We start from the raw sequence: 225,263 nt of genomic DNA, 5'->3' as shown, positions 1-225,263 counted from the left end.
AACTTTAAACTTGTAAAAAGTTCCTTATACGGGGCTACCTTCAGGTGTCTTCTAAAGGTTGTATAGTTACTTATCTCCTTGGCTCGGGGGGTCATGTAACTCCATACCCTCCACCATTTCTCCAATCAAAACAGGGATATCCTAAGGAAAAGCGGGACATTCCACGGTCAAATCAGAAACCGGGACGGCTTCTGTAAATCCAGGACCGTCCCGGGAAAATAGGGACACTTGGATCATCGGCAGCACCCCTGTGGGCACCCAGCAGACCCTGCCACTTCTGCCAAAGGTTCCCAGCAAGAACTCTCAAGATCTCACTGAAATCTCAAGAGAGCTTGTGCACTTGCAGGTCCTTGACTGAACCCCTAGCCGCTGTTTTGTGGGTGCAACCAAAAACACAAGTAAGGGAGACTTTGGTGGTGGGGCCAGGACCTTCCCATGTTATCTTGGGCAATCAAACAGGATGGGCCACTTCAGTGCTCTACCATTTACTAGGGACCTTCCATGTCTCTGGTATAATAATAATAATAATAATAATAATAATAATAATAATTTTTATTTATACCCCGCCCTCCACGGCCAGAGCCGGGCTCAGGGCGGCTAACACCAGTAAAATTACAGCAAAATCATACTAGGAAAAAAACCCCACCAATTTAAAATACAGGTTAAAATGCAATTTAAAATGCAGCCTCATTTTAAAAGTAGCCCATAGATCAAAACCATAAGGGGAGGGGAAACATAAGGGTCAGACTGAGTCCAGAGCAAAGGCCAGGCAGAACAGCTCTGTATTGAAAGATGTCAAGTCCTGCAGGGCCCTAGTCTCTTGTGACAGAGCGTTCCACCAAGTCAGGGCCAGTACTGAAAAGGCCCTGGCCCTAGTATGGATGTGTGGTCATTTTCTCTGGAGGCTTTCTCTGTGGTGCTTCAGGGGAATGCAAGGGGTCATTGAACTGCAAAGGGAAAGGTGCATGTGTGAATGCTCATTGCCCATAACTTCATTCAAGCCAGGGCTGTTTCGCAGGGTTACCAGCTGCACACAGAGACTCAACAAATGTATAGCTTACATTCTTATAGAGAACCTGCAACCCTTCAGATGCCACCTCGTTGTGAGCACTTGAACTCAGGGGCATCCAATGGAACATTAGCAGAGTCAGGACAGATACAATACTTTTTCATGCATTGTTGAACTATGGAACTCCCTCCCACTTGAAGCAGCGGTGGCCACCAATTAGGATGGCTTTAAAAGAAAATTCATGGAGGGAAAAGCTACCAGTGGCTACTGACCTTGATGGCTACACTCTGCCTCCATGGCTGGAGTCAGAAATGCTTCTGAATACCAGTTACTGGAAACCACAAAAGGGGAATGGTTTCTTGCACTCGGGTTCTTCTTGCGAGTTTCCCACAGGTTGCTGGACTAGGTGGACCACTGGGTGCAACTGGGACAGAAGTACTACCCTTATCTAGGACTAAGACTGACGGACTGTTGTTGCCACAACACCAGAGCTCCATTTGCCTTTAATAGCCTAGCCTACAGAGAATTTTAATGGAAACAGGAGCAGAAATTGCTGAAGTTTACTTATCAGCCCTATGTCCGGAATGGCAATCAATCTTCTGACTGCAACTGGCGTTCGCTGCTGTTGCTTTCAGTCCGCAATTGATACTTAATAGATCGTGCATCCTTTCCCGATCACATTGTGTTTCCTTTGCATGGAAACGTATGGGGGGAAATAATGCAACAACAACACAACAACATATGTTACGTGATTATGTCACAGTGGACCGCAAAATGAATAATGTGGCTTTTTGGCAGAAGATGAACTGCAGTGGAATGGAAGCGGCGCTGCATGCAAAGAACACAGAGTGGACCAAAAAACAACACACCTCTACTTACAAGTGGCAAGAGCTTTAAGTGGCAAGGACTAGTCTGGATAGTTAGCCTTGGTGAAGACTTGACGTTTCCATCCCCCAAAAAGTTTTTGATTTGAGTTTTCATTGAAATGAGGCTGTATTTTAATGTTTTAATGTTGTATTTTAATCTTGTTTTTAAGTTGTATTTCAGTCAATTTGTTTTTCTATCGGGTGTTAGCCGCCCTGAACCCAGTCTTGGCTGGGGAGGGCGGGGCATAAATAAAATTATTTATTATTATTATTATTATTATTATTATTATTACCACCACCTGTGGATAGGAAGAGTTGTGGGGAAGAAAGTTAAACCACATCACTTGTAGTAGGCACTCAGTAGGCAAGCTGCTCACTTGCACAATGAACATATTTGAAAACTCCTAATTTAGACATGCATATAAAATATTTAACAAACGTAAGGTGTAAAGGCAAACCTTGGAGAGTGCCAGTAGAACATTTAATCAACTTTTGTTGCCAAGAGTTGGTAATAAAATGATGGCACCTTCAATCGCACCAGCTTTTTAAGTGAATAACCTGTATGTTCAAAGCATTTCTCTCTTCCTGCAGCCCTGGGTACCGCAACCTGAGATCTTTTTGCAGCAAGATGTGCTTAATTAAGAACAAACTGAAAGTCTATACCCACTTACCTGGGAATGTGCCTCGCTGGGGATCAGGGAGTATTTGATTTGGTTCACATTTAAAGGTGAATCTATCTCATTTGCACTTCCTGAAACAATATGCGGCCTGAAACGAAGCCTTCCTTTGATATTCACACTTCTCTGAATTTTGCTATGCAGTTTTCCAGCCAAGTGGTGTGTGCCAAAAGTGTGCCTAGCGCTGCATATATTGGGGAGAGTAACATACAGAAGTGCCTTAGATTAAGGAAAATATAAATATCAGAGCAGATATATATATATATATCAGATTGCACTCTAACAGTGCAAGCCCGTTCTTCTTTGCTCAGAAGTTACGTAAGTCTCCTTGTGTTCAGTGGGGCTTACTGCCAGGTAATTGTGTTGAGTGTTGCTGCCTTAGGCTTCAGTCCGAAGTACACTTTCCTGGGAGGAGGCCTCATTGTACACAGCAAGGCTTCCTTCAGAACAAACATGCGCAGGATCGTCCTGTAAGTCTGCACAGCAGCCCCTTCACTCCATTTTAAGAACATCACAAACTGCAGATTGGCTTCTCTCTCCACCACCATTACACCCATTTTCACACTTCATTGATGCAAGGCCAGGAGGCCCCAGCAGGTGGCACTATTCACCAGCCTATGATGCCTTGAGCTCAGCTGTAGTGACTGCTGCCAGATCTCTCTCTCCCCCCCCCCTCTCTCCTGTGTGCCTCAAGCATGTCTGCCAATGCATGAATCTTTCATACAGAGAGCATGTGGGAGAACATTCTGTGGCAGGGGTCAGGAATTGCCTGGGGATCTGTGCTCCAGACACAGAACATGCTTCAGGGCCTGACTTCTGTCTAGGTATTTATTTATGTGAAGGCCAGGGACACCTTAACTGCATTTTTCTTCTAATGTGCGTTCAGTTTGCTGAACCAGTTTGGAACGTCAGCCATTCTCTGAAACATGGAAAGTGCTAATGGACAAGAGTGCCTCTGATCGTCTGCAAAGTGTGATTCTGTAATCACAAATGGCCTGTGCACCTACTTATTATTATTTTTTAATAGTTTTTAACTGTTCCTGTGCTTTTCACAGTGGCTTGACACACACAAGCCCACCTCCTGAAGAATCTCCTAGGATGAAGATAGGAAAAAGCTTCAGCCAAAGAGGAAAGGCAACCGTCTAATCAGATCCAAGTGTTCCTATTTTCCAGAGATGTCCCTGATTTAGAGAAGCCGTCCCGGTTTCTGATTTGATCTCGGAATGTCCCACTCTTCCTTAGGTAAAGGTAAAGGGACCCCTGACTTAAGGGTCATGTGGCCAGCATGACTAAGCCGAACCAGAGCAGTGCACAGAAATGCCGTTTACCTTCCCACCGGAGTGGTACCTATTTATCTACTTGCACTTTGACGTGCTTTCGAACTGCTAGGATGGCAGGAGCAGGGACCGAGCAACACTTTTCCTTAGGACGTCCCTATTTTCATTGGAGAAATCTTGGAAGTTATGGAGTTATCTGACCCCCGAGCCATCTGAAGTCAATCCTTTCTAGGGAGGTTTTGTTTAATGTTTGATGTTTTATGATGTTTTTATATATGTTGGAAGCTGCCTAGAGTAGCTGGGGCAACCCAGTAAGATGTGTGGGGTATAAACAGTAAAATTATCATTATGGAATGGGACGTCCCTATTTTCATCAAATAAATGTTGGAGGGTATATGTAATGGGTTTCTGCTGGTTGGAAGGAGGCCTCTTGCTTAGGTGTGGACCAACATTGCCAACTTCAGCATCAGCCTGGGTCTTAGTTCTGGCCCTACGGCGGCCTGCTGCTGCACCAGCTCAAAGTGCTGCCTGTGTAGCTGTTACTCACTGATTCTTCAATGAAAGTTTGAACTTCCTCCATTGAAGATCAAAGGGTTGAAGGGGGAATTTGTTTGGCTTGTGCATTCTTGGCCTTGAGCAATTCGAACAGATTAGAGATTCTGCTGGTTTACCGCCCGCTTCGCTGCCCAGCAGTCTCCCTGCCTGAGCTGACAGAGCTGGTCTCAGAGGCTGTGTTGAGGGCTGCTGGATCAAATCCCTACTCGGCTATGAAGCTCACTTGGGTGGGTAACCTTGGGCCAGCCTCTGCCTCTCAACCTATCCTACCTCACAGGGTCGTGTGGATTAAATGAGGAGATGAAGAACCATGTATGCTACCTTGAGTTTCTTGGAATAAAAGGTGGGATATGTTGGTTCGAATCCCCGCGGTGGGGTGCGCTCCCGTTGTTCGGTCCCAGTGCCTGCCAACCTAGCAGTTCAAAAGCACCCCCGGGTGCAAGTAGATAAATAGGGACCTCTTACTAGCGGGAAGGTAAACGGCGTTTCCGTGTGCGGCTCTGGCTCGCCAGATGCAGCTTGTCACGCTGGCCACGTGACCCGGAAGTGTCTCCGGACAGCGCTGGCCCCCGGCCTCTTGAGTGAGATGGGCGCACAACCCTAGAGTCTGTCAAGACTGGCCCGTACGGGCAGGGGTACCTTTACCTTTTATGTTTCAAAAACAAATGAATGAACTCTGGCTCCATTTCCGCACACACACACACACACACACACACACACACACACATAGGTGGGACGTGGGTGGCGCTGTGGGTTAAACCACAAAGCCTAGGACTTGCCGATCAGAAGGTCAGCTGTTCGAATCCCCGTGATGGGGTGAGCTCCCATTGCTCAGTCCCTGCTCCTGCCAACCTAGCAGTTCGAAAGCATGTCAAAGTGCAAGTAGATAAATAGGTACCGCTCCGGTGGGAAGGTAAACGGCGTTTCCGTGCACTGCTCTGGTTCGCCAGAAGCAGCTTAGTCATGCTGGCCACATGACCTGGAAGCTGTATGCCAGCTTCCTCGGCCAATAAAGCGAGATGAGCGCTGCAACCCCAGAGTCGTCCGCGACTGGACCTAGTGGTCAGGGGTCCCTTTACCTTTTTACACACACATATATACACAACTTTGAAAAGTCGTGCACAAAAGAGTGTACATTGGGATAAATGAATGCAAAGAAAAAAGTGTATGGATATATGTGCAGGTATGCATATATGCACAGATATCCATACACTTTTTTTGCATGCATTTATCCCAATGTACACTCTTTTGTGCACAACTTTTCAAAGTCTATGCATTTTTCTGCAAGCAACATAGATTTCTGTATGTTATTTTGCAGCCACTTTTCACCAGTATACATATTTTATATGTCCTTTGGTCGAAGAACTGCATTACGCAAGTGGGATAAGTGGAAATTTCCTAGCAGAGCTGCATTTGGGTTGCATCTGTTGTTTTTGGGGAAGTGTGAATTTCCTAACGAATGCCTCTTCTATCCCTTAGTCTCAGGTGACGTGAGATGACAGTCCCCAAACTGCCTCTGCACCATTGCCTCCAAATCCAGACTCTGGCTCTGAATTTCTCCTGCTTCTGTGTTTCAGAGAGCCCGGCTACCTGAAGTCTTCCACTCCTGTTCTTCCGTTCCCCAGTGTTTCTTCCTTCTTGTCACTCCGGGGGGAATGCCATCTCTCTGGGGAGAACAGTTTTATCCAACGGCCACAATAGTTCTCAGGGTGGTTCTTTCCTCTCCCTTTTTTTATTTGATCACTTATTCATGAAGGCATTAACGCTGATGTACGACTCGCTCGGGATCCCCTCCTCCATTCCCCAAACAAAATCAAAAGCGCGTCACTGGCAAATTTATTAGCCCTCTGTGAAGGCCCCAGAACTAGCCTCCAGGGAGCCGTAGTCACAGCGTGCATTTGACTGCCTCCTAACACAATAGTAAACTGGAAAATCTGTATCGGCCTGCTTTTTCCGCAGAGACAGACAACCAAAGGGGTGAATTTTAAGATCTGACAATACCAAATAATGCAGCACTCCTTTATAATATAGCAGCACCCAGCCACCGGCTCAATGACTGGTTTTAAACAGACAGAAGTACTGTTTTGGGGGGACAGGGAGTAGGCAGGTGTGCAGGCCTCCTTGGTCCTGAATGGGGTAACTGTGCCCCTGAAGGACCAGGTGTGCAGCCTGGGAGTCATTTTGGACTCACAGCTGTCCATGGAGGCGCAGGTTAATTCTATGTCCAGGGCAGCTGTTTACCAGCTCCATCTGGTACGCAGGCTGAGACCCTACCTGCCTGTGGACTGTCTCACCAGAGTGGTGCATGCTCTGGTTATCTCCCGCTTGGACTACTGCAATGCGCTCTATGTGGGGCTACCTTTGAAGGTGACCCAGAAACTACAACTAATCCAGAATGCAGCAGCTAGACTGGTGACTGGGAGTGGCTGCTGAGACCATATAACACTGGTCCTGAAAGACAGACATTGGCTCCCAGTATGTTTCTGAGCACAAGTCAAAGGGTTGGTGCTGACCTTTAAAGCCCTAAACGGCCTTGGCCCAGTATACCTGAAAGAGCATCTCCATCCGCATCGTTCAGCGCGGACACTGAGGTCCAGCTCCGAGGGCCTTCTGGCGGTTCCCTCATTGCGAGAAGCAAAGCTACAGGGAACCAGGCAGAGGGCCTTCTCAGTAGTGGCGCCCGCCCTGTGGAATGCCCTCCCATCAGATGTCAAGGAAATAAACAACTGACTTTTAGAATACATCTGAAGGCAGCCCTGTTTAGGGAAGTTTTTAATGTTTTATCGTGTTTTTAATATTCTGTTGGGAGCCGCAAAGAGTGGCTGGGCAGACCAGGCCAGATGAGCGGGGTATAAGTAAATAATAGTAGTAGTAGTAGCAGTAATAATTATTTTTTACTGGGAGTCTTTTTTACTCCAGTTGGTTGCAAATTCGGCTGCCTTTCCCTGCTGGGTGGCCAGAGTCTTGTGACATGGGTGTCGCAAGTGACAATGGCAGTGAGAATCTGTGCCACACCTGGACTCTGCAGGTGAGCCTATCAACCTGGAAGCACAGGTGGGGAACCATTTTTTCACCCTGAGGGCCGCATTCTGTTCTAGGGAAACTTCTGGGGGCTGTATGACAGTTGTGGGTGAGGCCAGAAACAAAAGTGGGCGCAATAATGCTAATTTCACTTTAGTACAGTAGGCTTGCTTCTTTGTGCACCTTCTACTCCGCTCCAACAAGAAAGAGGCAATATCAGAGTTCAATAGTATATTCTAGCTTCAGGCTTGGACCCAAGGTGGATCTACACACGGGGGGGGGGGGGAACCCGCTATAAATAAATCATAAATTAAATTGTTATAACCAAAGAAAAACACTGTGTAAATTTGCATAGAAAAGTTTTGTGCTCTACAGCGCCATCTGGTGCTGCATGTTTATAACACATGATTATAACACATGTTTTTTGGCTAATGTAGCTGAGTCCCCAATGTGGCACTAAGTGACCATCCCTTCAGTGCAAGGACTTACCCGTGTGCAACAGGATTCCCCTACCTCTCCCGCTCCCATCATCTCTAAATCTGTTCTGGTACCCCCCCCCCCCAACAATCCAGAGCAGATTTTGGAAGCATGCATGGGGAGTGGAGGTAAAGGAATCCCCATTACACAAGCATAAATCCTTAGCACCACATTGTACACAAACCTCAACGAGGCATGTATAGCCTGGTGATAAGCAGATTTACTGCCAATAAGAAAATCCCACGAGTTCAGTAGGATTTACATCCTGGTAAGGACGCTTTGGAATGCAGTGTTATAGATTTGGGGGTCAGTCTGGATGATGCCCAAGGGTCTCTTCCAAACCTGTGATCCTGCGAGGTTAGAATCTATAAGCGCAAACCTGCTGAACCAGTTCCTTTGTTCAGGTAACGGCCTTAGCTGGTTAGTGAAGTGCTGCCATTTACATGTCCAAAGAGGTTGCCCTGTTGCCATAGAGACAAATGGGATGGGGAGGACTATTGCCAGCTCATTTGGTTGGATGCTGTGTCATCCTGCAAGGGAGAAAAATAGGCCAAGGAGGACTGTGAGAGAGAGAGTTTTGGGTTGATGCTAGAAGCTGAGGACAACTCAAAGCTATGGCTTGGGGATCTTCCTGGGAACCTTATGGAGGAGGCGAGATCTGTTGTAGGGTTGATGCTGTGAGCCCCTCCATCCTGTACTCAGGTTAGATATATGTGTACATAAAACCATATATCCTAAAGACACCACAGTCTCTGCTGAGCTTCTGCCCAAGGAAAACAGACTCTGGGTAAGCGCTGGAACCACTGTTAGCCCTCACTGCTCAGAGACTGGGGTTTTGTGCAACATCAGTTTGAAAGGCACATCGCTGGGGAACTACAATAGCAATTCCGCCCCAGCCAGCCAGCCAGCCAGCCACTTCTGCCCTCTGCCTCCTTCTGCATGGTGGGCATCACTCCTTTGGAAGTCAGGTGGGCGTTTGCCAAATGCCAGACATCCCTTGCAAAGACAGAGAGGTGCCCTGGACCACACACACCCCTCTGCTTTTCCAGCCAGGTAATGAGTGCCTGACCGTGGGTACATCTTCTTCAGCGGTGCCCAATGAAACTGATAGGGCAAAAAGCAGGGAGCCCAACAGTAGGTGGCGCTAGAGTCAATGACAGGCAGTGACAGCAAAGTTCCCGTTTTGTCCCATATCATTCTCCTGGCCGGCATCTACAAGGGCAACACCAAAAGGGAGGAAGAGGAAGGTGACAGGCAGGGTCACCCCCCCGACTGGTTGCAAGTAGGAAGGCAGGCAGTTGGGGGCTGTGTGAGAACAGAGTGGGGTTGGTGGGACACTGCCCCGTCTGCCCCAAATGTGGACCAGCCTCCACTGATCCTCTCTCCTTCCTGCCAACCCATCAGCCGGCCTCTCTTTATTTCCCAACCTTCGACACCAATTTCACAGCAAGCTGGTTCCATCATTCCCAGACTTTCTGTGCCTGTTAATCATCCCTCTTCCACGTCAACCCCTAGCCCACCAAAAAAAAAAAAAGGGGGGGGACCCTCTCTGCTTCTTGTCTCAGTCCAGGCTGCCTTGATCACTAGGGAGACACCTAAAGCCGGTCTGCTTGTCTTCGCTATCTGCATTTGTGAACTTTTATCAGTCTGTATCTGTTTTATCCGTTGCTGGCAATCTGCAGGGCTATCAGTTAGGTAGAAAAGATAAGAGCGGGGGAGTGCTGGATTAGACATGATTAGATTAGAATAGCTTCATTAGATTGAGAGACTTAGATGAGTAAAGATAGATAGACCGACCGACAGACAGACGGACAAGCAGACAGGCAGACCTCGAGGCTGTTAAACTGAAATGATGGAATGCCACCCTCACACAATTCTTCATCTTGGGTATGGAGCAAACACCAACCGACTTTGTACAACTCCCATCCATTTAGGGTGGCCATGCGTCCTATTTTACAGAGGACAGTCCCCTGTTTGAATACATTTTCTGTCTGAAGGACTTCCTGGTCCAAGTCTGGTTTAAAGATGGTGGGCGGAACCCTAAGAAGGGGGTGCTGTTGTGAGTAAAGTAACAAGACTTGCAATACGTTATTTGAACCAGTTGGAGGCAATAGAGAGAAAGGCAACCTGTTCCTCCTCCTCACTGGTTCCTTCTCTTCTTCCTGATAAAGTGGGATGCAGGTGGCGCTGTGGTCTAAACCACTGAGCCTCTTGGGCTTGCCTATCAGAAGGCTGGCTGTTCGAATCCCCTTGATGGGATGAGCTCCCATTGCTCTGTCCGAGCTCCTGCCAACCTAGCAGTTTGAAAGTATACCAGTGCAAGTAGATAAATAGATACCACTGCGGTGGGAAGGAAAATGGTTTTTCCATGTGCTCTGGTACTCTCATGGTGTCCCGTTGTGCCAGAGGTGGTTTAGTCATGATGGCCACATGACCTGGAAAGCTGTCTGCAGACAAACGCCAGCTCCCTCGGCCTTAAAGCGAGATGAGCGCCGCAACCCCATAGTTGTCTTGGACTGGACTTAACCGTCCAGGGGTCCTTTACCTTTACCTCCTGATAGAGTAGATCACTTCCTTTTAGGCTGTGTGTCTTGCTTTTTCATCAAGTTAGTTAGCTCAAGCCGGTTAAGGACAGAGTAAACCGTGTTAACCCCTTGACTCCATTTCTGGCCGCATATTAAGCCTGTTCTCAGAACTGCTTTGTTTGCCATGAGTCATGCACCTCAAGTTTTCTTTATCCTTTCAACCAGCTGCCTCGCCAGACTCTTTCTTTCAGCATTCCGCTGCAATGTATTTGCCAAACGCCATCAAAAATAAGCACCTGAGCAGCAGACCGAGAAGACACACAAGTCACCTGGGCACTGTCTTCCCCATGATGGTGCGATGCACTGTATTTCGATTGAAATGATAGAACGCCTTCCTAAATTTGCATCTATACAGATGTGTTAATGCAAAAAAGCTGGTGTGGTGCCCTCCAGATGTTCTTGCACCACAACATCCACCATCCCTCGCCAGCATGGCTAATGGCCATGGATGATGGGGCTTGTAGTTCAACAACATCTGGATCGGGGCTTCCAGAAACTCTCGAACCAAGGCTGTTGTTTGAGACGTTGCACTCAAGAGCTTAATCTCTGGATTCCCCAGAATCAGGCAGGCCAGGAATGAGACTATGGCAGAATCTAGCTCGGTCACAGCAGAACCTGGAGTTTACTGGCTTCTTAGATATCAGTATTCCTGGGTATTCCTGAAGAACGTGGTTTTACAGGGGCTGTAGCTCAGCAGTGGAGTGTCTGCTTTGTATTCAAAAGTCTCTGGTTTAATCCCCAGCATATCCCAATAGGGTTGGGAATGTCTCCTAGAGAGTCACTATTAGTCATTGCCAGTGGCGTAGCGTGGGGGGTGCAGGGGGGGCCGGCCGCACCGGGTGCAACATCTGGGGTTAGGGCAAATCCACAGGTTAGGGGGCGCAAATCCACGGGTTAGGGGGTGCAAATCCACGGGTTAGGGGGTGCAAATTACTTGCCTTGCCCCGGGTGCTGACAACCCACGCTACGCCACTGGTCATTGCAGACATTAATGAGCTAGGTGGTCCAATGATTTTCCTTAGCTTCCTGTTTCCTACCTGCTAGACCAGTAAAGCACTGGTATATTGGCAACCCTTCTGGAAATAGTATGGCATTATGTCTATGGAATATTCTCCTTTGAGACCTAGAGTTGACCAGGCTGGTTTTCTGATTCCCCCTTTTATCTCTGTGATTCCTGGGTTCAGAAATCAGCCCACCAAAGCTCCATCAGAATGGGCACAACAAGTTGATACAGCATGTCTGGAGTGAGGGTTGGAACGAAGGCAGACTCTAGAGAAAAGGTTCTCCATGGCTCAGAAGAAGGTTCCGGAAAGCCGTAGGCTAGCATTGGCAAGCGTTCCATTGGGTGTCTCCAACCTCGCAGCATTTTGCAGGTGGGATTCAAGCACATTGCATGACTTTGGTTTTGCAGAACTGAAGTGGTTTTACCCACTTGATTCACACACACACAAATACATGCACGACTTTTTGCTGTTTGGAAAGTGATGGGGAAATGCCCTGAAAAGTGTGGGATGGGTGGATGATTAACTGGAAGACGTGTGGACACCCAGTACAGTGGTACCTCGGGTTAAGTACTTAATTTGTTCTGGAGATCCGTTCTTAAGCTGAAACTGTTCTTAACCTGAAGCACCACTTTAGCTAATGGGGCCTCCTGCTGCCGCTGCGCTGCTGCTGCAAGATTTCTGTTCTCATCCTGAAGCAAAGTTCTTAACCTGAGGTACTACTTCTGGGTTAGCGGAGTCTGTAACCTGAAGCGTATGTAACCTGAAGCGTATGTAATCCAAGGTACCACTGTAAAGCAATTCAGAGTGAATGTAGGATGAATGCTGGTAGTCATAGTGCTGCCCGGCAAACAAATCACAACAAAGGCTCAATGGCCGTAGCCTAACCACCACGTAAGGTTTGAGCAAGGAAATCGAGGGAGATGCTGAGTGAACAGGTTCATGGAATCATAGAATTGGAGGGTTGGAAGGGACACCAGGGGTCATCTAGTCCAACCCCCTGCAATGCAGGAATCTCAGCTAGAGCATCCGTGACAGATAGCCACCCAACCTCTGCTTAAAAACCTCCAAGGTTGTTTGGAGGAACTTAACCAAAACATCCTTTCTCTCCCCCTCCTCCATAGTAAGAGTCAGCAGAGCAAAGACATGCACCTCTCTCTAACCGCTAGACCTCACTCTCCTTCTAGAAAGCCAGGGATCCCAACTCCCATCTCTTCTTCCCCTGCTGCTGCTGCCAGCCTCCCCCCCGGCGTGCAAGCACTTAACCACTAGACCTCACTTCTCACTTGCCAATTAAATTCTCCGGCTGCTGTGTGCCTTATTGGTTCTAAATTTTTATTTTCCTTTGGAAATTGCCCTGTAATCTGCTTTGTAATCGCCACGGTGCTAATTATGCAAATGGAATGCAAATGAGGCACTAATCATTGTGAGGTTATGGGGGAATGGCAAAGCGTTTAAGGGCTGGGGAAGGGGGCATAGAGAAGCGACAGCCCGCGGCGGTGGCGTGGAGGGAGGGACGTCGGAGGCCTTGGGCAGGCAAGGGTTACGGAGGGATACTCGAGAGAGCAGAACAGGCAGAGCAAGGAGAAAATGTTATATGGACCCGCTCACCCTTCTGCTCCGCAACCAACTGACCCCCTAAGAAATATCACAGGCGATAAAACTGACCTTGAAACAGGAACGCTTTCCCCCTTTTCTGTATGTGTGTACAAAAGACACGTCCAGGGCTAGTCCTAAGTCTTTGGGTGGGCTTGTAAACAGAGACGTGGCGATGAGGCCTGGGGGGGGGCAGGGAATAATTGTCGAGCCGGCAGAGCATAAATACAGGTAGCCTAATACGTTCAAAGTCATTTAATTACTTCTCAGCGAGCTATTGGATGGAAGGCCGCCTGATCGCTTTCCCTTAGATTTTTCCTCCTTATAGCTAGGCAATCGAAAGGACTAAAGGCTTACTTTAAAGAAATGGAAGCTGACCGTTCAGGCAGTGGGGGAGCGGGGTACCCTCGAGGGAGCCGGGAATTCACAGCCTCCCTTTTTTGCATCTTCGCCACCATATTTGAGGGGGCCACCCCCCCCCCATCCCAGTGGCTCCCTCTCCTTCAAATCTGCAGCTCACTTTCCTTTCCAAGTTGTGCATGCTATTTTAAATTGTTTATAGGTCGCCTTAAGCTCAGGGACAGCAGGGACAGAAGTCTTTAAGGTAACTTTCCATTTAAAACGAAAAGGCAACACACACACACACACACACACACACACACACACACCCCATTATACTATGAGAGGGAAATTGGATTCAGAAAGCAGATCCTGATCTCCTCCACTGCAGTGGACCACATTGGATTGTTGGTTTAGGCTTGCATTCAGAAGAGATCAATCCCTGATATCGCCAGTTAAAAGAACCAGGTAGACGATGGGGGGGGGGGGCAACGTTTGCCTGACACCCTGGAAAGTGGTTACCAGTCTAAGTAGGCAACACAGCAAGGCAGTAGTTGCCAGTGTGCCTCAATCCTGATGTATGAACATGGGTAGGGAAGATATTTTGTTCAGTCGACATGTAAATGCGAATTCACCTAATTTGTACTTCCCAAAGCAACACACGAACCAAAGCACTTTGAAATCCACAAATTTCCGAATTTTGCAATGCGGTTCGCCGGCCAAATTATGTTTAAGAAAACATGTACATTAAAGAGAAATGTGTGCAAAACAATTGCATATGTTCATTAAAGGCAATGTGGAAGAATGCATTATAGTGGGGGAAGGGACTGCTTTTCAGAAATGTGTGTATGAGGCAGAATTGCATACAAGATGATGATGAATTTCCATGAGGACTAAAAAAAGGGGGGGCAAATGGATGTGTAAATGTGGATAACTGAACTTAAGTTGCCTACCCAGACATGTTGACGTGGTCTTTAATCTGGTTTAAACTTAATCTGGTTTAATTCATTTTTAACTGCTTTTTAAAATGATAATTTCATGGTTTTATTTCCCACCCACCCCCATAAACAGCTTTGATGTGGTTAGTTTTTTTAATATATATATATAAAACAATCATGTAGCATGGAGATTTTATGAAATAAATAAAAACTGGAATAGACAAACTCTGAAACAAGAAGACAAAGAGTGCCTCTGAGCATACACAAAACACTCCCCCACTCCGAAAAACAAGCAGGTAACCTTAACCCCAGAACCACAGCCAGGGGGGTGCACGTGCATGTCTGCAGAACATGTGGTTTACAGGCAAGGCTCTGGTGTGCCCCAGAGGCACTCAGCACCTTAGAACCAAAACTTGGCAGCCAGTCTGGGTCTTCATCTACAGTTTCCAGGAAACACAATTGACAACAAAAGGTTTCTTCCCCGCTCTATCACTCAGTCATTGCTGGGAAGTCTCCCACAGCTGTCTGCAAGTTATTCCAGCTGCTACGGTCCAGGCAGAAGCAAAGGAGGGATGATGGAGGCAGGAAGGCGGCTGCAGAAGAGCCATTAGCACCATCATGCCACCCTCATTAGTTCCACTCTTTCCCCTCGCGAGTTCTGTCTTTCCTTGGGTGTCATCCAGGAAAATTTAGTCGAGGGGGGGTGAGTTGGCAGCGAAGCAGTAAACCATCAGAGGTGGGGCATCCCAGGGGCCCTCCATCCCCCAAACTCTCTCAAACCACTTTCTTTGCATAGAATGGAACAGCAGAGCAACCCTTTCTCTGCCGTGCTGATCTTCTATGGATTCTTCTTCTTTAGTGATCACTCGTAAACTAGTAAGATTGTTGTACTAGTCCGTAAGTGACTGTGGAGGCCAACCTGTGGATTTGTGTGATCTGCGGACGTATCTGTTTCACGGCCAACCCTCCCTAAAAAAAGATCAACAACTCTGGGTAACATTCCCAAAAATAATTGCAATGGGGGGTTGACAAGCATTTTTTCGCACTGGGGGAAAAAACCCCAGAGACATCACCTTGCCCACAAAGGTCTGTATTGTTAAAGCTATGGTTTTCCCAGTAGTGATGTATGGAAGTGAGAACTGGACCATAAAGAAGGCTGATCACCAAAGAATTGATGCTTTTGAATTATGGTGCTGGAGGAGACTCTTGAGAGTCCCATGGACTGCAAGAAGATCAAACCTATCCATTCTGAAGGAAATCAGCCCTGAGTGCTCACTGGAAGGACAGATCGTGAAGCTGAGGCTCCAATACTTTGGCCACCTCATGAGAAGAGAAGACTCCCTGGAAAAGACCCTGATGTTGGGAAAGATGGAGGGCACAAGGAGAAGGGGATGACAGAAGATGAGATGGTTGGACGGTGTTCTCGAAGCTACCAGCATGAGTTTGACCAAACTGCGGGAGGCAGTGGAAGACAGGAATGCCTGGTGTGCTCTGGTCCATGGGGTCATGAAGAGTCGGACACAACTAAATGACTAAACAACAACACTTTGCTACACCTCTGCTTCCATAAACACAGTTTTAACAGTTGGTCCATAAGTGACTGTGGAGGCCAATTCTGGATCCACACATCCTTCCACAGTGGGGACATAGGTTTGCGGGTGGGAGTTGATCATGGTGAGGGTTTGCCAAACATGCCTTCCTCTTAGCTCATTTCCCCCTTTTGTCCTGAGCTTGAGTGTTTTCAAAGCCCACGACACCTTTGGTAAAGGCTGTTTTTCAATTGGAATACTTGCAAGAACGTAAGACCATTGGTTCTTCTCTTTGGGGTTAACAGGAGGTTGAGTCCAGGCAAGCGAGAGGCATGGACAGAGTTCAAGGACACATGCCAGCCAGGCAAAAAACATTCAGAGTGTGTAGGAAGGGCCAGTGTGTCCTGGGGAGAGTTCTGGGGGCCACAAAGAGAGTTCTAGAGGGCCGCCTTTTGGACGTCAGGCCTGAGCTTCCGCCTTCTTGAGCTACGGTATAGTCATGTCTGAAATATTGTAAGTACGTTGCAAGGCAGCGTATGAAATTTCCCCAAGAATGAATAGTTCTGCTTCTCTTTACCACCACCCCTCTCTGTTACACCCACACACCATGGGATAATTGCGCCATAAGAAAAAAAAAGCTCTTGTCTGCATTCATAGCCGTCTTTTCAAGTGAAATGGCTCCAGGTATCTCTGAAAGCCAATTAATTAGTTGACAAATGAGTGCCTAATCCAATTAAGATCCATTTTCCAGGGTGTAATGAAAAGGGTTTCAACACAGGAAAAGGTAGCAGCGGAGTTAATTTTTTAAATGGTCAATTTGGCCTCCGAACAGGAAAAATAATCATAACATCTTAAAAGTGTTTGTACAGAAATCGGTCACCGGCCACTGAGAAGCATCTGCCTCCGAAAGGGATGAGGCGGAGGCCTGGTATTTCAGTGATCCTTCGGATATGAAAAAACATGTGCCTCGGGTGGGGGAGGGAAATAATGTGGCAGGTGCTTAACAGTGCCATTTCAGGGCAGATAAAATCTGTTCCGTGCTTTGCATGGCACCTGTGTTTTTGCTGCGGCTACATCCACCGGCATCACCCAGAAGAAAAATGTTGAATATGAAGTAGAGTAGATGGGGCCTGCCCTACCACTGGACAGAATAAGATGCTGCTTCAAGCTGCAAGTGCCAAAGGGTTGCTTCATGAGCCACAAGGTAGTGACCCTGAGGTAGTCTGCTGCTGTTGGGTGCTGAGGAGGACTCTCTCGCATTGCCTGTATTCCATGTAAGGTCACCTCTGCACCATACGTTTAAAGCTCTATAACACCCATATCTTCCAACATTTCTCTGATGAAAATAGGAACATCCGATTCCCCGGTAATAATAATAATTGTATTATTTATACGCCACCCAGTAAACATTAAAAAACATCCCTTTACAGAGCTGCCTTCAGATATGCTCTAAAGGAGGGGTCTGCAAAGTTTGTGTGGCTTGGGCCGGTTCACAGTCCTGCAGACACCGCGGTGGGCTGGAGTGTGTGTGTGTGCACGCGCATGCACACATGTGTAAACACTATTTCCGGTGCTCCTTCCGGTGCAGAGTAGGCTTGCACAGCTTCCCATTGGTTGCAGGAGCTTTCTGTAGCCAATGGGAAGCTGGCCAGCCTTGGGGAAGGTGGTCCCCACTCAGCTCCATCCCGGTTTAGCGCAGCGCAAGGGAGCCGACCGAGCAGGCGGCAGGGGTCCATGGGCTGGTTAAACGACCCCATGGACCGCTAGAAAAATAACTGCTGGAACTCACCACAAAAGCTTCCCTTGTTCTCTTATAACGGCAATGGCACCCACCTGAGAGGTGCTGGAACTGAGTTCCAGTGAGTTCCGGCTATAAAAAGCCCCGCTGCTAGGAAGTGGAGAGTTTTGGCACAGCTGTGATGCCAACAACCATTTCTCTGATTTGCTAACATAGGTGCCAACTCCCTGGGGTCCTGAGCACCCACAAAATTCCCCATGAGGGGGCCGGGCACCCACGAATTTCGGTGCCATGGCCATGCACAGTATGGCACCCACAGCCCCAGGCACCCACAGTCGCAGGGCCAAGCAAACTCCTGTTTGTGAAAATACTAATACTACTAATAATACAGTGGTACCTCTGGTTAAGAACTTAATTCGTACTGGAGGTGCGTTCTTAACCTGAAACTGTTCTCAACCTGAGGTACCACTTTAGCTAATGGGGCCTCCCGCTGCCGCGTGATTTCTGTTCTCATTCTGAGGTAAAGTTCTTAACCTGAGGTACTACTTCCGGGTTAGTGGAGTCTGTAACCTGAAGCGTTTGTAACCCTAAGTGTTTGTAACCCGAGGTACCACTGTACTAATACTACTAATGATTTATTATTTATACCCTACCCATCTGGCTGGGTTTCCCCTGCCACTCTGGGCTGCTTCCAACAAAAGATGAATGTGCCAACAGGCCCAAAATGTTGACAACCACTGCTTGACTGGCTTTACCTCTGTTCACATATGCCAGTCCAGCCCAGCCCAGGGTTGTTGAATGATTGATCCCACTTCACAGAGAACACTAGGAATTGCAGCTCTGTTAAAACAGGGGGTCTCCTAACAACTTTAAGAAACTTTGATTCCCAGGGTTCTTTGGGGGAAGCTGTGGCTGATAAAAGTGGTATTGTAGTGCTTTAAACACACAGTGTGGCAAAACAACTGCAGGCATGGAAACCTTCGCCTCATAGTGGTGGGCTGTGCCACTCCTTTCCCATAGGCACCTCTTCTCCTTTTCCTTTAACTCCTCAGCAAAAGCAAGTGGGCAGCTGGGCTCCCATGGCTGCTGTTGCGTGTGACTCATTGCAAACTGGGATTGCCGGTGCCAAGGCGGAAGGAGGGAGCCGATGTCACTTCCATTTACTTCGCAAGGGATGACACCATGCAGAAAAAAGAGAGCAATTTCTTCTCTCTTTTGAAGGTCTCTGTAAAAGAAAAGGAAGCGCAAACATTTCCTCTTCCCGGGGATATTTGTGGTTTCACTTTGTGGCGCGTTAATGGCAGCTGCTCAGCTGCCGGCGCACCTTGCGGTTTAAGAAAGGAAGCCTGTTTGTTGAGCATTCATCCTGATTTACTTGTTCAGAACTTGTGCGATGGTGAGTCTTAACTGAGCATTCATTCCTCAGATTCGTGGATATATGACAATGAGCACCAATTCTGAACCCATCCTGATTTGCTCGTGGGGTGATTTCACGTCTTCTCATTCATCATTTGTTCACTGCACATTTTATCCCCCCCCCCAATATTAAAGCAGGGGACGCGGGTGGCGCTGTGGGTAAAAGCCTCAGTGCCTAGGACTTGTCGATCGCATGGTCGGCGGTTCGAATCCCCGCAGCGGGGTGTGCTCCCGTCGTTTGGTCCCAGCGCCTGCCAACCTAGCAGTTCGAAAGCACCCTCGGGTGCAAGTAGATAAATAGGGACCGCTTACCAGCGGGAAGGTAAACGGCGTTCCGTGTGCTGCGCTGGCTTGCCAGATGCAGCTTGTCACGCTAGCCACATGACCTGGAAGTGTCTCCGGACAGCGCTGGCCCCCGGCCTCTTAAGTGAGATGGGCGCACAACCCTAGAGTCTGTCAAGACTGGCCCATACGGGCAGGGGTACCTTTACCTTTAATATCAAAGCACATTTATTCAAAAGCTACCATGCAGCTTTGCTCACTGCCATAATATCACAGAATGATCCCTCTAGTCATCTACCCTTCATCACTGTCATGTTGGCACACTAAATATCCTCAATAGGAACCCAGCTACCGATCTGGTTTACTTATATATCCCTTCCGCACACACCTCTGTGATGAGGATGTCATTAAAAGAATCTGTTCTTCTTCATCGAAAGAGAAAAAAGGAGACCAAATTGTGTCAAAGGTATCTTCTTCTTTTTTTGAGATGCCTTTGATTAGTTGTTGATGGTATGTGAAGCGTTCTGATAGAGCACTGCTCCAGATGTTATTAACCCAAGTCTCTGTTGGTATATTAGATGTTTCCTTTCACTGTTGGGTATTTTTAAAAATGCATTTCCCTTGTCAATTTCCTCATTGCAAAAAGACTGGGTTTGTTTGTTTGTTTTTAAGTGGAATTCTTGTGCTAGGGTGCCAGAGTGCTTTCGTTCCCTTTAATTCCACAAACCTGAAGTTCTGAACATAAGAAAAGCTGCGCTAGATCAGGTCCATATCCCATCAAGTCTAGCATCCTGTTCTCACAGTGGCCACATAATCGCATGAGCACTGTTCCAGAGTCTTTTTCATTATATCTTTTCGAAAAAAGATTGGTTAATGAAGAAACGACATATCTTTCTACTTACAAGTGTTGAACTAATTGGCTGTTGAAGAATTCAACGAAACAGTAGTTGTTATCCGGAAACACTGTTCAGCAGAGTTCAGAGTTGGACATCAAAATTGGGCATTTGCTGATTATACAGTGGTACCTCAGGTTACAGATGCTTCAGGTTACAGACTCCGCTAACCCAGAAATAGTAACTCTGGTTAAGAACTTTGCTTTAGGATGAGAACAGAAATCGCACAGCAGCGGGAGGCATCATTAACTAAAGTGGTACCTCAGGTTAAGAACATTTTCAGGTTAAGAACGGACCTCCAGAACGAATTAAGTTCTTAATTCAAAGCTTCACAGCTTGCTCTCCGCCGGGTAAAGTCTGGCACTGTGATTCATTTAAGGACTTTCAGAGACTTCAGTTTGTTAGTTTTGATGTTTTGAATTATTCCATAAAGTTTTTCACATTGTTATTGTTTCTGGCCATCGTGTTGCTTTTTTATGCGAAGGAAGAATGGATACAAAACTTAAGGAACATGCAGAAATGGTGAAACTTACCGGAAGAATAAGAAATCAAGATAACAAACTTTTTATAAAAGAATGGAAATGGTTTATTGAATATTTACAGATAAATTGCAAACAGATAAAAACTTTAGCAGGATTATTGTAATAACCTGCAGTTTCATAAGAGTATATATTTGAAGTACAGTCATACCTCATGTTCCGTCCGCTTCATGCTATGTTCTTTCAGGTTATGTCCCGCAGTGACCAGGAAGTACCGGAAAGGGTTAATTCCAGGTTTCACCGTTCACGCATGCACAGAAGCACAAAATGATGTCACACGCATGTTCAGAAGCGGTGAATCGCAATCCGCGCATGCGCAGACGCGCCACTGCACTCTTTTCATGTTGCGAACGGGCCTCCGGAACGGATCCCGTTCACAACCAGAGGTACCACTGTAGATAATTAAAGGAGCAAATTAAATGAATTTGGATATGCAGAAGATATTAAAAAAATACATTTAAGGAACTGCAGAAAGAAGGGGAAGGAAGTCAAACTTTGAAATGTTATTTTGATTGTAAAACTAATGAAATGTATAAACTTGAAAAGTATAAATAAAAACTTTTTTAAAAAGAAAAAGAAAGGATGATGCAGAGGTTTTAAATACAAAACAGGCCACGTTTGGGGCTCTGTGCAACTCTGCCCCTAAAATGTAGTGCCTTTGACTATCCTCAAAAGAAAAGCACAGTAGCTCTTCAGTTATATGGGAGAACAAAGGACCATAAGAATAAAAAAAAACCCCAGAAAAGCTTTTAAAGCAGAGATTGGATGACCTTCTGTCATGGGTGCCTTAGTTGAGATTCCTGCATTGCAGGGGGTTGGACTAGATGACCCTGGGGATCTCTTCCACCTCTACAAGTCTGTGATTACTGCCCCAACCATGGAGCCAGAGTAGAGCTAGTAGCCATGGATAGCCCTTTCATCCATGAATTTATATAATGTTCATTTAAAGTTATCCACACTTTCTGATGTGTTTGAATTTCTTCTGTGAGATACTGGTATTCTGGAGGTACCCTAAATACTTTCTTTCTTTTTAAAGAAGAGATACCATTGCTGGCAAATTTTATTCCACAGCAAAAAATTCCTCCTCCCTCCAGCACCTGAAAAGAATCATGAGGTGTAGCTTATTTTTAACTTAATTAATTATTATTTTTTGAAGATGTGGGATGGCAATAATTTGATGGTTAATGAATGGGGGTACCGGAAGAGAAAGTGATTTTGCAGCAGGAACTGGATCATCTGGGTGGGAAATTAATTAGAGGTAATGGAGGAAAATTAATTGAACTGATCTGAGTGATCAGGGTTGGGTGCAAATTAATTGAAAAATTTATTGGGGTATTTGATTTTGGATATGGCATTAATTGGCTTGCCTTCCATGAAGTTCTAGTAATTATTTTTAAACCTCCATATAAGTTAACATATGCAAATGTATGCAGATTTGTGCAAATAGGGCTGGATCACAGGTAGTAAGGCTCCATGGTGTACTCCCTAGCTGTTGGGGAATGTATGTGTGAATATCACCACTTTAAGCTTGTGCTAGCCAGCAATCAAGAGTGTCTATTCACCTAGTCCACAGTCTACTTCTGGGTAGGATGGACAGAGGTGAGGGAAGAGTCACATGATCATCCCTGATCCACATGGATACCTAACAGCATTGGCTTGCAGAAGTACTGTTTTGGGGGGACAGGAAGTGGGCAGGTGTGTAGGCCTCCTTGGTCCTGAATGGGGTAACTGTGCCCCTGAAGGACCAGGAGCAGCATCTGGGAGTCATTTTGGACTCACAGCTGTCCATGGAGGTGCAGGTCAATTCTGTGTCCAGGTCGGCTGTCTATCAGCTCCATCTGGTACATAGGCTGAGACCCTACCTGCTTGTGGACTGTGTCACCAGAGTGGTGCATGCTCTGGTTATCTCCCACTTGGACTACAGCAATGTGCTCTATGTGGGGCTACCTTTGAAGGTGACCCGGAAACTACAATTAATCCAGAATGCGGCAGCTAGACTGGTGACTGGGAGTGGCCGCTGAGACCATATAACACCGGTCTTGAAAGACCTACATTGGCTCCCAGTACATTTCTGAGCACAATTCAAAGTGTTTGTGCTGACCTTTAAAGCCCAAATGGCCTTGGCCAAGTATACCTGAAGGAGCGTCTCCACCCTTATTGCTCCAGCTCTGACACTGACGTCCACCTCCAAGGGCCTTCTGGCAGTTCCCTCACTGCGATAAAAGAGGTTGCAGGGAACTAGCCAGTGTGGTGTAGTGATAATCTGGAGAACCGGGTTCGCGTCTCCGCTCCTCCACATGCAGCTGCTGGGTGACCTTGGGCCGGTCACACTTCTTTGAAGTCTCTCAGCCCCACTCACCTCACAGAGTGTTTGTTGTGGGGGAGGAAGGGAAAGGAAAATGTTAGCCACTTTGAGACTCCTGAAGGGGAGTGAAAGGCGGGATATCAAATCCAAACTCCTCTTCTTCTTCTTCAACCAGACAGAGTGCCTTTTCAGTAGTGGCGCCCACCCTGTGGAACACCCTTCCATCAGAGGTCAAGGAAAGAACCAACTATCTGAATTTAGAAGACATCAGGGAAGTTTTTAATGTTTGATCGTGTTTTTAATATTCTGTTGAGAGCCGCCCAGAGTGGCTGGGAAAACCAAGCCAGATGGGCGGGGTATAAATAAAAAATTATTATTATAGTATTATTATTGCATCATGGGACAACAGTAACCACTTGTGTGTAAGAAACTGGGGATGGCGGCATTGCGATGGGGGGCAGTTTCTACCTTACAAATATTACTTCCCCACGAGCTGCTTTTAATGCTGCTAAAGCATTGCTTTCCCACAATTAGCCAGAAACGGAATTAAAATGATGGTTCCACACTGCGCTTAATGTATCGTTATATTTTCTAGTAATGCTCATCCTCCGGCCACGATCCTACTGAAAACTTTCTGTAGAAGTACTTTCTGTTTAAGCAAACGTCCTCATCATCTTTAATTGCAACCTCCCTGCAGCATCTGCCTTTAATTGTTTCCTGTTCATCATGGCCAGGGGTCCTTAGCAGAACTTTTAATTTACTTATCTCTTGCTCCCTTTGAGGGGGGCGTGTGGGAATTTAGCTACTTGTCTCTCACCATTTTTCTTTTCTGTAGTTGCAAAATAGCTCCATTTCTCGATCTGAAAAAGGAGGAGTGGGAATGAATGAGAGCAATCGCTTAATAACACTCTCCTCACCACCACCACAATGGCGAGGAGAAAACAAGAACTAACAGTGTTAAGGGATTATTTCACTAGTAATCACTTACTTGTGCTGAACAGGAAGTAATTAAAGCCAGACTCCAATAGAAGAAAGCTTCTCATTTAATGCGCCGAAGCACCGAAAAGCAGCGATTTGCTAGTCCACGTTAACCAGAAAAGCACGGAGTCTGAAAAGAGAGAGGTGAACCACACAAGAAAGACTGAAATGCAATGGGCTGCTAATGATGCCTGGATTCTTTGTAAAAGGCGAGTTCAAAAAAGGATGGGTGTTCCAAGCGAGTGTGGAAGTAACCCAAGTGACAAGGTTTCCAGCAAGAAATCCTCAGATGCTCAGTGGGGTTTTGAGATCTCGCTGCCAATGAAACTTCAGTCTTTGTATTGCGTGTTCAGACCCAGAGACCTCCCCCCTAAATAAACACGCATTTGACTCAAATTTTAGTTTTGGTTTTTGGCAGAATTTAGGCCACAACTTTATTGATTACACAAAAGTGAGTAGTTGCATAGGCTCTGGTTCCACAAGCTCCCTGCCATGCAGGTAGCACTGAACCAGGGTTCCAGAATAGGTCAGCCAATGGTGAACACCTGAGGTAGGTGAAAAACCCGGGAACAGACTCTGTTCACTCCCCAGATGCTCCCCTGGACTCAGGCATGGGCACAACCTCCTCTCGGGGGTTGACCAAACCAAGCTGAGTCCCTGGATTCTTTTAATGGAATACCCTTCACATAGGGATGGCGAGACCGTTCTCCCATCCCTATCACATGAATCAGTGCCTATCCACAACCTTACAAGTTGTGATGATTTGCTATGCGGCAGGCGAAACCCAAATGGCAACAGCCAATCAGCCAAGTGGGGAAATTCCTGCCGTGCCCCTGTCCCAACGACACACGACACACGACGGCATAGCAAGGTCAAGCGCAAAATGCCCTAAAAGTAGGGAGAGGTGGGTGGGTGTTCCGATGCATGAGCCAAAAGAGGAAGCTCTGGGTCACGTGCATAGGTAAATATAGGTCCCTCGATCCATTTAGACTGCACCCCATTGGCCAGATTAAACGCAGCAATGAGGGTCCTTCCAATCGGGTGTTGTGGCTATCCAATAGACCCACCCACAACCAGGAGGTCAGTCTCCAAGTCTCCTTTTAGGGAGGACACAATTTGTAAGCAGTTGCATGCTGCAACTCCTTGCCCATTGACCTTTGCTGTACTGCTTACCTAGACATGTAAAGCTGGCATGTATTTTAAGGTGCAAGTTTATTTTATAATGTTTGTACTGCTGGTTTTGTTTCTATTTTCAATTTGCTTTTTGGAGCCAATTTGCTTTGAACTTCTGGCTTAATTTTTAATGAATATTTTGTGAAGTATACAGATTCCATTGAATATAAATAAACAAACACAGATTGGTCAGTTAGGGCCCCAGGAATGATTCCCGAATGTATGTCTGCCTTTCAATGGTTTATGTGAGTTTGGTGCTGGAAAGGTTGGTGCAGTCATAGCCATATGGAATTGGTAAAGAAGAAGAAGAAGAAGAAGAAGAAGAAGAAGAAGAAGAAGAAGAAGAAGAAGAAGAAGAAGAAGTATACCACCCTTCCTCCAAAGATCTCAGGGTAGTTCATAAGATAAAAATACAAGATAAAAGCACAAAAGAAATAAACAAATAAACAAACAAAAACAAAATAAAGTAATAACCCCCTCTCCCATAAAATTTTAGAACGATTGGGAAAGTAGGGGTGCCTTTGAAAGCTAAGAGGTTATACCAATCAGGAAGCTAGACCTTAACATCTCTCCAAAAGAAAGAAAGAAAGAAAGAAAGAAAGAAAGAAAGAAAGAAAGAAAGAGAGAGATTGAAAGAGACTTCTGACTCCACCTAGATGCACCCAAATCCTGTGCCACCTAGTGACTAAACTACACGATGTTATTTATCCACTCAGATGGATTGAGGCAAAGAGAAAGCCACAATTTGAAAAACATTTAGTAGACGAAACATATGTGATGTCATTTATGCACACAATGAAGTCGCAAATGACGTCATAACCGGCGTCGCCTTAATCGAGAGAAGGAGTAAAGCGCAACTTAGCAGGCACTTTGCTGGCGAAATGTAAGTGATATCACTTCTCCGCAAAGTGATGTTGCTTATCCATCACTTAAGTGACTGGCACCTGTCCACACAGAGGGAAGGACTAAACCACAACTTATCAGGCACTTAGAAGGTGGCGTGTAAGTGACATGACCTATCCACACTTATCCATCACACAAGTGAAGGAGTGATCCACAACTTAACAGGCATTTAGCCCTCAGCTTTTGAGACAGCTGAGCTCCTTGGCAGGAAAGGCCTCACCATCTAGAGATCTGCCTGACTCACCTCTGCTAAAGATTCCTGCACTGAAGGAGATTGGACTAGCCGACCATTGTGGTCCTTTCCAACTCTACAATTCAATGATTTTAAAGAGGAGCAGGGGTGATTTAAAAGGTGATACCCTTACCCACAGCAGGGATTGGCTATTGGGACTTGTAGGGGTCAGCTCAAGACATTACAGTGCCTGAAGCAAAGCCTTAAATTGCCACCACTTTTAAGAAGTCCAGCTGAATCAATCTGACATAAGATCCTGCCATAATCTACTGTCTTCATCATGGTACCCTCCTGAAGTTGGTTCCTTCTCCCCGATGCACAGCAGGGCCAGGTCTGGGTAGGAGCCTGCTCCTCCACCTCAAGGCAGTAGAAAGACAAGGGTGGCTCAGTGGTTAGAGTGCTGGACTTGCATCTAGGAGTTGTTATTTAGTCGTTTAGTCATGTCCGACTCTTCGTGACCCCATGGACCAGAGCACACCAGGCACTCCTGTCTTCCACTGCCTCCTGCAGTTTGGTCAGACTCATGTTTGTAGCTTCGAGAACACTGTCCCACCATCTCGTCCTCTGTCGTCCCCTTCTCCTTGTGCCCTCCATCTTTCCCAACATCAGGGTCTTTTCCAGGGAGTCTTCTCTTCTCATGAGGTGGCCAAAGTATTGGAGTCTCAGCTTCAGGATCTGTCCTTCCAGTGAGCACTCAGGGCTGACTTCCTTCAGAATGGATAGGTTTGATCTTCTTGCAGTCCATGGGACTCTCAAGAGTCTCCTCCAGCACCATAATTCAAAAGCATCAATTCTTCGGCCTTCTTTAGGGTCCAGCTCTCACTTCCATACATCACTACTGGATCTGGGAGAGCAGGGTTCAAATCCTGCAAATTTGAACAGGAAGCAGTCGGCACCCTCAGTATAGGTTCCCCACTCCTGCAGGGATCTCCATCAGGGAGCCCGTCACCCCTGAACCAGGAGCCAGGTCTTCCTAAGGGGTCGCCTGGTGTTCTTAAAAGCCAGGGTTGAACGGATGCCAAGCCATCAAAAGGTCTTGCGGCAAGTTCTGAAGCGCTGTCCTCCATTAGCTACGATTCTTTCCTTTAGCTCAGTCGTTCTGGCAAAAAGAGCAGGTATTGATTAGGTGGGGAGGAGATGGAGGCGAAGAATTTACAATCTGGCATCTCCTTGCATCTCCTTGCAGCTTTCTTGTGTTTTCAGCGGCACAGATTCTCCCTCGGCCTGCAAAGATGTGTGCGCGCGCACCGTCGTGGGGTCCAGAGCCTGGATTCCGGCACAACATTCGCAGAGCACCCTTTGCAGGAAGGATCCTCATTGCCACACTTGCGCACCACAATTTCTCCCAAGCACAGAACTCGGTACTGGTGTCAGGTGTGGAATCTCAGCTTGCGTTTCAGGAAGGGAAAATGAAAAGGCGTCCTTGTGGGTGCAAAATGAGGCAAAGAGGCTGGCTTTGAAAGTGGGTGAAGTAGACCCTATCCCAAATGCCCTTCTGCTCTTCGAGTGGGGCGGATGCCACTAGTCTTTTGCTTGGCTCAAGTAAACAAAGCTGTTTATCTTTGTGGGGATGATCCAGAGGGTTTTTAATATTCTAGTTGGACACTCCCTCTGAACATAGAGGCTATGCTCTTGGATGCTAATAGCCACTGGGCAAGGCTGCTCTGTCTTGCAATTGCCTTTGATGCTTTTAAAAAAAGTAATCTAAGCTAGTGATCCTGGCTACATATGCTATGAATCTGTCTTGTGCTGAATCAGCCGATTGGTCAGTCTGGCTCAGTACCACTTAATCTGATGGGCAGTGGCTCTGCAAAGTCTCCGGCAGAGGTCTTCCCAGGCCTTCTATGCAAAGATACAAGTGACTGAATCCAGGGCCTATTTCAGACCCTCCAAGTGTCCCTGTTTTCCAGTCCCGGATTTACAGAAGCCATCCAAGTTTCTGATTTAATTCCGGAATTTTCCGCTTTTCCTTAGGCCATCCCTATTTTCCTCGGAGAAATGTTGGTGGGTATGGTAGGATGTCCCTGTTTTCATTGGAAAACTGCCATCTGAAGGCAGTTAGGGAAGTTTTTTTTAAAAAAAGTTTAATGTTTTATTATGTTTTTATATATGTTGGAAGCCGCCCAGAGTGACTAGGGCAACACAGTCAGATGGGTAGGATATAAATAGTGATATTATTATTATTATATAGGATTTTCATCAGAGAAATGTTGAAGGGTATGCTATTTATGAGAGATATATACTTTATGTCAGAGGTACAGTCCTCTTTCCATTCTGTGTCAGTTTCACACGTGTTCACTCATATGTCTATCGCATCCCTTTCCCTGCATTTTATCATTTTTAAATAAACCACATTCACACAAAAACATATCCCCCCCCCAAATCTATATTTTCTAACCATTCCCCTTTTAAAACGCACACTTTTGTATGCCTTCCTATGCACTTCCCCTGAAACTATGCATCTTTTCTGTAAAACGTGTGGTTTGGTCCTCGTTTTATGAACCAGAGAGACCTGATGGTTAACTCGGTTCCGATCTCGCGAACCGCGAACTAAAATACGGATTGAAATAAATTCTCCTCCATCTCTCTCTCCCTCCGGCATCCTTTTACGAGAGCTCGGGCGGGCTGCTCCCCTTCCAGAGCTACTGATGGTCCCCAGGAGACCCGGCTCAGAAGATCCCTGCTGTGACCATTAGGGAACGCTGCCTTTCCACGGATCAGAGAGCTCCTTTTCATGCTCTCTGCGATCTTTTTAAAGCCCGGAATAAGTTATAGTTTAATGACGCTTCTACTCTGTGCTTTGCTTAACGGCGGGGAAAGGAACATGTCTCTTTGGAGCGGTGATGGATCATCCAATTTAGACCCAACAAAATGAAGTGTGAGTGAAGCCAACTGACAAACTAGTGGGGAATTAATTTCCATCAGGGTTAACTAGTGGAGCGCTGCGGCAAGGATATTTCTGAAAGGAGGTGCGGGGGGGGGGGGGGGACATGCAAGAAGATCACGCAATGCAGTTTAGTTACCCCTAACACCCTTTAAGCAGCTTGTCACACTCCCAATCTGGGTGGGAAATATAGGGTGCATTCCCTTCCCCGCCCCACTTTTCAATTTGCGTTCTTATGGTGATTCTCATCTACATTAGCGGTTATGTGGATTGAAGCAGAGGATGGTAGTTATTCCAGGTTAATTAACTTATAGAGTGCTACGGGTATGATCTTACATATGTATGGTTAAGGGTTGTTTATATATTTTAATGGGAATTTGCACAGGGGAAGCTCAATTGCCTTTTCTACTGTTGCTGTAATGAGATTGCACGTGGGCTAGGAAGAATGGCTCCCAGTATTTAACAGGACTGTCACCGGCTTTGTCAATTGATCCTATTAACTGATATAATTGAAACGCATCGATTAAGCTTGCAGACATCCGCACTGGAGCAAAAGCAACGGTTCTGAAACGACCGTGCCTTTGTTTTCCGATGCAGGCAGATGTCGCAGCACACAGAGACCGCGGATTGGTGAGAGAGCACATGATTTGCATGAAGAAGGCCCCAGGTTCATTCGCTGGCATCTCCAGGTAGGGTTGGGAATGGCAGGCACTTCAACATTTCTCTCATGAAAACAGGGACGTCCTGAGGGAAAGTGGAACCTTCCGAGATTGAGTCAGCTTCTGTAAATTCGGGACTGTCCCTGGAAAACAGGGACACTTGGTGGGTCTGGCTGTAGCCCTAAGCTGCGGCTCCCCCTGTAGAGAGGCCCCACTGATATAAAACAGGCTGATGCTATTCTTATTATTAAACATATTGCCCACCTTTCCACAACAAGTCACATGGAGGGTTACAGCAATTTAAAACACAGAATTAAAAGGAGTTTAAACAGATGGCAGCCATAGGAATAGGATTGGTCCTGCAAACACACGTCTCAGGTGTCAGATGCCAAGGTAAATAGGTGCATTTTCAGCCCCGGAGAGACACAAAAGATCATTAGCTGACATTGACTGGGAGCAGCTCCTCAGGGATTCACACAGCAGTCCCTCCAAACGTCCCTATTTATCAGGGACAATCTTGGATTTACAGAAGCCGTTCCAGTTTCTGATTTGATCTTGGAATGTCAGGGCTTCCCCCCAAAGTATTATGGGAACTGTTGCTTGTTAAGGGTGGTGAGTGCTGTTAGGAGGTCCCTAATTCCCTCACACAACTACAATTCCTGACTGGACTAACAATCAATTCCTTTTTCTAGAGAATTCTGGGAAATTGTAGTTCTATGACAGGAACAGGGGTCTCCTAACAATTCTCAACACGCTTAACAAACTACAGCTCCTGGGATTCTTTGGGAGAGGTTGAAGTGGTATCACAGACCCTCCAAGTGTTACTATTTTCTAGGGACAGTCCCGGATTTACAGAAGTCATCCCAGTTTTTGATTTGATCCTGGAATGTCCCGCTTTTCCTTAGGACGTCCCTATTTCCATTGGAGAAATGTTGGAGGGTATGGAATTATGTGACCCCCCCAAGCCAAGAAACTAAGTAACTATACAACCTTTAAAAGACATCTGAAGGCAACCCTGTGTAGTTTTATTATGTATGTGTGTGTGTGTGTGTGTGTGTGTGTGTGTGTGTGTGTGTATAGGAGTCTGTTAAGTTGTGGGTGAACATGTCAGATGACACAGCGATTCTTCAAACAGCTCTTGTTTATTCACAGACCCAGAACAGAACTGAACTGAACTGAAGGGTTCAGCCAGCCTGCTTATATGGAGCTCCACTACAACGCAACAGTAACAACTTTCTGTAACTATCTAATCACTGAACGTCACTTTCAATTCCTTATTTGCATATGTGGACCTGAGTGAAAACTATCTACAGTATCCCCCTGCTGGCCCAGGGTGAGAACTTCAATACATAACAGAGTCTGCCAAGGGTGGCTGGGGCAACCAAGTCAGACGGTTGTGTTATAAATAATAAAATTATTATTATAATAGAATAGGATGTACGTATTTTCATTGGGGAAATGTTGGAGGGTATGATCGATGTTAGGAGAGGGGGACCTGTTGAATCCCAGCTTTGCCATTCAAGGGCAGAAGCTCTACCACAAAAAAAGTGGCGGTAAATCTCAGCCCACGTGACAAGATGCAGACGCAGAAAATAAAGCAGTTCAGGGAGCACGGCTGGGCAGGGAAGAGAAATAAAAAGAGCAGATTTGCTCTGGGGATCCTCAGAGCTCTTACTTTGCTTTTGGAAAAGGATCACATACCCCCTCCCCCTCGCACCCCCTTCATTTTGTTGCTGTAACTCCAGGCTGGCACCAAATTGGTGATATATGCCTAGCTTTGCTTCTGGCCTCTGTTCCAGTGGCAGCTGAGCAGCATCTCCCTCCCTCCGCCCCATTTCCTTATCATCAGAAGCCACAGGCCTTGGATGCTGGCCAGAACCCTCCCCTTTGCCCCTCTGTCCTCGTCCTTCCCAGCAGGAGAGGGGAGCTGGCTGGCACAGAAAGCCCAACTTGAAAAGCTGGCAGCCGCTAATCCTGACCTCGACACGCCTTGACGACCACGTCGCTTTCCAAAGTGGTATCTCCCCATTGCCTCATTCGCATGCACACACACAAAACACACCCTTCCCCCATTCCACCCCCCCACTCTGACTTTTTATTTGAATCTTTGCAAGCTCAAAAACCTTAAATCCATATAAAGAGGGCACACACACATGCCCAAAGACCCAGTTTCCCCAGACAGGGAAGAGGTGAATTATACATAGAATCATAGAACTGGAAGGAACCCAGGGGTTTTCTTGTCCTACCCCCCTGCAATGCAAGAATCCTGCCCACAGCCATCCCTGTGTGGGCTCGAACCCCCAACCTTCTGGTTAACAGCAAGGCACACTGACCCACTGCGCCACAGGAGGGAGAAGTAGAATGCAGCGTGTCGGAACCTGAGTTAAAATGTTAAAAAACATAGGCTTGGGAGAGATCATTTGAATGTTCTCTAGAAGAATCTGACAATTTCAGCTTGTGTGTCGAGGTCTCCAAGCCACCCCTAATAAATTCACACTTCACACCGTAATTTTGTTTAAGGTTTTTGGCCACAACTTTATTAAAATACAAAATGTGAGTGGTTGCTTAGGCATTGGTTGCGACTATCTTTCCCCGCCCAGGGACAGAACCGACATCCGCAAGCCTGCGAAGTCAGTAAGGGAAAACATTTTATGGGGAGTAAATGGAGTTGGGTACCAGACTCTCACCTCTCCCCAAATGCTCCCAGGGGCTCTTGCGTGGCCCTAGTCCCCTTGACAGGGGTGCGGACAAAAGCACGGTGAGCCCCTGGATTCCTTTAACGGAATTCCCTTGCAGCAGCAGCATTGGAGGGGCAGGCACAGCCAATCCTTACCCCTCCACCAACCAATTTTTTAACCAATGCCTAACTGCAACCTTACAAGTTGTGACGATTTGCTATGCAGTAGGCAAAAAACAAATAGAATAGAATAGAATAGAATAGATTCTTTATTGTCATTACACAAGTGCAACATTGCACAAGTGCAACGAAATTGGATGCCATCCCTTAAAAACAACAAAAGCAAAACAACCACAACAACCAAACAAACCACATTCCAGCCACACCCACACCAACACCCATCAAACTCCCAGGTCACACTATCGAGTTACAGCATTCAAAAAGGCCACAGCTCTTGGATAGAAACTGTTTTTCAGTCTATTTGTCCTTGACTTGATGTTTCTATATCTCCTGCCAGAAGGCAGTAGTGCAAACAGACTGTGTCCCGGGTGAGATGAATCCTGCAGGATGTTGTTTGCTTTCCTAAGACAACGGGAACCGTACAGTTCTTCCAAAGATGGGAGAGGATGACCAATAAGCCTTTGGGCTGTGGTTATGACCTTCTGGAGCACCTTCCTCTCCCTAGCTGTACAACTGGAGAACCAAGCACAAATACAGTATGTAAGAACAGAATTCCTACCAGGCCCCTGCCCCCAAAGCAGACGACCCCATGACAGGCATAGCAAGGTCAAACGCAAAAGCCCTAAATTAGGGAGGGTGAACGGGTGATCCGATGCGTGCAGCGAAAAGAGGAAGCTCAATGTGCAGGGAATATATAAACTAAGGCTGTCAATCAAAATTGGCAACATCAAACTCCCCCCAGCAACCAGAGGAGCCCAATCACAATGGTGGTCATCCAAACTAACTCGCCCAGCAGCAGAGGGGTGTCTGGTTAACCCCACTGCAACCCATGCTCTCCATGAAGGAGAACACGCTTTCTCATATTTGCAGCCTGCAGTTAAGTTCTCCACATTTCCACATCACGAGCCAAGAGTCCTCGTGGAAATTCGTAAGCATTTTAGGGCAGATTTCTCTTACTACATGCATTTTTAAATGCAATTCTGCCTACCAAACACAGCTTTGCAAAGTGTCTCCCCACCCACCCCGCCACCGATATAAAGCATTTCCTGATATAATGCATTTTTATACAGGATGGATGAAGGAAAGTTAAACAGTGGAACAGCCTAGTTAAGCAGTGGAACTCACTCCCACAAGAAGCAGGGATGACCTCCGAGCTGGATAGCTTTAAAAGGGGATTAGACAAATGAATGGGGACTAAGACCATCAATGCCTACTGGCAATGAAGAGTCTTTGTTTTTTTGCTTAACAGGATTCATACACCGTTTTATCATCCAGACCTCTAAAGTGTTAATGTTAAATATAACATATACATTAAAACGACAAATAAAATCAGACTTTAAAAAAAAAGTTAACCTAAAGTTTTGTTGCCGGGCACCAAAAATAATATAGAAAAAGTCCATTATCAATGGGCAGGGAGTTCCAAAGTTTAGGGGCTGCCATTCTGGAAGATGGATCCCTTCCAAGTATGGAACAGACAGTACGTGCCGCTGGCAAAAATGCCAGTTCTGCTGATCAAAGTGGTTGAGTGGGCATGTATGGGGAAAGGCGATCCTTCAACTAAATTGATTCCAAGCTGTTACATGCTACCTCCAAGATCAGAGGTAATTTTCCGGGCAGGCAACTGGGAATAGAGCCTTTTCTGCTACTGTGCCTAGTTTGCTCACTTTGTTCTTCTTACTTTGGTTTGATGACAGCTGGAATGGATTTTAATGCTACATGTTTTCTTTCATGATTGTGTATTGGCATGCTTTTATTTCATCTGTTGCTCAGTGCTTTTTAAGAATGCTCTTTTGCTTAATGAAATAAGTGGAAAGACGATGTACAGGTTTTAAATAAACAAATAAACAAGGAACAGGGCAGGTTTTCGACCCGCTGCAACTTTCCTGTTTAATGACTGATGCTTTAATGTATTTTTAATCTTTTGTTGGAAGCCGTCCAGAGTGGCTGGGGAAACCCAGCCAGATGGGGCCGGGTATTATTATTATTATTATTATTATTATTATTATTATTTTCCCGCAACTGCAGCTCCCTCGACTTTCCCCCAAAGAAAATACACAGCAGCATTTCAGCTATATAGGAGAAACTAAGCCTGGGGGCTGCCGCTGTGGTGGGAGGTGTGTTGTTCAGAAGCCCACTCCATCTTTTCCTAACAGTTCTAAGCAGTGTTGGCTGGTGCATTTGGGCAAATGAGGTGCAGCTCTACCATTTTTAGTCTGCCTTCCCCTTTATTAGCTGCTGGAGGCCGCAGAAGGGCCTTGATTTCACAGGGCAGGGTTGTTTTTCCCCAGCCAGGACTCAGTTCCGGCACCTCTCAGGTGAGTGCCCTTGCCATTTCTTTTTCTAGGAAAATAGCACTGCTGCAGGGTACTAAATTAAGTAAGGAGTCAAGACAGTGGTACCTCGGGTTACAGACGCTTCAGGTTAAACACGCTTCAGGTTACAGACTCCGCTAACCCAGAAATAGTACCTCGGGTTAAGAACTTTGCTTCAGGATGAGAACAGAAATTGTGCTCCGGTGACGCGGCAGCAGGAGGCCCCATTAGCTAAAGTGGTGCTTCAGGTTAAGAACAGTTTCACGCTAAGAACGGACCTCCAGAACGAATTAAGTTCTTAACCCGAGGTACCACTGTATGCATGAGATGGGCAGAACCAGCAATATGCATGAGTATAAATCAGACCCTCCAAGTGTCCCTATTCTCCATGGATATCCCTGATTTAGAGAAGCCGTCCCGGTTTCTGATTTGATCCTGGAATGTCCCACTTTTCCTTAGGATGTCCCTATTTTCACTGGGAAAATGTTGGAGGGTATGGAGTTATCCGACCACCAAGCCATCTGAAGGCAATCCTGTATAGGAAAGTGTTGTGGTTGGTTTTTTTTTTTTTTTTTTTTTGGGGGGGGGGTGGTTTTTAAAAAATGTTTAATGTTTTATTATGTTTTTATATACAGTGGTACCTCGGGTTACAAGCACTTCGGGTTACAGACTCCACTAACTCGGAAGTAGTACCTTGGGTTAAAAACTTTACCTCAGGATGAGAACAGAAATCGCGCAGCAGCGCAGCGGCAGCAGGAAGCCCCATTAGCTATAGTGGTACCTCAGATTAAGAACGGTTTCAGGTTAAGAACGGACCTCCGGAACAAAGGTTCATAACCAGAGGTACCACTGTATGTTGGAAGCTGCCCAGAGTGCTGGGGCAACCCAATAAGATGTGTGGGGTATAAATAGTAAAATTATCATTATGGAAGGGGATGTCCCTATTTTCATTGGAGAAATGTTGGTGAGTATGATAAATGCCCAATGAGGACTAGGATGTTGAGAGAATAGGATGGGATTTTGGAAACTTCTCTTTGTTGTGAGAGGTCTTGTCCCACCTCCTTTGTTTGGCACATTTGCTGGTCCAGCATGGTCAGTTGGTTCATCAAGGTATTATTGAGATGGTTGCCTCACAGATGAGGAACCTCCCTGTTGCAGTTCTGTAGCCATCAGAGCTTGGAGAAGGCGACCTCCCCAGGAAGGGGGCAGGTGTAAAACGTAAGATGGGTGAGAGTGAGAACAGATTGGACAAAGCAACAGATGGCGAAAGAGTTGGGAGTTGAGAGGGACTGGGAAGAAATTTGGTTAGGTTCATATTTTTATGTGAAACTAATTTGCACTTCCTGCAACAAACCATTTGTACTTACAGTGGTACCTCGGGTTAAGTACTTAATTCGTTCTGGAGGTCCGTACTTAACCTGAAACTGTTCTTAACCTGAAGCACCACTTTAGCTAATGGGGCCTCCTGCTGCTGCCGCGCCACTGAAGCACGATTTCTGTTCTCATCCTGAAGCAAAGTTCTTAACCTGAAGCACTATTTCTGGGTTAGCGGAGTCTGTAACCTGAAGTGTATGTAACCCGAGGTACCACTGTATCTGAATTTTGTGGAGCTCTATGCCAACTATTACTTCCCTTGATCAGGACACTATACTTCTATTGATGCAGCCTAGAATAGCATTCGATTTTGTTTGTTGCTGCATCACTCTGCTGACTCACGCGAAGCTTGTGGTCCACTAAGACCCCTATTATTTTTTTCACATGCGCTACTGGTAAGCCAGGTGTCTCTCATCTTGTATTTGTGCAGCTGGGTCTTCCTGATTACCGGGATTTCAAAGGCTGAATTGATGTCGGGGAGGGGGGAGGATTTCCAGAAGGCGGCACTTTGCCCTGGATCTTAGGCAAGTCAATCGAAAAATCGTGAGGTTTTTGTGTTTTTGTTAAAAAAAAAAAAAGTTCTACAACTTCAGGGTTAGTCTAAAAAAAGCTGAACAACTTTCGGGGTATCCTGGCTTTTACTTTTTGAAGTATTGCAGCCCTACCTGATGTGGAAACCTGTCGAACTGAATTTAATATTGTAAAAATGAGACCCTGAGAGAAGCTGAAATTGACAGGCTTTGTCAGTCCTTGGCTAAAATGGCATAACCTTGAAAGGTGGGATCTCTCTCTCTCTCTAACTCTCTCACACACACCCGTACGGCAACTAGGCACTCGCTGCAAGCTGCTCCACTGGCTGCAATAGAATGCTTCTTTCAATGCATGTTTTGGGTGGGAGGCAAGGGACCTGTAGGCGCCAAGGAAGACCTCTGTGGGCCCTTCTCTCTCTCTCTCTCTCTCTCTCTCTCTCTCTCTCTCTCTCTCTCTCGTAGGAGGAAGGACCTCTTAATCTCGACTTTTCCTCTGCCTGTACCTTTGTCAAATAAAGGATGGGGTATTGTTCCTAGGACTTGCTGATCAGAAGATCGGCGGTTCGAATCCCCGCGACGGGGTGAGCTCCCGTTGCTCGGTCCCTGCTCCTGATAACCTAGCAGTTCGAAAGCAAGTCAAAGTGCGAGTAGATAAATAGGTACCGCTCCGGCTGGAAGGTAAACGGCGTTTCCATGCGCTGCTCTGGTTCGCCAGAAGCGCCTTAGTCATGCTGGCCACATGACCCGGAAGCTGTACGCCGGCTCCCTTGGCCAATAAGCTGATGAGCGCCACAACCCCAGAGTCGGTCACGACTGGACCTAATGGTCAGGGGTCCCTTTACCTTATTGTTTCTGACCACTGCCTATGCTGTCTGGAACTGGTGGGAGCTGGAGCACAACAACATCTGAAGAGCCACAGATCCCCTATCCCTGCTTTAAACAGATATTACAAAGACACTATCAGTGTTCAGTGCTTTCAACCAAAGAAACTAAGCTCACCAAGCTCTATCATCTATCTATCTATCTCTCTATCTATCTCTCTATCTATCTATCATCTATCATCTATCTATCTATCTATCTATCTATCTATCTATCTATCTATCATCTATCTATCTATCTATCTATCTATCTATATCTATCTATCTCTATCATCTATCTATCTATCTATCTATCATCTATCTATCTATCTATCTATCTATCTATCTATCTATCTATCTCTATCATCTATCTATCATCTATCTATCATCTATCTAATCTATCTATCATCTATCTAATCTGTCTATCTATCTATCTATCTATCTATCTATCTATCTATCTATCTATCTATCTATCATCTATCTATCTATCTATCTATCTCTATCTATCTATCTATCATCTATCTATCTATCATCTATCTATCATCTATCTATCTATCTATCTATCTATCTATCTATCTATCTATCTATCTATCTATCTATCTATCATCTATCTATCTATCATCTATCTATCATCTATCTATCTATCATGTATCTATCTATCTATCTATCTATCTATCTATCTATCTATCTATCTATCATCTATCATCTATCTATCTATCTATCATCTATCATCTCTCTCTCTCTCTCTCTCTCTCTCTCTCTCTCTCTCATCTATCTATATCTATCTATCTATCTATCATCTATCTATCATCTATCTATCATCTATCTATCATCTATCTATCATCTATCATCTCTATCTATCATCTATCATCTATCTATCTAATCCGTCTATCTGTCTGTCTATCTATCTATCTATCTATCTATCTAGGTAGTGCCCTCCAGCTGTTGTGGACTACAACTCCCATCATCCACAGCCAATGATCAGGGGTCATGGGAGTTGTAGTCCTCATCATCTGGAGAGCATCACTTGGGCTACCCATGTTCTATCTATCTGGAAGGTTTGAGGCAGTGATAGAGGGATCGCAGCAATGGGCCTGGCAAAGGGGCAGCTGAGGCCATGTGGTAAGCCCAGCACAATGCCGCTTAAAGACCTCCCATTCCCCCATTATTAAATTAAACCAAGTATGGAAAAATATAGTTGTTGTTTTTTTAATTGGGGAGGGGAGCAAGAGAAGGAACTTGCCCCAAAGAGGTGAAGCCGACAATCTCCCCTGTTAGCCAGGGGGGACAATGTGGGGGGAACTTGGTAGCAAATGAAGTTAAATACCCTATTGTCACGGGGAAATTAACACATTATAAATCACCCCGACAGGCGCTGGTTAAGGACAATTTTCTTCCTGTCAGGTCTCCTGGTGCATGATGTATTGGACAATATTTCCCAGGCTGCGCGGAGAGGTTTAGGCCTGAGGTGTTGCCATAACAACATAATTTTGGTCAGAGGTTTTATCTATATTGCTCCCCTCTCAATATGAATATAATAGAAATATTTGGGGTTAGGTTGAACCTTGAAGAGACAAAGATTCAGCTGCATGGAAATGGTGGCTGGGGCGGGGGAGCGGAACCAGCACCCTGACGTGGGGAGGGCGCAGGTCACAAGCAATCGCTGGCTTGGAGGTTAATACAGTTGTGACTCTGCGTTACGGCTGTCTCCCCTCTATCATCGCAGCTTGCCCTTTGTGTGAGCCTGTGAATCCCTGACTCTCTTCCCTTTCTCTTTCTCCTTCTCCTTCTCCTGCTCCTTCTCCTCCTCCTCCCACAGCCCTTTGGGTGTGCAAGCGTCCCTTGCCATATTTGCCCTGTTCACCTTTGTAGCAACACATCAACCTGGCTTGGCGTTGCCATTCCCGTTCCACAGAATTGGGAGCCAATGTTGGTGTGGAGCTAAGTATTCCTCAAGAGGTGCTGAGTTTTATTCTTGAATTACTCATGCTTCTGGGGTGGTGCTCCACCAAAGCGAACTGACTAGATGAGGAAGAGGGACTGTGCTTTAAAGTGGCAAACCTCCTGCCTGCCCACCAGGGATCCAAGTTGGCCCCTGAGGCCATTTCCCCCAAATCGTGCTCACCTACCCTTCAGCCGACATCACTCGTGACATCACGAGGGAAGGCCTAAATGCTCCATTGTTGCATGCTGCTATTCCCAGCAAAGAAGCACAACTGAAGTGAGCAGGATTTAACCCTCACTCATCAGCTGACAAACCTGCTCCATCAGGCAGGTTTCCATGCAAATCCTTTCCTGATTCATGAAGGACTGTGTATTTTTTATCTTCTGCTAAAACAGAAGTTCTTTCCACATTGGGCGGGAAACTTTTTGAGCCCTAGTAATAATTCATAATAATAATTTATTATTATTATTTATTACTTATACCCCACCCATCTGGCTCTGGGCGGCTTCCAACAGGATATTAAAAACACAATAAAACATCAAACATTAAAAACTTTTTTGATACAAGCCTGCCTTCAGATGTCTTCTAAAAGTCAGATAGTTGTTTATTTCCTTCACATCTGAAGGGAGGTTATTCCACAGGGCAGACGCCACTACCGAGAAGGCCCTCTGCCTGGTTACCTGTAACCTCACTTCTCATAGTGAGGGAACCTTGTGGCTAGCCCTTCTGGGGGCTGGATCTAGTGGTGGGTGGGGCCAGAGATAATACCTGGCCATGGGCAATGCATTTTGTTTGCGTCAAATGTTTTATCAGACTTTAAAATCTTTACATATAAATCCCAGCTTTTAAATCTGTTATACGTTTCTCTTTCAACTTTGACATCCCGCCCTTCCTTCCATACTGTTCTTGATCCCATCCCATCTGCATGCTGCATTCTAACAAACATTTCCCCTAAGACATTTTCTTCTGTGTCAAACATTATCATTTTTCTTCCACTGCTCCTGTTTCAAAAACTGCTTGTGATTTCACCGGATTATGATATTTCTTCAGATCTTCCAAAGAAAGAGGGGGCTTCCATTTTTCCATGAATAGTCCGCCATGTTGGTTTCTTATTTTTGTTCTTAGTTTCTGTATGAGAAGGGAAATAATTGCACAGGAAGAAGAAAGCAAGGAGCAGGTATGCTCCAAAGCAACCGCTTCGCTCTCTTCTTCCAATCCTGCCACTTGCACTCTGCACCTCAGCATCTGACCGCGTCTGACAGGAGTTTGTATATCTAAAAGCTGTGTTTATTAACTCCAGATAATTTTCAGCTAATATTAGCTTGCAAGCTCCATAATAACTTCTTCATCACCACATCGTAAACCTCTGACCTTCTCCTGCAGCATCTTCCAAGCAATAAAAACACACACACTCCAATAAATACTTAGCACTGGGGACGGACTGACCAGCTATTACAAACAGCAGGAGGAGAAGTGCCTGAGTGGTCGTATTTTTGCAGGGTCGTTACAACCGATTCTATTTGAGTGGTACTTCTGCGGTAACTACTCTGCTTCTGTTTTCTGCTCAGACTACCATCACTCCCGGTCACGTTAGTTCACCTGAAGGATGTAGGGTCTGGTGGCTAACAAGGCAGGGGGCTTTCAAATCTACATGCTTACAGACACCGCTTTTTCTGCATTAACATCTCTCGAGGGCAGCCCTGAGCAACCACAACTCCTTGAAAAGGATTGTGGGCATATTCTAGAACAGGAATGAGGGACGCTTCTTCTGTCCGAGGGCCGAATTCCCTTCTGATCAAACTCCTGGGGGCCACATGGTGGGCTGTCAGGGGCAGAGGAACCAATCCCCATGGCAGGTTGCCAGGAACAGATAAGACAAGTGTCAGGTGCTGGTGGTGGTTGCTCATGAGTAACCAGGCAGGACTCCGACCTGTCTTTTACAGGTTTTATTGGTGCAAAACTATTTACAGTGCAGAAACACAAAGCTCATGTCCGTCTTAGTCACTTGCAGATTCCGGGAGTGGCCCCTTCCGGTTTCTTCCCCAACATAAGAACTTAGACACCCCAAATCTCCGCCTCCCCTCCTTACGTTTCACCCCTCTGCGCAAGCTGGGCAACGGAAACGGCATGTCTGTCTCCTGGCCAGCTGGGCTGGGTGAGGCACTTGGGCTCTCAGTAGCATCTTCGAGCCCTCCCCTCGCCTGGCTACCCCCTTCCCCCTCCGCTCAATGAGGGGCTGCTCCACAGAAGCGTCAGGGACTCTGTGTATCCCCCTGCCTCCCTCCCCTGTTGCGATGGCAGTCCTCTGACAACAAGGAAAAGTCCTTACCACCTGCTTTTTATTCAATATTTACAGAGAGAGGCTTGGGAATGAAGCCTCTTGGAATAATGGTGTTGTCCTGAGTAAATCTCCACTCTCCTTCTCTCATTTGTCAACAGCACCACCATCCCTACGGTGGCTGCTTAGGGCCACCTGTCTCCGAGATCTTTGCTCTCCTACTTTTAAGGCTCGCTGGGTTCTGGGAGATGGTGGGTCTGGAATGCTTTCTAGTGATAACATGTCAGCCAACTCCGGCTCTGTCTCCTCCTCCTCTCGCATTATTTCCCGGCTCTGTCTCCTCCTCCTCTCGCATTATTTCCCAACTTTTCCTCTCATCTTCCTCTGAGCTGTGACCTCCCTCAAACCCCTGTTGTAATTCTGAAGTGTCTTCTTCTCCTCTGGAAGGGTCAGGCTGGGGAGGCGGTCTCCACCATTCCTCCTCTACCCAGTCCCTGACATGGGCAGGGCTAGCGGCAAAAGTGGGCGGAGCAACAAATGCAAATCATTGTACAGCAGGCTAGTTTCTGTGGACACTCACACACCCTTTCCTGTTCTCCATTCAGACAGCCAAGAGTCATCCTAGGACATAGGCACCGACTCCATGGGGCTTGAGGGGGCCCGAGCCCCCTCAAAAATTCGTTTGGGGGGGCTCCGCCCCCCCAATAATCTCCGGCGCCCCTCCAGCAGAGCGCCATCGCCGCCCCTCCCCCAGCCCAAAATGCACAGGGAGGGGCGGGCTGCATGCCTCCTGCCCTCCCTCCCGAGCAAAAGCTCCACCCAATTTCTTTTGGAGCTGATTAATAGGCGCAGCACGCTCTCCCCTATTCGCTCACGAGGAAGCGGCACCACTTTATTTGCATATTCATGAGCTTATTTATTATTCATGAGCTTTCCCGGGCCCCCCCAATATTTTTTATAAGTCCGCATCCCTGTCCTAGGACCTACATTTTGGGGGCAATGAAGCTTCAACTGTTATGGGGACCCCTTCGCAACCAGCAACGAGGTCTGGTTCACCACAGTTATCTTCTTCAATGGGGATGTTTACAACAACCTTGACCACATCTGTGCTACTGACTCTCAAACTTTAGGACTGCTGAAATGTATACAGTTGCCGGAACTAGGGCTGGGCAGTGCATCAATATATAATCCAAAATTGGTTTGAAGTCCACGTTGTGATAACGGTTTCATAATATTTGACATGGCAAGATATCATGATATATGACAATATGCAAAAAAATTGTGATATGTTGAAAAACCGTGAAGCTGTCTATACTTTTCTCATGATTCCTGCTGTGTCTGTTGCTCTGCACTGTAACAGATGTAACAATATGTTAAAGGTAAGAAAAAATGGATCAGTTTTAGACCCCTAAGTAATAGCTGTTGCCAGGACATTACCCCGTTTGCCTTTACATAGTTACACCCTTATTTCAGACATCATGATATATTGGTACAGTGGTACCTCGGGTTACATATGCTTCAGGTTATAGACTCTGCTAACCCAGAAATAGTACCTCAGGTTAAGAACTTTGCTTCAGGATGGGAACAGAAATCGTGCAGCGGCAGCGCAATGGCAGCAGGAGGCCCCATTAGCTAATGTGGTGTTTCAGGTTAAGAACGGACCTCTGGAATGAATTAAGTACATAACCAGAGGTACCACTGTACATTGTGATGCTTAGCTGATGATATATCACAATGTTTAAAGTCAGATATCGCCCAGCCCTAGCCGGGATCATATAACACAGGTCCTGAAAGACCTACGTTGCCTCCCAGTATGTTTTCGAGTGTGGGCTTGGACTAGATGACCCTTGGAGTCCCTCCCAACTCTATAATTCTATGATTCAGATGCAAACATGGACGAAACTCATGTAAGTTTAGGAGTTTAAAAATCAAGACAAAAACCTGAATCTGCTTAAATCCCCCCTTAAATGCAATTCAGAAGCCCTACCTTCCTTTGCAACTGGCTGTCCTACACCACAGGCACCTGCATTTTGAACCAGGTGAAAAGCAAACTAGTGTTGTTGTTTAAAAAAAAAAAGGAAAGAAGGAAAGAAAATGAATTGTTATCCTTCCAAGTGGCCGTTAGGGACACAGATGGAGAGGGGTGGAAGGAAGGGGGAGGATTCTACAAAGGTGATCGATTTGGGTGGGGGTATATCAATTATGGAACCTGTTTGCTAAACGTCCGTTAATTAGAATTGAGGACGTCGATGGGGATTACGGCCTTGAATAAATACCCCAACCAAACATATGGCTTTGTTAGACTTAATAGGACAATTACTGCAAGTTCGATACAAATTAATAATTTATCCTTGAAATTATTTTTCCTCCAAGGTTTAAGTAATGTTGCAATCGGATCCATGCATTGATATTGATGGGCCAAAGGAGCATTTGCTCAGGACCAGAGGGAGGGAGGGAGGAGGGGCAAACAGGCGCAGAATTAGTTATGGTGCGGTGGGGAGCAAAGAAAGTGTGAGGCTGGAGGAAGACCAGGAACACCAGGGATCAGTTTGTGGTTCAGCCCTGGACTCAATGTGCGAGGAAGAACTGGCTTCTCTTTGCCCTGGCTTCCCTTTTGCTTTAGGTTCGAATGGGACTGTGTGGGAATTCAGGGATGGAGGAAGGGAGGGGGCAGTGGCGTAGCGTGGGTTGTCAGCACCCGGGGGAAGGCAAGTAATTTGCGCCCCCTAACCCTGAGTGAGCGAGATAGGGGCAGAGAGCTGCGAGTGCGAGCGACCCCCCCCCCAGATGTTGCGCCCGGTGCGGCCGGCCCCCCTGCACCCCCCACACTACGCCACTGGGAGGGGGGCAGGGGTGGCGGTCTGCCCCGGGTATCATCACTGAGGGGGGTGACATTCGGCGCACCGCCTGCCCGCGACTCTTAAGCCTACCCTGAGCCATCGGGGGAAGGGGCGAAGCTGCGTCGCCTTGCCGGCGGCCTTCTCCCTTCGTTTTGACAGCTCGGGGGAAGCTTGGGAGTCGTGGGAGGGCAGCAGACCATTGCCCCCCCCCCTGCTCCCGGGCTGCTTCCGGGGGGCGGAAAAGCCTCCCTCGAGCTGTCAAAAGGAAGAGGAAAGCGAGGAAGGCTGCTGGCAAAGTGGCGCAGCTCCCTTCCCCCCACCCAGGAAGCAGCCCGCCATGGGTGGCTTGCTCCACCCCCCATGGGTGGCTCACCCCACCCCTCTGGGACACTTGCCCCGCCCCTATGGCCTCGCCCCCGGGTGCACAGCAGCTATCTCCGCCTCTGTGTGCATTATCAGTTTAAAACGATAAGTGGAGTTGTGTGTGTCATCTCTGCCTTGAGCTGCATTTCGAATCACATTTGCAGCCCCTTGTTCACATCAATATTATTTATTAAATTTATATCCCACTCTTCCAAAGGAGCCCAGGGTGGCAAACAACACGTGATGAAGTGGAATCAGAAAAATGATTCCAATACAGAGATGTAGGCTAGGAAAGAGGTCAACGGAAAGGGCTTGTTGGGAGAGGAAAGTCTTTGTAGAGTTGGAGGGGACCATGCAGGCCAGCTGGTTCAATCCCCTGCAATGCAGGAATATTTTGCTCAACGTGGGTGAGTGGGCAAAAGAGACAGCGCCTGTCTAATGTTCAGTGGGAGGGAGTTTCAATTTGGGCCACCAGCACACCATATTTTAAAGCACTCTGTTGAGCCTGCTGTCCTCCCAATATCTCACCACAGCTTCTCACCCGCCAGCATCTGTCACCTGAGGCAGTCACCTCACTCTGCCTTAAGGTAGGGCCGGCACTCTTGGAATTCAATTTTCCTACTTCCCTAACTGCTATGTTATTGAAATTGGGTTGTGGTGGGGAGTCAATGGTGACCTGTTGTGGCAGCCAAGACCATATAACACCGGTCCTGAAAGACCTACATTGGCTCCCAATATGTTTCCGAGCACAATTCAAAGTGTTGGTGCTGATCTTTAAAGCCCTAAACAGCCTCGGCCCATAATACCTCAAGGAGCGTCTCCACCCCCATTGTCCAGCCCAGACGCTGAGGTCCAGCTCCAAGGGTCTTCTGGTGGTTCCCTCACTGCAAGAATTGAGGTTACAGGGAACTAGGCAGAGGGCCTCCTTGGTAGTGGTGCCCGCCCTGTGGAACACCCTCCCATCAGATGTCAAGGAAATAAACAACTATTAGACTTTTAGAAGACGTTTGATGGGAGCCCTGTTTAGGGAAGTTTTTAATTTTTAGTGTTTTATCGTGTTTTTAATATTCTGTTGGGAGTCGCCCAGATTGGCTGGGGAAACCCAGCCAGATGGGTTAATAATAATAATAATAATAATAATAATAGTTGTTTTCTGTTTTTAATGTTGCCAACTACCCTGTGATCTTTGATGAAGGTTTGTAGGCGCTTTAACTTGTTTTAGTCTATACTATTGTGGTTTTAACATTCCATACGTTTTAAATTACGGCTGGACATTTTTTATAGTGATAATTTTATGATTTCCTCTTTCTTGTAAACAGCTTTCAGGCTTTCTACAATCAAGGCTGCTGTTCAGCAGGTGAAGCTGACTCCTGGCCCATGACAGAGACGCTTCTTATATTCTTAAGAGCAAAAGCAAGAGGGCCATTGCCGTCATTGCTGCCTGCAGACTTTCCAGAGGCATGTGGTTGATCAGTGTGGGAAGCAAACGGTGGATTTGATGGACCCTTGGCCTGAGCCAGCAGGCCTCTTGGTATGTTCTAACGCTTGTAGACAGAACAGGCAGATCTCAGATTTGTGATAGTCAGAGGGAAAGGGGATGAGGAGAGGTGATGAGCTGTGTGCATGGCTCTAATACCCAGGATAATGACTCGCCATATTTCACCTCGGAAGTCTCCGTTCTGAGTGGGAGCCGTTCTCCTGCGGACAAGGCGGCATGAAGGATTCCTCCTGTAGCCTGTGGGTTGGCAAGTGGGAGGGAAGCATGAAAATCAATGAGAATATCAGCGCCTGTGGTTTGAGAGACAGAGAACTAGACCGCAGCAGAGATGCATCATTTTTGACAGGCACCGTTCTTCCCCCCCCCCGCCCCTTTTTTCCTTCTTTCACGCACCAGCGGGAAGTGAGTCAAAGGGCTCCATTGTATGTTCGATATAGGCTGGGCCTACAACAGTGACTCATAAAACCCTGTCCTCTCAATTCTAGCTATTCCTTATCCATTTTTAGACTAACTCACAGGGATGAGATACGACTACAGAGGGGGTCTGGCCTGTGAGTCTAATCTGGCCCACCAGACCCCAAAAATTTGGCAATGAAAATAGAGGTGTCCCCTCCAACATTTCTCCAATGAAAATAGGGATGTCCTATTCCATACCCTCCAACATTTCTCCAATGAAAATTAGGACATCCTAAGGAAAAGCGGGGCGTTCTGGGATCAAATCAGAAACTGGGATGGCTTCTGCAAATCCAGGACTGTCCCTGGAAAATAGGGACACTTGGATGGTCTGCTATCTTAAACTACCAACTTACCTCAAGGAGATCATTTATGACAGGGATAGAGAACCTCCAGTCTAATATGACTCATTTGGCTGTAAATCTGACCCCCAGCACTCTCCCTAGAGCACGGAAAGCCATCACCCTCCTTACTTCACTGAGCTCCCTACACACCAGGATAGAGGTGACACTTGTCCCATCTCCATTCCTCAGCTGATCAATGTGGATCACCTGAGAAGCGGCTGGTCTTCATTTGCACTGCAGCACACTGGGAGAACATTGTGGGTGCAACTTCAACAGCTGCACTCGTCCTTTATTTCCACACTCTAAGAAAGTTGGAGTCGCAGCTAATTATTTGCAAGCGATTCAAGATTTAGGAGAGCTTCCCAGATTCTCCAGTGCTTTTTTGGGCAGGGGGATGTGAAATTTTCAGTTGAAACTTCAAATTTGAATACTGGAGGTGAAGAAACACCTCATAATTTGAAATGCAACTGTTTTAAGAGTAAGGCAGTGGTGGACCTTGGCGCCTCAAATTTCTGTGGTGTCGTGTGTGCCCAGCTGGAGTTGGCCCATAATAATAATAATAATAATAATTTATTATTTATACCCCGCCCATCTGGCTGGGTTTCCCCATGCACTCTGGGTGACTCCCAACAGAATATTAAAAACATGATAAAACATCAAACATTAAAAACTTCTCTAAACAGGGCTGCCTTCAGATGTCTTCTAATAGTTGTCTATTTCTTTGACATCTGATGGGAGGGCATTCCGCAGGGCAGGCACCACTACTGAGAAGGCCCTCTGCCTGGTTCCCTGTAACTCTGCTTCTTGCAGTGAGGGAACCGCCAGAAGGCCCTCTGAGCAGGACCTCAGTGTCTGGGATGGACGATGGGGGGGGGGGGGAGATGCTCCTTCAGGTATACTGGGCCAAGGTTGTTTAGGGCTTTAAAGGTCAGCACCAACACTTTGAATTGTGCTCCGAAACATGCTGGGAAAGCATGACAGGGCCTTTTCAGTGGTAGTCCCCTGGTTGTGAAATGCCTTCCTTAGTGAGGTGGCTGCCTGTCTCTATTGTCAACTTTCAAGGAGGAATTTGAAAACATTCCTGCTCGCCCAGGCATTTAAAGAGCTGTCACGTGGAGGATGGAACAAGCTTGTTTTCTCCTGCTCCCAAGGGTAGGACTCGATCCAATGGATTCAAGTTACAAGAAAGGAGATTCTGACTAAACATTGGGAAGAACTTGCTGGCAGTAAGAGCCATTCAACAGTGGAATGAACTCCCATTAGAGGTGGTGGACTCTCCTTGTTTGGAGGTTTTGAAGCAGAGGTTGGATGGCCACCTGTCGTGGATGCTATAGCTGAGACTCCTGCATTGCAGGGGGTTGGACTAGATGACCCTTGGGTTCCCTTCCAACTCTACAATTTATGACTTAATTTGGAATTCTGGGATCAGTTGCCCTATTGAACTCCCCCATTCAATCCACAGATGGACCAGTTATTAGCACTAATAATCTCGGCACAGCTATGAGGAGTCAACACTGTAAACGGGGGCTTCCCCACATCTTTATCTTCTCTGTTCGGCTCGAGGGAGGTGCTGCAAAGTGGGCCTTCCTGGTTCAGAAGTTCTCTGTGCCCGGGCCGCTCAGTTCTTTCAAGGACATGAAGGTAACACTGATGGCTTCCCATTGATCCGAGAGCTGCACTGGCTGCGTCAATATGGCCCAAGTAACCTAGAAACCACTTGGGAATCGACCAGACAGTAAACTGGCCAATTGATTTCCTATGGCAGCCAGACACACACACACATATGCGGGCAGAGATGGAGGGAACGACTGGCGCAAGGTCTAACACAGGTGGGAATAAGCACTCCAGTTGCACAAATTCCTTGGGGCAGTGCTAAAGGGTGGGGAGAAGGGGGAATTTGCATCCTCTAGTTCAGCTTTGAGAATTCCAGCCTGCGCTCAGCAGACCTCAACCTCCAACTAGTGGAGGCAAAATGCAGCAGAGTGATTGCAACTCTGGGACTTTTTCCTGGGTAGGGACCATGACTTAAACTGCCAGAGTGATACGGTTATGGAAGGACCTTCCTTGTTTAGCACAGGGGTGAGGAATTTGTTTTGTCCCACTAGCCAGATCCTTGCAGCGATTTTCATTCTGATCCGTCCTAATCACTCTCTCTCTTTCTCTCTCTCTCTCTCTCTCTCTCTCTCTCTCTCTCTCACACACACACACACACACACACACACACACACAGCGCTGTTTCCATTCTGCTGCAGTTTGCCTTTTTGTGTTTGGTGAGGGGAACTATGCTATTTTTCTTGCCACCTGCAGCGGTTGAGTTTTTACATAAACTAATTACATTATTAACAGCGTTATTCTTATGTTAATCCACACTGTTTTGCTTCAGTGCAGAGGGAACACAATGCAAATTGGGAGAAAGTAATCGATTATGAATCGTTTGCATAAGAGATCAACATGACGGACAATATGTAGAAGAGTTCAAGCCTTTTTTGGGTGATTCACAAAAATATCAGAATCAAATGAAATCAGGATTTGAAATTTAATATATGAAACAGAGGAATATATATTAAATGAAATGTGATGTAATAGAGGAATATTTATCAGGTGAAATGTGCAATATTATGCAGTATACAAAACAGATGGGTATAAAACAGCATGGAGAAGATGGTGGGAAGTCAAATTATAAGAGAAATGCATAACAAATTTGAAGTTTGAAATTAATTGGTTAAAGCTATGAAGATCTAATAAAAATCTTAATAAATAGAATCATCTGCAGACTGAAGAACAACAGCAAACAACAGTCCTATTCACTGGAAGGACTTCTGCTCCAGGCCTGGGACAAAATTCTGCTCCCGTTTCTCTTTCCGTTCCAGTTCTCTGACTGCCCTTTTCTCCCAAATTGGGGACGTAGGATACTGAAACTGATACTGAGTCACAATGCTGGTCCACTTCATTGAGATTCTGGTGTTGTTTTGGGGTCCCAAGAATGCGTATCAGGAGGAAGCAGGCCTTCTGAGCGCAACCGTCCTTTATTACTACAAAACAAAAACGGGAAACGAAAGTGCACTCTGGTGCTCTGCAATGTGCCAACTGCAGGAACTCAAGAGGCCCCCAAAGCATTAACCTGAAACACAGTGCCCCCTGGCATACATTAAACCAGGGAAAGCCAAAGGCATCTGGTCTCACAGCAGAGGTGAGCCCTGATTTCCCTGCTTTCCCTCTGCTCTACAACCTGACAGAATTGACACTGCCAGGTAGCAGTTGGGGAGGACCCCCCGAAAATAGCATCCTCTTCCTAGATATGTGCTCCAGACACCTTTGCCATTACAGTGGTACATTGGTACTCAAAGAACTTGGAACCCAAACACTGCAAACCTGGAAGTAAGTGTTCCGGTTTGCGAACTTTTTTTGGAAGCCAAACGTGCTCCGTTTTGAGTTTTACACTTCCTATTTGAGTGCCACATTTCCATTTTAAGTGTTACGCTGATGTCTGTCTGCTTTTGCTATTTATTTTGCGTTTTTGTTTTTGCGGCTCCTGTGTGTGTGCGCGTGTGTGTGTCTCTGTGTGGAACTCAGATCATTTTTTTTAAAAAAATGATATTTATTAAAGTTTAACAATTACAGAAAAAAGAAAAACAAACAATAAAAAGTTACAATACTTCAAAAATAAAAGAAAATGTTACAGATAGGTAGCCGTGTTGGTCTGCCATAGTCAAAACAAAAAAAATTCCTTCCAGTAGCACCTTAAAGACCAACTAAGTTAGTTCTTGGTATGAGCTTTCGTGTGCATGCACACTTCTTCAGATACCAAAAGAAAATGTGTGGAACTCAGATCAGCTATTGATTGATTAATTGATTGTGTGACTGCAGTACAGTGGTACCTCGGGTTAAGAATTTAATTCATTCTGGAGGTCCATTCTCAACCTGAAACTGCTCTTAACTTGAGGCACCACTTTAGCTAATGGGGCCTCCTGCTACCGCTGCGCCACCGCCACACAATTTCTGTTCTCATTCTGAAGCAAAGTTTTTAACCAGAGGTACTATTTCTGGGTTAGCGGAATCTGTAACCTGAAGCATTTGTAACCCGAGGTACCACTGTACATTGTTTATTGCTTTCATTTTAGGGATCAATGGTCTCGTTAGATAGTAAAATTCATGTTAAATTGCTATTTTAGGGGTTGTTTTTAAAAGTCTGGAATGGATTAATCTATTTTGCATTACTTTCTATGGGAAAGTGTGCCTTGCTTTTGGAACGCTTTGGTTTTGGAACGGAGTTCTGGAACGGATTAAGTTTTAGAATTAAGATACCACTGTATCTTTTATATACAGTGGTGCCTCGCAAGACGAAATTAATTCGTTCCGCAAGTTTTTTCTTCTTGCGAGTTTTTCGTCTTGCGATGCACGGTTTCCCATAGGAATGCATTGAAAATCAATTAATGCGTTCCTAGGGAAACCGACTTCAGACCAGGTCCGGGGACAATCTGTCCCCCGACCTCTTCTGAAGGCTGGGGGGGGGCGAAAGTCTTTGCTCCCCCCCCACGGCAGCATTTTAAAATTGCCCCGGACAGCGGAGGACTTGCCCCGGTTTTGCATCAGAAAAAGTTGGAAGGCGTGCATACCCAGACTGTATTTCTGAAGGTCACACCTGCAGTGAAAGAGCTGAACCTCTTAAGGTAGAAGGGAAGAGCTGTAGCTCAGTGATATTGCAGCTACCTTTCATGCAGAAAGTCCCAGATTCAGTTCCCAGCAGTGCCCAAATAGGACAGGGAACGGCTCCTGACTGGAATCCTGCGGTCAGTTGCATTTCCTAGTACAGAAAGTATTGATCTGATGTGTAGAGATATTTCCTATTCTACTTCGTTCAGGAGGGTTCTGGAAGCTTCTCTTTGTGAAGGAAACAAGCAGAAGGTTCATGATGTTTGGGTTATCCCTTCAGAGAAGCTGAGTACAGCTGGCTGAACTGGTTCTGGTAGGGCCAGAAGGAGCCTGGGTTTTCTCTTTCTGTCTCTCATTCTTCCAGGTGTGGTATTCCGTATATAAGTGTTAAGGTTTTAGTCTTATTATAAGTTTGTTAAGTTTAAGGTAAGTCTGCTGCAACTGGATTTCTTATGGACAGTGCCAATCCTGAATGTATTAGATTTGTGACCATTATGCTCATTTGCCTTCAGCAGCACTAAAGCTCTGATGGATGAAATGCCTCTGGTCTATTTTCTGGGAATCCTGCAACGTGTTTAAGTTTCTACTCTGCTAACTACCGTATTTTTCGCTCTATAAGACACACTTCCCCCCTCCTAAAAAGTAAGGGGGAATGTGTGTGCGTCTTATGGAGCGAATGCAGGTGGGAGGCTCTGCTCAGTGCTCCCTTTAAAGAGCTGTGTGGAGCGTGTGTGCGGCTCTTGGGGGCTTTTCCCCAAGGAGGAAGAAGGGCTGCCCTTCTCCCTCCTCAGGAAAAGCCCCCAAGAGCTGCACACATGGTCTGCAAGCTATTTAAAGGGAGCACGGCTCTTAGGGGAGCCTTAGCCGTGCGCAGCCTCCTGGGCAAGGGGAGCCCTCATCCCGTTGCCTGGGAGAGGCGGTGTGGCTATCCCATAAGCCAGGACAGCCAGCGGGATCGGTGTGTAGCAATCCCGCTTGCTGTCCTGGCTTCTGGGATTCAGAATATTGTTTTTCTTGTTTTCCTCTTCAAAAAACTAGGTGCGTCTTATCGAGCAAAAAATACGCTATACATTGGAATCTACTCTGGATCAATACTGAGTAGAATTTCAATGGCAGTTGCTGCCAATCAGTGCAGACAACACTGAGGTAGATGGACTCAGGGCAAGGCAACTTCCTGTGGCCCTTTGACTTCTGCGTAGGTCTGAGGGCTTATCTACATTTACCTTTTGGCCCTCGGTTTCCAGACATAGGCCTGCGCTTTAAAGCTCCATATCCGAACACTATTTTTCTGCCCCAGAGCGTGGATAAGCCCTCAGTCTTGGTGCAGTTAAAGAAGAAGAAGTTAAAGGCACGTGGTGGGCTGCAGGAGTGGGCTGGAGAATAAATAAACATTGACTTAACCTGCGCAGCTATTACCGTTTATCCTAATTCTTCATCCCCTTTGATCCCATCCACCCACCTTCCTCTCTGCTAGCCTTTAGACGGATCAAGCTAATTGATAGCACTTAATCTTATACATTAATGTGTTTAAAATGATCCTTCTAATCTAACCCTGTTAATCTCTTCATCTGTTTAATCTAGTTAAACCATTAAATTCCAATCCTTAATCTGTGCACTGGAAGATTTTGCTCTCTCCTCTCTTTTTCCTACCTGCCAGCACCATTAAACTGTGGAATTGATCAGGGCAGAATCTCTGGACTGAGGCCTCCAGAGATGCAAATGGAGGGGAAACTCAGCTCGGTTCACCCTTTGATGGAAACCCACCGAATCTGCATTTCCTGAAACCATTCGCAAAGCAAAATGCAGCTATCCTTTGAAATTTGCACCTCCCTGAATTTTGCAACATATACTTTCTCACCCAGATAATGCTAACAAATAAGCATATATTATGGGATGGGATGCATTTTTAAGAAATAATAATACATGCATTAGTGAAAGTAACCATACAAAAACAACATTCAATTAGGAGAAATCGGTTTGCACAAAAATGTGTATTAGGAGGAATGTGCACTAGCATGCTGATAAATTTTTATGAGGACTTTTTTTCTTTTTTCACACAAAAAATGCAAACTCATGCAGAAATACGCTGAACTGAATTTGAGACTGGAAAAATGGGAAATTGAAAGGCACACCTCAAAAATGACAAATGCGGGCATCCTTACCTGAAAACTACATTTCCACTTTGGGGGACCAGCAGTTACCCTAGGCTCAAGATCAGATAGAAATGGCAAAACCAAAGAATCTGGTTTGTTGTGCTTTCTCCGTGAAAACCATATGCATGGTTTCAAAATAAAAAAATGAGAATAATTGTCAGGCCAAAACCAAGATAGAAAGCCTCTTCCTCCTCCAACTGAGCAGGCTGGTTGCTCCCAGCATCCCATGAGCATCATTGGACCCCCAATCTCCTGCTCAAGCTGGCATCTCTGCCCCCAAACCCAAACCCACCTCTGTAAGTTTTTGTGTTCTTTCAAAGGTGGATTGTGTGTTTACAATTGTGCTCACTTTATTTTGGACTTCAGAGTCTACCACCATGAGATAAAACAATTTAAAATGTCGTGGGCCGTGTGGAATTAAGGGGTGGGTCTGATGGGAATAGGAGGAGCTGTCTATCTTACCGCCAGCTTCCAAGTTTCACCTTCATTCCAACACACATAGAGAGAGCTTTCCTTTTTCACTTTCCCGCTCCCCCCCTTTTACCGTCAGTATCTCTCCTCTTCCCATCTGGGCCGACTGAGTACGAGATGGCTTCTTTGTACCTGTTAACCATCTTGGGCTCACCATCCATGACGCCACTTAAGACCTTCATTACTATGTGTGGCACGAGTTTAATGAAGTGGTTGAGCTCTTGTACTGCATAATGAGGAGGACTCGGCGAGGCTCATTATATTCTCCCCCCTTTTTTTGCAGATTCTGTTTCTATACTCCAGAATTCAAAGAAACAATCATCAGAAACTCCCCTTCAAAATATTATTATTAATAATAATAAAAAATAAGGGGGAGGAGGGAGCGCTCCCTCTTCTTTTGAAACTATAACCCTGATTACAAATCTTGTTGAAAGCCTTTTTTGCCCCTATTGAATCTTGTTGGAAATGAGGTTTAGAAAACCTACCTCAGGGGGCAAGGAGGGAGGGGCAGGCATTTTAAATCCACACATGAAACCCAGTGATAGATATCTTTGATGATGCTTTTAAGCTTGTCTCTTCTCTTAGTTTTTCCTCCAAGGCGCCCTTCTAATCATTCTAAAGCAGTGTGTTTAGAATAGCAGAAGAACATAAGAATAGCTTGGGCGCATCAGACCAAAGGCCTGTCTCCAGGATGTTGAAACTTTGGCCATCGAGGCACTGAGGAACCACAACTTCCACCACCATCCCTGATCCAACTGGGCTTTTCTTATGGTCTAATGCATGGTTAGGCAAACTAAGGCCCGGGAACCGGGTGCGGCCCAATCACCTTCTTAATCTGACCTGCGGATGGTGCGGGAATCAGCGTGTTTTTACATAAGTGTGCTTTTATTGAAAATGCATCTCTGGGTTATTTGTGGGGCATAGGAATTCATTTCAACCTTCCCAAAATATACTCTGGCCCCCCACAAGGTCTCAGGGACAGTGGACCGGCCCCTTGCTGAAAAAGTTTGCTAACCCCTGGTCTAATGCATCTCACCCTCAAAGTTTGTGGGCTGACCTGTGACCATTGCACTTGTTGGCAAAGCATATGTTCCACACCACCCTTCCCCCTAGAATCATGGAATTGTAGAGCTGGAAGGCACCAACTCTAGTCTGATCTTCTGCAATGCAGGAATCACAACTGAAACATCCATAACAGATGGCCCTCCAACCTCTGCTTAAAAACCTCCATGTAAGAAAAACCCTCCACCTTCCTAGGGGTTCTGTTCCAATGCCGACCAGCTCGTACTGTCAGAAAATTCTTCCCGGTGTTTAAAATTACTACCAGCAGTCTTCAGGCAAAACACAGCTTCTTCATAGTGTTGTACTATTGCGGGTGGCGCTGTGGTCTAAACCACTGAGCCTCTTGGGCTTGCCAATCAGAAGGTCGGTGGTTCGAATCCCCATGATGGAGTGAGCTCCTGTTGCTCTGTCCCAGCTCCTGCCAACCTAGCAGTTCGGAATCACACCAGTGCAAGTAGATAAATAGGTACTGCTGGGGCGGGAAGGTAAACAGCATTTCCGTGCACTGTGGTTTCCATCATGGTGTCCCTTTGCACCAGAAGTGGCTTAGTCATGCTGGCCACATGACCCAGAAAGCTGTCTGTGGACAAACGCCAGCTCCCTCGGCCTGAAAGCAAGATGAGTGCCCCAACCCCATAGTCGCCTTTGACTGAACCATCCAGGGGTCCTTAACTTTACCTTTACCTGTACTATTGGACAGGGAACATGGGGTATATAACCCCAAGGGCTGTCTGAACTAACATTTCCATATGGTTATGATTTCATCTTCCTTACCAGATATGAAGAGAGAAATGCATTTTCTTTCTTTCTTTCTTTCTTTCTTTCTTTCTTTCTTTCTTTCTTTCTTTCTTTCTTTCTTTCTTTCTTTCTTTCTTTCTCTCTCTCTCTCTCTCTCTCTCTCTCTCTCTCTCTCTCTCTCTTTCTTTGAGAGCTGTGGTGCTTCTATACAGCACCTTCATTGTCCTCCCACTTGGCTACTACTATGCCAGCTATGGCCATATTGGGATAGAGATCACTTGGCCACTGTAGTCCATGCATTGGTGACCTTGAGCCTGAATGACTGCAATGCGCTCTATGCCCTTGGGCCTGGCCCAGAAGCTGCAGCTGGTGCACAACACAGTGCCTAGACTGCTGATGGGGGCAGGTGGCCGACAGCAGGAAACACCTCCGTTAGCTGGTCCAGGTTCAATTTCCTTGTGTTGATATGTGAAGCCCTGATCGTCTTGGGCACTGGGAGACCTTAATAACCGCTTGAGTCCTTATATCCGAGCTCCATCACTCTGAGGATTATCGTTAGTTGCTCTGAGTGTTACAGAGACTCAACCAACCTCAACTAGAACGTGGTCTCATGATGTGGAACACTCATCATGCAGAGATTCAACAGGCATCCTCCGTTGTCACTTTCAGATGTCTCTTGAAGATGTTTCTGTGCTGATGCGCCTTTGTAAATGGCTTGATTTTTGATTAGCCAGTCGCCTTGGCGATTATGTGTATTTACTTGTTTTCAAAATGACGTCTTATGTTTTAGTGGCATACCCCACCTTGGTATTTCATGATGAGGTTGTATAGAAATATTCCCATAGACAGACAGACAGATATAGTAGATAACAGTGCAAAGGCACTCTGGACATGCTCATTAGCCTGTTGCCCTTTTAAAAAGTCAGACCAGCTTATCCTTCTCTTTTTCTTTTTACTTGTTTAAGTGAAGAATCTAAGAAGCACAGAGGAGTGAGGCCAAAAATCATGATTACACAGCTCTCTGATAAGTCATTTCCTAGGGCTGCCATACATCCTAGGGCAGCCATACATTTCAAAGGCAGAATTGATGTCCAGGTGTGTGGGTGTGGGAATTTCCGAAAGGCAGCACTTTGTTCTGGATCTTAGGCAAATCAATCGTAAAAATGCTCCCCCCCCCCCTGCTCAACAACTTTGGGGTTTGTCTTCGAAAAGCTCAACTTTGGGGTTTTTCTTTTGAAAAGCTCAACAATTTTGGGGCCTTCCTTAAAAAGTTCAACAACTTTCGAGGTGCCCTGGTTTTTATTTTTTGAAATATGGCAACCCTACATTCCCCACCCCGCCCCGTCAGTTGCTTATGATAGTGCACTGAGTTGGCCAGCCGCACCATTCGCTTCAAGAAATCACCCATGTGAGCGGCACAATGAGGAAGGCATACTGACAGCAGCAAACATTCCTGTTTGTTTGTTTGCTTGAGAGCATTAAATGCCATCAGTTTGGGGGGTCCTGGCAGCAGGTGGGGTAAGTAGATCACATGGTCCAACCAGAGATGGGATAGAGGATGTGATGCTTTTGTGTTTACATGTGGGAGGGGGAATCAGCCAGAACTCCTGCCGTCTCCTCCTGGAGTGTTGCTATGGATTTTCTCCTCCGATACAATGGACTTAATGAATCCCTAATTAAATGTCTGCCGCAACCGCCACTAGTATTTACCATTTGTTTAGCAAATAAATGGCATGGGAGCAACAGAGTCCCCTACCCAGAGGGCACTGCTGCATGGCAGGGGCAGCCAGTGCCAGATGCAACCCTGGTTTGTCTGCCATGCTATAGCCTTCCCTCAACCAAATGGTGTCCTGATGCTATTGGACTACAACGCCCGTCAGCCCTGACCATTGGGCAGGCAGGCACTGGCGGGAGCTGGGGTCCTTAGCCACAACCCTTGAGCAGTCTGCATAATTTGACAGCCACTGTTGCCTGTTGGACGTCTACAGCAAATGGCTAGCAAGCCATACCAATGAGGTTGCCAGCCGCTGCTTTCGTTTTCACGCTCCCGTGCCTCTAACAGGAACCTGGCAGAAATCAATTTAGCAGGAGATGCTTTTCCCCATCACTTTATCTCCCCAAGGGACCACACATTCTGCACTTAGAAAGCTCCAGGTTCAATCTTTGGCATTGCCAGTTAGAAGAATCAGGTGACATGTGAAAGACCCCTCTTTGAGACCCTGGAGAATATCCGTGGATGTTTCGAGAATTGAAAGTGGGGAGAGAACTTTGATTGCACTTAGGTATTGCTTGCAAGCTTCCCATACGAAGCATTTGGTCATTGTGGTTACCTGCATGCCATACATCGAAAGCACATGACTTCCCCCAAAGAATCCTGGGAATTGTAGTTTGTTAAGGGTGCTGAAAGTCATTAGGAGACCCCTATTTGCCTTCCAGATCTACAGCTCTCAGGGTGGTTTGACAGGCAATCCCTCTTCATGGGGGAGCTCTGGGAATTCGAGCTCTGTGAGAGGAATCTTTTTTAAAAAAGCATTCAAAAACACCAAAATATTATAAAAACAGAGACAAAAGCATTCAAAAGGCAGTGACCATTAAAAACATTATTTCATCCAGTGAATTTGGGGTTGCAAGGAGCAGTATTCTTCAGCCATCAAATTTATGAGTAAACAGGGACATTTTTAAAAAAATCCCTCCTGAATGTTAATGATGAAGACAGTCGTGCATTCTGCAAATGGGGAGCCACCACTGAAAAGACCCTGTGGCAGGCTCAGTGCCAGCTGTCCGAAGGTTAAGCGTCGCAACCGTTGCTCCACCCAGTTTTGCCTCTAGCCACACCCACTTTCATCTCTGCCCTACATACCACTGGCATTTGTGCCCAAAAATGTTACGCATGCAGAGAAAGCAGGCTGGAAAAAGTTACTGTCAAACACCCCCTCCTCAGCCTCCCACCTGCAAGAGTACAATACAGACCTACCTCGCAGAGTTGTTGCTAGCCAAATTGCAAGAAGGGCTGTGGCTCAGTGGCAGAATACCTGCTTCACACACAGAAGGTCCCAGGTTCGAATTCTGGCATTTCCAGGCAGGACTAGGAGAGACCTTTGCCTGGATCCCTGGAGAGCTGCCGCCAGTCAGTGTAGTCATTAATGGGTTACATGAAATAATGGTTGGTCTGTCTGTCTGTCTGTCTGGGATTCCTTAGTTGTGATTCCTGTTCTACAGTTCTATGATTCTGTGACTGAGTATAAGGCAGTGTCCTGTATTCCTAAGGAAATAGTGAGTTGTTTTGACCCTCAAAAGCACTGTGCAGTGATGCCAAGTCTTAACAATAACATTTCCCTCCTTTCTGCCAGCAGAGCCAGTGGGAGAGGCCCCTTCAGGCTCATCTTCCCGGCAGCATGGAGGGTGCAAGACCTTCAGGGCACACTGAGCCCAGCTTCAAGGTCCTTCTTGGAGGGCGTCGCTCCTGCCAAGGGACCAGGAAGGGCCAAGCCACCAGAGCTGGAGCTGGCTTTGCTGCGGCTCAAGTCTCGCCGCTGTCTATTTCTGCGTTAATATCTCTTGATCTCGTGTTCCATTGTGTTTTCAGCTCGTCAGCCACTTTGAAGGCCCTTGGGTGGCGAGGCAGCCTCAAAAACATTAATATAAACAAATAATATATAAACAGCAGAGGCGACGAATTTGGCAAGACAGCGGCTGAGTTATTTCCTAAGAAGTCAACAGTTAAATTGAAATTAGGATGTGCGGGCAGGCGGTCAGGGGTGGGCAGGGGTTGGGGGAAGGAACGGAGATATGCGAATCCCAGATTGCTCCAGCGGGTAAATGATACAATTTAGCCAAAAGGCATTTATTATAGCAAGGAATAGGGGAAAGGTTTGGTGCCAAGCAAGGGAACTCAGTGGGGGCAGAGGGGACAGGGGAGTGAGAGAAAAATGCGTCCAATCTTGCATGATTCCAAAGAACCCTGCGTTAAAAATAAACCCATCCATCCAGCGGATTCTGCCATCTGCACGCGTGGTGTGCACACAGAGAACTGGAACACGGTTGTGCCAGTTACCCTGCTTTGAGCAGAAGATTCCTCACTGTAGGGCTAGTCTCCTTCACTACCACCCCCCTGGCTGTGTGCCAGAGATCATCATTAGTAGACAGCATTCATTCATGGTGCTGGCCGCTTGGATCTGTTCATGCACGTATCTGCCAAACCAATTGTCAAGGGCAGTGTTCTTGTGGAGCTGCAGGAAAAACAGAATGTAGCACTAGGCACAGAACTCAGCTGCCTGCGAATCCCAGATTTCTCCTTCTCTCTCTTCTGAAGAGGCAACCTTCTAGTCCTCATTGGCACAGGATAACTTCCTCCTCCTCCTCCCTTCTCTTCTCTTTGGCGATTACTCGTAGCTGAGTAAGATATCTTCCATGAACACGGTCTTAACAGTGCACCCATAAGTTTTGTTTTTTAAAAAAATATTTATTAAATTTTATAATGATACAAATCTCATTCATCGTGTTATTTACAATTATTCTCCCTCCCCTCCTTTGGACTTCCCTCAACTCCCCCTCTGCTGAGTTATTTAGTTTTTTTTATCGTATCCTGCTTCTTCTCCACAAAAATAAAATCCCTCATTATTTCTCTAAAATATCTGTTACTCAAATGAAGTTGTGAAAGTTTATTCAAATCCTGCCAGTCAATCCAGTCCATTCTGTTGTTTCTGCAAATAAACTGTAAATGGTTCCCAGTCTCCTTTGAAGTCCTTTTTTTTTGTCCTCTTGTAGTTTGTCTGTTAGCTTAGCCAATTCTGCATAGTTCATCAGCTTTTCTTGCCATTGTTCCTTTGATGGTATTTCTTCCGCCTTCCAATATTGTGCAATCAAGATTCTTGCCGCTGTTGTAGTGTACATAAATAATCTCCATTTTTCTTTTGGTAGCTCTTGATTTGAGATACCTAACAAAAAGGCTTCAGGGGGTTTGACGAAATTCATTTTAAACATTTTTTTTCCAATTCATTGTATATCATTTCCCAATATTTTTTTAATGCATTTGCATTCCCACCTCGTATGATAAAATGTTCCACATATGATTAAAATGCACCCATAAGTGACTGTGGAGGCTAACTCTGGATCCACACGTCCTTCCACAGTGGGGACATAGGTTTCCAGGTGGGAGTTGATCACGGTGAGGATTCGCCAAACTTCATGATGTGCTGGTGGTGTCTGCTGAAATCTTAGGGAGGTGGCAAGTGCCCTTAAGAACATAAGAGCCAGTGTGGTGTAGTGGTTAAGAGCGATAGACTCGTAATCTGGGGAACCGGGTTCGCTTCCCCGCTCCTCCACATGCAGCTGCTGGGTGACCTTGGGCTGGTTACACTTCTCTGAAGTCTCTCAGCCTCACTCACCTCACAGAGTGTTTGTTGTGGGGGAGGAAGGGAAAGGAGAATGTTAGCTGCTTTGAGACTCCTTAAAGGTAAAGGGACCACTGACCATTAGGTCCAGTCATGGCCGACTCTGGGGTTGTGGCGCTCATCTCGCTTTACTGGCCGAGGGAGCTGGTGTACAGCTTCCAGGTCATGTGGCCAGCATGACTAAGCCGCTTCTGGCGAACCAGAGCAGTGCATGGAAATGCTGTTGACCTTGTCGCCGGAGTGGTACCTATTTATCTACTTGCACTTTGACGTGCTTTCGAACTGCTAGGTTGGCAGGAGCAGGGACCGAGCAACGGGAGCTCACCCCATCGCGGGGATTCGAACCGCCGACCTTCTGATCGGCAAGTCCTCTGTGGTTTAACCCATAGTACCACCCGCGTCCCTATTTGAGACTCCTTAGGGTAGTGGTAAAGCAGGATATCAAATCCAAACTCTTCTTCCTCTTTCTTCTTCTTCTTCTTCTTCTTCTTCTTCTTCTTCTTCTTCGAACCTGCAGGGCCAGGCCAGTGGGTCACCCCCTCCTGTATCCTGTTCTCACACTGGCCACCGAGACGCATGTGGGTAACCCTCAAGTGGGACCCTAGCCCAAGAGCCCTCTCCCCTCCTGTGGTTTCCAGCAACTGATGATTCAGAAGCATTACTCCTCCCAGCCGTGGAGGCAGAGCACAACCATTCTGGCCATTCTAGCTGGTACATCTTCTTCACAGCTTGTTAGCAGGCATAACTGTTATGCGAAACAGGAGAGACACTATACAAGTTTGGAGAGCAGATAATCATACCTAAGTTGTAGAATTTAGCTTTCCGCAATGCAAGATTCGGATTGTCAAGGTGCAGATTTATTTTTCTTTTTAAAGTGAAGAATACACATCGTCTTCGCCTTATTGCCCAGCAGTTTACAGCATGTGTACAGAGGGTAGGGGAGGTCATCAGGTGTTCCTGTATCAAGGCCGGACTGAATGGTTGGCACCACAGAGATGGGTGTTTCTGAGGCCCAGCATCCCAACAATCAGTTGGTGGATTTAGATCTGAAGCCAGGAGCTTTGGGAGGAGAGGGCAATGGGCTTGTTGACCAGGCAAGGGCAAATAGTGAGATTTCTAGGCTTACTCCCATCCTGGCCAATCAGGACTCCCCCTCTCCATCTGCAATTTATGCTGTGGAAAGGCCCTTAATTAGTGATGAGAAGCCTTTTCTAAACCTGGGCTGCTAGTTTGCTGGCAGCTGAGTTCTTGCAAGGGCTGCTTAGCTCGGGATTTGCCACCAAAATAGAGTAAGGAAAAGAGCAATAACCCAAGAGTTATAGCCCGGCGCCACTAAACCTTTTCTTTTTGCCATAAAGGTGAGAACAGCGAGCCAGCGGCGTATCTCAGAAGATGCTTTCTCTCCTCGCTGTCTCGGCGGTCCTGCCGTCTCTTTCAGACCCACTCGGATGCTTCATGCCAGACCAATGGGCCCACCTAACCTGGTCCTCCTGCCTTTGCCCCAATAGATCAGCCCAATGGCCCCCATCTAGCCTCGAAGTGTGAAATTCGATTACCACGTCCCTATCATTAGCCTCATTGCTATAGCAACAGATGTTATTAGCAGTCATAAAATTCCCCAACCCCTTTATTAAATCTAACTGCGGAATTTGACTCCTTGACCCGCTGCGTCGGCTGCAGCTGTTTGGTGATTAGCGTATGGGGGATTGGAAGCTTCATCTCTGGGGCCTTTTTCCAGCAGACGGAAAGGATGCCAAGTGGGGGCAGGATTCCTAGATGCCTACCAGCTCCAGAAGCGAGCCAGGATTTAGCAGAGGTGGGGTAGGGCGGTAGTGGTCACTCGGAGTTAGTGCCTTTCTCTTTAAAGACCCCACAGCAAGAAAGACGGAGCACACACAACAATGCGCAAAGAGCCTGCTGGATGAGGCCAATCTCCCATTTAACCCAGCATCCTTTTAACACACTGGCCAACCAGATGTCTGTGGTCAGTGCTTTTTTTTCAGCTGGAGCGTAGTTCTGGCATCTCTCAGGTGGGCAACATTGTGGGCCGGCACCCCTCCTGCCTGCTTCTTTTTTAAAATTATTGTTTGTTTTGTTTTGTTTTGTTTTGTTTTGTTTTGTTTTGTTTTGTTTAGTTTTGTTTTGTTTTGTTTATACACCACCCTATACCCGGAAGTCTCAGGGCAGTTCACAGAAAAGATGACAACATATATACAGTGGTACCTCGGGTTACATACGCTTCAGGTTACATATGCTTCAGGTTACAGACTCCGCTAACCCAGAAATAGTACCTCGGGTTAAGAACTTTGCTTCAGGATGAGAACAGAAATCGTGCTCCGGCAGCACGGCGGCAGCGGAAGGTCCCATTAGCTAAAGTGGTACCTCAGGTTAAGAACAGTTTCAGGTTAAGAACAGACCTCCAGAACAAATTAAGTTCTTAACCCGAGGTACCACTGTAATCAGAATAAAAACAACTCAATAACACATACACCCCCCCCTCAGAAAAGAGGCACATTTTTAAAAGGGTATAGGATGTCAAATAGATCAACCAAAGACCTGGTTAAAAAGGAACGTGGAGCGCATTTCTGGCATCTCTCAGGTGGGCCACATTGTGGGCTGGCACCCCCTCCTGCCTGCTTTATTATTATTATTATTATTATTATTATTATTATTATTATTAGAGTTTATACACCACCCTATACCCGGAGGTCTCAGGGCAGTTCACAGAAAAGATCACAACATATATAATCAGAATAAAAACAACTCAATAACACACACTCCCTCAGAAAAAGAGCCACATTTTAAAAGGGTATAGGATGTCAAATAGATCAACCAAAGGCCTGGTTAAAAAGGAACGCTTTTGCCTGGCACCTAAAGGTGTGTAATGAAGGCACCAGGCGAACTTCCCTGGGGAGAGCATTCCACAGACGGGGAGCCACTGCAGAGAAGGCCCGTTCCTGTGTTGCCACCCTCTGGACCTCTCAAGGAGGAGGCACATGAAGGAGGACCTCAGAAGATGATCTCAGGGTCCAGGTAGGTTCATATGGAAAGAGGCAGTCCTGGAGGTATTGCGGTCCTGAGCCACTTCTTGCCTTTATGCACTCTGAGAAGCCCCAAACAAACATTTTAAGTCAAAACGGGAGCTGGTCATTGTGTGTGAGTCTACACTTTTTTAAAGATCCTCCACCAAGCTCCTAGCCACAATTGATCAGGGCAGGGCCAATTCGTATTTCCTTTTCTTAATCTCCCAAGTAGCGGCAGCAGGCTTTAAGCTTTCCAGCCTGGCTTCTACTGTTGAAAGCCCACTTGTTTGCGTACGGGGCTTCTGAGATGCCCTAGCCACCCTCCTAAATCTAAGAGAACGAAGGAGGCGGGGGCACATATATTTGACCTGCCCCAAACCAGCTAGGGAGACAGCTTGCTATGGTTTTTAGCACCTCGGCGGGCGGTGAATCCAGCTGCTGTCAAACCGGCATCTGTTCAGGGCTGCTCCGAGACACCCAGTAACTTACTGTAACAATTTCGTGTTGAGTTCTGGCACCTATTTTTCTTGGGGGGAAAGCACTGCTTGTAGGTAACCCTGAAGCAGGAACAGAGTGCAAGAGCTCTACCCCCTCCAGTGTTTTCCTGCAGCTGACATTGAGAAGCATCATTCCAGCCGTGGAGGTAGGACACAGGCATTGTAGGTGGTAGTCTTTGGCAGCCTCCATGAATTTATCCAGTCCTCTCTATCTCTCTTTTTTTACAGTACAGTGGTACCTCGGATTAAAAACTTAATTCGTTTTGGAGGTGCATTCTTAACCTGAAACTGTTCTTAACCTAAAGCACCACTTTAGCTAATGGGGCCTCCCGCTGCTGCTGCGCTGGTATCTTGGGCCCAGGTACCTTGGAGAACAGGATACTAGACCAAAGGAGCCATTGGCTTGATCCAGCAGGTTATTCTCATGTTCCTTTTAAAGGAATGCTTGAAGGGAAGGTGAGGGAGGGAGGAGGAGAAAGCTCAGAGTTGGCTAAAAGAGGAGCTCAAATAGGGCCTTGGGACAGGAGAGCTTTTGGTAGAAAGGGATGTGGGTAGCTGAACATAAGTAAGTACATCCAGCCAGCTCTTGACAGTTGATAGCTGAATGTGTGAGCCGGCTTGAGTGAAAAGCAATGCCTTTGAGGTGACACCGAGTAGGACGAAAATTCTAGCTGTGATGCTTGATCTGTGATGTCTTTTACACACGCACCGAGTCGTCCCTTGATACTGCGTCCTCACTCGATTCTGCAGCCGTCGAGCGATGCTCCTTGGATTGGCAACTTTGCAAGAAGCTGCTGTAGTTTGTTAACGGTGATGGTAAATGGGACGCGGGTGGCGCTGTGGGTAAAAGCCTCAGCGCCTAGGGCTTGCCGATCAAAAGGTCGGCGGTTTGAATCCCCGCAGCGGGGTGCTCTCCCGTTGCTCGGTCCCAGCGCCGGCCAACCTAGCAGTTCGAAAGCACCCCCAGGTGCAAGTAGATAAATAGGGACCGCTTACTGGCAGGAAGGTAAACGGCGTTTCCGTGTGCTGCGCTGGTTCGCCAGATGCAGCTTTGTCATGCTGGCCACGTAACCCGGAAGTGTCTCCGGACAGCGCTGGCCCCTGGCCTCTTAAGTGAGATGGGCGCACAACCCCAGAGTCTGTCAAGACTGGCCTGTACGGGCAGGGGTACCTTTACCTTTACCTAAATGTAGCTCCATGACGGGGGGGACGGGGGATGCTACAATTCCCATGAATCTTTGGAGGGAAATGTCATGTCTTAGATGTGCATCGAATGCGTTCCTTATGCATTGGTGAAGTTTTGCCTTCACATTCCCCTTCTTAAATTCAGTTCTTCATATTTCTGAATCAAAAGTCTCTCTGAAAATTCACCAGCATTTTCATGTGCCTTTCTCTAAATTGGTGCCTGAGTTTTGATTTTCCTCTTCCCTTTCCCCTTGTGTGCTGGATTTATTTTAAGATTGCAAGTCTTTGGACAAAGATGGTCTTTATATTGACTGTATGTACGCCGCTCCGGGAGCCTTTTTGGCAGAAGAGCCGGGTACAAGCGCTCTAAATAATTAAACTTGATGAGAGTTATGACTGGGGAAGCATGCCTAGGTTTGCATTGCATGCCTTTTAAGAATAATGTCGTGGACAGATCTAATATGTCGACGAGAAATGTGGAGGATTCTGAGATGGAAGGATCTCATAGGCGAAATGTTCCCTTTCCGAGACTAAACTTCCTGATCCCTGGGCTCAGATTAACTTCTGAGTTCAGGTGAAGCCTGGTTGCCAACTGATTTTCTGCCAGGGCTCCTGTGCCACTACTGTATCGCAGGCAGAAATCCACCCATTCATTTTATACCCCTGCCTCTTTCTTCCAAAGAACTTAAAGTAGCATGTGCTGATTCTCTTCCCACTTCACAACAACCCCGTGAGGTGGTTTGGGGAGAAAGGCTATTACTAACACAAAGCCACCCAGTGGGTCTGATGGCTGAGGGGGGGATTCAAACTGAGGCCTCCCCTGTCTGACCCCATCCCCAGGACTTTAGCAAGTGAAGCATTCCTCCTCTCCCATAGCTGCTAAGATTGATTTATATTTCTTTGTTAAATTTCTATTCCACTGAAATATACTCAGAGCCGAGTGTGGATTTCATGCTCTATATTCAGCTCATAGTAGTGAGGAATGTAAGTTTCCCCAAACTGTCTGCTTTATATACATTATTTACACAATGGGCCCCACATGATTGGCTATTTCCGGGATTCTCCTGCAGGCCAATCAGGTTGCAGATTCACTTCCACCTGGAGTTGGATTGGGTGGCTCCTGCGGACCAATCAGACTGCTGCATTCTGGATCCTATTGTTCTAGGACCAATCAGACTGCTGCATTCTGAATCCTATTGTTTTAGGACCAATCAGACTGCTGCATTCTGGATCCTATTGTTCTAGGACCAATCAGACTGTTGCAATTTGGATCATATTCAACTCAGTACATAACACCCACCTTTATCTCCAAGGAGCTCAAGGTGGCAAACAAATGGTTTCCCCCTCCTCATTTAATCCAAACAACAACCCTGTGAGTAGGATATGCTGAGAGGCACTGAGTGGCCCAATGTCACACCCATTCATGTGTCTGAATGGGGATTTGAACCCTGGTTTCCCATGTCTGAGTCTGACGCTCTAACCACTGTGCAACACTTCCCTAGTGCGTGGGGGGGAGTTGGCAGTGCTGCTGAAAGAGCAGGAAGCACAAAATGGGCATCGTGGACACTGTATATAGATGGACTGAACGAAGCGGAAAGAGAGAGAGAGAGAGAGGAGCTCTCCCTGCCACACTCTTTCCAACTCAGCTCCCTGGGAATCGCTCATATTAATGATCCTCTCCCTATCCCAGAAGCTGAGTGGTTCGTAGCTAATGGTGTAAAGAGGAGCAATTAAACCCCTGGTAATTAGCATTCATCACTAGCTCACCAACATCAGCATTTCTGGAACGGTGATATTGTACTGAGAGTCTCCGGCCCACTAGGGGGCGCCCTCATTACAGGCACTGCTGACCCCGTCCCCAGTGGCCTGCAGCCTTGAACTGGGAGGTCAAGGCTGCCTCTCCTCCTTAAGGAGGAGGGGGGAGGGTTGTATATGGGGGAATAGACTTGACTCTGCCCCAGTTTTGACTGTGAGCCTGCACTTGTGGCTTTCGCAGCAGACAGGCGCATGCAAGTTCAGTAGGGCAAAGCTTTTACCAGTCTGGAAGGAAGCAGAGGAGGGAAAGCTTCACCCGGTAAATTTCTGGGCAGCAGAAATCTAAAGACAGGGGGTGGAGGGTCCCCCCCCTCAATTTTAAGTTCAAATAATCTTTGTGCCTCTGGGCTTGTGTCTCCTCCTCCGCTGGCCTGTTTTCACTGCCTTTCTAACAGCCTAGGTGGTTGCTCAGGGGCAGAGATCGCTTGGCACCAAGGGTGGCTAACTTGTGGCCCTCTGGGTGCTGCTAGACTACAACTCCCATCATCCCTGAGCATTGGCCATGCTGGCTGTGTGTAATGACACCTGGCGGGCCACAATTTCCACATCCCTGCTTTGGGAGGCAGCAGCGGAGCACCATGTGCTACGGAGATGCCTTGCAGTGGAGCAGAGGAAAGATTTCCCCAAGAGTCTGAGTGTCATTCCTTGCTTCCAGGATTGCAACTGTGAGATAAATGTTGCGGCTAAGGATCTCCCACAGTTGGGATTTCCATTTGGAAGAGGACCATGCCTTTGTATTTATGCATTTGAATGATGCTGCATGCCCTTCAGTGATACTGTATTACAGTGTTACCTCAGATTACATACGCTTCAGGTTACATACGCTTCAGGTTACAGACTCCACTAACCCGGAAATAGTACCTCGGGTTAAGAACTTTGCTTCAGGATGAGAACAGAAATCGCGCGGCAGCAGCAGGAGGCCCCATTAGCTAAAGTGGTGCTTCAGGTTAAGAAGAGTTTCAGGTTAAGAACAGACCTCCGGAATGAATTACCGGTAAGTACTTAACCTGACGTACCACTGTATACCCATATTGGAGAAGAGGGTGGTGATTTATTAAATTTGTATCTCAACTTTCCCCAAAAACAGCCTAAAGGAGTTCTCTCTCTCTCTCTCTCTCTCTCTCTCTCTCTCTCTCTCTCTCTCTCTCTCTCTGTGTGTGTGTGTGTGTGTGTTTGAGAGAGAGAGAGAGAATATATAATCATATAATTGTAGAGCTGGAAGGGACCACTAGGGTCATCTAGTCCAACCCCTTGCAATGCAGGAATTTCAACTAAAGCATCCATGGCAGATGGCCACCCAACCTCTGCTTCAAAGCCCCCAAGGAAGGGGAGTCCACAACCTCCTTCGCATAGGTACCAATTCCCTAGGACTCTGGGTGCCCGAGCACCCACAACATTCCCCATGAAGTGACTGGGCACCCACAAATTTCAGTGCCAGGGCCAGGCATGCTGCGTGGTGCCCACAGTCACTGGGCCAAGTTGGCACTCCTGCTCCATTCCACTGTCAAACAGCTCTTACTGTCAAAAAGGTTTTCCTGATGTGTAGTTGGAATCTCCTTTCTTATAACTTGAAGCCATTGGTTTGAATCCTACCCGCCAGTGCAGGAGAAAACAAACTTGTTCCCTCTTCCATGGGACAGCCCTTGAGATATTTGAATATGGCTATCGTATCTCCAAGCTCCGTATAGTTAAAGGTATGGTTTTCACAGTAGTGATGTCTGGAAGTGAGAGCTGGACCATCAAGAAGGCTGATCGCCGAAGAATTGATGCTTTTGAATTATGGTGCTGGAGGAGACTCTTGAGAGTCCCATGGACTGCAAGAAGATCAAACCTATCCATTCTGAAGGAAATCAGCCCTGAGTGCTCACTGGAAGGACAGATCCTGAAGCTGAGGCTCCAATACTTTGGCCACCTCATGAGAAGAGAAGACTCCCTGGAAAAGACCCTGATGTTGGGAAAGACTGAGGGCACAAGGAGAAGGGGATGACAGAGGACGAGATGGTTGGACAGTGTTTTCGAAGCTACGAACATGAGTTTGACCAAACTGCGGGAGGCAGTGGAAGACAGGAATGCCTGGTGTGCTCTGGTCCATGGGGTCACAAAGAGTCGGACATGACTAAACGACTAAACAACACATCATATCTCCTCTTTTGGCTAGAGAGAGAGAGAGAGAAGCATGAATCCCTGAATGCTTATCATCTAAAACACAGGTGAGGAGCCCATGGTCCATGAACAAATCCTGGCCTGCCGGGAGTCCAAGTTGACCCACAGAGCTGTTTCCCTTCAAACCACATCCGCCTGCCCGTCAGCTGATGCCACTGCATGATGCCAACTGATGGGCAGGGTTCAATCCTGCTAGGGTCTGCTTTGCCAGCGTGTTCCCCGAAGCCCCCAGGGGAACTCAACCTATCTCAACAGCTGGTTGAGTGGAGGGTTCAATCCTGCTGGGCTCTGCTTTGCTAGGATGCTCCCTGTGGGAGACCCCACTCACCTCCATGGGTGAACTTTGACAGGTGTACAGGACTGCCAACTATCAGTCACCTGATATCATCGTGACATGTTGTGATTTAAAGGTGGGTGACTAGCAGAGGTGAGGAGAGATAAGGATCTGTGTCCCCGCCTCTCACCCGCCCAAAAAAGTTCCCCAGCCCTTGTCTAAAAGACCTGACATAGAGGTCAGGGGGAGCAGGCAGTAATGGGAAGAAGAGAAAAAGTTCTAGGGTGGGATACATTCATTCTATGGCTACACATCACTGTTTGCAAACATGTTGACATATCATTAAAATGACATCTTAAAAGACAATGAAAACAATGACAAATTATTACACCACATTAGGGGGGCGGTGTACATACATTCTGGAAAACATGTTTACAGAGTATTATAATAGCACTTAAAACCATAAGGGAAGCAGGAACAGGAATTATTACATTTCAGAAGGGGAGGGGGGAACAACCTGACCTAAAGTCAGTGAAGTTAACCCTTTCCCTGCTGCACCATTTTCCTGGTTAAAATCCCCACCCGCAAGTTTCTCCACTGGGCAATACATAAGCAACTGGGAGTATGACTGTTTCTAGCCCAGCCTTGGCAACTGCCAACGCTGCTTCCTGGTCTTTGGCACCTGGAGCATATTCTTCCTCTGACAAGTTACACTTGTGGAGACCCCTTTTCTACTTCTTGCTGCCTTAAAGCCCCCCCCCCCCCAAAAAAAAAAAACTGTGGCTCTGTTCGCACTTCTGTTCACAGTAAACAGAAGTTCTCCAGTGCTGGATTTTTAATCCTCATTCACAGGATGTTATCCAAAATGCATATGCGTCTTGCACTACATTACTGCTTGGCGCCTCGCTTGTTTCTCAAACCGGCTTCACACCGGCTGTAGTCCTTAAGCTGCCCCCAATTCACCTGTAACCAAAGTGTGAACATCTTTGCACAGGGCAAAGGCAACCTCGCCTTGCCAACACCCACTAGTGAGTGCACAAACAGAAACGAATTTGACTGTAATAAAGCCGTGCTGATGTGAACCGCTGTGGGTAGGGAAGAGTTGTGGAATGCACTGGAAATAACTGCACTGTGCTCTAAAGGGGTGATGTAGTGATGTGTATGCACCCTGTGTTCGTTTCCTCTTCACATTTCTGCCACAATCTTCCTCTAAGACTGCGGGATAGGAAACTTGTGGCTCTCCAGACATTCCTGGACTATAGTTCCCATGAGCCCCAGGCAGCATGGCCAATAAGAACACAATAAGAGACTGCTGAATCAGGCCAAGGTCTAGTCCAGCACCCTGTTCTCACACCGGCCAGCCAGAAGCCTGTGGGGAGCCTTCAAACAAGACCTGAGCGCAAGAGATCTCTCTTCTTCTGCAGTTTCCAGGTACTGGTGTTCAGAAGCATTGTGGCTGGTAATCCTGGCTCGTGGCCACTGAAAGCCTTATCATCCATGAATTTGCCCAAACCTCTTTTAAAGCCATCCCTGCCTCCTGCGAAATCGAGTTCCATAGTTTAACAATATGCCGAACGAAGAGGTGTCTTCTTTTGTCTGCCCCGAAACTTCCAACATTCAGTTTCTTTCGATGCCTGCGAGTTCTAGAATCATGAGATGGGATGGAAAACTCATTTCACTCCACTTTCTCCATGCCATGCAAAAAATTCTATGGGTGGATCTACACACAGGGGGAAAAACCCCGCTATTAAAAAGTCAGAAATTAAAATGTTAAATTAAACAAAAGGGGGGAAAACACTATAGGAAATTGCTTGGGATTATTTTTTTTTTGCTCTCTGGTGCCATCTGGTGTTGCATGTTTATAATGCATTCAAAACACTCTTTCTTGACTAATGTATCTGAGTCCTATGTTCGTATGGGCAGGGCTGAAGGCAGCTGTCATCCAAAGACACCTAGGGGGGCAAAGGTAAGCAGCCCTTACTCTAAGCCAAAGATTTTCAACCTTTTTGAGTCCATGACTCCCTTAACCAACTACATTCTTTTTGTGGCACCCTTGTGGGACTCAGGAGCCCAGTTATGTCACCCCTTGCCTGCAGAGCCAGCACCTTCTCACCATTTTTTGAACACCCTCCCTTGTGGAGTCTTCCCTCAGCCTCCTCTCTTCTCCCCTCTCCTTGGGAGTCCTCTGGGCAGCCACAGCTGCTGCCCCTGGTCTTTGAGTGCCCCCCTCCAACCCAAAGAGAGGTGTCTCCTCACACTGCCCCACAGGGGCCTGGGAAGCAGAGCCGTCTTTCCCATTGGGCTTAGTGGCACGTTGCACCAGGGCGCCTGCCTCTCAGGGGTGCCCCAGCAAGTGGGGGAGCTGCATGGCTTTGCTGGCGGCCTCCCCTTTCCCTGCACACCTGCCAGCTGCGCCCCGCCAACTATATGGCTGGTGGGCATGCAGCTTCCCTCCCAAGCCTCCATGGGAGGAGAGCAATCCCCGCAGACGCTTGGGAAAAGGTAGACAACTCTGGAAAAGGGGGAATCTTTGCACCATGGTGCCGGATATGCTTAAGATGGCCCTGCTGGGAAGCACCCCCTGGCCTGCCCCAGAGGCACTATTCACCTGGGGAGCTTGTACAGTGGTACCTCGGGTTACAGACACTTCAGGTTACAGACGCTTCAGGTTACAGACTCCGCTAACCCAGAAATAGTACCTCGGGTAAAGAACTTTGCTTCAGGATGAGAACAGAAATCACACAGCGGCGGCAGCAGGAGGCCCCATTAGCTAAAGTGGTGCCTCAGGTTAAGAACAGTTTCAGGTTAAGAACGGACCTCCAGAACGAATTAAGTTCTTAACCCAAGGTACCACTGTAGCCAGGGCTGCTGCAACAAACAGCTGTGCAAGCCTTAAGGAGGTAGAATTGTGAGAGGGCATCAGAGGAGGGTCGGAAGGAAAGAAAGGGAGACATGGGCCAATATTGCCCAGGTAACCCCGTCCAGTGCTCTAACCACTACATCTCACTGCCTTTCTAGCACAGAGTCTAGGTAAGGTACAAAAAGCTGGGAAAAACATCTTGGATCTATGGGGTTGGCTAACTTAGCTGAAGGTGATCCAGGACTGCAGGGACTCAGGAAGGGGAAGCCTGCAAGGCCAAGAGGTCGTCGCGCTTGGAAAGGGGAAAAAAGTGCTGAGGACAGCTTTGAGGCGAGCCATGGGGCGGAGGAAGTGGTGGAAAGACTTTGGAGGGGGTTAGACGAGAGACCGTCGCGAGAGAGAGACCTGAGACATGGGCTGCAAGAGTTAACTCCCTTCCTCCGTTCCATCCCCAGGAGGTACCCACAGAAGATGCTCCTCTATGGGGGAAGCCGGAGGAAGGGGACTGGGTGAGGGAGGGAAGAGGGGGCTTAACAGCCTAGCCGGGATCTCTCTGGGTTTCCCTGGCTCTGTGAGGGGGGGGTTGCTCTCTTTCCTCCCCACTCTCCTCATCCCCAGCATTGCTGCAGTAACAAAGAGCCCCTCATAAATCAGCCCCCCCTTCCTCGGCCCGTCCCACCAGCCTCATCTCCCTCCCTCCCATTGGCGGCCCCCCTCCCTCCTTATTTGCATGCCCGGCCCCTTTCCCAGCCACCCGGACTCCGGATTGGCCCTGCCGGGCGCGTCCCTCATCTCTGCCCAGCTGTCTGTCAGAATTCTCACCCCCTTCAGTAGCTCCCTCTCTCTCCCCTCCTCCTCCCTCCTCTCTTCCCTCCACAATACACCCCCCCTCTCATGAGATGCAGCAAGGCTGGCGGTGGGTTGAATGCGAGAGCCAGCCTGTATCTCCCTCCATCGCTGCCTGTGTCTCGCTCTCCTCCTCCTCTGCCGCCTCCTCCTCCTCCTCCTCCGGCAGCTGCTGCAGCATCGCCCCCCAGCCGGCACCCAGGACCAGCCAGAGACATGCACTGCGCACTCCTGGTCACGCTCCTCTACAGGATGGGGATGCTGTTCCTCTATCAAGGTGCTGCATTCCGGCTGCGCGGGGTGGCGGTGGCGGGGTTTGCGTGGTGCTGGTGGTGGTTTGCGGGGGGCTGGGCTGGGAGAGCAGGAGTGCGCGGACGGAATACCCAATGCGTACCTGTGCGCGCGCCACGGGGAGACACGGCTGTGTGGCGTGCCACGGCGGTAGCGCAGTTGCACCGATGCGCTGGGAGCATCTCTGTAGCACAGTTGCGCGGTGCTCTGTCCCTGGGTCTGCAGACCAACCGAGCGCCACAGATGTGCGTGGCTGTGCGCACGATTGGGGTCTTTTTTTTGGGGGGGGGGGGGCTACATTTCGCCGAGGTATCTTGGAGTTGTCCCAAGTATAAGCGTGGGGTTCCCCACCCCCAACCGCGTTGCAAATATCCGCGCGGCCCCTTAGGGATACGTCGTTCTTGGTCGCAGATGCATGCCACGGAAACCCAGATCTCTCTCGCCCCCCCCCTCCCAATGAGGTGTCACAACAACTGCATGCGTGCTTTGTGAATGCACAATTTTGGCACCTCCTTTCCAACATCCGGCTCACTCTCTCCGCCGGACCGTTCGGTCTGCGTATCTGAATGCTTACTGTACATTTCCTGCCACGGATAGCTAACGTCGGAGATGCCGGTCGTTAATTAAGTGCGCCGCTTGCCTCTTTGCACGACTTGTTTGCCACGGGGTAGTTGTGGGCAGAGTGGGAGCAAGCCGCCTAAAGATCTGCAAAGGGTTCTGGCGGGTGGAGGGAAGAGAGGGGTTCCTGGGCGCAGGGTGCAGATCTGGAGAGAAACAGGAGGGGATTTGTGTGTTCCTAATATGTTGGAGAGATGACCATACAGGAGAGAGATGGAGAGGGATGGAGACACCCTGGTCTATGAATGAACGGCTTGTATGGATGCTAATCACCAGATGGATACATTTGTGGGGGAATAAACAAAGAGCAAAAAGGGGACTTGTGTAATGCGTGTGTGAGAGAGGGAGGGAGGGAGATGGGATTGGGGAAAAGAAGAGAGGTGATGATAGGTGATGGTGGTGCTGATGATGACCAGAATATTTATAGAGGCATAGATGAACCCAGAGGATAGATGTTGGGATGGACGCTGTAGAAGGTAAGAGAAGCACACAGAGAGACCATGCCATGGTGCTCACTTTGGGACAGTGAGACTGCAACATTGTGTACATACAGCACTTACTTGGGAATGGGTCCCATTGAACTCAGGGGGACTCCTTTCCAAGTAAACATGCAGAGGATCTGTCTGCTTGGGTTTCAATGCTTGCTTCTCATCCTTGGCCTGCTGTCTCCCTTTGCCGCCCTTCCAAAGCCCACCACTCCATCACCTGGTGAGAATTTGATGCCACCGATCCTGGCCTTGCGTGTAGACCTAATCTTGTCATTGGGTGGTAGTGGTGGGGTGGACAGGCATCATTGCCATGGCTTGACCAATGGCCCTGATTTCAGCGCAGATGCCAACATTGGCATTTTGGTGCGGTTGCTGGCACTGACCGTGGGGTGGTTAGGTGAGGCGTTGTAAGTGTGGTTACTTGGAGCTGTGGCACTGCAGGTCAGGCTAATGCCAGGCTAGTGTTTTGGAACATTGTGGATGGCTTTATCATTTAAAATGGGATTGTGAGAACCCTGGTGGGTCTGCCCAAAGGTCTACCTACTCCAATGTTCTGTTTCCAGCCGTGACAGGACAGCCATCTCCCAGATTCCCCCTGCACCTGGCATGCAGAGACGCACAATTCCTGAAAGAGGAGGTCCACATTCTATCCTGGGAGGCTGTCCTGGGTCTCCGCCATCAACAGATCTATCTTTCATGAATTTGCCTACTCCATCTAAAGCTAGCGGACATCATCATCATATCCTGTGGTCATGAATGCCATAAATTAATTATATGTTACTTCTCTCTCATCTCTCCTGAATGTACTGCCAAACAATTTAACTGAGTAGTCCTGAGCCTTCATACCTTATGAGAAAGAAAGAGGAAGGTGGGGAGGGAAGGAGAAGAACTTCCTCATCTACCCTCTCCCAATTTGCAGAGGTTGGTGTGACAGGAAACACTAGTATTAACAGTAGTAAAATCAAATCAAATCACAAGGGTCATTTGGGTGATTGTGACATCTGCATCCCCTTGTTGGCAATGAGGTTCTGGTGTGGGTATTGTTCAGTTGATGGAATTGGAAGACATCTGGTCAGCATGAACAACCCAGACCAATCCCATACCACCTTAGAGACCAGCAAATCTGTAGCTGCATGACCTTCTGTGGACCACTGCCTATGTATCCAATAATGAGTTTGTTCATATTCTGGTGCTGAAGGCCTCTTCTGTTATTTTTGTTACAGCAAACTAACCTGGCTACCTTTCTGTGGGCTCTGAATAGTTGGATCAGCCTTTTATGGAAAGGCCTTTTCCATCAGTGCAACTCTCTCTCTCTCTCTCTCTCTCTCTCTCTCTCTCACAGTAGTGCCCATGCTCAAGCCATGGGTCGGGTCTGTGGACAGCAGGTGCTCTGACTCTGGTCTATTTTGAGAGCAGCGTTCTCACTGGCTACTGGGGTGACATTCATTGCCAACCAGCCACTGTTGGCTGGTGCCACACAGTGGTGGCATCACCAGAATGAGCAGTTTCATTGGCAGAGCCTGACGAAGCTCAGAGGTTTTGATGTAAATACAAGTGGGTATCTGGGGTTTGTGCCAGCGTGGCTGGTGGGATTTGGATCTGTGTGTTGGGGGCAGGATAATGGAAGGCAGTTCAGCGGGCCCACCCAACCCAACAGGACTACTTGCTGTGACTGCAGAGGGCACTTGAGGTTCCAGGAGCTGTTTCCCTCCCCCCCCCCCCCAAACCCACCTACTGTACCTAAAACCTTTTACAACAGGGGTCAGCAAACTTTTTCAGCAGGGGGCCGGTCCACTGTCCACTGTCCCCCCTTGTGGGGGGCCGAACTATATTTTAAATATGACTGAATTCCTATGCCCCACAAATGACCCAGAGATCCATTTTAAATAAAAGGACACATTCTACTCATGTAAAAACACGTTGATTCCCAGACTGTCTGCAGCCCAGATTTAGAAGGCGATTGGGCCTGATCTGGCCCCCGGGCCTTAGTTTGCCTACCCATGCTTTACAATTTAGGGAGAGAGACCATAGCTTAATCATAGAACAGATGCTTTGAATGGGGTAAAATACTTCGACATTTCCACTTGAGAGGAGCAGGTAACTGGCATTGTGAAAGCCCACTTCTGCCCAAGATCCCAGAGGGCTGCTGCTGGTCAGTGTGGACAATATTGGACTAGATGGGCAAATAGATAGTTGTGGTATGGCACCTGTGTTCCTATGAGTTCCTATAACTGAAAATATCGGACTGAACTGCGAGCATCTCATGCAAGCAAAAGTGTGGCCCTATCACTGAATTCCTGATCCATGCCAGAATCTAAATCTTTTCTGCCCAGTTTCAACATCATTCTGCAATAATGTTTTTTTTAAAAAAAACAAAAACCTGCAGGAAAAGGCATTTTTGTACACCTTCAAATGTAAAATACATATTTCGCACACTTTCCATTCAAAGAAGATGTATGTCTGCACGTTTCTGTATAGGTTTCATTCTAAAATAAGCATTCTCTCCCCCCTCCCCAAGATTTGGAACTAAAATATGCATCTAATGCACACGCTTGTGTGCATGTGAGGGCTTTTATTTTAGATGAGAACTGTCTCACAAAATGCAGAAGTGCGAAAGCCAAAGAGTAACTCCACCCCAATCTGTGTATCAGACTGGTAAGTGAAAGTGTAAATCAGCCTGATTGGCTTTAAGGTGCAGTGGCTTGCGCCGCCCCCCCCCCCCAACACCCCCCCGCCGCCCTGCTGCCAATGGTGGGAAATGGATCAGTTGTCCCCGCGCAGGGAGCATGTCTGCTTCTCCCACTTCGAACATTAATCTGCGGCGTGTAACGTCAGGCTCAGGACACAGAAAGTACAACTCCTTGAAATTCCTGCTTATTTGCATGCATGATTGACATCTACTCCCAGCTGATATGATTGGGATTACTTTGTTCAGAAGTATTGGCAGTGGCATGGAAGGCTGCAGAGATTTTTCTGTTGCAGGTATTAGTATGGCTGGGAGTGTCAGGACGAGGTTGTCTGAGTTTGTGCTATTTGCACTGGCTGTTACTGACCTTGTGCCTACTGGCTTTACGCTGTGATTTTATAGATTCATAGAACTGTAGAGTTGGAAGGGACACCGAAGGCCATCTATTCCAACCCCCTGCAATGCAGGAATCTCAGCTGAAGCATCCATGACAGATGGCCATCCAAGCTCTGCTTAAAAACCTTCATAGAAGGAGAGTCCACCACATCCACGGTCGAAAAGCTCTCAATGTCAGAAAGTTCTTCCTGATGTTTAATCAGAATCTCCTTTCTTGCAATTTGAAGCCATTGGTTTGGGTCCCAGCCTCCAGAGCAGGAGAAAACAAGCATGCTCCCTCCTCCATATGACAGCCCTTAAGATGGCTATCTTATCTCTTGTTAGTCTCCTTTTCTGGGCCAAACATACCCAACTCCCTCAACCGTCCCTCAAGAAGCTTGGTTTCCAGACCCTTGATCATCTTGGTTGCCCTGCTCTGCACACATTCCAGCTTCTCAATATCCTTTGCCATTGCAAAGGATGGAGAGGAGCAACAGGAACACCGGTGAACAAATCTAATTCTTCTTTTTTTGTGGGGTTGGAGGAGCTGTAACTCAGTGCCTCTGCTTTGAGTATAGAAGTTCCCTGGCTCAATTCCTGGAGCATCTCCAAGCTGTGCTGGGGAAACCCAGGAAAGCTGCTTCCAGTGAATGTGCACAATACTGGCCTAGATGGACCATTAGTCTGACTTGTCTAAAAGCTAATGAGCAAGACATGAAAGCTACCTGGTACTCAGAGGTAGGCTATCACTGGACCTGAAGATTCCATTCAGCTGCTGGGGCTAATAGTCTGTCAGTAGCCCAATGCTCCGTGAATTTGTCGAAAAGGTCAGGTTTGCATCTTTTCCAAAAGTTCAGGAAGTAAGAAAAAGCATATCTGTGGACACCCCTGGGCAAGACCAAAGCTCCATCAGGCCTAGCATCCTGTTTCCCACACCAGCCAGTCAAATGCCTTTTGGAACTCTGTGAGGTAAGTTAGGCTGAAAAACTGTGACTAACCCTAGGTCAGCAAGTGAGCATCATGGTGGAGTGGGGACTTGAACTCTGGTCTCCCAGGCCCTAGTCTTACGCTCTAACCACAACACAATTCTGGCTTGTCCCCAGCACTTGGCGTGGAGACATACACTACCACACACCATACATTCACATTGCTTCCTGCAAAGATTTCTGGGAACTGTACCTTCTCACGCAGCTACAATTCCCAGCACCTGGAACAAACTATTCTTGGGCAAGTCACGTGCTTTAAATGTATGGTGTGTGTGCAGTCGCTGAACATGCTAATAGATCCCAGAATCATAGAGTTGCTCAGTAAAGGGAACTGGGTGGCTTTAAAAGAGGATTGGACAAATTCATGGAAGAAATAATGCTTCTGAATACCACAGGAGGGGAGAACTTTCTTGTGTTCAGGTCCTGGTCGCAGGTTTCCCACAAGCATCTGGTTGGCCACTGTGGGAACAGGATGCTGGACTAGATGGGCCATGGGCCTGATCCAGCAGGTTCTTCTTGTGTTCTTATGAATTCAGAGCTAGACCACCCTAAACAGATGGCTGCCCAGCTTCTGCCTGAATACTTCCAGTGAGGGAGAGCTCATCCACTGCCCTAGGTAATTGGTTCCTTTATCAAACAGATTGTACCATAAATAAGTTTCTGCTAATGTTCAGCTGCTATCTGCCCTCCTGCAACTTAAGCCAGTTTGGTCTTTTCTTGCTTGCCTTGGGAGTGCAATAGCAATCCAGCCTTGTTGGAAGGATGCTACTGTGCTGCTCCTCAGTCTTCTCTTACTCAGGCTAAACATACCTGGTAGATCTACCTTAGGTGACCAAGGAAAGGCAAAAGCAGAGGAACACAGGTGTCAGAGCTGGCTCCAGGTCCCAGCTCACAGAGGACCAACGCTAGCCGGTAGTAATGTACAAAAGTCTTTATTAAAGTACAGTTTCCATTTTCAAGCCGCAGCGCCCCAGCTCTACGTCTTAGAGGCTAGACCGGCGAAGCTCCATCTGAGTCTCCACCCCCTGTACACCAGCTTAAGACTCTAACCTTACTCCACCTCTTCCGTCTCTCCTTTCTCCTCTGGGTCCTTCTGCCCCCCGGGGTCTCCTCCTTTCTGGACTCTTCTGACGCTGACCCCCCTGACTCCTCCCCCTCCTTTCGGCGGGCTTTGGGACCTGGCTCCCTATCCGGGCTGCCAACTGCGCCGCCCTCCTGTACATTTGAACTTGGCGCGCGCGCCCAGCCTCTAACCTTCCTCTTGACCGTTTCCTCGCTCTCCGATGGAGGCGTGGCCAACCCTGACTCCTCTCCTCCCGCTGGTGGTGAGCTTCCTGATCCCGATACCTGGGACTCCTCCCCCCTACTGCGCTCTGGTGGGGAAGCTGGTCCTGATTTCCAACTGCTGCTCTCTGAGTCCCCTCTGGCCCCTTCTTCCTGGGGTGTCCCCCTAGGCACCCCCCTTGCTCTGACCATGGGAGCCCCTTTCTGTGAATCTTCCGATTCGCTGGAAAGACTCAGAGACCTCGGACCACTGTCATCGCTAACATTTCCTTCGGATTCCTCCCCCTCGCTCTCTATTTCCTCCCTTTCCTGTGCCTCTGCTCCTGAGCCCCTGACAACAGGTTTTAAGCTTTCCAGGCAGGCCTCTACCATTGCACATGTGTGCGTTTGCTTGAGGGCCCTTCTGAACTGCCCTAGCCATTTGCCCGAATCTAAGAGAAGGAGGGAGATGGAAGCACATTTATTTGACTTGCACCAGAACCAGGGGTGACCCCTAAAACCAGCTAGTTTGCCATAGTTTTAAGCACCTCCATGTGTGGTGAACACAGTTGCTGGCAAACTGGCATCTGTTCAGGGTGCTCAGAGTCACCTGGTGACTTATTGTAACAACTCTGTGGTGAGTTAAGGCACCTATTTTTCCTGGAAAAAAAGCACTGAGTCAGACCATTGATCCATATAGCTCAGTGCTGTCAGCACCACCTGACAGCAGCTCTCCATGGTTTCTCCATGGGTCTCTTCCAGTGCCTCACAGAGATGCTGAGGACTGAACCTGGGAGCTTCTGCAAGCAAAGCATGCACTCTGCCACTGAGCCACAGCCCTTCCCCACATCTACAGATCTATCCAGAATGGCATTTTGTTTGCTGCCTCTCAGCCGCCTGGCCCAAGACCATGCGCTGCCTCGTTGCAAATGCACCCCTGCCCCAAGTCAAGGTGCATGCTACCCAAGGCCAACTGGGTTATTCTGGCACCTGAGGCAGAAAATAAGCATCTCTCCAGCGCTCTGGCAAGAGAAATGCAGTAACTAACAATTTGCTGCCCTTTCATGACATTCAAGATCAAACCGCCTGAGGCGAGTGCCTCATACTGCCTAATGGCGGAGCCAGCCTTCTGCATGCAGAGGAGAAGCTGGGCCAAAACAAAACCTTTCCGACTCCCATGAAGCTTGAGAAAAGTAATCACCAGTTGATCCCCTCTAAATTTATCCAACTTCCCGATGTTCACAAGGGTCTTTTCGCTCAAATCGCCATTCCGGGGAGACTGCCCCATAATTTTACACCTCTTAATATTAACTGCCTTCTGATTCCCAGTCTAAATCTGTTAATGTCCAATTTGTACCTGTCGGTTTTGATGGCACGGGCTGCCAGCTACTTGCAGAGTTTCCACAGCAGTGGCACTAAACCATACTGTACGTACCGAGTGGTCAGACGCTGAAGATTGATTTGATCCTGAGTGTTGAGTACATGGCGGTGATGCAACAACGTTGGCTTTGTTATAGGTTCGATATGGTTGGCACTCTCAACTTTGTCAGTGGCAGACTAGTCGGTTGTGATTTCTCCGAGTTAGCTTTGGTGGATGAGGCACCTGGAAAACCTGTGCCTAGCAGTGAGGTTGACCTGATTTACCTGTGTGCATCTGCTATCATGGCATCCATCAGAAAGAACCCTACTGGGTCCCAGACCAAAGACCCATCTAGTCCAGCACCTTGATCTCACAGTGGCCAATGGGGAGCCCACAAGCAGGAGCTGGCCAGCAACTGGTCGTTGGCTCCGACAGTGAAGGTAGAATATACCTAGTAGCCATTGATAGTCTGATCTTGCTATCTAAAAGCCATTCAGGGAATAGTCCCTCTCAGCAGGTTGTGGACTCTCCTTCCTTGGAGGTTTTTAAGCCATCTGCCATGCTTTAGTCAAGATTCCTGCACTACAGCAGGGATGATCCTTGGGGTCCCTTCCAACTCTATGATTGTATGATTCTGTGATGCTAGGTTGGTGGCTATTGCAGCAGTGAGTTCCATAGTTTCGCCCTGCTCTACTTGAAGAAATGCATTCCTTTGTCCATCCTGCATATTCTAACATTTAGCTTCATTGGATGTGCCTGACTTCCAGAATTATGAAGGGTGTGTGTCACAATTTTAAAAATATTTCCCTTTGCGAAATAAAATAAAATATCCTGCAAACTAGCTCAAGGGGGAGTGGGTCAAGATCTTGAGTTATGGAGAGTTTGTTCCTTCCCTCTCCCTTGCAGAAGCATTCAAAACTGGAGCCTCAACCTTTGGATTGAAGTGGTGCAGTCCACTCGCTGCTCCTTACCTTGGGATTCCACCGTCTCATTCTGCTGCATGTGACAGCCTTAGTCAGCACCAGGCAAAGGTGTTGTTTGCTGATTGGTTAGCCACAGGCTCTGGTGATGTCCGAATCTTGTGCCAGGAGCTGATCATCAGCGAACAGTTACGTTCTTAGTACATCAAGGATGGTGATCTCAGGTTCAGGGACCAAATGTATCTCTTTCAGGCTTCTTTTCCTGGCACTTGGGACATTCTCCAGGCTAGCCCTGCCTCTTCTTCCAGTACAGTGGTACTTCTTGTTACGAACTTAATTCGTTCCGGAGGTCCATTCATAACCTGAAACCGTTCTTAACCTGAGGTACCGCTTTAGCTAATGGGGCCTCCCTCTTCCACCGTGCTGCCGCTGTGTGATTTCTGTTCTCATCCTGAGGTAAAGATCTTAACCCGAGGTACTACTTCCCAGTTAGCAGAGTCTGTAACCCGAAGTGTTTGTAACCCAAGGTGTTTGCAACCCGAGGTACCACTGTACTTGTGAACTAGCCTGTGATCCTTGGATGAAGGGCATGATAATGATAATAATAATAATAATAATAATAATAATAATAATAATAATAACAATAATAATAATAATAATAATAATAATAATAATAATAATAATACTTTGCTTGGCTGAAAGGTATCAATCTATAATAACACCTATTGCCTGAATGGAGAGAGAAACCTCTGACTTTTGCATGCATGGACTGTCACCTATTAGCCAGCCTTCAGAAAGCTGCCCAATAAGAAATGTGGCCCTTGGGTGGAAAAAAGTTTTCTGCTCCTGGCTTATATAATGTTGGCTAGGTTCGCATCTACACTGTACCTTTAAAGCAGCACCATGCCACTTTAGAGAGTCATGGCTTCCCACAAAGAATCCTGGGAATTGTAGTGTGTATTAAGGGCGCTAAGGGTTGTTAGGGGAGCCCTCACAGTGCAGTGATTCCTCAGCACCCTTAACAAACTGCAGGTCCCAGACAGGAGTGCCAGTTTGGCCCTGTGACCATGGGTGCCCGGGGTTATGGGTGCCATGCAACATGAATGACCCTGGTACTGAAATTTGTGGGTGCCCAGCCGCTTCATGGGGAATGTTTGTGGCTGCTCGGACACCTAGGTCCTCAGGGAGTTGGCATCTATGGTCCCAGGAGTCTTTGAGGGGAAGTGGTGACTGTTCAAAGTGGTCTAAAAGTGCTTTAAATGTCTGGTGTGGGTGTCAGCCCTCCTACCAGATATTTGCAGTGGCTATAGGTACTTCCTGGGACGCGGGTGGCACTGTGGGTTAAACCACACAGCCTAGGGCTTGCCAATCAGAAGGTCGGTGGTTCAAATCCCCACAATGCCATGTTGCTCGGTCCCTGCTCCTGCCAACCTAGCAGTTTGAAAGCACGTCAAAGTGCAAGTAGATAAATAGGTACCACTCCGGCGGGAAGGTAAACGGCGTTTCTGTGCGCTGCTCTGGTTCACCAGAAGCAGCTTAGTCCTGCTGGCCACATGTCCCAGAAGCTGTACACCGACTCCCTTGGCCAATAAAGCGAGATGAGCGCCGCAACCCCAGAGTTGGCCACGACTGGACCTAATGGTCAGGGGTCCCTTTACCTTCCTGCCAGAGAGTCACTAGCCACTGGTGATTTCAGTGTGTGAGGACTCTGAGCAGAAGCCACAATGATCTACATCTTTGCCTTTTCCCAATACATTCTGTATTTCTTGGAACAGAATCTTGAAAGTTTTCATTGTTTAAATCTGTAGACTTATTTTCTTTCATTTCTGTATTGCGATAGCTGGCTTTGGGCCATCGTAATATCCTGCTGCAAAGAAACAGTTAAAGAAAGAAGCAGGTAGGCAGGGAGACAAACTCATGGCTGGGATAAAAAGCAGCAGACAGGTTTATACGTCCGTTGGCGCAATTTGGATCATCGAGTGGAACAAATGTTCCTCCTTGCAATTAATCGGATTTACTTCTGCAAATTTCAGTCTAATTCTGGCTGCACGAATGCCAAAATTGGTCATCCTTTGTGTGACGTTTGCCTCAAAATCTGCCAAGTAGTAGGACTTAATTCTGAGAGAGGGATCCTAGACAGCTAACTGATGTAAAAAGTCAGCTAAGGGTCTCATTTCTCAGTTCCTTGGGGGAAAGGACATTGGAGGAGAAAGTAAAGAGAACTTCTCTCACCCCAGAACTACAGAGCCCTAACAAGGGTTGTGAGTGCTCCAAAATAAATTTTTAAAAATTAAACCTGCCCCGTATAATTAGTAAAATATAGCTCTGCACCCAGGTATACAAACTTTGCACAAAGAGAAACTGAATTCTGGGGCTTGTCTAAATTATGCAAATTGAGCAATGTTGCCTGATATCTCTTCTATTGCATAATTAATTTTGTGGTCTTTACTTAAAATGTTCCATCATTTATTCTGGTTTGACTCATTACAGGGAAGGAGAGTTTGCTATTCAGGAATTCTACTTCCCTCCAATGGCCACTGAGAAACCATTTTCAGCCACCTCTCTGGCAGGTATTGCCCATACTTTTTCAAGCACAACTTGGGAGTTGTTGGGGTTTTTGTTGTTTTTTAAGACAACTTGCAGTCTTAGAAATGAGAGCGAGGAGTCTCAGAAAACCCCAAATTTCTCCAGCCAGTTTTGTGTGCCCCCCCCCCTGCACATGTTAGTTGCATGCACAAAAATCTATGTGTGGCTATCCATCCATCCTGCAGGACTTCAGTATTTAGGTCGCAATGCTAAGCGCAATTGAGAACCTAAGAACAAAAAGATGTCGTGCTGGATCAGACTAATGGCTTATCTAGTTCAGCATCCTGTTTGCACATGACTGAGGGCAACCCTTAAGCACAAGAGCATTGCCCCCCCCCCTGTGTTTTCTAGCAACTGGTATTCAGAAACATCACTGCCTCCAACTGTGGAAGCGTAGCAGGAATTTGTCCTTAACCAGGGAGGAATTTCTCCTTACTTGCTTGTCGTTGGCATCCGTCTGACTCAAGAGGCAACGGAGTGTGCCTTTGGGGGTGAAGTCAAGCTGCTGGAGAATCACAGCGCCTGCTGTGGCTGCAGAGGCTGGTAACTCAGAACCTCTGCCTCCTGCATTGTTTTGCTGCTTTGTCAGCACTGAAGTGACCTCACCGGGCAGTGTGTGTGCTGGTCCTGTCCTGCCCAGACGACAAGACCCTCTTGACCTCACCGATGGAGTCCAAAGGAAAGCAGAGCAATATGTTTGGCACCAGCTTGGCTGCAGGGGTTGCTGGAAGGAGACGTACAAGACACCATCAAACCATCTTAGGGAGTCCACTCCAGATTTGTGTAGGGTTTACTCCTTAGTCTTTTCTTCTCCGGAAGATGTCCCACAAGGCAGCGGATGCAGATTTTTCCTCAGGATTTCTCCCCAAAGGCTTTCTCACAAATGACTATAGCCGCAAGGCAGCAGAGGCTTAACACCTGTTTCCTTTCTCCTAGATGGGCTACCTTCCCAGGTTGACAAGCCCCATCTGTCCCTAACTTCCCTCTATAGCAGTGGTTCTCAACCTGTGGGTCCCCAGATGTTGTTGGACTACAACTCCCATCATCCCTGAACTCTGGCCTTGCTAGCTAGGGGTGATGGGAGTTGTAGTCCAACAACATCTGAGGACCCACAGGTTGAGAACCGCTACTCTGTAGCACATGCAGTAACTGCCTTCTTGACCATTGGACTCACTATTAGTCTCATCTGCTCAGTCCACCAGAGCCTGTCTTCGCATGCAGGGGAAGTCCCTAACTCACTGAGGGTTTGAGACCCATCGGCTACCCTCACAGTAGGGCAGGACTGGGGAACCTGTGGGTCTCTAGATGTTTCTGGGCCTCATCCCTGCCCATAGGCTATGTTGACTGTGGCTGATGAGAGTTGGAGTCTAATAACTTTTGGAGGGACTCGCATCCCCCACCGCTGCAGTAGGAGTTATTTCCAAGTGTATATGCACAGCATTGATTAATCAGCTGGATTTTTAAAAGCCTTCTGATCAATTAAAAAGGAACCCCAAATTAAAGGGGGGCAAGTTTATTTTTTCTTATTTTTTTTGAAAAGTAAATGTAAGTACTCAATTCCACTAACTTAGGTATTTTTAAAAGGGAATCAGCCAGCTTCGTTGTAGATAAGGCTATCAATAACTACTAATCACGGCGACTGGGCACAGAATCAGAGGCAGCATGCAACTGATTACTATGTCCTAGGAGACTTCATACCCTGATGAGGGGTCTCCCAGATGGCATCTAATTGGCCACTGTGGAAAGAGTATTCTGGACCTCAATAGTCATTTCGGATGATTGAGCAGGGCGATTCTTAAACCCATGGTTGGATTGTTCATTTGTAGTGAGGTCTACCTCCTATCTTCTGACCCAGGAGGGAGTGTCTTCTCTGAGATGATGATGCATGCATGCATAATTTAAAAACAAAGAAAGAGTGCCCCTCCCCCAGTGTTGTATTCATATGCAAATGTATGCAGATTTAATCAGTTGATCAATCAACTAAAACTCACAGTTAATTGATTTAAGATTTCCTTAACAGAGAGAGAGAGAGAGAGAGAGAGAGAGAGGGCTTTAATAGTTAAGACTCAGGCTGTGTATATTGTTTAAATCTTGTTTAAAGCACACACCCCTCCACCAAAAAGAATTCTGGGAACTGTAGTTCAGCTCCACCATTCCAGCACCCTTAAACTATTGTTCCCATTATTCTTTTTCAATGTGTGTGTGTGTGCTTTAAATGTATACTGTGTACACAGCTTTGGTAAAACAGCTCTCAGCTATCATTGAAGGCATTGATTGAAATCAGAGGCTGCCTTTCCTATTATTGTTGGGAGCGTCCTTTATTAATAATGCAAGTGGGTGGGCACCGGCCTGGACATCATTTGCAATGCTGATGTTGATTCTCGATTATCAGCACTAATGGAGAGCAGCCCCAAAGATTCCAAAGAACTCGCACAACTAGTTTGGCACACCCAAGAGAGATTTGGAGACTTGCCACATGGCAAGGGAATCCCAAATCAATTTGCGAAATGGTACTGACGGGGAGTGGGGACTGCTTTTCAAAGGAGAGGAAAAAATCCCACTGGATGTACCCGAGCCCTCGGGCATGCCTGAAGTACATCTCTGGATCCCGGCCACAGCATTCTTGCTGGTGTTGTTATAGTTACGGCAGAAATGATTCGGTTGTGAGGCTGTTACAAAAGCTGTGTTCTGGATTTCCAAGAAACTTTCACCTTAGCTCCCAGTAAAATTCCATTACTTCCCCAAACTGCTCCGTGTTCAGGGACATGTTGACGATGCCGAACAATGAATTTCTTTGTGTGTGTCTTTTAATTGAACCATGATTAATACGCATTTGTTCCAACGTTAAGAGCCGCCTTGCTGAATCAAATCAAAGGTCTGTCCAGGCCAGTCCTTGGTTTCCACTGATGGATCATCTCAAATTACCTTCTACTCTGAGTAGACTCATTGAAATTAATAGATCTGAGTTAGTCATGTCCATTGACTTTAGTAGGACTGCTTTGAGTAGCACTAGCATTGTATACCACCTCAAGTGACCAAACAGACTCCAATAACACTTTCTGCTGAAACAGCAGAGTTTGGAATTGGGACCAGCAGGGTGAACGTGCTGAAGGCAGAGTTTTCAATGAATTCCCTGTGCTACCAAATCCGATGAAGTTCCTGTTTGGGCATCCTTGGTGACCTCTGGACCAGATAGCTGAAAGTCAGCAACCACAAACACCCTCCCTTTTCCTGCTGTTCTTGCATGAGTTTAGAATATTTTCCCAATCCTGGCTGGTACTATCAGTTTGCTGTTGGCATAGGGGTTACTGCAGTCAGCAACTATGGCATATGTCAAATTTGAACGGCTGTAGATCACCAGGCAGTGATTGCCACATTGGTCTTCTACACCTGTGCTTCCATGGGCACCTATAGTGGCTGCCCACGCTGCCAACTGTGCCAACGCTGCCAACAGTTTAAATCTGAGATGTTGTTGGACTCAAAATCCCATTATCCCCAGCCAGCATGGCCAAGGGCCAAGGGAAGATGGGAGCTGTAGTCCACATGTTCCCCATCTGTGCCACTCAGCTTCTTAGGGGTAGATTTGTGGTTGATTATTTGCGGCTATTTATTTAGCAGTTTCACATCCTGCTTTTCAGCTGCATGCCTCTAATGCAGCTTGCAGCATTTATGGACGTCAAATGGATACACCAAGAACCACAGACTTAAAATGAAAGCAGAACATAAACATGTTGTTCCCTGCAGGGCAATTGGTGTCCAATGGCCCCATGGTGGGAGAGGAGACAGTCCAGGTGGAAAAGAACTATGGATCTACTGCTAGCTCTAGTGAGGGTAGGAGTACTTTGAGTTGCCTCTTCCATGAGAAGAAGCATCTTCCTGGATGGTGGAGCCCCTACCATCCAGCAAGTGGTAGAGCATCTGCTTTACACTCAGAAGGTCCAAAGCTCAACTCCCAGCATCTCCAGGTAGGGCTGGGAGAGACCCCTGCCAAAATTCACAGAGAGCAGCTGCCAATAAGTGGAGGCAATTTTGAACTAGATGGGGCAGTACTCTGTATAAGGCAGCTTCCTATGTCCCTATGGGTCAGACCAAAGGTCTGCCTCAGTGTTTCCCAAACATGAGTCTCCAGCTTTCTTTGGACTACAACTCCCATCATCCCTAGCTAGCAGGACCAGTGGTCAGGGATGGTGGGAATTGTAGTCCAAAAGCAGCTGCAGACCCAAGTTTGGGAAACATGGGTCTACCCAATCAAGCATCCTGCTTCCCACAGTGGCCAAACAAATGTCTCCAGGAAACTCACATAAGATGAGCCTGCTCGATCAGGCCAATGGCCTATCTAATCCAGCACTCTGTTCTGGCAATGGCCAACCAGAAGCCAGTGGCAAGATTCTGACAATGGAGGTGGAGCATAGTCATCATGGCTTGTAGTCATTGATAGCCTTGATTCTATGAATGGAAGAGCAGCTCATGAAGGCAATAGTCCTTGCTCAACGTTGCTCTTCAGCAACTAGCACCTGGTGGCACCTGGAGGTTCCACATAGCAATAATGACAAATACTCATTTTAGCACCTCCTCTTTCAAAGCCATCTAAGCTGGTGGCCATCACCACATCTTCTGACTGTACTGTCTTCCCTTCCACTTTGGGTATAGGAAGATGTTGTGTTTGGAAGATGCAGTGCTGTCCTGAAATCTGTTCTGCGGTTGCTCAAACACTTTCTTCCTCTGCAAAAGAAGCTTCCAGTTTTCTGCCTCATTCTCGGGAAATTTTGTACAATTTCAGTGGGTGTGGAGCTTAACCTCAGCATGGCCAGGACACCAAAGATGATGTGCATGTTTTTTTTCCCTTTCTAGACAACATATACCCACCATTCTGCAGCCTCCCTGACTGCCTGAGCTTCCTGATCTGAAAAAGGCCCATTGGAGGAGATAGCCATGCACCCTTAGAATTGAAGGGTGGGCACCCAGGAAGGCTGCAGAGCACAGGCCACTGGAGAGATGATTTGTAGAGTGACAGAAAGGACACTCAAAGATGCCACCCAGCCATCTCAGATGTAAGGTAAATAGTGAGCACAACAGAAAAGTTGCACCCATGAGCATTTCACTGAAATTTTCTCTCCCAGTTGATAATTTCCAAATGCATTTCTTTTCTAATTAACCGATGGAGAATAGTTTGGGTCAAGAGCATCCAAGGGAGACCTTTTCAGCACAGCACTAAGACAGAGGAAGCTGCTTAATACCATGTGAGATTAGTCCATCCTTATTCAGTATCGTGCAAACTGACTGCAGTGGCTCACTGTGATTGTAGACAGGACTTCCTTCCAGCCCTGCTTGGAGATGCCAGGGACCTCCAGGGACCTTCTGCATGCAAAGCAGATGCTCTACCACTGAGGTGCAGTCCTTCTGCCCTCGTTGGAGCCAGCTGGAAGAGGAAGCAGAGGCATTTCTGCCCCTGCATCCTCCTGCCCTCTATCCAGAAGGCTTTCTGCAGGATCACAAGAGCCAAAGAAAACCATGGGCCGGATGCTGCCTGTGGGCTGCCAGTTGGCTACCCCTCACCCAAGCCACCCCTGCCAATGTCACGGAAAGTGTGAAAGCAGCGTTTCCAGGACAAAGTCATTTCTTTACCAGCCCCCTTTGCCAGTACAAATGCTAAACTGGTGGACTGAGGCTCTTGGGTTATCAGTTCTGCAGCCTCAAGCGGTAAAGGTTTTCTGGGTTGGGCTGCTTCAGCCAGCGAAGCGTTGCTGTGTGCGTGTTTTGGTGCTCCTGTGTGAAAGAGAGAGGGGGAAAGTACTGCGTGCAGAAAATTAGCAGGTCAGGAAAAATGACCTGCACATAATTTTTCTCCTAAACAGTCTGTTTCCCACCCCCTGCATCAGGCAGATGGTTCATTCCTCATGGGGGGTGAGGGGACATGCAAACAATGCCAAGCAAACAACTGAAAACCTGACAACAGCACACCTAGACGGAGCGTGACATGGCACCGTCCGGGAGAAGCTATGCCGCCTGGATCCCGCCGAATGTATAAACTGCTCTTAAACCTGTCAGGGAAGCGTAGCAAGGTGCTATTGTATCCTTGAAATGGTTCGCAGCTGTACTGTGTAGCAGGAAACCTTCAAGGAACATGACAAGTCAGACAAGGGTGCAGAAACCTCTACAGGAAACATTTGGCCCTCCTCCAGCCCGCCCTGTAGCAGAAGCTCATTCACTTTCCCAGATAGACTCCTCAGGGGGCCTCCTTGTGACAAGGAACAAGCTGGATCTGCATATGAATTGCAAGGAGACAATAAAGGTCATGCCGAAAGGCCTCCCCTCCCCACGTGTGCTTCATGTCAAAAATCAAAACCCAGATTCTGTGACTGGGTAGCCCAGTTTCTGTGATCTGAAATAACCCATGCAAACGAGCCGAGTGACAAGCCGTTCTGTGCATGCGTGAAAGTGGGACGGAAGGTGGGGAAGTCCACCGAGATGTTTCTCAATGACCATGAGATCTAGAACCTTACTTCTTGGGTCAGATTTAAGCAGAGAGCCTCCTGAAGGCGCAAACCTGTAAAGAGCACAGCTTTGAGCCTACCCAGGTTTGAGTGCGCTCCTCACTAAACAGTGCCATGCACAAAATAAGTTAGATTCATGAGAATCATTCAAATGAAACATTTTTTGCATGCACTTTGTTCATTATGCATACTTTGTTCTGCTTGCACTGGTCACGGGAAGCCCTTGAAACCTTGACCCCTCAGACAGGAAGTCTAGCTCTGCCCTGCCTAAGGTTTCCAAGATTTCATGAGCTATAATAATAATAATAATAATAATAATAATAATAATAATTTATTTATACCCAGCCCATCTGGCTGGGCTTCCCCAGCTTCCCGCAGCTTCCAACAAAATATTAAAATACCGTAGTGCATCATACATTAAAAGCTTCCCTAAACAGGTCTGCCTTCAGATGTCTTCTAAAAGTTTGGTAGTTGTTCTTCTCTTTGACATCTGGTGGGAGGGTGATCCACAGGGTGGGTGCCAGTACCGAGAAGGCCCTCTCCCTGGTTCCCTGTAACTTGACTTCTCGCAGTGAGGGAACTGCCAGAAGGCCCTCGGCGCTGGACCTCAGTGTCTGGGTAGAACGATGGGGGTGGAGACGCTCCTTCAGATATCACCGAAGTGTTCTAATTTTACTGGGACATCCTGGATTGACAGAAGCCACCCTGGCTTCTAAGCCCCATCCTGGACACCCCATTTTCGCTCCTGAGCTCTGGCCGTGACAGAGCATGGGACCAAAACATGGGCGTTTTTTGGTTCTGTGCTGCGGTGCAAGTCAGTTGGCTCACACCAGAGCGCAGGAACAAATAATGGAAAGAAAACGTACGTTGACCCCATGTGTCACCACTCCTCTCCTTCCTTTCGCCATGGCACTTCTGGAAGGACATCTACAGTGCAGGAGGAGGAAGAGAAAGTTGGTCTGGTCTGTGTGGTATCTCCAGACCCTGTGCAGGCTGGGCCAACCTCCTGCTAGGCCACGCCAGGCATTTCCCAAGGCTGCAGAGCAGGACTTGGAAGACAGCAGACAAAGGTAGGAGAGGGGGATGGGGCGAGCGAAAGGGTTGCAGCGGTGAGTGGCTGGGCAAGGAAGGGGCAGTGGCAGGGAGGGGGCAAGCAGGCAAGTGACTGGGTCGCGGGGTCAGGGGGTGCTCTGAATTAGCCTCCCAAAATGTTGCGGGGCATGCATTTTTTGACATCTGGAAACCCGAATGTTTTTTTTAAAAAGAGAGCTGAGACATGAAGGATACCAAAGCTTAACGTCTGCCCTTGAATTCCATGGTTGCCCCAAGGATAGTCAACATGGACTATCTCCAACCTGTTGGACTCCATCAGCCCCAGCCAGCTTGGCCAATTGTCAGGGATGATGGGAATTGTTGTTCAGATTTAGTGGAGTGCAACTGGTTCAGTTGCATTGAGCTCAGGGGCGCCACAAGGGACGCCAAAACTATTATTTAGAATGTGGTTACAGATAGGTAGCCGTGTTGGTCTGCCATAGTCAAAACAAAAAAAATTCCTTCCGTATCTGAAGAAGTGTGCATGCACACGAAAGCTCATACCAAGAACTAACTTAGTTGGTCTTTAAGGTGCTACTGGAAGGAATTTTTTTTTTTAGAATGTGGTGTGAGAGGCGAGAGGGCACCGAACTTTAGCATCACAAAGGGTGCTGCTGAAATTTGAGGCCCCAAGGCCAGCCACTGTCCCTGGGCTACAGAATACATGCAGGTCTAGCCATAGTCATTACTGCACAGTGGCTGGATCTGAGTCTTGTGAGGCCCAGCCGTTCTGGGCCTGAGATCACACAGCACATAGTTGAGCTATGGAACTGCCTTCCACAGGAAATAGTAATGGCTACCGACTGGGATGGCTTTAGAAGAAGACCCTGATGGACAGCAATTCTCATCATCCTTGCCCACTGGCCATAGTGACTAGGGCTGATGGGAGTTGGAGCCCAACAGTGAGAATCTAGAGGACCACCAGTTTCCTTATTCCCACCCTAAGAAGCCTCTAAGCCCCAAACAGCCAGGCAGGTCACCTGATCAGTGGTGCTGCATCCTTTGCTGGTGCCCGGGGCGTGCTTGCACGTATGCATGCACCAGGCAGGACTAGGAGCAGGGCGAAGAGGGTGAACAATACCTGCTGCACCAGCCCAGCACTCACTGTCACTGGGTTCACAGGGCTGTGCTGCACCACCTGCCTGCCCGCTCATGCAGTGGGGAGCCCGGCCAGCCAACATGGCCCTTGGCAGGTGCATTCCTCCAAGGGAGGCCAGGTGAGGGTGCCGGGGTCGTGATGGCAAGGCAAGGCTGGGCTGTGGGGTCCAGAGATTCCTGGCGGCAGGCAGAGCGGGTGCCTGGTTTCGTGCCCACCCAATCATGCACTCAGGGATACCTTCCCCCTGGCCGCCCATGCTATGCCTACACCTAGCAATGCTCTCACCCTCTGTGGTGCTTGATGGAAGCTCCAGAGAGCTGTCAAGGACCCAGATTTAAGGCAGGGCAGCTCTGGGAATGGGCATGAGAGGCATCTGCCTTGATCAGATGTGTTATAAAGACTGAGCAGGGCTAGCATTCAGCAGAGCGATGCGGTGTCTGCTTTGTCAAAAGGGAAGGTTGCAGTGGCAGGCTATGATTTGTACCTGTTGTCTTATAGCAGGGGAGCTGAGGCTTAGACGCTGCTGCTAAACCTCATCCCCTCCACCGTCCCCCAGGGGCGGGGGAAACACCCACAGCCCAGACAAATCCGAGAAGCAGCCGCTGGACACCCTTTTCTGAAGGACAAGAGAACCACCGCTCTTGCGATCTGGCAGCTCGGGGAAGGGAACCGATGTCATCATCATTTCTGCAAAGGGACGGGGAGGAAGTGACAGGTTAGGTTGCCAGCGACAGCCGCGAGGAGATCAGAGGAAAGGTCGTCCAGGAAGGATCCTTGAAGGGTGTCTTGCAGACTGTAAATGAAGCGGAGAGCCAGATGGGGAAACAAGCTGACGGGGCGGTTGAGGGTTTACCTGGCCAAGAACAGCGCAGGACAAAAGGAGCCGTGCTAAGCCTCCAAAGCCTTTGTCCGGCGCCTTCCAAGCTGCAGTCCAGGGAATTCCTTGGAAGCCTGTCTGCCTGTCTGAAAAGAGAAGATCAGTCATAACGGCTCAGCTTCCCTGGAAGGCAGAAGTGCTGCTCATGACTCCAGGTGTTTGCTAAATGTGCAAAGAGGAGGGTGATAGGCTGCGCCCTCTGGGGCCCCTCCAACCAGGGTTGGCTCTGGGTTTGCAGGGGCCTGGGGCCCCTTGTGGCCTGTTTTGTTGGTGCCCCTCTCCAGTTTGATGGATGGCCCTATCCCTTTTCCTCTTGTATATCTCTCCACAAACTGCAGGGGTGGACCAGTTGGTCCAGCTGACCAAGGAGAACATAGGAAGCTGCCTTATAATGAGTCACACTATTGGTCCCTCTAACTCAGTATCATTGGGTGACAAGGGCTCTCTCCAGGGTTTCAGACAGGGAAGATTCCCAGCCTTTTCTGGAGAACCCTTCAGAGCAGATTTGGGGAGGGCACGAGGCAAGCACAGTGGGAGGAGAGCAGGCAAGGTGCTCTTTCTCAAGTGGAAGTCCTCGTGCCGCTGGGACATGGTAGCTGCAGACACCCCCCCACCACCCCCCCACCCACCCACCCACACCTGGCTGCACAGGTGTGCTTGAAAGTGTGTAGGCAATGCCTGACAAAATCCCGGCAGCCAGAATCAGGGTTCCTTCCAGGAGACTTTAAGCCTCAAGAGTTCAAAGTGTGAGTGTTTAAAAAGTAAAAGCTGAGATTCGCAGCGGGGCCGAGATTTAAGCACTTGGCAATGCTCTTTGCTTTCCTTACAGCAAACAGGCTAAATTATGCAATGCAAAGCGAACCAGTTTCATTTGAAAAATTCAGACAGGTTGCGGAATTCTGCTTTCCCAGGCACAGAAACTGGGCTACTTTGACGCATCACTCAAACTGAGAGTCTGTCTATACATTTGGAAAAACCACGTTTTAATGGGTTTCTGGGCCTGCACTATATATTGGCTGAATGTTGAAAACTGCATGATTGAACACTCTCATGCTGCAGCCATTTTCACAGTGTTGGGAGATATTGATGTAAGGAGAACATTCAAGCATGCAAACTACCTTTAGTCAGAAACAGTGCGGTCCCAGAAACAGTGTACCGCATCTGAGTGTAGACTGGCCATATGGTGGACAATATACAACTTTAAATTCCAAAAGTCCTCCCATCAACTCTTCCTGAACCCTAAAAACATACAAGACCACTTGTGTATCGACTATTTCTTGTGAATATTAACTCTGTGTGACACACAGAGAGATTAGTCAACTTTCAAATGAAAATCAGCAGAGGTTGATTTGGAACCTGCATACCCTCCAACATTTCTCCAATGAAAATAGGGACATTCTTAATAATAATAATAATTTATAACCCATCCATCTGACGGGGTTGCCCCAGCCGTTCTGGGTGGCTTCCAACATATATAAAAACATAATGAAACAGTAAATACTTTTTAAAAAACCCTTCGCATACAGGGCTGCCTTCAGATGTCTTCTAAAGTTTGTATAGTTACTTATCTCCTTGGCTCGGGGGTTGCATAACTCCATACCCTCCAACATTTCTCTGATGACAATAGGAACATCCTAAGGAAAAGCGGGACATCCCAAGATCAAATCAGAAACTTGAATGGCCTCTGTAAATCCGGGACTGTCCCTGGAAAATAGGGACACTTGGAGGCCCTGTGATACCTCTTTAACTTCTCCCAAAGAATTCTGGGAACTGTAGTTTGTAGAGATCCCTGTTCCCGTCACAGAACTACAGTTTCCCAGAGTGCTCTAGGAAAAGGAATTGATTGTTATCCCACTAGGGAATTGTAGTTGTGTGAGGGAATTAGGGGCCTCCTAACAGCTCTCACCACCCTCAACAGTTCCCAGAATTCTTTGGGGGAAGCCATGACATTCTGGGATCAAACCAGAAACTGGAATGGCTTCTGTAAATCTGGGACTGTCCCTGGAAAATAGGGACGCTTGGAGGGTCCGAACATGTGTGTATCACAGAGGGTTCTGGTGCAGGGAGCATGCCTTTCTTCCTGTGAACTGATGGCACACCCAGATCTCCCCTTGAAAGATCAGAGGTTTGCAAACATACCTAGATCCAAGATAATTTCCCTGACAATTCTAATCCCAGTCTCCCTCGCATGCGTGCCACTGCTAGAAATGTACTTCTAAAAGACCCCTGCTATGCCAGTGAGGCTGACCCAGCCCCTCATCCTCGTCTTTCCCTGCCAGTCTGCAGAATTTTCAAACAGGCATCGCCTTGCCTGTAGGCTGGAGACGGAAGCGGCAGGGTTGCATCCATGTTAGGAGTTTTCCTGGAAGGGCTGCTGCCTCCTCTGTCAGCCTTTTTATGTCTCCTTGGAGAGACTCACCTCCTGCTCCGAGTGCCACGCTGATAAAAGAAGCAGCCAATCAGCCCTAGATAACAAGAAGCGCCTGCCAAAACCGGGCCGTCAAACTTTGTGCAAGTGTCAGGGCTCTTGCGAGAGTTTGCATTTAGGTATGTTTGTTTGCAGAAAAAGGAAAAGCGAGCGAGAGAGAAAAATCTGCCTATTTATATCACACCGGAATCTTGTGGCGGAGGAATATTTTATGCGTTGGAGGAATGGAGACATAATCAGGATAAACATCAGCAGCTGGGCGCATTCCCTCTCTGCAATAAGCAATACAAATAAACAAAAGCAGCAGAGAAATTGGCAGCGGTGGTGGCTCTAGGGGTGGTGGTGGGTTTTTTTTGGGGGGGGGGGTGTCTTTGCACATGATGTAGTTTTCTTTAACCTAGAAGAGGTGGAGAAAGCAAAACTCCCCTTGGTTTCTGATGCTCTTGGCTCCTTCAGATAGAGGGTTGCCCTCTTCAAAGCAGGACACACAGGCAGGTGCAGGGAACCTTTGGCCCACCATATCTTTGCTGAACTACAACTCCCATCATCCCTGGACATCGGCCATGCTTGCTGGGGCTGATGGGTACTGTAGTTCAGCAACATCTGGAGGGCCAAGGGTTCCCCACATTTGACCTAACACTAAGCCACCATACCAGGTGAGTGGCTTGGGAGGAGGGTCTGTAGCTTAGATGCAGAGATGTTTTGGGACCTGCGGGTGTGTTTTGTGCCTTCTCCCTCTCAGTAAGGATGGACAAATTTATCCATTTCAGCTTCTTGTTTTTCCAGTTGTAAGTTGATGGCACAGTATTTCTTCGTTAGGGTGCAAATGTCTTCCTTTCTTTTTAGTGTGTCTATCTCCAGATGTACACAGTTTGCAGGCAGATTTGTCTACTACACACATTTTTTAAAATCATCAATTCTTCCACAATAGAGTACCTTTTTGTAAGTTCTTGTCACACACACAAACAAATTTCCACAGTTTCTCCTGCAACATATGCATTTCTGCACGCAGTCTTTGTACGGAGAACTGCCTTGTGAAATTCCAAAACCTGCCAATTCCAAAGGACACTTGTGTTTCGTTCCACGTAACGCTGCAGGAAGTACGAATTGGGCAGCTTCGCATTACAATCAAACCGCCCTGAATCCCTCTCATCCCTCTCTGTTCAGTGTGCAGATGGCGCCCTCTGTGGGACTGGCATCATTGATCAAGTGCTGGCTGCTTCATATATACATGTGAGCTTCCTTCATGCTCTTGTTCCCCAGGCTACTTTCTATGGGCTGTTACTCCTGCCTCCTGTTTGTTTCTTTATCCATGCCTCTTAGGGCAAGCCTTTGTCTTCCAGTTGCTTGCATCAGTGAGCAAGGCTTACCTGGTAACCATTACCAAGGCCATACTGTGACCTGTTGTTAAGAGGATTCCTTTGTGGTGTGGTTGATCACTCTACAGTTCCTCCCCTTTGGCCAGAGCAGGTCAGTGGAGCCCACAGACTGGAATTTCCTGCCTGACATCTCTTAGGTTCAGAGCAGCCTGGAGGCACAAGAGAACCAGTGTGGTTTAGTGGTTAGAGTGGTGCATGCTCAAGTTATCTCCTGCTTGGGTTACTGCAATGCACTCTATGTGGGGCTACCTTTGAAGGTGACCCAGAAACTGCAGCTAACCCAGAATGCGGCAGCTACACTGGTGACTGGGAGTGGCCGCAGAGACCATATAACGCCTGTCCTGAAAGACCGACATTGGCTCCCAGTACGTTTCCGAGCACAATTCAAAGTGTTGGTGCTGACCTTTAAAGCCCTAAATGGCCTCGGTCCAGTATACCTGAAGGAGTGTTTCCACCCCCATCGTTCAGCCCAGACACTGAGGTCCAGCTCTGAGGGCCTTCTGGCAGTTCCCTCCCTGCGAGAAGTGAGGTTACAGGGAACCAGGCAGAGGGCCTTCTCGGTAGTGGCACCCACCTAGTGCAACGCCCTCCCATCAGATGTCAAGGAAATAAACATCTACCTGACTTTTAGAAGACATCTGAAAGCAGCTCTATTTAGGGAAGTTTTTAATGTTTGATGTTTGATCGTGTTTTTAATATTCTGTTGGGAGCTGCCCGGAGTGGCTGGGGAAACCCAGCTGGGTGGGCGGGGTATAAATAATAAATTATTATTATTATTATTATTATTATTATTATTATTATTATTATTATTATTATTATTATTAAATAGACTAGGACCTGGGAGACCAGGGTTCAAATCCCCACTTGGCCATGAAGCTCAGTGGCTGACCTTGGGCCAGTCACTGCCTCTCAGCCTAACCTACCTCACAGGGTTGCTGTGGGGATTAAATGAGGAGGGGGAGAACCCTGTACGCTACCTTGAGCTCCTTGGAGAAAATGGTGGGGTGTAAATAGGATGTATGGGGTGTTAGGTGATGGGTAGTACCTCCAATGGGGGACATGCAGTGCTCCTTCTGGGGTAGTTTGTCCGGCTTTGGTCCCCATCCTGCACTCAGCTCTCATCTATGGCTCCTAGAAACTTAGCATGTGACAGTGGCCACACCCCAGGAAATGGCTTTGACTGGCTGGCTAAACCAGGTGAGGGTAGCCGATGGGTTTCAAACTCTCAGTGAGTTAGGGACTCCACCTATATGTGAAGACCAATAGTGGGTCCAACGGTCAAGAAGGCATTTTCTGCTGATGCTGAAGAGGGAATTGAAGGGCAGATTGGACTCTTCAACCTGGGAATGTAGGCCATCAAGGAGGAGGAAAACTCTGAACCATTGCTTTGTGGGATATCTTCTGGAGAAGAAAAGACTAAGGAATAAACACTACTCAAATCCAAAGTGGAGTCTCTAAGACGGTGGCATGTTGCCTTGTACACCTGCTTCTGGCAACTCCAGCAGCCAAGCTGGTGCCAAACATACTGCTCTGCTTTCCTTTCTACCACATCAGTGAGGTCAAGTGTGGGGATCTTGACATCTGGGCAGCCCAGGACCTCCATGCACACTGCCCAGGCTTGTGCCCTGGAGAAGTCACTTCAGTGCTGCAAATGCAGTGGTTTGATGTCACCCGTGGAGGCGCACTCCATTGTCTCTTGAGACAGACAGATGTCAACAACAATAAATGCAAGAAATAAAATTTAAAAAAATTCCTTCCAGTAGCACCTTAAAGACCAACTAAGTTAGTTCTTGGTATGAGCTTTCGTGTGCATGCACACTTCTTCAGATACACTGGTGTAGCAGTGTATCTGAAGAAGTGTGCATGCACACGAAAGCTCATACCAAGAACTAACTTAGTTGGTCTTTAAGGTGCTACTAGAAGGAATTTTTTTTGTTTTGACTATGGCAGACCAACACGGCTACCTATCTGTAACTGCAAATAAAATTAGTAAGTCCTGATGACAGCTAGAGCATCTTTTCAGCAAGTTCGCCCCCTTTTTTTGCCAGGGATGGGGAACCTGTGGCCCTCCAGCTGTTGTTGGACTCTTGTTAGGATGGATAATGGTCCAGGATGATGGGTTTTGTAGTCCAAAAGTATCTGGTAGCATAACTTACAGACCAGCAGTATATGGTAGTTGAAGTCCACCAGCACATGTTAGGTCACAGCTTTCCCATCCTTGCTTTGCTCACTCTCCAACTTCACCTTCATTGACCCCAGAGTTTCTTGGACCACTTCCACATCATCTTAGCCTGCATCTCTGCTGCTGTCAGACTCTTGGGTCTCTTACAACTCCCTCGCCTCATTTGGCAGTCGTTGACCTTTCCCACCATCTCTGTCTCAGCCCGTCTTGTCGTTTGCAAATCCCACAGAGAAACAACCATGTCACACTTCGCTGTTGTTGTTGTTCTGCACAACAGCAAGCGCACTGGGGACAGCCTGATTGCTTGTCTCCTTCCCATCCTCCAAAGCTCTTGGGTGGTATAGCCCACCTGGGACTGTAGAGAAAAGGTAAGAGGTGACATGATAAAAGTTTGTAAAATTATGTGTGGCATGGAGACGTTGAACAGAGAAAAGGATTTGTCCAGCTTTCCTAACGCTAGAACTCAAGGGCATCTGATAGTGTTGGAAGATTCAGGACCAATAAAAGAAAGTATTTCTTCATGCAGTGCATAGTTAAACTTTGGAACTCTCTGCCACAGGAGGCACTGATGGTCATCAACTTGAATGGCTTTAGGATAAGGCTATCTACTGTCACCTTCCCTGGCGATGCTCTGCTTCTGAATACCAGTTGCTGGAAACTGCAAGAGAAACTGCAAGTCAGTCTCCACCTAATCTTAGAAGGGTAAAATTATGTATCAATCCTATTTCTATCCAGCGTCTAATCCAGATAGCTTTCCACTTGAAATGAGCTGTTATTGTGGGAGGGCAGACATGCATGTGATTTCCCTACCCACATTATGAAGCCATACATAAGCACATTAAAAAAAAATTCCTTCTAGCAGCAACCAGAGACCAACTAAGTTTGTTATTGGTATGAGCTTTCGTGTGCACGCACACTTCTTCCCCCCACTTCTGGAAAAGGGGGGAAACCACCAAAGAGGAATTCAAACAAATAGCCAGCACATGTAGACACAAAGCCAGAAAAGCTAAAGCACAGAATGAAGTGAGGCTTGCTAGAGAGGTTAAAAGCAACAAAAAAAGGCTTTTATGGGTATGTCCATAGCAAAAGGAAGAACAAAGAAACAGTGGGGTCACTCAGAGGAGAAGATGGTGAAATGCAAAGAGGGGACACAGAAAGGGCTGAACTCCTCAATGCCTTCTTTGCCTCAGTCTTCTCCGATAAAGAAAACAATGCCCGACCTGAAGAATTTGGAGCAAATGATTCAGCAGAGGAAACACAGCCCAGAATAACTAAGGAGATAGTACAAGAATACTTGGCTAGTTTAGATGTATTCAAGTCTCCAGGGCCAGACAAACTGCATCCAAGAGTATTAAAAGAACTGGCAGATGTGATCTCAGAACCACTGGCAGTCATCTTTGAGAATTCCTGGAGAACAGGCGAAGTCCCGGCAGACTGGAGGAGGGCAAATATTGTCCCTATTTTCAAAAAGGGGGAAAGAGAGGACCCAAATAATTATCGCCCAGTCAGTCTGACATCAATACCAGGGAAGATTCTGGAGCAGATCATTAAGCAAACAGTCTGTGAGCACCTAGAAAGGAATGCTGTGATCACCAATAGTCAGCATGGATTTCTGAAAAATAAGTCATGTCAGACTAACCTGATCTCGTTTTTTGACAGAATTAGAAGCCTGGTAGATGAAGGGAATGCAGTGGATGTAGCCTACCTTGATTTCAGCAAGGCATTCAACAAGGTGCCCCATGATATTCTTGTAAAAAAGCTGGTAAAATGCGGTCTTGACTATGCTACCACTCAGTGGATTTGTAACTGGCTGACTGACCGAACCCAAAGGGTGCTCATCAATGGTTCCTCTTCATCCTGGAGAAGAGTGGCTAGTGGGGTGCCACAGGGTTCTGTCTTGGGCCCAGTCTTATTCAACATCTTTATCAACGACTTGGATGATGGACTCAAGGGCATCCTGATCAAATTTGCAGATGACACCAAACTGCGAGGGGTGGCTAACACCCCAGAGGACAGGATCACACTTCAAAACGACCTTGACAGATTAGAGAACTGGGCCAAAACAAACAAGATGAACTTTAACAGGGAGAAATGTAAAGTATTGCACTTGGGCAAAAAAAAATGAGAGGCACAAATACAAGATGGGTGACACCTGGCTTGAGAGCAGTACATGTGAAAAGGATCTAGGAGTCTTGGTTGACCACAAACTTGACATGAGCCAACAGTGTGACGCGGCAGCTGAAAAAGCCAATGCAATTCTGGGCTGCATCAATAGGAGTATAGCATCTAGATCAAGGGAAGTAATAGTGCCACTGTATTCTGCTCTGGTCAGACCTCACCTGGAGTACTGTGTCCAGTTCTGGGCACCACAGTTCAAGAAGGACACTGACAAACTGGAATGTGTCCAGAGGAGGGCAACCAAAATGGTCAAAGGTCTGGAAACGATGCCTTATGAGGAAAGGCTAAGGGAGCTGGGCATGTTTAGCCTGGAGAAGAGGAGGTTAAGGGGTGATATGATAGCCATGTTCAAATATATAAAAGGATGTCATATAGAGGAGGGAGAAAGGTTGTTTTCTGCTGCTCTAGAGAAGCAGACACGGAGCAATGGATCCAAACTACAAAAAAGAAGATTCCACCTAAACATTAAGAAGAACTTCCTGACAGTAAGAGCTGTTGGACAGTGGAATTTGCTGCCAAGGAGTGTGGTGGAGTCTCCTTCTTTGGAGGTCTTTAAGCAGAGGCTTGACAACCATATGTCAGGAGTGCTCTGATGGTGTTTCCTGCTTGGCAGGGGTTTGGACTCGATGGCCCTTGTGGTCTATTCCAACTCTATGATTCTATGATTCTTCAGATACACTGAAACAGAAGTCACAAGACCCTTATATATTAGTGAGAGGGTGGGGAGGGGAATTACTCAGAATTGCAACTTATTAACAAACTTAAAAGCATGGAGAGGACCTGGTCTGAATAGAGACATTGGATTCTTATCTCATTATACATGATATAGCTATTTTTAGCCATCTCACCCCTTGCTTTTTCCTGTAAGACCAATTGCAGTCGTTAACAGTCGTCAACAGATTTACCACACCTATCAGCCAATCACCCATTCCCACCACCTTTCTGAGTAATACCCCTCCCCACCCTCTCACTATATATAAGGGTCTGGTTTCCGTGTATCTGAAGAAGTGTGCATGTACACGAAAGCTCATACCAATAACAAACTTAAAGGTAAAGGTAAAGGGACCCCTGACCATTAGGTCCAGTTGTGACCGACTCTGGGGTTGCAGCGCTCATCTCGCTTTATTGGCCGAGGGAGCCGGCATACAGCTTCCAAGTCATGTGGCCAGCATGACAAAGCCGCTTCTGGTGAACCAGAGCAGCACACGGAAATGCTGTTTACCTTTCCGCCTGAGTGGTACCTATTTATCTACTTGCACTTTGACGTGCTTTTGAACTGCTAGGTTGGCAGGGGCAGGGACTGAGCAATGGGAGCTCACCCCGTCACTGGGATTCGAACTGCCGACCTTCTGAGCAGCAAGTCCTAGGCTCTGTGGTTTAACCCACAGCGCCACCTGCATCCCTAATAACAAACTTAGTTGGTCTCTAAGGTGCTGCTGGAAGGATTTTTTTTTTATTATGTGCTTATGTATGGCTTCATAATGTGGGTAGGGAAATCACATGCATGTCTGCCCTCCCACAACAACAGCTCATTTCAAGTGGAAAGCTATCTGGATTAGACGCTGGATAGAAATAGGATTGATACATAATTTTACCCTTCTAAGATTAGGCGGAGACTGACTCATCCTTGGCTACCCAGCCAGGGTGTTTGATGGCAGCTGAGGCAGGCTTGCAAACAAGGAAAGATTTGAGAAAGGGGATTTGGGAATTGTCTGCAGTTTGGAGCAGGGATGCTGTCCCATGCACATGTGCACTTAATGTGGAGGTGTCACTTGCAGAATTCACAGACTTTCTAGGAAAAGTGAGGATGGGGAGTAAGAATTTTGTACCAAGTCCAGAAATTCCTCTTGCCAGTCCTGCAGTTAAATGATTACTGCTCTTTATATTTACAGAGTAGAAAACACGGGTCAAAATGCGTGTCAATTGTGGTTTGCTTCTGATGGTGCTCCATACTATGAACTCACCGCCGTAAACTCAAGTGGTTTCCTGTTATGGTGCTAAGCCACAATGTCCTAAATGAAGCTATGGTTCGTGCTTTCCATCTGGAGCAGGACTGGAAACCCAGTCCAAACCATGGTTTCTGATTTCCACTAACCATAGTTCCACTAAGCATAGTTGGACACTTTGAATGGCAAACAATAGTTAAGGCTATGCAGGAAACAGTAAGGGCAGTGTGGAAACCGTACTCAACTCTGCAGCTCATTGATGATGATGCAGAACATGGTTTGGAGGATGAGCTGAACTGAGCCCCTGTCTGAAATTGGAAGGAGAAGGCCTGAAAGTGCAGTGTTACCTGCAGCACTTTGCTGTGTGTGTGTGTGTGGTTTCGCCTTCCTCTGCATGCAGAACTCTCTCCTTCTGATTCACTCTGTGATTCATACAAGAGGAGGCATAAAATGCTATTCATTTAATTAGAGCTAAAGATTTCAGGCCTCGTTTGTTCCCCAGAAGCATCAGAACATGTCACAGCTTTGGACGTTCCTCCTGCCACCTGACATTGACAGAGTGGGGGAGATGTTTGGGGGAATCAATGATGCTCAGAGCATTGGCACCAAGAAGCTCAGTGTCTCTGCTCTAAGGTCTGAGTGGAAAAGGTGGAGTTGTTATGCAGGAACCCTGGGTCCAAATCACATGTCAGAGAGGCCTTGCGGTTTAAGATGTGGCCCATCCACACTGGTATGACATCAGCACTTAGAGCAATTGGATTTAGACCATGGAGCAGTGGCGTAGCGTGGGTTGTCAGCACCCGGGGCAAGGCAAGTAATTTGTGCCCCCTAACCCGTGGATTTGCACCCCCTAACCCGTGGATTTGCGCCCCCTAACCCTAACCCCCAGATGTTGCGCCCGGAGCGGCCGGCCCCCCCTGCACCCCCCACGCTACGCCACTGCCATGGAGACCTGGGTTTAACTACTTATTCAACTACAAAGATTACTGAGCAATCTTGGATTGCGTTCTACCTCACAAGACTGTTGTGGGAAATAGAAGTGGGAAGAGATGCATTGAGGACTCTTCTGAGTAAATGTGGGGGATAAAAAAATCATAAAGGAGTAAATAAATGGATTTTTACATCAAGCTGAAGAGATCAGACCTGTTTGCTTCAAACAACATGGTCTGTGCAAGCAATTTAAAGCTATTTTTTTAAAATTAAAAAACCCACCCAAATCAAATACAAATAGCTAACCTGTTGTTTCCCCAGGTATCCATTCTTTCTTCCCAGTATGCTTGCCATGTTTGATGCAACGTCCAAGTCTAAGACACAACCATTCCGTTGCATCCTCATTCCATGCCATCACAACTAACGATCATTCTCTGGTTTTTATTCTAAGGAAGGTGCTGCAAAAATAGCACATCAGAACAAATCAAAGCCTTGGCCTGAGCTCTTGTCTGCATCTGAAACAGAAAAGACAGCTTCCATCAAGGCTGTGCCTCAGCTTTTCATCCCCTTGTATCCCCAATGGTGAGGTTAAGCTCAGAAACCAGGATGGCAAGCTGTCCTGTAACAGGCTTAAGGCCCACCAAGCTGAGCGTGGCCTGTTAGCTAAACAAGGCTGCCTGCTCCTGAAATCAGACATCCTGGTACCTAGGTTGCGCCTGGGGTTGGAGCCCTGTAGAGTTTGGCAGGCCTGGAAGGCAGGGCTTGTGGTTTATGGCGGGCTTGGCTTCTAATCACGCTTCTCTGAATTTTGCATTGCAGTTCTCCGGCTGAGTAATGTATACCAAAATGCAGCCAATCAGAAGCCACGGAAGCTGCGCTGGGTGTTCAGCTTCCAAAGAACGTTCAAAAAACGGAACAATTACTTCCGATTTTCGTTCGTTCAGGAGCTGGAATGTTTGGCTCCCAAGGCGTTTGGGAGCCGAGGCTCCACTGGATACTAGGCAAAGTTGTTCAGCTTCTTTCTTTTTGGCCTAAGTTGTTGAGTTTTTGAGCTATTCTTAAGGAAGGTTAAGGACTTTCTTGAGCTATTCTTAAGGAAAGTTAAGGATGCTATTTCTGATCAACTAATCCTGAATATGTCTGGGAAATCCTGGATATATCGTAGTCCTAGTACATGGTTCAGAGGAATGCCTTCCCCAATACCAGCCAACCCAGGCTCTATGATCTGTGGGAGAGGCCTTACTATCACATGCCACAGGGTCTTCTGGATGGTGGCACCCCAGTTACAGAACAATATCATTTTAAAGTTCTAGATGCCAGATTGAAACATACATATTTCTGCAGGCCTTCAGAACGCAGAGGAAATGAGTTTACCTGCATAATTTTTCACTGACTGTTATATTGTCTATACACATCATTTTGAATTGTTCTCTTAATGTTGTTTTAAGTGCTATTGATAGCTGTTAGCCACCCTGGGCTCTTCATGAGAAGGCTGAGATACAGGAGAAACAAACAAATCATGAGCCCATGAGAAAAAGCAGAATAAAATTCTGAGAATACCAGTTTTGTTGTAATTGTTTTCTCTCTCCCCCCCCCCCAACTAAGTTTCTGGCCCTCAGGGTTTTGTCTGGGAAGACAGAAGGTACAGATAAAATCAAAGGCCAGACAGTTTGCAATCTAATTTACCATTTCTGAATTTCTTCTCTCTCTCTCTCTCTCTCCCTCTCTTTCTCCGTGCCCCAATGGTGCCGTGTGATCCACAATTATTTTGTTACGTTTTTAATGAATGTATGGTAATGAGACCAACGTTTTGTATGATATCAGATATTGTTGATGAACGTTGTTTATTCATCTGTTGGTGGTAATTGTTCCTCTGTTTATTTATAACAGTTCATTATAGCTATCCAAATAAGAGCTGGGGGGGGGGGAGGCAGGATAGCAACCTTCCAGCCCTTCTGATTGAACAGGTAGAAGTACCACAGGGCACTCCTTTGTGCTAAATAACACATTTCACCACCCAGTCCGTAAGAGGTTTTGCCATGCTGCGATGCCAGCCTTTTGCTTTCCATTTGAGCACGTCCGTCCAAAAAGGAGATCGGTGTGTTTCGAAAACTTGCATCGTTTTCCGTTCTGCCCTGCATTGATCACACACAGCGCCGTTTCCATTCTGTTTCCGTTCATCTTCCGTCCAAATCTATGCTATCCATCTCGTTACCCAATGTGGCGAAATTATGCGAGTTACATTGCTGTTGCTCTATTCCACCCCATTCATTTCAGCACAAAGGAAGCATAATGCAAACAGGGGGGAAGGGGACTCAAATGCATATGAGTTGCAGATCAAAAGCCACAGCCTCAACAAATGCCACTCATCTTTGCTGGATCAGTTTCCATTCAAGGCATGGGACGAGTAAGCGAACACCAGCAATTTCTGCTCCCATTTCTGTCTTTGTTGGAATTCTCCGACATCCCTATTGGTAGGTAGGACGTATGAGGTTTTCTGCTGGGTGTGCATGTGTGTGTCGGATCGCATAGCTCTCATTCTCCTCTTTTGATTGGCAGCAGCTTGCCAGAATCCCAGACGGGTCTTTGCCATCCCTGCTATGAGATCCCTTTAAAAAAACCAAAGAACCCCAGTTCTATGCCCTTATCTATGCACAATATGAGTTCTCCCTTTCAAAAGAAGAAGAGGCTGCCTTGTATACTGAGTCAGACCACACCTGGATCTAACCCAGTCTATATAAGGCTCATCACAGTCTAAGGCAAAGGTAAATGACCCCTGGACAGTTAAGTCCCGTCAAAGGCGACTATGGGGTGTGGCGCTCATCTCGCTATTTTTCTGGCCAGCAACTGTTTTCTGTGGCTGGGTTGCCACACAGCTGTAATGATACCAATCCAAGCCACTAAATTTCTGTGTTGTCCATACTGGGGGGGTCCATACTGGGAAAAACCCCAGGTAAGCTACAGATTCTGACAGAGCCCTTCCCAGCATGGCCCAGTGGTCATGGACTGTAGGAGGTAGAATCCAACAGCATGTCTCTCACGCTGGTCTATCTTATTGAAAGAATGATAAGCTGTTGCCATCCTACTACCAGGCCAAGTTCAGGAACACAGGAAGCTGTCTTATACTGTCAGATCATTGGTCCATCATTTGGGACACGGGTGGCGCTGTAGTCTAAACCACTGAGCCTTTTGGGCTTGCCGATCAGAAGGTCAGGGGTTCAAACCCCCAAGACGGGGTGAGATCCCGTTGCTCTGTCCCAGCTCCTGCCAACCTAGCAGCTCAAAAGCCCACCAGTGCAAGTAGATAAACAGGTACCACTGAGGCGGGAAGGTAAATGGTGTTTCCATGCACTCTGGTTTCCGTCACGGTGTTCCATTGCACCAGAAGTGGTTTAGTTATGCTGGCCACATGGCCTGGAAAGCTGTCTGTGGACAAACGCCGTCTCCCTTGGCCTGAAAGCGAGATGAGCGCCCAACTCCAGTCACCTTTGACTGGACTTAACTGTCCAGGGGTTCTTTACCTTTACCTTTTACCTATACCCAGGAGGTCACCATGGTCTGTGGGAGAGCTTCTCCTCCAAGCACTAAAGAGTTCAGAAGCCCACTCTGCACTAATTCGAAACAGGGCTTTCAGTGTGGCTGCCCCTATTACGTAGAACAGCGTCCCTTTCAAGATTCGAGAGGCGCCCACTATCTGCACATTCCAGAAACAGTTGAAGACTCTTCCGATAGCCTTTCCCAGCTGGATGGGTAAATGGATAGATCTTTGGGTGTCTAGTTGGTATTGTCTTTAAATGTATGGTGCAGATGGGGCCCAAGCAATGGGCTTGTGTAACGAAAGGACTTCTTCAGTTGATAACTCTGCTGAATGAGTGCTCCGACTCAAAAGGAATCAAGGAATAGGGCTAAAGATGTTGGCCGTGCTTAAAATTAGTTGCAGATCAGGGTTCTCTATCCACCTCTGAGTCTGGCCACTGTACTGTCTCTGCATCCGCCTCTCCTCATCTGATAACATATCATATAATTATCGACTCCACGCTTTCATATTATGTATCCGCTCTGATATTCAGACCATACCTAGGGGGTTGAAATGGAGCCAGTTCTCCAATCTCTTCGGAAAGCAGTGCAAGGCCTTCAGGTCTGAGGAAGTAATCCTTTGGAGGCTGGCTTTAAAAATAAATTTTAAAACATTTAAGTGTTTCGGTTACGCTTTCCTAATGGCTTCCCCACTGAGGTACTAAAACACAGCAGGATAGAATCAAAACATACACACCCCCATGCTATATTATTCATCCATCCGGTCTCTTAAAGGCAGCTTTCCGCATGGGCATTGGAGAAACATGTTATCTTACCACAGCAACCCTGCGGGGTATATTCAACTACTCAAAGTATGATTGGTTGAACAAGTACCAGTACCTCAGTGAGAGTGAGCATTTTTTGATTGCTTACAGTGGCCAACCAGAGGCCTTTACAAAGCCCCCTAAGCAAGGCATGCCACCGTTGGCTGTCGCCCATTATTTATTGCTAGCATTTGACATCTGATGGTATACTGCAACTAAAGATGGAAGTTCAATTTAGCTGTCAGGGCAAATAACCTTCAATAGACCCTCCCTCATGAATTTGCTGAATCACCTTTTCAAGCCATCTTACCTCGTGTCTTCCTCTCATCCATCACAAATGTAATACCAATCATTTCCCTTCTGTCTTCTGTATGCTAACCATATACTCACACATCATCCCTGTCTCCCCTGCCCTCTTGTTGGTATCCCTCCTCATATGATGTATCTATTCACCCACCTCCAGATTATCTGCCTATCTGATCCAGGACTGGGCGAATTGTTCACTACAGAGCCCCACGTTGGGATCATTTCCCGAGATGGAGTGTCACCATTAATTTGCATATCATTAACATACTTTGCATATTTTTCTTATGAATGGAGCAGATGCCAAAGTACAGCTGGGTGAGCAGGATCCATTTGTTCTACAAGATTCCTCATTCTGAAATGGTTGCCCTCAAGTGTGAAAAACCTGTGTCAGTCCCTGAAATGCCTTGATGTACAGACCTTGAAAGCAAAATAGTTGGGCAAAAAGCATCTGGGCTTCCCTTTTTCCTTCCTCCCTCCCTCCCTCCCTCTCTCCCTCCCTCCCTCCCTCCTCACTGCATACTTCACTTTTTCTGATTCATATGGGTGCTTGTGTTATCAGTTCTATATGTTACCATGAGTTGCAGAAACATTTTTTTTAAAGTTTCTTTAAAAGTACTCAAGTTTCTAAAAGAACAACAGCCCACAGGTCAGCCTTACGCTAATCCATCCTTGTATTATTTGCTTATGGCTTTGGAAATATTATTACTATTATTATTAGCTGAAGGCAGTGTATGTTGTTGTTGTTGTTGTTGTTGTTGTTAGCCACCCATCTGACTGGGTTGCGCCAGTCACTCTGGGTGCCTCCACCAAAAATGTTAAAAACACAATAAAACACCAGCCATTAAAAGCTTCCTTGAACATGGCTGCCTTCAGATGTCTTCATAGTTATTCTGCCATGTTTCATCCTCCCAGCAGAGGGCCTTCTCAGTAGTGGCGCCCGCCCTGTGGAACGCCCTCCCATCAGATGTCAAGGAAATTAACAACTATCTGAATTTTAGAAGACATCTGAAGGCAGCACTGTTTAGGGAGGTTTTTAATGTCTGACGTTTTGTTGCATTTTTAATATTTTGTTGGAAGCCGCCCAGAGTGGCTGGGGAAACCCAGCCAGATGGGTGGGGAATAAATAAATAAATAATCTCTCAGGTTCTCTTTTTTGCAGTCCTAAATTCTGTTCTCTAGTCATTTAGTCCAACCCTGTTCAATGCAGGAATCTTTTGCCCAACGTAAGACTCAAACCCATGACCCTGATCTTTAAAAAAAGAAAGAAAGTCATCCTGAAAATTCACTAGCATTTCTGCACAGATTTCTCCCAATGTTCACATTTGCAAAGCAGTTTGTGTATGTCATTTACACCACTATCTGCATTTTTATGCACGATTCCCCGCAATAGATGCATTTTTTGACCCATTGCTTGGCTGGAGAACTGCTTCAGCAATGCAAAATTCAGTAAAGTGCAAATTCCAAAGGATGGCTGTGTTTCAAATTCTCGTATTGTTTAGGTGGGTTCGCCTCTAAAGGTGAACTGAGTCGAATTTCTCCCCATCCCTACTCCTAAGTAAGCAGGTGTAAGACTGTGTTCTGCATTCCCAGAAATCTCCATCGCAGGCTGACCCTGTAGAGGTTCCCACAGCCTTCACATTTGCTTGGGGAAAGGGGGTCTGCCAAACCAAATTTCCTTCCCCTCTAAGATAAGACTCAGAGATCAGTGATTTTCATAGTGTGTGTGTGCGCGCGCGCGCGTATGTGTACATTTCCACCTCAGCTTTTGGACATCTTCCCTAGTCCAGCTCGCTTAAAAACCAGCCAACTTGCATTGCTATCTCTGGAAAGCGCAGACCCTTCATCTCAGCGGCCCCCAGCCTTTCTGCCTCCCTCCCTCCCTCCCCCTCGTATTGATTCTCCTGCAGTCTGTTAAGGAATCCTGACTCTGCACTAACCTACTAAGCCAGCTCCGACATCCCTGGGGCTCATGTTAAGATGGGTTTTCTTTTCCCCCCTTTTGGTCTGCCTTGCATTTAGACAGCAGCTCATCTCTGCAACTGGGCAATCCAGCATTGTAGAAGCCTCTGTGTATCTCGGGTGGAGCAATAAGCTGCCTGTTCTGGGCAGTATTGGGTTGCGTCAGGATAACCTCCTTGATAATGCCACCCCTGCATAGCATGCCCTCCAACATTCACCTCCCCACACAACTGACCCTCCTCAACCCCCCCATTTTAATGTGTCTCACACAGAGAGCGTTTCCTATCAGAAGAAGGGTGAGTACCATCCCAACTTTACCAATGGGACACAACACACATGCCCTCCACAGTCCTGAGAAAACCCCTTGGCCCTGATATTATTTTATTATTCAGGTGGCACTGTGGGTTAAACCACAGAGCCTTGGGCTTGCCGATCGGAAGATCAGCAGTTTGAATCCCCGTGACAGGGTGAGCTCCCGTTGTTTGGTCCCAGCTCCTGCCAACCTAGCAGTTCGAAAGCACATCAAAGTGCAAGTAGATAAACAGGTACTGCTCTGGCGGGAAGGTAAACGGCGTTTCCGTGCGCTGCTCTGGTTTCACCAGAAGCGGCTTAGTCATGCTGGCCACATGATCCAGAAAAACTGTCTGCGGACAAACGCCAGCTCCCTCGGCCAGCAAAGCCAGATGAGCGCTGCAACCCCAGAGTCGTTCGAGACTAGACTTAACTGTCAGGCGTCCTTTACCTTTTTAGATTTACTAAAAGAAAAGCACACACCAATAAATAGCTTTTAGAAAGGGGCAGGATTAGACACAGATGCACTTAATGTGTTCTCCCACCTCATTTTTGGGAGGCTGACATGGCAAGTGTCATCGGCAGAGACTGCGCTTCCAACTTGTCCACCATTTTGTATCGTCCATAGTGCCCCAACCCTGGCATAATTATGGGGCACTGAATGCACATGTGGTGTTGGGGAATAATGATGGTCATAAAAAAAAATTGTAGCGTTATTCAGGCAAAATTTTGCAGCGCAGTCTTCCCTTTTCTGAAGTATGTGATAATTTATCGGGGGGGGGGGGGGAGAATGGCTTTTGAGAAAAAATGGTTTAGGTAGCCGCATCTGTAAAACTCTGTCCCCTTGCCAGTTCATCAGGCATCAGCAGTGGCATCTTCCTGGAATCAGGTCAAGTCTTTTTTCCTTTTTTTTTTTAAATCTCCATGGCTTTAAACGGTGCGATCTGTGTCCTCGCTGCCTTTATCTGCTGCTTTTATCTAATCTTAGTGGATCTATTTGATTTAAATTGGTGTGGGGGGTTTTAACAGTTCCCTGCTGCCATCTTCATTTTTAATCTGTGCATGTTCCTTGTTTTCAAGTGGGCATGGGTTGTTTTTGTAAGCTGTGTGTGTGTATAAAAAATAGATTGTGCTTTCTTTATATATATATTAAAAAGGATCACCTGCTTTTCTATATAAATTAACCAAGCAATGTCATGGGTAGGGGTGGGGGAGTGGGAATCAAAGCAGCCATGATGCAAAAGCAAAGCCATGATACATTTAAAATGCGTGTTTTGAAAAATGCACCCAAGGCAAACACTGACATGGAAAAAAAAACAGTGCCAGGGCTGCACTCCTGTGCCGATTTATTCAGAAGCTAATCCCAGCATATCCGGTGGGGCTTGCTGCCAGATAATTATGTTTAGGATTCCAGCCTTAGATGCAGTTAGGCCCCACCTGTACTATGCTACTTTAAACAGTCGTGGCTTCCCCCAAAGCATTATGGGAGCTATAGTTTGTTAGGGGCGCTGAGAGTTACCAGGAGGCCCCTATTCTACTCACAAAACTACAATTTGCAAAGGTTAGTTCCTCTTCCCAGGGAACTCTGGGAATTGTTGTTCTATGAGGGGAACAGGGGGTCTCCTAACAACTCCCAGCACCCTTAACAAACTACAGTTCCCAGGATTCTTTGGGGGAAAGGTATCTATGACTGTTCAAAGTGGTACAATACTGCTTTAAATGTATCGCGCAGATAGGGCCTTATGTACCCTTATGTACTCTTACCTGGAAGTATGCTCCACCGAACGCTCTGGGAATATAAATAAATAGGTTAATAACAACAGCGGCAGCAAAATACTCTGTTGAATTGCCATGGCACCAGAGGCCCTCTGAAAGAAGAGGCTCTCTTGACCTTCTGCTGGTTAAAGCCCAAAGGAAGAAAGCCACAAAAACCTCCATGGGGGAAGGCTCCAGAGCTTGGGGGCAAGCGGTGAAAAGCCCTCTTCTAGCGCATGGCTGCCTGCTCCACTTCAAAGAGTGGGAAGAGCACAGAGCAGCGCCTCTGATGAGGATGACCTAAACCTCCGAGCAGCCTCACGTTGGTGGAAATAGTCCTTCAAGTACTCTGGGCCCAGGCAGTTTCGGCTGGCTTTAAAGGTCACTGCCGACACTTTAAATTGAATTAAAACAAACAAACACCGAGGGAAATGGGAAACGAGAAGCCAAGGTGCATACTAAAGGGAGGGAAGAGAGGGTTGAGGTACCCCTGTGCCTGTATGTATGAGCTATGCAGGAAGAAGGGGCTGATAGTGCAAAAGAAAAGCACAAGCCAATACAGTGGTACCTCGGGTTACATACACTTCAGGTTACAGACGCTTCAGGTTACAGACTCCGCTAACCCAGAAATGGTACCTCAGGTTAAGAACTTCACTTCAGGATGAGAACAGAAATCACACGGTGGCGGCGCGGCGGCAGTGGGAGGCCCCATTAGCTAAAGTGGTGCTTCAGGTTAAGAACAGTTTCAGGTTAAGAACGGACCTTTGAAACAAATTAAGTACTTAACCCAAGGTACCACTGTAGATCGATCGATAGATAGATGATAGATAGATGATAGATAGATAGATAGATGATAGATAGATGATAGATAGATAGATGATAGATAGATAGATGATAGATAGATAGATAGATAGATAGATAGATAGATAGATAGATAGATAGAGATAGATAGATATTACTCTAAGATATGGTCACATAGGATTGCAGTATGAGGCTGCATATGTTTAAAGTATCTGCAGACCCTCCGAGTGTCCCTATTGTGCAAGGACAGCCCCAGATTTACAGAAGCTGCCCGGTTTCTGATTTGATCCCAGAATGTCCCACTTTTCCTTAGAATGTACCTATTTTCATCAGAGAAATACTGGAGGGTAAGCAGTTATGTGACCCCCTGAGCCAAGGATAAAACCTTTGGAAGACATCTGAAGGCAGCCCTATATTGGAATGTTTTCTTTAAAAAAATGTTTAATGGTTCATCATGTTTTTATATATGTTGAAAGCCACCCAGAGTGGCTGGGGCCACCCAATCACATGGGCAGGGTATAAATAATAAAATTCTTCTTGTTGTTGAATAGGACATCCGTCCTACGCCCCCTTCAGAAATAATCCTGGGAACTAGTTTGTTACAGGCAGGCAGACAAACTTGCATGATAAGAGAAGACATGAAATTAGGTGCTACAATGAGGGCTTAATGAGAAGTCTGTTACAGCTGTAGATCAGAAATGAGAGCCTGTGGCCCTCCAAATATTGTCAGAATCCAGCTTCGGTTCAGACCCAGCTAGCCTCCGGCCAGTGGTCAAAAATGACAGGAGTTGTAGTCCAACAACATTTGGAGGGCCATAGGCTCCCCATTCCTGTTGTAGGCAGGGAAGAAGAAGAAGAAGAAGAAGAAGAAGAAGAAGAAGAAGAAGAAGAAGAAGAGTAGTAGTTTGGACTTGATATCCTGCTTTCACTCTCCTTAAGGAGTCTCAAAGTGGCTAACAATCTCCTTTCCCTTCCTCCCCCACAACAAACACTCTGTGAGATGATTAAGGCTGAGAGACATCAGAGAAGTGTGACTAGCCCAAGGTCACCCAGCAGCTGCAGGTGGAGGAGCAGGGAAGCGAACCCGGTTTACCAGATTACGAGTCCACCGCTCTTAACCACTACACCACGCTGGCTCTCAACTGTTCCATAAAGTTGCCCTCTGCTGCAGTTTCTCAGGAGAACAGGATGCTCTCCCTTGGCAGTCTTTGCTTGGCTGCAGCTCCCCACCTGTTGGCTGGCTCCCTAGACAGAGAACTACTGTTCCTCCCTGCTCTCCTCCTCCCTGAGGCAGGACAGATGGAAAACGCTTGACACTTGCACTAGTCTGGAAAGCCTTGCGATGCAGCCACGGAACGAGGTCAAAGGAGCCCCTTGCCTGTGACATGCAGAACGCAGCCCAATTTGTAACTGCACAGACTCTTGGAGCGCCGAAACCATCTGGGCACTGCAGGGCCTTTCAGGATCTTTGATTTGTTATTGCGGCCTCCTTTGCCCCAGGTCAGGACAGGGCCGGTTGGTTATTGTGCTGTGTCTTGGTACTGCAGCGCGGCGACTCGAAGGTCTTGGCTGGTTATTTCGCAGGGCGTGGGGGTCTTGTGTTCCTGCCTGCTCTGCCCACAAAGCCAACGCAGGTTCTCCTGGGAGCATTGATTTGTTGTTGCGAGGCATTATTTACACTGGCCGGCATTTGCAGAGTCCCTCGGCTCCAACCGTCTCGCCTCTCTCCATCTATCACGCGGCAACCTCCCGTGCCTGTCCGTCAGCCTGTGTCTCTTCTGGATCCATGCTAAGTGATTCCTCTCCCTTCCTCTCTTCTCACCCGTCTTGGGGTACCACCACCCCACTCCTATCTTGTTATTCAAACTTACCTTGGGCCTCCTTATGTATCTCCCCAACACCACCACCAGCAATTCGACCCCAGGCAGCTTCCCATAATGCCCTGCAGCAATGTTTCATTTGGGTCCATTGTGGGAAATCCAAATGGCAACTGCTCAGCACTGATAGAAGGAGCACCGCCACCAGGTGAGCTAGCTGCTTGTGGGTGGCTGCTGCTGGGTGGGGGACTGGCGTAAGAGGAGGGTATTATGCTGAGCATGTCCACACACACAGCTCCGACACAATCCTGGAACTGGCTCTGACTTCAGAGGCAAAAATAGGGGCATGCTTGTAATGTCTCGATTCTCCCGTCAAAAACTACTTCCTGAGCCTCGCTCCTCCACTTATTGGATTGGATTTTCTGAAAATCTTTATTTCAAGCTTATCAACGTGCTTTTCTCTCTCCCCCTATTTCCAGTCTTGTTTCTTATCTTAATCTTGACAAGAAGCAAGCTCATTTCCCCCTGGTTCATCTAAAAATATGAACAGTTCTTGCATATCCTATGCATTCTTACACACATTGCTACATGCAATAAAGTATGCGATATTTTATGCACTGTCATATGCATGATATCACACACCTATTATTATTATTACACATTTGCAGTCTATGTTTCCTAAAGTAGCCAGCACATAAATGTACAGTATAGCACATTTGCAAAGCTAAGCAGGGTCTGGTATGGTTTCAAATTGGATGGGGGACTGCATGATGATATTGCTGCATTGTATGGGGTTGGACCAGATGACGCTCAGAGCCCCTCCCAACTCTACAGCTCTATGGTTCTATATGCCTACAACAATACACATAGAATCATATAACTGGTAGGGTCAACCGCTGGCATCCTTCTGTCTTGAGAGACCATGGAAGGTGCCTCCAGGGGTGAAGTCAAACCGCTGGACAATCACAGTACCTGCTTTGGCTTCAGGAACCTCAACTTAACTGTATAAAACATAACTGTATCTAAAAATGTATATAATTATTATAGCCATTCATGCAGAAGCAGCTCAGACACAGAACTTGGGGCTTGATGTGAGAGATGTGGGTGAAGCTCAGCTGGGTCAGAACTGTCAAATGCCATGTATAAATCCATTTTAAAAGGATTCTTCCTCCACCCCAGTCCACCCCAAGGATGTGCAATAGCAAATCCTTTGCTGATTTAAAAGCCAGAAAGGTGTTTGTACTTGTTCAGTTTTTTCATTTATACCCCACATTTTATATCCTCCAAGGAACTTGTGTTTGCATACATGGTTCTCCTCCTCTGCATTTTACCATCACAACAATCCTGCGAGCCGGATGATTCAGAACGCACCTCTGCAGCTGTAACGTGTGGCATTGCAGGCTGTGGTCTTGCTGAACGTGAGCACACAGATGGGCACTGCGGATTGTAAGAGCCACCTACACTCCCCAACTCTTAGATTTTGCTTCTAGAGGCTTCAGAAAGGGAGCTGAGCCCTGAAAAATAATAACTTGCCCAACTCATCCCAAATGGTTTAACAATGCATGCCCAACAGGCAGAAAGAGGGCCTGCCTGACTTGCACTCAGAAAACAGGGACTGTCCCTGGTGAATTGTAAGCGTTCCAAAAAAATATGAAGTGTGTTTTCATATCTGACTGTCCTTCTCTCCCTCCTTGGACTGCCTGTTTGTTATTGTTATTTTTTTACTTTGTGAGAGCTGAGGATTTCAAGTTGGAGGTCTTGCAAGGATTTGAGCAGAGTTGAGGCTCTCACAACTAGAGGTGCATGGAGCGGTCAGAGCTTGGTTTTTCTCGGATTCTCCTTTTCCCGATCTTAATTCAGTTTTCCACATTTCCAGAACGGTTTGTAAATATATATATATTTTTAAAATCCTCTTGAAAATTCAGCAGAAATTTGCTGTTTATTATCTCTAACAAGCAAAGCTTCCCTTTGCACTTTGAGCAGCCGTAACCATTTTGCAAGCAATTCCCCCATAGACAATGCATTTTGCATATTAGTTTCACTACTCTGCCTTTTTAACGCACACCTTCCCCTAATATATGTGTATTTCTGTACACACGGGTTAGAGAGTTGCATCCCAAAAGTCAGAGATCTGCTAAATGAGAAGGAGAGGTGTGTTTAGGTTCACAATTTGTCACTGAAATGCAAACAAAACCAAATCCCCCTCACCCTCCATCCCTACTCATAGCCTGCTCCGAGTAGGTCCCTTCTCTCAGTAGATCTCCTTTAAAAAGTGGGGAATAGATGCGACATGTCTGGCTTGAGCTTTGGGTCTTGTTCCCTGCCGGCTGCTATCCCACCTTCCTTTCTGCTCCCCTTCCCCAAGGCTGAAAATAACTCACCGAGAATCATTCCTGGTCAGGGGAATGTTGATGCAGCGGCCAAAGCTCTTGGGTGCTCAGAAATGGAGGTGTTGTTTTACAAATGGGCTACTCAGATCATGCTCTTGTCTTCCACACATTCTGCTTGTTTCCATGCACAGTCCTGGGTATTTGTTGCGTTCTGCTGTTTGCTAGCCACTTCCCCGGGTGGCATGTACCCAGGATACCCTTCTTGTCCCTCTCCTCAGTCACTCCTCACCCTGCCCTCCACTATCATCTTCCATTCTGAGCATGTGCACAGCTATTTCTGGACTGAGCACCTGTACATTAAAAAAAAAAAAAGGAAGAAGAAAGGATGCAATAGCAAGTGTTACCTGCCATCATTTACCATGTCTAATGTTTTGCAATTGTCTGATGTTTTACAATTTGTTATATATACTGTAAGCCGCACAGAGTGGCTGGGGAAACTCAGCCAGAGGGGTAGGGTATAAATAATAAAAATGATGTTGTTGTTGTTGTTGTTGTTGTTGTTGTTGTTGTTGCTGCTGCTGCTGCTGCTGCTGCTGTGTTTCGCAAGAGTTAGAATGGAGACTAGTGCTTTGGGTGGCAGCAGGGAGTTGCAGCACAACCACGCCTCTGAGCCTGGGCTTCAGAGCTGGTAGCGTCCCACAAGCTGGGAAACAAGCAGTTTCTTGGCTCAGACGCCACCTTTAGCTTAGGGATGGATGAATTTCAGTTTCTCTCCGTTCCTTACATTTCCAAAGTACGGCTCGCCACATTCCCGGATCAGCGTTTAGTGCACATCTCCCCCAGTATGCACATGGTTGTATGCAATTTTGCTTTGTGCGTGTTTGCAAAGCAATGTTCTCTAATAGAATGCATTTTTTGGGTATGCTATTTTCACTGATATCTGCATGGAAACGGAGGCTGCCAATCGTTCTCCTGCCATCTCTTGGGACTCCTTGCACCCACAGAGATGGCAGGAGAAGAGGTAGCAGTGAGAATAGCCAGTCTCCAAGCAGTTTTCCCTAATGCAATGCATTTTTGTATGTTATTCGCAATCACAGACTCGTAGAATTGGAAGGGATCCCGAAGTCCAACCCCCTGCAATGCAGGAATATGCAGTTGTCCCATACGGGGATCGAACCTGCAACCTTGGCATAATCAGCACCATGCTCTAACCAAGTGAGCTACCCAGGCTGATAGGTGCATTTTATTGGTATGGGGCTGGAGGACAGCAGCGCATAATTTGGAAAAGGGCAAATTTCAAAGGACTGTTGCGTTTCGCTTTGTGTATTGCTTTCCGTTTTTGGAATAGCTGCCTTCCACCTGCAATCTGGGGATACTGCCTACTTTACAGTGTTGTTGTAAGGACTGCCAAGACGACATGTGCGAAAGTGCTTCAGAGGCTGGTATGCTATTTGGGGGGCTTTATTTCTTTATTTAAAAGGCTCGGAAAGCCTCCCTCTCCAAAGCGGAAGGTGGCTTGCAGCAACATTCTCCGGCCATAAAAAGACAATAACAACAAACAAACTCTCCTCAGTTTTAAAAACAGCAATGCAAGAACCAGAAAATTTCGGCAATGCTCATATAAAGCCTTATAAAGCCTCAAATTAAAAAGGCTTAACAGCCAAAAGCTTTGCTCTTCTCTCCCCCAAAAGGCAGGTTTTACATTTTCTGCGAAAAAGATGGCAAGGAGAAATGATTCTGGGTCCTCTTAGGGACATTTTACCCTTCAGTCTTGGAGGTATGTCTGGAAATATTCTGATCTTCATCGCAAGAATGGGGAGGGAGGGAGGGGGGAGGGAGCCCAACCCACAGAAGGACCCAGATATGCATATGAGATATGCATATGGTAGCTTAAGACATATAAGTGCGAATTTCAAAATAATTAGTATAATTTAAATGGAAGAATAATTAGGGACTTAAGATGGTATCGTTTTCCATTCTACTCAGTATTTGCCGCCTGCAGCACTGGTTCCGTTCTGCTGCAGTTCGTCTTCCAACAGAAATGTTATCCAGCTTGGTGTTCGCTGTGGCAAAATTACACAACTTATGGAATTTGCATAATTACATTAGGAGTTATGTAAGCTACGTTGCCATTGCATTATTCCACCCCATTTGTTTCAGTGCAAAGGAGATGAAGTGCAAATGTTGGGGAGGGGCGAAACCTAATCAGTTGTGTTTCAGCTGTGGACTGAAAGCAGCAACACTAGAAAATACTGATCATGTTTGCCGGATTGATTTCTGTTCAGGGCACAGGACGAGTAAGTGGACACTGGCAATTTCTGCTCCTGTTTCTGTTTTGGTCAAAACTCTTTAACATCTCTAGCTCTAATACACTTCACCATAGTGAGGAAGACACCAAGTCATGGGTAGTCAAACTAAGGCCCAGGAGCATGATTCAGCCCAATCACCTTCTCAATCCTGCCCGCGGACGGTCCTGGAATCAGTGTGTCTTTACATGAGTAGAATGTGTGCTTTTATTTAAAATGCATCTCTGGGTTATTTGTGGGGCATAGGAATTTATTCATTTACCCCCCAAAATATAGTCCAGCCCCCCACAAGGTCTGAGGGACAGTGGACCGCCCCCCTGCTGAAAAAGTTTGCTGACCTCTGCACCAGGTGATTCATGTGTCTACTCAATCTGCTGTCCAGGGTCCTGATCTCCCTTTCTATGGTTCCTTATCTTTAAACCAGGTTTGAAATAGACAGCCCTCCAATAAAGGACAGCTTTAAACAGAGGACTACCCTCTGACATCCTTTTAAAATAGAGGGTAGTCCTGTGTTGAGTAGAACACAAGACCAACCTAGTGATAAAGGAAAAGGGACCCCTGGCCATTAGGTCCAGTCGTGGCCGACTCTGGGGTTGCAGCCCTCATCTCGCTTTATTGGCCAAGGGAGCTGGCGTACAGCTTCCAGGTCATGTGGCCAGCATGACTAAGCCACTTCTGGCGGACCAGAGCAGCACACGGAAACGCAGTTTACCTTCCCACCGGAGTAGTACCTATTTATCTACTTGCACTTTGACGTACTTTCAAACTGCTAGGTTGGCAGGAGCAGGGACTGAGCAAGGGGAGCTCACCCCATCACGGGAATTTGAACCACCGACCTTCTGATCAGCAAGTCCTAGGCTCTGTGGTTTAACCCACAGCACCACCTGCGTCCCTAACTTAGTGATAATTCTGCATAAATGTACTCAGTATGTACAGATTTTGGCAACAGGCATTGATTGGCCAAAGCATGTTCAGATGTGCTTTTCAAGTGTTGTGAATCAGATGTAGGGCCAAAGAAGACATGTGTCGTGGGATAACACTTTTTCTTCACTTCGCTTTTCCTGGCTTAAATCCATTCCCTTGCTTCATGGCTAATTGGGGGGAGGGGAAGGGAGAGATAGAGAGAGAGAGAGAGAGAGAGAGAGAGAGAGAGAGAGAGAGAGAGAGAGAGAAGGAAGTTATATTCATTGAGGACATAATAAAAATCAGGTTTCCTTGAATAGGCAAAAAAAATTAACAGCACAATCCTATGCATATTGTCTTGGAAGAAAGTCCCATTAAGTTGCATGAGGCTTTTTCCTAAGTAAGTTTGCACAGAGTTGCAAGGTGTCTCTAGGCTTTTCTTTCACTTGTGCCAACATAAGGGAAAGCGTGCAAGCAGGATTATGCCCGGTGGCTCACAAAAAAAGTAATGCATTAAATAAAAAGAAAGAAACCTTTCAACGTATCAGGCTGTCTGTATTGATGTTCTGTCTGCTCTACAATTCCTTCCCACAACCTGAGGCTGCTTCTTGCCTCCAAACACCTGCCTGCAGCTCTTGGAAATAGCAGCTTTGATGGGGAGATTTCAATCAGAAAAACACTGCAGGGAGAAAGGGTTAAAAAAAGCCCCCCCCAAAAGCCCTCCACAGTGTAGTGTGGCCACTCACCCCCCCCAAAAAAAAAGACAGTGAAACAGATTTGCATGAAATATGCATATGCTTGTGCATGTGTGTGTGTAGCTGCACTGAGAGCTTGGGACCCCCATTTTACTTCCCCACAATTCCACGTCACTCAGGGGACTTGAGGGAAATTAAAATGGCAGCTCCTGCCGGTAAAACTGCAAAGGAGGGCCCGTGTGTGTGTGTGTGTGTGTCAGAGGTGGCCTCCTCTGGGGCACGGAAGTGTGCTGACTCTGGGACTGTGTTGTTGTTTTGTTTTATTCCCTGCCCCCTCACCCCAAGGTCTCGGGGTGGGTCACTGCAATTTGAAATACAACAGCTGAAAACAGCTGAGAACAAATTGTAATCACAATAACAGGGTTGGGGCCTTAAAATGTACCTCTCTCGTGTCAAAGGCCAGGATAAGAGGTGCATCTTCAGCACACAATGGAAAATGTATAGTGAAAGTGCCAGACAGACCACATGGGTAGGCTGCACTTCTATATAATTTTATTCAGTTGCATTGATTAGAGTTTTAAATTGTGGTTTGTCTGTGTTCCACTCCCCCCCCCCCCCCCCCGTTTTATACTGTCTCTCTCTCTCTGTGTGCGCTTGCTTGCTTTTTGAGCTACCCAGAGAACTTTGTTTATAAGAGAGCTATATAAACGTAGGAAAGAAGATAAATAAATGCAAAATGTAATAAGCTGAGTAAAGCAGTTACCCCAAGAAACTGGCAAAACAAGGAACCCCAAGAAGCCATTCCTCACCCCGAATTGTGTCTATCTGTGGCCATGAATGACTTTGCTTTGCTTTGGTTCTCTCTGTGCTTTAAGTGTGTAGCAGTGCAGCCTGCCCGTCTTCTCTCTTTGAGCCACCGTTCTGTTTGTCCCGCTGCTGCCTAGGCCCTGACCTCCTTTTCCAAACAGGCAGAGAAAGATCTTCCCCGAGACGAGGTGTAATCCCATCTCCGAGACGCTGAGCGTGAAGACTCTCTTGAATTCTGGCCTGACGTACAGGGCGTTCCGCTTCTCGGTGTGTGTGCCTGTGTGCATATGTGCATGAATGTATGTAGCTCTGTGCTTCTGAGAGGGAAAGTTTATTCAAGTATTGTGGTTGTATGGAGGTCCAGCATAAATGCACAGCATCCTTGGGGAACCGCTGAGGCCATCGAACATGGCCAGGACTCACCACACACCCTCCCTTTACCTATGAACTCTTTCCCCCTCAGCACTCACAGTTGAGTTTGGAAGCCGCCATTTTAGTCTTCGGAAATGGCCTTGGTGTGGAGCATTGTGGGAAATATCAACGGTGGCTCCAACACCAGTCATTCATTACTCATTAGCACCTGGTTCCTTCTTGTTGCTCGGTAAGCCCCCTAAACGCCAGTGTACGAGGGGCCCCCCCATAAGGCTTTTTGCTGAGGACCCCCTCAAACCTGGAACTGAGCCTGTGTGCAGCTTGTAGGCTTCTTTGTCTTGACCATAGTGGGAAACAAGATAGCAGACTCCTCTGATCCAACAGGGCTCTTCTTGGGTGTTTGAAGAGCAGGAGCAAAAACACACGGAAATGTTTTAATATAGAATCTTAAGTGCCTTCAGAAATGGTGAGCAGCAACTGCTACCTGAGAAGATATATTAATAATAATAATTTTATTCTTTATAGCCGGCTCATCTGGCTGGGTTTCCCCAGCCACTTCTGGGCGGTTCCCAACAGAGGACTCAAAACAGAATAAAACTTCAAACATTAAAAACTTCCCTAAACAGGGCTGCCTTCAGATGTCTTTTAAAAGTCTAATAGTTGTTTATTGCCTTGACATCGGATAGGAGGGCGTTCCACAGGGCCAGTGCCACCACCGAGAAGGCCCTCTGCCTGGTTCCATGGAACCTCACTTCTCGCAGGGAGGGAACCGCCAGAAGCCTTCAGAGCTGGACCTCAGTGTCTGGGCTAATCGATGGAAGTGGAGACGCTCCTTCAGGTATACTGGGCTGAGGCCATTTAGGGCCTGTGACACAGGAGCAGGGGGCCAACTCCAGGAGGCTGAGCATTTCCCACCCTCTCAAAATAGAGGGGTAGTCTCCCAATGTTCCCTGTCCTCAGGGGGTAGAGGAGGCCGAGCCCAGAGCCAAGCCATGGAAGACTGCCAAGTGTAAGAGAAGAGGAGCCGCTGGCCATTGCATCCGTCCGCATCGCCTGGCATCTCCTGAAACGTCACACATCGCAGGTGCAACCCGACCCCCCCTAAATCTTTGGTGCAAGTTGGTACCTCTGCACAGGAGATGTCTTGTAAGACAGTGGGTGGTATCCAATATTAGTCACACTCAGAATAGAGCTACTTACATCAATGGGCTTAAGTAAGTCCATCCATTTCAGTGCATCTACTACTAGCACAAATCAGGCCCCATCTGCATTATGCATTTAACGCAGTAGCAAACCATTTCAGACAGTCATGGCTCCACACCCCCCAAAACCCTGGGAATTGAAGCTCTGTTTGGGGGCCTCCTAACAACTCTCAATATAGCCCCTTTCAGGTGTTCAGCATTGTGCTGACAGGATCCGCTCCTGACCTACAACATAACGTGTGAGAATAAGCCGAATTATAGCACTGCTCCATCTAACTCAGCACTGGCAATGTGTTGCCAGGATTTTATGCGGGAGTCTTTCCCAACACGACCAACAGACACCAGGAATTGAACCTGGAAATATTTATCTGAAGTTCCTGCATTGCAAGGTGTTGCAGCTAGATGACCCTTGTGGTCCCTTTCAGATCTACGATTCTAGGATCTATGTTTCCCACCACTGAGCTTTGGACTAGCCCCCTTAACAATGCACAGAGTTTCTGTGGCAGACGCAAACTTCCCGGAAGTAGAAAGTTTGAAAAACTGCTGGACTGCATTAGTCAGGGCCTTTCGACGGAGACATTTCTCAGGAGAATTTCTCTTCGAGGCTTGTGCGGCTTGAAAGGAACGTTGCCGTTAAGTGCCGGGTAGCAAACGGAGAACTGCATAGTGGTCACATTTCTGATGGGGAGAGAACTGGTGTGAAGAGAGTGAGCTGTGGAGAGGGGCCAGCCCTACCATTAGGCAAAATGAGGATGTTAGAGACTAGAGAGCATCTAGCACAGCAGCAAACCTCCTAGTCATTTCTCTTGAGTCCCTCTTGGGCAGAAAGACAGAGCTGCGTGTTGCCATGCAGCCTCTCTATGGCCCCTAAGCTAGCCTGTTGCCCTCAGGTGTAGTGGAGATAGGGCTGGGGGAGAACATGAATTCCATTTGCATTTAAAGGTGAACCCGCCAAATTTGTGTTTTCCAAAACAATTTACAAACGAAAACATAGCCCTTTGCACTTCTCTAAATTTTGCAGAACAGTTCGTCCAACCAAGTCACAAAATAGCTCCCAGGATCCTTTGAGGGAAGTCATGTGCTTTAAATGTGCTTCAAATGTATGGTGTCAATATGATTATAGCGAAATTTAGCTGTTCTTTAAAGGTGAATGCTAGTAAACATTTAGGCATTTCACTCCTCCTCCGCTGCTACTGTTGCGCTGCAGGGAAGCAAGCCATGGGTTGGCTTAATGTTATGAATGAGCCCAGGCCCGTGATTCATTTCTCTGAAACAAACCATGAGCTGTAAGCCAAGGACATGGTTATAACTTGTGATTTGCTTGGAGAGAAAAAGCCAACAGCCTAAGTTTGGCTGTAACACTGAGCTAAAGCAAGGCACCTGAATTTCAGCAGCGTGCTTGAGTGTGCTGGGCTCTCGCCTTGAAACCACAGCTTTCATTTTAAACTATGGTTTAAAATGAACATCAAACTATGGTTTAATATGTTGTGCTAACAATGCCTTTGTGCTTATCTTTCATACACACACTTCTGTGGATTCATATATACACATTTGTGGAAAACCAGGAGAGGGAGGATTTATTTAATTTATTCGGATTGCAGAATCACCGAGTCCTTTCCACAGGATATGCTGGGGGTGAAAAACATGTCCTGACATCAGATCAAAGGATGTGAGAGTGTGTTGGCTTCTGCATTTTAAAGTGTAATTTGGGGATGGCTTTATGCTGAGGACTGTGATGGAGGGGGCTTGATTATGTGTGTGAAAGAGAGAGGCTGAGTACAGCTCTCTCTGTGTGTATACATTGGGGAATCTCCTTCCCTCCCTCCTTCCCCCTCCCTTGCCGACACTGCAGCCCTGGCTGCTTCCTTATCCCCAGCTCTAATCCATCCCCTCACCCCCTCCATGCTTCCATCTCTCCCTTCTGCTGCTTCTGCATTTTCCACCTGGCTGCTCCCTCCTCTTTTTTCTGCATCTCAGCTGGGCGAGTCAACGCGTTGCAGTGTCCCTCCTAGGCAGATGTTCCCCCAGCTGCCCCAGAGCTGGCTGCATCTCTGCACCCACTACAATAAAAGGGAGCAATGGCTGATGCAGGTGCTCCGGTAATAACTGCAGAGGCAGCCTGGAAACTCTCACGTTCAAAGTCTGTTCTCTGTTCTCTAGGGCACATCCCCCAAAACTGGCTTTTGGGAAGTTGATAAGGGAGTGAGATCAGAAGGATCATAAGCATTAATGGAACTAATCCCCAGAAGGGTATCCTGTTGTAGTGAAGGCAACTAAATTGGTGGTTCAGATCTAACGCCAAACCAAGGTTTGTTGTGATGTCCAAACCGACTCCATCTGATAAACCATGGTTTCTGAACAGATGTCAAATCATGTTCCGGTAATAACTGCAGAGGCAGCCTGGAAACTCTCTCGTTCGAAGTCTCTCTTCTGTTCTCTGTTCTCTAGGGCACGTCCCCCAAAACTGGCTTTTGGGAAGTTGATAAGGGAGAGAGATCAGAAGGATCATAAGCATTAATGGAGCCGGAGAGCCAGTGTGGTGTAGTGGTTAAGAGCGGTGGACTCGTAATCTGGTGAACCGGGTTCACGTCTCCGCTCCATCTTTTAGATCTAGGGGAGCTAGTCTCACACGTTTGTTGGCAGAGAACTAGGGGTTTTTTGGGGGGGAGTTATTTGTCCTGTCTTCACGCTTTTTTATGATGGAAGACCGCTGTAGTCACCCCCAACGACATGTTCTCAAGATGGAGGGTGAGGGAACAGCTGCAGTCCCCTGTGATTCCTGCGCAATGTTTGCCATCTTGCCAAAGGTTGCAGGCAGCTTTACTTGCAGCAATTGCATGTTGATTGCACTCTTACAAGACAAAGTCCAGCAACTGGAGGAACGTGTAGCTACGCTCCAAAGAATTAGAGAGCTAGAGCTCTTCTTGGAAGCAACAGAGCACACCGTCTCCACCAAGGAGGAGACAGGGGACTCCCCTGAGAAGGAGGCTAGTTCACCAACACAGGAGCCAGATATATGGAGAAACGTGACTCAAAGAAGTAGGAGGCCCAGGGTTCGCTCTGATTGTTTAGAAATACACAATCGCTTTGAGGTCCTCTCCCCTAGCATGGAAGACGAAGAGCAGACCCCATTTGAGGATCTCTCCCTCATTACAGTCGATCAGGTATATGAGGACGAGCAGCAAAGTCAGTCCTCAGGGAATGTGCAGGCGACCTTGGAACGGACAGCTCACGGAAGAACCCCGACCAGACCTAAGAGGAGGCGTGTAGTGGTGATAGGGGATTCCCTACTGAGGGGAACAGAAGCAGTGATCTGTGGGCCTGACAAGATGTCTCGGGAAGTGTGCTGTCTCCCCGGGGCTAAGATCCAAGATGTAACTGAACGACTGCAAGGAATCATAAAACCCACTGACAAATACCCCTTCCTCTTGGTTCATGTGGGAACCAATGACACTGCAAGCAATAGCCTCCAGAGGATCAAAAGAGACTACGAGGCTCTGGGCAGGAAATTGAAGCAATTAAATGCACAAATTGTCATCTCATCTGTCCTCCCAGTTGAACGACGTGGCCCAGGGAGAGAGGGAAAAATAGTGGAAGTGAACAACTGGCTTCGCAAATGGTGTAAACAGGAACGGTTTGGATTCTTAGATCACGGGCTGCAGTTTCTTAAAGATGGACTTCTGGCAAGCGATGGGCTGCACCTCACAACGGTTGGGAGGAATGTTTTTGCCAAAAATCTCAGAAACCTCATCAGGAGGGCTTTAAACTGACTAATGTGGGGGAGGGAGACAGTGCTCCTGAAGGTAGGAGTCTATCAATTGATGAAGATGATCATCCAAATGTCATAGACCAAATGGAGCAAACAGCACACAGACCTAGTGGTGGGAGGAAAAAATCCTTAAATAAGAGACACGGGGGAATGATTAATGGACTTCAATGTCTGTACACTAATGCGCAAAGCATGGGAAATAAACAAGATGAGCTTGAGCTCTTGGTACAGCAAACTAAATATGACATAATAGGCATCACTGAAACCTGGTGGGATAAGTCCCACGATTGGAATGTAATAATGGAGGGATACAATCTATTTCAGAGAAACAGACCAGACAAGAAAGGAGGAGGAGTGGCATTATATGTCAGGGATGTGTATACCTGTGAAGAGATCCAAGATTTAGAACCTCAAAGCCAAAGTGAGAGCATTTGGGTCAAAATTAAGGGAGAGAAGAATAACAGAGACCTCATTGTGGGAGTTTACTATAGATCCCCAAGCCAAACGGAGGACATAGATGATGCCTTCCTGGAACAGATGGCCAAGCATGCAAAAGGAAGGGAAATAGTAGTAATGGGGGACTTCAATTACCCGGATATTTGTTGGATGTCAAACTCAGCCAAGAGCATAAGGTCAAACAGATTCCTCACTGGACTTGCAGACAACTTCATTGTCCAGAAAGTGGGAGAAGCAACAAGAGGAACTGCCATTTTAGATCTGGTCCTAACCAATGTTGATGACCTGGTTAGTGGGGTAGAAGTGGAAGGATCATTAGGCGCGAGTGATCATGCTCTTCTGAAGTTTACTATACAGCGGAAAGGAGCAGCCAAGCATACTAGGACTCAATTTCTTGACTTTAAGAAAGCCGACTTCATAAAACTTAGGGAAGTGCTGGGTGAGATCCCATGGACAGTAAGACTAAAAGGAAAGGGAGTTCATGATGGCTGGGAGTTTGTTAAGAGGGAGATAGTAAAAGCACAACTTCAGGCAATACCAATGAGACGGAAACATGGAAGGTGCCTAAAGAAGCCAGGGTGGCTATCTAAAGAACTTTTAACTGAGTTAAGATTAAAAAAGGATGTGTACAAAAAATGGAAAAGGGGGGAAACCACCAAAGAGGAATTCAAACAAATAGCCAGCACGTGTAGACACAAAGTCAGAAAAGCTAAAGCACAGAATGAACTCAGGCTTGCTAGAGAGGTTAAAAGCAACAAAAAAGGCTTTTATGGGTATGTTCGTAGCAAAAGGAAGAACAAAGAAACAGTGGGGTCACTCAGAGGAGAAGATGGTGAAATGCAAACAGGGGACACAGAAAGGGCTGAACTCCTCAATGCCTTCTTTGCCTCAGTCTTCTCCGATAAAGAAAACAATGCCCGACCTGAAGAATTTGGAGCAAATGATTCAGCAGAGGAAACACAGCCCAGAATAACTAAGGAGATAGTACAAGAATACTTGGCTAGTCTAGATGTATTCAAGTCTCCAGGGCCAGATGAACTGCATCCAAGAGTATTAAAAGAACTGGCAGATGTGATCTCAGAACCACTGGCAGTAATCTTTGAGAATTCCTGGAGAACAGGCGAAGTCCCGGCAGACTGGAGGAGGGCAAATGTTGTACCTATTTTCAAAAAGGGGAAAAGAGAGGACCCAAATAATTACCGCCCAGTCAGTCTGACATCAATACCAGGGAAGATTCTGGAGCAGATCATTAAGCAAACAGTCTGTGAGCACCTAGAAAGGAATGCTGTGATCACCAATAGTCAGCATGGATTTCTGAAAAATAAGTCATGTCAGACTAACCTGATCTCGTTTTTTGACAGAATTACAAGCCTGGTAGATGAAGGGAACGCAGTGGATGTAGCCTACCTTGATTTCAGCAAGGCATTTGACAAGGTGCCCCATGATATTCTTGTAAAGAAGCTGGTAAAATGTGGACTTGACTATGCTACCACTCAGTGGATTTGTAACTGGCTGACTGACCGAACCCAAAGGGTGCTCATCAATGGTTCCTATTCATCCTGGAGAAGAGTGACTAGTGGGGTGCCACAGGGTTCTGTCTTGGGCCCGGTCTTATTCAACATCTTTATCAACGACTTGGATGATGGACTCAAGGGCATCCTGATCAAATTTGCAGATGACACCAAACTGGGAGGGGTGGCTAACACCCCAGAGGACAGGATCACACTTCAAAACGACCTTGACAGATTAGAGAACTGGGCCAAAACAAACAAGATGAATTTTAACAGGGAGAAATGTAAAGTATTGCACTTGGGCAAAAAAAATGAGAGGCACAAATACAAGATGGGTGACACCTGGCTTGAGAGCAGTACATGTGAAAAGGATCTAGGAGTCTTGGTTGACCACAAACTTGACATGAGCCAACAGTGTGACGCGGCAGCTAAAAAAGCCAATGCAATTCTGGGCTGCATCAATAGGAGTATAGCATCTAGATCAAGGGAAGTAATAGTGCCACTGTATTCTGCTCTGGTCAGACCTCACCTGGAGTACTGTGTCCAGTTCTGGGCACCACAGTTCAAGAAGGACACTGACAAACTGGAACGTGTCCAGAGGAGGGCAACCAAAATGGTCAAAGGCCTGGAAACGATGCCTTATGAGGAACGGCTAAGGGAGCTGGGCATGTTTAGCCTGGAGAAGAGGAGGCTAAGGGGTGATATGATAGCCATGTTCAAATATATAAAAGGATGTCACAGAGATGAGGGAGAAAGGTTGTTTTCTGCTGCTCCAGAGAAGCGGACACGGAGCAATGGATCCAAACTACAAGAAAGAAGATTCCACCTAAACATTAGGAAGAACTTCCTGACAGTAAGAGCTGTTCGACAGTGGAATTTGCTGCCAAGGAGTGTGGTGGAGTCTCCGTCTTTGGAGGTCTTTAAGCAGAGGCTTGACAACCATATGTCAGGAGTGCTCTGATGGTGTTTCCTGCTTGGCAGGGGGTTGGACTCGATGGCCCTTGTGGTCTCTTCCAACTCTATGATTCTATGATTCTATGATTCTATGATCCTCCACATGCAGCTGCTGGGTGACCTTGGGCTAGTCACACTTCTCTGAAGTCTCTCAGCCTCACTTACCTCACAGAGTGTTTGTTGTGGGGGAGGAAGGGAAAGGAGGTTGTGAGCCACTTTGAGACTCCTTAGGGTAGTGATAAAGCGGGATATCAAATCCAAACTCTTCTTGCAAAATCATGTTTTGAAGCTGCTTACCTCTGAACCAGCATACCATGGTTTGTAGCATCACTGTATCCTCAGATGCCTCTGTTCAAGTTATCAGCCAAGTATTTTCACAAAAGATCTGGGGTGGGGTAAGGAAAACTGCAAAACCATGGTTTGCCTTTATTAGTTTACAGTGCTATTGCTAGGTACTTAAAGCAGTGGCCCAAGACCATGGTTGAAACACTATACCTCTGAATGTGATGTTCTGAGGCAGGATATCTCTGTATACCTTGCCAAGGCACACCCAAAAAAATCACCCCAGAGTGTGTTTCTGTCCACCATACCACTGTGGTGGACTAAACGGACCTTCATTATGATCTAACAGGGCTCTTCTTATGTAGATTTGGAACACAAATCATCATTTGGCTTCTAAACTATTGCTAGCGCAAAACATGGTTTGGCATTGCAACTGAACCAACTCAGAGTCCTGTGGACATTTTAAGGTTAACAACAAGCTCTACATCCAGGGTCTGAAGCTGGCCATGGGGTTACACTACAGAGGAGTGGATAAAAGTAGATCTCCTTCAATATCCACAAGGAGTGTGACTGATCAGTAGGGTGATAGTCCACACATTATGATAACCTATATCCAAGTCCAAACACTCCAGCATCTTCCACTTTTGTGCAGTGGCCAGCAGGTCTTGGGATTCAAGGTAGACATAATTATATTCAAATATATTCACAAAGAAGAAGAAGAAGGCTGATCGCCAAAGAATTGATTGAGAACACGGGCTTCTGCACCTTTAATAGTTGTGCAAAAGAGGAATTTCAGCAGGTACATGCCAACTATTAAAGGTGCAGAAGTCCTGTCTTTGTTCACCTTAGAGACTGCTTGGGGAGGCAAATATCTTGGTGCTATCCTATCAACCACAGCTGGAAGTAAACTGCTGAAAACAGCTAAGGCAGCAAATCCAGCGACCTACAGTCCTTCCCCATGCCTCTTACCATAGAACACACCAACCACTTTCTCCCTACGCCCCACACATCTGCTTCTGTTGCCCTAATCCTTGGCCTTGTTGGGGCTGCTGGGGGTTTGGAATCCAACAGCCCTCCGAGGGCCAACAGCTTCTCAAACTCCTTGTTTGTACTCCATGCTTTCTTCATCTCAGCAGTCTAACTTAATGGGAAGTGGGGGGAGATTCCTATTAAGCGATTGAGAATCGGGATCCATGTGGATCTACTGCAATTCCCTCAGAAGATCTGCCCGTAGATTCCAGCACGCTCTGTGCCCAGCCCCTCCCCATATATCCATTGGGATGGAAAGCTCTGGCTGGCTGTGTGGTACGTTGCCTGCGAGGGCTCTTTCACCCATGCAAATTGTCTTGCGATGATTCATCACAGCAAATCATCGTTTGAGGAATCATCGCAGGCGTTGAAGACAGAATTGCCAAGTTGAAACATGCAGAATTTCTCTTTCCCTCTCAATCGACCAATGAATGCCTCCCCCTGCTCATTTCCTCCCAATTTTTTTGCCTGCCCCTTCTCCCTATCTCTTCTACACTGCACCTGCTTGCCGCAGAAGGAGGGATCAGGAATGGGGTGGGCAAAAACCAGGAGAGTGAAAAACAAGTAGGAGAAGCCTCAGCAGCTCAGTCCCCTGAATCATCGCCCGGCAGGAGTTAAATGTGCAGAGAGAATCACTGGGTTATAATCTGGCAGCCCTGAGGGATGAGTGTGCTTGCATGAATTCTCCTCTCAACCTGTGTCCATGTTAGAGGAGCTCCCTCTATCTCTAATGTTCAGAGGTGCGAGCTGTTGCTTTTGTATCCAAAACGGCACCATCCATGCTGGCGAATCTGTCCATTTCGATTTCTTTCTGTTTAGATTCCTTTTCCCTGTTTTATCTTCAGTTCTCCACATTTCCACATCCATTTACAATTATTATTATTATTATTTTTAAACGAAGTCCTCATGAAACTTCACCAGTGAAGTTTTCCTAATATACGCACACCTGCATGCAACTTAGTCTTTTTGCAAAACAATTCCCCTAATATAACACACCTTTGTATGTTATTTTCGCTAATATACACACTGCAAAGTGCACAGTTCACCCGGATGTCTGTGTTTTGCTACAAATTAGTTGCCTGCAGAACTGCATTGCAGAATTCAGAGAAGTGAGAATTTCAAAAAGACGCCTGTGTTTCGGTACGCTTAATATTTTGGAAGGTGCTAATTAGGCAGGTTTGCCTTTAAATACGAGCTATTTTTGATTTCTCCTCTCTCCCTAATCCACCAGCAAGAGGGAAGTAACAGCCAGTAGTAGGAGAACATAGAGATTTGAATAATACCTCCCTCCCAATATATATATATATATCCAACTTTTAGAAGACATCTGAAGGCAGCCCTGTTTAGGGAAGTTTTTAATGTTTGAAGTTTTATTCTGGTTTTGATTTTCTGTTGAAAGCCACCCAGAGTGGCTGGGGAAACCCAACCAGATGGGCAGGGTAGAAATAATAAATTATTATTATCATTATCATTATTATTATTATTTAGAAAAAAAATAAGAAGTCTTAAAAGGGGAGGACAAAAAAAACAGCTCAATAAAGACTGAGCATGCTCAGAGGCCACCAGAGAAGCATAGAATAGAACCATAGAATTTTAGAGTTGGGAGGGTCATGGGGGTCATCTAGTCCAACCCCTGCAATTTAGGGATCTTTTTGCCCAACATAGGACTCGAACCCATGGCCCTGAGATTAAGAGTCTCGTGCTTTTACCGACTGAGCTGTTTGAAGTGGGGGTGGGGAATATCTTACTGTTTTGTTTTTTTTTAATGTGGGGGGCAGGTCAGAAACGGAACAGCTAGAATCCTAAACAACAGTACTGCGCACTGCAATATTTTGTTGCAGAGTACCTCCGGTGCCTCTGAATGGTGTGTGTGTGTGTGTGTGTGTGTGTGTGTGTGTGTATACATGGGAATGGGAAGCAGTCCACTACCTTCAGAATCTGGTGGTAACTTTCTGGGTGGATCTGTCTGGCTACTGTGTGGTGCAGGATGCTGCCCTGTTGTTCGATCCATCAGGTCTGCCCTAATGTTCCCTGTCCCTCTGTCTGTCCCCTGCTTTCTAGTTTGGAATGTAAGCTCCTTGGGAGCGGGGACCTGTTCTTCATGTAATTCTATAAGACGCCATGTACAGCGACAGCACCCGAAAGGGCCTTTAAATTCCCAGCTGGTGCGAAAACTGTGCTCCTTCCCTGTCTCAGACAAAGGAACTTAGGTGTCTCTTGCAAGTTAAATACAAAACCGCCATGTAGTGAATCAGACTCTTGTTCCATCTAATTTAGTTTAGTCCTCTCTGGCAGACAGTTCTTAGGCAGAGTGGGGGTGTCTTTGCTACCCAGCCTAAAGATGCCTGGGATTGAACCTGGAATGTTCACTAATCTTGCAGAACATGTGGTTGACCACATATATTTGTATCTCCCTCTGATCCCCTCCAACATTTATTTTTCCAATTGTGTGTGTGTGTGTGTGTGTGTGTGTGTCTGTCTGTCTATCTATCTATCTAATCAGCGTTCCTTATAGGGATGGGTCAATTTTGCTTTCTCTCCGTTTCTCATTTCCCAGTGTTCAGTTCTCCGCATTCACACATCAAATTATTATTATTGTTATAAAATTTTCATCCTGAAAATGATTGCCATTTTAATGCAAATTTCTCCCAATTACACATTTTTGTATGCATTTTCCAATAATAATAATAATAATAATAATAATAATAATAATAATGGTTAGTCTCTTTATACAAAAATAAAAAGGTCTCAAAGTGACTTAACAAGATCATACAGTTTTGTATGTTATTTTCAATAATATATGCCCTTCTTTGCATATTTTTACCTTTCTGTATGCATTACTTGGCTGGAGAACTGCGTTGCAAAATTCGGACAAGTGTCAGTTTTGAAGGATGGGTGTGTTTCAGTTTGCATATTGTTTCGGGCAGTGCACATTAGGGGAGTTTGCCTTTAAATGTGAAAGGAATTGCATCCATCCCCACCTCACCCATCCCGACTTCTTTAGTCTAGTGTCTGTTTCGCCTCCTAGTTACTTTTGGGGACTCCTATGCCTTACTGCAGAGGGTAGTTACTAGGGAAGATAGAGATGAACGAGTGTGATGGATGGGGTATAGCATATCTCCTGAGCAGAACGTCAGCTTTCTGGCTACATCTTAAAACCCCTTCCCTTATTACTGGACTGGAAGGGTGTGAGTGTGTGTGGTGTGTGTCCAAGGGGAGAGCCGGGTGGTGATTACTATTCAGGTTCCTACTGCATTGTGTCTCGGCGAGATTCAAGCAGATCCTTCCTTCTGCTGCCCCTCGCAGTGCACAGGGATTAACTGCAGCTGTCTTCCACCGCAATGGCCCCCCAACACAGCATCAGGAGGTGGGCAGGTGAAGTGAACCGGGAAATAGCGCCAAGGCGGTTCTGCCGCAGACTCAGTCTCCACGTTTATCAGATCAGCTCCCTCGGAAAATGCCGGCTTGGGGGAGGGGGGGAAAGGAGGGGGGGTCACATTTAGATTCCTGATTCCCTGTACGTCAAACAAAGGAACAGGGAAACAATAGGATGGGTGGTTATTACAGGGTGGCCAAATGCTACAGCTTCCAATATCTATCTATCTCTATCTATCTATCTATCTATCTATCTATCATCTATCATCTATCATCTATCATCTATCATCTATCATCTATCTATCTATCTATCTATCTATCTATCTATCATCTATCTATCTATCTATCTATCTATCATCTATCTATCTATCTATCATCTATCTATCTATCTATCTATATCTATCTTCTATCTATCTATCTATCTATCTATCTATCTATCTATCTATCATCTATCTATCTATCTATCATCTATCTATCTAATCTATCTATCATCTATCTATCTATCTTCTGTCTGTCTATCTATCATCTATTTATCTATCTATCTATCTATCTATCTATCTATCATCTAACTATCTATCTATCTAATCTATCAGCTACTCCCAGCTTCCTCTTCTTGCCCTTGCCTCTCCATCACTTCATACGAAACCTTTGAAATGAGGGACAATTCATCCCTTGCTGATGCTTTCCCTCCCCTACGCCCCCCATGCTTCAAAATAACCCTGGAATATTAAGGAAAGAAACTCTGGGATGAGAACCGGACTTAGACGTCCGACAACCGCCTTTACCCCTGGCACTGGGAGGGAAGTGCACCCTAGTGGTTGGAATAAGAGAGGGTGGCTGGTGGGAAGGGGGCTTCTAATGCTGTGGGGCTGGATAGGAGCCGGCAGAGCACCTGCTGGAGGCAAGATGCCCTCTCCCTCCTTTTTTTTAAATCCCAAAGCCCCAGGCTTCCTACACCGCCAACCTGGTCTCCATTGTAATCTGTGCCTGGAGCAAGCTTGGATTTTCCATCCGGCAGATGTGCAGCAGTTCGGGGTGACCTTCTTCCCTGGGGGATGCCGCAGGCTGTAAAAGCACTTTTCCTCCCAGTTTCTAATCACTTGGTGGCTGGGATCAGGAGATGGAAAATCCTTGAGTAATTACAGTGGCAGGAGGTTGGGTTCCCTCCTCCTTCCCACTCCCCACCTCCCCCCCCCATCAGTTCTTCACAGGCTGCTTTGCTAGCAGAGAGCGGTGGATCAGCGGTGGTGTTGTATGGTTTTGTGGGCAGAGGTCCCAGGCTTCTTTTGGAAAGAGGAGATCGAGGGAAGCAGGCATTCGTTTCAGATTCAGACAGGCTGTAAAGGCTGTAAACTATGCAGCTAGGAGGCAGTGATGGTCACCAACTTGAATGGCTTGAAAAGAGGATTAGACAAATTCGTGAAGGATATTGATGTCAGTGGTTGTTCTGCCTCCATGATCAGAGGCAGTCGTGCTTCGGAATCCCAGTTCCTAGAAATTGTAGGAAGGGAGAGATGTCTCGTGTTCGGGTGCCTTGGGTGCCCACGCTGAAAACAGGATGCTGGGCTAGGTGGGCCATTGGCCTGATCCAGCAGGCTCTTCTCATGCTCTAGGTCAGGCACTCGAGCAGATTCAGTCAAGCTTTAACCACTAGGCATTGCCCTGAACCATCAGATTCTACGAGGCTCCATCATACTCTGCAAGGCAACAGCCATGACGCTTTGTGCCCTTCCCTGAGCCATCAGGTTCTGCAGGGATTCATCCAGATCTTGCCAGGACCTCATCCTTGCTTGAATATACCTGTATAACTGAAGGAGTGTCTCCACCCCCATCGTTCTGCCCAGACACTGAGGTCCAGTTCTGAGTGCCACAATCTAAGAAGGATATTGACATGCTGGAATGTGTGCAGAGGACGGCAACCAAGATGACCAAGCCTTATGAGGAACACTTGAAGCAGTGGGGTATGTTTAGCCTGGAAGAGAACACTTAGCCTAGCTAAGAGGAGACAGAGAGGAGATATGATTTGAAGATAGCCATCTTCAACCAGGGTAGGACTCGAACCAATGGCTTCAAGTTACAAGAAAAGAGATTCCTACTAAACACCAGGAAGAACTTTCTGACAGTAGGAACTGTTTGACAGTGGAACGGACTCCTTCAGAAGGTGGTAGACTCTTGTTCACTGGAGGTTTCTAAGCAGAGGTTGGATGGCCATCTGCCATGGATGCTTTAGTTGAGATCCCTGTATTGCAGGGGGTTGGACTAGATGACCCTTGAGGTCCCTTCCAACTCTACGATTCCATGATTCCATTTCTATCTAATGCAGAGTTGGGGGACTTCAGGCTCAGGGGCTGAATGCGGACCTTCACGCCTTTCTATCTGGCCCTCAGCACCCTCCATAGGCCTCATCCCCAGAGTGGCTCTGCTTCACACTCCCAAGTGTTTTTACCTGGGTGGGATGTGTCTTTGCTCATAATGCCCCGGCTTGTCTGGATGGAGGGTGAAGAAGGGTGTGCACAAGTGTAAATAGATACAGACCTGCTGTACAAATGCAAATTTTATATTTGTTGCTCTGCCCAGATTTGCCTCTGGCTCCGCCCACCACCAGCATGTGGTCCTTGGAAGGTTGTCCAGGAAGAAATGTGGCCCTCAGACCAGAAAATTCTCCTTACTCTTAATCTCATGCAAAAAAAAGTCACCTTGTCTTTACCTCTTCTGCTTTTTATGACTGGCTTGCCTTTGTGCTTTTCACAGCAGTCTGACTCATGACATCAGAAGCAAGTGAAGCTTTCTCCCTCACTATCTCTCTCTGTGACAGAAAATGTTGCACTGGCTTCATTTCTTTGTGTGAAAAGGAACAGGAGCAGAAATTGGAGGTGCTGCCAGTGCCTGCCAAAGTAAAAATAAGGGACATCTTTCAGAATGGGAATGTTGACTCTCCTCCAGAGTCAATGTTTCCTTTGAAATGGGTCTGGATCAGTGGCGTAGCGTGGGGGGTACAGGGGGGGCCGGCCGCACCGGGCGCAACATCTGGGGTTAGGGCAAATCCATGGGTTAGGGGGCGCAAATCCACGGGTTAGGGGGCACAAATCCACGGGTTAGGGGGCACAAATTACTTGCCTTGCCCCGGGTGCTGACAACCCACGCTACGCCACTGGTCTGGATCAAGCATGGGCCTCCATGATTTCATCATTAGGCGACAGGTCTCAATAGCCTCAATACTCTATTACATCTTTAAATAAAGTTAAGGTGCAGCTGCCCCCCCCCCATTTACCTGTTGGTATTTCACGCCTCCGATGCTGCGGATGAGATTGGTGTAAATCACATACCTGTCTGGGAAGAGTGTGGGAACGAAAGACAGTCTTATCTCTTCCATTGTATTAACTCGGAGTTTGGGGGCCGCAGGGGTACCCCAGGGCGTTTTTCCAACACTACCTGCCTTCTTACCTACAACCAGACCGCAAGGTGGCCCTGTCTGTCAGCTTTTTCATCCTCATACTCCTCACCCGTTCCAGTTAAATTGGGATATCCCATTTCGGGGCACCGTGCTCTCTCACAAGTCATGTGACTCGCGCAGGAGCACACCTCTGAAGACGGGCATCCCAGTTTTCCACCACAACACACTGGAGGCTGTGCTTCCTTAATTTCAGTGTTGGCTTCATGGAATTCAGCAGAGAAGAGGATGGAGGCTCAATCTCCCCCTCCTGCCATTGGCCATAGCTGTCAACTTACAGATTTGAAAATAAGGGACCAGCAGCCTCGAAAATAAGGGATCAGCAGCAAAAATAAGGGATCAACAATTACTTTGATAAAATACATATTTTGTTGCGTGCAAATTGCTTTAGATACCTATTAGGTCCATAAATTACCATACAGCATATATTCAACACACAAAAAACAGCAACAATTTGTTGTTGACAAAGCACAGCTGGACATAGAAAGGGCCCCATTACCTTCAGTAGCTTATTTAAGGGACATCATCAATAAGGGACAGCAGCGGGACATGGCGCTGGGATAAGGGACTGTCACGCCAAATAAGGGACGCTTGACAGCTATGCCATTGGCTTGGGCCTGACCTACTGCTGGGCTCCTTGCCTTCCTCCCCACCAGTTCCAATGGGCACCAGCCCCCACTGTTATGGTATGGAGTTATCCCTCCTAGTCACTCCCCTGGTCCTCACTCCACTGAGAAGATGGTCAGGAGACCGAAATAATACTATTAAGGCTGCAAGTGTCAAGGGAATCTGGACTTCATGGGAACTACATATCCCAAGAGGCTGCTGGGCATGCACAGGAACACCGAAAGTCTTCCCGATGGCTGTAGCCTTCGTGACATGAAGTGGATTCTCCCATCGTTTCCCTTATTCATCATATTTAAATGCCACCTATTCACGACGTTGCCTAGATTTATTCTGAGGACGTAATGAAGGGGGAATAATTCTGGCTGTCATGGAAGGCTTAGAGGACATATCAGCGTGGAAGCTAGGTAAGAACTTTATTCTCTTGTACAAGAACAGAACAGAGAAAGGGAAACACTTAACTCCACCAGGGTTCAGCTAAGTCCAGCGCCACCTAGTGACTAAGCTTTATAATCACACTATCCATGCACTTATTTATTTAATTTTTACAATATATCAAAGGAATGCAGCTTTAAATCAGCACTGTTGAAATGTTTGGTAGTGCATTTGTCACTGATTTGCAAATCTCAGAGTCTTCCAAATGATTTGATGGGAACAAGCAACGATCTGAGAGAGCCAGTGTGGTGTAGTGGTTAAGAGCAGTAGATTCGTAATCTGGGGAACTGGGTTTGTGTCTCCGCTCCTCCACATGCAGCTGCCGGGTGACCTTGGGCCAGTCACACTTCTCTGAAGTCTCTCAGCCCCACTCACCTCACAGAGTGTTTGTTGTGGGGGAGGAAGGGAAAGGAGAATGTTAGCCGCTTTGAGACTCCTTCGGGTAGTGATAAAGTGGGATATCAAATCCAAACTCTTCTTCTTCTTCTGAGCGCATCACTTTCTGGAAACAATTGAAGACATGTGTTTGGGCAAGGTTTTGCAGGTGGATGAAAAAAATATCTCTGCCTTAGGTGTTCATTTTGCATTGTTTTAAAGTTATTTTTAGTTGCTTCTACTGTTTTAAACTCAGCTGTTTTTTTAATGATATATTTGTAAATAGCCTTGAGACACATGCAAAATACACTTGATTCCTTAATATTAATAAATCATAGCCAGGGATTTCAACTGAGTGAGAAGCTTTCATGAATAGAGGAGTCTCCCCACATCAGACCTTTGCCCTCAGATGCATGGGTGGCACTAAACTGCAGCAGTGACACACCATAAAGCGTGGGGCCGGGCACTGTGGCCTTGCTTCTCCTTTCATGTTTGCTTACATGCAAGGACATTGAACACCTGAAAAGGACTGCGTTCATTCTTACAAAGTGGCTGTGGCCCTAGAAGACAGGCAGGGAACCTGTGGCTTTCCTGTCAAAGTTTCCCCTTTTTTAAAGGAAATTCCCTTATTCCGAATAGGATTCCTCGCAAGAAAAGGGAAAAGTTGACAGCTATGCTCCCATCAGCCCTGACCACATCTACCAAGTTTGTTCAATAGGATAGGATAGGATAGGATAGGATAGGATAGGATAGGATAGGATAGGATAGGATAGGATAGGATATCGGTGTTTCATTTATTCTTTATACAGTATCTGGAGTCTGCCATGCCTTTTCTCCATCAAATTTGATATAAACTCTCTCTCCCAGTTCTAAACGCGATAGTTCTTGTGCTAAATTGTACCGATTATAGAAACGTTCATAACTTCTGTTACCCTGGTAATCTGAAGAGGCAACTTGTTCCAGGTCGCGCCGTGTTGGAATGAGATTCTTCTCTAGAAGTGGAAAGGGGTCTTCTTCTGATTTGCCTTTCCTTTAGCTGTTCTGCTGGGATACTTCCAGTAGCTGTCAGTGATGTTGACCTGTAGCTTAACATAGCGGTATATCATTATTCTGTCTCGAGATTTACAGCCTGTCCTGCTTTTGCTGTCTCACCATTTGCTTGAGGGTAGTGAGGGCTAGTGGTAATGTGACAAAAGATATAAGATGTCCTCTGTGATGAATGCTGCAGGCATGAATTGGGTTGCATTGCCGGTCACAAGTTAATCTGGAATGCCAGACAAACAAAGGTGCATTCTCCAGTTGTGCAACAACAACTGCAAGGGCAGTATCTCAATATATCTTGAATATAGTCCACAGCAACCAAATAGTGTTGACCTTCTAATTCGCACAGGTCAGCTGCTAGTCTTTTCCATGGTCTGTTGGGTAAGGGACTGATGATTAAAGGTTCCTTCTGTTGCATTGATCTATTTCTTTTGCAGTAGCCATGGGATCTATTCTTTACATCACTTTCAACACCAGGCCACTACAGTGTCTGCTTCGCCGGGGCAGGGCATTCGTGTCCTTGGTGGATAAGGTTTAGGATTTCTTCCCACATAACAATATGGTTTCCTTTTGCTCTTAGGCCTTCTGATTCATTCAGTTGTCCACGGTAAGCAAGGTTTCTCTGAAGCATTATTGAGCTAGTTAGGCATTCCGATCTGATATATGTATCTGGATGTCTGTGAGTAACTGCTGGAATCTGATGAAGCCTACTTTCAGATGTTGCTAGAGAAGTACGCACAACGTGAACATAAACTTTAACACCCTCCTCTAACATTTAAGTGTGTGCTTGCATTGTGGGGATTTGTGATAAAAGTGTCTTGCTGTGAACAGCCCATCCCAGCCCCCAGAAAATACTTGCCTACTGGGTTGAATTTCATCATTTGTTAAAAGATGTTGGCACTGCAGCATTACTTTTTCCAAATATTTTCTTCCCATCTAGGCCACAAAATGTTTATGGCAACCTTCCTATACCAGGTACCCTCCAGAGAATTGGGTGGCAGGAGCATCAGATTGTCTTTGCTGCTACACCTGGGCCACGTTGTGCTCCCTATGCATGTTTTCTCTCCCTCTCAGTAGGCGGAAGTAATGCTTGCCATCTGGAAGCTGGTTGTGCAGTGCCACCCCACTTGCGCTGCCCCACCAACTGCTACTGGGCACTGATAATGCTGGTTACATTTTTATTTTTTTTACTGTTAACCGTCTTTCTACTTTATTCTTATTCTTGTTTGGTTCTATTGGATGGGCAAAATCATCTATTTTGCATTGATCTTCTGTCCTTTTTCTTGTTAAGCGCTTTTTTTTTAAAAAAAAGTTCATAGTTAAAACAAGAATGAATAAAGTATGGCGGAATATTAGCTGCTGGTTAGGGATGTACAGAGTTTCTTTTTTATTATTGGGTTTATTATTATTATTATTATGTTTTATAAACAAGAATAATGTTATACACAGTGGTATCTTGGGTTACATATGCTTCAGGTTACAGATGCTTCAGGGTACAAACTCCACTAACGCAGAAATAGTACCTCGGGTTAAGAACTTTGCTTCAGGATGAGAACAGAAATTGCATGGCGGCGCAGCAGCAGTGGGATGCCCCATTAGCTGAAGTGGTGCTTCAGGTTAAGAACAGTTTCAGGTTAAGAGCAGACCTCCGGAACAAATTAAGTATGTAACCAGAGGTACCACTGTATACCAAGTTTTCTCATGTCCTTTGTATATCACAAGAATAGCATAATAAATGTGGGGAAATATCTAGAACATGTTTCATTATTAGTGGTCAATGTATAAGTTCTTGGTTTGTGAATTGGTTTAAGCAATTAGGAAGATGAAGAAAAGGGGGGAGGAGAAAAGAAAAGAAAAGAAAAGAAAGAGGGGGAGAGGCGAGGGGGGTGGAGTCAGGTGGCTATGCTTCTATTATTCTGCTTAGTGTGTTTTTCTTCTCCTTTGGTAGGAGCAGAGAAACAACTGGCATCAATGCAGTTGTTACTTAGTCCATGGCTATTTGCTTCAGTGGTGATTTTTGTGGGCTTGTTGACATCATAAACATGTAAGATTGGGTTACTGGGGATCATATCCTTTAATCTGTTTAAAGACAGTATTATGATTTGGTCCCCCAAACCAGGATATAGCGGTTTCAGTATTAATAGTTGTGCTTCTGTTGAGATGTCTTGGGAACACGGACCGAGATAATTTAGCATTCCTAGAAAGCATCTCAGTTCTGTAATGTTAGTTTGCATTTCCAGCTCTCTGGGGGCATTAACCTCCTCTGGTCATGGCTTCCCCCCATGTTCTGTAATTATTAGTCCCAAGAACCATATTTCACTTTGACCATCCGCTCCAAAAAACAGAAAAATAAATCTCTGTTTAACTTGAGTTCTGCTTCAAAGATCTGATTCATGATGATGTCCAGCATTGTGCTGTAGTCTTCCATTGATATGCCGTGGATTAGGACATTGTTCACGAAGAAAATATCTTTTTTTCATGTCTCTGAGGAGTTCTGTCATCTTCCTTTGAAAAATCCCAGCAGCGCTTGTGATCCCAAATGGCAAACACTGAAAACATACGTTCCCAAAGGGCTTGATTCCTGTAGTCAATTTTGAACTCTAGTAGGCCAGTTATTTGCTAGAGACCACTTGAGAGGCATCTAATGTGGAAAACACTTTTGACTTCTGTCACTTTCAAAAGAAGCCCCCCTGGTGCCTTCATTAGACTTCATTAGACTTTCACAGAACTGCACAGATCTGTATTTTCACATTATTCTTGATGATATGGACAACAGAATCATGAAAGCTCAGGTGGTAGAGCATGGGGCATTTGATCTTATGGTTGTGGGTTCGAGTCCCACATTGGGTGAAAGACTCCTGCATTTTTTGGGGGGTGGACTAGATGATCCTGGTGGTCCTTTCCAACTCTACAATTCTATGATTTTAACTGTTGCACACCACATGGTAGATTTGGTGACTGCCTTCCTTATGCCACGTTCTTCCATCCTTTTCAACTCCATTTCCACCTTGTAAAGTAATGGAAGAGTAAAGTCACCAGGCTAGCCGTGTGCCCAACTTAACAGAGGGCAGTCCTCTGTTTGAAGGGCTGCCTGTTGCAAGTAGGGTTTAAAGATAAAGAATAATCCAAAAAGCATAGCAAAGGCACTGAAATGCCCCATTAACAGACTCTGGCCAGAAGACTGAGCCTGGCCAGTGCTGGATTTACTTATTGGCTGAGTGGGCTGTAGCCCAGAGCCCCATAATCTGGAGGGGGGGGGGCTCACCCAATTGTAATAAAAAAAAGCAGATTTTACTATCTAGTCCCAGTTGCTTAGTAACATTAAACACGTGACGTATGAGTCGATGACTGTAAACCAGTTATGCAAGTGCGTACTTACTGTTGAGTGAAGTTCGTGGAGACTTTAAAGCTACTCAGAATCAAATGATAAAGTCAGCTGTGAAGCAATTCAAATCTTCAGATCATTGTCTGTCATTACAGTGTGTGTTCTGAGAACAAGTGGGGATTCTTTTATATCATTGTGAATCCCAATAATATTTAATTTTGGCTTTTTTTGTGAAAATAATAACGAGCAAACGACACGAAAGTGGTGCTGGTAAATGAAAGCGGTGGAAATAACAGATGGAAACACTCAAACGTTCAAAGACAAATCACGTTTCGGATTGTTCCCGTGTTCCATGGTTACAAGCTGTACTGGCAAAAGATCATTTTATAGGCTAAAGAATGATCTCTACGGTAAAGGATGTCCCAAGACTGGTTGTCCGAACCAAGCATTCTCTGCATAGAAAATGATAAACCACAACGTACTGATTTTAATGACATAACTGATAAGTTTGCATCCAGAGGAGCTTGAAAGAAACAGTTCTGACTTTGTATATACAGTGGTACCTCGGGTTTCATACGCATCAGGTTACATACGTTTCAGGTTACACACTCCGCTAACCCAGAAATAGTGCTTCAGGTTAAGAACTTTACTTCAGGGTAAGAACAGAAATCGGGCTCCGGCGGCGTGGCGGCAGCAGGAGGCCCCATTAGCTAAAGTGGTGCTTCAGGTTAAGAACAGTTTCAGGTTAAGAACGGACCTCTGGAACAAATTAAGTACTTAACCTGAGGTACCACTGTAGTGCAATGTTATAACATAGCTGTGATTTCGCTATGCATGTTCTGTGTGAATGCCTTCATTAATCCCATATTTCTGTAAACTTATTAAAGGTTATAAAACAGTGCTATTTTTCTAGAAAAAGAGATGCCAGAACTCACCATGAATGCCTCCCTTGTTCTCTTATAATGGAACCGGCACCCACCTGAGAGTTGCCGGAACTGAGTTCCGGTGAATTCTGTCCGAGATAAAGCCTGGCTATAACTTTATAAACAATATTTTCATCAGTGCTAAAATTTGGGCAAAGTTCTACTTTCATTGAGTAGATAAAGAAAAGAAAGAGGTTTTGTTTCTCATGATCCGATGCTATTAAGGTTGGGCCTCTAAAGCTCTCCAAGCCCAAGGCCTCCAGTTGTTTTGATCCGCACCCAGGTCAGGCACATATAGAGATTCGGGAGGAATCTGCTGAACTTGGATCTCAAAGCAGACTCACCTGATTCATTCATAAACAGGATTGGGTCATGAGCCATCTTTGGAATCTCCAATGCTGTGGATCGTTTTGCAAATTATGTACAGTTGTACCTTGGGTTAAGAACTGAATTAGTTCTGGAAGTCCATTCGTAACCTGAAACTGTTCTTAACCTGAGGTAGCACTTTAGCTAATGGGGCCTCCTGCTGCTGCGCCATTTCTGTTCTCATCCTGAAGCAAAGTTCTTAACCCGAGGTACTATATCTTGGTTAGCGGAGTCTGTAACCTGAAGCATCTGTGTTAAGTTGTGGGTGAACATATCAGACGACACAGTGATTCTTCAGACAGCTCTTGTTTATTCACAGGCCAGAACAGAACTGAACTGAAGGGTTCAGCCAACCTGCTTATATAGAGCTACTACAAAGCAACTACAAAGCAACAGTAACAACTTTATGTAACTAGCCAATCACTGAACATCACTTTCAGTTCCTTATTTGCATATGCAGACCTGAGTGAAAACTATCTACAGTATCCCCCTGCTGGCCCAGGGTGAGAACTTCAGTACATAACAGTCTATAACCTGAAGCATCTGTAACCCGAGGTACCACTGTATGTGAATATAGTTGTTTATTGCATTTATGCCACACCTTTTCCTCCAAGGAATTCAAGGTGGTGTACAAGGTTCTCCCCCTCCTCATTTAATCCCCACAACAACCCTGTGAGGTAGGTTAGGCTGAGAGGCCGTAGCTGACCCACGGTAACCCTAAGCTTAATGGCCAAGTGGGGGTTTGAACCCTGGTCTCCCAGGTCCTAGTCCAACACTCTACCACCACTGGGACTAAAGTGGCTGGTTCCTCGCTTGGTATTGTTCAGAGTTTACTTCTGCACTTCCTTCCTGCCCAAAAGACCCTCAAGGTGGTTCACAAAGGGCAGAGCACAAATACAAAATTCAAGGTGCCGGAAATGCAATTCACAAACAACGCCGAAACCTTAAGAATGGGGGGGGGGGGGAGGAGGCTAAAAGTGAAATTTATTCATGCTTCTGTGCAAAGGGTAGTGCCTGCAAAAATGTCAAGTAGAGCAGAAGCAAATCCTTAGGGAACAGGTCCTCCTTATAATGTCGGCAGGCAGGGAGACGGGACAGAGCAGGCAGAAATCTTTGCCCCTTGATGGTCTGGCACAGCCGCTTCTCTGCAGCAATGTCTCCCTGGCAGCAAATCCTCCTGCCCCAGGTGGGGTGGGTGGGGTAGAGCTTCCATCTTGATGGTCCAGCTCCCCTCTTGTCCTTATATGTCTCCCCCCCAAAAAAACCAAAAAGATCAGCCAGCTGCTTGGAGGAGCCAGCGTATGGGGCTCGTTGCTGCCAGGCTGGTTGCACTGAAATACGGCAAGTCCTCCTGGGAGCAGCACGACTTGATAGTGATGTCATTGCTCTCAGGGGCAACCTGTATGAAAACAACACACGGGGGAATGGGAAAAAAAACACTGGGTGAGTTGCCACAGGGGGGCTTCCTGCATTTCAGTACAAAGCAGCTGGGGCCCCCAAATTATAGCCACTCCAGGTAGCTAGAATATCTTCTTCTTTTTTAATGTAAAAAGGGGGGGGGGGGGAACCAGCCTGCACTACAGACCTCAGACCACCACTGCTTTTATCTTCCTTTTTGTTTCTTTTTTATATATTAAAAAAATCACTTTGTGTTTCCCTTGCAGATTTTAAAGGATTTTCCCCTTTTTACAAAAGCCACATGGAAACACAACGAGGCAGACAAAACTGGGATGGGTATGACTTTAAAAGTTCCATCCTTACTTGCACATTGGCCACCTGATCACAATCTTCCCCACTAATGAGTCCCCCCCCCCCCGACAATAAAACATATACACCGCTTGATTTGGGGGGGGGACACACACACAGATTAAAAGGTTTTCAAAACAGATAAAACAATAAAATTCTCAATCAGAAGAATTAACAACAATAATGGAAGACTTTCTTTTTTTAAAAATAAAATTATTTGCTTTTCCAACTTAAAATTTTACAGAGATATATCAAACATAAATAATAAAAACAAGATTCCAAGGAATCTCCTAGACTTCCACCCTCCCCTTTGTGGGTCCTATTATTAATCATTTCCTCCTGCATCTTTTATGATAATCCAAACCCTTTACCTCTTCCATTATATCGAGAACCAACCTTAAACTACAAGTGATATTCCAATCCTACTAACGATTTTAACTGTTTACAAGGGTCTTTAAGATAGGGTATAAATTTTTCCTGTTTCTTATTAAAATTATGGTCCTCCTGAATTCTGACTCTCCCGGTCATTTTAGCCATTTCGGCACAGTCCATTAGCTTCATCTGCCATTCTTCTCTGGTAGGAACTTTTATCTTCCTTCCATCTCTGGACCAGTAACATCTGTGCAGCTGTGGTCGCATAAATAAATAGAAAAGACTATATAATGGAAGACCTTCAGAAAGTTAAAATAAGAATATGCTAAAAGCAGACGAAAACTCCTATCAGCTTTCTAAATATCAGGGTAGGCATGTCTAACCAAAAATGTTTTGAGCTGGCGCTGAACACAGTACAGTGAAGGCACCTGCCTGATATCAATAGGCAAGGAGTTCCAAAGTGTAGATGCTGCCACACTAAAGCACTGAGCTCTTAGAAATGTGAACTGGTGTAAGTCACTACCATCAAGCAGTGTGTTCAACACACAAGCTTGGTAGACCTTCATCTTGCTATTGGTCATTAGCATCACATTCTCCCATACCCTTTTGGAGAAGAAAGTGATTGCCATGGATGCCTTGCCAATGCACTTGTCCAGCTCAGCATTGATGGAGAGGTTTCAGGTTGTGACGGTGCCCAGGTAGATAACATCATCTCAAGCCTGTGGTGGCCAATGCTGAGGCATAGAGTGCTGACAACATCCTGACCCAGAATACTGGCCTTTGTCAGGCTGATCGTAAGGCCAAACTCATGCAGGCTTGGGCAAAACGGTTGATGAGACTCTTGAGAGCTTCCTTGTGCAGAAGGCAGCGACCGCCAACAGCAGATGGTACCTGAGCCCGTGACAGGTGGAGGCAAGTCATCCTAGTTCTGTCCTAATCTTCCTCCCAGCTAAATTCTTAAAATGCAACACTGAGATTAAGGAAGACTGCCTCTTTCTATACGGACCTACCCGGACTCTGAGATCATCTTCTGAGGCCCTCCTTCATGTGCCTCCTCCTCAAGAGGTCCGGAGGGTGGCAACATGAGAACGGGCCTTCTCTGCAGTGGCTCCCCGACTGTGGAATGCTCTCCCCAGGGAAGTTTGCCTGCTGCCTTCATTCTACACCTTTAGGCACCAGGCAAAAGCGTTCCTTTTTAACCAGTCCTTTGGTTGATCTTATTGAAATCCAACACCCTTTTAGAATGTGGCTTGGTGTGTGTGTGTGTGTGTGTGTGTGTGATTGGGTCATTGTTCTTATTTTGATTTTATATATTGTGATCTTTTCTGTGAACCTCCCTGAGACCCCCGGGTATAGGGTGGTATATAAATTCAATAAATGATTAAATAAGAGTAAACTGACCACAAGGGCCCCCTCCAGGACTGGATGCAAGTAAGAAGGCATTTGGGTGGGGTCGGGTTGAGGGCAGATTGAGGTTGGTGGGGCAGAGCCCCAGTCACCCAAAAGGACCACTGTACAATTCCTTTTGAAGACGTCTGAAGGCAGCCCTGTATAGGGAAGGTTTTTTTTTTTTTTTTTAAATGTTTAGTGCTTTATTATGTTTTCATATATGTTGGAACCTGCCCAGAGTGGCTGGGGCAACCCAATAAGATAGGTGGGATACTATCATCATCATCATCATCGTTATCGTCAGGTGCAATGGGTACCAGACGTGGCCAAAACAGCCTCACTTACTATCCACTTGGCAAAAATAAGGGATTTTTAAAGATATCGCTGGCTGCTATGCCCATAGCATGAAGGATTGGATTTACCTGCAGTATTCTTTCCTCTTTGTGAAGCTTTGTGGCCAGATAAAAGCAAGCAAATATTTCTTTCCAGGTAGTGCTGCTGGATGATTAAAGCTGAACGCTTGTCCATGAAGGTGACGGTGCAATTTTCTGTCTTGTTAGGAATCTGTGGTTTTAAAGCTTGACTCCTGACAGCGCATTTGCGGAAGGCTTAGCGGACACGCCATCTGGGCAAGATTTTGTATTATTTCCTAAACAAGAACAGAAGAGGAACCTCCTGATCCAGTAGCAAATAAACTATACCAAATCTACACACAGGCCTACCTCAAAGGGCTGTTGTAAGGCCTCTTCTGAAAAGTTATGCTTAGCACCAAAATGGGGACGTAGGGAAGTAGTTGTGGGACTGCATGCACCCCAGACCTTAGTCTCCCTGGGCCCATCTGTGCTTGATTCTTACAGATCAGTCTCACACACCCTTCCCAGGGCACTCTTATCAGTGTTCAAAACTCCCCTTCTTCAAGGCACATTTTGCGACAGGGAATTTCATTAGCTCGCGCAGTTTCTGACCTCTGGGCGCAGTACTGAGCCTAAGATTTCAGATAAAAACTGCAGAGTGGAAGGAAAGGAGGACCTTTTTCTGCCTCCCCACTTCCAGCTACTCTCTGAAGCCTGGAGAAGAGACCCTCTTAAGAATATTAGAGGGGTGGGCAGGGAAAGGACTAGACTTTGTGAAAAATGGACTTACTATTTTAGCTGCAGTTCATTCATTTTCAGCTTTGTATTCTTGTTGTTAAAAAAGTGCACCTAGACATGCCATTGTTGCACCCATAACGTAGGTTTAAGGAGCCATTCAGCTCCTTGCTTTCATATCTCAGTTTCTAACACAGACTCTTATGGCCTTTCAGAAACTTAGGTGCTTTTTATGCAGGTGATGGTAAACATGATAGGCTGGGGAGGTGCTTATCAAGATGCTGGATATGTTGGATGCATTGCAATAGATAGCTCAATGGTATACCTCTTTTCTGTTTGGTCATTAGAAGACAGTCCCTCCAAGGTATCGTATAGGCAACCTGTCTCACATGCTTTGATGCAGGGGTGGGTGAACTCAGGCCCATGGGCCAAATTTTGCCCAGCATGGATCCCAGTTTTGCTCAAGAAGCCATTTTTCCCAAACCATGACCATTTGCTGCACACTGGACATCGTTTGTGATGTCAAATGTGGGGCAGGTCAAGATCCATGGGGAACTCTACCATGGGGGATATCGAACCTGCTGGGTTGGCTGCATCGCCAACATGAATTTGGTCATGCAGCCGATTCCTGCAGAAACCAGGTCTGAAGTCACTGCCCATCACTGGTGGACAGTGACTTTCAGCCTGCTCATCGGTGCCACTTCAAAGCACCACACAGGGCTCTTTGGCGTTCCAACGATCATCGCCTGACATCATCGTGATGCTTGGCAGGCAGGTGGCCCTTTGTTGATGTGTGTGTTTCTGGGGCTTGGGCAACTTCTACTTTGTTTTTCACCTCCTCTTCCAAACCCTGGCTTTCAAGAATAAAAAGGTAAAGGGACCCCTGACCATTAGGTCCAGTCGTGGCCGACTTTGGGGTTGCGGCGCTCATCTCGCTTTATTGGCCGAGGGAGCTGGCGTACAGCTTCCAGGTCATGTGGCCAGCAGGACTAAGCCGCTTCTGGCGAACCAGAGCAGTGCACGGAAACGCTGTTTACCTTCCCGCAGGAGCGGTACCTATTTATCTACTTGCACTTTGATGTGCTTTCAAACTGCTAGGTTGGCAGGAGCAGGGACCGAGCAACGGGAGCTCACTCCGTCGCGGGGATTCAAAACGCCAAACTTCTGATCGGCAAGCCCTAGGCTCTGTGGTTTAACCCACAGCACCACCTGTGTCCCTTTCAAGAATAGAACACTCCAAAATTCTGGATGGAGCAGCGGTGCCTGGTGCCTTCTAGATCTGGTAGGGAGCAAAGCAGGGAGACCAACTGTAGGTGGCGCTAGAGCCAGTGGCAGGAAGAGCCAATTCATTCTTGTTTCATCTCCATCCTCCTCCCTGTTCAGTTCTATAAAGGCAAAACGGAGACATAGGAGAAGGAAGCTGACAGGCAGGGCCAGCCCTGGGCTATTTATAAGTAAGAAGGCAGGCAAGTGGGGGCTGGCCAAGGGCAAACTGTGGAGCAGTGCCCCATTCACTCTAATGGAGCAGCCTCCATCGGAAGCAGGTCTAGATCTAGGGAGTGGTGCTGTCTGTCTGTCTGTCTCTCTCCTTGGTTTAACTGCTGCCTCAGTGACAGCATGAGGCTGAACACGGCGGGCAGACCCATCTCGCTCGCTCGCTCGCTCGCCACTCCCACCCTAGTGGCCTTTTCACAATCAATAAGCTCGCGGAGAGCCACTTTCTTATTAAAATCCAGACATCTCCCCGCTTTGGCGTTCCCTGGCTCACTTTTCTTGCCTCTGCGATGATGAAGGGATGTGGTCACAGCAGACAGAGACAGCTAACCGTGAGCCCCGGGCCCAAGGAGAGACAGACTGGATTAGGTCGGCGGAGGTAGAGAGAGACAGGTGGATAAAAATTAGACAGGAAAGGAGAAGAGAGACCCAGAAAAGATGAGGTCTGGCGCTGAACTAGAAGGAGCCCTTGAGATACTGTTAAGGCATACATTTCAAATGTGCCAAATTTATCAGGGGGATGCTCTTGTTTCCTGGCCCCTGGCAAACCGCCGTCCTTTATTCTTTTGCCTGTTGGAGATGTCTTATGGAAATGTTATTAATAATAGTTACTGGAGTTGTCACTCTTTTGGCTCCAGACCCCCTCCCCAGTCTATAGCAGTCAAGATGGGTGATGCATCTTATCTGTAGTATGAACACCTGCAACCCCATGTGCTTGGACATGAAAGCTGCATGTTACCTTAGCTGTGTAACCACGCCATGAAGTTCAGGTTCACTTGCTTGCTTGATTCATTTGGGGTGTTTTTGCACAAACTGCCACTGCTGTGTGAGAGATCCAGGTGGAAAGAGACCCTTACATGGAGGGCAGGGGGACTGTACACCTTTCCCACTCATCGTGGTCCTGATCCGTGCTTTCCTTCTAGGGAAAAAAGGTGCCGGTACTACGTACTCTTGAGTATCCCCCAGAAAAAAATCACCAGGCCCGATCCAAATCAAGTAGTTTGTGCATATAAACACAGACTTGCCATGGACAAATTCAATGATATTTGGAATCCATTCTTACAAATAGTGTACAGTGGTACTTCTGGTTACGAACTTAATTCGTTCCGGAGGTCCGTTGTTAACCTGAAACTGTTCTTAACCCGAGGTACCACTTTAAGCTAAAGGGGCCTCATGCCACCACCACATGATTTCTGTTCTCATCCTGAAGCAAAGTTCTTAACCCAAGGTACTATTTCTGGGTTAGCAGAAACTGTAACCTGAAGCGTCTGTAACCTGAAGCATCTGTAACCTGAGGTACTACTGTAATAGGTTACGATCTGGTGAAGTACAATAACAGCCTTGTAAAGTATACAATTTTGGTCCCCCCCCCCTTCTACACGGGTTCTGTTTTTCTTTTTCTCTTTTTCTCTTTTATTTACGTCTCACCATGTTTAGTGCACATACAATTATGTACTTTTTGAACTTTCAGTAAAAATGTTGTTTTTTAAAAAAAGTTAGCACCCTTGTTTGCATCATCAATACTTCATCCATTCACCCTTCTAGGATCCTAATGCAGATTGCTTCCCCACCCAGACACACATATTTTGGGGGTGGGGAACCCTGTACATAAAAGCACATCTACACATTTATTGCCGTTGTTATATAAGATATGCATTTTCATTTTGTTTCATCCGCATACATCTATAGCAACTGTAAAATTGCAAAAAGGTGACGTATAGCTAAAAAGAAATACTGTGAAATTACAGTGCAAAACCAAACAGCAGTCAACGAGTCAGTCCAGACATAAAAGGCTGAATCCAATGCTACTCAGAGTAAACCCATTGAAGGTAATATGAACAACTAACTGAGGTTCATGCATTCCAATGGATCTGTTTTGAGTTTGTCTCTGTTGGCTACAATCTGTTGTTAATAAATGAAACCAGCTGGTACTAATGGCCTGCAAAAGCCTGAGAACATGTTCACTTCTACACATTTTGCAATGCCGTTCTCCAGACAAGTAACGTGTACAAAAATGCATGTACTAGGGTACACATAAGTGTGCACATAAATGCATATTATGTGTAAAAACAACATACAAAGAATGCATTATATTTGGGGAAAGTGTGTTGCAAACAAAATGTGCGTATTAGGTAAAATTGTGTCTATGGAGAGAGATTGCCCCGAAAATGTTGATGGATGTTCATCAACAGAACAAAATATGAAAATATGGAGAACAGAACTGGAAGCTGGAAAAATGAGAACCAAGGAAATTTAGGCTGAGTCACCAATTCCCACTCCTGCCCTTTCTGTTCTCACTTTAAAAAAAAAAAACCTTCTTTTTTTACCTTGCTTACAAAGCAGCTGGGTGTGCTGTGGATTACAATGCCTATGAGACCTCAGCCACCCACCAGCTTAATTTGCCCAGAGGCACTTTGTACATTTATGCATATTTGTGTCATAGGCCTGTGCCCTAAATCCTTGAAGTAGCTTGCAACTCCCCTGGAAGATGGAGTTGCAGACAATGGGGGCTGGCAGAGTCTTTGGGCTGTGTTCCTTGGGGTGAGAAGAGGGGATTTATACGCGTGCCTGCAGCCCCTATTTTCATGGGTCCCCATGGGTCCCCAATTGTGCAAAAACAGCCTGCATTAGAAGAGATGGATCACCGAGGACACAGAGTTAGATGAAATTTGCACGTGCTGATTTCCACATATAGATGCGAATTTTAAAATGATGGCTGCCGTTGAAATAAAAGTACAACCCATGCCACCATAGTGGGGAGACAGTGAGCAGGAGACCTGTTCTGTCTGCTGCGCAAACGCTCAGCCCTGATGGGCAACTTCAAGGCCCCTCCTGAGCTCCCTTTCTTATGCTTCTTTTTTTCTTGAAGCTGGGCTTGGATTAGACCGCTTTCAAACAGAGGATTCTCACCTAAAAGTCATTCAAAATAGAGGACCGTCCTCTGCAAAGTAGGGTGCATGGCCACCTTAGCCTATGTGCAGACAAGTTGTATGTGACGTGCTGTGTTCACACAATCAAAGCACGGAGGTCAGGGCAGCGGTGGAGGAAGCCACTCGGGTGCCTGGGGTGGGGCGCACCACCCATGGGGCGTGGCGCACCGTGGGGCCTCTTGGGTCTGCCTGCCACCTGCCACTCAGCTGCCCTACAGCTGGGGGAAGGCAGCAGACGGACTGTTTGGGCAGAGTGGAGCCTGCGCGCGCCCAAGCCATCACGTCTCTCCCAGGAGAGATGTGTGGCTTGGGCTTGTTGCAGGCCCCGCAGTGAGTGCTGCCCGGCATTTTGTCACCCCCTTCAGAGGTGACACCTGGAGCGGCCCGCCCCCACTGCACCCCTTCCTCCGCCAGTAGGTCAGGGACTGAGAAGCGAGTCTGACCCCCTGACCCCTCAGCTTTCGCACATTCGCTTAACCTGCTTTCTGAAGGTCTGAAACAGATTAAGCTGATCTGATTGGAGGCAGAAGGAGTGCCAAAAAGTGCAGGAACAGGGCAGATTAAGAGAAGAAAACTCTAAGATGGAAACATGCGTATTATCTTATTCCTGGACATTGTCCCTCTAGGATGGCAAGGTCTTCCAAACATTGGATGAGACACCAAATGAATTCGCTGCCCCGGACACCTCTGAACAGATGTCATCTGTGAGTAGCTCATTAGAGCTTCCTGCCTATTTGTCTCTTCTCCCAGCCTCCTTAGATTTCTAAGACTCTCCAGATGGAGACTTGGGGCTTCCTACCAGATTTTTCCCCTCCCCATTTAAAAAAAGATTTATTTATTAAACAAATTTATAGACAGCTTCATGGTGCTGAAGGGTAAAAACGGAATAAGCACAGAAACACAAGCTGTAAGAAAAATAAAGATCTATTTAATACTCTTTTAAAAAAAGAAAGAACATCCATACAAATGCTAAAAATAATGAAAGCATTTCGTCAAATCTTTTGGAAATGGCTGGATTTGCGCTTTGGGGGAAGTGTTCCTAAACCAAATCAAGAAGTCTTCAGGAGGCAACTAAGCACCTGTCTGGTTTCGGCCTCGACTCAGTTGCTGAGCTGGATCTGAGCTGGCGCCTAGAGAAGGAGGGCAGTGACACATTCTGCCCAGGTGAAGAGTGATTGATGGCACATCAGAGGGGTCAAGAGTTAATTGAGTAATTGGGGAATGCCAGCCATTTATTGGCAGAGATTGATTGCGGGGGCAGATTGGGAGAGGAGGAGGTGAATTCTGTGGGCTGCGCGGACGGAAGGCATGGGGAAGACGAGTCGAAAAGGAAGGGAAGAGGAACAAAAGCTTACATGCCCGGATAACGGTCTCAAGGTGTCCGATGCGATTCTCTCTTTTGAAGCTAAACAAGCTGGGAGGTGCGGTTGCCAACTCATCAGGGAGAACAAACACCTGGCCTGCTCCTGTGCCTTTTATAGGAGCTGGAGCTGCAAATTGGCAGGTGAGGCTTTTCACAGTCCGGAGATAAGCGCAATCACCTGCAATTGGCTGCATGCCAAACTGATGATAAAGGCATGGAAGTGGAAGGTAAAGTTGGCAATCCTGTAAGTCCCGTGCATGCTCCCCCCGCGGTCCCTTGAGAAGCTGGGGTGAACAAAAACAGAGAATAAGTAAAATATGAAACAGGGTTAACATAGCAAGAGGCATGCTGGATGAGACCCAGAAGCCCACCTCAGCCAGCATCTTGATCTCACACTCCTCACTTGAAACTCCCAGCAATTAGTAAACAGAGATGCAGTGCTTTTTCTGGGAGTACGAAGGGGTACACATACCCCTAAACATTTTGTGAATCTATTTCAATATGAGCAGGAAAATGAGAGTAACCCTAAACATTTTTTTGGGGGGGGGGAAGCACTGCAGAGGTGTCTTTTATAGCCTTGATGGCTATTAGCTAATTAGCAGCTTGCTATTTAGGCAAGTGGGATGCGGGTGGCGCTGTGGGTTAAACCACAGAGCCTAGGACTTGCCGATCAGAAGGTCGGCGGTTCGAATCCCTGCGACGGGGTGAGCTCCCGTTGCTCGGTCCCTGCTCCTGCCAACCTAGCAATTCGAAAGCATGTCAAAGTGCAAGTAGATAAATAGGTACCGCTCCGGCGGGAAGGTAAACGGTGTTTCTGTGCGATGCTCTGATTCGCCAGAAGCAGCTTAGTTATGCTGGCCACATGACCCGGAAGCTGTACGCCACCTCCCTCGGCCAATAAAGCGAGATGAGCGCCGCAACCCCAGAGTTGTCCGCGACTGGACCTGATGGTCAGGGGTCCCTTTACCTATTTCGGCAAGTATTTCAGACCAAATGTGATTTTTCCTTCTTCCTGGCCAGCTTACCGATTCAACATTCAGAATGGTGATAGTCTTGACCAATTAAATTTTCTAAGTTATCGTGCCAAAGACACCAGTTCCTTTACAAGAGAGGAAGAAAAATGAGGGTAGCTCATCTCTGCCCATGACACGACTGTAGTTCGGAGACCTAGGGGTCCTCCCAATCACCTGCTTATTTTTTTTTTTTTAATAAATTTTTATTGAGTTTTCAAATTTTATAACAACAAACAAAACAAAACAAAAACAAAAATATTCTTTCATAACCCTCTTTCCAGACTTCCCCCCACCCCCCCCCATGCATCCCAATTCTCCTGCATAATTCAGCAAGTTCTTATTTCACTCCTTCAACCTGTTCTTGTTATACTTAAACTTAATTTCCTTAGCTAGGCCCAATTTAATTACCTAGTTCTCTTATATACATTAAATCCATTTTCTAAGATCGATCCAGGTTCTTATACCATAAATTTCCACTTTTTCATATTAGAATCTAAATTAAAGTAATAAAACCCAAAAATCATAGGATGAAGTAAGATTTCCCCCCCCTTCCTCCCTGCCCTGGTATCTGTCCCTTCCCAGATCACTGTCCTCTTGTAGAACTCTTAGCCCGGATTTCTCACATCAGAGGCTTTTAAGTCCCTTTGAATCTCTCTCCGCCTGTTCTGTTGGTAGTCCTTCTTGTGGGTCTCCACGTCTCGAGGGATGTTGAACACAGTCTCTTCACCTTCTCTCCAATCACATTCCAATCGGATTTGCTGCCAGGGTTCTAACAAAAGTTCCCCCAAATCACAGTCAGCAAGGCCAGAAAAAAGGAGAAAGTCCCAGCTATGTTTCTTTATTCCTTTAACTTTACCTCCATAGTGTCCGTAGGCTTTCTCCTTTGCTTTTCTTCTCTTGTAACTTGTAATCCAAAAGAGTTCTCTGTTCCCTGGCTGCACAAGTTCATATTCCTGCGCTTTTTCCCCTCCAGACTCCTTTTCCACCAGCTCCAAAGGTGTTTTTCCTGGTTCAGTTGTAAAATCTTTCAAAGTCGAGTCCTCACTCCCATCAGCAGAGTTGTTTATTTTAGAGATCAAGGTCATCAGCTGCTTTTCCATAACCATCTCTTGCTTTTGTAGAGTTCCCACGAGAAAAAGAGTTCTTTCTATTTCTGCTAGTAGTTTTCCTTCTGCAACCATTGTAATTTCACTGGTTCCCCCTAGGGGGATTTCCATTTTTCAAAATTCAAAGTTTTTCAAAGTTCCTCACCAACAGTCCTGTACTTTATTGTTACTTGTTGTTACTTTATTTCCAGTCCCTTCTAGTTAAATGTAACACCTCTGTGTCAGAGAGATATAAGGATATTCTTATCTTGATCTAGCCGTTTGACAGCTCAGTTGACAGCTGTCAAACTCCCGTTCTTTCGCGCTAAGTTAACACGGAACACTCCAGGGTCCCGGAGGGGGGGGGGGGTCCGTAAAAACTTTTCAGAAAACACCTCTTCTCTCCAGCACAAGTTTAAGGTAAAAAAATAAAAACTTATTCTCACAAATTTATGGAATCTCTTGTCAGTCCAAAAAGGCACAAAAAGATTTTTTAATCCGATCTTAGGTTTTCGTTCCTTGCTTCCAATTGTCTGCATGAAAAGGGGGGGTGCGGACTTCCCTTTAGCACTACCCCCCCGTTCGTTCCAGATTAGGGATATTAATTTCTTCTAAAGTCCGAATTTCATTCTACTTACGGGGTATTTGGTTCCAGTCCAATTGTCGGGAAAAAAGTTGACGCTCTCCGGCAATGGCTTTGCGGCTTCGCTCCGCTGAGGTAGCGGTCTACTCTCAGCACCACGCCACTCCTCGTACCTTCTCCGCAGCCTTTAAAAAGGCTCTTCGACTGTCAAGGAGGGCGCTTAAGGTGCCCACCGAGTCACCAAGTCCACAGACATCCGCGTCTGTGGTTTCTGAGGGTCCCCGCGTCGCCGGCACGGTAAGACCCGTCCTCAGCAGAGCCGATTCCCTCCGGAACTCGGAGGGAATCCGCCATTAGCCGATCGCGCCAACCCGGAAGTCCCCAATCACCTGCTTATTGAGCATTGCTCCTTACTTGCTTGCACGAAACTTCTATGGTAGTTAGACCATGGCCACATCAGAATGATGTCGGCTGTTGCCTGTCAGCCTGCTCCACCCTGTTCCACCACCGTTCTGCCTCCTTCCAGGGCCCAAAAGTGGTGTCGGCAGCTATGCATCAATTGGACATGGACATTGCATGAAGAGGAAGAAGAAGAGTTTGGATTTGATATCCCACTTTATCACTACCTGAAGGAGTCTCAAAGCGGCTAACATTCTCCTTTCCCTTCCTCCCCAACAACAAACACTCTGTGAGGTGAGTGGGGCTGAGAGACTTCAGAGAAGTGTGACTAGCCCAAGGTCACCCAGCAGCTGCATGTGGAGGGGCGGGAATCGAACCCGGTTCACCAGATTATGAGACTACCGCGCTTAACCACTACACCACACTGGCTCTCACTCTGCCAAGAGTGAGCCATGAAATGTAGATGAGAATCTTCCCTCTTCCAACCCCATGAAAGGGACCCCATAAAAGTATAGCCCACTTTTAAAGGTCTTTTGAACCCAGATATCTCCTTGCCGCATTTCTCCCCACCCCCCTCAAATGCACTGCTCAGACAACTTTCCTCCTCCGCCCCTTCTATGCTACCCCTCCCCTGCTGTCACTTGAGGCGTGACAGACTTGATCAGCGGCCCCACATCTGAAATGTCGCCCATGATCTGAAACAGAGTGAGCATTCCTTACGCTGGTGAAGCGCATGAAGGATAAGAGACGGCCGTGATAAGACTGTTAAATGCTAATCAACACAGAAGACTGGCACAGAGGGGGGAGCTGGAGAGGCCAGCTTCTCTCCCCTATATTGTGCCTTCTGGGGAGAAGCGGCGCTTGTCAAAATTCTCCTTTCTGGTGCACCAGGGTTTGTTTGTTTCATAGGGGTTTTTTTATTAGTGTAAAGTCAAAAGGACACACAGGAAAGGACACCATCAAAGTTACAAAAGACAGGAGCAGCACAGAGGTTGTATTTTTTTTATATAAAAAAAAGAGACTCGGAGCAAGATAATTTAGAAAAATAAAAGCGGAAAAGCACATCATGAAAGCCATATTTCATGACTTGGTGGGGGGAAAGAGTTTTGCATAACTGAGTTAGACACATAATAAATAAAATCCCACCAAATGGTATACAAATGTTCTGGGTCTTCCTTACCCTTAGAAACATATACAGGAGTTTGTAAGTTATTTTCTCTGCAATAGCCAGACTTCTTCTTCTTCTTTTTAAGTATTTTTATTAAACAATTTCAGCATAACAAAATATCAATCCACATAATCAATCACATTATTTTTCCCCTCCCCCCCCCCACCAAGGACTTCCCTCAGCTCCCCTCTCTGATTTCTTTGCACATATTGTTCTCTGAATATTATAAAATTGTACATATCCTTGCTTTATCTATCATGTGTTCAACTAATAAATCTGTGGATGTTTATTCAAATGCAATAGCCAGACTTCTTGTTTTTCCTGCGCAAAGCTTATGCAGAGGTTCGGTTGCTTCCAGATGACCTGTTGATAAAGGACTCATCCTGATTTGTTTGCAGGGAGATTACTCTATGCCAGCTGTTTATTGAGCATTCATTCCAATTTGTGTTTTTTGGGGGGGTGGGGGGTTAGAGGTCGTCGTGTCTGGGGTGAAGGGGAGCCTCTCTCACACACCCTTCCTTGTCTAACTGCTACACAACAGCCCTGCAGTGTTGCCAATGAGCCTGACTCTCTGGTAGCTGCTTCTACCACCACCTTTTCTTGGTGACCTACAGCCCCAGAAACAAAGGGGAAGTAAGGATCTACAATCAATGGTTAAATCCTGGGATTCCAAACTAGTATGCCCCCAGCCTGCTCCCTTGCAATTTACGCAGTGTGAAGCCAGCTCTCCAACCCTTCCCTCTGAAAATAGGGCAAATCTCTGGCTTTACTGACTCTCGTATTGGACTTCCAATGGGGTGGAACCCAAGGCTATTCAGACATGCAGGAAAATTCCCAAAACCTGAGATTGGTGAACACGCACAAACTCCACTAGCCCAATTATGAAACTGTTATATAAGTTTTTGCCCTGAAACTTTGGGGGGCGGGGAGGAAAACCATACTCAGAGCAGGATCATGTATAACCACCCCAATAGCATCATGATGACAAATCATTCTGAATGCACAATTAAGAAAAGATTTCTGTAGGCAGTGACGAGGAGTGAGGCAACGGAGCATTATTTCCCACTGGCCATGTGCTCTCCCTTGGGGCAGTTTAGACCCAGAAGGAGATGAGGAGGCGAATTGTCAGCGGTGACAGTAAGGAGGCAGTGGGGACCACTCCACACAGCTTGCCTGCCAGCCCTCCAAACCCAGGAGTGGGTGCTGCCTTTGGGCAGACCCGCCTCATGTCAGAGTCTTGGAAAGAAGCATGCGGTAGGAACACAGCAGCAGCCTCAAAGTTCTCCACTGCGGTGGTTGTGGGGAGAGGAATTGACTGAGCCTCCGGATTGGATTCTTGCATTTGAAATTGCGCTCTTCATTTGAGGCCCAGGCCCGGCCTCCTGTCTCAGTTTCCCTGGCGATGGGTGGATCGGGGAAGGCTCTGAGTGGGGATTTTGTGTAAAAAAGAGATGAGAGGGAAGAAGAAGCTCCTGAGGCCGTGCCAGGAGATTTCAGTTCCTTTAAGTTTCTTTGTAGGATTATGGCGGTTTTAAGGAGGAGGGATGGTCTTAAAGGGGGGATTAGACAGGCTTAAGCAATTGGGGTGTGTGTGTGTGTGTGTATGAGAGAGAGAGAGAGAGAGAGAGAGAGAGAGAGAGAGAGAGAGAGAGAGGCCCTGTGTATCAATATTTCAAAAATATTGGAATCGGTCCCACTCTGTTGCCTTAAATGTCGTGTGGATGAGTAACTGTGTGTGCAGTATCACTGGTTGTTTTGTTTTAGGGCTGTGCACCACATCGGGCTGAATCCGGAACAAAATTGGGACAGTTTGGGTGGATCTGGGCTCTGAGACAGCCCTGGGTTGCCCTGAGGTGGGTAGCCCCACTAGGATTCATCCGCGGCCGCCCAAAGGCAACATGGCCAGATAGTGAGGGGGAAGATGGAGAGGCAGGCAGGCAAGGTTTAAGGAATAGTTGTTTGCAGAAGGGCTTTCAAACAGCCCCACACTTCACCTTGACTGCATGAATCTGTACCCAGCAGGGGCGCACACACAGCCAAACTGAACAGGATTGAATCCTCCATTCACCAGCTCATGCAGTACCTGCTTATTTTCCTTCCCACTCCTGACTGTATGTTTCGTAGGATGTAATTAAACATTAGGATTGCTTCCCATAATCTATTTATGGTCAGGTCAGATCAGGATCAGATGTAGAACTGGATTGGGTTGGGGGGGGTCATACACAGCCCTCTTTAGTATTATTATATAGCTTCATCAGTGTGCAATGCACATTTACAGTGCAACAAGATAGTTTCGCGCTCCTAGGAGTCTACAGTTTGGATGCAGGCAGTGGGGTGGTGCTGCAAAGCAATGGAGGGGGAAGGATAAACAAGGGATGAAATACAGGCAAATGCATTACATGTAGTTATGGGCAGAAGTTAGGCCAGGAGAGGGACAGCTTTAGAGGTAAGCAAGGCTGACTAGGCAGAATGGGGCGGTTGCCTCTTAGGGATAGGGCAGAAATTGAAATTGAATAAGATGCTACTTTATTCGCACTTTCTGAACCAATTTGCAAACAAAAACTTAGTTATCCTTTGAAATTCGCACTTTTCTGAAATTTGCGGTGCAATGTCCCAACGAAGAAATGTGTACAAAATTAAACAAAAGGCTGCATAAATGTGCGTGTATCAGTGAAAATGACATACACAAATGCATGGCATTAGGAGTAACTGCCTGGTGATATGTAAATGTTAGTCAAAGCCACATATAATGAAAGTGCTCAGCAGGAGAAAGTCACATTAAAATGCCGGTAAATTTTCATGAGGATCTAAAAATAATAATCACAGATTGCTGCAGAAATGTGGAGACCTGAATTTAAGTTCAGAAAATGCAGGCTAGGTTTTTTAGGTGCTGACATGAGCAGGAGTCTGGGCTGTTATGGGAGGGCAGGGGAGGTGCTAAAAGTGTGAGGCTTGAATTTTGCTACAGCAGAGGGGGCCAGCTTTATATTCTGTCTTCATGTCAGAAGAAGAAGAAGAAGAGTTTGGATTTGATATCCCGCCTTTCACTCCCTTTAAGGAGTCTCAAAGCGGCTAACATTCTCCTTTCCCTTCCTCCCCCACAACAAACACTCTGTGAGGTGAGTGGGGCTGAGAGACTTCAGAGAAGTGTGACTGGCCCAAGGTCACCCAGCAGCTGCATGTGGAGGAGCGGAGACGCGAACCCGGTTCCCCAGATTAGGAGACTACCGCTCTTAACCACTACACCACACTGGCTCTCACTGTCAGCCCAAAGATTCATTTTGTTCTGACATAATGACTGTCTTTCCAGTTCCTAACACCAGAGAAATGATGGCAGAATGGAACATCCATTTGGATTTCCCCAAGAAGGGACCGTAACGCTGCAACTGTCACAGTGTCTTGGGCCGGCCCTGAAAATTAGCAGGGGACATTTGTGCTAGATGCAGAAGGGAGATGGATAGGCAGTGCTGAAACCTGAAATGTGGTCTAGGTGAGATGAATGAAATTTGGCAGTAGATTTCTGGATGGAGGAGAGGGGAGGGAAGCAAGAGGGAAGAAGGTTGCAGCAGGCAAGGTAGCATGGCGATGATGATGATGATAATGATGATGATGATGAAACAATGATAATGTACCTAATATTGCACTGGGGAGATGAGCAGAGCTGGAGCTGGTGATGGGTTGCAGATCTGCATGTCACACATGGCAGCAAACAGGATAGAGAATGATCTGGTGCGTCAAGTGAATCTCTTTCCCCTCCCCATGTTTTCTTGCAAAAGCTTCATCGAAACAGGCAGGAGCTGTGGAAGAGTAATGGGAGGGGAAACAAAGTGACCAGCCCTCAGGCATCTTACCTGTCCGTTTTGAGACTTTTGCTTTCGGCTCTGCCTTGGGTATTTTGTTGTTGTTGAATAACCCCCAAAGCTGGTGCTTTTGCACCAGAAAGGTGGGGTGGAAATATTTTAATAAATTAAAAACAAATTTGGAAATCCCATGGTTTAATGACATTTCAATCAGTTGCCCTGATCTGCCAGGCTGTGCCCCATGTTAAAAAGTTAAACTAGTTCCACCCCATAGTGGTCAAACCCTCCCCTGTGTGTCTCCACCCACCGAATGGGTGTTTTTAAAATCATAGGTTGGTGGTCTTAGGAGGGATAGTCAACTTGGGCTTTCTGCCCCAGCCACCAAAATATCTTGCATTGCCCCTGCTGTGTAGTCTGGCTCATAGGCTGCATAGAAATGCTTTTTTTCTGTGTATAAGTTTAAGCTGCTGCCCCTTTCACAGCTGCATGCCTGCCCATGTACAGAGTGCAGAGAGGCAAATCTTGCGGGACCATTTCTGGCCACATCATTCAGAGCAGTTGTTCTTCACACAGAGAAGCTCTGGATAGAAAGCGTATTAAATATACTGTAAAGAGTAAAGAAGGCATGATTGCCTATTTCCCTGCAAATAAAAGTTGTTGAGCGGAGGGAAATCCAGCAGAAGCAGCTTTTCCCAGTAAGGAAATGCAGTGATGGAGGGAGATGCAGCAGCTAAATTTTTGCCTCTTTTGCAGCTGACAAACTCTGGACAGAACATCTGTCTGCCGGGTTGGCATGGAATACCATGACTTTTTTTCACATATCCACCACATGTGTCTCCTGCATTGTCTTCCGTGTGTCCTACCATCTAGGTTTAATCCCATACTTGAAAAAATAAGTTTCTAGTCCTCATTGTTGCAGAGAAAAAAGCTGAAGTTGTAATGGACGAACAACGAAAATATGCTAGAAGGAGAAGGGCCAAGGGGCAAGAGCTCATACTCCTTGTTTTTCCACTCCCTCGATTGAGTTCATTCAACCCATCAAGGCTTTTCTGTTCTCAAGAGGTTGCTGATGCAACTACTAGGCCATGTTTCCCCCCTTGTTTCAGGTAACCTTTTCATCACTGACTTGCCGGCTGAGTTCTTCCTGTGCATCTGCTGTCTCTGTCGTGGAGCATTCTGGGAAATGTCTGAGGGCAAATGCTCAGTTCGCCAGAGCTACCTGGCAGCCCTGCTGGGAAGGAATCATGAGGAAGCGCCACAGCAAAGTGTCTGCTTTCCATGCCCCAGGTTCAATCCCCTGGGTAGGGCTGGGGGTGTCTCCTGCCTGAAACTCCAGAAAGTTGCTGTCAGTCAGTGTAGACAATACTAAGCTAGAGGGACCAATAGTTTGACTAGGTATAGGCGGCTTCCCATTTCCCCCATGTTTTCCATGTTCTGTGAAGGTAAAGGTAAAGGGACCCCGGACCATTAGGTCCAGTCGTGACCGACTCTGGGGTTGTGGCGCTCATCTTGCTTTATTGGCCAAGGGAGCCGGTGTACAGCTTCCGGGTCATGTGGCCAGCATGACTAAGCTGCTTCTGGTGAACCAGAGCAGCGCACGGAAATGCCATTTACCTTCCCGCCGGAGCGGTACTATTTATCTACTTGCACTTTGGCGTGCTTTTGAACTGCTAGGTTGGCATGAATGTTCTGTGAAAGCACGCCTTAAATCAGGGGTGATGAACGTGTGGCCTTCAGCTCTGACCATTAGCCAATCTAGCTGGGGCTGATGGGCACTGGAGTCAAACAACATCTGGAGGGCTGCAGTTTCCTCAGCCTGAGGCCTGGCCAACCCTCCCTCAAACTTCACATGGCAGGAAGCATCCACTAATGTAGCTGGCAAGTGTTCTCTCTCTCTCTCTCTCTCTCTCTCTCTCTCTCTCTCTCTCTCTCTCTCTCTGAAGTATGCCCACCATTACTGACATTTTCCGCCATTGTCCCCCTGTGAGCTTTGGAGGAAATTGAGGGTTTTCCCAGAAGGCAACTGAGGAAAGGAAAAACAACAGCCTGAGCCGACACTCTCCTTTCCCTCCCAGCGACTTAAAGCAAAGCCTCCCAGGCCTGACTTCTCAGCACCACCACATCACCCTCTTCCCGCTGCCTCTCAAATTCACCTCACTCCAATTTACATAATTCCCAGGCACCATTAATCATTCTAATTAGCCGGAGCCAGTGAAGTGAATGCCGGAGAGGAGCAGCGTTAAGGGGGTGGCGGCGAATGGGGGGGGAGGCTTAACAGCTGGGGGGGGGGGAGAAAATGGGGGCTCCTCAAACTGCCCTATACCATCCCTAAGTCTATTTCTGCATCTGCAGCTGGTTCAAAATGTGGCTGTCAAAGTTTTGACCAAGTCCTCTGGAACATGACGTGAGATCTCAATTGTTCCAGCTGCATTGGGCTGCATTGGTACCGGGGCGGTACCTATTTAACTACTTGCACTTTGACATGCTTTTGAACTGCTAGGTTGGCAGAAAGAAGGATAGGCTAGGCTAAAAAGTAAGGGGATATATTATGGGATAGGGAAAGGGTTGCTCATCTCCTAGTCCAGTGCCTATAACAGGAGCTTGTTCTGCAGAAAAATGTACAGGCAATAATTTCATCTCAATGCCATTCCCCAGTAGGGTCATGGGTTCGAGCCCCATGTGGCCATTTGTCATGGGTGCTTTAGCTGAGATTCCTGCATTCCAGGGGATTTGACTAGATGACACTTGGGGTCCCTTCCAACTTTAGAATTCTATGGTCCTATATATATGAGTGGGCTTGGACCAGTCCATGCATCTCCACATTCTAAGAGATGCATGGAATGAAAGGAACAGGGAATGTGACAGTGTCACGGCTCCAGACCAGAACAAGGAATACCTAGCAGTGGAGGCCGGTTTATTAGGGGGAGTGGAGCACTGCTCCACCAACCTCAGCCTGACCTCAACCAGCTCCCACCTGTCTCTCTTCTGACTTACAACCAGCCCAGGAGCATGACACAGCCTATATGCTTCCTCCTCCTTAGTCTCAGTCTCAGTGATCTTCCTTACAGGAGGATGGGGAGGAAACGCTAATTAGTTGGCTCTGCTTGTCATTGGCTCTCACCCCCCGCCTACCATTGGCACTACACTACTTTTGAGCACCCCACCTTCTGCTCTGCCAATTGCAATGGGAACTAGCACCACCCATGCTAAAAGCACCTGCCAGTTGCTCCATGACACACCTTTGTCTTGCCAATAGGATCGCTATCCATGGTCCTGAAACCCTCCTTGCCAAGAGCCCTGAGTTTAGTGCCACCGCTTAGCTTGGGTCATCACCTATTTTTGGTGGTGAGCATCCCCAGAAGGGTCACTAGTGTCTCCTTTAAATCAAGAGCCATTTCCCAACCCTTGTTGGTTTGTTTTTTGAGGGCGAGTCAGGAGTGGGGCTATGCTGTGCTGAACTGGGTCAACATTTAGTGTGCTGAAGTCACTGTGGCCCCGATGTGTTATTGGCAAGGGAGATGGACTGAGGAGGTCTTTGTCTGGCTTAATAAACCTCTTTCATGTCCAGCACCAGTGTAGAGCCTGAATTCAGTCAGCAGGGCTCTCTCTACACAGGCCTACAGCAGGGTTTCTTTGAGTTTATTCCTTGGGAACATACCTTGTCACTCCACTTTAAATATATAATATATACCTCCAGGACATTTTAGGTGGGTTTTTAGTTTAGCTTTTTGGGGAGTTTTTTTAAGTATGTCAAATACAGAGTTGAGGTTGGTGATTCTGCTGCTGAAAGGTTTCTTTTCTTTAAGAAGAACAGTAAGAAATCAAAAAATGGAACAAAAAAATGCATTTCGTTCTGTAATGAATACATTGCCTTATAAGGCGTTCATGATTGTTTTATATTTGTAAGCCATTCCAGGATCCAGGTGATGGTGGGTAATCTATGAAGCTTATAAATAAAATAAAATCTTCCAAGGAAAAATGGGGGTACAGCATGGAAGTTGGCCCTCTATGTGGGAAAATGCACCCTTAACCCATTATGCATAACACAAGGAGAGTTTTTCCGTAGCTAACACCCCCACTGCTAATAACCTAGGGTGAAGAGCCAAGTGCACGTCATTGGCTTGACCAGTGCAGATGTGCTTTGCCATACAACCATGTTCAGGATACAGTTTCTTCCCCTTCTGCTTCAAAAGAACTCCCTGGCTTCTCTTTAAGGCTGTAGGCTGCTGATGAGACTCTTGTGGTGACCGGTGGGTACTAGTGATGGTGCTGCAGTCTGCAATTGCCTGGTTCAGTATATGAACTTCTTCCACTCACGATGCTCATGCTCATGCACATTCTAGACTGAGGAGATGTATACATGACACCAGTGGTTCCCAACTGGTGGCCCACAGACCACAGGGGCTCCGCATAACCCACCCAGGGAGTCCATGGCACCATTTGCATAACAAAAACTACCATAGATACATCAAAATTTTCCAAAATTAAGGAGCCTATGGCTTGGCTTTTGAAAAACAGGGGGTCTGCAGTACTTCGCTAATTGGAAACCACTGCATTAAACCACTGAAATACATTCAGAGCACATACCTGCCTCAAGAAATTCTGGGCACTATGGTTTGCTATGAGTTGCTGAGAATTCTCTCTCTCTCTCTCTTTCTCTGTGTGTCCGTGTGTGTGTGTGTGTGTGTGTGTGTGTGTGTGTGCACGCGTGCAGACTACATCACCCAGAATTCTCTGAGGGGAAAAATATGCTTTGAAATACTGAAAAAAAGTAATTAATTACACAATATTTGCAGACTAAAAGAAAATAGTGGTAGCAAATGGCACTTGTATTCACTTGCATGATTTCCTGATGTTGCAGGAATTTCCACTCCTGGCTGCATTCCTGAAGGTATTCTTCAACATCTCTAGATGTGACCTGTGTCAGAACTTCCTAAATCTACTTTTAGTATCTGGATGTGTCTTGTCAATGCATCCCTGGGTTAGACATCACCACATTCCCAAGCATTGTTTTTCCAGCTCAGTAACCAGCCTCTGCTCATCCGTATGGAGAGCCCCAACCTTGTATTCCCCCCTCCTTGGTTAATTTCTTCCATGTCCCATTGGCACACATGGCTGCCTGTCAATACAATCATTTCTACCTGATGGAGTCAGGAAGGTCAGACCTGGGGAGACAGGGACTCGTCCCTCGCAGTGCCAGGCTCTTTTCCGCCAGTCCTTGGCAGGGCACTCTCCTTATCTCACCCTTGTCAACCTCCATACTGAGCAAATGCACTTTGTTTGGAGACCCCTGGATCCCAAATACAACAAGGCAGATTTTGACAACCCATTACACATTGTTGTTGTTGTTGTTGTTTCATCGTTTAGTCGTGTCCAACTCTTTGTGACCCCATGGACCAGAGCACGCCAGGCACTCCTGTCTTCCACTGCCTCCCGCAGTTTGGTCAAACTCATGCTGGTAGCTTTGAGAACACTGTCCAACACTCGTCCTCTGTCGTCCCCTTCTCCTTGTGCCCTCCATCTTTCCCAACAACAGGGTCTTTTCCAGGGAATCTTGTCTTCTCATGAGGTGGCCAAAGTATTGGAGTCTCAGCTTCAGGATTTGTCCTTCCAGTGAGCACTCAGGGCTGATTTCCTTAAGAATGGATAGGTTTGATCTTCTTGCAAAGTCTCCTCCAGCACCATAATTCAAAACATTACACGTTATGTCCTCCCTTTTAGATGTAGCTCTTACCAAGGCAGAGGTGCACACTCTCAGTTTCAAATGAATGCCAGTTCTGATTTGTGGCAAACTGAGTCAGAGTAACCTGTAACATTTAATGGACCTAAGTTAGTCATGCCCACCCATTTCAATGGGCATTGGGTACAATTCTTCATGGTTTGCTTCAAATGGAGGAGGACTGCCATTAAATAAAAAGGCAACCAGGGCCTCCCATGAGGCAAGGTGAGATGGCCGCCTCAGGTGGCTGGATGTACAGGGGCAGTCGATGCAGCTTCCAAGGCTTGCATCTCCAGCTGCCACAGTAGCAGCAACAGCCGAGACGCACTTCTTGGAGGCTGAATCTGCCACCTCCTCAGCAAACCCACCATGCCATCTCTGCCCCAGAGCTCCAACCCTTCTGTCTTCCCACTGTCCAAAGAGTTCAACACTTCTGTGGAAAATCCCCAAACCAATCTGGTCAGAATGTTGACTGTTGTGGGTGGAAGGAGATTAGCTACCAATTAGTTCCAGAGCCCAATTCAAAGTGCTGGTTTTGACCTATAAAGCCTTAAACAGCTCAGGGCCACAATACCTCAAGGACCGCCTCTTTCCATATGAACCTACCCAGACCTTAAATCATCTTCTGAGGCCCTTCTTTATATGCCTTCTCCTCGAGAGGTCCAGAGGGTGGCAACATGAGAACGGGTCTTCTCTGCAGTGGCTCCCCATCTGTGGAATGCTCTCCCCAGGGAAGTTCTCCTGGCACCAGGCAAAAGGTTCCTTTTTAACCAGGCCTTTGTTGATCTGATTTACATCCTATGCCCTTTTAAAATATGGTTTGGGGGGAGCTATTGAGTTGTTGTTTTTATTTTTATTATGTATTTTGTGGTTTTATATCTTGATTTTATTCTGTGAACTTGCCCTGAGACCCCCAGGTATAAGGCGGTATATAAATTCAATAAATAATAGTATGTTTTGTATTTTTTTAAAAAGCAATAGGCGGAATTCAATGGACCATTGCTGGCCAGCTGGACTCTTGAATAGGAGCAATCTGCACTGCAAGACTTGTTGCAAGCTCCGCTTGCAAATAACAATAAAGAGACCATGAGCAGGGAAGTCGTAGTCACTGCTGGTTAGACCTTGTACAGTGTATTTGGCATGGCAACGTGGTCACATTCTTGTCTCCCTGCTGGGCATGGTGTCTGTGTTTTGCTTATTCCCTCTTTCTTTCAGTCCATGGCAGCTAAATTAACCCCATGCCCTGTTTCAGAATGCAAGCATTTGATCCCCCGTGGCTCGGAGATGGCCCCAATAACACTGCCGCCTTGCCCTGCCCTGCCACTTCCCAAATCTGGCCCTTCAGGGACCAGGCTGGCACCATCTCTCATCCAAACCAGCTCCTTGAATCGTGCTTGAAAGTCAGTCAGTGCAGACAGGGGAGTCCTTAGGCACCACCTCACATTGCAATAAAAACACTGCTTAACTCATTTTGTCGCTCCTTAATCTCTGGGACCAACACGGCAACAGCTGTCTATATCCCATTACTATGAAAGATACCGGAACTTGGCACCTGAAAATGGGGCATTTGCAACACGAAGATGAAGGGAAGCAAAATTAACTGTGATGCCTGCTTCTTGGGTGAGGGCAAGGAACAGAATATCATTCCCCGAGGATTTTTTTTCATCCATATTAACCTTCTGCTCTGCTTTAATATGTAACGTCACCCTCTATATACCAGGGAACGAGCGACTTTTCAGTATTGTCTGATGGAGAGAGAGTGTGTGTTCTGTTTAAGAGGAAAGCTTGCATGTTTTTTCCACCAATGGAAATCAAATAGCAGAGAGCCAGTGCAGTGTAGCGGTTATTAGTTCTTGTACAAGGACCTGGGAGAGAAGGTTTTGAATCCCCACACAGCCATGAAGCCCACTGAGTGGCCTTGGGCCAGTCATGGTATCTCAGGTTAACCTACTTTACAGGGTTGTTGTGAAGACAGAATGAGGAGTCAGAGATGCCCCATTGCGCTCCTTGAAGGGAAGGAGGGATGGAATAATAATAAATAGTAAATAAAATCCAGAGGCATATAATTATCTTAGCGAAAGCATCCATGACAGATAGCCATCCAATCTCTGCTTTAAAAAACCTCCAAGGAAGGAGAGTATAAGTACAACAGTTGTTGTTGTTGTTTTATTGCACATCATCTATTTTAACCTCCACACCAGACACTCCCGTAGAGCTCCACTCAGAGTAATTGATTGTTATTATTACTTTATACAGTGCCTCCCTAGACTTGGTGGCATCTGGAGTGCGTTTTTATTAAAAATGGGAATCAGGAGTATTAGAACAATGAACCTCTGATGTGATCTAGCAAGGCTGTTTTTTGTCTTTAAACTGGGGCACTCCAATCTTTATTGAGGGGGAGGCGACACCACAAAACACAGGATGCTACTTTATACTGAGTTACAGTAGACACTTGGTCCACATAGCTCAATATTGTCTACAGGAGGGGTCACCAATGGGTGCCTGCAGGAGCAGATGTGCCCCGACCTCTCCCTACTGCTGAATCAGGCTTGAAACATGCATCCTGTTGTAGCCAACAGCCACTGCTCCGCCTCTGAGTTACAACCCTTCCTGAAAAGTTAGCAAACCATTGCCTGGTGGAGTTCGCAATGCCGCCTTTTCTTCCTGAGCTACCAAGTTTTATAAAAACATGAATGGCATGGAGACAGGGCCGGATTTAGCTACTGAAGGTAATGGGGCTCTTTATATGTCCAGCTGTCCTTTGTCAACAACAAATTGCTGCTGTTTTTTGTCTTGAATATATGCTATACAGTAATTTAGGGACACAGGTGGCACTGTGGTCTAAACCACTGAGCCTAGGGCTTGCCGATCGGAAGGTCGGCGGTTCGAATCCCCACGACGGGGTGATCTCCCGTTACTCAGTCCCAGCTCCTGCCAACCTAGCAGTTCGAAAGTATGTCAAAGTGCAAGTAGATAAATAGGTACCACTCCAGCGGGAAGATAAATGGCATTTCCGTGCACTGCTCTGGTTTTGCCAGAAGCGGCTTAGTCATGCTGGATACATGACCTGGAAAAAAACTGTCTGCTGACAAACGTCAGCTCCCTCGGCCAGTAAAGCGAGATGAGTGACCCCCATAGGTGTTCTTGGATGCCAACTCCCCATGGTCCCCAGGCAGCATGGGGAGGATGAGAGTTGCCCTCCACAACATCTGCAAGGTCCCACGTTGACTGCCCCTCCACTTGTCTTTGATGTTAAAAGAAAAGAACTTTGCTCATGCTCAGGAGCTAGCCCTTCCTCCAGACAGCCTGTTGGCACCAGGTACCGGGGTCAGTGGGTGTGTGCGCATGCGCACGGATTTCTAGTGAGGCATGATGTGTCCTAGGCGCTTCCAGGCCCTAACAATGGTGCTAAGCGCATGCATTAAGCAGACGTCCTGGTCCAGGAGGGACTGCTGGCTTAGCAGCATCTGCTGTGACCCTCAAGCTGTCTGAGTGCCACGGTGCCAGTTGCTGGATATTGACAGTCGCCACTCGTAGCCAGAGCGAGAACATGAAGTAAACACGATGTCACATCCAAGTGAGAGCCGCCAATTAGATACCTGCCCACTGCAATCTGTCATAGGGGAGGGCTATCTGGGATGGAGAGGGATGGGGAGCTGGGCCAAAGGGAAACCTGGAGCACACAGCCTCCGCCCTCTGAGGGATGTTGATAGGATTGGTGGGGCACAAGCTGTGTAGGAATGGAGAAGGGCTTGGTGGTGGCGGGGAGGAAAAGAGAGAAAGGACAGCCGGAGGCTTGCGAGGCATTGCTGAGGAGAGCTAGCGGGGCTTGCACGGGCTGTGATTGATCTCTGTCCATGTCTCTTTCTTCCCTCGTCACCTTCTCCCTGGTTCTGCATGCAAAGCAACCGTCTGCCTCTCCGACTTGTGTCCGGCTCCATTCGTCAGCCAGACAGAATCTTAATCAAGCACTTCACCGGAGGGGCCCAGGCAGGCTTCTGCTCTCTCTCTCTCTTACACACACACAGAGAGACATACACACAATGCATTGCTGATCTGTGGACAGATTTAAGAATCGGCAAGGTCAGGCAGGCTGCCTTACCTGGTCTGAGTTCCACAGGCATGCAAACACACAAGCAAAATTAGATCACACCCTCCTACTCTGGATTTAGAAACTGGAAATATATCTATATGGATATCTGTATAGATATCTTTCTCTCTCTCTCTCTCTCTCTCTCTCTCTCTCTCTCTGTGTGTGTGTGTGTGTGTGTGTGTTCCACCACTCATTCCATAGGGAGTTCTACTCATTTCAGACCTGTATCCCAGTTTGTAGAATGTGTCTTCTTTGTTTTTGTAGAATGTGTCTTATTTGTTTTTTTTAGCCTATGGCTGGTTTCCCCTATTTTTGATCATTGTAAATAGTTGCTTTTATATTGTTTCTACTGATAATTCCATTGGTTTATTCTTTTTGTGAACTTCTCCGAGGGTGGTGGTTGCTTTTCCAGTCAAGCGGCATATAAATTTGGGGAAACAAACCAACGATTTAAGGTCAATGGGTGTGACTCTGAGTACGGCTAACAGTGGATGCAACCCCTTTAATTCACAATCGCTGGAATGGATTATTAGGACTTTACCAAATATGTTCTGTGATTGGGTTGTAACTAACAAATTTGGTAGCATGGGGATTTTTGCAGGGAATGACACTGTACTTAAATGGCTTTCCTGACTCTTTGAGGACAAATAAAGCAGAGAACTTGGGGGTGCTATCACACCGAAGGCGAACCCTACCCTCCACCCCAAATCTGAGTTGTCTGACCTACACTTACAGGGTTCCCACCATGTTGGGGTATATGCAACACCTCTGTGTGCCGAGCTCTCAAAAATACACTGCGTGTTGGGAGCATGCAAACCCAGCCTGGGTCCTTGGTATATGCAGATTCTCTCTTTTTACTACACTGGTCCATCACAACAGCGAGTGTTTTTGCTGGTATTTGCTGAACAGCTGCTAGTCCTTGATATTTGAAGCCTGTGGACAAAAAGATAGCTATGACACTATGTAACAGGTAGCCCATGACTGATGACAAATTAGGAGCAGAGAGAGATTCGGATTTTTTGCAGGCCAGTATAGGGCGAGGAGAATTTGCTTGAAAATCTCTCTCTCTCTCTCTCTCACTCTCTCTCTCTCTCTCTCTCTCTCTCTCTCACACACACACACACACTTTTTAATAGCTCTAGTGAAGAGGCACCATTAACCATGAATAGGACAAAAAGGGTGCGATCTCATGCATAGGGCAGAGGATAGGGGGCTGACTCTGTCCAAACCCCTCCACCTCTTTCCCTGGCTCCAATCTTTGCAGCAGATGCCCCCAAATGCTGGTGACACCATTGAGTGACCTGTGCTGTGCTAGGCAGTGGAAGGAAATCACTTGGAGGACATAAATAAATAAATCCATAATAAAAATGATGCTGGTCGGGTCCCCTGCTGTGTAGCCGCTGACTAAGCTTTGACCCTCGGATCTCTCCCAGATGCTGATGCCTGTCAATCATAACCTGGACCCCATTTATAAATGTGGGCAGGGTGGGCGTAGTGACTGGGTATCTTAGACAGGAGCAATGCCTCAGTGCTCTAAGGCCAGGGCTCAGCTTCAGTCCTTGTTTTCAGTGCCCGGAGCTTAGGATGTGCAAAATGTCACAGGGCTGGTTGATTTCCAGTTTCCCGTGGAAGGGGAGCAGCTGCCGCCTGGAGTCAGAAGAGGGCCTCCCGCTCTAGCTACAGCACCGTAGGGGTATAAAACTGTCATTGTCTCAGGAAGTCAAGAAAAGAGAAGCCTTCCAAAAGAAAAGTGTCCATAGCTTTGTAGCAGAGCAGGCATGTGGGAGCCACAACCAAATGTTGCAGCACGGAGTGCTCCTTTCTGGGTCCCCCCCCCCCCAGTTTGCTAGCCCCGTCTTCTTTCAAGGCCTTCCGAATCAGAGGATGTGGCTTTCTGAGCCTTGATGTACACCTCCCCCTCTATCTGGATGCTTCTAGATGACCTGCTTATTGAACATGCATCCTGGTCATTTTATCCAGGGAGAGTAAACGATGTTAGCTATTCAATAGGCATTCGGCCTGATTTGTTTGCAGGGGTGCAAAATTCCCAGTCGCATTCCCAGTGAATTTTCCCATCCCTTTCCCTGTTGCAAAAAATGTCTGATCTTCTGGAGAAGCAGTTATGCTGTGCAAGAGCTCCCAACTAGCCTATAACTGTGCAACCTGAATTTGCTGGTATGTGGTTGAACCCCACCCCAAAATAGCGGCAGCCTGGAAGCTCCCTCCCTCTCTTTTTAGTCTCTCTGTGGGTTTTCACCTTAATTATTCATCCCTTTGAGCAGCAGTGCAGGGAGATAATTTTAGACTCTGGGCCATAGTTCCTGGGCTACTTTAGATTGGGATGTGTATTGACTTCAGTTACTTCAGCATGTGAGAAGCTAAGCCTTGCTCTGTTTTTTTTTTTAGTGTGCGTTTATGTGTTCGCCTGCTCCTTCTGTTGACTTCTGCCCCAAATTCTTGCCCTGATGACAGCACCGCCTCCTGATGGCAGCAGTCATCATATCAAGTGATGAATTGCCGTGGGCGAGCCAGCCCTTGGAAATGACAAATGGTGCCGTTTATCTCTACTACTGCTGCCCAACCTTTGCATGTTTTGAAATCCTGGGCTTGCTTTCAAATCGCAAGCTCGTGATGACAAACAATCTGGGTCTGGGCATCCCGAGGGACCATTGTGCTTCAACAACAACACCTCCAGCCCCCTCAAATAGAGTCAAGCCAGGCATCTGACTCATGACATTCCTAGCTCTGCAGCATCAGAACCTGTTAATGACCGGGTTGCACATCATGACATTCAGGATCTACAGACTTGTCTCTTGGACCCTTTCTCCAGCTATTGTCAGCCCAGCCTCCAAGCCTCCTGACCTTAGATCACTGGGAGAGGGAGAGAGAGTCAGTGGATTTTTGACAGGGAAAGAAAACGGAGGCACATTTGATGAGGCATCCCCGTTGATGAGCCCTCGGGCAATCTAGGCTATGTATGCACATGCACCTTCTACCCCAATTCAGAAGAGAAGGGAGGCTTGTACCGTGAGTCAGATTGTTTCACAAATGTTCTCTTAACAGCCCTGATAGGAGGTGGCACTCCAATGTCCTTGGTGGTTGCCATATACTCAGTCAGTGGTTGCCTCGCACAGGTGGAATCTCACAAGTCAGATCCAGGTGAAGGTGGCTAGGAAATCCAGCAGTCACTCTATCTGAACGGAACCTCAATGTTCAGAGGCAGAGTATGCATTCAAATACACGTTGCTGGGAATTGCAGGTGGACAGAGAGCTGCTGCACTCTGTTTTCTGCCTCTCGTCCTTTTGTTTTAGAGAAGCACAATGTTTGGAGAAAGGGGATCAAGACCAGATGGACTTCTTCTTCTGACACTTGTCTTCATATTTGCGTGTTTGTGTGTTTGGGGCCAGAGCAGGGGAAGGCATCGTCAAGGTTGTTGTCACTTTAAGCAGAAGCGTCATTGACAGTGAGGGTAAGTGATGCAATGCTTGCATCTGCTGTCAGGTAAAGAAGAAATCACACCGTGCACTTCAACACACTTAAGTGCTGTTCAGTCAATGATACCTCAAAGAGAACTACAGCAATGCTAATGAGTCATTAATACCCCAAGGAGATGTAAATGATGTAAATGAATGGGAAAGGAGATTTACAGTTAGTTTACACAAAAAGCGGATCATGTGGCAATGCTATTCCTAGCCTGTGCCACTTCAAACTGCAGGTGAGGGGCTTGCATCGTGTGTGTGTGTGTGTGTGTGTGTGTGTGTGTGTGTGTGTGTGTGTGTCTGTGTGTGAAATACAACCATTGCAGTACTGAAGGGGGGAAAAGAGAGCCAAGAAAGGTTCCTTTAACTAAAAAAGGTCTCTTGACCTGCCTGTGGGTGCTAAACTGTAGGCCAGGCATAGGCAAACTCCGGCCCTCAAGATGTTTGGGACTACAATTCCCATCATCCCTAGCTAACAGGACCAGTGATCAGGGATGATGGGAGTTGTAGTCCCAAACATCTGGAGGGCTGGAGTTTGCCTATGTCTGCTGTAGGCAATGGTTTGGGAGAATCAGTAGGGTTGCATACTCTGTTCCTCGTCAGTGCTGACTCCAGGGTGGGACTGTGAGATTGCCATGTGAATATCCCTAGAAAGTAAACAAGCTGCAGTGTTGCTTTCTACTATTGTACCCCAAAATAGAGTGGCTAGCTCAAAGGGCGAATGGGGGAGACATTCAACTGCTTTTACATTTAAAGGTGAACTTGCCTAATAGTCACTTTCTGAAGCTGATACAAAGCCATCTTTTGAAATTTGCACAGCACTCTGAATTTTGCAGTCCAGCTACCCAGACAAGCTGTGTGTACATAAATGCATGGACGAGGGTAAAGTATGTTTAGTACAGTGAAAATAAATACAAGAACACGTTTTGTTGTGGGAAATCACTTCGCAAAAATGTGTGTATTAGTAGAAATGTGTGCTAAAACGCTGGTGAATTTTCATGGGAACTTAAAAATAAATAAATCACAAACTGATGTGGAAATGCGGAGAGCCAAATTTAAGATTTGGGGGAAAAACAAGAAACCGAGAGAATTGAAAACTGATGTAGTCAACCATTCCTAGTTCAGAGCAGCTCAGTATATTGACAGCCGAGTGATATCTAATCACAAATCATTTTGTGAACATCATCCTCTGTTGATGCAGGGCTGCGTCACTTCTAGGTTACATAGAACTCTTCTTCAGGCAGAATTCTTACAGGATTATTTTAAGAATGGGAAAGCTCAGAAAGCTTGCCTGTTTCTACACCAACAAGAGGTTTTGGCGTTATAACAACTTTAAAAGCTCTACTCCTAAAAGAGGTGTTGCTTGTTTTGCCATCCCTGGATCACTCTGCATGGCAGTCCCTCGACCGCACTCTAACAGCAACTTCTCTCTGTGTCTTTCACTGTGCAGGACTGCTGGTTCGGGGTGCTGATTTTAACCAGCCAGCTGACAATTACACAGTTTGTCAAGGGGACAATGCAACACTAAGGTGAGTTTCTCCCTCCGACCGAGGAGTGCGTATTTGTGTGTGTGTGTGATACAGTGGTACCTCGGGTTAAGTACTTAATTCGTTCCGGAGGTCCGTACTTAACCTGAAACTGTTCTTAACCTGAAGCACCACTTTAGCTAATGGGGCCTCCTGCTGCCGCCGTGCTGCCGCTGCATGATTTCTGTGCTCATCCTGAAGCAAATTTCTTAACCCAAGGTCCTATTTCTGGGTTAGCGGAGTCTGTAACCTAAAGTGTATGTAACCTGAAGCGTATGTAACTTGAAGCGTATGTAACCCGAGGTATCACTGTGTGTGTGTGGGTGGGTGGGTGGGTGGCTGAGAGAGTGATGAGCCCTCCCCATTAATTTATTACCATGGACCAGACCAAAGCCTTCCACAACCTAGTGGTCTTCAGAGGTTTTGGACTTCAACTCCCATCCAACCTAGCCAGTAGAGTCCTGCTAGCTGATGCTCATAGGATTTATAGTCCAATACCTCTTCAGGTTGAGGAAGTAGTTTCTCAAGCTGCATGGACTCATCTCTTCCTCCTGTTCTAAACTAACTAGAACTTCCATGTCAGCCCCCACTCAACCCCACACCTCTGTCTTTGGGAATAGGGAGCCTGTGGATTTCAAGACGTTGTTGTGCTACAGCTCCCATCCTTTTTGAACACTGGTCGCACTAGCTTGGGCTGATAGGAACATAGGGAGTCAGACCCGTTGGCCCTTCTAGCTTCATGTTCCCTACACTGCAGTGCCCACTGCTGCTGGTAGGGCAGAAGGCAAGGAGGCCAACAGCAGGTGGTGCCAGAGTGAATAGCAGGCAGAGCCAACAAATTCCACTTTTGTCCCCATCCTCTTCCCTGCTGGAGGAGGCAACACAGAGTTTAAAAAGGAAGAAGAAGACAGGCAGACCCATTCCACAAACTGTAAGAAGGCAGACAAATGAGGGCTAGCTGGGGGCAGACTGAGATCGGTGGGGGAGTGCCCCAGTTGCCCTCATGGTTTGGTCTCCACTGCTATGCTGACTGGCTCTCCAGGTTTCCAGGTGGGGGACATTCTCAGCAATACCTGGAGATGCCAGGGAATGAAGCTGGGACCCTCTGCAGGTGGTCTCCCAAATGAGCTGTGGCCTTTCCTCCCAACCCAGGGGATTTGGAGCCCAGCAAGATTTGTGGGGGCAGCTGCCTGCTGCCCACGTGTTTGCTTTCTTTATTAAACTGCCCTGAGGTAAAAGGAGAGATGGGGATTAGCAAATGTAAGCACCTAGTGGGCCACCGTACACAGGTCTTGTGCTGGGCCCAGGGACCACCAACCATCACAGATCTCCCATGTAAGGAAAGAGTGGCTCCTTCCAAGCAAAGCAAAACAGAAGCACACTCTCTAGTGACGCAGCCATCTTTCATCTACAGCCTTTGCTCCAGCAGAGAGCGGGACCTTTCCCTGACCCTGCTCTCCCGTTCCCCCTTCCGTTGATGTCTGAACCCAGAGCAGGTTTCGTCCCGCAGTTCAATCATTTAACTCTCCCTGCCTATTAAAGTTTCATCGCAACATCTTGACAGTATTTAAATAAAATATGCCCTCTCCCCCTCCCCCCTCCCCCCACCTCACGGCACAACGCACAATTACCTTCTCATAACGCGTTAATAGCAGCCGGCGGTGACTTTCGGGATGGCTAATAACTCTGTCAAATGCGGCATAAATTCACCAGGCCTTGGTGCGAATACTTCTGCATTGTTTCGAAGCGAGAGGACATAGGGAAGCTGCCTTGTACTGGGTCAGTGCAAGAGTCCGCCAAAAGCAGTGTTGCCTGTAACTGGCTGGCAGCAGCCCTCCAGAGTTCTCCCAGCCCTAACATTGGGGACTGAACTTGGGACCTGCACACAGAACAGGTGCTCTGCCACTGAGCGACAACCCTTCCCAGTAGGCCCCCATAGGAGACCCTTCCCTGTATTCTGAGGGAATTCTATTTCCCCCACATCAAGATTGTACCCCTCAACTGTCCTATTTAAATCAGAACATCCTGTTTGGGGGGGGTGCTCTCGCGGGGCAGCACGGCACCCAAAAATGTGCGGGAGAGCACACCTTGCATCTTTCAACCATATCAATAGCGCAGAATTATGTGAAATTCTGCGTTCCAAAATTAAGTGCAGTTATATAAAAACATGTGCAGGGATGCTTGGTGCCAGGGTTTTAGCTGCCCTTGCTTTTACAGCAACCTAGCACGCAGAAAGGAAGCTGGAGAAGCTTCTCCCACCCCACATCGCAAAGAGATGCATTGAGATCCCCTTTCTCCCTCTCTGAGTAAGGACTGAGTTTTAAAACTGCATTCTCCACTCTGCACATGCTTAGGGGGGAGAGTGATGGTTAGTTGCATAAGTGAGATGCTATGGTCTGCAGCCAGATTGACTAGAACTCATGCTGTCCTAGAGCACAAGAGCTGTAGTAGAGGAGGGAAGATACTCTGCACATGCTCAAGGACAGCCATTAGCACATCTCACAGGTTGTTTGGAACACATGCCCACCTGACTTTCAGCAAGAGAACAACTGCAGCTCTCAGCGACCGCTGGCTGCCAGAGATTATCCTCTTTTCATGGGGGAAGCAGCCACCAAGCCAAGGTTTCACGTGGCTGCATTATAGGGATCCGTCTGGCCCTATGATGACCTCTTGTTCCCAGCGCAAAGGACCTCTGCTTGTTTCTTGCTCATTGCTCTTTCTCTTCTTTGGTGTTCCATGCACTAATGGGTCTCAGTGGAGCAGACTCGGTGCCAGTTCCAAATGTGGCCGTCATTTCTTGCGCTTGCCGGATGGTTTCTGTATTATGATCTGACCAATTAGCCCTCGAAACATAGGGAGCTGCCTTATCTTGCGTCAGACCACTGGCCCCATCTAGCACAGCACTGTCCAGCACTGACCAGCAGCAGCTCTGCAAGGTATCAGGCAGGGTTCTTTCCAAGCCCTACCTGGAGCTGTCAGGGATTGAACCTGAAACCTTCTACTTGCAGCGCACATGCTCTACTACTGAGCTACAGCCCTTCCCAAGTACTTTAGCACCTCATGTTTCGGGCTGAACATTTGGGTTTGGGCTGGGTGTTCATCAGTATGTGGGTGATACCCAGCTCTACCTCTCTTTCAAATCGGAACCAGTGAAGGCGGTGAAGGTCCTGTGTGAGTGTCTAGAGGCGGTTGGAGGATGGATTGCTGCTAACAGATTGAGGTTGAATCCTGACAAGACAGAAGTACTGTTTTGGGGGGACAGGGGGCGGGCGGGTGTGGAGGACGCCCTGGTCCTGAATGGGGTAACTGTGCCCCTGAAGGACCAGGTGCGCAGCCTGGGAGTCATTCTGGACTCACAGCTGTCCATGGAGGCACAGGTCAATTCTGTGTCCAGGGCAGCTGTCTACCAGCTCCATCTGGTATGCAGGCTGAGACCCTACCTGTCCATGGACTGTCTGGCCAGAGTGGTGCATGCTCTAGTTATCTCCTGCTTGGACTACTGCAGTGCGCTCTATGTGGGGCTACCTTTGAAGGTGACCCGGAAACTACAACTAATCCACAATGCGGCAGCTAGACTGGTGACTGGGAGTGGCTGCTGAGACCACATAACACCGGTCCTGAAAGACCTACATTGGCTCCCACTACGTTTCCGAGCACAATTCAAAGTGTTGGTGCTGAGCTTTAAAGCTCTAAACGGCCTTAGCCCAGTATACCTGAAGGAGCGTCTCCACCCCCATCGTTCTGCCCAGACACTGAGATCCAGCGCCGAGGGCCTTCTGGCGGTTCCCTCATTGCGGGAAGTGAGGTTACAGAGATCCAGGCAGAGGGCCTTCTCGGTAGTGGCACCCGCCCTGTGGAACGCCCTCTCATCAGATATCAAGGAAATAAACAACTACCTGACTTTTAGAAGACATCTGAAGGCAGCCCTGTTTAGCGAAGTTTTTAATGTTTGTTGTTTTATCATATTTTTAATATTCTGTTGGAAACCTAGCCAGATGGGACGGGTATAAATAATGAATTTTTATTATTATTATTATTATTATTATTATTATTATTATTATTATTATTTTGGTGTAACAATGCCATACCCACAGGCACAATAGGATCTCACTGGTATGGATAGGCTTACACTTCTCATTGCCACTTCTTCCTGCAGGCATCTCATCGCCGACCGCTGGCTCAGGCAAGATATTCACAACTTTCAATCCCAGAGTGGCTAATGTGGTCCTCTAAGCATTGTTGGGACTCCAGCTCCTGCCAGACCCAGCACCAGGATGTCCCATCAAAAGCCATTCTGCTGAAGCCCCACTCCCCTCCAACCTGGAAAAGCCCAGACTGGACATGGCAGGAGCAGTTCCATGCCTTTAAAAACATTTAGACAAGGAGCAAGGGTTCCATTTTAAAATGACAAGAGAGATGCACACTAGGAGAGCAGAACCCTCCCCTCCTTTATGCTTATTTCCCCAAAATTGAGCTCAATCAGAGCTGAGCGCTAATATACCTTAAGGCAATTGACCTTGACAGGGAGAAAAGGGGAACATGATAGAAGTGTATGAAATTATGCCTGGTGTGAAATAGGGATGGATGTGCCTGTTAATTTTGGTTTCTTGTTTTCCCCATGTTGGGATCATGTTTCTCACATTTCTGCAGCCATTTGTGAGTTGTTGGTTTAACAAAGGAAGCCTCGTGAAAAATTGTCAATGTTTTACTGCAAATTTCTACTAATATACACATGTTTGTATGAAGTTTTGATGAATAATCACATTTTGCCAGAAACTTTCCCCTATATAACAGATGTGTGTATGTGTGTGTATACTAACATACATTTTTCTGCATATTTTCACCAATACAGTGGTACCTCGGGTTAAGTACTTAATTCGTTCCGGAGGTCCATTCTTAACCTGAAACTGTTCTTAATCTGAAGTACCACTTTAGCTAATGGGGTCTCCTGCTGCTGCTGCGCTGCCGGAGCAGGATTCCTGTTCTTATCCTGAAGCAAAGTTCTTAACCTGAAGCACTATTTCTGGGTTAGCAGAGTGAGTAACCTGAAGCGTATGTAACCCGAAGTACCACTGTACATGCTCTCTCTTTTTGGCACATTAGATGGAGAACCACACTGGAGGGGTATGAATGACTGGCTTGTGTGTTAGTTCACAAAGTGAGAGCTTGGTAGTTTCTCATTCCAATGCAAAGAAAATCAAATTTCTCCCCCATCACTAATGTGAAGCAAGTGGATGGCGATAACTCTCTCTCTCTCTCTCTCTCTCTCTCTCTCTCTCTCTGTGTGTGTGTGTGTGTGTGTGTGTGTGATCGTCACCAATCTAGATGGCTTTAAAAGAGGACTAGACAAACATATTCTCCAACTGTCCTGAAAATGCCGGGACTGTCACAAAAACCCTTAAGCCATCGCGGCTTCTCATTTGGTCACGCCGAGTCCCAAATTCCCAAGGGACCTTCCCTTGAGTGCAGTATTTCAACGTGTTACTGGAAGTTCAGATCGATGCACCCAACTAACACATTTCTTAGACCTAGGCCTCCCGCTACATTTCCCCAACTCAATATGGCGTCATTTCCTGTTTTTTTTTAAAAAAAGAAAATGAGATATGGGTGACTTGGATGCCCCTAAGAAAATCTTTCACCATTCCCCTGCTTCTTGGTCAGTCAGTCTCCCATAAAGAAAGCAGTGGGTTGGGGAGCGAAGAGGGTGGGGCTTGTCCACGAAGCCGCTGCATCTGTGTCCCTGCTCCAGTCTCTGAGGAGGAGGAGGGGCAGCGGCAGGCTGTGGAAGGATGGCAAACTCCTGTGACCATCTGGCACTAAGGTGATGGAACTACAGGAGAAAGTGGCTGTGCTAGAGGTGGAGATGGGCACAGGACAGAGCCGTATGGAGCATGAGAAGAAGAAGGTGTGCCTCAAAGCCCAGGACTGCATCCCCATTTTCATCTGAGGAATGCTGGAGGGTAGGGACAGCACGATGGCTACTCTCTGGCTCCACAGCTGGAGGCAGCAATTCTTCTGCTGGACACTGAGGTCCACCTTCTGAGGGCCTTCTGGCGGTTCCCTCACTGCGAGAAGCCAAGTTACAGGGAACCAGGCAGAGGGCCTTCTCGGTAGTGGCACCCACCCTGTGGAACGCCCTCCCACCAGATGTCAAAGAGAACAACAACTACCAGACTTTTAGAAGACATCTGAAGGCAGCCCTGTTTAGGGAAGCTTTTAATGTTTGATGTATTACTGTATTTTAATATTTTGTTGGAAACCGCCCAGAGTGGCTGGGGAAGCCCAACCAGATGGGTGGGGTATAAATAATAAATTATGATGATGATGATGATGATGATGATGATGATGATGATGATGATGATGATGAATACTGGTTGCTGGAAGCAACAGGAGGACAGAGTCCTCCCTTGCTCAAATCCTGCTTGCTGGTTTCCCACGGGCATCTGACCGGTCAATATGAGAACAGGATGCTAGCCTAGACGGGCCCCGTGGCCTGATCCTGCCATGTTCATCTTTTGTTCTTCTCCTGCTCTTTTTAAAATATAAATTGCTTTGTTCACTCAATAGACATCAAAGCAACCAGGATGCTCTTTGAGGGAACGCGGGTCTACAACATGGGGTGGGAGAGCAGGGAGAGCCCCCCTCCCCATGTACCCTCTCTGCATCCAGCCCCCTCTGCACAGGCCCAGCTGGAAGTTGTGAGTCAGCATGCGGAGATCGTCTCTCTGCCATTCCCCCCCTTCCTTCTCCCCCCACCCGCCAGCCCCCCACTCCAAACAGCCTGCAGTGTGCCGGGTTCCCACCAGCCTGAATCAGCAGAGGCTTTGACCTACTTCCCAAGACCTCTCCCTCCTGCTCTCTCTCTCTGCAGAATAGAAGGGGGAGGAGGTGGAAAGGAGCCCTCCCTCCTTCGCTCGCTGGCTGACTTGCTTGGCAGGAATACTAAGCGAGCTGCAGTACAGAGCCTACGTCTTTTGTTAGCTCCCAGGGGCAGGTCACCCCCACCCAGTACCCTGTCTCCATGGAGGAATTTTGGCAGAGCTGGAGCAGAGATCCACCTAGTCCAGCGTTCTCTCTTTCCCACAATGGCCATGGAAATGTTGCTTTTCTACGCTGCCTCCTTTCCTTGGATGCTGAGATATACTGCAGCTCTGCATGGAGGTTTTAATATCCTGGCTTGTGGCTGCTGGTGTGCCTATCGTCTACCACCACCTTTTAAAAAGATGGTGGTTTTAAAAGGGCAACAAGCTCACAGAGGATAACAGCCTTCAGTGGCAACTAGGCATGGAGCCTATGCAATATATTCCCTGCTGCATAAGAAGCAGAAGGCAACACTAAGTACTGTGTGCTGGAGAGAGCATTTGAGCTCATGTCCTGCTATTAGGGTGCTGGTTTGCCACTGTGGGATTAGGGTGTTGGATCAGATGGAGCTTTGGTCTGATCCAGCAAGGCTCTTTTTGTGGTTTTAATCCTCTCTCCCCTAGCTGCCATCACAACACTTATTGTGTCAGGGACTGGACTGAGGAGGAATGGTGGGGGTGCCAGTATAGATTCAGAACAGTGGTTTGCAGAAGGGCATAGTTCAGAGGCTGCAGAGGGGAGAAGCTGGGGAATATTGGAAGAGGAACAGCTGAAAGAATAAGCACCGGGGAGAGACAACTGACAGACTCGGTGTCTTTGGAAAGCATTCCTGACCCACCCACCCCACCCAGGACCTGGCATGCATTGAGTGTACTAGAAAAAAGATCTCAGAGGCAGAGAGCTCAGATTAGCCGACACAGGGGTGATGTAGAATAGGAGAGGTGGGGGGAGACTTTACTTGGAGCAACGCCATTATTTAGAGAAGACTGCATTCCTTCATCTCTCCCTGTGAATATTAATAAATGACACGGTAGGAACTTTTATTGTTTTTCTGTTTCTTGGCTGCTACCGTGAGAGGTATCGGATCCCCCAAAGCCTGACATATTGCAGCAGTGAGTTCCACCCATTAATCCCACCTTCTGAAAAGAAGTATCCGCTTCCTTTTTGCCAGTCCCAGAGTTAATGCCCATTGGACTTATTGGGTGATCCCAATTTCTGTTACAATAGCTTTCTGCCATTCTGTATATTTTTTACGTGGGTGGCGCTGTGGTCTAAACCAGGAGGTCGGCGGTTCTAATCCCCGTGACGGGGAGAGCTCCCGCTTCTTGGTCCCTGCTCCTGCCAACCTAGCAGTTCAAAAGCACGTCAAAGTGCAAGTAGATAAATAGGCACCGCTCCATGGGAAGGTGAACAGCGTTTCCGTGCACTGCTCTGGTTCACCAGAAGCAGCTTAGTCATGCTGGCCACATGACCCGGAAGCTGTACACCGGCTCCCTCGGCCATCATAGCGAGATGAGCGCCACAACCCCAGAGTCAGTCATGATTGGACCTAATAGTCAGGGGTCCCTTTACCTTTTTACTTCTGAATGGCTGGCAGGGGGAAAGGGTTAAGCAGGCCCTACCCACCACCCACCCACCCACCCACCAACCAACCAATATTTTGCTTTCCTTAAAGCTTTTTTTAAAAAAATAAATCAGGAAAAATAACCAGGTATATTGTAGATTTGGCCCTTTCTGTCCCAGGATTCTGACTTTCTCCTGGACACTTTCATCAGGCATTGTGCAGCAAGATGCCACTAGCAGATATCTCAGCTCTGGGTCCATGGCAGAATGTGAGGGGTAGGGCAGGCTGTGTGGAGGAATAGCATCTATATAAAATATCAGGGTCAGCTGCAAATTCAAGGGGGAAACACAAAGCCCTTCCCCTCCCCACACCAGCTTTTCCCCAGTTATCTTTGGAAGACTTGTCCAATCTGTGCCTGACAGCTGTCAGGGACCAAGAAACGGGATTACTTAGCGCCCACTCGCCTTGAAGGCGAGAGAAAAAGCACTCCGATAATTAAATCTTGAGGCCGGGAGCCACAGGGCAAGGGGGGTGAGGAGAGAGAGGGGAAGGGAAAGAGAGAGAGAGAGAAATGAAGTGGCAGGAAGAGTAGCGAGATGCCAAGGGGGTGGGCGGGCAGATGCCAGGGCCTCAGAGAGGGTGGCTGCACCGAAAACACCCCAAGCCCATTTGCAAGGCAAGGGTTGCTTTTGAACGTGCCCGCGCAGGATTTAAATTCAGCAGCTGAGTTCACAAAGTCTGGGATATTTTAATGTCCCCCCCCCCCTCTCTCTCCTCCCTCTCCCCAACACTCATTTTTTCTGTAAATCCACAGTTTGGAAGGTGTTCAAGTTTTTAGGGCTTGATAAAAAGAGAGAGTGTGAGAGAGAGAGCTGTAATAACATGGGCTTTTGGACTTCAAAGGGCTTGGGAGAGAGGGAAAGAGAGAGGGAGAGAACGAGAGAGCGCCAAAGGCCTTGGCAATCTGTGAGGAAAACTCATGAGTACTTTCATTCTCTCCTCCCTCCCCACCACACTTCTCCCTCACATGTTACAATGCTGCGTAATAAATTCTGCTCGGCTGTGTGCTACAGAGGCGGAAAAGGGCCCAGCTTTCCCTCGGATTACAAACCGAGCGATATACAGAGCAGGGTATTGCTCAGATGCTGAGGTCCCTGTTCTCTCAAGGCCCCAAGATGGCGGCTGTTGCCTGGACTGGGGTCATGGAGGCAACCTAGGCCTTGAGGTTATGGGTGCTCCCTTGACAGGGCCTGGGTGCATAAATGCCAATCTAAGCAGGCCCCGCTTGTGCTGTATATCTGTCCCTCTTTGAGGCAGATATATTGTGTGAATGCTGGGAGTGGAAGGAAGTGAGATTCGATTAGGTTTGCACTTTCTGAAACAGTACACGAACCGAAGCACAGCCCAACCTTTAAAACTTGTGCTTCTCTGAATTTTCAAGCCAAGTTCCCTAGCCAAGTACAGTGGTACCTCGGGCTACATACGCTTCAGGTTACTTACGCTTCAGGTTACAGACTCCGCTAACCCAGTAATAGTACCTCGGGTTAAGAACTTTGCTTCAGGATGAGAACAGAAGTCTCGTGGCAGCACAGCAGCAGCGGGAGGCCCCATTAGCTAAAGTGGTGCTTCAGGTTAAGAACAGTTTCAGGTTAAGAACGGACCTCCAGAATGAATTGAGTACTTAACCTGAGGTACCACTGTAATACATGTCTGAAAATACATGTGTATCAGGGTAGAGCATGCCTGAAAATGCATACATTAGTGGGAAGCATGCCGCAGAAATGCATGACTGGTGATAAGCTGTTTTTAATAGTGTATTTTACATTGCTGTAACCCACTCTGGGACCATTTTGTGGAAGGGGTGCATGATAATAAATATAACAGCAACAGCTTTGCGAAAACGTGCAAATTGCCTACAAATGTGCAACACTGGGAGAAATTCACACTAAAACGTTGATGAATTTTCATGAGAACTTTTTTGTTTGTTTTTTAAATAAATAGGAAACTGATGTCTGAATGTAGGGAATCGGAGACTTAAAAAAATAAATAAAACACTGAGAGGAAACTGAATTGAGAAACTCTCTTGTGCCTACCTTTACCTTACCAACCTCCCTGACCCTAACCATCCAGAATATTCGAAGATTCGGAACAGACGGAATAAAGAATTTCTTCACACGGCACATAGACTTTGGAATTCGCTCCGATGAAAACTAGGGGTGGCCACCAATTTGAATAGTTTTTAAAAGGGATTGGAGAAGTTCATGGGGGGTTAGAATATCAGTGGATATCAGAAGTTCATGGAGGCAGAGGCGTAAAGATAGCAGTGGGGTTCCCATAGACTTCCGGTTGGCCGCTGTGAGAACAGGATGCTGACGAGATGCATCTTTGACCTGGTCCAGATGTTCTTACGTCCACTGCTGCATCCCTCAGAATCTGATATCGGAGCCAGCCCTGCCCTGCCCCTACTTCTGCTGTTGCCCCGTTTTCATCCCATCGTTCTGCTGCTCACCTTTGCTGCTTAACTCCTCTCCCTTCTCTGCAGCTGCTACATAGACCAGCAGGTGACGCGCGTGGCGTGGTTGAACCGCTCCAACATCCTGTACGCCGGCAATGACAAGTGGTCCATCGACTCACGGGTGCAGCTGCTGACCAACAGCCCCTCGGAGTTCAGCATCATGATCACCCATGTGGACGTCTACGACGAAGGGCTCTACACCTGCTCCTTCCAGACACAGGACAAGCCTCACACCTCGCAGGTGTACCTCATTGTGCACGGTATTGCTATTATTATTATTACTATTTTTACTATTATAATTTCATACCCACCCTCCACCAGCAGCAGCCCCAGGGTGGGTTAAAACAAATCAGAATTCAAAATCCTTTGCTGACGGCACCAGGTGTTTCTCCAGCAGCATTTCTCCAAATTGCCCAACTAGCAAAGGTGCAAAAGTCCTGCCAGCCTTTGCATCTGACTGTGTAGGTCTAGCTCCCCAGAACTCTACCCTCCATCTCAGAGGAGAGCTGCACTTTGGCTCTAGACAACTTGGAATCTCTCTCCAGCTGTCAAAACCAAACAGACTCCTCTCCTCTGCTCCTCCGCTGGTTCCCAGCCGCCTGCGGGATTTCTGCAGCATTGGCAAAAGCCACAACTGCAATACTAGCCTACCCCATAATTACACCCAGCCCCCCCCCCTTTTCCCACGGTTGCTGGAGCTGGGAAGCCAGTACAATAGCAGCTGATTGGACCCCGGTCCGGAACGAGGCGCCTGGGCGTCAGGAAACAGCTGTTCTCAGCTCCTCCATCATTCGCCGTCGCCTACGTCACCCCAACCTATCAGGGCAGACAATGGGGATCATTAGGCCCAGTCAGGAAAAAAGCAATTTCTTTTTCGGGGGCTCTTCCGCTGGGGCAGAGAAAGCAGCTATTGGGAATTAACCCCGAAAGCACTAGCCTGAGGATTTGATGAGGAGGCACTCAAAATGCAGCTGTTTCTGGGGTGGGACAGCTATTTATAACCAAAAAAAGGCAAGCAAACTGGCTGACATCATGACAGGAAGACTAGTATGTATTGCAAGGACCCCTGGAGAAGGGGGGGGGATTGCAATGCTCCTTTGCTGACCCCTTGCCCAGAGTGACATTGCATTTTCTCCTGCGGAATCCCCATCTGCTGTACCCTGGCCACTAAATGTTAGTGATGTTGGGTGGGAAAAGAATATGTGTCCCTCACTGCAGTCCCAAGTGCAGGGCTTCACATGGGTGTTAATGTCAATAATGGAATAAATTAAAGGGAGACAGCTGGGGGCATCATCAAAGGCTCAAAAATCAAAGCTTCATTTCTCTGCATGCTGGCCGGTGTCCAATGGGACTCATAGGGTGGAAGGCAGGGAGCCCAACAGTAGATGGCGCCAGAGCCTGCTAATTCCAGTTATGTCCCCATCCTCCTCCCTCCTGAGTTCTACAAGGGCCACACTGAGACTAAGGAGCAGCAGGAGAAAGCTGGCAGCCAGGGCCACCTCTGAGACAGAGTGGAGGTAGTAAGGCAAGCAGGTAAAGGTAAAGGGACCCCTGACCATTAGGTCCAGTCGTGACCAATTCTGGGGTTGTGGCGCTCATCTCTCTTTATTGGCCGAGGGAGCCAGCGTACAGCTTCCGGGTCATGTGGCCAGCATGACTAAGCCGCTTCTGGCAAACCAGAGCAGTGCATGGAAACGCCGTTTACCTTCCCGTCGGAGTGGTACCTATTTATCTACTTGCACTTTGCTGTGCTTTTGAACTGCTAGGTTGGCAGGAGCAGGGACCGAGCAACGGGAGCTCACCCCGTCGTGGGGATTCGAACCGCTGACCTTCTGATCGCCAAGTCCTAGGCCCTGTGGTTTAACCCACAGCGCCACCCGTACCCCAAGGCAAGCAGGTGCAGGTTGGCTAAGAGCAGACTGGAGTTGGCTGGGCGGTGTCCCACCATCCCAACGGACTAGACTCCACTGTCTCTCTGTCTGTGTCGGCCCATCCTAGATAGTTACTCTTGCTCACTCCAGGGCATGACAGATCACTGAACATAATCAGTGTCAGCTTCAGGTTTTATAGGTGCCTCTATGCAAGTTGCCTTCAGCGAATGAGTCTTTCAACAGCGTTCCTGCTGTCCATTTGCTTGCCCTCTCCCTCCGGACCCAGTCTGCAGGAGAAAGAGAGCAAGACGAGCCCAGGGTATCCACAGCTCCTCATTGCACTTGCCAAAACTCATGCAGGTTGGAGAGGGCAAGTGAACAAACAGTCCCAGCAAAGAGGGAAGGGGAAGAGCAGGGGCAAGGATTCTTAGAAACAGCAGAAGCAGATTCAGGGCAGCACAACTGGTTCCTACACACAGGGCCCAGGGGGCAAGAGGGTGTCTTCCCACATCCTTCCCAAAGCCTGGGATGTGCTGGGCTTTGGGAAGGAGGTGTGAGGCTCTGAACAGGGTCCTAGACTCCTCCTTCCTCCTTCCCAAAGCCTAGTTAATGCTTTGGGACGGAGGCAGGAGGGCTCTGAGACCCTGCCACAGCCACACACCTCCTTCCCAAAGTCTAGCACCTTGCTCACCTGGCATCAACTTTTGGCCTTTGCCATATTACCAAGGTCCTCCCTTGCCCCCTACTGGAAGTTGAGGCTCAGGTGGTACCCAGTGATGCTGACACCTGGCATCACCACTGAATGTAGTATGTAAGAAGAGAATTTGAAGACAAGCCTGTAAATGGTTACTAGCCACGCTGTCTATGTTCTGTTTGTTGTAGGCAAAATGCCTTTGAACCCCACTTGCTGGGAATCATGACTGGGGAGAGCAGTGTTGTGTTCAAGTCCTGCTCATGGGCTTCTCATAGGCCTCTAGTTGGCCACTGTGAGAACCGAATGTTGGCTTTGGTGGGCTTTGGCTTCTTCTTATGCTCTTAAGTAAAGTTGTCAAGCGACCAGAGCGTAGCTTTGCAGTCAAACACAATCATTTGCAGGGCAACTGGCTGTTCAAAACCTCAGAGGCACTGTCCTTAGGCTTGTGTCAAGGAAGACAGTGCCCCCTAGTGTTGGGAGGCCAGATGCGCCTTGATATTCACTGCCTCTCCCCTCCAAACTCTGCAGTCCCTGCTCGGATCGTGAACATTTCGTCAGCAGTGACCGTGAACGAGGGAAGCAACGTGAATCTGCTCTGCCTAGCAGTGGGGAAGCCAGAGCCGACGGTAACTTGGCGGCAGTTGAAAGGTAAGGGAGGCTGGAGAGGGGAGGAAGGCTGAGGGTATCCCCTTTGTCCCCTATTCTGGAAGAAACTTACTCACCCCTATAAGCAACTGGTTTCCTCTGCTAATGAATGAAGGCAGGAAGAAGGAAACCTGTTTACAGATTAGAACCATATGAACCCACCCAGACCCTGAAATCACCACCTGAGGCCTTCTTTCTGTGCCTCCTCCATGGGAGCTTCAGAGAGCGGCAGCATGAGAAAGGGCCTTTTCTGCAGTGGCTCCCCATTTGTGAAATGCTCTCCCAGGGAGGCCCGCCTAGTACCTTCACTGTTCTAGGTGCCCGGTGAAAATGCTCCTCCTCAACCAGGCTTTTGGCTGATTAGCATTGTATGCCCCTTTAACTGTGTTCTTTAAATGTGAGTGGGGGGAATGGGTTTTCTTTGTTCCGGTTATTGTTTTTATTATGTCTTTTGTGTTTCCGTTTTGTATTTTTATGCCTTGAGATCCGCGGATGAAGGGTGGTATGCAAATCTAATGAATAAAATAAATAAATAAAATCAGAGCCGACGATTGCCTACATCTCAAAGCAGGTTTCGACCCAAATAAATGCATCTCATACCCATTTATATCTGTTAAGCAGGTGAAATTTGGTACTGGGTACAGAAATTAGCACCTCCTCTTCCTTTCTTTTTTAAAATAAGTAAACAAACAAACAAAGTTTCCACTCCTTAAAATTGCAGAATGGGCTTGAAAGAGTATCTTCGATGGCGAGTGAAATCCCAGAATTGTGGCAGAAAAGATATTGCAGTGGCAGAGAGTGAGAATCTAATCCCCTGCTAAACATAGCCCCCTCGCTCCTCCCCATGACTTGTACACGGCAGTGCTTAATTATTCCAGCTGCAGAATGCAGCTTTTCTTCTTTTTCTCGGTGCAGAGCTTTGATTTGTTTATCAGCAAGCACAGCTCCACCTCCTAGGCAAAGCTGCTCCCCATGCTTTAGCACACATAGCTTGTGGGGTGTGGGGGATTTTTACACTTACGATACTGGGATTTTTAAGATTTGATTTTGAGTTTTGACAAGTTGCCTAAAATGTGTTCGAGGAGGGAGGAGAATCAAGCAGCAATTAAATCCTGCTGGGAAACCTAAGATACAGACTCACAGGAAGATGGAATAAATCCTCACCTGGTTTTGATGAATGAGCAGTATCGGGACCTGCACAGAGGTGACAAACCGCTCTAAACCCTAGCTCATGCCTAGTGTCCTCCCAGGCTTTTAAACTTTTAAAAAAGCCTTTCAATACCTTAAAGCTGAGATTGATTCCTATTTTAGTCTCTAATTTGCTAGGGTTTCAGGTATTTTATCTGTACCCTTATAGAGATGTGTGTGTGTGTGTGTGTGTGTGTGTGTGTGTGTGTGTGTGTAAAAGCGTGTGTTATTTAATCTGATTTGATGTTTTAATTCATGTTGTGCATTGCCTAAAGGACTAGTTGAACAGCTGGCTAATAAATGTAAATAATAAATAAATAAATAAAAACATATTTCAAAGGCATTCCCAAACATCTCTACAAAGGCAGGAAGATGAAAATAAAATCGGGGGCAAATGGGAACACTGATTTCCCCAGGGACACAGTTCCCAGAAAATAGGCGGCAGACCTTGGAAACACAAATGGCAGCAGGACTCAGCATCCCTGAATAGAGCCCGACATTGCTGGTAGCTGCCTACCTGCCCTCCTGCTTGCTTGTCTCTCTGGGGTTGGCCACGTTAGGCAGTTCAGAAGCTGTCATATTGATGTCCCCATAAAGCCCTGGTGAGGTCCTACATTGGGGCCTTATGCAGGTGGTAAAGGTAAAGGTACCCCTGCCCGTACGGGCCAGTCTTGCCAGACTCTGGGGTTGTGCGCCCATCTCACTCAAGAGGCCGGGGGCCAGCGCTGTCCGGAGACACTTCCGGGTCACGTGGCCAGCGTGACATCGCTGCTCTGGCGAGCCAGAGCCGCACACGGAAACGCCGTTTACCTTCCCGCTAGAAAGCGGTCCCTATTTATCTACTTGTACCCAGGAGTGCTTTCGAACTGCTAGGTTGGCAGGCGCTGGGACCGAACAACGGGAGCGCACCCCGCTGCGGGGATTCGAACCGCCGACCTTTCGATCGGCAAGCCCTAGGTGCTGAGGCTTTTACCCACAGCGCCACCCGTGTCCCTATGCAGGTGGTGCTGTGGTGTAAACCACTGAACCTCAGAAGGTCAGTGGTTCAAATCCCTGCAATGGGGTGAGCTCCCATTGCTCTGTCCTAGCTCCTGCCAACCTAGCAGTTCGAAAGCACGCCAGTGCAAGTAGATAAATAGGGGAAGGTAATCGGGAAGGTAATCGGCATTTCCGTGCACTCTGGCTTCTGTCACAGTGTTCTGTTGCACCAGAAGCAGTTTAATCATGCTGGCCACATGACCTGGAAAGCTGTCTGTGGACAAATGCCGACTCCCTCAGCCTGAAAGTGAAATGAGCGCCACAGACCCCATGGTTGCCTTTGACTGGACTTAACCATCCAGGGGTCCTTTACCTCTGCCTCACCTACATTGTGGCCTGATGATGATGATGATAAAAATTTATTATTTGTACCCCACCCATCTGGCTGAGCTTCCCCAGCCACTCTAGGCAGCTCCCAACTGACTGTTAAAAACAATACAGCATTAAATATTAAAAATGTCCCTAAACAGGGCTGCCTTCAGATGTCTTTTAAAGATAAGATAGTGGCTTATTTCCTTTACATCTGAAGGGAGGGCGTTCCACAGGGTGGGCACCACTACCGAGAAGGCCCTCTGTCTGGTTCCTTGTAATTTCACTTCTCTCAATGAGGGAACTGCCAGAAGGCAGGAGCTGGACCTCAGAGTCTGGGCTGTTTGATGGGGGTGGAGACGCTCCTTCAGGTATACAGGACCAAGGCCGTTTAGGGCTTTAAAGGTCAGCACCAACACTTTGAATGTCAAAATGGTCTTGCTGTTCACCACTGAAGCCTGCTGTGATCCCAACCGGGGTTGGGTTGTGGGGTGCTGGTGTCAGATGGGTACACGCCTGGTGGGAACTCTGAAGGTTCCTTCCTTCCTGGTGCCAGCCTTGCTACGAGAACAGGGGTGGTTGGAGCTCATCTCTCCCCCGGGAGAGAGACCGTCCCTAGTTGCTGGGATGTGTTTGGCTTCGTAGGTCGCAGGTTGTGCAAGCTTGTCCCCCCCCCCCCCCTTCTAACCCCAACCCCCCTGCGCTGTTGTCACAGCCCCGGTGCGAGGCAGCCCCTGCGTCTCCGAGGTGTGGATAACAGTGTTGCTGTCATATGTGTTTTCTTGTGTGTAAGTCTGTGTTTGTGTCTGTCTCCCTACTGCTGGCCCTGACCCCCTCCCCGCCACCCCCCTCCTCCCTCCCCAACAGATGGCTTCACCAGTGAAGGGGAGTACCTGGAAATCACGGAAATCAACAGGCAGCAGGCTGGGGAGTACGAGTGCATCACAGTGAATGGAGTCTCAACACCTGACAGCAAGCGAGTCCTCATCACTGTCAACTGTAAGTGGTCCTCATATTTGCCTCCTAGGTCTGTCCCCTTCAGCCAGATGAAGGGTTGCAATGTCTGGGGCGTGGAGCTTCAGCTATAAAGTTAGGGATGGACGGATCTGTCTATTTCCCTTTTCTAAGTTTCCTCTGCCCCCCCAACCCAATCTTATCATAACATTGAGTTGCAAGGGACCCTGAGGGACATCTAATCCAACCCCCCGCAATGCAGGAATCTCAACACGCAGTCCCACATCCAATTTGAAACCGTACCAGACTCTGCTTAGTATTGCAAAGATGTTATCAGGTTTTATTGCTGTTTAAATGTAATCCTCTACATTTTTGCGGTAATTTGTGGTTTTGTTTCTTTAAAACCCTCACAAACATTCATCAGAATGTTTAATACAAATTTCTAAGGCAAAACTTTTCATATACAGCTTTTTCCTTCATATACATTTTTTACAAAGTGATTTCCCCCAATATAATACGTTTTTGCATATTATTTTCACAATTATATCCATTTATATGCACGCTTTACTCTTGTGCATACATGCTGTGCATACACTTGGCTGGAGTAATTTTGCAATGGATCGTATGGGGAGTTTGATGGGGAGGGTTCCCTCTTTACTCTTGTGCATGTTGTTTAGTTGGAGAGCTGAATCACAAAATTCGACAAGTGTGAATTTCAAAGGCTTGCTGTGTTTTGGTTTGAGAAGTGGGTCTTAGGTGACTTCTCAGTGAAATGCAAACAGAATTGAATTTCTCCTCCAACCCTAGCTGAGACCCAGCCCTTAACTGGGAATCAGGAATGCAGGAATGACTCCAAAGGTGAGTGTGGAGCTGCAAGTGTTTTCACTGCCTCCCACTTCCCCATCTCCTTCCCAGCTTTCAATCACAGGGTATTAACATCTTATGTACCATGGGACTGCCCTTTGCTCCCTTAATAATGGTCTTTTCTATTCCTCCCCTGGCTAAACTACACATTACCTATGAGATTATTGACTGGATCTCTTGTAAGAGATCCTGGCTGGATCTACACTGATCTGTAAAAACGCTATTAAAGGCTATTTTTAAAAATGTCCTATTGCTCTCAATGCAATTTCCCAATGGCAACGGATCACTGCTCTGCAGCGCCCCCTGCTATCACATTTTAATAACGCATTTATAATGTTTTAAATGATGTGTACAGATGAGTCCCCTGATCCATATAGATATAATTCAACTGCTGGGGGTTCCAAATTAGAAGTGGCCCTGGGAGAGGGATACTTAACTCTTTCCCACCCTATCTTGTCCCTAATATAAATCACCTCCAAGTTTCTGTTAGCCCTGAACTGGGAAGGAGATGGAGGAGTTTAAGTATCATCCTTTTCCTTCTGAGACATCACTTGCCAATTCTCACAACCTATTTGGCAACATGGGTGCTCAGGGCTGGTTTACACACATGGCGGAATGAAGTAATAGGGAGTTGTGAGTTGTTAGGCTGGGCTATAGCACTTCAGGCTGCTGGCAGGGAGGCCCGTTTTTAAACAGTGGGGGAAAGATGGCCTTTAAGATGTGCAGAGCCCAGATTCTCAAAGGCTTTATAAATATTGACCAGGCTCTTGGATCGAAGGCTTGAAAGGATAAAAAACATTGGGGCAAGTTCTGGAGCACTGGAGCCATAGGCTTAGGATACCACTTCCTCTCTCTCTCTCTCTCTCTCTCTCTCTCTCTCTCTCTCTCTCAGCAGAGGCCTTTATGAAACTAGGTGAAAAGGCACATATTATGCAGTTGGCATTGTCCTCCCCCCCTTCCCTTCCCTTAAATCTGTGATAGTGGGAGAAGCAGCAAAAGGGCATGAAGAGGAGAGGGGGTTTTTTCCCCCTTCCTCCCTCCTATCACTCCCTTGCACAGGCAAACATTGTGCCATGGTGTAGGGGTTTATGGGAGATGTGGTTCTTCCAAAGTCATCTTCTTTTGGAGGATAATAATAATAATAATAATAATAATAATAATAATAATAAATTTTATTTATACCCCGCCCTCCCCAGCCAAGACCGGGCTCAGGGCTGCTAACACCAAATATAAAAACAATTGATTGAAATACAGCTTTAAAAAAAACCAAGATTAAAATGCAACATCAAAACATTAAAATGCAACCTCATTTCAGTGGAAACTCAATCAAAAACTTTTTTGTGGATAAAAACGTCAAGTCTTCACCAAGGCTAACTATCCAGAGTGGTACTACATGGGCCAGAAAAAAGCCAGGGAAGTCCCCAAATAAGAGTTCCAACACAGAAGGAGAAAGGAAAAAAGAAAGAAGGGAAGGGAATCAAATTGATTCCAAGCCAAAGGCCAGGCAGAACAACTCTGTCTTACAGGCCCTGCGGAAAGAAGTCAGATCCAGATGCCAGGGGAAGGTCTGTCGTTCTGTGGTAGAGCATCAACCAGATTCAACCCCTGGCGTCTCTGGGTAAGAAAGCCTAGAGACCTTCTGTCAGTTAGTGTTGGCAGTGCTGAACCATGTGGACAAATGATCTGACTCAGTATAAGGCAACTTCCTATAATGTTATGATAGGGGAGCAGGGAATTCTTCTCTGACTCAGATTTTTATGCAAGCCAGAGAAGAACTTTTGGAACTTGTACAGCTTTACGTTCCCCTGTTGTGTTTTCCCCAAGCCTGACTTGGGCCGCGTCCATACCATACATTGACAGCGATATGCTACCACTTTCAACGACTTGGCTTCCCCCAGAGGATTCTGGGAATTGTACTTTGTTAAGAGTGCTGAGGGTTGTTAGGAGGCCTCTGTTCTCCTCACAGAGCTACAATTCCAAGAGTGCTTCAACAATCGATCTCTGTTTACAGGGAACTCTGGGCATTGCAGCTCTGGGAGGGGAACACGGGCTTCTTAAGAACCTTCCCCCTTAACAAACTACAGTTCCCAGAATTCTTTGGGGAAGCATCTCTACCAGAGGTTGGCAACTGGAGACTATCTGTTGAGGAACAGCTAAGACACCGCATATCGTGACTAATATATGCCTCCCACATCAACTGTTGTCTCTTCCTAGACCCTCCAACCATCACAGATGTAAAGGACTCACGTATCCCAATGGGAAAGAATGCACTTCTGCGCTGTGAGGCCATGGCTGTGCCACCTGCAGAATTCCAGTGGTTCAAAGACGACAAACAGTAAGTCATTCTTCTGCCCATTTCTTGGCCCTGGCCAGAGATCCATAACATTGATATCCCTCCAATACATTTGGGAGGGGGAATCGCAGCTTAGCGGCTTTGCAACAGGGAGATCCTAGGCTCAGTCACTTACATCTCCAAGTTGAAAGGATCAGTTAGCAGGGGAGGCGAAAGACCGCTGCCTCAGACCAGGCAGAGCTCCTGCTAGGGGTCCAAATAGCGTAAGCAGCTTTCTGTGATCCTTAAGGACCTTTTGGCACAAGCCATTTCTTCTCCCCAGGGCAAAATTGGTGTGGTGTAACCACGTGGTAGAATGTGGTAATGATGTGGACCGAACTACTGCAGGTGTAGGGGGTGTGCGTTTGAATGCTCCTCCATGTACAACGACAAAAGGGCCCTTTAAAATACTTGGAGTAAAAAAGACCTAGGTACAGTGGGGAGAAAGGTTCTAACTTTGGCCTGCTCCCTTTATATGCTACTTGCAGGGATGTTTCCCCCCACTTTTTGGCAGCATTAAAACATGACGCCCCCCTTCTGCCATCAGAAGTGGTACTGTCCATTCTGTAAACTCAGTATCGGTTGTGCTGCAGGCACAGTCCAAGCCATTGTGCTTGGTAATTCTCAGCAACCTTCAGCACCCTGCAGTTCCCTGGATTCTCTGTGGGAACCAGTATCTTGCAAGATAAGACCGGGATAAGCGTGCATCAGAGGTGCATCCCAATTCTCCAATCAGGGCTGGCTGCTGAGCTTCTTGATCTTGTTTCCATCTGGCAAGACAGTTGTTACTCTCCAGCAGTCTTTCTCAAACTCAGGTCCCCAGATGCTGTTGGACTACAACTCCCATCAGCCCTAGCTACCAGGACCAGCAGTAAGGACCCAAGTATGAGAAAGTCTGCTCCGCAGTCGTCTTTTTCTTTGCCCTCCTCCAAACTCTCCTGTTTAAGCAAATAAATAAAAAGGAAAAGAAATTACGGGACTGGCACTCGAAGGTCAGTGTGGCAGCACAGGCAATGATTGCGGAAGGCCCCGAATTCAATCTCAGCGAAAAGGATCAAGGTGGCAGGTGATGGTGATGACCCTTCTCTGCCTGAGATCCTGGGGAGTCATGGCCAATCAGAGCTCTGAGATAGGCAGGCAGATCACCTGACCTAGTAGAAGGCAGCTTCTCTTCCCCCCTCCCACCATGTAACTTCGCTGTGTGTCTCATTAGTTAGACAGCACCGCATGCTTTAACCTTCCAAATGGCAATCTTATTAAACAAACCCACGGCGCGTACTCATGGTCGCTTAACGCAGATTAATTTGTAACTCTCCAAGCAGAACACGGCCCATCAGTCACGTATAGTCCCCCGTCCCCCGGGGGGCTTGATAAACCGTGTGGTGTGGTTGCCTGCCTGGGATTGGGGGGGGGAGAGGGGAGCTGTTGTCAAGTCCCCTGGCAGGCCCTGGCGTGTGATGAGTGGGTTGTGTTCACCTGGTACAGGTGGGAAATGGCAATTTGTATAGGTTTGTAGCAGGCGTGGCCAATGCTGTACAGCCCACCTGGTGGTGCTGTTCTGCAAAAACTCTCATCACCCTTGACCATTGGGATGAGGGAGAGATTTGATTTAGTTCATGTTTAAAGGGGAACCCATCAAATTTGCCCTTCCTGAAACAAAAAAGCAAACCAAAATATCGAAATTCACGCTTTCCCGAATTTTGCAATGCAGTTCTGCAGTTAAGCAATGGGAACAAAGGTTAGGGGGAATGTGCACATTTGGCATAGGGGTTCCATTCCTGGGTGGCCTGGGTTGGCAGAGTGGGCATAAGCCCACTCCACCCTGTTCTGCCTCTGTTCTGCCATCTTCTGGGCTTTGGGAAGGAGGTGCGGGGGCTCTGGCTGGTCCTCCTAAATACGGGAAAGTGCTAACTAGGTTCTGGGAAGGAGGAGGAGGGCACTAGGACCCTGTCAGAGTTCTCCATTCCAAAGCCCAGAGCCTCGCTTACCAGTCTTCGAGATAGCATCCCACCCCCCCCCCCACCCAGCCCAGCTCAGCACCCAGTGCATGAGCACCGCTTGCACAGCCTTAACTTTGCCCCTGGATTTTGTTCTTTTCCATGTTTGCATTCATTTGTCAACTCAGTAGGAAGGAGTAAGTGCTGTAGGGAGAAAAAGGCTCCTGAAGGAAGAGGCGGAGGGGGGAGGGGGAATTTCTGTGCTTAGCTGAACAGCTGAGGCCTCTCTTTCGGGAGCCGAGTTCTGGTTCTGCAGGGATTGACACCTGACAAGATGATTTGCAATTATCTCCCGATCAGCCTCCCAGTTGTTTCCCTCCAGTGTTCCCGCGCTAGCTTGGTGAGAACAGTTCATGGTTCAAACCTCTTGCATCTCAGGGGGGCTGTTTGTGGTTAGAACTGCTCAGTGAAAAGAAACCATGACTTTTTATCTTACTTTATTAGGAAACAATGACAGAGCTGTGGGCGCACTGAACATCAGACGCAAAAAGTCAGGGTGGAGGGTGGGAGGAAGCCACCCAGGAACACAAGGATATATATATATATATATATACACCCAGTGATTTGATAGCTGTCAGTAAAAGCAATGTGGAGTTTATACAAGAAAATTGTCAGAAGCCATAAAATTATGAAGTTCTGGTTGATGAACAAGCAACTGGGGTTTAATTTGAGCTGGAGCTAAGGGCCAAATAGCATATTCCATGTCCAGATTCTCCCAATATTTTTGTTTTTACTTACAAAGCAGTGACAGCAGGCTCTAAATTTGATCAGAGTGGTAGCATCAGAGGGGGAGGCAGTGTTTAATCTGAAAGGCTGCCACATGGGTGAAGGCAAAGGATTGTTCTCTGCCGCCCCCAAAGGGCAGGGTATTTGTTTGGTTGAACATTAAGAGAAACCTCATGACTCAGCTTAATAATAGAACCCCATTTCCTATAGGGGTGGTGGTTTCTCTGTGAGTAGTGGTGGGACAGCCATTTGTGAAGAATGCTCATTTTTGATAAGGCTATCAATAGCTACCACCAGGTTGGTCAGAGGTGATAATGTTGCTAGAAGCCACAGGATGGGTGAGGATTCTTGTGCTCGGGTCTTTCTTGTGGGTTTCCCATAGGCATCTGGTTGGCCACTGCAAAGACCGGACACTTCACTAGATGGGTCATTGGCCTGGTGTGCCGGACTCTTCTCCTGTTTTTATTTTTGCTCTGGAACTCACACAACAAGCAGGAGATTGGACTAGACAGTGTAGATTTTGGCCATAGCGAGATGAATCACATAGATCTTCGTGGAAGCTGAACTGTAGGGAAACGGAAGCGGCGCTGATTGAGAGAAACCAAGGAAGGGCAGAAATTGCCTCTTTCCCCCATCCCTTCTTGTAACCAATTGAGCCAATAACCAGCACACTGCAGACCAAATAAAACTCCTGCTCTTTCTGGCTGCCCAGGAGTGCAAAAACAGGGACGGCGATCAAGCAAGGGGAGGGGGGGAAAGATAATAACATGGTTGCTGGGCTGCATTCGGTTTGGTGAGTCACGGGTTTTGCAGCTGTTCAAACCAAGCCAGGCTAGATGGCTTCATAGATTTAAAACTCGGGGGTGAGGGGAGAGAAAATAGCCTGGATAATAGGAGAGTCTGTATGTGGAATACTTTGCCTGGTAGGAGGGCTGGTGTGGGATATACCATCCTTGCTGCCACATTTAATAAAGAAGAAGCTTCCCTCTCAGGAGTGGCAAGCAACAATACGCATGTGTGCATGCACATTCACACACACACACTCACACACACACACACACACACACACACACACAAACCGTATCAGAGAAAAGGAGGCAGGTGAATCCAGATCTACTGCCGCTGTGGGGGTTGTGGTCCAAGAGATGATGGATCGCCTGTCTGACAGGCCAGAGCAGAGATAAACAGCCACTGGGACTGTGGGAAGGTGGCATAGAGAGGTGTGGAAACTGCAAAGGGAGCCCTTGGACTGCATTGGCCAATTCAGCCTCCTGTAGCTTTTGATTTCTGGGGATGCCTTTGAAACACTCCCTCTCCAAATGCCTCCCAGGATTCGAGGGCTTCCAAAACACCTAGCCTTGTTTCCAGAGCACCTCCATCGATGCATGAGCAAGCTGCCCCTTTGCGATTTCTTGACTTGGTTCGGACTGATACCTATGTGCGGTTTGCCAGAAAAGTGTCCCCTTTTGCATCTCCCCTGCCCACCTCCTCTGTCCCCGCTCCTCTTCTCCTCGCAAGTTACCAGCAGCGATCCAAAGTGTTTGTGCCTGGGTGAAGCCATGGTGCAGGGAAAGGGATCTAGCAACGCAAAGGCGCAAGAGGGTAAAGACCCCCTTTTTGTGCACTGGGATTTTGACCATGCACAGATGTGCCAGAGCAAGGGTTGCAGTGGTGGGAGGTGTGAACTAATTAACAAGGGCCATCACTGGAAACTTATATCTCTTTAACTAAGGGCTAACTCTCCTGCAAAGAAGCCAGGAAATAGAATGCTGATCATGGGCAAATCAGGGACAGGGCATGAGATCAGTTGCAAGCTGGTATTTTGTATAATTCCCCGTATTCTCAGAGCACAATGCTTTAACAATGTTACCCGCCCATGCTCTCCTCCCACTCCCTTTTCCTAGCAGAGTAATTGGCGGCGTGGATGGACTGCAGATCCAGAACGAGCGCACTCGTTCCATGCTGCTCTTCAGCAACGTCACCGCTCGTCATTATGGGAACTACACCTGCCTGGCTTCCAACAACTTAGGCTCCTTCAATGTCAGCTTACGGCTTATCAGTGAGTCTCTCTTCTCCTCTTCCTGCTACCACCTCCCCCATCCCTGATGGAGGTTGTGTCTTAACCTTGACTGGGCCCACTATGAAGGGCCCTTCTCCTCCCAATGGCAAGTTTGCCTGCCACCACTTGCACCCTCAGTTTGGCTCCTAGAGCCACTGGACTGGCCGGGCATATGAGAAGTAGTGTGGGTGGGAGAGAAATTGGATCCACTTTGCATCGGAAGGTGAAAACTAGAACTTCCCAGAACAATGCGCAGCCCTTTTGCAAAATACACCCATCTCTGAATTTTGCAACGCAGCTCTCCAAGCAAGTAAGGCATACAAAACTGAACGCACTAGTAATGTGTGCATTAAAAAAACATGCATCGGTTAATGACAATAGTATACACAAAAGGCATAATATTAGGGGGAATTGCTTTGTAAACAGGTTAATCAAACAAAATTGCAAAAAAAAAATGTGTTTATTAGGAGAAAGGTGTAAGGGAGAAATGCACACTATAATGGTGGTGAATTTTAAATAATAATAATAATAATAATAATAATAATAATAATAATAATAATAATATGATTTTATTATTTGTACCCACTCATCTGACTGGGTTGCCCCAGCCACCTTGGGTGACTTCCAACAAATATAAAAGCACAATAAAACATCAAACATTCAGATGGCTTCTAAAAGTCAGATAGTTGTCTATTTCCTTGACATCTGATGGGAGGGCGTTTCACAAGGAGGAAGTCACTACTGAGAAGGCCCTCTACCTGCTTCACTGTAACATCACTTAGCTTCGCAGTGAGGGAACTACCAGAAGGCCCTCAGAGCTGGACCAGTGGGGGTGGAGACGCTCCTTCAGGTATACAGGGCCAAAGCTGTTTAGGGCTTTAAAGGTCAGCACCAACACTTGAATTATGCTCAGAAAAGTACTGGGAGCCAATGTAGATCCTTTAGGACCAGAGTTATATGATCCCAGTGGCTGCTCCTGGTCATCAGTCTAGCTGCTGCATTCTGGATTAGTTGTAGTTTCAGAGTCACCTTCACGTAGAGCGCATCGTCGTACTCCAAGCGGGAGATAACCAATTTTAAGAAAAAATATATTTGCAAAGTGATGTACAATTGTGGAGAACGGAACTTCTAAGACTGGAAAAATGAGACACTGTGGGTACTCAAAATTGACACATTTGCCTAATCCTAGTAAGGTAAAGGTAAAGGGACCCCTGACCAGTAGGTCCAGTCGTGGCCGACTCTGGGGTTGCGACGCTCATCTCGCTTTATTGGCCGAGGGAGCCGGCGTACAGCTTCCAGGTCATGCGACCAGCATGACAAAACTGCTTCTGGCGAACCAGAGCAGCGCACAGAAATGCCGTTTACCTGCTGGAGAATACCTGCATTTTGAGGTGCTTTTGAACTGCTAGGTTGGCAGGAGCAGGGACCGAGCAACGGGAGCTCACCCCATCGCGGGGATTTGAACCGCCAACCTTCTGATTGGCAAGTCCTAGGCTCTGAGGTTAAACCCACAGTGCCACCCGTGTCCCATCTATCCTAGCAGAGAGGGCCAATTTTATTTCTAACACTCTGGTTAAAACAAACCCTTCTTCTCCTCCTCTTAGGACCAGGTTCTCTGGACAACATGGCAGCCTCCAGCATGGAATCTCCCCTCTTCCTGGGCCTGCTGTCATCCGCCTTTGTGACTCTGCTGTTTAAGGTTTAGGGCGGCTGGGGAATTGAAGCAGAAACACGGAAGGAAACAGGTGAAAGGGAATGAATCCAAGAGAGGGAGAGAAAGAGAGAGAGGGGGAGGCATCTCTACTTTCTGGAAAAGATGAAGAGAGAGAGGGAAATGAAATTTATCAAGAACCCCATCACTGTGAGGGATCGAAGAAAACAAAACGAAACGGAAAAAAAAATATGCATTTGTTTCTACAGCCATTTATCTTCACACTCCATCTCAGACACTCCCAGTTGAACTTGTTATTTAACACAACCGAAAAGACACAGGGCTCTATAGGGTTGACTGCAGACATTGCTCACCCCACCCCTCACCTCTGCGACTTAAATGGAACAGCAACATTTTCTTCCTTGGGCTGATGGGACCTTTCGTCCTTCGAATGCACAGACCCCGGAATACCGATTTCACAAAGGGTTTTGTTCTTTCTGTTATTTTAACCTCCTTTTTTTCCTTTTGGTTCCTTCTTTTGCTGTTGTTTGGGAGCAAGGATTTCAGCAGCTGACAACATTTAGGAGCTTCCCTTTTAATTATTATGATTTACAAGCTGGGCTGAGAACCTCCATAGGCGGTGGAATTCCTTCTGCCCCCTTCCAGATTCATTCAGACAGATTTGCAGGCCATTTGTTATTATTTTTTGCAGCCTGGGGCCAGGAAAACTATCAGCAATATTTGGAAGGCTGCTGAGCTCAGCCTAGGCAGGAAGGAGGTCTCCTTTGGGGCATTGCGAGAGAGGCTGACATCATATAAATGCACTCCGCGAACGCTGTCTGAGGACCACCACCGAGAACCGAACCCGCAGCCCTTAGACACGACGGCATGCCAGAGTCTTTGGAAGAACTGTTAAAGGTCATAGAGCCAAGTCTGCTAAGTTTTTTTGAGGCATGGAATTTCCACCCTTTAAAAAGCAGGGGTAAGAATGACCTTCTCCTGACAATGTTGATTGCCAGGTAACGTGATGCGGCCTATGGAGAGAAACCAGGAAGAGGGAATGGCTGGTTTAATTCTTTGTTTGGCCCAGGAATTTTCCTGCTTTTGACAGTGATTGGGTTGGGTTTTTGTTTTGTTTTTTCATTCGTTGGGGGTGGGGTGTATATTTCCGCTGGAAAAATCATTGCTTGGAACATCTGCCAGCTCTCTAAAATCAATGGTGTTCTTTTTCTGTACTTTTCACAAAATCTTTTCTCGGCAATTTCCCTTGAGCTAAGGACTCCCATCCCCCCCCTCTACCTTTACACACACATACACATATGCACAAACCCACACCAGTATCTCTCCTCTGTATCTTTGTTGAACAAAAGCACCGTGGCACTTGAATTCTTCCTTATTTATGTCTTTATTCTATTTCCCTTCCTCTTTTCTTCTTTGCTCTTCCTAGTTCTCGAGTCATTATTGCTGATTGTATCTCGGGACCCCCCAGCCCTGACTTCAAAGGCTCCCTTTCAGACGGAATTATAATCAGGGTTTTGTGTATTCAGCACTTCTGCACATACACCACACACACAAAAAAAAAGTCCAACGTTTGGGATAGAATTCAGCATTCGGATATGTCATAAAAAATAAAAAATGAAAGTTTCTAGTCCTTTTGTAAAGATAAGCTTGAGAATGTGTGGAAAATACCAGCGGGTATCTTTGTGGATGTGATGAGGCATAGCTAATCATAGATCCAGAAATGCAAGAAGCCTGGTAGAGTGGAGATTATTCATCTTTCTGCAGCCTGTTTATTAAAAGTCTCAGTAAAGGCAGTGATGCAGATAGGTACAGTTGAACCTTGGAAGACGAACAGCTTAGTTCCCAAACATTTTGGCTCCTGAACGTTGCAAACCCGGAAGTGACTGTTCCGGTTTGCAAACTATTTTGGAAAGCTCAATATCTGACGGGGCTTCCGCAGCTTCTGATTGGCTGCAGATGCTTCCTGTAGCCAATCAGAAGCTGTGCTTTGGTTTTTGAACGTTTTGGAAGTTGAACAGACTTCCAGAATGGATTCCGTTCAACTTCCAAGGTACGACTGTACTTTGGACTTTGAGGTCCTCTCTTTAGGTAGCAGTGTCTATCGCTTCACTTTCTTCAGATTGCAATCTGCTGGCCCTGCTGTGAATGGGACTCCCTCCCGCTCATTCTGCCAATTGGGGCCTTAGACACTTGCCCTGAAGTCCTGTCTTGATGGAACCGCTGCTATGAGGCTAATAATACCTCTTGTTTTCATGCTGGCCATGGAGGAGATTCTCCACTTCAGTGGCCAACACAGAAACACAAGAAACTGGCCCCTGAGCTGGTTAGCAAATCCCTCCTGCAGTCTAGTAGTTTTTGTAGACTTATTTGCAAGGCTATGTGGGTGATCCTTCCCTGCAGATATATCCCCCATCCCCAGTACAATTGGAGGTAGTTTGAAAGAGAAGTTTCTGCTTGTGAGGTGTGCAGGTTTTTGCATGGTTTGGGCATCAAACTAAATGTTGTGGGAGATGCTGAGAACTGAAGAAATGCCACATGTGAGGCTGATAAGTGGAAAGTTTATAAGCAAAGCCCAACACATTGCAGCTGGCATTTAGTCAACACAAAATTGCATCTCCTTCTAGCACACCACATGCCCATAAAGAGGCTCTGTTTCCAAATGTGTCAGGAGGAAGTCAACAGAAACACTGGGGATCACTGGTCCGATTACATCTGCACCTTATTGGTCTTGCTTCTGGCATCTTTCCAGTTATCAGTGTGTCTCCCTGTTTTGTTCATAGCTGCTGATGCTACTACGGAAGGAGGAAGAGGAGATGAAGGGTTGCTGTTTATGACTGCAGCCGCAGATCTCCTATAACGTCTATGTAGTCCAACCCTCAAAACTTATAAGATGTGCTTTGACTAGGTTAATAACAATGCATTTACAGTCAGCAATGGTAATGTAGCCTCTCAATCCACTTAAATGAAACTGCTTGTTTGTAAGATATATCGTGCAAATGCATGAAAATGTGTTCAGTTTCCACTGTCCTACACAGGTTGCTAGACCTCAGCATTTCTTGACACAGAATGTAGGTTAGCAGAATAATGTTAGTTTCTTTTTAAACATGGAGTATCTACAGTCCTATGCAGCTGTGTACATGCCAAGATCCTACAGGAGTACAGAAAACTCAGAATGTGGTAGGGGTTGATTTCAGTTTCCTGGGAATCCCAGCTTTCTTTCTTTTGGGTGGGGGGGGGGGAGCAAGTTCCTAGCTGTTATAGTTATGGCTGTATGCTTGCAAAACTTTTTTGTGCTATGCCTGCTGAATCTCTGAAGCCAAAGAGGTGGCTGAACAAGATCCCAAGTGGTCTTAGCTCCTTGTCCCTCTCCTTGAGTAGCAGAAGAATGATTATGTAAAAATGGGGGGGGGGTAAAAATAGTAGGATGAATTAAACAAAATGAGAAAAAAATATTGAGTTCATTTGCATAGTTTATGCAGATTGCAGAACTGGGCTTTTCTTGGTGCAGAATTTACATTATTTTGCTGCAGAATTTTTCATTTGGCAGACAGTACACAGATCCCTGGTTATAATTGAGAATCCAGAGCATGCGCACACAAGCATCACCACCACCCAACAAAGGCAGAGTCTCCAAAAGGAAGGCACTCTAGTTCTCGCCTTGTTAGATTCTACTCTGGTATCGTGTCAGAGGCATCTCCTCCTGAATAGCGTTTCCTTGTCCCTCCTACACTCTCAAGGTTATTGCTGTAGCTGGAGGTGCTCCTGACACTCAGCAGAGGTGGGAGAGCCCATGTCAGGACAGGGATGGGAAACCTGAGGCCCTCCAGGTGTTCTTGGACTCCAGCTCCCATCAGCCTCAGCCAGCATGGTTGATGATCAGGGATGATGGGAGTTGCAGTCTTAACAACCATGGGTTCCCCAACCCTACAGTAGCAGATATTGGGGGGGATTGGTGATGCTCAAATTGTGCCTCCAGCTGAAAGGAGGAAGCGTGGCGCTCTGGTATTGCATATGGTGCTTGGATCACTGTAGAGACTCGCTTGTGCTTGCTTGTGTTAACATCTGATTGCTGTACATGCAGAAGTGGGGAGTGAGAGAGAGGCATCTGTAATGTAGGTGAGGATGCTGGCCAAGCCAGCACAGGGTTTCCATTCGCATTAAAAACCCTGGTTGAAGCAGGAGTCTCTCTTGAAGCCTTATTTGCCCTTGCTGGGCTTGCCGAATGGCTGAGTACCAGTGATAACTTCTCAGAGAGCTGGAGGTGATCTTGTGGAGCTTTCTCACCTTCAGTGCATGGGGTTTTGTTTGATCTTTGTGGCCTGCTGTGGTCTCCAGCCAAAATGTTCCTTGAAAGTTCCACAGTGCTTCAAACAGTAGCAGAGGAATGCCAAAAGGAGCTCCAGCCAGGGCACCCCGGATTGTATGAGCTGTATGTGTGTTTTGGTGAGACAGTCCCAGGCAGTGTAGTGCTCCTGTTACAATTATGGTTGACGCACTTCTGTTTAAAAAAATGTACATGAGAGAACAGGTGCATCTCCATGCGAGCAGGAAACATGGGCAGTTTCCCCTTAGGAATGAAATCGACTGGACCAGGAAATACTTATTACCTGCTATGAGATTAAGGCTGCTATTTTAAGCATGCTTACTGGGGAGTAAGTCCCACTGGGCTCCATGAAGCTTTCTTCCGAGTAAACATGTACTGCATGGGAAGAGCCCTTAATTAAAAAGCAAGGGAACAGAATGAGCAGACCTTCTACCCCGGGCAGTAAATCCCCTTCTGCTTCCATTATCTGTGTGTACTTACGTAGAGATAAGAGGGGAAGTTCTCCCATATGGCCAGAGAAACAACTGTCTGTACACAGTCCAGATTTCACTCACCTTTGTTGTCTTCTGTCTGTATTCTGTCTTCAGGACTGAGTCATCACATCTGTTCTCCCTTGTGCCCAGGGTTAAGGAGAGGGCACCCAGGCAGATTTGAACCCTTCCCTTTTTGATAAATTAAGCACTGCTGCAGATGGAGGTCAAGAGCAGTAGGGTAATGAAGGGGGCAGCTAGGCTTCTGATATGCTCTGCAGCTGGCTGTTTTCCCCTGGAAGAAGTCGGAATTTGGCCAAGGGATGCCTCCCTTGCTGGACAGTTCTGCAGCTCCCATTCATTTCAATCTATACAAGAAACTTTCTCAGTAGGGGTGGGGGAGAAATGTGATTCAGTTCTCATTTAAAGGTGAATGTACCCACCCTCACCTTTCGGAACCATATGTGAACAAAAAACCAACCATCCTTCGAAAAGGGCACGTCTCCAGATTTTGCAATGCAGTTCTGCAGCCAAGTCAGCTGCAAAATAAAATAAAATTTTTTATTATTAAAAAAACACCCCCAAACTGTGCATATTGTTGTAATGTGTGCATTAAGAATATGCATGTTTGTGAAAATTATGTTAAATAATGCATTATATATGTGGAAACTGCTTTGCAAAACGTGTGTAAATCAGGCAAGTTTGCCTACAGAAATGTTTACACTAATAGGAACACGCACTGAAATGCTGGTTAATTTTCATGTGGACTATATATGCAAACTGTTGTGGAAATGAGGAAAACTGAACATTCTGGACTGAAAAAAGAAAGGAAAGAAACCGAAACGAAATGGACAGATTTACCCATCCTTATTTCCCAACTGAGCCCTACGTTTCCTCTCCTGCCCTGTGCTTCATGGAACTCCTATCTGCCTCAGGTCCTTCCACATTCCCTCCATCCAGGTTGTCTTGTAGCAGAACCACCCATCATCACCTCCAGCATTCTCTCCATCCTCTGCTGCAACATTCCTTCTTTAGTTCCATCTTCTCAGCACCTTCACCCATTCATTCATTCATCCATCCATCTGCATCAGCAGTTATGGCTATTTAACAGTGTGGCGCAAGAGGGATACGCAGAGCATAGGAATGGTGCATTCTTTGACCCCGAGGGCCCACAGTCTGCATGAGATGGACAAGACAAGGATGGAGAGAGGCCAGGAATGAATGAAGTGGGTTGGCAGTACAGGGTCAGGCAAAGCAAGGCAATCCTCTGTTCTGTCGCTATAAAGGGGAGAAAGTGCTCTTGCACTCTGGTACTGCTTACCCATTTCCCACAGGCTGGCCACTGTGAGAGCCCATTGTGGGCTAGATAGGCCAATGGCCTGATTCAGCAGGTTCTTCTCATGTTCTTCTAAAGGCTTCTGATAATGCAGGGATTGGGCTGTTACTGTAGGACAAGTAACCTTCTTGGAGCTGGCTGGGGTTGAGGGGTCTTGCCCAAAACATCAGGAGGGCACCAGGTTGGGAAAAGGTGCTGTAAGCGGTTGGACTGTTGTTCCCTAGGAAATACCGTATTTTTTGCTCTATAAGACACACTTTTTCCCTCCTAAAAAGTAAGGGGAAATGTGTGTGTGTGTCTTATGGAGCGAATGCAGGCTGCGCAGCTATCGCTGGAGCCAGAACTTCTGTTCTGGCTTCAGGGATAGCTGCGCAAAGCCTCTTCAACAACATTTGATTCAGAATATTTTTTTTTTCTTGTTTTCCTCCTCTAAAAACTAGGTGCGCCTTATGGTCGGGTGTGTCTTATAGAGCGAAAAATACGGTAAACCCACTGCCGAATCAATGCAGGTCCCAGTCCTGAATGGATTTGGGCAGGCATTTTGCTCTCATTTCTGGGTGTTGTCATGTTTTATTTTCAGTCACGTTAATGGTTGCATGGCACAGGCAGAAACAGGACAGGCGCAGCTTCACTTGTTGAATGCCTGCCTGTCTGCCTGGAAGCGCCTTTATTCTGCCAGGACATCAGTCCACCTAACCCAGTTGCAAACTCTAGTCAAACTCTTCTCCAGATGGCCTATATTATTGAGTATTCCTCCAGATTTGCTTGTATGGAGACTACATCTTCCCACTCATCAATCATTTATCCCACACATTTTTAGTGCATTGCCTGATCACTTGACTAACTGCAAAAGAACAATTTTTATTTTATTTTTTTAAAAAAGCGAATTTGCTGTGCCAGAGTGTTTTAATCCACTTTAATTGTGCAATCTTAAATGTATGGCATGCAACGGAATACCTCCTACAAAACACTGGCAGCACGGAGGTGATCGGCATCTTCTCCAGCCCTGCTGCAAGAAATCTTTAACTGGGGGCAACGTGCAAGGCAGGATGGCCTTCCGTGCCAAATCTCATTAAACGCACAGGAGCCCTGCCATTAAAAATATGGCAACCCTATTCATTTCTCCAAGAGGCACTGACTGCTCTGGTCTGAGCAAATGACATGCCTAGCCTATAACTCTATGTCCTTCCTTTACATTAGGTGCGATGAACCTGTGGCCTTTCAGACGTTGCTGGACTCCAGCTCTCATCAGTCCCAGCCAGCAAGGATGGTGACCAGGGATGATGGGAGTTGTAGTCCAGAAACATCTGTAGGACGACAGGTTTCCCATCCTTGCTGCCCATGCAGATGGCAGGCAGTTGATTTATGTATCAGGCAACCTGGCAGCTGTTATCGGAGCCCCATAAACTACAAATGGAAGGATTTATGCAAGCTCAGCTACTCTGAAGTCAGCAGTGTTAAGTGCAAAGCATTAGTCTTGGTTTGTGAATCGTGGCCGTGGATAGTAATTGCTGAACTGTTTGTTTGCGTCTCTCACAGGAGGCCAAAATGTGTTTTGGTTTTGTTTAATGCATCTGGTGGTAAGGAATATATAACGCAGGAAGTAGCCCCTTGGTGACTCCCTGCATCCATAATCTTCTTCTGGAATATTCTCATTGCTGAGCACATGCCTAGGCGCTCACTTGGGGCAAGTTTAACTTTACACCATCGGTTTTGTTTGTTTGTTTACAGCAAAATCTCATCACAAGATGAGGCATTGCTATAATTTCCCATGTTTGCTTGATCTCATAAATGTGCCCACCCCCTCTCAAAAAAAACCCCACAGATTTCCCTTTGTGAAAACTTGACTGTACTTAGAAGAAAGAAACACATCACAGCATATGTAAGCCAAAAATGTACAGGGAAATCACCCATAGGGCCTATTATTATTATTATTATTATTATTATTATTATTATTATTATTATTATTATTATTTACACAATATACCATGAGAGACTTGGAGATTCGGTGGTGTTTGTGTGAGTGACTGTTGGTATTGCAGGACAGAAAGCACAAGAGAACTCCTTTTTTAAAACAGAGTGCACATTCAGATTTACAAATGGGAACTACAAGGAAAATGTTGCAGCAGGGAGCTCCACTTTCACTTCCTTCCAGCCGTAGGGGTCTGTTTCCTCCCCAAAGCCAATCAGCATCCCATGTCCGCTGAGTATCTCCCTCTTGTGGGTGGGTGGGTGCCAATTTGGCTACAAGATGCGATTGCACTCACAGCCTGAAAAGTATGATAAGAGGTGACTAACTTGCAGCTGGGCTGCCAAAAGCAGTGGGACTTCACACCTGGACAAGAGAAAGAAGACTCATGGGCAAGGCTGAAATCCCCTCTCTCGCACCACATTGTGCTCAGTGAACCAAACTATAGTGAGGAATACATAAAACGCCTTAAGCCATTTGCAAAGAACCTTTGCTCCCTCCCCGATGCTGCTGAACTTCAACTCCCATCAGCCCCAGAAAGCATGGCCACTGGCCAGAGATGATGGGAGTTGTAGTTCAGCAACACCTGACGAGCCAAAGGTTTCCCTGCCTTAGACCCAATTGAACCAGCTTAGCATTGACTGGCAGCAGATCTCTGTGGTCTCAGAGACTGTTCCCAAGCCTGCCGCCTGGAGATATTGGTGGCTGAACTTTCTGCAGACAAAGATCATGGTCTGCCATTGGGCAACAGGCCCTATATTCCTCTGTAGTTCAGGGGAACCTCTGGCCGTCCGAATGTTGCTGGACTACAGCTCCCATCGCCTCTGTTCATTGGGCATGCCAGAGAGTGCCGATGGGAACTGAAGTCCAGCAAAAGGGCTGCAGGTTCTCCAACCCTGTTATAGATTTGTATCACTTCCTCGTGAGCATGAGGCCAGGAGGAACCAGCAACAGGCAGATTGCCATCTGCAGAAAACAAAAGAATCCAATCATGTTTGCTTTAGCTCTTTAGCCCAGGTAAGGTGAGACGTGTGACCTTTGTAGCCAACCTGGACCTTTGAAATGATGAGCTGAGTAAGCCTCAGAGACATCATTAGGCTTAGGAAGTCAGGGCGAGAAATTTGCTCCCCAGTCTGTGAAGCTGTGAAATCAGAATACTTGGATCAAAGGACTGCTTAGCACTTCTAGATAAATTGCTTGTGTTTTCGCAATCTCACTTTAGAGGAGATGGTGAGCTCGCATTTTCCAATGCACACATTTTTTTTAAATTTAATATATAAAAGGACCCACCGAAGCCAGTTTCTTTCTTCAGAAACAACTGTGCCACTCCTATTTCACACAGTGCCATCCATCTACGTGGCATTTTGCAACGTAAGCAAAAGGACAGCTCTCTGCCCCCCAGGAGTTTGCAATCAAACGTTTTGACAGCACAGATAGGGCAGAGGGAGGAGAGTCGCAGAGCTGTCAAAGGCACACAGCTTCTGTTGGAATGGCAGCCCTGCTCTTGGGAGACAAGCTCTTAAACCACTTTTCCACCATCAGCAAGTGGCCAGGCATCACTGACTGCATCTTGCCCAGCAAATATAATATGCAGGTGCAGCATTTGCACCCGGCACCCTCAGGCAGATGCCGGGCCCCCCGTTCTCTTGCAGGGTCCACCAGTACCAACCCCTGCCCCAGGCTGCCATGCTGGGCCGCCGGGGGCTACGAGCTGCCATTTTTAATGTCCCGCAATGCCACCGAGCATCAGAGCACTGCAGAAAATCTTAGCCGCCTGTTGCTGTCACCTGCACTGTGAAGAGGGAAAGCTTATAAGCAAACCAGCCAAACCAAGTTATGCTTGTTAACTTCACTGCTGCCACCAAGTGGATATCTTTATTTTTTTACTGGTTTCCCCCACTAAACAACCATTTAACCTTCTAGACTTTGGGCAGCCCAACCTATACCCTATGTTGGATAGAGTGGTATGGCACTTAGGCATGTGAATAACAAGGCCTCATACCCCCCCCCAAAAAAAACCCCTAACACTGCTTTTAAAGGTAAAGGACCCCTGACAGTTAAGTCCAGTCGCAGACAACTCTGGGGTTGTGGCGCTCATCTCACTTTACAGGCCGAGGGAGCCAATGTTTGTCCGCAGACAGTTTTTGCGGGTCATGTGGCCAGCATGACTAAGCTGCTTCTGGCGCAACAGAACACCGAAACCAGAGCAGCACACAGAAACGCAGTTTACCTTCCCGCCAGAGTGGTACCTATTTATCTACTTGTACAAGGCAAGTATTTGTCTACTTGTACAAGGCAATGAATTGAACTGAGAAGGAAAGCCAGTTTTACAGTTTGAGTAGTTGCTCCTAAGCTGGGGGGATCGGAGACGGAGAGAGAACAGAGATAGATACATCCAGCTAAATATATTACAGGCTGTTTCCCTAAACAAGCCAAAACTTAACAATTTGCATCTCTCAGTTTTGTGAACATCATAACATTCCTGCTGGATCAAGACAATGGCCCATGTATCCCTGCATCCGGTTCTCACCATGACCCAACCAGATGCTTATGAGCAACCTGAAAGCAAGATTCTCCCCACCTGTGATTCCCAACCATTTTTGGGTCCTCTGTGTTCCTCTCTAGCCTCCTTCCTGCCCCAGTGCCCAACCGTATTCTCCAACACTTTCCAGAGTTCCAGTTCTCTTCAAGTACTTCAACCCTTCCTCTCTCGCAGCTTGTTGGCTCCATTTCTCCAAGTTTCTGACTCCACAGGCTTCCAGCTACCCCACTCCCCAGCTCGACTTACATGCAGTATTTTTCACTACCCCTCCCAACCTAAGGAGGGCCATAGCTCATTGGTAGAACATCTATGTTGGATGCTGAAGGCCTAGTTCAATCCCAGGCATCTCCTGAAACCCTGAAGAAGCAGTGTGACTTGGTGTAGACAACAGTGAACTAGAGGGAATAGTGGTCTGACTTGGCTGTGGTCCTGTGTACCTACCAATCAGGAGAGTCTTGGTTGTGTTTCTATTTCCCCTTCACTGGCAGGTTCCTGGGATGAGTTTCTTGTGCAAAACTTCCTGAGCAAAACAGCTATGCTGCTTGAATCTTTAAATGTCCTATGAATAGCTTCCTGTGAATTTTTGACCCTCCTATGCAGGGTAGCCTTCAAAACAAAAAGCAACTGTTTTACAACCTTGAATTTTACGGCCAAAATCCCAACACAAAGTGGCTTAAGTCCTGCTCCTTTACAGTGAGTGTTTCCCACTGTATGGGGATAACCTTAAATCAGTTGCTCCCCCAGGAAGAGCAGGAAGTTCCCATAGCCTTGCCTTGTTCCTTAGAAATACATTTACAAATACATCTGATGAAGTGGCCTTCAATCTGCGAAAGCTTATGCCATAATAAATACATCTGTTAGTATTTAAAGTGCCACAGGGCTCTGTTGTTTTTCCTGCAATGGACTAGAACAGCTACCTTCTGGAAAATCTATATATGGATTTGCACCAGGTTTTCATCCAATTATTCTCCTCATTTTCACAATAATGTATGGGTGTTCCTTTAGCAGAACCCAAAATAATAATAATAAATTCACCTTGTAATTCCCATGCTGGTGCAATATCAAAATTTCAATCAAATGAATTTCCTGGTGTAAATGCAATGTTTCTGGACTCCCTCAGGAGGTTGTGAACTCCCTTTCATTGGAGGTCTTTATGCAGAGGTTGGATGGTCATCTGTCTTAGATGCTTTCGTTGCAGTTCCTGCGTTGCAGGGGATTGGACTAGATGACCCTTGGTGGTCCCTGTGATTCTATAATTTGCTTCATTGCCTGCTCCTAGAAAAACCATGAAAGGCGGACTCAGAGCCAATACCGCTTCCTGGGTTGCCTATTCTGTTTAGTGAAGATTCTAGAGCAGCTTCTGGCTTGGGTGAAATCTTTTGCTCTGAACTAGCAATCTGGTCCCAATCCTTGGGCCTAAACCTGAGTGTGTTGCTGTTCAGCCATGACAGAGGAGCAAGAGGTACAGCTGGATAGCAGCAGGCAACTGCTAATCCCACAGGCCCCCAAGCGACCTGACAAAACAGTGGCTTATCAGAACCACAAAGTCACTATCCTTTAGACACCAGACAGGAAGAGAGGGAAGCAGAGCTGTGTCATGGTAGAGATTGGGGAGAAATCCAATTCAGTTTGCATTTGAACGTTAACCTACATAATTCGTGACCTGAAACGCAGCCATCCTTCAGCATTCACATTCCTCTGAATTTTGCAAGATGCACAAAAATGCATATGCTAGGGTAAAGTGGGCACAGAAATGTGCGAATTGTTTAAAAACAAACACGCAAAACTGTATTACATTAGAGAAATTTGCAAACTGTATGGGAGAACAAAACTGCACACCACAATATGTCCGTCTGTAGAAATTTGCACTAAAATCATGAGGGCTTTAAAAAGAAATGTTAAAAATGCAAACTGGTGCGGAAATGCAGAGTTCTGGATTTAAAGGAATGGAAGTCGACAGATTCCCCCATACCTAGTGAAGTGAGTGACCTCCCTAAAATCTAAAAAGGCCACCAAGGCGATGGTCTGCAGTACTAAGGAACAGGACTGGCCGCTCAAATGCTGCCCAGCTCTGTACAGCTCCAACAAGCAAGGAAGGGAAATGTGTGCAGAGGCTCATAGGATCATACCTTTGGCTTATTTTGTGGAGAAAGGTAGAGAAGATCTAGGAGGTAGCAGCAATTCAGTGGGAAGGTATGCACGTCGCCTTCTGCACAGAAACGCAGATATCTTTGCAGCCCATGGATCCTCTTCCTGGATCCTTAGAACTGCTATCTGGGGCATGCTCACCAATCACAGGACCTCTTAACTGGCTATATAACACAATTTGCTATTGGCCATAAAACGAGGCTTCACAAACAGAGAGCAGAGCTGGGGGGCACAGAGACTTGAAGGAACCCGGGCTAGGAGGAGGAAGGTCGGGGTCCACTGAATTCCCCCCCTTGCCCTTCCTCCAAGGAGCATGCAGGTATCCCGATCCTCACAAGAACCCTGTGAGGTAGGGCAGGCTGAGGAAGTGTTTGCCCAAAAAGCTTTCAGAGCCAAGCGGGCTGTCACCTGCTATGCAGGTCTGGTGTACTATCCAGCACACCAGACTGACGTTCGACAGAGTGACATCAGACTAAAACGGAGAGGACTGGGGGATGAGCAACAGCGGCACTAAAAATATCGGATTAATTATCCCAGCTTCCTCCTCCCCTGCCAGCCTAGAAAAGAACAAGCTGGCCTACTTACGAGCAAAGTTTAGGCCTATGAAACGGTGCCAGTGCTGACAGTCAATTCCCTTTCTTTCTTTCTTTCTTTCTTTCTTTCTTTCTCTCTCTCTCTCTCTCTCTCTCTCTCTCTCTCTCTCTCTCTCTCTCTCTCTCCCACCCTCCATCCACCCCTCTGTGTCTCTCTGCTTCTCTCCCACTAACCTCCACTTCGGGTTTGCCTTCCCCCGGCAGGAAAATAACTTTCCACAGTTTGCTGTCACACTCGAGGGATGTGAGAGAAGATTGGCCAGCAACTCTCTGTCCTAAAGATTGCGCTGCCACTCAGGGGGACTCATCTGTGGGGTGGGAAAGAAACAAGGGCAGCAGCGAAGGACTGTGTTTCCATCTCACAGCAACGGTGGCCTCCAGTGTTGCCTGGTGCTGAGTGGGACTTGTGGGGCACCAAGCAGGGAGACCAGATGTTGGCAGGGACAGAACTGATGCTAAAGCAGGACTGCCCCCTTACCGGTTGTAGACAAGAAGGCAGGCAGGTGTGGGTTGGCTAACGGCATAGGGAGGTTGGTTGGACAGCACCCCATTTGCCCTCATAGATCTGCCTCCGCTGACTGGTGGCAAGGCTAGGTAGCTTCATGAGAAAGAACACCTACAGGAAAAATGCTACAATACCACTTTGGGGCTTCCCCCAAAGAATTCTGGGAGCTGTAGTTTGTTAAGGTACTGAGGGTGGTTGGGAGCCCACCCTGTCACTCTCCCAGAGCTACAATTCCCAGAGTTCCCTGGGACTGATAATGAAACTGAGAATTGTAGCGGGGAGGGGGGTGGCATCTGCGAACAACTCTCAGCCCCCTGAACAAGCCCATAATCCTTTGGGAGAAGCCGTGGCTGTTTACAGTGGTATCATAGTGCTTAGATTGTGCGGTGCGAATGTGGCCTGGCTGAGCTCACCGTCCAAGCAATGCTGTCAGTGACAAACTCAGGGGCTGCCCCACAGCTCTGGAACTCCTTTCCCTTGCGGGTGGGGACACCGTGCCCCTGGACAGGCACAAATGCTCGTCACTAGATGGCCACGGCATCAAGCGAGGAGGACTTGCATTTCGGCAAGTGCCTCATCATCACACAGAGGGACGCTGGCACCCCCTCAAAGTGCATTGCTTTTCATCAGCGTCAGTTCACACATAGAGCTGCAAATGAGAAAATGAGGGGAGACCCAGGGAGGCGGGAAGAACCAGCCCCTAGAGACTCTCCAGAGCCTCCTCATCTTTCAGCATGGGGCTGGACTTCAGGGGAGTCGGAGGGGGGCGTGTTGATGCAGCAGAGGATCAGGCATTTTAGATATATGCAATATTCGCAGCTGTTTAATTGGATCTGAATTTGAATTTTTAACAGGATTTTATATTGGTTTTTAATCTGTTGCTGCCCACTCCGAGCCCTCGGGAGAAGGCTGGCTGAGCAGTCGAATACATACATAATGTAAACAAATCCCCCCCCACACTGTGTGTGTGTGTGTAAGAGAGAGAGAAATCAGTGCAATAAATAAATAACCGAATTTGAACCATGCAAACCCAGCTCCTGGCACCAATGACATGGAGTCCCAAGTATTTATTGGTCTAGAAGGGTGGACCAGCTACTGCTAGTAAAAGTAACAACACGTGGTAATCTTTTGTGCTCAAAAGTAATCCTATATCCCCACCCCACCCTGTTCCCTGTAATACTGGAGGTCACTGACAGAGTACAGAGGTCATGGATGGAACAGACAAGCTCTGTGACCTCACCGACTGTTAAGTCTTCCAGTGTCCCTGGAATCACACCCCTGGTTTTCGGAACTATTTTACTATTATTATCTTAGCAAGTAGATGTAAAGTTGACAATGTTTACATGAGTTTATGATCTTGCTTTGCACACGCACTTCTTGTTCAGCCATACTGGAGATGACTTTTTTTTAAAAAAAAAAGAAATGCATTATCTGCAACCTTGTGCAATTAACCGGCAGAAGCATATAGATATGTGTGAAAAGTGAGCACCTGGAATAAGTTCATGTTCAGACCAACCATATGTTGAGCAGTTCAGGATCAAGTGATGAACATGCATGTCTTTGTTCATGCATATGCCACATCCAGATAAGCAAAAGGACAATTTGTAAGCCATTAGTAAGTTGTGTGTAAAGCATGAGTACGCCGCGCGCCAGTCACGAGGAAGCCATGCTCCGTTCACGAGTGCATCATATGCAATTAGTGTCAAGCATGAGAAACCAGTGAGTAAAGCAGGTGTTAAACCATGAGTAAAGCATGTGTTAACTGTGTTTGACATGTAACTTCCTGAACAATGTGCCAATTGCAGTCTCTTCCCGGGAAAAATATCCTATCTATGTCACGTGCTAAGCATGTGAATAGCAGGTGCAAACTACTCCTAAGCATATGTGTAAACCATGTGTCAGCCCATGTGTACACCATGTGTAAGTCACATGAAAATCCACATGTAATACATGTCAGTGCTAATTAAAGCACACACACACACACGAGCCAGTACTTGCTCATGGTGTAATTGGGACTAAGCTTATTATGATTCGTCATATTTATGCCTTGTTGTACCGGGACAGCATACCTTGGCTGGTATCTTAAATCAATAATAATAATTTAGTTGACTGGTGTTAATAAGTCAAAACAGCGGGAAATTCCCAGTCTATCTGCAAAGAACACTTTGGAAAGGTGTGGAGTGTGCAAATACCATGTAAACTTGT

The 225,263-nt window shown here is 47.0% G+C and overlaps 1 protein-coding gene across 2 annotated transcripts; it reads left to right on the top strand.

Annotated features, from left to right (window-relative positions):
* The first annotated feature begins 74,559 nt into the window (after positions 1-74,559).
* IGLON5 (IgLON family member 5) lies at positions 74,560-214,813 on the top strand. Of its 2 annotated transcripts, none has more exons than XM_028742524.2 (8): positions 74,560-74,933; positions 181,807-181,885; positions 192,850-193,082; positions 195,916-196,035; positions 199,435-199,566; positions 202,600-202,720; positions 207,345-207,499; positions 209,104-214,813. In XM_028742524.2, the coding sequence occupies exons 1-8, from the start codon at positions 74,705-74,707 to the stop codon at positions 209,202-209,204; spliced, it is 1,170 nt and encodes a 389-aa protein (XP_028598357.2). In that variant the 5' UTR covers positions 74,560-74,704; the 3' UTR covers positions 209,205-214,813. The 2 variants fall into 2 exon arrangements, with proteins under 2 accessions (XP_028598357.2, XP_028598358.2); XM_028742525.2 differs by having other exon boundaries at positions 74,564-74,933; positions 207,348-207,499.
* Positions 214,814-225,263: the final 10,450 nt, after the last annotated feature.

The sequence above is a fragment of the Podarcis muralis genome, chromosome 7, assembly GCF_964188315.1.
Source record: "Podarcis muralis chromosome 7, rPodMur119.hap1.1, whole genome shotgun sequence".
Taxonomy (NCBI): domain Eukaryota; kingdom Metazoa; phylum Chordata; class Lepidosauria; order Squamata; family Lacertidae; genus Podarcis; species Podarcis muralis.
The sequence above is the reverse complement of the archived record's forward strand: the minus strand, read 5'-3'. Positions and strand labels throughout refer to the sequence as shown.

Excerpts from the sequence above, each read along its gene's own strand:
- IGLON5 (XM_028742524.2), top strand. The coding sequence starts at position 74,705 with ATGAGATGCAGCAAGGCTGGCGGTGGGTTGAATGCGAGAGCCAGCCTG. Across the intron at positions 193,083-195,915 it reads GGTGTACCTCATTGTGCACG|TCCCTGCTCGGATCGTGAAC; the intron begins GTATTGCTATTA and ends CAAACTCTGCAG. Across the intron at positions 207,500-209,103 it reads TGTCAGCTTACGGCTTATCA|GACCAGGTTCTCTGGACAAC; the intron begins GTGAGTCTCTCT and ends TCCTCCTCTTAG.